This window comes from Panulirus ornatus, chromosome 7 (assembly GCF_036320965.1).
Source record: "Panulirus ornatus isolate Po-2019 chromosome 7, ASM3632096v1, whole genome shotgun sequence".
Taxonomy (NCBI): Eukaryota; Metazoa; Arthropoda; class Malacostraca; order Decapoda; family Palinuridae; genus Panulirus; species Panulirus ornatus.
The window spans coordinates 16,372,271-16,599,770 of record NC_092230.1 but is presented as its reverse complement, the minus strand read 5'-3'; the positions used below and the strand labels follow the sequence as shown (position 1 = coordinate 16,599,770).

The following is a 227,500-nucleotide window of genomic DNA, read 5'->3' as shown; positions in this document are numbered from 1 at the left end:
TCTCCATTCAAACTTACCTCCCAATTGACTTGACCCTCAACCCTACTGTACCTAATAACCTTGCTCTTATTCACATTTACTCTTAACTTTCTTCTTTCACACACTTTACCAAACTCAGTCACCAGCTTCTGCAGTTTCTCACATGAATCAGCCACCAGGAGAGACTGAATACAGAATGGAAAAAGTTGAGAACAAAGGATGTAAGGGGAGTGGGGGAGGAATGGGATGTATTTAGGTAAGCAGTGATGGCTTGCGCAAAAGATGCTTGTGACATGAGAAGCGTGGGAGGTGGGCAGATTAGAAAGGATAGTGAGTGGTGGGATGAAGAAGTAAGATTATTAGTGAAAGAGAAGAGAGAGGCATTTGGACAATTTTTGCAAGGAAATAATGCAAATGAGTGGGAGATGTATAAAAGAAAGAGGCAGGAGGTCAAGAGAAAGGTGCAAGAGGTAAAAAGGAGGGCAAATGAGAGTTGGGGTGAGAGAGTATCATTGAATTTTAGGGAGAATAAAAAGGTGTTTTGGAAGGAGGTAAATAAAGTGCATAAGACAAGGGAACAAATGGAAACTTCAGTGAAGGGGGCAAATGGGGAGTTGATAGCAAGTAGTGGTGATGTGAGAAGGAGAAGGAGTGAGTATTTTGAAGGTTTGTTGAATGTGTTTGATGATAGAGTGACAGATATAGGGTTTTTTGGTCGAGGTGGTGTGCAAAGCAAGAGGGTTAGGGAAAATGATTTGGTAAACAGAGAAGAGGTAGTAAAAGCTTTGCAGAAGATGAAAGCTGGCAAGGTAGCAGGTTTGGATGGTATTGCAGTGGAATTTATTAAAAAAGGGGGTGACTGTATTATTGACTGGTTGGTAAGGTTATTTAATGTATGTATGACTCATGGTGAGGTGCCTGAGGATTGGCAGAATGCATGCATAGTGCCATTGTACAAAGGCAAAGGGGATAAGAGTGAGTGCTCAAATTACAGAGGTATAAGTTTGTTGAGTATTCCTGGTAAATTATATGGGAGGGTATTGATTGAGAGGGTGAAGGCATGTACAGAACATCAGATTGAGGAAGAGCAGTGTGGTTTCAGAAGTGGTAGAGGATGTGTGGATCAGGTGTTTGCTTTGAAGAATGTATGTGAGAAATACTTAGAAAAGCAAATGGATTTGTATGTAGCATTTATGGATCTGGTGAAGGCATATGATACAGTTGATAGAGATGCTCTGTGAAAGGTATTAAGGATATATGGTGTGGGAGGCAAATTGTTTTAAGCAGTGAAAAGTTTTTATCGAGGATGTAAGGCATGTGTATGTGTAGGAAGAGAGGAAAGTGATTGGTTCTGTAGGTTTGCGGCAGGGGTGTGTGATGTCTCCATTGTTGTTTAATTTGTTTATGGATGGGGTTGTTAGGAAGGTGAATGCAAGAGTTTTGGAAAAAGGCGCAAGTATGCAGTCTGTTGTGGATGAGAGAGCTTGGGAAGTGAGTCAGTTGTTGTTTGCTGATGATACAGCATTGGTGGCTGATTCATGTCAGAAACTGCAGAAGCTGGTGACTGAGTTTGGTAAAGTGTGTGAAAGAAGAAAGGTAGGTTATTAGGTACAGTAGGGTTGAGGGTGAAGTAAATTGGGAGGTAAGTTTGAATGGAGAAAGACTGGAGTAAGTGAAGTGTTTTAGATATCTGGGAGTGGATTTGGCAGCGGATGGAACCATGGAAGCGGAAGTGAATCAAAGGATGAGGGGGGGGCGCAAATTCTAGGAGCCTTGAAGAATGTGTGGAAGTCGAAAACATTATCTCCGAAAGCAAAAATGGGTATGTTTGAAGGAATAGTGGTTCCAACAATGTTGTATGGTTGCGAGGTGTGGGCTATGGATAGAGTTGTGCGCAGGAGGGTGGATGTGCTGGAAATGAGATGTTTGAGGACAATATGTGTTGTGAGGTGGTTTGATGGAGTAAGTAATGTAAGGGTAAGAGAGATGTGTGGTAATAACAAGAGTGTGTTTGAGAGACCAGAAGAGGGTGTTTTGAAATGGTTTGCTCACATAGAGAGAATGAGTGAGGAAAGATTGACCAAGAGGATATATGTGTCAGAGGTGGATGGAATGAGGAGAAGTGGGAGACCAAATTGGAGGTGGAAAGATGGAGTGAAAAAGATTTTGAGTGATCGGGGCCTGAACATGCAGGAGGGTGAAAGGCGTGCAAGGAATAGAGTAAATTGGAATGATGTGGTATACCGGGGTCGACGTGCTGTCAATGGATTGAACCAGGGCATGTGAAGCGTCTGGGGTAAACCATGGAGAGTTCTGTGGGGCCTGGATGTGGAAAGGGAGCTGTGGTTTCGGTGCATTATTACATGACAGCTAGAGACTGAGTGTGAACGAATGGGGCCTTTGGTGTCTTTTCCTATCGCTACCCCTCACACATGAGGGGGGAGGATGCTGTTATTCTATTTGTGGCAGGGTGGCAATGGGAATGAATAAAGACAGACAGTATGAATTAGGTACATGGGTTTATATGTATATGTCTGTGTGGGTATATATATATGTATACATTGAGATATATAGGTATGTATATGTGCTGTGTGTGGACGTGTATGTATATGCATGTGTATGTGGGTGGGTTGGGCCATTCTTTTGTCTGTTTCCTTGCGCTACCACGCTAATGTGGGAGACAGCGACAAAGCAAAATAAAAAAAATGATATTGCAGTGGAATTAATTAAAAAAGGGGGTGACTGTATTGTTGACTGGTTGGTAAGGTTATTTAATGTATGTATGATATATGGTGAGGTGCCTGAGGATTGGCGTAATGCTTGCATAGTGCCATTGTACAAAGGCAAAGGGGATAAGAGTGAGTGCTCAAATTACAGAGGTATAAGTTTGTTGAGTATTCCTGGTAAATTATATGGGGGGGGTATTGATTGGGAGGGTGAAGGCATGTACAGAGCATCAGATTGGGGAAGAGCAGTGTGGTTTCAGAAGTGGTAGAGGATGTGTGGATCAGGTGTTTGCTTTGAAGAATGTATGTGAGAAATACTTAGAAAAGCAAATGGATTTGTATGTAGCATTCATGGATCTGGAGAAGGCATATGATAAAGTTGATAGAGATGCTCTGTGGAAGGTATTAAGAATACCTTGTTGAAGAATGTGTGGAAGTCGAGAACATTATCGTGGAAAGCAAAAATGGGTATGTTTGAAGGAATAGTGTTTCCAACAATGTTATATAGTTGCGAGGCGTGGGCTATGGATAGAGTTTTGCGGAGGAGGATGGATGTGCTGGAAATGAGATGTTTGAGGACAATATGTAGTGTGAGGTGGTTTGATCGAGTAAGTAATAATAGGGTAAGAGAGATGTGTGGTAATAATAAGAGTGTGGTTGAGAGAGCAGAAGAGGGTGTTTTGAAATGGTTTGGTCACATGGAGAGAGTGAGTGAGGAAAGATTGACCAAGATGATATATGTGTCAGAGGTTGAGGGAACGAGAAGTGGGCAACAAAATTGGAGGTGAAAAGATGGAGTGAAAAAGATTTTGATTGATCGGGGCCTGAACATGCAAGAGGGTGAAAGGCATGCAAGGAATAGAGTGAAGTGGAACGATGTGGTATACCGGGGTCAACGTGCTGTCAATGGATTGAACCAGGGCATGTGAAGCATCTGGGGTAAACCATGGAAAGTTCTGTGGGGCCTGGATGTGGAAAGGGAGCTGTGGTTTCGATGTATTATTACATGACAGGTGGAGACTGAGTGTGAACGAATGTGGCCTTTGTTGTCTTTTCTTAGCACTACCTCGTGCACATGAGGGGGGAGGGGGTTGTTATTTCATGTGTGGCGGGATTTCGATGGGATTGAATAAAGGCAGACAGTATGAATTATGTACATGTGTATATATGTATGTGTCTGTGTATATATATATGTATGCGTTGAGATGTATAGGTATGTATATTTGCGTGTGTGGACATGTATGTATATACATGTGTATGTGGGCCATTCTTTCGTCTGTTTCCTTGCGCTACCTCGCTAATGCGGGACACAACAACAAGGCAAAATGAATAAGAGAAATGAAAATACTATTGGGACTACTATACTATCATATGTACCCATCTCTGCCCTAATAGACACTGACCTCTCTTCCACATGATAACTTGTGTGGCAGGTGGTGGGAATCATCACAGGAGTACTAAGTTTCATTTGCTTATTATTTTTAACATCCATCAATATTGTAACATATGTATGACTGCTAAGTCTCTCTTGGTCACTGTAGGTGCTTATGCCAGGGACCATTACTGCCTGAAAGTAATTCTGATGTACAAATGTTTACATTTAGATAAAAGTAGTGGGTAGGAACATTAGACAGGAGCATTACGTAGAAGTATGAATGAGGAACATTAGACAGGAACATTGGGTAGACACATTAAGTAGAAATAGTCAGTAATAACATTAGGTAGGAGCCTCTGGAAACACTGTTTAAGGGTTGCCCTCTTCCAGTTGCCTGTTAAGGATAATGCACTAAAGGCTAAGAGGCAGCACTGGAGTTTACCAGTTATGGAGACACATTTGCCATGGCCACCCCTTTGAGGGAGTTCCCGAAGGAAATGAGCATTAGAGATATAGATAGAATGGATAGAAATGTTGACATAGATAAACTTAAGTATGTATTAGTATTTTTTTCATACATCGCAGTTTCCTGCCATAGCGAAGTAGCATTAAGAACAGATGAAGAATGGCCTCATTCGCTCACATACATTTTCTAGCTGTCATATATATTTCAGTAAAACCAGACTCCTCAATCTACAACCAGGCCTTACAGAAATGTGTTTTCCCCTGATTGCTTCGTATTCCCTGATGTGGCTCATTGACAGTGCATTGTCACCTTTATGAATCATTGATTGAATTCATCCTATTCCATACATGCCTAACATTCTCCAGCATGTTCAGGAAATTAATACTTAAAGCTTCTTTTGCTCCATATTTCCACCTCCTCCTCAGTTTCACCCTTTACCTTGTTTCCTCCTCCTCTGACATAAATACCCTTGTGGTCATCTTTTCCTCATTCATCTTTATATTTTCAGACTATTTTAGCATACCATCTTCAGTACTCTCATGCATATTCCTATTAATGCCACACCTCTTTTCTTAAGCTACCATTTTTTATTCAATCAGCTCTTCTCAAACCATATATTATCCTCAGGCATTTAATTTCCAACCCATTCACCCTGTTCTATACTTTTTATTCTGGGGCCCACACCTCATATGCTCATAACACCACTAGGACTACTGTACCATCAAACATACATATCTATGCCTGTACAGACTGTGACCCTTCTTTCCACACACACTCGTCAATGCACCCAAAACCTTGGCACCCTCGCCCACCCTATGCTTCATTTTAGCACACATGGTTCCACTCCCTCCTGTATCTATTCCCAGTTATCTAAAATACTTCATTTCCTCCAAGCACTCTCCATTCAGACTCACACTCCAACAAACTTGCCTCTCTCTACTGCTACACCCAGTACCCTGTCTTTTACTCACATTTAATCTTAACTTTCTCTTTTCATAAACTCTCCCAAACTCATATGCCAGCTTTTGCAGTTTTTTAGTCAAATCTCCCTCTAGTGCCATATCATCAGCAAATAGTAACTGACTCACCTCACAGATACTCTTACATCCGAGAGACGGCAGACCTGTCCCTTTATCCAAGACCTTCGCATTTACCTTCCTCACCATCCCACCCATAAACAGATTAAATAGCCATGGTGACATGACACATCCCTGCCATAGACCCTCCTTCACCTGGAACCACTCACACTTCTCTCTTCTTACACACATGCCTTATTATCTTGATGAAAACTCCTTAGTGCTTGTAGTAGCATTCCTCCCACATCATATATTTAAGATTCCTTCTATAAAGCTTCCCTGTTGACTGTATCATACACTTCCAATATATGTATAAAAGCCACATACAAATCCATGATTATCTAAGTATTTCCCACACTAATTCTTCAAAGCAAACACCTGATATATACATCTTGTATTCTTCCTCCCCAATCTGTTCCTTTCTGCATGCCACCTCCTTCTTAGTCACCATTCTACCATAGAGCTTACCAGGTATCCTTGGTAAATTTATACCTCTGTAATTCAAACATTCTCTTTTGTCCCACTTATCATATAGTGGATATAGGACAAGGTAATACCCCCACTGTACTTCCACCACTTTTGCTAGGGAATTACTTCTAACCTAAAGATATATTACTGCCCTATGTTATTTTAGAACATCTTGTTTCTATGTATCCTATACTTTTACATGTATTTCTCTCATAAAAGTGATGAGTCAATTCTGAATTTGTGTCGGATGCTCATTCCCATGCTTTGTTTTGATCCCTCTCCTGCTTCCTTTTGCCAAAGCCTTTACAGGTTGGCTTAAGCACCAAACCATGGCCATGTAAGTAATGTTATCTCACATTTTTGTAATATCCTGTACATTTACATGTATTTCTTTCACTTTAGAAGGGGAACAGAAAATTCAAAGTCTTCATTTTTAGTCCATATCATGATACACAAACAGAAAATTGCCTACTATTTAAGGGTTAATGCAATGATGACTTTAGCTGCCTCCATCCTTATGGCTCACTTTAGCCACATTGTTGCACCTCAGCCATGTCCTCTCCCAGCTGCCTAAAGCAAATCACTTCCTCTAGGTCTTCCTCAGACCACTCTGTCTCATCACCCAGTTTCACCACCTCTCCCTTATTTTGTTCACATTTACTCTCAGCTTTATACACTTGGAGTCTCTAGCCTCACTCCACATGCTACCTCATCCCAAACATACAGCATATGCCTTCTTATCCTCTTATTCATTCAGTTGTCCTTCTTTACACACCATCCATCCACTTCTTCACCTCTTCTTTGCTGATACTATCCTATCCATTCTCCTCAGTATTACCCCTATTTGACCTCTTGATTCCACACAACTCATATCCCCAAAAACATTTTTTGATTCTCTGATGTTCATTGTAGCTCTCACACCTCATCCCTGATTTGCATTATTTTCTGTTCTTTTACCTTTCTCTTGACCTTATACCAATTTTTTGCAGTTACTTGCACTCCTTCCCATCTAGATACCATCCACTTATGATTTAACTTCCTCATACCATCACTCATTACTCTTTCTGGTGCATCCATATCCCTTCCTCTGCATGCAACACACTTCAAGTGTATCTTTGAGCAGTACTTCCTTAATTACTTACTGCTCTTCTTTCACTCGCCTGATGCCACTCTTATTCACTTCCTCATGGTATCTCTGCACACAGCCACTTTTCCAACCTTGCTCATTTTATCTTTTTTTCTAAAACCTCTTGTAACTTTCACACTTCCTTTTAGCAATTTGTGATTAGACATCCCATGTTCACATCTGACAACTTTTGCACACTCACTGTTCCTTAGCACATAATCCAGTTCTATCAAGCCCTTTCACAATTTATGATTGAGTAATAAAACTCAAAACTGTTCAGTGGATCAGTTACCCCAAAGCTATTCTTCTTTGTGGTTTTGGCTTATTTAGCATTTAGTTGTTTAATTTTAAAGGACATTTTTTATTTAGATTTGGTAGGTCTCCAAAATTGGTGTATGTAGTTTCATATTGGCATTTTAGCTTCCTTCGAGACTGATCTAACCATTATTTTATGTATACATTTTTCTTCAAGAGAGATAGTGAGTTCTCTTGTTGGCAGAAGAGTTTGTATATGCATAGTGTTGTAAATATACTTCATTTGTGAAACATTTTTCATATTGAAGACCCAAGCTTTATAAGCTTGTCATGCATCACTGATTGACCAATCAGCACAACAGAGAAATAGACTGCCTCCTTTTTTCAAAGTAATATTAAGGTCCTTGTTTTGAAATACCATGCTTGTAATGGAAAACAGCATAAAATGTATACATTTTTCTTCAAGAGAGATAGTGAGTTCTGTTGTTGGCAGAAGAGTTTGTATATGCATAGTGTTGTAAATATACTTCATTTGTGAAACATTTTTCATATTGAAGACCCAAGCTTTATAAGCTTGTCATGCATCACTGATTGACCAATCAGCACAACAGAGAAATAGACTGCCTCCTTTTTTCAAAGTAATATTAAGGTCCTTGTTTTGAAATACCATGCTTGTAATGGAAAACAGCATAATTGAATTCTGTAGAAGTTTAAGATTAACTTCATGCCTTTTATGATTTAAGTTGTGATCAACACAGTATACGCAAGAAATTGAATGGAGATCAATAAAGTCACAGCAGTGTGCTTTTTCGTCATTTGAATATTTATAGTATTTTCACAGCCCTGATGCTTTTCTTGTTTCATCTAATGTATACAATTCTCTAAGGGTAATGTACAAATTTGCCATTTTCTTTTCAGACGACAGCTTTGTAATCTTCCCAGGCAAGACCTTCTTGGAGACAATCCACTTCTTGACAAAGATTTGTTTAGGCAGTCAGTTTCTCTCCTCAAGTCCTGCTAAGGATGGACACCTAGTACTTTGCATTTTAAGTTCACTCTTAATGATGACACTTGCTATATAGTGTACTCTTAATAAAGATGGTACTTGCCATACATTGTGAATTTTTAACTCATATATTTTGATAATAAAACTCAGTGAACCATATAGACTGAAGAAATTACTATAGATGCTCAAAAACATAACTTGATAGAATCAAAAAGAAAATTATGAGTAATAAAACTCAGAACTGTTCAGATTCTCTGAAAAGTGAATCAGTTACCCTAAAGTTATTCTTCTTTGTGGTTTTTGCTAACCTTTATACCCTTTGTACAAAGAGGATAAAGGGGAGTGTTCAAATTTCAGGGGCATAAGTTTGTTGACTATTACTGAGAAATTATATGGGAGGGTATTGATTGAGAGGGTAAAGGCATGTACAGAGCATCAGATTGGAGAAGAGCAATGTGGTTTCAGAAGTGGTAGAGGATGTGTGGATTAGGTGTTTGCTTTGAAGAATGTATGTGAAAAGTACATAGAAAAACAAATGGATTTGTATGTAGCATTTATGGATCTGGAGAAGGCATATGATAGGGTTGAAAGAAATGCTTTGTGGAAGGTTTTAAGAGTATATGGTGTGGGAGGTAAGTTCCTATAAGCAAAGTTTTTACTAAGGGCATGTGTACGAGTAGGATGCAAGGAAAGTGATTGGTTCCCAATGAATGTCGGTTTGCGGCAGGGGTGCATGATGTCTCCATGGTTGTTTAATTTGTTTATGGATGGGGCTGTTAGGGAGGTGAATGCAAGAGTTTTGGAGAGAGGGGCAAGTATGCATTCTGTTGTGGATGAGAGGGCGTGGGAAGGGAGTCAGTTGTTGCTCACTGATGATACACTGTTGGTGGCTGATTCTGGTGAGAAACTGCAGAAGTTGGTGACTGAGTTTGGTAAAGTGTGTGAAAGAAGGAAGTTCAGAGTAAATGTTAATATGAGCAAGGTTCAGTAGGGACAAGTTGATTGGGAGGTAAGTTTTAAAGGAGAAAAATTAGAGGAAGTGAAGTGTTTTAGATACCTGGGAGTGGACTTAGCATCCAATGGAACCATGGATGCAGAAGTGAGTCACAGGATGGGGGAGGGGGCGAAGGTCCTGGGAGCATTGAAGAATGTATGGAAGGTGAGAACATTATCTCGGAGAGCAAAAATGGGTATGTTTGAAGGAATAGTGCTTCCAAGAATGTTTTATGGTTGCAAGGCATGGGCTATAGATAGGGTTGTGCGGAGGAGGGTGGATGTGTTGGAAGTGAATGTTTGAGGACAATATGTGGTGTGAGGTGGTATGATCAAGTAAGTAATGAAAGGATAAGAGAGATGTATGGTATTAAAGAGAGTGTGGTTGAGAGAGCAGAAGGTGTGTTGAAATGGTTTGGTCACATGGAAAAAATGAGTGAGGAAAGATTGACCAAGAGGATATATGTGTCAGAAGTGGAGGGAAAAAGGAGACCAAATTGGAGGTGGAAGGATGGAGTGAAAAAGATTTTGAGCGATTGGGGCCTGAACCTATAGGATGGTGAAAGGCACGCAAGGAATAGAGTGAATTGGAACGTTTTGGTATACCATGGTCGACATGCTGTCAATGAATTGAACCAGGCCATATGAAGTGTCTGGTGTAAACCATGGAAAGGTCTGTGTGGCTTGTATGTGGAAAGGGAGCTGTGGTTTTTGTGTATTACACATGACAGCTAGAGACTGAGTGTGAACGAATGTGGCCTTTTTTTTTTTTTTTTTTTTTTTTTTTTTTTTTTTTTTTTTGTGCTACCTCGCTGGAGGGTTGGGATGGTGTTTTATGTGTGGCAGGGTGGTGACAGGAATTGATGAATGTAGCAAGTATGAATATGCACATGTGTATATATGTATATGTGTATATGTATTTATTATTAATTTCATGTGTGACGGGGTGGCAATGGGAATGAATAAAGGCAGCAAGTATGAATTATGTACATGTGTATATATGTATATGTCTGTGTATGTATATATATGTATACGTTGAAATGTATAGGTATGTGTATGTGCATGTGTGTACATGTATGATGTGTGTACATGTAAATATAAATGTATATTATTTTATTATTTTCACTTATTATACTTAGTTGCTGTCTCCCGCATTAGCGAGGTAGCACAAGCAAACAGACGAAAGAATGGCCCAACCCACCCACATACACATGTATATACATAAATGCCCACATACACACATATACATACCTGTACATTTCAATGTATACATACATATACATACACAGACATATACATGCATACACATGTACATATTCATACTTGCTGCCTTCATCCATTCCCATTGCCACCCCGCCACACATGAAATGACACCCCCCTCCCAATGCACATGCGAGGTAGCGCTGGGAAAAGACAACAAAGGCCACATTCAATCACACTCAGTCTTTAGCTGTCATGCATAATGCACCGAAATCACAGCTCCTTTTCCACATCCAGGCCCCACAAAACTTTCCATGGTTTACCCCAGACCACATCATTCCAATTTACTCTATTCCTTGCATGCCTTTCACTCTCCTGTATGTTCAGGCCCCAATTGCTCAAGATCTTTATCACTCCATTCTTCCACCTCAAATTTGGTCTCCCACTTCTCCTCGTTCCCTCCACCTCTGACACCTATATCCTCTTTGTCGATCTTTCCTCACTCATTCCCTCCATGTGACCAAACCATTGCAATACACTCTCTTCTGCTCTCTCAACCACACTCTATTTATTACCACACATCTCTCTTACCCTTTCATTTCTTACTCGATCAAACCACCTCACACCACATATTGTCCTCAAACATATTTCCAACACATCCACCTTCCTCCGCACAACCCTATCTATAGCCCATTCCTCGCAACCGTATAACATTGTTGGAACCACTATTTCTTCAAACGTACCCATTTTTGCTCTCCAAGATAGCGTTCTCACCTTCCACACATTCTTCAACGCTCCCAGAACCTTCGCCCCCTCCCCCACTCTGTGACTCACTTCCGTTTCCATGGTTCCATCTGCTGCCAAATCCACCCCCAGATATCTAAAACACTTCACTTCCTCCAGTTTTCCTCCATTCAAACTTACCTCCCAATTTACTTATCCCTCAACCCTACTGAACCTAATTACCTTGCTCTTATTCACATTTACTCTCAGCTTTCTTCTTTCATGCACTGTACCAAACTCAGTCACCAACTTCTGCAGTTTGTCACTCGAATCAGCCACCAGTGCTGTCTCATCAGCAAACCACAACTGACTCACTTCTGAAGCCCTTTCATCCACAACAGACTCCATACTTGCCCCTCTCTCCAAAACTCTTGCATTCACCTCCCTAACAACCCCATCCATAAACAAATTAAACAACCATGGAGACATCACGCACCCCTGCCACAAACCGACATTCACTGGGAACCAATCACTTTCCTCTCTTCCTACTCTTCCTACATCCTTGATAAAAAACTTTCCACTGCTTCTAGCAACTTATCTCCCACACCATATACTCTTAATACCTTCCACAGAGCATCTTTATCAACTCTTATCATATGCCTTCTCCAGATCCATAAATGCTACATACATATCCATCTGCTTTTCTAAGTATTTATCACACACATTCTTCAAAGCAGACACCTGATCCACACATGCTCTTCCACTTCTGAAACCACACTGCTCTTCCCCAATCTGATGTTCTGTACATGTCTCCCATATGATTTCCCAGGAATACTCAACAAACTTATACCTCTAGTATTCGAACACTCACCTTTATCCCCTCTGCCATTGTACAATGGCACTATGCATGCATTCCGCCAGTCCTCAGGCACTTCACCATGAACCATAGATATATTGAATATCGTTATCAACCAGTCAACAACACAGTCACCCTGTTTTTTAATTAATTCCACTGCAATACCATACAAACTTGCCACCTTGCCAGCTTTCTTCCTCCGCAAAGCTTTCACTACCTCTTCTCTGTTTACCAAACCATTCTCCCTGACACTCTCACTTCGCACACCACCTCGACCAAAACACCCTTTATCTGCCACTCTATCATCAAGCACCCTCAAGAAACCTTCAAAATACTCTCTCCTCCTTCTCACTTCACCTCTACTTGTTATTACCTCCCCATTAGCCCCCTTTCACCGATGTTTCCATTTGTTCTCTTGTCTTTCACACTTTATTTACCTCCTTCCAAACCATCTTTTTATTCTCCCTAAAGTTTAATGATACTCTCTCACCCTAACTCTCATTTGCCCTCTTTTTCACCTCTTGCACTTATCTTTTGACCTCCTGCCTCTTTCTTTTATACATCTCCCAATCATTCGCACTACTTCCCCACAAAAATTTTCCAAACACCTCTTTCTTTTCTTTCACTAACAACCTTACTTCTTCATTCCACCACTCACTCCCCTTTCTAATCTTCCCACCTCCAACCTTTCTCATGCCACAAGCATCTTTTGCACAAGCCATCACTGCTTCCCTAAATACATCCCATTCCTCCCCCACTCCCCTTACATCACTTACTCTCACCTTTTTCCATTCTGCACTCAATCTCTAGTGGTACTTCCTTACACAAGTCTCCTTCCTAAGCTCACTTACTCTCACCACTCTCTTCACCCCAACATTCTCTCTTCTTTTCTGAAAACCTCTACAAATCTTCATCTTTGCCTCCACAAGATAAAGATCAGACCTCTCAGAACATTAACATCCAAAAGTCTCTCTTTCATGCGCCTATCAATTAACATGTAGTTCAGTAATGCTCTCTGGCCATCTCTCTTACTTACATATGTATACTTATGTATATCTCTCTTTTTAAACCAGCCCTTTTTCAGCACACAAATCTACAGGCTCTTCACCATTTCCATTTACAACACTGAACACCCCGTGTACACCAATTATACCCTCCACTGCCACATTACTCACCTTTGCATTCAAATCACCCATCACTATAACCCAGTCTCGTGCATCAAAACTGCTAACACACTCACTCAGTTGCTCACAAAACTCTTTCCTCTCTTGATCTTTCTTTTATCTATACCTATCATACTTTGTCGCTGTCTCCCATGTTAGCGAGGTAGCACAAGGAAACAGATGAAAGAATGGCCCAACCCACCCATATACACATGTATGTACATACACGCCCAACACGCACATCTTTTAAACTATTCGCCATTTCCCGCGTTAGCGAGGTAGCGTTAAGAACAGAGGATGGGCCTTTTTTGGAATATCCTCACCTGACCACACACTGTTCCTTCTTTTGGAAAATTGAAAAAAAAAAAAAAAACGAGAGGGGAGGATTTCCAGCTCCCCGCTCCCTCCCCTTTTAGTCGCCCTCTACGACACACAGGGAATACGTGGGAAGTATTCTTAATCCCCTATCCCCAGGGATATCAACCCGCACATATACATACCTATACATTTCAACGTATATATATATACATACACAGACGTATACATATATACATATGTACATATTCATACTTGCTGCCTTTATCCATTCCCGTTGCCACCCCGCCACACATGAAATGGCCCCCCCCCCACCGTGTGTGCGGGGGAGGGGGTATATGTATATGTACACATATGTGGGGGTATATGTATAAATATGTTGAAATGTGTATGTATGTATATGTGCATGTGTGTATGTGGTGGGTTGGGCCATTCCTCATTTGTTTCCTTGTGCTACCTCACTAACATGGGAGACAGCAATTAAGTATGATAAATGAATAAAATAAATGGTGTTCTTTTTCTCATATGCTTTTGCCAAATGGAAAGGTTATTCTGGAAAAGTTGTTTGTGTGAGTAAAGGTCCACCAGGCCAAGCCCAGCACAGACTTTTGTCAATGACAACCCATTCTCAGGTGTCATTATTGGCACAGGTTACCCCATATGTGCCTGTGAATATATGGGTACTTTTAAATGGATGTCTTGGTAAAAGTATGGGAAAATAATGCAAGGGATTAATGACTCTGAATATCTGACAGTAGATGTCTAAGGGATTTGTTGAAATAATAAATGAATAAGTAAAGAATGATTTACTGAATTCAGGAAGCCATTTGGCTGAAAATATACAGCTGAGGAATTACATAATTAGGGGTCAGAGTAGTTACTAGTTAATGAATCACAAAAGGGCTTAAGATCAAGGATGGGCTGGATACTTGTATGCTTTGGATAAGCACTTGAGTGAAGTCTGTCGACATAGTACAGGAAGTTTTATAGGGCAAATTCTATGATTTATACATATCTTTAGTGGTGATAGTTGAACATTACGTCATGTAAAGTTATGTATTGGTTGAATTGCAGTGGTATTATGTTGACACATTATGTATTTAATTGTGAATGGTAAGTGATGAATATTTTCATTTTGGTTGCATTGCAGTAATACAGTAGTTAACATACACATAACTATGGAAAACTAAGCTGTTTGCTTGCTTAACTGTGCAATTGTCCATGGATTGTTTATGACATTCACAGCAGTAGGTATAGGACAATTTTTCTGTCTGTTCAAGCACCGGTAGGTACATGATTGTGGTGGCAGACATCGGTCAGTGGAGGTTAATCTTGGTCTTTAGGCAGTCACCTTTCTTACCCTTGAGGAACTTCAATATTCAGAGGGCCATTGAATATGTCCGTGTTGTTTTTTACATTGAGATAACCACAGCACCTACATAGACATCTCAATAGGCTGTCACTGAGTGAGTTACTAGTTCACATCTTTGTTGGTAAATGTATGTAATGTGTGTATCTTTTTCACAATCAAATTCACATAAAGTAGACACTTGTTTAAAAATGGTAAATCCAGTCAGGCATACTCCAAGAATCAAGCTGGGAGTGGGAGAGAGAGAGAGAGAGTTCAGGTTAGCATGTTGACCTATAGTTATCCCAATATCGCCAGAGACACATGTTCTACCTCATCAAGGGTTGGACAATATACATGCAAGTATGTATGTAAAAGCTGAGTGAAAAGAGATATTCCTTGACCAGGATATGTAAAGAGGACCACGTTGGATAATGAAAATCAAATACCTTATTTTGTAACAAGCATTTTCTCTAAAAAGAAAAGAAAAAAAAATCGCCCAAAAGTCACCCTGCATCTACTACACTGAAGATCAGGTCTTGAATGACATAATCATCAGTCTGAGCCTGTATTTTAAGCAACATCATGTGACGCGTAGGATATCACAACTTCTGTGTGTAATTTTGATTTTACTAGATTGGTGAAATTAATAAATGATTAATGGATTCATTTTTTCATACTTTGCTTTCTTATGTTGGAGGCTCCAGTCATGGACAACAGTCCATGTCAAGTCTGGGCCTTAATTGAAATATAGAGAGGTTAATGAAAGGGAAAAAAACAGACAAGAAAAAGCATTAATGAATTTTGGAGGAAATGAAAAATCCGTTTTAAAATGTGCCAGGTCATACTTGTTGGGAAAGACATGAGACAGTAGAGTTCCAGAGTTTCTAGGTTTAAGGAAAGTAACAGATATCAAAACAGCCTACCCTTGAGTTGCCAGTGGCCTCACATCAGTCATGTAATGCAGCTGCATATCAAGTATTGCATGGTCCGTCTAGTTGTTAGGGCACATAAGCAGCCATTTCTTGGGATCAAAAGCCAAAGTAACACCTAAAGAAAAGGGAAAGTGAACCAACATTGTGGCGTAGGGTAAGGGAGTCAAATTTTGCAGTTAACTTGGGAGAGTTTATAAGTCGGACTGCTTTCGACTCGCCTCAGTCCAGTAAGGATGCAGATCTAGTACCACCCCAGATGTGAGAGCAGTACTGGATTACTTATTTGTATGAATGGAGCAAGTGTTCAGAAGAAAAGGAATTTCAATATCTAAGCAGAACTCCTAGTTTCTGAGAGAAAGACTTACCTATTTCTGTAATGTGGGGTTTCCAAGTATGTTCATTGAATCAAGAGTTGGAATTACAGAACATTCAAAGGCAAGAGAAAAATTGTAAGGAATTTTTGATAGGGAGATGGGTAGAAAGTGGGTCTATGGGGCATTAAACTTAACCAGATATCGTTTAATCTACAGTGATATCCTGTCCACATCTAGAGTTTATTGAGGAAGTTGTGTTGAGACAAGATGTACGTAGATGCAGATAGAGTGAGATAAGGAGCAGCAGAATTGAATGATATGAGTGCATTTGGTTACTTATGAAAGAAAGATCATTAATGGAAATGAGAAAGATTGTAGGAGACATGACAGAACCTTGAGGGAAACTGCTGTTGATGAAGAAATGAGAGATTGATCCATCAACAACCAGGGAGATAGATCGGCTAGAGAGGAAGCAGAGTGAGGGAGGGGGGCTTAGAAATGAGAACACAATGCCACAACCTGTCAAAAGCTTTGGATATGTTAAGGGCAACTACATGGGATTCTCCAAAAGCTTTCAGGGATGATGACCTGATATTAGTAGAATAGGAAAGAATGTACCAGTAGATCTGACCTTATAAAAGCCATATTGGTGATCAGAGAGAAGACTGTGAGATTAAAGATGTCCAAGGATATGGGAGTTGAGGAGGGATTCAAAGACTTTAGAAATAGTAGATATCAAATCAACAGGACGATCGATAGTTGGATGAGTTAGAATGCTCACCCTTCTAAAAGAAGTTACACAGGTTATTCCAGTCAGCTTTGTTCAGGTGCCATTATTTACTCTAGAAGGGGCTGCTGGATGAGGAGGTGCCTTTAGAATTTATGAGTGTGGTCAGCTGAACCAATTGGGGCAAGATTGTGCATTTACAATGGGATGGACTAAAGGTGAAAAACAATTCCAGAATATTAGGAGTGGTCTCAGCAGTCAGGAATATAGGTAGGGTGGGAGGTAATCTCCTCTAAATCATTGAGAATGGAGAACGTGAGGGCTTCAATCCTTCCAATGTTTATATTGGAGAAATTCAACCATTCCCTATGGTGAACATTGAAATTCTCGAAGTAGAGGATCTCACCTTGTGGATGAGAGGATGTTGCAGTCTCATGACAGGAGTTTAGATACTCAAAGAGAGATATGAAATTTGTAGACTTGGGAGAGCAGTAGGCGAAACAGGGAAAAGTTTAGAAGTACCTTGGGCCACATAACATCAAAGTTTGGAGACTCAAGGTTTTTGAAGTGCAACAGGTGTATTGATGTTAGAATAAACATAGCCACCACCTTTGAACTGGAATCATGAGGGTAGGTTATAGTTAGATATGAGAAAGGAACTAGTGAGAACATCATTAGACAACTGTGTCTCAGACAGAAGTAAGGTACTGGGAGAGGAACTAAACAGATGGTGTTCAACTCAGAACTTACTAGAGAGACCACAAATATTGATACAGTGAATAGAAAAAAGGAAGATTTAACAGGGAGGAAAAGATTGTGGGAGGGGCTGGTACTACTGCTGCCTGAGCCCTCCCTCTCATCGGCAGTAGTCAGGTAGATACCCGGAGATTCCTAGCACCCCATGATGTCGGGGACTAGGGGCCATAGATTTGACACTGTTTTGGTGATACTTAAAAGCTTTTGACTGGACAGTATTTGGCAAAAGCACTTATGCAAAAAAAAGTGAAAATGATAAGCAAGGTTTGAATAGGTGTATGGAGCTTGTAAGATGAAATGGTAGGACTAGCCCAGTAGTTGAATTCTGATGAGACAGAGTGAAAGACCAGCAAATTTAACAAGGGGGAGGTGGGGTGTAAGATATTTCTGTGCACCACTTTAATGCTCCTCAGTCAGGACAGTAGTACCACCCTAGGCAGCTGTTGTCAATAGCCTACTACCTAATGGGTTGCTCCAAGGGTCGGGATGGGATAATCCTTGAGTTAGCTAGGGTTCTGAGAGGTGCCATTGCACTACCAACTGTCTGTTTGTGGACTGCAGATAAAGATGAAAATTTATTTCTTAATTTGAATTGTTTGTAGACTCAAGGTTCACTCTTGAAACTGAAACAGACCATACATTCACAGGGATGAAAATATAACTTAGCATACATTCACAAGGATCACAACCTTTTATCCCTGGGGATAGGGGAGAAAGAATACTTCCCACGTATTCCCTGCGTGTTGTAGAAGGCGACTAAAAGGGAAGGGAGCGGGGGGCTGGAAATTCTCCCCTCATTTTTTTTTTTTTTTTTTCCAAAAGAAAGAACGGAGAAGGGGGCCAGTTGAGGATATTCCCTCAAAGGCCCAGTTCTCTGTTCTTAACGCTACCTCGCAAATGCAGGAAATGGCGAATAGTATGAAAAAAAAAAGAAAAAACATTCACAAGGATGAAAATATAAAGTAGAATATATCATAAACCCACAAATGTCCTCATAAAATCCCAATAAAGTGATTATATAAACAGTGTGTTCTCATCAATGTCTGTGACAGCACTTCCATACTTAGTCCAAAATTTATTGATGATGAACTTTGCAATATCATTGACACCGGTTGTTAGTTACAGTATCCCAAGCATTTTTCTTGATTCAGCTTGTAATCTTCCTAGAAAGTCTTTTTCCAGTGTTCAAATTAAAGAACCATTGGTTAACAAAAACGTAACTGTTAGTATTACCCTATTGTGAGAATTATTTTTTATATTAGCTGAGATGGCACGGGCAGCTGAGGCCCTAATCAGAGCTATCCCATTAACAACAAAAAAGTATATATATATATATATATATATATATATATATATATATATATATATATATATATATATATATATATATATTTTCATACTATTTGCCATTTCCCGCGTTAGCGAAGTAGCGTTAAGAACAGAGAACTGGGCCTTAGAGTGAATATCCTCACCTGATCCCCTTCTCTGTTCCTTCTTTTGGAAAATTAAAAAAAAACAAGAAAGGGGAGGATTTCCAGCCACCCGCTCCCTCCCCCTTTTAGTCGCCTTCTACGACACGCAGGGAATACGTGGGAAGTATTCTTTCTCCCATATCCCCAGGGATAATATATATATATATATAGCGAGATATACATATATGTATATATATATATATATATATATATATATATATATATATATATATATATATATATATATATATAGCGAGATATACATAAGTATACGTATGTAAGTAGGAGAGATGGCCAGAGAGCGTTATTGGATTACATGTTAATTGACAGGTGCACGAAAGAGAGAGTTTTGGATGTTAATGTGCTGAGACGTGCAACTGGAGGGATGTCTGATCATTATTTTGTGGAGGGTAAGGTGAAGATTTGTATGGGTTTTCAGAAAAGAAGAGTGAGTGTTGTGGTGAAGAGGGTGGTGAGAGTAAGTGAGCTTGGGAAGGAGACTTGTGTGAGGAAGTACCAGGAGAGACTGAGTACAGAATGGAAAAAGGTGAGAACAATGAAAGTAAGGGGAGTGGGGGAGGAATGGAATGTATTTAGGGAATCAGTGATGGATTGTGCAAAAGATGCTTGTGGCATGAGAAGCGTGGGAGGTGGGTTGATTAGAAAGGGTAGTGAGTGGTGGGATGAAGAAGTATGATTATTAGTGAAAGAGAAGAGAGAGGCATTTGGACGATTTTTGCAGGGAAAAAATGCAGTTGAGTGGGAGATGTATAAAAGAAAGAGACAGGAGGTCAAGAGAAAGGTGCAAGAGGTGAAAAAGAGGGCAAATGAGAGTTGGGGTGAGAGAGTATCATTAAATTTTAGGGAGAATAAAAAGATGTTCTGGAAGGAGGTAAATAAAGTGCGTAAGACAAGGGAGCAAATGGGAACTTCAGTGAAGGGCGCAAATGGGGAGGTGATAACAAGTAGTGGTGATGTGAGAAGGAGATGGAGTGAGTATTTTGAAGGTTTGTTGAATGTGTTTGATGATAGAGTGGCAGATATAGGGTGTTTTGGTCGAGGTGGTGTGCAAAGTGAGAGGGTTAGGGAAAATGATTTGGTAAACAGAGAAGAGGTAGTAAAAGCTTTGCGGAAGATGAAAGCCGGCAAGGCAGCAGTTTGGATTGTATTGCAGTGGAATTTATTAAAAAAGGGGGTGACTGTATTGTTGACTGGTTGGTAAGGTTATTTAATGTATGTATGACTCATGGTGAGGTGCCTGAGGATTGGCGGAATGCGTGCATAGTGCCATTGTACAAAGGCAAAGGGGATAAGAGTGAGTGCTCAAATTACAGAGGTTGGTTGAGTATTCCTGGTAAATTATATGGGAGGGTATTGATTGAGAGGGTGAAGGCATGTACAGAGCATCATATTAGGGAAGAGCAGTGTGGTTTCAGAAGTGGTAGAGGATGTGTGGATCAGGTGTTTGCTTTGAAGAATGTATGTGAGAAATACTTAGAAAAGCAAATGGATTTGTGTGTAGCATTTATGGATCTGGAGAAGGCATACGATAGAGTTGATAGAGATGCTCTGTGGAAGGTATTAAGAATATATGGTGTGGGAGGCAAGTTGTTAGAAGCAGTGAAAAGTTTTTATCGAGGATGTAAGGCATGTGTACGTGTAGGAAGAAAGGAAAGTGATTGGTTCTCAGTGAATGTAGGTTTGCGGCAGGGGTGTGTTATGTCTCCATGGTTGTTTAATTTGTTTATGGATGGGGTTGTTTGGGAGGTAAATGCAATAGTTTTGGAAAGAGGGGCAAGTATGAAGTCTGTTGGGGATGAGAGAGCTTGGGAAGTGAGTCAGTTGTTGTTCGCTGATGATACAGCGCTGGTGGCTGATTCATGTGAGAAACTGCAGAAGCTGGTGACTGAGTTTGGTAAAGTGTGTGAAAGAAGAAAGTTAAGAGTAAATGTGAATAAGAGCAAGGTAATTAGGTACAGTAGGGTTGAGGGTCAAGTCAATTGGGAGGTAAGTTTGAATGGAGAAAAACTGGAGGAAGTAAAGTGTTTTAGATATCTGGGAGTGGATCTGGCAGCGGATGGAACCATGGAAGCGGAAGTGGATCATAGGATGGGGGAGGGGGCGAAAATCCTGGGAGCCTTGAAGAATGTGTGGAAGTCGAGAACAATATCTCGGAAAGCAAAAATGGGTATGTTTGAAGGAATAGTGGTTCCAACAATGTTGTATGGTTGTGAGGCGTGGGCTATGGATAGAGTTGTGCGCAGGAGGATGGATGTGCTGGAAATGAGATGTTTGAGGACAATGTGTGGTGTGAGGTGGTTTGATCGAGTAAGTAACGTAAGGGTAAGAGAGATGTGTGGAAATAAAAAGAGCATTGTTGAGAGAGCAGAAGAGGGTGTTTTGAAATGGTTTGGGCACATGGAGAGAATGAGTGAGGAAAGATTGTCCAAGAGGATATATGTGTCGGAGGTGGAGGGAACGAGGAGAAGTGGGAGACCAAATTGGAGGTGGAAAGATGGAGTGAAAAAGATTTTGTGTGATCGGGGCCTGAACATGCAGGAGTGTGAAAGGAGGGCAAGGAATAGAGTGAATTGGATCGATGTGGTATACCGGGGTTGACGTGCTGTCAGTGGATTGAATCAGGGCATGTGAAGCGTCTGGGGTAAACCATGGAAAGCTGTGTAGGTATGTATATTTGCGTGTGTGGACGTATGTATATACATGTGTATGGGGGTGGGTTGGGCCATTTCTTTCGTCTGTTTCAAGGGTGAAAGGCGGGCAAGGAATAGAGTGAATTGGATCGATGTGGCATACCGGGGTTGACGTGCTGTCAGTGTATTGAATCAGGGCATGTGAAGCGTCTGGGGTAAACCATGGAAAGTTGTGTGGGGCCTGGATGTGGAAAGGGAGCTGTGGTTCCGGGCATTATTGCATGACAGCTAGAGACTGAGTGTGAACGAATGGGGCCTTTGTTGTCTTTTCCTAGCGCTACCTCGCACACATGAGGGGGGAGGGGGATGGTATTTCCATGTGTGGCGAGGTGGCGATGGGAATGAATAAAGGCAGACAGTGTGAATTGTGTGCATGGGTATATATGTATGTCTGAGTGTGTATATATATATATATATATATATATATATATATATATATATATATATATATATATATATATATATGTGTGTACATTGAGATGTATAGGTATGTATATTTGCGTGTGTGGACGTGTATGTATATACATGTGTATGGGGGTGGGTTGGGCCATTTTCTTTCGTCTGTTTCCTTGCGCTACCTCGCAAACGCGGGAGACAAAGCAAAATTAAAGAAAAAAAAAAAAAAAAAAAAAAAAATATATATATATATATATATATATATATATATATATATATATATATATATATATATATATATATATACACACACACAGACATATACATATATACATATGTACATAATTCATACTGTCTGCCTTTATTCATTCCCATCGCCACCCCGCCACACATGAAATAACAACCCCCTCTCCCCTCATGTGCGCGAGGTAGCGCTAGGAAAAGACAACAAAAGCCACATTCGTTCACACTCAGTCTCTAGCTGTCATGTAATAATGCACGGAAACCATATATATATGAAAAAGTTTTTGAGCAATCAGGGCCTGAATTTGCAGGAGGGTGAAAGGTGTGCAAGGAACAGAGTGAATTGGAACAATGTGGTATACTGGAGTCGACGTGCTGCCAGTGGACTCAACCAGGGCCTGTGAAACGTCTGGGGCAAACTATGATTACAGAGGTGATTTCGGTGCATTACATATCCCAGCTATAGCATGCGTGTGAACGAGTGGCCTTTTTCTTTATTTTCCTGTCGCTACTTTGCTGAACGCAGGAGGTGGCGATCTGTTTCCTGTGGATTGGGGTGGCACCAGGAATGGATAAAGGCACGTAAGTATTAATATGTTTGTGTATGTGTATATATGTGTACATATATTCATCGAGGATATAAGGCATGTGTTGGAGTAGGAAGAAAGGAAAATGATTGGTTCCCAGGGGTACGTGATGTCTCCATGGTTGTTTAATTTGTTTATGGCTGGGGTTGTTAGGGAGGTGAATCCAAGTTTTGGAGAGAAGGGCAAGTATGCAGTCTGCTGTCGATGAGAGGACTTGGAAAGTGATTCAGTTGTTGTCGCTAATGATACAGCGCTGGTGGCTGATCCGGGTGAGAAACCACCGAAGTTGGTGATTGTGCAAGTGTGTGAAGTGTGTGAAAGAAGTTGAGCGTGAATGTAATAAGAGCAAGGTAATTAGGTTCAGTAGGGTTGAGGGACAAGTTAATTGGGAGATAAGTTTGAATGGAGAAAAACTGGAGGAAGTGAAATGTTTTCGATATCTGGGAGTGGATTTAGTAGCGGAAGGAACCGTGGAAGCGGTTGATCGGGGAAAGAATACTTCCCACGTATTCCCTGCGTGTTGTAGAAGGCGACTAAAAGGGAAGGGAGCGGGGGGCTGGAAATTCTCCCCTCATTTTTTTTTTTTTTTTTCCAAAAGAAAGAACGGAGAAGGGGGCCAGTTGAGGATATTCCCTCAAAGGCCCAGTTCTCTGTTCTTAACGCTACCTCGCAAATGCAGGAAATGGCGAATAGTATGAAAAAAAAAAGAAAAAACATTCACAAGGATGAAAATATAAAGTAGAATATATCATAAACCCACAAATGTCCTCATAAAATCCCAATAAAGTGATTATATAAACAGTGTGTTCTCATCAATGTCTGTGACAGCACTTCCATACTTAGTCCAAAATTTATTGATGATGAACTTTGCAATATCATTGACACCGGTTGTTAGTTACAGTATCCCAAGCATTTTTCTTGATTCAGCTTGTAATCTTCCTAGAAAGTCTTTTTCCAGTGTTCAAATTAAAGAACCATTGGTTAACAAAAACGTAACTGTTAGTATTACCCTATTGTGAGAATTATTTTTTATATTAGCTGAGATGGCACGGGCAGCTGAGGCCCTAATCAGAGCTATCCCATTAACAACAAAAAAGTATATATATATATATATATATATATATATATATATATATATATATATATATATATATATATATATATATATATTTTCATACTATTTGCCATTTCCCGCGTTAGCGAAGTAGCGTTAAGAACAGAGAACTGGGCCTTAGAGTGAATATCCTCACCTGATCCCCTTCTCTGTTCCTTCTTTTGGAAAATTAAAAAAAAACAAGAAAGGGGAGGATTTCCAGCCACCCGCTCCCTCCCCCTTTTAGTCGCCTTCTACGACACGCAGGGAATACGTGGGAAGTATTCTTTCTCCCATATCCCCAGGGATAATATATATATATATATATAGCGAGATATACATATATATATATATATATATATATATATATATATATATATATATATATATATATATATATATAGCGAGATATACATAAGTATACGTATGTAAGTAGGAGAGATGGCCAGAGAGCGTTATTGGATTACATGTTAATTGACAGGTGCACGAAAGAGAGAGTTTTGGATGTTAATGTGCTGAGACGTGCAACTGGAGGGATGTCTGATCATTATTTTGTGGAGGGTAAGGTGAAGATTTGTATGGGTTTTCAGAAAAGAAGAGTGAGTGTTGTGGTGAAGAGGGTGGTGAGAGTAAGTGAGCTTGGGAAGGAGACTTGTGTGAGGAAGTACCAGGAGAGACTGAGTACAGAATGGAAAAAGGTGAGAACAATGAAAGTAAGGGGAGTGGGGGAGGAATGGAATGTATTTAGGGAATCAGTGATGGATTGTGCAAAAGATGCTTGTGGCATGAGAAGCGTGGGAGGTGGGTTGATTAGAAAGGGTAGTGAGTGGTGGGATGAAGAAGTATGATTATTAGTGAAAGAGAAGAGAGAGGCATTTGGACGATTTTTGCAGGGAAAAAATGCAGTTGAGTGGGAGATGTATAAAAGAAAGAGACAGGAGGTCAAGAGAAAGGTGCAAGAGGTGAAAAAGAGGGCAAATGAGAGTTGGGGTGAGAGAGTATCATTAAATTTTAGGGAGAGTAAAAAGATGTTCTGGAAGGAGGTAAATAAAGTGCGGAAGACAAGGGAGCAAATGGGAACTTCAGTGAAGGGCGCAAATGGGGAGGTGATAACAAGTAGTGGTGATGTGAGAAGGAGATGGAGTGAGTATTTTGAAGGTTTGTTGAATGTGTTTGATGATAGAGTGGCAGATATAGGGTGTTTTGGTCGAGGTGGTGTGCAAAGTGAGAGGGTTAGGGAAAATGATTTGGTAAACAGAGAAGAGGTAGTAAAAGCTTTGCGGAAGATGAAAGCCGGCAAGGCAGCAGTTTGGATTGTATTGCAGTGGAATTTATTAAAAAAGGGGGTGACTGTATTGTTGACTGGTTGGTAAGGTTATTTAATGTATGTATGACTCATGGTGAGGTGCCTGAGGATTGGCGGAATGCGTGCATAGTGCCATTGTACAAAGGCAAAGGGGATAAGAGTGAGTGCTCAAATTACAGAGGTTGGTTGAGTATTCCTGGTAAATTATATGGGAGGGTATTGATTGAGAGGGTGAAGGCATGTACAGAGCATCATATTAGGGAAGAGCAGTGTGGTTTCAGAAGTGGTAGAGGATGTGTGGATCAGGTGTTTGCTTTGAAGAATGTATGTGAGAAATACTTAGAAAAGCAAATGGATTTGTGTGTAGCATTTATGGATCTGGAGAAGGCATACGATAGAGTTGATAGAGATGCTCTGTGGAAGGTATTAAGAATATATGGTGTGGGAGGCAAGTTGTTAGAAGCAGTGAAAAGTTTTTATCGAGGATGTAAGGCATGTGTACGTGTAGGAAGAAAGGAAAGTGATTGGTTCTCAGTGAATGTAGGTTTGCGGCAGGGGTGTGTTATGTCTCCATGGTTGTTTAATTTGTTTATGGATGGGGTTGTTTGGGAGGTAAATGCAATAGTTTTGGAAAGAGGGGCAAGTATGAAGTCTGTTGGGGATGAGAGAGCTTGGGAAGTGAGTCAGTTGTTGTTCGCTGATGATACAGCGCTGGTGGCTGATTCATGTGAGAAACTGCAGAAGCTGGTGACTGAGTTTGGTAAAGTGTGTGAAAGAAGAAAGTTAAGAGTAAATGTGAATAAGAGCAAGGTAATTAGGTACAGTAGGGTTGAGGGTCAAGTCAATTGGGAGGTAAGTTTGAATGGAGAAAAACTGGAGGAAGTAAAGTGTTTTAGATATCTGGGAGTGGATCTGGCAGCGGATGGAACCATGGAAGCGGAAGTGGATCATAGGATGGGGGAGGGGGCGAAAATCCTGGGAGCCTTGAAGAATGTGTGGAAGTCGAGAACAATATCTCGGAAAGCAAAAATGGGTATGTTTGAAGGAATAGTGGTTCCAACAATGTTGTATGGTTGTGAGGCGTGGGCTATGGATAGAGTTGTGCGCAGGAGGATGGATGTGCTGGAAATGAGATGTTTGAGGACAATGTGTGGTGTGAGGTGGTTTGATCGAGTAAGTAACGTAAGGGTAAGAGAGATGTGTGGAAATAAAAAGAGCGTTGTTGAGAGAGCAGAAGAGGGTGTTTTGAAATGGTTTGGGCACATGGAGAGAATGAGTGAGGAAAGATTGTCCAAGAGGATATATGTGTCGGAGGTGGAGGGAACGAGGAGAAGTGGGAGACCAAATTGGAGGTGGAAAGATGGAGTGAAAAAGATTTTGTGTGATCGGGGCCTGAACATGCAGGAGTGTGAAAGGAGGGCAAGGAATAGAGTGAATTGGATCGATGTGGTATACCGGGGTTGACGTGCTGTCAGTGGATTGAATCAGGGCATGTGAAGCGTCTGGGGTAAACCATGGAAAGCTGTGTAGGTATGTATATTTGCGTGTGTGGACGTATGTATATACATGTGTATGGGGGTGGGTTGGGCCATTTCTTTCGTCTGTTTCAAGGGTGAAAGGCGGGCAAGGAATAGAGTGAATTGGATTGATGTGGCATACCGGGGTTGACGTGCTGTCAGTGTATTGAATCAGGGCATGTGAAGCGTCTGGGGTAAACCATGGAAAGTTGTGTGGGGCCTGGATGTGGAAAGGGAGCTGTGGTTCCGGGCATTATTGCATGACAGCTAGAGACTGAGTGTGAACGAATGGGGCCTTTGTTGTCTTTTCCTAGCGCTACCTCGCACACATGAGGGGGGAGGGGGATGGTATTTCCATGTGTGGCGAGGTGGCGATGGGAATGAATAAAGGCAGACAGTGTGAATTGTGTGCATGGGTATATATGTATGTCTGAGTGTGTATATATATATATATATATATATATATATATATATATATATATATATATATATATATATATATATGTGTGTACATTGAGATGTATAGGTATGTATATTTGCGTGTGTGGACGTGTATGTATATACATGTGTATGGGGGTGGGTTGGGCCATTTTCTTTCGTCTGTTTCCTTGCGCTACCTCGCAAACGCGGGAGACAAAGCAAAATTAAAGAAAAAAAAAAAAAAAAAAAAAATATATATATATATATATATATATATATATATATATATACACACACACAGACATATACATATATACATATGTACATAATTCATACTGTCTGCCTTTATTCATTCCCATCGCCACCCCGCCACACATGAAATAACAACCCCCTCTCCCCTCATGTGCGCGAGGTAGCGCTAGGAAAAGACAACAAAAGCCACATTCGTTCACACTCAGTCTCTAGCTGTCATGTAATAATGCACGGAAACCATATATATATGAAAAAGTTTTTAAGCAATCAGGGCCTGAATTTGCAGGAGGGTGAAAGGTGTGCAAGGAACAGAGTGAATTGGAACAATGTGGTATACTGGAGTCGACGTGCTGCCAGTGGACTCAACCAGGGCCTGTGAAACGTCTGGGGCAAACTATGATTACAGAGGTGATTTCGGTGCATTACATATCCCAGCTATAGCATGCGTGTGAACGAGTGGCCTTTTTCTTTATTTTCCTGTCGCTACTTTGCTGAACGCAGGAGGTGGCGATCTGTTTCCTGTGGATTGGGGTGGCACCAGGAATGGATAAAGGCACGTAAGTATTAATATGTTTGTGTATGTGTATATATGTGTACATATATTCATCGAGGATATAAGGCATGTGTTGGAGTAGGAAGAAAGGAAAATGATTGGTTCCCAGGGGTACGTGATGTCTCCATGGTTGTTTAATTTGTTTATGGCTGGGGTTGTTAGGGAGGTGAATCCAAGTTTTGGAGAGAAGGGCAAGTATGCAGTCTGCTGTCGATGAGAGGACTTGGAAAGTGATTCAGTTGTTGTCGCTAATGATACAGCGCTGGTGGCTGATCCGGGTGAGAAACCACCGAAGTTGGTGATTGTGCAAGTGTGTGAAGTGTGTGAAAGAAGTTGAGCGTGAATGTAATAAGAGCAAGGTAATTAGGTTCAGTAGGGTTGAGGGACAAGTTAATTGGGAGATAAGTTTGAATGGAGAAAAACTGGAGGAAGTGAAATGTTTTCGATATCTGGGAGTGGATTTAGTAGCGGAAGGAACCGTGGAAGCTGTTGATCGCCGTTTCCCGCGTCAGCAAGGTAGCATCAGGAAAAAGACGAACCACGGCCCATCCACTCATATGCACATAATATATACACAACCGCCCACACACGCACTTATACATGCATATGCATATCAACTTATATACATATACATACATATACGTACATATACACAGACATATGCATATATACACATGCACATATTCATACTAGCTTGCCTTCAATCCATGCCTGGCACTACCCCGCTTCACAGTAAACAGCATCATAGCACCCTGCTTCAACGAGGAAGCACCAGGAAATTAGACAAAAAAGGCCGCATTCGTTCACACTTGGTCTCTAGCTGTCATTTGCAATGCACCGAAACCAGAGATAAAGGGGAAAGAATACTTCCCACGTATTCCCCGCGTATCGAACAAGGCGACTAAATGTTGCGGGAGTGGGGGCTGGAAATCCTTCCCTCCTTGTATTTCAATTTCTAAAATGGGAAACAGAAGGAGTCACGCTGGGAGTGCTCATCCTCCAAAAAGGCTCAGATTGGAGTGTCTGAATGTTTGTGGATATAACCAAGATGAGAAGAAAGGAGAGATAGGTAGTATGTTTGAGGAAAGAAGCCTGGACGTTCTGGCTCTGAGTGAAACGAAGCTCAAGGGTAAAGGAAAAGAGTGGTTTGAGGAGGTCTTGGAGGTAAAGTCAGGTGTTAGTGAGAGGACAAGAGCTAATGAAGGATTAGCACTACTCTTGAAGCAGTTGTGGGAATGTTTGACAGAGCAAGAAAGTAAATTCTAGATCGATGTGGGTGAACAAAGTGGATGAAAAGAGATTGGTGATTATTGGTGCTTATGCACCTGGTCATCCTGGTCATGAGAAGAAAGATTATGAGAGGCAAGTCTTTTGGGAGCAGTTGAGTAAGTGTGTCAGCAGCATTGATGCACGAGACCGGGTTTTAGTGATGTGTGATTTAAATGCGAAGGTGAGTAATGTGGCAGTTGAGGGTATAACTGTTGTATATGGAGTATTCAGTGTTGTGAATGGAAATGTTGAAAAGCTTGTGGATGTCTGTGCTGAAAAAAGACGGATGATTGGGAATACCTGCTTTAAAAAGAGAGACATACATGAGTGTATATATGTGAGGAGGAGAGATGGTCAAAGGGCATTATTGGATTACGTGTTAATTGGTGGGCATGCAAAAGAGAGACTTTTGTATGTTAATGAGCTGAGAGGGGCAGCTGGAGGGACGTCTGATCACTATCTTGTGGAGGCGAAGGTGAAGATTTGTAGTGGTTTTCAGAAAAGGAAAAGAGAATGTTGGGGAGAAGAGAGGGGTGAGAGTAAGTGAGCTTGGAAAGGAGACTTGTGTGAGTAAACACCAGGAGAGATTGAGTGTAGAATGGCAGAAGGTGAGAGCAAATGACGTTAGGGAAGTGGGCGAGGAATGGGATGTATGTAGGGAAGCAGTGATGGCTTGTGCAAAAGATGCATGTGGCATGAGAAAGGTGGGAAGTGGGCAAATTAGAAAGGGTAGTGAGTGGTGGGATGGAATAAAGTTATTAGTGAAAGAGAAAACAGAAGCATTTGGACGATACTTACAAGGAAGGAGTGCAAATGACTGGGAGATGTATAATAGAAAGCGGTAGGAGCTCTAGAGAAAGGTGAAAGGGTTGAAAAAGAGGGCAAATGAGAGTTGGGGTGAGAGAGTATTATTAAACTTCAGAGAGAATAAAAAGATGTTTTGGAAGGAGGTAAATAACGTGCGTAAGACAAGAGAAACAAATGGGAACATCGGTAAAGGGGGCAAATGGGGAGTTGATAAAGAGAAGTGTTTAAGTGAGAAGGAGATGGAGTGAGTATTTTGAAGGTTTGTTGAATGTGTTAGATATTAGAGCGGCAGATATAGAGCGATTTGGTCGGGGTAGAGTGCGAAGTGAGAGGATCAGGGTGAATGGTTTGGTTAAGAGAGAAGAGGTAGTGAAAACTTTGCGCAAGATGAAAGCAGGCAAGGTGGCGGGTATGGATGGTAATGCAGTAGAATTTATCAAAAAAGGGGGGTGACTGTGTTGGTAAGGATATTCAATGTATGTATGGATCATGGTGAAGTGCTTGAGCATTGTGCCATTGTACAAAGGCAAAGGGGATAAAGGTGAGTGTTCAAACTGCAGAGGCATAAGTTTGTTGAGTATTCCTGGGAAATTATATAGGAGGGATTTGATTGAGAGGATGAATGTATGTACAGAGCATCAGATTAGGGAAGAGCAGTGTGATTTCAGAAGTGGTAGAGGACGTGTGGATCAGTTTTTGCGTTGAAGAATGTATATGAGAAATACTTAGAAAAACTTAAGGATTTTCATGTAGCATTTATGGATCAGGAGAATGCATATGTTAGGGTTCATAGAGATGCTTCGTGGCAGGTACTAACAGTATATGGAGTGGGAGGTAAGTTGCTAGAAACGGTGAAAAGTTTTAACCAATGATGTAAGGCATCTGTACGAGTAGGAAGAATGGAGAGTGATTCGTTTCCAGTGAATGTCGGTATGCGGCAGGGGTGTGTGTGATGTCTCAATAGCTGTTTAACTTGTTTATGGATGGGGTGGTTAGAGAGGCAAATGGAAGAGTTTTGGAGAGAGGGGCGAGTATGCAGTCTGTTGAGGATGAGAGGGCTCGGGAAGTGAGTCAGTTGTTGTTCGCCGATGATACAGCTGTAGTGGCTGGTTCGAGTGACTAACTGCAGAAGTTGGTGATTGTGTTTGGAAAAGTGTGTGAAAGGAGAAAGTTAAGTGTAAATGTGAATAAGAGCAAGGTTATTAGGTTCAGTAGGGTTGAGGGACAAATTAAGTGGGAAGTAAGTTTGAGTGGAGAAAAATTGGAGGAAGTCACGTGGACCTAGCAGCGAATGAAACCATGAAAGCGGAAGTGAGTCACAGGATGGGGGAACGTGAGAAGGTTCTGGGAGCAGTGAAGTTTGTATAGGAGAAAACATTATCTCGGAGCGTAAAAATGAGTATGTTTGAAGAAAGAGTAGTTTCAACAACGTTATATGGTTGCGAGGCATGGGCTATAGATAGGATTATACGGAAGAATGTGTATGTACAGGAAACGAAGTGTTTAAGGACAATATGTGGTGTGAGGTAGTTTGATCGAGTAAGTAATGAAAGGGTGAGAGAAATGTGTGGAAATGAAAAGGGTGTGGTTGAGAGAACAGAAGAGGGTGTTTTGAAATGGTTTGATCACATGGAGAGCATGAGTAAGGAAAGATTGACAGAGAGGATATATGTGTCAGAGATGGAGGAAGCAAGGAGAAGCTTCTCACCCTCTTGTATGTTCAGGCCCCGATTTCTCAAAAGCTTTTTCACTCCATCCCTCCACCTCCAATATATATATATATATATATATATATATATATATATATATATATATATATATATATATATATATATATATACAGACAGAGACAAAGCAAAATGATAATAAAAAAAACGTAATCACCGTCTCCCTAGTTAGCGAGATAGCGCAAGGAAACAGACGAGGAATGGCCCAACCCACCCACATACACATGTATATTCATAAGCACCCACACTCGCACATATACAATCAAACGTATACATACAGACATATACATGTATACACATGTACATATCCATACTTGCTGCCTTCACCCATTTCCGTCGCCACCCCACCACACGTGATATAGCATCCCCCCCCCCCCCCCCCCACGCGAGGTAGCACCAGGAAAAAGCAGAAAAGTCCACATTCGTTCACACTCAGTCTCTAGCTGTCATGTGCAATGCACAGAAACCGCAGCTCCCTTTCCACATCCCGGCAACACAGACCTTTCCATGGTTTACCCCAGACACGTCACATGCCCTGGCTCAGTACACTAACAGCACGTCCACCCCGGTATACCACATTGTTCCAATGCACTCTATTCCTTGCACGCCTTTCGCCCTCCTGTATGTTGAGGCCCCGATAGCTCAAAATCTTTTTCACTCCATCCTTCCACCTCCAATTTGGTTTCCCGCTTCTTCTTCCCTCCACCTCTGACACATATATCCTCTTTGTCAATCTTTCCTCACTCATTCTCTCTTATTTGTCCAAACCATTTCAGCACATTCTCTTCTGCTCTCTCAACCACACTCTTTATATTACCACACATCTCTCTTACCCTTTCATTACTTACTCGATCAAACCACCTCACACCACATATTGTCCTCAATCATTTCATTTTCAACAAATCCACCCTACTACGCTCAACCCTGTCTAAAGCCGACGCCTCACAACCATATAACATTGTTGGAACCACTATTCCTTCAAACATACACATTCTTCAGCGCTCCCAGAACCTTCGCTCTCTCCCCCACCCTGTGACTCACTTCTGCTTCCATGGTTCCATCCGATGCTAAGTCCACTCCTAGACATCTAAAACACTTCACTTCTTTCAGTTTTCCTCGATTCAAACTCACCTCTCAATTAACTTGTCCCTCAACCCTACTGAACCTAATAACCTTGCTCTTATTCACATTTACTCTTAACTTTCTTCCCTCACACACTTTACCAAACTCAGTCACCAATTTCTGCAGTTTCTCACCCGAATTAGCCACCTGCGCTGTATCATCAGCGGACAACAATTGACTGGCTTCCCAAGACCTCTCATCCAGAACAGACTGCATACTTGCCCCTCTCTTCAAAACTCTTGCATTCACCTCCCTAACCATCCCATCCATAAACACGCACCCCTGGGAACCATTCACTTTCCTCTCTTCCTACTCGTACATACACACATGTCGTACATCCCTGGTAAAAACTTTTCACTGCTTCTAGCAACTTACGTCCCTCACCATATACGCTTAAAACCTTCCACAAAGCATCTCTATCAACCCTATCATATGCCTCCTCCAGATTCATAAATGCTACACACAAATCCATCTGTTTTTCTAAGTATTCCTCACATACATTCTTCAAAGCAAACGCCTCATGCACACATCTCTAACACTTCTGAAATCACACTGCTCTTCCCTAGTCTGATGCTTTGTACATGCCTTTATCATCTCAATCAAAACCCTTCCATATGATTTCCCAGGAATACTCAACATACTTATGTCTCTATAATTTGAACACGCCTTTAACCCCTTTGCCTTTGTACATTGGCGCTATGCGTGCATTTCGCCAATCCTCAGGCATTTCACCATGATCCATACATACATTGAACATCCTTACCAATCAATCAACAACACAGTCACCCCCTTTTCTTGATATATTCCTATGCAATACCATCCAAACCTGTCGCCTTACTTGCTTTCATCTTCCGCGAAGTTTTCAATATATACATATATATATATATATATATATATATATATATATATATATATATATATATGGGAAGAGCAGTGTGGTTTCAGAAGTGGTAGAGGATGTGTGGATCAGGTGTTTGCTTTGAAGAATGTATGTGAGAAATACTTAGAAAAGCAAATGGATTTGTATGTAGCATTTATGGATCTGGAGAAGGCATATGATAGAGTTGATAGAGATGCTCTGTGGAAGGTATTAAGAATATATGGTGTGGGAGGCAAGTCGTTAGAAGCAGTGAAAAGTTTTTATCGAGGATGTAAGGCATGTGTACGTGTAGGAAGAGAGGAAAGTGATTGGTTCTCAGTGAATGTAGGTTTGCGGCAGGGGTGTGTGATGTCTCCATGGTTGTTTAATTTGCTTATGGATGGGGTTTTTAGGGAGGTGAATGCGAGAGTTTTGGAAAGAGGGGCAAGTATGAAGTCTGTTGGGGATGAGAGAGCTTGGGAAGTGAGTCAGTTGTTGTTCGCTGATGATACAGCGCTGGTGGCTGATTCATGTGAGAAACTGCAGAAGCTGGTGACTGAGTTTGGTAAAGTGTGTGAAAGAAGAAAGTTAAGAGTAAATGTGAATAAGAGCAAGGTTATTAGGTACAGTAGGGTTGAGGGTCAAGTCAATTGGGAGGTAAGTTTGAATGGAGAAAAACTGGAGGAAGTGAAGTGTTTTAGATATCTGGGAGTGGATCTGGCAGCGGATGGAACCATGGAAGCGGAAGTGGATCATAGGGTGGGGGAGGGGGCGAAAATTCTGGGGGCCTTGAAGAATGTGTGGAAGTCGAGAACATTATCTCGGAAAGCAAAAATGGGTATGTTTGAAGGAATAGTGGTTCCAACAATGTTGTATGGTTGCGAGGCGTGGGCTATGGATAGAGTTGTGCGCAGGAGGATGGATGTGCTGGAAATGAGATGTTTGAGGACAATGTGTGGTGTGAGGTGGTTTGATCGAGTAAGTAACGTAAGGGTAAGAAAGATGTGTGGAAATAAAAAGAGCGTGGTTGAGAGAGCAGAAGAGGGTGTTTTGAAATGGTTTGGGCACATGGAGAGAATGAGTGAGGAAAGATTGACCAAGAGGATATATGTGTCGGAGGTGGAGGGAACGAGGAGAAGAGGGAGACCAAATTGGAGGTGGAAAGATGGAGTGAAAAAGATTTTGTGTGATCGGGGCCTGAACATGCAGGAGGGTGAAAGGAGGGCAAGGAATAGAGTGAATTGGATCGATGTGGTATACCGGGGTTGACGTGCTGTCAGTGGATTGAATCAAGGCATGTGAAGCGTCTGGGGTAAACCATGGAAAGCTGTGTAGGTATGTATATTTGCGTGTGTGGACGTATGTATATACATGTGTATGGGGGTGGGTTGGGCCATTTCTTTCGCCTGTTTCCTTGCGCTAGCTCGCAAACGCGGGAGACAGCGACAAAGCAAAAAAAAAAAAAAAAAAAAATATATATATATCCCCGTATTCCTCACGTGTCGTGGAAGGCGACTAAAGGGGACGGGAGCGGGGGGCCAGAAACCCTCCCCTCCTTGTATTCTAACTTTCTAAAAGGGGAAACAGAAGAAGGAGTCACGCGGGGAGTGCTCATCCTCCTCGAAGGCTCAGATTGGGGTGTTTAAATGTGTGTGGATGTAACCAAGATGAGAAAAAAGGAGAGATAGGTAGTATGTTTGAGGAAAGGAACCTGGATGCTTTGGCTCTGAGTCAAACGAAGCTCAAGGGTAAAGGGGAAGAGTGGTTTGGTAATGTCTTGGGAGTAAAGTCAGGGGTTAGTGAGAGGACAAGAGCAAAGGAAGGAGTAGCACTACTCCTGAAACAGGAGTGGTGGGAGTATGTGATAGAGTGTAAAAAAGTAAACTCTAGATTGATATGGGTAAAACTGAAAGTTGATGGAGAGAGATGGGTGATTATTGGTGCATATGCACCTGGGCATGAGAAGAAAGATTATGCGAGGCAAGTGTTTTGGGAGCAGCTGAATGAGTGTGTTAGTGGTTTTTATGCACGAGACCAGGTTATAGTGATAGGTGATTTGAATGCGAAGGTGAGTAATGTGGCAGTTGAGGAATAACTGGTATACATGGGGTGTTCAGTGTCGTAAATGGAAATGGTGAAGAGCTTGTAGATTTATGTGCTGAAAAAGAACTGGTGATTGGGAATACCTGGTTTAAAAAGCGAGATATACATAAGTATGCGTATGTAAGTAGGAGAGATGGCCAGAGAGCGTTATTGGGTTACGTGTTAATTGACAGGCGCGCAAAATAGAGACTTTTGGATGTTAATGTGCTGAGACGTGCAAATGGAGGGATGTCTGATCATTATCTTGTGGAGGCGAAGGTGAAGATTTGTAGAGGTTTTAAGAAAAGAAGAGAGAATGTTGGGGTGAAGAGAGTGGTGAGAGTTAGTGAGCTTGGGAAGGAGACTTGTGTGAGGAAGTACCAGGAGAGACTGAGTACAGAATGGAAAAAGGTGATAACAAAGGAGGTAAGGGGAGTAGGGGAGGAATGGGATGTATTTAGGGAAGCAGTGATGGCTTGCGCAAAAGATACTTGTGGCATGAGAAGCGTGGGAGGTGGGCGGATTAGAAAGGGTAGTGAGTGGTGGGATGAAGAAGTAAGATTATTAGTGAAAGAGAAGAGAGAGGCATTTCGAAGATTTTTGCAGGGAAATAATGCAAATGAGTGGGAGATGTATAAAAGAAAGAGGCAGGAGATCAAGAGAAAGGTGCAAGAGGTGAAAAAGAGGGCAAATGAGAGTTGGGGTGAGAGAGTATCATTAAACTTTAGGGAGAATAAAAAGATGTTCTGGAAGGAGGTAAATGAAGTGCGTAAGACAAGGGAACAAATGGGAACTTCGGTGAAGGGGGCTAATGGGAAGGTGATAACAAGTAGTGGTGATGTGAGAAGGAGGTGGAGTGAGTATTTTAAAGGTTTGTTGAATGTGTTTGATGATAGAGTGGCAGATAAAGGGTGTTTTGGTCGAGGTGGTGTGCAAAGTGAGAGGGTTAGGGAAAATGATTTGGTAAACAGAGAAGAGGTAGTAAAAGCTTTGCGGAAGATGAAAGCCAGCAAGGCAGCGGGTTTGGATGGTATTGCAGTGGAATTTGTTAAAAAAAGGAGGTGACTGTATTGTTGACTGGTTGGTAAGGTTATTTAATGTATGTATGATTCATGGTGAGGTGCCTGAGGATTGGCGGAATGCTTGTATAGTGCCATTGTACAAAGGCAAAGGGGACAAAGGTGAGTGCTCAAATTACAGAGGTCTAAGTTTGTTGAGTATTCCTGGTAAATTATATGGAAGGGTATTGGTTGAGAGTGTGAAAGCATGTACAGAGCATCAGATTGGGGAAGAGCAGTGTGGTTTCAGAAGTGGTAGAGGATGTGTGGATCAGGTGTTTGCTTTGAAGAATGTATGTGAGAAATGCTTAGAAAAGCAAATGGATTTGCATGTGGCATTTATGGACCTGGAGAAGGCATGTGATAGAGTTGATAGAGATGCTCTGTGGAAGGTATTAAGGATATATGGTGTAGGAAGCAAGTTGTTAGAAGCAGTGAAAAGTTTTTATCGAGGATGTAAGGCATGTGTACGTGCAGGAAGAGAGGAAAGTGATTGGTCCTCAGTGAATGTAGGTTTGCGGCAAGGGTGTGTGATGTCTCCATGGTTGTTTAATTTGTTTATGGATGGGGTTGTTAGGGAGGTGAATGCAAGAGTTTTGGAAAGAGGGGCAAGTATGCAGTCTGTTGTGGATGAGAGAGCTTGGGAAGTGAGTCAGTTGTTGTTCGCTGATGATACAGCGCTGGTGGCTGATTCATGTAAGAAACTGCAGAAGCTGGTGACTGAGTTTGGTAAAGTGTGTGAAAGAAGAAAGTTGAGAGTAAATGTGAATAAGAGCTAGGTTATTAGGTACAGTAGGGTTGAGGGTCAAGTCAACTGGGAGGTAAGTTTGAATGGAGAAAAACTGGAGGAAGTGAAGTGTTTTAGATATCTGGGAGTGGATTTGGCAGCGGTTGGAACCTTAGAAGCGGAAGTGAATAATAGAGTGGGGGAGGGGTCGAAAATTCTGGGAGCCTTGAAGAATGTGTGGAAGTCGAGAACATTATCTCGGAAAGCAAAAATGGGTATGTTTGAAGGAATAGTGGTTCCAACAATGTTGTATGGTTGCGAGGCGTGGGCTATGGATAGAGTTGTGCGGAGAAGGGTGGATTGCTGGAAATGAGATGTTTGAAAACAATATGTGGTGTGAGGTGGTTTGAGCGAGTAAGTAATGTAAGGGTAAGAGAGATGTGTGGTAATAGAAAGAGTGAGGTTGAGAGAGCAGAAGAGGGTTTTTTGAAATGGTTTGGTCACATGGAGAGAATGAGTGAGGAAAGATTGACCAAGAGGATATATGTGTCAGAGGTGGAGGGAACGAGGAGAAGTGGGAGACCAAGTTGGAGGTGGAAAGATGGAGTGAAAAAGATTTTGAGTGATCGGGGCCTGAACATGCAGGAGGGTGAAAGGCGTGCAAGGAATAGAGTGAATTGGAACGATGTGGTATACCGGGGTCGACGTGCTGTCAATGGATTGAACCAGGGCATGTGAAGCGTCTGGGGTAAACCATGGAAAGTTGTGTGGGGCCTGGATGTGGAAAGGGAGCTGTGGTTTCGGTGCATTATTGCATGACAGCTAGAGACTGAGTGTGAACGAATGGGGCCTTTGGTGTCTTTCCTAGCGCTACCTCGCACACATGAGGGGGGAGGGGGTTGTTATTTCATGTGTGGCGAGGTGGCGATGGAAATGAATAAAGGCAGACAGTATGAATTATGTATATATATATATATATATATATATATATATATATATATATATATATATATATATATATATATATATATATAATATATATATATATATATATATATATATATATATATAATATATATATATATATATATATATATATATATATATATATATATATATATATATATATATATATATATATATATATATATGTATACGTTGAGATGTATAGGTATGTATATTTGCGTGTGTGGACGTGTATGTATATACATGTGTATGTGGGTGGGTTGGGCCTTTCTTTCATCTGTTTCCTTGCGCTACCTCGCTAACGCGGGAGACAGCGACAAAGCAAAATAATGAATAGATAAATATATATATATATATATATATATATATATATATATATATATATATATATATATATATATATATATATATATGTATATATATATATATGGTGAATGTGGAATACAAAGCTCGAAACGTTTCAGGTAGATTTTACAGTGTCCTAGTTCCTAGGGTTAGTGTTATCAACAACAATGACAAATACCTTCAAGATTGTTTGTAAGATAAGTGAATGTTTGCTGCAGGTTACAGTAGTCTTACCTTAAAGAGGTACTTTCTTTGAAACACTTCTAATAGCAGAAACTGAACAATCCAAGAACTATGGGTAACTATAATGAATTTTATGTTACATGTCTGGATTTGAAAGATGAGATTAATTTGGTTTTATAGAAGTTTCTACTTCACTCTGTATGGTTCATTGAGTTTTATTATTATTATATATGATGTAAAAATTCACAATGTATAGTAAGTATCATCTTGCTATATAGGAAGCGTTATCTTCATTAAGAGTGAACTTAAAATGCAGAGTATTTGGTGCCCATCCTTAGCAGGACTTGAGGAGAGAAACTGACTGCTTAAACAAATCTTTGTCAAGAAGTGGATTGTCTCCAAGAAGGTCTTGCCTGGGAAGATTACAAAGCTGTCGTCTGAAAAATAATTATATATTATATGAAACAAGAAAAATATCAGTGCTGTGAAAATACTATAAATATTCAAATGACGGAAAAGCACACTGCTGTGACTTTTTATTGATCTCCATTCAATTTCTTGCGTATATTGTATCGTTCACAATTTTCATCTTAAAGGCATAAAGTTAATCTCAAACCTACAGAATTCAGTTATGCTGTTTTCCATTACAAGCATAGTATTTCAACTAAGAATGCAGCTACCCAAAACAAAGACCTTGATATCACTTTGAAAAAAAGAAGGCAGCCTATTTCTCTGTTGTGCTGATTGGTCAACTAGTGATACATGACAGCTTATAAAGCTTGGGTCTTCAATTTGAAAAAAGTTTCACAAATGAAGTATACCTACAGCACTATGCATATACAAACTTCTGCCAACAACAGAACCCACTATCTATCTTGGAGGAAAATGTATATAAAAGAATGGATAGATCAGTCCCTGATGGATGCTGAAATAGAACTTAATGTCAGTATGGACCTACATACACCACTTTTGGAGACCCACCAAATCCAAAGGAAAAATGATGGCTCCTGAAATTAAACAATATGGGTACAGCAAGAACAATTAATGCTAAGCCAAAACCACGAAGAGGAATAACTTTAGGGTAACAGATACGCTTTTCAGAGGATCTGAAATGTTCCGAATCTTTTACTCAATCATAAAGTTTAATATTATCATGTTTTGTGACAGGACATTATAGTGATGGATTATGTGCTAAGGAACAAGTGTGTGCAAAAGTTGTCGGATGTGAACGTGGTATGTCTGATCACAAATTGCTAAAAGGAAGTGTGAAAGTTAAAAGTGGTTTTAGAGAAAAAGATGAAAAGAGCAAGGTTGGAAAAGTGGCTGTGTGCAGAGATACCATGAGAAAGTAAATGAATATGAATGGCATCGGATGAGTGGAAGAAGAAGAAGATCAGTAAGTAATAAGAGAAGTACTGCTCAAAGACGCATCTGACTGTGGTATGCAGAGGGTGGGATATGGATGTACCAGAAAGAGTAATAAGTGATGGTATGAGGAAGTTAAATCATTAGTGGAAGGGAAGAGGAAGGCATATGGATGGTATCTGCATGAAAAGGAGTGTAAGGAATTGCAAAAACTGGTATAAGGTCAGGAGAAAGGTAAAAGAACAGAAAAGAATGCAAATCAGAGATGAAATGCGGGATGAGGTGGCATGTGGAGTGGGGTTATAGAGACTCCGAGTGTGTGTAAAAGGGAGAAGCTGAGGGTAGATGTGAACAAAATATGGGAGACGTGGTGAAGCTGGATGATGAGACAGAGTGGTCTGAGGTAGGGCTAGAGGAAGTGATTTGCTTTAGGTACCAGGGAGTAGACATGGCTGAGGTGTAACAATCTGAAGCGGGATAGCGATGCTGTTTTCCTGTGGAGCGGGGGAGCGACAGGAAAGGATGAAGGCAAGCAAGTATGAATATGTGCATGTGTATGTATGTATATGTATCTATATGTGCTTATGTGGGCGTTTATGTACATATATGTGTATATGAGTGGATGGGCCATTCTTCGTCTGCTTCTTGGTGCTACCTCGCTGACGCGGGAAACATGATTTCCCCTGACTATTTCGTATGCCCTGATTCTGCCCACTGAGCCCACATCGCCCCTGTATATTACATTGCTCAATCCCACCCATGCCTCTCACCATCCTGCATGGTCAAACCCCAACAATTCAAAGCCCCTTTCATTCCAGGTTCAGTACTTCTCAGAAAAGAATACATTTTAGTCTATACACAGAGGATAATGAGTGGCCACCAAGGCTAATCGTGGGGGCCACCACAACAACGGGACAGGCCACCACTGAGTTAGGACCTTCGGAGGGCCGTGCTGTGGGGGTAGGAGGCTTGGTGGAGGGGAATACCGTGTTAGTATTGGGAGTCGTGGGACGGAAGGGCCTTTTAGAAGATGGGAGTGGTGGTTGGGGGGAACGGGATGACTGCTCAGGGGGTGGGAGTCATATAACGGAGAAAGTATCTGTGTGGACCATGGGTCATCTATGTAGAACCCTAGATCATATTACCCTTCTCTTTTCCTTATATTTTCTGAGCTTTCTCTTCCATACCGCATCTCAAGAGCCCTTCAACACACCTCTCCCAGAATTCATTCATTCCCAAGACCTTTCCATTCAATCGTCAGTCGAAAGATATTCTCGTGGTTTTATATCCAACCGACTTGGACTCCGGTCACTTAAGTGCCCAGAATGATCGAAGCTTCGAAGTTAGGTTCAAAGACGACTGAAAAAATTTAGTAACTGATCACGATCAATCTACGTTTCTGAAAAATCCCCGTGGACACATGCATAGTGCATGTGGTCTTGACACCTGAAGAAGGTGTTCAAGATTGTTCGGTTGTTGGATGTAATATCATGACGCTGACGGCCTGACTGACCCCGACAGGTAATAGGTCTATGGCTCAAACATTCAACCAGCCTCGAAAAATCCGAGATAATCCTCTCATGAGTTATATGATCATGAATGAGTCACAAGACGGAAAGAAATCTGTCAATATTCCAAACCGAAATATCACTAAACATTGTACGATATTTTCGGTCTCATTCTGTACATTGCACCATTGTTAGATGCTTGATTTCGTGGCTACTCCCTGACGTACCAGTGCTGCTGGTATTCAGCTGCTACAGCACACTACGTAGCAAGTTATTTGCATCCAAAATGTAAATGTAAACATGTAAAAGTTGATATATATATATATATATATATATATATATATATATATATATATATATATATATATATATATATATATATATATATATATATCCTTGGGGATAGGGCTGGTTTCCTAACCATAGGAACACAAAGCGACAAAATCTCAGACCAACAAATAGTTCATGAAATCCCGCGTCACATCACGTGACCTGAAGATTACAAAGAACCCTCGCCCGCTCGGGTCAGAGCTGCCATCAAACCAATCCTCCAAACACCATCGGAAAGTTTGTACACGTATCTTTTACATGTATTAGACACATGGAATGGATGATAATGCTTTACCTACGAGAGGCTATAAAGCAACCCTGGAATGCAGCTGCGAGACGGGATGACAAGATGTTGATGGTAGGAACGGATGTAACTTGGTCATCGGGTCTGGTCGAATGGGGGAGGTTCATAATCAGGATCACCACATCTCTCATCTGACCGATCTCTCCGTCATTACAGGGTTTACCAGGGTTTATCTAATCTCTTATGAATCGTGATAGACAGAGAGGAGTACAGAAACACGGGTACATGACAATGGTCTAAAGGGGGCGGGGTGTTATCGTTAATGCAGGCGTGGGAAAAGATGCGACATTGAGGAGAGAGTCCCCTGGTGTTTGTGCAGGAGAATTGACGTTCAAATTTCGTGACTGATGCCAGAGTAGGAAGTCGTTTGGTGAGGCAACAGCAAAGTGAGGGATGGAAGCCAAAATAAGAGGTTCGAAATAAGAACCCGATGCCACACCCTTTCAAAAGCTTTGGATATATCATGGGAAACTGCTTAGGATTTTCCAAAATCTCTCAGGGATGTAGACCAGACATTGGTAAGATAATCAAGAATATCACCAGTGGATCTCGCCTAATGGAAACCATACTGGTGACCAGGGAGATGACTGTGAAATTCAATATGTTTAAGGATATGGATGTTGAGACCGGAAACTATACATATCAAAGCAACAGGACGATAGTTAGGGGGGTCAGAACGATCACCCTTCTTGGGGATGGGATGTACCAACGCATACTTCCAAAAAAAAAAAAAAAAATAGAATGAAACATTGTAAGTTCTAAACAGAAGCGGAACAGATGAGCAGGTGCAAGTTCGGAAGCACACTCTTTCAGTACACGGGGATGGATGCCATCAGGTAAGTAAGCCATAAAAAGAAGCACTTTTCAGATAGTCCGAAAGAGGTTCCAGGGAGGGCTGTAGGATTAGTAAGAGGAGCATCAGCGGTTGAAGGAATGTTAGAGTCATCCAAGGTGGAGTAAGAGGAGAAACGAGAATGAGAGTTGCTTTGTCTACGGGAGAGACAGCTATGGTAGTACCGTCAGAGCGGAAAAGAAAAGGAATGGTAGAGCGACAGAAATTGTTAGTTATTCCCTTACCTAAAGACCAGATTACCTATCGGTGGATAAAGAGGAAAGGTTATCGCACTTCCTTAGAATAAGAAAACACACTTGCAATGATTATGGACAGTGATAAAAGCTGAATGGGAGCCAGAGGAAGGAGAGTTTTTCCAAGCCCGATATGCCTGATCTCTTGCCTGAATGGCTTCAGAATAGGAACGGTTGTACCATGAGCTGAATGGAGAGGTCGTTTTGGAGGAAGAGGAAATAAATGCTTCTAATTCCGCAACAAAAGACTCTGCATGACTGTAGGTGGTATGGCGTTGTGGGGAGATTAAAGTTTGTGTTAGGTTGTGGTGAGAGAGAGAGAGAGACCTCCCTGTGATGGATTTTGATCGATCGTCAGGTGCCTAGCGTGAGGATGTGGCTCACAGGTCACTTGGAATTACGGAGAGAAATGGATGGTCATCGGGGCAACTTCCTGCTGTGAAGGATTATGACAGCTGGCTGACCGGTGGAATAGCCCGGGACAGAGGTCATTCCAGCCAGAGCCACATCGCCAAGGGCCTTGTTAGGTGCTAATGGACTTTTTTTTTTTTTTTTTTTTTTTTACGTTGAAGGCTCCAGTCACGGACAAAAGTCTACATGTGAAGGATATGAGACGGTAGAGAGTTCCAAAGCTTCGAGGTCCACCCTTGAAATGCCAGCGTTGCCGTAATCATTTGACGCAGCAGCTTGCTGAGTATTACATCGTCTAGCTAGTGGTAGGGGTACACAAGCAGCCAGCTCTCGGAAGCAAAAAACAAAGTAATACCGATAGCAGAGGGAAAGTGAACCAACTTTGCGGCGTAAGGCAAGCGGGTCAAATTTTGAAGTTAGCTTAGGAAAGTTGATTAAGTTGGACCGCTTTCGACTCAACACTTTCAAGTAAGGATGTAGAGACAGAACCACCCCAGATATGAAAGCAGTAATCCATACAAGGATGAATCTATCCTTTGTATAGCTGGAGCAACTGTTCAAAAGAAAAGGAATTCTGACATAGACAGGACACGCAATTTCTTAGAGGGAGAATCAGCTATTTCCGTAATGTGGGGTTTCCAGAAAAAGTGGATGTTACAATAATGCCAAGTATGTTCATTAAGTTAAGAACTACAGAACCTTCTAAGGAGAGAGAAATGTTACATGGTATTTTTGATACAGAGATAGGCAGAAACTGGGTCTTGGAGGCATTAAACTTGACCAGATTTCGTCTACCCCACTGAGATACCCTGTCCAAATCAAAGATTATTGAGGGAGCTGTGTCGAGACGAAATACTAATCGAGTGAGAGAAGTAACAGAATTAAAGGATGTGGAGGAATGCAGGCAGTGTAGAGTCGTGAGCGTGTAGGTGCTACAGATACACCGAAGTCCAGATTTTGTTTTTAAGAAAATAGAAATATGAGATTGGCCACATGGTGATTAACTGTTATCCTTCACTCTCTGAATATCTTTTGATTTGTCACTTCTTTTTATCATATTCTATTTTCTTTTCCTACAAGATGGCTATGTTATATATATATATATATATATATATATATATATATATATATATATATATATATATATATATATATATATATATATATATATATATATATATATATATTTATATATATATATATATATATATATATATATATATATATATATCTTTTTTTTTTTTTTTTTTTGCTTTGTCGCTGTCTCCCGCGTTTGCGAGGTAGCGCAAGGAAACAGACGAAAGAAATGGCCCAACCCACCCCCATACACATGTATATACATACACGTCCACACACGCAAATATACATACCTATACATCTCAATGTACACATATATATACACACACAGACACATACATATATACCCATGCACACAATTCACACTGTCTGCCTTTATTCATTCTCATCGCCACCTCGCCACACATGGAAAACCATCCCCCTCCCCCCTCATGTGTGCGGGGTAGCGCTAGGAAAAGACAACCAAGGCCTCATTCGTTCACACTCGGTCTCTAGCTATCATGCAATAATGCCCGAAACCACAACTCCCTTTCCACATCCAGGCCCCACACAGTTTTCCATGGTTTACCCCAGACGCTTCACATAACCTGATTCAATCCACTGACAGCACGTCAACCCCGGTATACCAAATCGATCCAATTCACACTATTCCTTGCCCGCCTTTCACCCTCCTGCATGTTCAGGCCCCGATCACTCAAAATCTTTTTCACTCCATCTTTCCACCTCCAATTTGGTCTCCCACTTCTCCTCGTTCCCTCCACCTCCGACACATATATCCTCTTGGTCAATCTTTCCTCACTCATTCTCTCCATGTGCCCAAACCATTTCAAAACACCCCCTTCTGCTCTCTCAACCACGCTCTTTTTATTTCCACACATCTCTCTTACCCTTACATTACTTACTCGATCAAACCACCTCACACCACACATTGTCCTCAAACATCTCATTTCCAGCACATCCACCGTCCTGCGCACAACTCTATCCATAGCCCACGCTTCGCAACCATACAACATTGTTGGAACCACTATTCCTTCAAACATACCCATTTTTGCTTTCCGAGATAATGTTCTCGACTTCCACACATTCTTCAAGGCTCCCAGGATTTTCGCCCCCTCCCCCACCCTATGATTCACTTCCGCTTCCATGGTTCCATCCGCTGCCAGATCCACTCCCAGATATCTAAAACACTTTACTTCCCCCAGATTTTCTCCATTCAAACTTACCTCCCAATTGACTTGACCCTCAACCCTACTGTACCTAATAACCTTGCTCTCATTCACATTTACTCTCAACTTTCTTCTTTCACACACTTCACCAAACTCAGTCACCAGCTTCTGCAGTTTCTCACATGAATCAGCCACCAGCGCTGTATCATCAGCGAACAACAACTGACTCACTTCCCAAGTTCTCTCATCCACAACAGAATTCATTCTTGCCCCTCTTTCCAAAACTCTTGCATTCACCTCCCTAACAACCCCATCCATAAACAAATTAAACAACCATGGAGACATCACACACCCATGCCGCAAACCTACATTCACTGAGAACCAATCACTTTCCTCTCTTCCTACACGTACACATGCCTTACATCCTCAATAAAAACTTTTCACTGCTTCTAACAACTTACCACCCACACCATATATTCTTAATACCTTCCACAGAGCATCTCTATCAACTCTATCATATGCCTTCTCCAGATCCATAAATGCTACATACAAATCCATTTGCTTTTCTAAGTATTTCTCATATACATTCTTCAAAGCAAACACCTGATCCAAACATCCTCTACCACTTCTGAAACCACACTGCTCTTCCTCAATCTGATGCTCTGTACATGCCTTCACCCTCTCAATCAATACCCTCCCATATGATTTACCAAGAATACTCAACAAACTTATACCTCTGTAATTTGAGCACTCACTCTTATCCCCTTTGCCTTTGTACAGTGGCACTATGCACGCATTCCGCCAATCCTCAGGCACCTCACCATGAGTCATACATACATTAAATAACCTTACCAACCAGTCAACAATACAGTCACCCCCTTTTTTAATAAATTCCACTGCAATACCACCCAAACCTGCTGCCTTGCCGGCTTTCATCTTCCGCAAAGCTTTTACTACCTCTTCTCTGTTTACCAAATAATTTTCCCTAACCCTCTCACTTTGCACACCACCTCGACCAAGACACCCTATATCTGCCACTCTATCATCAAACACATTCAACAAACCTTCAAAATACTCACTCCATCTCCTATATATATATATATATATATATATATATATATATATATATATATATATATATATATATATAATTAAAAAAAAAAGAAAAAGTGAGAGGGGAGGATTTCCAGCCCCCCGCTCCCTCCCCTTTTAGTCGCCTTCTACGACACGCAGGGAATTTTCCAAAAGAGGGAACAGAGAAGGGGCCCAGGTGAGGATATTCCCTCAAGGGCCCAGTCCTCTGTTCTCAACGCTACCTCGCTAATGCGGGAAATCGCGAATAGTATGAAAGAAAGAAAAGAAATATATATATATATATATATATATATATATATATATATATATATATATATATATATATATATATATATATATATATATATGTGTGTGTGTGTGTGTGTGTGTGTGTGTGTGTGTGTGTGTGAATAACTCATGATGGGCTTTAAAGTAAAGGAAATTTATGTTGAAAATAGTCGAATCAAAATAGACTCCTGGGACCGGAAATTAGCAAAAATAGAGTCAATCCGGATTTCCTCCTCAATATAATGTCTTGTCATACCACTATGTAAGGAGATTCCTAGGTTACACAGGATATTGGTACCCTTGGTATCGTGTTACGTTCCTCAGTCATGTATGGACTACGCTATAAGACTGTATATTTATCTGTTTGTAGATACTTATGTTTATGTTTTGAGAGTGAGTTGTACACCCTTAAATCTAATAATGAGGGCTATTTACCAGTATCCACTTATTCGTCACTGTTTCTTGTGTCTACAACACTCTTAGCGTTTACTTACGTTTCCTGTCTCCAAAGCCTGGTCTGTCTCGGCGTCACTATGACCCTTGGAGAATGCACAACTTAATGACCTCATCCCTTGTGTCACCAGTTCTAACTAAGACCTAGCTGTCACCGTGATCCCTGGAGAATGTAAAGGAGGTGATAAATGTCGTACATAGACACCTTAGTCAGACAGAAAAATGTGAGAGTTTATAAGTAATAAAACAGAGATTCGATTATTCTAGGCCTGGGATTTTGATTTCCAAAAATCAAGTGGCGATTTATTTCAGGTGTATGAAATAGATCTGCTAGACTTATCGACTTTACTGAAGATAATTTTCGCTACTAAATCGTCATAGAGCCGATCTAGTTTTTACATCTTAGGAATTCTGTCACTAGTACTAGTTTTGACAAACATCTTTTTGCATGCAATCATAGCATAGGTGTGATGTAAATCTCAAAACCCACCCCCATAAAAGCAGTAATGTTATCCCTAATTGCAGAAAGGTGGATTTTATTAAGTTGCACTACGCAGTATAGTTTCATTGTTGATGATTCATGCCCAGAGGAATCATGGACATATTTTAAGGGGCAGTTTATGCATCGAGACAAATATGTTTCTGTGTATGACAGAAATAGTAAAATCAACAATAAGCCTGAATGGAATCCCTAAAGTATTGTTAGAGCTATAAGTTATAAAGCTATACAGCTGAAAAGCTGAGGCAACGACCCAAATCTTACAAAATATAACACATGTAGAAGAGAGGTAGAGAGACTTCGAGCAAGGTGAGAGAGAGAGAGAGAGAGAGAGAGAGAGAGAGAGAGAGAGAGAGAGAGAGAGAGAGAGAGAGAGAGAGAGAGAGAGAGTATTGCAAAAGATAGCATTAAGAAACATATAAGGAGTGTGACAGGAGAAATATAATAGAGACCTCATTATGAATGATAAAAACATAGCAACAACCTTTAACATTGTGAATTTTTGTGCTGAAAAAGGACTGGTGATTGGGAATATTTGGTTTAAGAAGAGAGATGTACACAAGTATACGTATGTGAGTGGGAGAGATGGTCAATGGACATCATTAGATTGCGTGTTAATTGTTAGGCGTATTAGAGAGAGACTTTTTGGATGTAATTCTGCTAAGAGGAGCAGCCGGTGGAATGTCTGATCGCTAGCTTGTGGAAGCGAGGGTAAAGATTACATTGTAGAGGTTTTCGAAAAAGAGGAGTGTCGGGGAGAAGATAGTGGGGAGTAAGTGAGCTTGTAAAGGAGACTTGTGTGAAGAAATACCAGGAGAGATTGAGTGTAGAATGGCAAGAGGTGAGAGTAAATGAAGTGAAGGGAGTGGGTGAGGAATGGGAGATATTTAGGGAAGCAATGATGGCATGTGCAAGAGATGCATGTGGCATGAGGAAGGTGAGAAGTGGCATATTAGAAAGGATAGTGAGTAGTAGAATGAAGAAGTAAAGTTGCTAGTGAAAGAGAAATAAAATGTGTTTGGGTGGTACTTACAGGGAAGGAGTACAAATAATTGGGAAATGTATAAGAGAAACCAGCGGGAGGTTAAGTGAAAGGTGCAGGGATTGAAAAGAGGATAAATGAGAGTTGGCGTGAGAGAGTATCATTAAACTTAGGGAGAATAAAAAGACGTTTTGAAAATAGGTAAATGATGTACGAAAGACAAGAGAACAAGTGGGAACATCGAAGGGGGAAAAGAAGGAAGTGATAACTGGTAGTAATGAAGTGAGGAGATGAAGTGAGTATTTTGAAGGATTGCTAGAAATGTTTTATGATAGAGTGGCAGATGTAGGGTGTTTTAGTCAAGATGATATGCGAAGTGAGAGAGTCATGGAGAGTAATTTGGTGAAGAGAGGAGGTCGTCAAAGCCTTCCGGATGATGTTATCCGGCAAGGCGGCGGGATTGGATGGTATTGCAGTCGAATTCATTAACAAAGGGTGTGACTGTATTATTGATTGGTTGGAAAGGATATTCAAAGTATGTATGGATCATGGTGAAGTGCCTGAGGACTGAACCAGGGCATGTGAAACGTCTGGGGTGAACCATGGAAAGTTCTATGGGGCCTGGATGTGGAAAGGGTGCTGTGGTTATGGTGCATTACATATGACAGCTAGAGACTGAGTGTGAACGAGTGTGGTTTTTTGTGTTTTCCTGGCGCTATCTCCCTGAATGGGGGAGGGGAGGGGGGGGGGGGGGAGCGAGCGATGCTGTTTCCTGTGGGACAGGATGGCGACAGAAAAGAATGAAGGCAAGCAAGTATGAATATATACATGTGTATATATGTATATGTCTCTATATGTGTATGTGTGTATTTGTTATGTATATGTCCTTATATAAGCGTTCATGTATATATACGTGTATGTGAGTGGATGGGCAATTCTTAGTCTGTTTCTTGGCGCTACCTCGCTGACGAAAGAAACAGCGATTATGTATAATGAATGAATAGATAGATAAATAAATAAATGAATATATATATATATATATATATATATATATATATATATATATATATATATATATATATATATATATATTTTCTTTCAAACTATTCGCCATTTCCCGCATTAGCAAGGTAGCGTTAAGAACAGAGGACTGGGCCTCTAAGGGAATATCCTCACCTGGCCCCCTTCTCTGTTCCTTCTTTTGGAAAATTGAAAAAAAAAAAAGAGGAGAGGATTTCCAGCCCCCAGCTCCCTCCCCTTTTAGTCGCCTTCTACGACACGCAGGGAATAGGCGGGAAGTCTTTCTCCCCTATCCCCAGGGATAATATATTTTTATTTTCTATTTTATTTTTTTTTTTTATTTTGCTTTGACGCTGTCTCCCGCGTTAGCGAGGTAGCGCAAGGAAACAGACGAAAGAATGGCCCAACCCACCCACATACACATGTATATACATACACGTCCACACACGCAAATGCACATACCTATACATCTCAATGTACACATATATATATACACACACAGACATATACATATATACACATGTACATAATTCATACTGTCTGCAATAGGAGGCATAAAGTTGTAATGAATTGTGAATCAATACCTTAGTTACCCGTGACTAGTAGGGTTCTTCAAGGGTCCGTTCTAGGACCCACTATTTTCATCTACGTGTATATTATATATAGATATTGATGTAGAGCTTAGTGTCTAAGTGTCTAAGTTTGCAGATAACGAAGGAGATGATTAGATTTAGATAAGATAAGTGGTTGGTCTAGAAAATGGCCAGTGCAGTTTAACGTTGAAAATATCAGCTGTTACAAGCATAAAACTTCAACAAAATATTTCATTATGAATTGATGGGCCACATAATGAAAGACACCCCTTGTGTTAAGGATCTCTGGGACACAGTCTCTAATAACTTTAGATTCTTCCAAGAACGTAACGAAGCAGCCAAAAGAGCATACAGGATTTTGGGATTTATTAACAGAAACTTTCACACATAAGTCTAGTTAGGCCCCACCTGAACATGCAGTGCAGATTTGGGCCCCCCTCACCTGATTAGAGTAGAAGCATTTCAGCGAACACTAACTAAATTGACTCCTTCCTTACGTAATTAACATATGAAGACGGACTGCGAGATTTGAATTTGTCCCTTAACAAGAGGCGGCTTTGTGGCAAGTTAAAAGAATGTCTTAAATTCCTTAAAAGATTAAAAAGTGTCGATACAGAAAACTTTTCCTCGCACCAGTGCGGTCGTTGAGATGGAATGGACTTAAGCGTACGAGTCACCGAGCTAATCAAGATTACATGAAATATTTCTTGACTAATGACATTATCGAAGCAAGGGATAAGCTCGCTGAACACGTTTTTCAGAGTAACACAATTAATATATCCAAAATTAGGCTCGATCGTCACCTGTCACACTCCTATGTTGAATAAATCTTTTAACACATCATCATAGCGTTATCATGCTACCTTCTCAATTGCTAATCTCACCTTGGCCATGCTTCGGTTACGTACCTATATTGATTAACCCGTGAAGCCTGTTTTAAGGGAACAAGAAGGAATTATTATATAATCCTTCCATATCAGGAGTATAGTCGCGGTAAGTTGCGAGGCTGGAGCTCAAAATTTATCGTTATTGCCTTCACATCAAAAAGTGACGGAATGTATGACATCCGCGTTCATTCTACCCTCTAACTTTCCTCTAGAAATTTCATTCAGACATATTAGCTCTGCATGGTATTTCTTTTTTTTTTACTTAATTCTCGTAGAGTTTATTGCCGGAAAGAGTTGAGGATGGGGAGAGTTTGCTTTGCTATTCTTTACTTCCAGTGCTTTTAAGGGGACTGCATCTTAGCAGCGTAAGGACAGACCAGCTCGTTTTTACCTTGCAGTCTCTCAGTGGTTTGTGTACCTGTGTAACTCATAACGTACACTATGATAATCTCTCCCCTACTGTGACCGATTCTAGCCATGACCAGGTCATGGCCGTGTCCCCTGGAGAAAACGGGTGAGATGAATATCTTCCCTAGCCCCCCCCCCCCCCCCCCCCCAGTCGTGACCTCTTCCTTAATGAGGCCAATTCCATGCCTTCCCTCCTCTCCTCGTTGTTCACCCCTCGTATTTTGGCACATTTCTAATCACATATCACTTGACCTTTTCTAAAAGTTCATCGTGCTTCCTCATATGAGGAGGGGACCAAGTTGTTGATCCACACTGTGTATTTGGCTCAAACGTGCGCCATAGTATCATCCTAGGCTTCTCACTGTCTTATGTACTTCAAGCCAGTGTATGTGCATGTGTTTGTGCTTACATCACATATATATGCGTGCGCTGCTATCATTATTTTTTTCCGGTCTTGTACGTTCTCTCTTCCCTACTTACAGTGATCATTCACGTAATAATGTGATTTTGTACGTAAAATCCCCGACCTTCATGTGTGTGCAACGTTTAGGAAGCAATAACTTTCCCTCAAGCGGTAACTGAGGCAATGAAACTACGGTGAACTTAATTATATTCAGTGATTCGTGTCAGTGAACTGAAAACTCAGTGTTATGCGGATTTCACGTGATCAGTGAAATCAGGTGATTGGTGAAACAATGAACAAAAGCCACTGATAAAGATGATGCTACGGGTATTCACTCATCATTTCTGGAGGTGACCTGCACACACGGTTGACAAAATAGTTCCGTGCGAGGCTTGCGACATGGAGAAGACCGAGAAAATTGGTCTGGTGGCGTTTGATATCAAAGCTGATGAAATTACGTTCGAAGGATGTGAGGCGGCTGGTGCCCGCTACTCAGAATCGACCTTTGAAGAATCCAATTGTATCAAGACAAGTGTGGACCAACAACCCGTGGAAGGTGTAGCAGCTGAGCCAAATAAGGATAAACCAGTTGAAGAAGGCGACAAAGATATCCCCGAGGAAGTCATTCAAAATCCCACTGTAGATGTTACTGACGGGATATCTCAACAGAAAGAGGCTGTTGATACTCCTCAGAGTCCCAGGATCAGCAAATCTGACTCGAGCGACCACCCTTTGCGTGGAGTATCCTCCGTCAAGGTTAGTGGCTTTGTCCGCGTCTCTCCGTTAGGCACATTTGTGGAACTACGCGTCCGTTCGGGTTCCCTGGACAGAAAATGGTGTTCTAAGTATATCATATCCCGTCAGTGTATATCATGAGTAACTTTATGTTATATGAAACAAGAAATTTGGCACATATATTTGATGCATCTAGTAAACAAGAAGTAGGCATCGTGGGAGTAAAACGAATTTGCTTTCCCGTAGGAATGAGTGAACCGGTGCAGTGTTCAGCTTAGAAAAAGGAAACAAATAATAATGCTTTCACATAGCGACGCTGTGACAACTGTGGTGCTGTCATGGTTTCCGGCGCAAGTAATTGCTGCATTTTACGAGTTATTCCCATGATTGCTCGTCTCACGGTTACCCTGGGGAACCCACGAGTTAGAAGACTCCTTCTTGTGTGTTGTTCTTATTATCATAATCATTCTTATCGGTGTTTTTGTTACACCTCCGCCCACACATGTTCTTCGAGCAACCTTGTTCATGTGACGTGTTTTTTTTTTTTTTTGTATATGTATAATATATTCCTCATCTGGATATACCTCATTCCCAAACCCACACGAACGTACTGGTAAGTGGCCGACCGTCCCACAGATACTGGTGTCTTGTAAGGATCGCTGACTTGTGGTATGCTCAGAACTGGATAGCTGACTTATGGTATGTGCTCATAATGGGACAGCTGACTTATGGTGTATGCTCATAATGGGACAGCTGACTTATGGTATGTGCTCATAATGGGACAGCTGACTTATGGTGAGTGTGCTCATAACGGGACAGCTGACTTATGGTGTTGCTCATAATGGGACAGCTGACTTATGGTGTGTGCTCATAATGGGACAGCTGACTTATGGTGTTGCTCATAATGGGACAGCTGACTTAAGATGTGTGCTCATAATAGGACAGCTGACTTATGGTGTGTGCTCATAATGGGACAGCTGACTTATGGTGAGTGTGCTCATAACGGGACAGCTGACTTATGGTGTGTGCTCATAACGGGACAGCTGACTTATGGTGTTGTTCATAATGGGACAGCTGACTTAAGATGTGTGCTCATAATAGGACAGCTGACTTATGGTGTGTGCTCATAATAGGACAGCTGACTTATGGTGAGTGTGCTCATAACGGGACAGCTGACTTATGGTGTGTGCTCATAACGGGACAGCTGACTTATGGTGTGTGCTTATAATGGGACAGCTGACTTATGGTGTGTGTTCATAATGGGACAGCTGACTTATGGTGTGTTTATGATGGGACAGCTGACGTGTGCTCCTGGTGAGAAATATTACTTACAACGTGTTTATGATGGGACAGACAACTCGGCCTTCTGGTGATGGGACAGACGGGAGAGACAGCGTAAAGCCTGCTTATGATGAACAGACAACTTACGACATGTTCATAGTGGGTTAGACAGCTTACGTCAGTTATAATGCGGTTGGTGAACTGCTTAATGGCCAATGTTCCCCTCCATTTAATGGTAGAAATATTTCAGACTATTTAGAGGTAGAAATATTCCAATACGTTTAATGGTAAATGTTTTCTCAACTGCTTGGTGACAGAAGCATTCGAAACTGTTTAGTGGTAGTATTTCAAACTGTTCGGAGGTAGAAGTATTCTAGCCTGTTTAGTGGAATTAGATTAAGCGACTTGAATTACTTTAGCTTAAAAGAGATAAGGTTAAGAGATGATCTAAGTATATTATCATTATCAAAGGCTTTGATAATCTTGATCCACCAAGTCACTTACGACTCGTAGGCAAACATTTTACGTCGAATGGGACGAAGCGCAGTGTCTTCAACTGGACTGTTATTATATGGAACGATTTGCCTGTTAGAGTGGTTGAAAGCAGTGCTACTTATACATTTAAGAATAGACTAGATAGCTACTTCGCATCAAGTCCACGACTTACTTTATTTGTACCTCCATAGCCACAGTGACAGTTTGCAGGTTATTCTTTTTGAATGATCTGAATACCTTCTAACTTTTTACCACACTAATCTGTGAGTTTCTAATATCTTCCATTGTTACAAACAGCCTCGAAAGAACCCAATGTTGTTCGAATTTCTTTGTATTCCTTTGTATTCTCAACTGTTTAGTGGCAGAAGTGTTCCAGACTGTTTAGTGGCAGAAGTAGTCCCTACAGTTTAGTGGTACAAGTATTTCAAATTGCTTAATGGTAGAAGTATTCCAAACTGCTGAGTGGTAGAACTATTCTAAGCTTTACTGGTAGTATTCCAAACTGTTTAGTGTAGAAGTATTCCAAGCTGTTTAGTAGTAGAAGTATTCCAAACTGTTTATTGGTAGAAGCATTCCTATTTGTTGTGTGGTAGAATTATTCCATATTGCTTCGCTGTAAAAGTGCTCCAAAGAGTTTAATGGTAGAAGTATTCCAGAATGGTTTACGGTAGAAGCGCTTCAAGCTGTTTCATGGTAGAAATGTTTCGAACAGTTTAGTGGTAGAAGCATTTTGAATGTGAGTGTCAAGGAAATTGTATTTGATCGTGCGCCGTGTGTTGTGTATGCAGGATGAGGAGAATATATCTGTCACTGCTGACGAAGAATCTTGGTCTGCTAAACAAAATATGGGCTCGCTCAACATAGTAACAACTACACTGGTGAGAAATTAACGTAGTGTTTCAGAGTTATCGCACTGTCCCAGTAGAGTATTCTCTCATTAATGCGACGTCTGTTAGTCTGTGTCTGGTGCATAGGATACACCTGCTTCCCTGTGAATGGTGCATAGACTATACCTGTTTGTCCGCGTCTGGTCCGCGCTGTATCTGCTGCTAAGGATATACTTCCTTCTCTGTGTCAAATGCTTAGATAGTATCTGCTTCTCTGTGTCCGCTGCATAGAATATACCTGCTTCGCTGTGTCTGCTGCGTAGGCTAATTCTTCTCTGCATCTAGTGCACAGAATATACCTGCTTCTTTATGTCTACGGCATAGAATATATCTGCTTTGTGTATGTTGCATAGAATATACCTTCCGCATCTTTGTGTCTGATGCATGATTATATCTACTGTGTATGGCGCATAAGAATTAAGTCTCTGTGTCTGCTGCATATAATAAACCTGCCTCTCTGTGTCTGCTGTATAGAATGTAACTACTTATATGTGTCTCCTCTATAGAATATACCTTCTGCGTATCTGGTTCATAGAATATACATGCTTTTCTGTCTGGTAAACGAATATACCCTCTTCTATGTATCTAGTGCATAGAATATACCTGCTTTTCTGTGTCTGGTAAACAGTAAGCCTTCTATATATCTGGTGTAAAGAACATACCTGATGGTCTTTGTCTGGTACATGAAACATAACTGTTTCTTTGTGTCTGGAGCAAAGAATGTGCCCGCTTCTCTCTGTCTAGAACAAAGAATGTGCCAGCTTCTCTGTCTGTTTCTTAAAACATAACTGCTTCTCTGTGTCTAGTGAACAGAATTTACCTGGTTGTCTGTGTCTGCTGCATAAACTGTACCTGTTGTCTGTGTTTGGGGCAAAGAATACACCTGTTTCTCTGTGTCTGTTGCATAAGATATGCCCACTTCTTTGTGTCTGATTTACAGAATACACCTTCTGTGTATCTAGTGCGTAGAATATACCAGCTTCTCCGTGTCTGCTGTATAGAATATATCTGTTTTTCCAATGTTTGGTGCATAGCATACACCTGTTTCTATGTCTAGTACAGAGAGTACGCCCTTTTTGTGTTTTGTGCTTAGAATTTTCCTGCCTCTTTGAGTCTGCTGCATAGATAATACCTTCTCTCTCTGTGTCTGGTGCATAAAGTATCCCTGCTTTTCTGTAATTTGCGCTGAGTACACTTACTTCTCTATGTCTGGTGTACACCTGCTTCTCTGTGTCTGGTGCACAGAAAACACCTGTCTGTGTCTAATGCATAGAATACACTTTTTCTGTAACTGGGTTATAGAATTCGCCTGTTCTGTGTCTTGTGCACAGAATATACCTGCATCTTTGATTTTGGTGCATAGAATACACCAGCTTGTCTGCTTCTAATAGACAGAATAAGCATGTTTCTTAGTGTCAGGTGCATAGAATGTATCTGTGTGTCTGATGCATAGAATACACCTCTTTTGTGTGTCTGGTGCACAGAATACACCTTATCTGTGACTGGTGCATAAAGTAAACCCGCATATGTGGTCTGGTGCATAGAATACACCTCTTTTGTGTGTCTGATGTACAGAATGCACCTTATCTGTAACTGCATAGAATACACCAATCTGTGTCAGTTTCATGTAATACACCTGCACTGTGTCTGGTGCACAGATTACACCTTGTTTGTGTCTGGTGCACAGAATGCACTTTATCTGTGATAGGTGCATGAAATACACCTGCATCTGTATGTCTGGTGCACAGAATACACCTTATCTGTGACAGGTGCATGGAATACACCTGCATTTGTGTGTCTGGTGCACAGATTGCAACTTCTTGTTTGTGTCTGGCGTACAAAACACATCTTATCTGTGATTGCTGCGCCTACAATACATCGAGGAGCCTTGATCCGTGCATATCTCGCCTTATCAGGTGACTGCTGCGGGTATCAGGTCGTGGGCGTCCCCGGAGGGCGGGAAGGTCTGCCGCTGGTGTCAACAGTCTCTCGTTTCTACAGCTGATTGCCTTTCAACCTCTCTCTCTCTCTCTCTCTCTCTCTCTCTCTCTCTCTCTCTCTCTCTCTCTCTCTCTCTCTCTCTCTCTCTCTCTCTCTCTCTCTCTCTCTCTCTCTCTCCCGCGTTGCTCTTGCTCAAACTTTATACGTTGGACGTTTTTACTTTTGTAACGGATCATAGCTTAATGACCTCTACCTGGGTTATATATATATATATATATATATATATATATATATATATATATATATATATATATATATATAAGTATAATAACACAGGTAGAATCTGCTTTCATTAGCTCTACCCCTAATTTCAACGTGTCATGTGGGCAGTGGTCATCTGACCTGGTCATGGCTTTTGTCATTCAGAGGATTATTTCCATCCTCTCCTCAGGTCAGTGGGTAGGTCATATGTCTGGTATCTTAGGTCAAGGGTTGGGTTTCGTGACTTGTCCTTCAAGCCTCGTGGCTGGTCATGTGACCTGATTTTAGTCCTTGTCTGTCTGTTCATTTCAGTCGGCCGAACAGGGTCATAGACTCAACCGAATTATATTGGCTCTTCTATTTCTTGTTTCCTTTTCCAATGTTGGATGTACCTGTTACACACACATACATATATATATATATATATATATATATATATATATATATATATATATATATATATATATATATATATATATATATATATCCCTGGGGATAGGGGAGAAAGAATACTTCTCACGTATTCCCTGCGTGTCGTAGAAGGCGACTAAAAGGGGAGGGAGCGGGGGGCTGGAAATCCTCCCCTCTCGTTTTTTTTTTAATTTTCCAAAAGAAGGAACAGAGAATTGGGCCAGGTGAGGGTATTCCCTCAAGGCCCAGTCCTCTGTTCTTAACGCTACCTCGCTAATGCGGGAAATGGCGAATAGTTTGAAAGAAAGAAAAGAAAATGTTGGAAAGGATCACAATTTTGCGCGTGATCAAGTATATTCCTATGAGTCCACAGGGAAAATGAAACAAGATAAGTTCCTAAGTACACATTCGTGTAATAAAGTCAGTTGATATACAACGAAGAGATGTAGCTAGGACGCCATTTGGCAAACATGCGATTGTCCAAGACAATACGTATGTAAGTAGGAGAGATGGCTAGAGGGCGTTATTGATAGGCGCGTGAAAGAGACTCTTGGATGTTATTGTGCTGAGGGGCAACTGGAGGAATGTCTGATCATTGTCTTCTGGAGGCGAAAGTGAAGATGTGTAGGGGTTTACAGAAAAGAAGAGAGAGCGTTGGGGTGAAGAGAGTGGTGAGAGTAAGTGAGCTTGGAAAGGAGACTTGTGTGAGGAAGTATCAGGAAAGATTGAGTGCAGAATGGTAAAAGGTGAGAGCAAATGACGTAAGGGGAGTGGGGGAGGAATGGGATGTATTTAGGAAAGCAGTGATGGCTTGGGCAAAAGATGCCTGTGGCATAAGAAAGGTGGGAGGTGGGCTGATTGGAAAGGGCAGTGGGTGGTGGGATGAAGAAGTAAGATCATTAGTGAAACAAAAGAAAGAGGCATTTGGACTTTTTTTGCGGGGAAATGGTGTAAATGAATGGGAGATGTATGAAAGAATGGGGCAAGAGGTCAAGAGAAAATGCATTTGGACGATTTCTGCATAGAAATAGTGCAAATGATTGGGAGATGTATAAAAGAAAGAGGCAGGAGTTCAAGAGAAAGGTGCAAGAGGTGAAAAAGAGGGCAAATGAGAGTTCTGATGGGAGAGCATCATTAGAATTTTAGGAAGGATAAAAAGATGTTATGGAAAGAGGCAAGTAAATTGCGTAAGACAAGAGAACAAATGGGAACATCGTTGAAGGGGGCTAATGGGGAGGTAATAACAAGTAGTGGAGATGTGAAAAGGAGATGGAGTGAGTATTTTGAAGGTTTGTTGAATGTTTTAGATGGTAGAGTGGCAGATATAGGGTGTTTTGAGGTGGTGTGCGAAGTGAAATGGTCAGGGAGAATGATTTGGTAAACAGAAGAGGTTGTGAAAGCTTTATGCAAGATGAAAGCCGGCAAGGCGGTGGGTTTGGATGGTATTTCAGTGGAATTTATTAAAAAAAGGGGTGACTGTTGTTGACTGGTTGATAAGGATATTTGATGTATGTATGGCTAATAGTGAGGTGCCTGAGGATTGGTGGAATGCTTGATAGTGCCATTGTATAAAGGCAAAGGGGATAAAGATGAGTTCTCAAATTACAGAGGTATAAGTTTGTTGAGTATTCCTGGGAAATTATATGGGAGGGTATTGATTGAGAGGGTGAAGGCATGTACAGAGCATCAGATTGGGGAAGAGCAGTGTGGTTTCAGAGGTGGTAAAGGATGTGTGGATCAGGTGTTTGCTTTGAAGAATATATGTGAGAAATACTTAGAAAAGCAAATGGATTTGTATGTAGCATTTATGGATCTGGAGAAGGCATATGATAGAGTTGATAGAGATGCTCTGTGGAAGGTATTAAGAATATATGGTGTGGGTGGCAAGTTGCTAGAAGCAGTGAAAAGTTTTTATCGAGGATGTAAGGCATGTGTACGAGTATGAAGAGAGGAAAGTGATTGGTTCTCAGTGAATGTCGGTTTGCGGCAGGGATGCGTGATGTCTCCATGGTTGTTTGAATTTGTTTATGGCTGGGGTTGTTAGGGAGGTGAATGCAAGAGTTTTGGAGAGCGGGGCAAGTATGTAGTCTGTTGTGGATGAGAGGGCTTGAGAAGTGAGTCTGTTGTCCGCTGATGATACGGCGCTGGTGGCTGATTCGGATGAGAAACTGCAGAAGCTGGTGACTGAGTTTGGTAAAGTGTGTGAAAGAAGAAAGCTGAGAGTAAATGAGAATAAGAGCAACGGTTATTAGGCACAGTAGGGTTGAGGGACAAGTCAATTGGGAGGTAAGTTTGAATGGAGAAAAACTGGAGGAAGTGAAGTGTTTTAGATATCTGGGAGTGGATTTGGCAGCGGATGAACCATGGAAGCGGAAGTGAGTCACAGGGTTGAGGAGGATGCGAAAGTTCTGGGAGCGTTTAAAAATGTGTGGAAGGCGAGAACATTATCTCGGAAAGCAAAAATGGGTATGTTTGAAGGAATAGTAGTTCCAACAATGTAATATGGTTGCAATGCGTGGGCTATAGATAGAGTTGTCCGGAGGAGGGTGGATGTGCTGGAAATGAGATGTTTGAGGACAATATGGGGTGTGAGGTGGTTTGATCGAGCAAGTAATGAAAGGGTAAGAGAGATGTGTGGTAATAAGAAGAGTGTGGTTGAGAGCGCATAAGAGGGCGTTTTGAAATGGTTTGGTCACTTGGAGAGAATGAGAGGAAAGATTGACTAAGAGGATATATGTGTTAGAGGTGGAGGGAACGAGAAGTGGGAGACCAAACTGGAGGTGGAAGGATGGAGTGAAAAAGATTTTGAGCGATCGGGGCCTGAACATGCAGGAGGGTGAAAGGCGTGCAAGGAATAGAGTGAATTAGAACGATGTGGTATACCGTGGTCGACGTGCTGTCAATGGATTGAACCAGGGCGTGTGAAGCGTGTGGGGTAAACCATGGAAAGTTGTGTGGGGCCTGGATGTGGAAAGGGAGCTGTGGTTTCAGTGCATTATACATGGCAGCTAAAGACTGAGTGTGAAGGAATGTGGCCTTTGTTGTCTTTTATTAGCGCTACCTCGCACGCATGCCGGGGGGAGGGGGTTGTCATTTCATGTGTGGCGGGGTGGTGACGTATAAAGGCTGCAAGTATGAATGATGTACATGTGTATATACGTATATGTCTGTGTATGTATATGTATGTATACATTGAAAGGTATAGGTATGTATATGTGCGCGTGTGGACGTGTATGTGGGTGGGTTGGACCATTCTTTCGTCTGTATCCTTGCGCTACCTCGCTAACGCGGGAGACAGGGACAAAGTATGATGATAATGAAAAAATTGTTTTTTTTCTTTTTTTTTCTTTTTTTCTTTTTTTCTTTTTTAATTTTCCAAAAGAAAGAACAGAGAAGGGGGCCAGGTGAGGATATTCCCTCAGAGGCCCAGTCCTTTGTTCTTAACGCTACTTTGCTAACTCGGGAAATGGCGAATATTTTGAAAGAAAGAAAAAAAATATATATATGTATATATATATATATATATATATATATATATATATATATATATATATATATATATATATGTGTGTGTGTGTGTGTGTGTGTGTGTGTGTGTGTTTTCGTGTGTGTGTGTGAATTTGTTTTTCTGATTCACTGTCCTTGTCCTTGTCTATATCAGATAGCACTTGAGGTGAGAGTGTGTCTGTCCTTCATAAGGAAGGACGCTCGGGGTACATGAGACTCTCCCGTAGTTTTCGATTCACTTGAGGACTTTTGGTTTACTCAAAGGCAGGTGGTTCGTCTCGGGTTCAGTGGTTCATTCTCGGAACGTATGGCACAGAAGGCTTCCCTTACCCCCTACACTCTGGTGGTTCATTAGTGAAGTGGTTTTGTCCATTCAGTGGTTCTCTCCTGTACTGATAGTTACGTCTCTGGGCTGTTTGTCGGTTCAGTTTCGGGGTAGCACTTTCATTTCACCCTCGTCTTCAGTTCGAAGTTCACTGATGGGAAAAAGTTTACACTGAACCGTCCCCTGGGGATAGTGGTTCATTCCTGGGTTAGTGGTTTAGATTTAGGATAATGATCCACCTCTGAACTTGAGGTTCATCTGGGAGATGGAAATTCACCTTTACGTTAGTGGTTCACCCATAGGCTAGTGGTTCACCTCTGGGCTAATGGTTTATCCCTTATCTAGTGGTACGCTCTTAAGGCTAGTGGTTCACTCATGATCTAGAAGCACGCTCCTAGGCTAGTTGTTCACTCTTAGGCTGGTGCTTTACTCTTGATCTGCTCTTGACCGGTGTAGGGTAATGGTTCCAACTCATGTTAGTGGTTCACTCGTGGACAGTGGTGAAGTGTAGTGGGGGAAGAACCCCACCCCCCCCCCTCCTCACCCGGGAAGAACCCCACCTCCACCCCACACCCCCGTGCAGGAAGGCCATTCAGCAGTGTCCGGATTGGTAGATATGAAGGGGAGGCGTTGATAAGTTATCTCGCTGCTCACGGGTACAAGCCAAACAAATGAACGTCAGACCTCTCTCTTCTGACGCAGTTACAGTGCCGTGATAGATCAATGGGTTTTCTTTCAGCAGGAATTGCATTTGGTGTAGTGGTTATCGGTACTTACAAATCACGCAGGACATTGTTCGAGTCCCATGTGAGGCGCTTGGTTCACAGGGTTAATCAAGGCTTGGTAATACGAAGAGTATGGTTGGGAGAGCTGAAGAGGGTTTGCTGAAATGGTTTGGACATATTGAGAGGTTGAGTGACGAGAGGTTGACAAAAAGGATATATATCATAAGTGAAGCGAACAAAGAGAAAGGGGAGACCAAACGAGATGGAAGGATGATGATTATGAGTAATTAGGACCTCAATATGCAGGAGGGTGAAAGGAGGGTACGAGATAACAACATAAGAACGTATGAAGCGAGGACACTGCAAGAGGCCTATTGGCCCTTGCTAGGCAAGTCCTGAGTCATTCCACCCTACAACCAACAGCCTGAACTCATCCACAAACACACCCAACCTTCGTTCAAAGCTACCTATAGACCGAACTTACTATGAATATATATATATATATATATATATATATATATATATATATATATATATATATATATATATATATATATATATATTCAAGAAGTGTGGAAGGTATTAAGAGTATATGGTGTGGGGGCAAGATGCTAGAAGCAGTGAAAGGTTTCTATCTAGAATGTAAGGCATGTATACGAGAAGGAAGAGAGGAAAGTGATTGGTTCTCAGTGAATGTCGGTTTGCGGCAGGGGTGCGTGATATCTCCATGGTTGTTTAATTTGTTTATGGATGGGGTTGTCAGGGAGGTGAATGCAAGAGTTTTGGAGAGAGGGGCAGGTTTGCAGTGTTGTGGATGAGAGGGCTTGGGAAGTGAGTCAGTTGTTGTTCGCTAATCATACAACGCTGGTGGCTGATTCGGGTGAGAAACTGCAGAAGCTGGTGACTGAGTTTGGTAAAGTGTGTGAAAGAAGAAAGCTGAGAGTAAATGTGAATAAGAGCAAGGCTATCAGGTACACTAGGGTTGAGGGACAAGTCAATTGGGAAAGTTGGAATGGGAGTGGATTTGGCAGCGGATGGAACCAGGGAAGCGAAGTGAGTCACAGGGTGGGGGAGGGGGCGAAAGTTCTGGGAGCGTTGAAGAATGTATGGAAGGCGAAAACATTGTCTTGGAAAGCTAAAATGGGTATGTTTGTAGAATCAGTGGTTCCAACAATGTTACATGGTTGCGAGGCGTGGGCTATAGAGAGGGTTATGCGGATTAGAAGGGTGGATGTGTTGGAACTGAGATGTCTTAGGACAATATGTGGTGTGAGGTGGTTTGATTGAGTAAGTAATGAAAGTAAGTAAGAGATATGTATGGTAATGAAAAAGGTGTCGTTGAGAGAGCAGAAGAGGGTGTTTTGAAATGGTTTGGTCACATGGACAGAATGAGTGAGGAAAGATCGACGAAGAGGATATATGTGTCAGAGGTGGAGGGAACGAGGAGAAGTGGGAGACCAAATTGGAGATGGAAGGAAGGAGTGAAAAAGATTTTGAGCGATCGGGACCCGGACATGCAGGAGGGTGAAAGGCGTGCAAGGATTAGATTGAATTGGAACGATGTGCTTTACTGGGGTCGACGTGCTGTCAATGGGTTGAACCAGGGCATGTGAAGCGTCTGGGGTAAATCATGGAAAATTTGTGGGGCCTGGATGTGGAAAGGGAGCCGTGGTTTCGGTGCATTATACATGACAGCTAGAGACTGAGTGTGAACGAATGTGGCCTTTGTTGTCTTTTTCCAGCGCTACCTCGCGTACGTTCGGGGGGTAATGGGGAGGGGTGGGTTATTTCATGTGTGGCGAGGTGGCGACGGGAATAAATAAAGGCAGCAAGTTTGAATTATGTACATGTGTATATATGTATATGTCTATGTATGTATATATATGTATACGTTGAAATGTATAGATATGTATATGTGCGTGTGTGGACATGTGGGTGCATATATGTGTATGAGGGTGGGTTGGGCCATCTTTTCGTTTGTTTCCTTGCGCTACCTCGCTAACGCGGAGACAGCGACAAAGTACAATAAAGAAATGAATAAATAATACATATATATATATATATATATATATATATATATATATATATATATATATATATATATATATATATATATATATATATATATATATATTTATATTTATATATATATATATATATATATATATATATATATATATATATATATATATATATATATATATGAAAGGAATACATGTTAGTCACATTGACTTAACGTGACCCTGGAATGATAGTTTACAACTCTCAAATGAGAGGATCACATGACATGGCCCTAGCTTGGTAGTTTCATGGTTGTAATTGAGGGAGCTACTGAGATCTTAAAATTACCTCATTCATATAATGAACCGGCAGGTAGACTCCATAGTCGAGACTATGAAACAGCCAATCCAGGGTCAGGTCATATGGGACTGGCAGGTAGTCCCCTTAGTTCAAACTATAAACTTCCAAATCAGGGTCAACTCCCAAGAGATCAGTTTTTGATACCTTCAGGAAATAAACCACCATACCGGGGTCAGATTGAACGGGGACAGTAGCTAGCCTCATGGCTGCCATTTCTATAGTAGCACAAGCAGAATCTACTCCCACTTGTACTTTAGCATACCCACTGACTCAACATCAAGTAGCTCATGCTAGGCAAGTACTCACAAGCAGCTTGCCAATTATGAGCAAAGTGGTGTTAGTGTGATTAAAGCTTTTTTTGTGGTCATGGGCATGTCATAGGACTGAAGAGTCAAAATCCATAACATGCACCATGTTGCAGTTTGTGGTCACTTCACTTCAACTGGACAGTAACACACAGTTTAGATTGATAGCTTTTGATGGCAATGTATATTTCATAGGTGCTCTTAAGAATGGTGCCAATTGTAGATGGTCAGGAGCATGAATATGCAAGGTTCATTGGCCTGTTAGTACTGCCATAATATTTCATGGGAACTTGAAGCATCCCAAGTTAGTGTGAGCTTTTGCACTTTTATTCAGTTCCTTTCATGTACTGCCAAAGAGACTTGTCTTACACCAAAGTTATGTGAAATAGTTTTGTTTTATATTCTCATCCTTATTATAATTACCACATATTTTTGTTAATGTTGTACTTGCTACAGTTGTTGTGTAAGCATATTTGATTGCTGTAAGAAATGAAGGCTAGGGGCTGTGGTAGGACATACTGTAGAGGGCCAGGAGGGGTGTATAGGGGATAGGGGAGAAAGAATACTTCCCACGTATTCCCTGCGTGTCGCAGAAGGTGACTAAAAGGGGAGGGAGCGGGGGGCTGGAAATCCTCCCCTCTTTTTTTTTTTTTTTTTTCCAAAAGAAGGAACAGAGAAGGGGGCCAGGTGAGGATATTCCCTCAGAGGCCCAGTCCTCTGTTCTTAACGCTACCTTGCTAATGCGGGAAATGGCGAATAGTTTGAAAGAAAGAAAAATATATATATATATATATATATATATATATATATATATATATATATATATATATATATATATATATATATATATATATATATTATCCCTGGGAATAGGGGAGAAAGAATATTTCCCACGTATTCCCTGCGTGTCGTAGAAGGCGACTGAAAGGGAAGGGAGCGGGGGGCTGGAAATCCTCCCCTCTCGTTTTTTTTTTTTTTATTTCTCCAAAAGAAGGAACAGAGAAGGGGGCTAGGTGAGGATATTCCCTCAAAGGCCCAGTCCCCTGTTCTTAGCGCTACCTCGCTAATGCGGGAAATGGCGAATAGTATGAAAGAAAAAAGAAATATATATATATATATATATATATATATATATATATATATATATATATATATATATATATATATATATATATATATATATATACAGAGAGAGAGAGAGAGAGAGAGAGAGAGAGAGAGAGAGAGAGAGAGAGAGAGAGAGAGAGAGAGAGACATTTGGACGATTTTTGCAGGGAAATAATGCAAATTACCTGGAGATGTATAAAAGAAAGAGGCAGTAGGTCAAGAGAAAGGTGCGACAGGCGAAAACGAGGGCAAATGAGAGTTGGGGTGAGAGATTATAATCAAATTTTAGGGAGAATAAAAAGATGTTTTGGAAGGAGGTAAATAAAGTGCGTAAGACAAGGGAACAAATGGGAACATCAGTGAAGGGGGCTAATAGGGAGGTGAAAACAAGTAGTGGTGATGTGAGAAGGAGATGGAGTGAGTATTTTAAAGGTTTGTTGAATGTGTTTGATGATAGAGTGGCAGATATAGGGTGTTTTGGTCGAGATGGTGTGCAAAGTGAGAAGGTTAGGGAAAATGATTTGGTAAACAGAGAAGAGGTAGTAAAAGCTTAGCGGAAGATGAAAGCCGGCAAGGCAGCGCGTTTGGATGGTATTGCAATGGAATTTATTAAAAAAAGGGGGTGACTGTATTGTTGACTGGTTTGTAAGGTTATTCAATGTATGTATGACTCATGATGAGGTGCCCGAGGACTGGCGGAATGCTTGCATAGTGCCATTGTACAAAGGCAAAGGGGATAAGAGTGAGTGCTCAAATTACGGAGGAATAAGTTTGTTGAGTATTCCTGGTAAATTATATGGGAGGGTATTGATTGAGAGGGTGAAGGCATGTACAGAGCATCAGATTGTGGAAGAGCAGTGTGGTTTCAGAAGTGGTAGAGGATGTGTGGATCAAGTGTTTGCTTTGAAGAATGTATGTGAGAAATACTTAGAAAAGCAAATGGGTATGTATGTAGCGCTTATGGATATGGAGAAGGCAAATGATAGAGTTGGTAGAGATGCTCTGTGGAAGGTATTAAGAATATATGGTGTGGAAGGTAAGTGTTAGAAGCAGTGAAAAGTTTTTATCGAGGATGTAAGGCATGTGTACATGTAGGAAGAGAGGAAAGTGATTGGTTCTCAGTGAATGTTGGTTTACGGCAGGGGTGCGTGATGTCTCCATGGTTGTTTAATTTGTTTATGGGTAGGGTTGTTAGGGAGGTGAATGCAAGAGTTTTGGAAAGAGGGGCAAGTATGCAGTCTGTTGTGAATGAGAAATCTTGGGAAATGAGTCAGTTGTTGTTTGCTGATGATACAAACGCTGGTGGCTGATTCGGGTGAGAAACTACAGAAGCTGGTGACTGAGTTTGGTAAAGTGTGTGAAAGAAGATAGCTGAGAGTAAATGTGAATAAGGGCAAGGTTATTAGGTACAGTAGGGCTGAGGGTCAAGTGAACTGGGAGGTAAGTTTGAGTGGAGAAAAACTGGAGGAAGTGAAGTGTTTTAGATATCTAGGAGTGGATTTGGCAGCGGATGGAACCATGGAAGCAGAAGTAATCATAGGGTGGGGGAGGGGGGGAAAGTTCTGGAAGCGTTGAAAAATGTGTGGAAGTCGAGGACGTTATCTTGGAAAGCAAAAATGGGTATGTTTGAAGGAATAGTGGTTCCAACAATGTTGTATGGCTGCGAGGCGTGGGCTATAGAGTTTTGCGGAGGAGGGTGAATGTGCTGGAAATGAGATGTTTGAGGACAATATGTGGTGTGAGGCGGTTTGAGCGAGTAAGTAATGAAAGGGTAAGAGAGGTGTGTGGTGGTAAAAAGAGTGTGGTAGAGAGAGCAGAAGAGGGAGTATTGAAATGGTTTGGTCAGATGGAGAGAATGAGTGAGGAAAGATTGACCAAGAGGATATATGTGTCAGAGGTGGAGGGAACGAGGAGAAGTGGGAGACCAAATTGGAGGTGGAAAGATGGAATGAAAAAGATTTTGAATGATCAAGGCCTAAACATGCAGGAAGGTGAAAGGCGTGCAAGGAATAGAGTGAATTGGAAAGATGTGGTATACCGGGGTCGACATGCTGTCATTGGATTGAACCAGGGCATGTGAAGCGTCTGGGGTAAACCATGGAAAGTTTTGTGGGGCCTGGATGTGGAAAGGGAGCTGTGGTTTTAGTGCATTATACATGACAGCTAGCGACTGGGTGTGAACGAATGTGGCCTTTGTTGTCTTTTGCTAGCGCTACCTCGCGCACATGCGGGGGGAGGGGGATTTCATGTGTGGCGGGGTGGTGACAGGAATGAATAAGGGCAGACAGTATAAATACTGGCGCTACCTCCTTAACGCGGGATATTACGAGGACGTGTGTGTGTGTGTATATATATATATATATATATATATATATATATATATATATATATATATATATATATATATATATATGGTTGGTTCGAGTGAGAAACTGCAGAAGTTGGTGAATGTGTTTGAAAAGTTTGTGAAAGGAGAAAGTTGAGATTACATGTAAATAAGAGGTTCAGCAGAGCTGAGGGACAAGTTAGTTGGGCTATAAGTTTGAATGGAGAAAAATTGGATTAAGTTTTAGATATCTGGGAGTGGATTTGGCAGCGAATGGAACCATGGCAGCTGGAGTGAGTTATAGGGTGTGGGAGGGGGAGAAGGTTCTGGGAGCGATGAAGAATGTGTGGAGAGAACGTTATCTCAAAGTTCAAAAATAGGAATGTTTGAAGTCACATTGATAGTTTGCAGGTTATTATCTTTGAATTATCTGAATACTTTCTAAATTCAACCACTTTAGTCTGTGATTTTCTAATACTTTCCACAATCACAAACAATGATGAAAGGACCTAGTAGTCTGTTGCTGTTTGAATGCCTGTGTATTCCTTTGTTTAATTGACAATGGGTTTTGGACGCGTGTGCCCGTAGCTGGTCAGTTGGCGTGGTCTTTTTATGGTGTAACGAGTCCCTCTTTCCTTTCTCCCTCTTTAGGATGTTTGTGTAGTACTGGAAATGTGAAGAGTGAGAGAGTAGAAGTGCACAAACACGAGTAACATAGTGGCATTGTAGCACATCCTAGCTTAGTAACATGATGTTGCAACTCATGGACGAGCTGCTATGCTGGTGTAGGAACAGGAGAGGAGGTGAGTAGGAATCCCATGATACTACTGCATGAGTGTCGTTGCCTCGTTCTCAAGCTTGCTGCTCCAGGAAGGTTGAAGGTGTTGCCGATGTTTCTTGGTTGTGCCGCACGATTTCTTGATTTGAGACCTTTTTTCATAAATAATCAAAACAATTCTATGGAAATATAGATGGGGGTGAGGAGTAGGTGGAGGCAAGTACAACGCATGCAGTACAGTAGATGTAATACATCAACGTAGGAGAATTTATTTAGAAACATGATTGATAAAATTCAGGTGATGTTAATGCTGACGGCAATACAAGTGGGTTGAAATCCATCATGTATAGGACGTACAATATACAGAAAGAATTCGCATTACTTATGTTGTATACGAGGCTTTGATTACGTCAAATATAAGGTACAGAATCCATAGGTTAGAAATATATATATTTTACAGGTCATAGGATGGTAATGACGGTTACATAAAGCAAGTTACAAAAGTATGATATAGGTATAGTAAAAGATAACCTCAAGGGCATCAGGGCCAATGAAATAGTCAAAGACATCTCGATGCCTCAAGCCCTGAGGCCGGAAATCATTTATTTTCGGGCACTTTACAATGTAGTGTTCAAGTGTGTGTGTGTGATTTATTCAGCTTGCAAGGCGCACCTGTAGATTTGAATATAAAAAGCCGAAAAAAGAATCACTCTTGTTGGATCTGAACGTTACAAGGTGTCATCGATGCTTGTCAGTGCTCATCCACGACCTGTACCTGTCACACGCAGCCTAGCTCACACTCTCTATCATTGGCTTTGTACTGAGAAGTGAAGTTGCTTAACAAAAGATGGTTTATTTTAGGCATTTTAAGGAATGTCAGCTACAAACCAGTTAATTCTAAATCCTTATATACCTAACTGTACTGAAGAATTGGAATTAGCCATTTAGATCATATAAGATACATACTGTTGCATTAAGGTAAACATATTGTTGCCTAAAGGTAGTTAGAAGTCACATGAGTGAGTCAGTCGTTCGATTATCTCCTAGCGCTTTTTCCTTTCAATATTCTAGCTATAAGTTTGGGAAAAAGATATCAGACATGTCATATTACATCAGAATTTTATTTGTTTTCATGACCTGGTTATGTTTGTATCACTTTTAACATAAGAAAAAAAGATCAAATAAGAAACAGCATTCTGGACGTAAGTTATGGTATACGGGATATACATAGGCTATGTAAAAGATAGGTTCATATCTATGATAAGTTTGATTCTTCATGCATCATAGTCAGTCGATTTTGGCAGATACCAACACTACAAGTACATGCGCAACCGAACCCCAAGGGATGTGTAGGAGGAAGTGCACCTTGCACCTCCGCAGGTTTGACATTTACAATCCTCACTTTCTGTAACATACTTGTGGTAAGGGTCATCAACCAACAGCTAGGGACACTACTTCCCAGTGGTGGGATCCTAGTACCAGTCATTGGCCTATGGTTGACCCACAGTCGAGAGAAGGGTTATACACGAAATTTCAAAACTTGCTGTGATAGTGAGTTTGGTAGATTCCCCCCCGATCTTTGGCGTCATTCTAAAATAGCAGGTGATTCTAATCCTTGATGGCTATATCAGTGGTACCTATGGGACAGATCTTGAATGAAGTCCCCCATTACGTCCCTCGATGGTTCCTGAAAGATCCCCACGTCCAAGACCATCCGGTCTAGAGAGGTGAGAGAGCGTTGTATCCTCTCTGCGTTTGACGTGTTGGTATGTTCTGTCGGAGACATGGAGTAAACCTTATCGTATGGTCTGCAGTCAAGCGTGGCTGGTCTGCAGTGTGCGTGTGATACGCAACTGAAGACTGTATGGGTGGCTGGCTGCTACCATGAGAGGAACTGCTAATCTGATATGAACCGTGCAAACGAGCAAGCAGATGGTGAGATTAAAAGAGATATAAATAAAACTGATACCGCGGATTAATTTCTGTTCTAACTCAACTGTGCAGCAGAGTAAACCATCAGCACGAGCATATCTGCGTCTCGACACACGATGATGATAGTTCGAATCAAGCTTGAGGAGTGTAATTGTAACTAACATATGCTACACGTATTAGCCTCTTCATAGTGGTCGTGCATGAGGCGATTTCTACAGCCGTTTCATCGGCTGTGACCGATTCATAATTTTCAGTGTTTGAATTGATCAGAATATAGTGACTCAGGAATCCAGTCAGATTAGATTTGCTTTATAACTGATTTACAGAATGCTTCCAGGTTGACAGAAATGTTTCTGCCGTCGTTACTGCTACAGCTTGCCGTTTCTCTCTTGTTTCAGATAATACTGATCCTTTCCAGTAGCTACCAAACGCACCATCCACCCTTGAGCACCTATTGTTGACTATTGTTCTGAAAGTGGGAATGATATCCAAACGACCTCCGGAATGATTCTCTTGGTTTACCATTAGGTTGGACCAACGCTTGTCGCATCAATGATGGTACAGTTTATAAGGTCTGTGGCCGAAGGGTCTTTAGGATGACACCATCCTCCACAGTCTTCCCAAGTGCTGCCTTGTTTGTGGATCGCAGATATCCACAAGAAGCCGCTGAAAGAGCATTGTATCACATTTAGCTGTTTCTTCATTTTATGTCTTTTTTCAGCAGTTTATAGTGTTTTATCTTCAAGTGGAACTCATGTTACCTTTTACACGGTTGAGATACCACAAACATCCTGATCTTGTCTTCTCCATATGTATGAAATGCGTATTTATGCTTTCAGGAGCAATGTCCCGAGCAGCAAGGCTTGTCACATGCCAAGATTTGTTTTGAATACTAACAATCGCTTGCATCGTTTCAGCAGCTTTTGAACACCTCCAGTTTCCTTTTCCATTCTTCAAGTACCGATGTCCATGTCGGAAGTGGATTCATTCTCGTAATCTTCCATGGCTGAACTAATTATGACGAATATCTTATCAGCAAGGTGATTGGATACATTATGTGACAAGTACCATTTGTCCCTGGCAATATCTGATCATGTGAACCTATCACTCACTCTGGAAATTTTCCAACTTTATCAGCGTATTCTAACGTTAGGTCAGTATTGCTCCAATTGGATGATTTGTGTGTAGTTCTGACAAGTCTCCATTCATGAAGTGTTAGGACATCTTGATGGGAGATATCCAGGCGACTTACACCCGCTGCATACACCACTCCCCGTGTTATATATGTTGGTGTGGTCATGGTGGGCGAACCATGGTATCATAGGATGGAAGGCAGGGATATGCATCTGCAAAACACCTGTATGTTCTGCACGTATAAACGTATAGAGTAGCATCATTGTCATTTGCTTTTTCCAGCAGAGACTTGCTGGTGGCAATGTTTCATCAGTTTATGTCGAAGGAGACTCATTTTTTTCTTTTTTTTTTACTTCATCTTCCAGGTGTAGCAGTACTTCAGATACAGTGTCCTGCTTGCTCTTTATCCTTCAGTGATTGTGCCTTTGTACAGATAATCTTTGGGGACCTGAATTGTTCAAACCTTGCCCACTAACCCGTTCTGTGAACTGAGGCCGTACGATTAACCAAAGAGCCTCACCTACAAGGTTGTGTGCGCGTTTTGTTCGGTTGTACGACTTGGCGTTAGCCAAGTCGTACAACATGTTATTAGCTGTGTTCTACCTATACATTGAACTTTTTGTCTATATTTCTTGAAGCCCAGGGTCTTCAGCGCTTTCTTACGACCTTCATGAAGTTTCTAGTAATACAGAAACTTCCCAGACGAAGAAAGATATTACCACAAACCTCCTGAGTCACCCACTGAATTTCCCTAACAACATGTTATTAGCTGTGTTCTACCTATACATTGAACTTTTTGTCTATATTTCTTGAAGCCCAGGGTCTTCAGCGCTTTCTTACGACCTTCATGAAGTTTCTAGTAATACAGAAACTTCCCAGACGAAGAAAGATATTACCACAAACCTCCTGAGTCACCCACTGAATTTCCCTAACCATTTGAATAGAGTTGCTCGTTTAGAGATATTGCAGTTGACTGCCCAGGATTCGGGCTCTTGCGAGATCTGCAGGCAAGGATGGACAGATGTCCAGAGTGTGTGTTCTTTTTCCCTAAGGATAAATTCAAGTTTTGGTTGCGAGATACGTGGGTGAATTCGACTGCGTTGCCATCCTCTCGACCACATCTAGATAGGGTACCAGGTAGCAATATATGTTTTACCATATACTGTTTATAGAGCTAGTTATTATTAGGTGTATTCTCATGTCTTAATTAGGTATATAAACCTACAATTAGCAAGTTTTTAGCCGACTATTTCAATTCTTAAATTCGCTAAGTAGCAAATAGCTCACTACTGGGTATAAGACGATGATAGAGGGAGTCATCCAGGCTGGCTGTGACAAAGGTCATGGAAGAATCCTGGCATGGATGCCATCGTTTAACATTCATGTCCAACAGACGTGATTTCTAGAGCTCATTTTAGCATTATCCCTTGTAACCCTAAATGATTTCTGGCAGCCGCAATATTACACTGTCTGGTACCATTTCGATGTTTTCCATACTGGTGTTTCTGAATATTAGAATCGTCTTCACATTTGATATGAATACCATCAGATCTTCCAACATCTCTCCGCGGGTCTAATTCCTCGCAGACTGTTGCAGGGAAGACGTTGCAGGCTATGGCTCATGCTTAACCCAAGGTTTGTAGGATAAGGTAGGCATATTCAACAAGGATATCAACGTGGCCATGATGCTTATGCCCAACATGGGAGGGTATTCATCAAAGGAGTGATTGGAGGAAGGAACAGCTTCCTACTGGACACTCTCTCCTGACAGCGTTGCAAGAGGATTCCAGCACGAACTCGGAGTTGAAACAGAGGCATAAGTTGGCTGAAGCTGGACCAAGAGCTACGTTCATCTTGGTGGGAGCAGGAGGGAGGTTCCGTGGAGTTGCAACAGGAGAGCTGGTTAATTAGTTCATTATTTGGTCCTCAGGCCTGTCGATAATCAGGATCATTAAGGCCATCAACGTCAGGTTATGACCACCTTCCGAAAAATCTTCATCTTCAGGAGTGCCAAATATCTTAAGATCATCTTCATCAATCCAAGATCATTTTAAGACCATATGCACTTTATCTGCATAAATAGCCCATAAAGGAAGCGTTGCCGTAGTCCCGTGGATGTGTGGAAGAAGGGAGAGCCATGTCTGAGGTCCTGTGGGTAAGCTAGGAGGGAGGAGGCGCTTTAAGTTCCTAGGGTGCTGCTGCGGGAGGGGAAAATAAGCTTGAGAGAGGCTCCATGGTGGCGGGAGACAGTTGCTGAACTGCTCACTACATGACGGTGGCGGCAGTTTACAATGTCCACGATGGTTGCAACACATGTGGGTCATTCAAGCTGGGTTGTGAATTATGACTTGAGTGTGAAAAAAAAAAAGGTTGTAATGCGACCTCTCGCTGGGGTGTGAGTTGTGGGTGCGGGCGACAAAGACTGTACCACGAGCAACCCATCATTGAGATGTGAATAATGGATGTGGGTAAGATGGGCTCTTGCAGCAACGTGGGAGAGAGAGTGGTTGTGCAACATACACACATCCTTCATAACAAGTTGCCGTTATAACCGAACTGCCACTGGTTGTACCTAGGGTTACCACATCCCAGGCCAGGGATGGGTTGTACCAAGGGTCACCACATCCCAGGCCAGGGATGGGTTGTACCAAGGGTCACCACATCCCAGGCCAGGGATGGGTTGTATCTAGGGTCACCACACCCCAGGCCAGGGATGGGTTGTATGTAGGGTCACCACACCCTAGGCCGGGGATGGGTTGTATCTAGGGTCACCACACCCAAGGCCAGGGATGGGTTGTACCTAGGGTCACCAATACTCAAGCCAAGGATGGGTTGTATGTAGGGTCACCACATCCCAGGCCAGGGATAGGTTGTACTTACGGTCACCACGCCCCAGGACAGGGATGGGTTGTACCTAGGGCCACCAATACCCAAGCCAGGGATGGGTTTTACCGAGGGTCATCACGCCCCAGGCCAGGGATTGGTTGTATCTAGGGTCACCACACACCAGGCCAGGGATGGGTTGTACCTAGGGTCACCAATTCCCAGGCCAGGGATGAATTGTATCTAGGGTCACCACACCCTAGGCCAGGGATGGGTTGTTCCAAGGGTCACCACACCCCAGGCCAGGGATGGGTTGTTCCAAGGATCACCACACCTCAGGCCAGGGATGGGTTGTACCTAGGGTCACCAATTCCCAGGCCAGGGATGAATTGTATCTAGGGTCACCACACCCCAGGCCAGGGATGGGTTATACCCATGGACCAACACCCGGGGGAAGGGGGCTGTATCGAGACCACTATACCCCAGGCTCAGGGCCAGGTCGTACCCTGGAACCCTATCCCCCAGGCCGGGGCCGGGGAGTTAGTCAGGGACACCCGTGACACAGTGTTGCAACCTGCCGACCTCTCCAGGCTTACCTAACCACCTTCCCTACGTTTTCCTCGCACTTTATCTTTTCCACGTCTTACTGTCACCTCACATTCTCTCTCCGCCTTGCTCATACCTCACACCCTGTCCCACACACTCTCACGCACCCGTTCTCACGCCTGACTGCTGACCTTGGACGACATAATGATCACAAAAGTGCTGAGTGTTTTGACCTGGTGCTGTCCTCAGGGCAGGGTGGCCTCTGGCTGTTAAACATCTGCAACACCTAGTGTCCACTCACTATACGTAATCAGATAGTAAGGTTTTATACCTGCTCAATATTTTTTTTCTTAAAAAAAAAGATATTTAAATGTGAAAATAATCAGCCCCATGTCTATTGACTGCTGAGGAAAATTGTTCTTGCGTCCCATACGTTAAATCGCTTTGTTTGGTGTTTGAAACAAGTGAATGAAGAACAAAAAGCTTATTAAGCTACTAGAGAAAAAGATGCCGTTTTGTCTCTACTCCCATTGTCACTTCTAAGTATAGCAGTAAACAACAGAAATCTAACCAGACAGAAAGAATATTGAAAATTTATCTGATATAAGGTCAATGACAAATAGATGAGGAGGTCAAGAACAGCCTGTATTTCTGTGTACACGAAATATGCAGCAGTTAAACAACAGAACAGTAAGCTTCTTCTGAACGTGTTCAGATGACGTGATGGAGAGAAGAAAGAGTATTCGGACAGAACAAAGTGTGTCAGGGGTCAGGGAGGCAGCGCGCGGGGCAGCCTAGCAAGGCAGGCGGGTGTTTCACCAGGGCTGAGATAATAACAAAAGTGGTCTGTAAATTAAGTCAATAGAGCGTAGGCAGACAATAACATCTTTGATATTAAGGTTCATAGATGAGCTTTGTATTACTAAATTGATCTATTCGATTTATTCAAATTTGTTTGATTAATACGCGATTAATTAGTGGACCCTAACATTAACAAGCAATAAAGCATAAACATACAAGCGCGAATGGCAAGTAGGGAAGGAAGGCAGCTGGCTCCAAGCGGGCCAGAACCAGAGCATAGTGTCTGGTCTCCCACACACACACACACACACATACTAAGCTGCACCCGCTGCTTTGGCTGACGAGGAATTTCACTTACTGTCCATGATTTGGAGTCAGTGGCTTGACTGCTTCCCTGCTTGCGTTTGCTTGTGTGTGCATGGTTGTGCTTTTACGTACAAATATTTGATTTCCTGTCCTTGAAGTTCATTAAAGGATCATATTACACAAAAAAATTTGAGGGATCCTGAGATAAGTGAATGTTTAAGCGATAAACCGCAGGGACTTAACACAAACAACAACAGAATCCAAAGAAACAAGACACCCGCACTTTTACTTCGACAGCGTCACCTCCTCCCACCATCGTCACGTCAACTCCAAAGCATGTCAGGACCCATAAACTCATCTACAGTGCGTATAAGCACTTCCAGTCACGTCAGAACTAACAAAATCATATCAACTGATAACAGTCACATCATTACCGTCATATACATAATAAAACCAATGGTCATGTCAACGCCAACACATTCAAAGTACCACTGACCACTTTTCTATGGCCACGTCAACACCAAAGTTATGTCAGCATTAACACCGCTATTACCGCGAACACAGTAATCTCGTTAACAAAACAGTCAAGTGAGCACCAGCACGTTCATGTAAACATGAATGTTATAATTTCTTTTTTTTTTTTTTTTTTGCTTTGTCGCTGTCTCCCGCGTTTGCGAGGTAGCGCAAGGAAACAGACGAAAGAAATGGCCCAACCCACCCCCATACACATGTATATACATACGTCCACACACGCAAATATACATACCTACACAGCTCTCCATGGTTTACCCCAGAATATACATACCTACACAGCTCTCCATGGTTTACCCCAGAATATACATACCTACACAGCTCTCCATGGTTTACCCCATATAATTTCTATTCCTTTTAATAACTAACACATGCGTATCATCACCACAGTCACGTCAGGACTATCACAGTCATGTGATGTCAACAGCAGTGCGATCGGGGTCACTAGAGGAGTGCAGTAAGGCTCTGTCATAGAGCCATCGCTCTTCTTGATCTATCCTGAATTACTTGCCAGAGGGATTGGACTCAACTGAATACGTTCGCGGATGATGCCAAAGTCATGAGAAAAGTAGTGAATGAAGGTGATTGCATCAACTAGCAGGAGGACACAGAGAAAAGTTCAAAATTGGTATTGATACATGTTTGATGAAATTTGACTTGCGTAATGATGATGGGACACAAGAAAAGAAGGGTTCGATACTAAAAGAAAAGAAAGGTTCGATACTGATACTAGCAAGCAGGAAGTAGTCTGCATAATCGCGTGTGCACGAGGGACTTGGTAATCGACAGTGTTCCAAACATGTCTTCAGAGCTACACCTTAGAAGAAATGTATGGGGGACAAACTCTCTGATGGCGAATATTAGAAATGCTTTATAATTCATGGATAAGGAAATGTTCCGCAAACTATTCATAGCGTTCATTTGGCCAACACTAGAATATGCTCCTGATGTTTGCTCACTGGACTTACAGAGGCACAAAGAACCATAAGAGAGTGTCTAGTGGCGGGCAACAAAGATGGTACCAGAATTTGAGAGTTGAGGTAGGATGGGAAGTTAAAGGCCATAAACTTCCCTGCCATGGATACGAGAAGAGTAAGGGGATGACTAGACCACAGACTTTAAGTTTCTGAACCAGTTTGATGTCGACTGTGAGCAGTCCCTCGAAGGATATACAAATACAGAGCACCAGAGGCCATAACAAAAAACTTGTTTGGAAAGGACGTAAAGTAGTGCTTGAGTAGTGTGTGAGTGGTGGTTGAATGAAATAATATGACTGATAAAACTGTGATGGTTGATTGTATACAAAAAGTTTTTCTTTTTAAGTTGCATGATAGTCGAGAAACGTTAACGTGTGGGACTTATCGTAAATGCAGAATCGATATCCCCTCACTGTCATATAGCTGGAGCCATTCCACTCCTCTGAACGCAGAATCCATTCCCCGCCTTGTCTTAATGCAGAATCCATTCCCTGCCTTGTCTTAATGCAGAATCCATTCCCCGCCTTGTCTTAATGCAGAATCCATTCCCATGAGTTTAGAACTCCCTTCCCGTACCATTAAAGGAGATACATATAGTCACGTCAATACCAACAATCATATCAGCATCAACACAGTCAACACCAACATATTCACATCACCACCAACACAGTCACGTCAACACCAGGACATTATCAACACCAACACTATATGGTGGTTAGCTTCGCTGACCATGAGTTAGCCCGTGCCCAACGCATGGGTCCAAAACCTGGGCACGGCAGTCTGTACACACCCAACCCAACTGTTTATACTGTGTGTACACATTTGGAGGAGAGACATGATACGGGGCAACACGAGCTCAAAACTCTCTCCCCGTAACACAAAAAGTAATCACAATCTTGTCAACACCTACACAGTCACGTCAGTTCCAACGCAATCACGTCAACACCAAAACATTTACTTCAACTCCAGTACAGGCGGGGCAACACGAGTGTAAAACTCTCTCTCCATAACGCAAATAGTAATTACAATTCAAGTAACCTCAGTACTCTAGAACAATGAATGAGTGTAGCAGGATAAGAGTGGAGGAACAAAGAACCTCTGAAAAGAATATTATGGACAAGGCAGGAGAAAATCCAAAACTTCCATGAATTTATCTGGAATAAGTTACCAATAGAACACTTAATCAGGCTAAGGAATTCAGAGATAAGAGTTGTAGAGGATGATAAAAGGATATGCGAAGAAGTGAATGAAGTTCAAAAGTGTTTCCACAGTGGAAAACATTATTGCTGCAAAACCACTGAGATGGATTTGGGTCGTATATAGCACTGAGATATCTAGAAGAGATGCATTAACAGAATACATGAAGGTCTTGACCTACACAGGGCTTATCGTCCTGATGAAAGTTCACCATAACCGTTGAAGATGTAAACATATGCACTTGCTAAACCACTTGAAATCCTGGTCAAGATGTTGCTGAAGAAAACAAAAGTGCTAAGGGAATGAAAATGGGTAAACGTCACACCTATCAATAACAAAGAAAACCGGATATAGTCACTGAACTACAGCCATGTTTCCTTGACGAGTGTGGTCTGTAAGGTACAGGAACAGGTAGTCAGGAAGCAAAAAGATAACTGGCAGAGAAGAAATTGCTTAATTGAGAGACGGTACGGTTTTAGGGAAAGGAGGCCATGCGTAATGAACCTCTAAGACTTTCTAGACAAAGGGAAGGCTGGGTGAACTGTTTTATATCTTGATCTTCAGAAAGCTTTTAACTCTTTATCGAACGGAGGGCTGATCAAAAAGACAGATCACCGGGCAAATTAAGGGGAAGTTCCTTCAGTGTATAAGATGATTATCTTAATGGACGGGAAGAGAAGACGCATATCAAGGAAGCTTTCTCGAGACAGAATGAGGTCACCAGCGAAGTGACACAGGGTCCTGTTCTGGGACGATGACTCCACTTGATCTATGTAAATGACCTGTCAGAAGGTTACAAACTCCTACCTCACTGTGCCCCCAGATGACACAAAGGTCATGAGGGAAGTGGAAAGCAAGGAAGACTGTGTCAACTTATAAGGACACTTAGACTCCACAGCTGATCGGACACGTGGTGGGTGAAGTTCAACTCAAGTAAATGTCAAGAAATGAGCATCTCAGCAAAGAAGGTCTCGGTATGAATATCATTCAGCTAGAACTAAGCTGCAGGATTCTGTGTACGAGACTTGAGAGTCGACATCGTCCCTAACGTGTCGCCAGAGTCTTACCTTAGGAGAACTGATCAAGTGTCAGCTGGCAAGTAGTAAAACTGCATTTAGGTTCATGGTAAAGAAATAGTCAGCAATCTTTTCACACCTTACGTCAAGCCAGGAGTAAAATGTACTTCTAAAATTTGGTCACTAAACCTAAAGTGGGACAAATAGCGAGCAAAGAAGGTCCAGATTAAAGAGAGGTGAGTTACAGGGAAAGATTAGAAGCCTTAGGTTTGTCTAGCATTAAAGAGAGGGGAGTGAAGAATGGCCCGATCACAACCAGATTAATGACGTAGATGTTATGCAAAGGATTGATCCGTCCTTGTATGGAGCACTGCTCTCACAATTGGGGTCGATCTAGCTCTTTATCCTAATTTGACAGAAGTAAGTCGAAAATGGTCCGACTTATCAAGTTTCCCACGCAAACCTCCAAAATTTAACCCAGTTGCCCAACGCCGCAACGTTGGTTCACTCTTCCTCTTCTATAGGTTTACCTTTAGTTTTTGCTCCAGAGAGCGGGCTGCCTTTATGCCCCCACAACTAATTAGAGCACGCAATACTCAACAGACTGCTGCGTAATACGATTACCATGTGGCCTTCTCTTGTCTTTCCCAGTTACTATGACCTGACACATTCTGAAAGACAGGTTTTTCTTTTTCTCCAAATTTCGTAGACCTTTTCCCATGTTCCTTCTTTTTCTCTTTCATTAACCTCTCTAAGGTCCGGCATTAATGAGGACTTTTGTCCGTGACTGAAGCCTCCAACGAAAAAGAAAAATAGTCATGTCATCACACAGTCATGACAGCACCACACAGTCATATCAGCACCACACAGTCATGTCAACATATAATCAGTTTAACGCCACATAGTCATGACAGCACCACATGTTATATCAGCACCACACAGTCATGTCAACATACAGTCAGTTTAACAGCACATAGTATGACAACACCACAGTCATGCCAGTACCACACAGTCATGTCAACGCCACACAGTCATGTCAATACCACACAGTCATGTCAACACCACACAGTCATGTCAATACCACACAGTCATGTCAACACCACACAGTCATGCCAGTACCACACAGTCATGTCAACACCACACAGTCATGTCAGTACCACACAGTCATGTCAACACCGCACAGTCATGTCAATACCACACAGTCATGTCAGTACCACACAGTCATGTCAACACCACACAGTCAGTCAGTACCACACAATCATATCAACACCACAGTCATGTCAGTACCACACAGTCATGTCAACACCACACAGTCATGCCAATACCACACAGTCATGTCAGTACCACACAGTCATGTCAACACCACACAGTCATGTTAGTACCACACAGTCATGTCAACACCACACAGTCAGTCAGTACCGCACAGTCATGTTAACACCACAGTCATGTCAGTACCACACAGTCATATCAACACCACACAGTCATGTCAGTACCATACAGTCAAGTCATCACCTCACAGTCATGTCACTACCGCACAGTCATGTTAGTACCACACAGTCATGTCACTACCGCACAGTCATGTCAATACCACACAGTCATGTCAACACCACACAGTCAGTCAGTACCGCACAGTCATGTCAATACCACACAGTCATGTTAGTACCACACAGTCATGTTAGTACCACACAGTCATGTTAGTACCACACAGTCATGTCAACACCACACAGTCAGTCAGTACCGCACAGTCATGTCAATACCACACAGTCATGTCAATACCACACAGTCATGTTAGTACCACACAGTCATATCAACACCACACAGTCATGTCAGTACCATACAGTCAAGTCATCACCTCACAGTCATGTCACTACCGCACAGTCATGTCAACACCACACAGTCATGTCACTACCGCACAGTCATGTCGACACCACACAGTCATGTCACTACCGCACAGTCATGTCAACACCACACAGTCAGTCAGTACCGCACAGTCATGTCGACACCACACAGTCATGTTAGTACCACACAGTCATGTCAGTACCATACAGTCAAGTCATCACCTCACAGTCATGTCACTACCGCACAGTCATGTCAATACCACACAGTCATGTCAGTACCATACAGTCAAGTCATCACCTCACAGTCATGTCACTACCGCACAGTCATGTTAACACCACAGTCATGTCACTACCGCACAGTCATGTTAACACCACAGTCATGTCAACACCACACAGTCATGTTAGTACCACACAGTCATGTCAACACCACACAGTCATGTCAATACCACACAGTCATGTCAATACCACACAGTCATGTCAATACCACACAGTCATGTCAACACCACACAGTCATGCCAATACCACACAGTCATGTCAACACCACACAGTCATGCCAATACCACACAGTCATGTTAGTACCACACAGTCATGTCAGTACCACACAGTCATATCAACACCACACAGTCATGCCAATACCACACAGTCATGTCACTACCGCACAGTCATGTCAACACCACACAGTCATGTTAGTACCACACAGTCATGTCAACACCACACAGTCATGTCAACACCACACAGTCATGTTAGTACCACACAGTCATGTTAGTACCACACAGTCATGTTAGTACCACACAGTCATGTCACTACCGCACAGTCATGTCGACACCACACAGTCATGTCACTACCGCACAGTCATGTCGACACCACACAGTCATGTCAGTACCATACAGTCAAGTCATCACCTCACAGTCACGTCAACAACACAGTCACCCCCTTTTTTTAATAAATTCCAATGCAATACCATCCAAACCCTCCATCTTGCCGGCTTTCATCTTCCGCAAAGCTTTCACTACCTCTTCTTTGTTTACCAAACCACTCTCCCTGACCGTCTCACTTCGCACACCACCTCGACCAAAACATCGTGTATCTGCCACTTTATCATCAAACATTCGAAAGACCTTCAAAATATTCACTCCCCACACACACACACACACACACACACACACACACACACACACACATATATATATATATATATATATATATATATATATATATATATATATATATATATATATATATATATATATATATACATATATATATATATATATATATATATATATATATATATATATATATATATATATATATATATACACGAACAAAAAAGAAAGATAGTAAAAAGAGAGATATACATAAGCATACGTATGTAAGTAGGAGAGATGGCCAGAGAGCGTTACTGGATTACGTGTTAATTGATAGGCGCGCGAAATAGTGACTTTTGGATGTTAATGTGCTGAGAGGTGCAACTGGAGGGATGTCTGATCATTATCTTGTGGAGGCGAAGGTGAAGATTTGCAGAAGTTTTCAGAAAAGAAGACAGACTGTTGGGGTGAAGAGAGTGGTGAGAGTAAGTGAGCTTGGGAAGGAGACTTGTTTGAGGAAGTACCAGGAGACTAAGTACAGAATGGAAAAAGGTGAGAACAAACGACGTAATGGGAGTGGGGAGGAATGGGATGTATTTAGGGAAGCAGTGATAGCTTGCGCAAAAGATGCTTGTGGCATGAGAAGCGTGGGAGGTGGGTTGATTAGAAAGGGTAGTGAGTGGTGGGATGAAGAAGTAAGATTATTAGTGAAAGAGAAGAGAGAGGCACTTGGACGATTTTTGCATGGAAATGATGCAAATGACTGGGAGATGTATAAAAGAAAGAGGCAGGAGGTCAAGAGAAAGGTGCAAGAGGTGAAATAGACGGCAAATGAGAATTGGGGTGAGAGAGTATCATTAGATTTTAGGGAGAATAAAAAGATATTTTGAAAGGAGGTAAATAAAGTGCGTAAGACAAGGGAACAAATGGGAACATCAGTGAAGGGGGGTAATTGGGAGGTGAGAACAAGAAGTGGTAATGTGAGAAGGAGATGGAGTAAGTATTTTAAAGGTTTGTTGAATGTGTTTGATGATTGAGTGGCAGATATAGGGTGTTTTGGTCGAGGTGGTGTGCAAAATGAGAGGGCTAGGGAAAATGATTTGGTAAACAGAGAAGAGGTAGTAAAAGCTTTGCGGAAGATGAAAGCCATCTAGGCAGCGAGTTTGGATGGTATTGCAGTGGAATTTATTAAAAAAGGGGGGTGGCTGTGTTGTTGACTGGTTGGTAATGTTATTCAGTGTATGTATGACTCATGGTGAGGTGCCTGAGGACTGGCGGAATACTTGCATAGTGCCATTGTACATAGGCAAAGGGGATAAGAGTGAGTTTTCATATTACAGAGGTATAGATTTGTTGAGTATTCCTGGGAAATTATATGGGAGGGTATTGATTGAGAAGGTGAATGCATGTACAGAGCATCAGATTGGGGAAGAGCAGTGTAGTTTCAGAAGTGGTAGAGGATGAGTGGATCAGGTGTTTGCTTTGAAAAATGTTTGTGAAAAATACTTAGAAAAGCAAATGGATTTGTATGTAGCATTTATGGATCTGGAGAAGGCATATGATAGAGTTGATAAAGATGCTCTGTGGAAGATATTAAGGATATATGGTGTGGAAGGTAAGTTGTTAGAAGCTGTGAAAAGTTTTTATCGAGGATGTAAGGCATGTGTACGTGTAGGAAGAGAGGAAAGTGATTGGTTCTCAGTGAATGTTGGTTTGTGGCAGGGGTGCGTGATATCTCCATGGCTGTTTAATTTGTTTATGGATGGGGTTGTTAGGGAGGTGAATGCAAGGGTTTTGGAAAGAGGGGCAAGTATGCAGTCTGTTGTGGATGAAAGGGCTTGGGAAGTGAGTCAGTTGTTGTTCGCTGATGATACAACGCTGGTGGCTGATTCGGGTAGGAAACTGCATCCACCCTCCACTCCCAGATATCTAAAACACTTCCTCTAGTTTTTCTCCATTCAAACTTACATGCCAATTAACTTATCCCTCAACCCTACTAAAACTAATAACCTTGCTCTTATTCACATTTACTCTCAACTTTCTCCTTTCACGCTCTTTACCATACTCAGTCACCAACTTTTGCAGTTTCTCACCCGAATCAGCCACCAGCGCTGCATCATCAGCGAACAACAACTGACTCACTTACCAAGTCCTGTCATCCACAACCGACTGCATACTTGCCCCTCTCTCCAAAACTATAGCATTCAACCCTGTAAACAAATTAAACAACCACCCTGCCGCAAACCGACATTCACTGGGAACCATCACTCTTCTTCTTTCCTACTTGTACACATGCCTTACATCCTTGGTGAAAACTTTTCACTGCTTCCAGCAACTTACCTCCCACACCATATACTCTTAAAACCTTCCACAAAGCATCTGTATCAACCCTATCATATTCCTTCTCCAGATCCATAAATGCTACCATCTGTTTTTCCAAGTATTTCTCACATACATTTTTCAAAGCAAGCGCCTGATCCACACATCCTCCACCACTTCTGAAACCACACTGCTCTTCCCCAGTCTGATGCTCTGTACATGCCTTCATCTTGTCAATCAATACTCTCCCATATAATTTCCCAGGAATACTCAAGAAACTTTTGCCTCTGTAATTTGAACATTCACCTTCATCACCTTTGTCTTTGTACATTGGCACTATGCATGCATTCCGCTAATCCTGAGGCACTTCACCATGATCCATAATCCATACATACACTGATTATTCCTATGAGTCCACGGGGAAAATGAAACACGATAAGTTCCCAAGTGCACTTTCGTGTAATAATAAGACACAAGAAAGAAATAAGTCAGTTGATATACCTCGAAGAGACGAAGCTAGGACGCCATTTGGTAAACATGCGATTGTTTTGGACAATCGCATGTTTACCAAATGGTTTACCATATATATATATATATATATATATATATATATATATATATATATATATATATATATATATATTATTAGTGAAAGAGAAGAGAGAGGCATTTGGACGATTTTTGCAGGGAAAAATGCAAATGAGTGGGAGATGTATAAAAGAAAGAGGCAGGAGGTCAAGAGAAAGGTGCAAGAGGTGAAAAAGAGGGCAAATGAAAGTTGGGGTGAGAGAGTATCATTAAATTTTAGGGAGAATAAAAAGATGTTTTGGAAGGTAGTAAATAAAGTGCGTAAGACAAGGGAATCATTGGGAACTTCAGTGAAGGGGGCTAATGGGGAGGTGAAAACAAGTAGTGGTGATGTGAGAAGATGGAGTGAGTATTGTGAAGTTTTCTTGAATGTGTTTGATGATAGAGTGGCAGATATAGGGTGTTTTGATCGAGGTGGTATGCAAAGTGAGAGGGTTAGGGAAAATGATTTGGTAAACAGAGAAGAGGTAGTAAAAGCTTTGCGGAAGATGAAAGCCGGCAAGGCAGCAGGGTTGGATGGTATTGCAGTGGAATTTATTAAAAAAGGGGGTGACTGAATTGTTGACTGGTTGATAAGGTTATTTAACGTATGTATGACTCATGGTGAGGTGCCTGAGGATTGGCGGAATGCTTGCATAGTGCCATTGTACAAAGGCAAAGGGGATAAGAGTGAGTGCTCAAATTACAGAGGAATAAGTTGGTTGAATATTCCTGGTAAATTATGTGGGAGGGTATTGATTGAGAGGGTGAAGGCATGTAAAGAGCATCAAATTGGGGGAGAGCAGTGTGGTTTCAGAAGTGGTAGAGGATGTGTGGATCAGGTGTTTGCTGTGAAGAATGTATGTGCGAAATACTTAGAAAAGAAACTGGATTTGTATGTAGCATTTATGGATCTGGAGAAGGCAAATGATAGAGTTGATAGAGATGCTCTGTGGAAGGTATTAAGAATATATGGTGTGGGAGGCAAGTTGTTAGAAGCTGTGAGAAGGCATATGATAGAGTTGATAGAGATGCTCTGTGGAAGGTATTAAGAATATATGGTGTGGGAGGCAAGTTGTTAGAAGCAGTGAAAAGTTTTATCGAGGATGTAAGACATGTGTACGTGTAGGAAGAGAGGAAAGTGATTGGTTCTCAGTGAATGTAGGTTTGCGGCAGGGGTGTGTGATGTCTCCATTGTTGTTTAATTTGTTTATGGATGGGGTTGTTAGGGAGGTGAATGCAAGAGTTTTGGAAAGAGGGGCAAGTATGCAGTCTGTTGTGGATGAGGGAGCTTGGGAAGTGAGTCAGTTGTTGTTTGCTGATGATACATCGCTGGTGGCTGATTCATGTGAGAAACTGCAGAAGCTGGTGACTGAGTTTGGTAAAGTGTGTGAAAGAAGAAAGTTGAGAGTAAATGTGAATAAGAGCAAGGTTATTAGTTACAGTAGGGTTGAGGGTCAAGTCAATTGGGAGGTAAGTTTGAATGGAGAAAAACTGGAGGAAGTAAAGTGTTTTAGATATCTGGGAGTGGATCTGGCAGCGGATGGAACCATGGAAGCGGAAGTGAATCATTGGGTGGGGGAGGAGGCGAAAATTCTGGGAGCCTTGAAGAATGTTTAGAAGTCGAGAACATTATCTCGGAAAGCAAAAATTGGTATGTTTGAAGGAATAGTGGTTCCAACAATGTTGTATGGTAGCGAGGCGTGGGCTATGGATAGAGTTGTGCGCAGGGGGGTGGATGTGCTGGAAATGAGATGTTTGAGGACAATATGTGGTGTGAGGTGGTTTGATCGAATAAGTAATGTAAGGGTAAGAGAGATGTGTGGAAATATAAAGAGTGTGGTTGAGAGAGCAGAAGAGGGTGTTTTGAAATCGTCTGGTCACATGGCGAGAATGAGTGAGGAAAGATTGACCAAGAGGATATATGTGTCAGAGGTGGAGGGAACGAGGAGAAGTGAGAGACCAAATTGGAGGTGGAAAGATGGAGTGAAAAAGATTTTGATTGATCGGGGCCTGAACATGCAGGGGGGTGAAAGGCGTGCAAGGAATAGAGTGAATTGGAACGATGTGGTATACCGGGGTCGACGTGCTGTCAGTGGATTGAACCAGGGCATGTGAAGCGTCTGGGATAAACCATGGAAAGTTGTGTGGGGCCTGGATGTGGAAAGGGAGCTGTGGTTTCGGTGCATTATTGCATGACAGCTAGAGACTGAGTGTGAACGAATGGGGCATTTGTTGTCTTTTCCTAGCGCTACATCGCACACATGAGAGGGGAGGGGGTTGTTATTCCATATGTGGCGAGGTGGCGATGGGAATAAATACAGGCAGACAGTATGAATTATGTACATGTGTATATATGTATATGTCTGTGTGTGTATGTATATGCATACATTGAGATGTATAGGTATGTATATTTGCGTGTGTGGACGTGTATGTATATACATGTGTATGTGGGTGGGTTGGGCCATTCTTTCGTCTGTTTCCTTGCGCTACCTCGCTAACGCGGGAGACAGCGACAAAGCAATATATATATATATATATATATATATATATATATATATATATATATATATATATATATATATATATATATATATATACATATATATATATATATATATATATATATATATATATATATATATATAATTTATTTATATCTAATACTTAATCGCCGTCTCCCGCGTTAGCTAGGTAGCGCAAGGAAACAGACGAGGAATGACCCAACCCACCGAAATACACTTGTGCATACATAAACGCCCACACACGCATATACATGCATGTACATTTCAACGTATACATACATATACATACACAGACATATACGGATATATTCATAAATCATTGCAGGCACGCTTTTTCTGATTGTCAGCCTTCTTCTTGGTATCTTATCTCCCTATTCATACGACACGAAGAGCATGTTGCACACTCTTAGGGTCCAGTACCTACAACTTTCTTTACTGTAATACTGGTTCAAGGATAGGCTACCGTGTTTATTCAGAGCATCATCCCTCCCACTCACCACCCACGCATCTAATATTGCAAACGTTCTTTATATTAATCATACCAAGTTTTTTCCTTAGTTTCCCTTCGCATTTGATTACTAATTGTGTGGTAAAGGGATAGTTTTACACTTGTGTTGTCCCCTCCTCTTAACCTTGTATTTACGCGTCATGTCTGTACACACACACACACACACACACACACACACACACACACACACAACCTAAACCAGGTATCTATTTATTAACTAGTCCGAGGAGATGAACACCTAGGTTGGGTGTAGGCCGACTGCCACGCCTAGGACCCGAACACGGACGGGCCCGTAATGACTCATGTTTAGTAATGCTAATCACTACACCACAGAGACCCGTGTGTGTGTGTGTGTGTGTATGTGTGTGATAACCTATTTACAATTACCTAATTTTAGTGTACGAAGAGGGGGAGGGCTTTACACTCGTTGGACCCTATTATTTGAACACCTCCTCCGTGTGTGTGTGTGTGTGTGTGTGTGAGCTATATTCATTTCAGCACCTAGAGATCAATGCATATAAAATATTTATGTAATGAACCTCCAAGTAAGGCAAGAGAACCCATGGTATATTTAGAACAATGTTTGTTAGTCGATCATTTTCTACATTAAGTAAACTGTGGCGTCAAGGTATTATTCATCGACTCAAGGAAGGATTCCGTTGTAAAGATGACATGACTCATATTTTCGTGCAATCGATCAAGGCTGTCATGTCGTCTCTTTTCAGTAGAAGTGTCAATTATAAAAAGTCCTATTCCATACAAGTTAATATATAATATATTTGCATGGATCTCTTCAAAACAGATATACATATCCGATCTATTAGTTTGTTACAAGAAAATGAAAGTATTTGTGCTGGCAGGGAGTATTTATTCCCGCGACCGCTGGTCGGACCTGCGGACATGACGTCACTCTATGACAAAACAGTAAACATGGCGGTCACTCAGGTGGGTTGTCCCTCTGTCTCTCCTTTTCCGTATTTATATTCTTAGGGGCCATTGTATGTAGCTTTTAAGAACGGAATTCTGTATATGTTTAGCTGGAAAGGCTTAGAGTCCAGTTACAAACCGCAGAGGGAGGTATGAGACATGAAAATGAAACATTCCTGAACTGTCAGGCCAGTTAAACTAATGACAGCGAACTAAAGGTAAGTGAAGTTATATTGTATTGGCCAACTGATTTGAATTTTAGCGCTTCTTTGACGTGGAAAAATGCTATCGGAACAGGATTGTACTGTTGTAATTAAATGAATTGGTTGTCATGAACTCTAAATCGAAGTGTCTATGAATTTTGAGATGATTTTAGACTGAGATATTGCTTTGTCTTGTAGGTGGGCCGTACATAATACTGTGTTAGAGGAGAAAAGTTCTTATTGGTATGTGTATTTTATCTCCACTTAAAACTAGCTTTTGGAAATTGCTATTTATGTTGTAGATTCATTAGATAGTGTGTTGTGATTACAGAAATTTCTGTGGAGCATGATTTGGGGCAATTTATTGTTTTGAACTATATCAAATAAGTTTACAATATGTTTGGGAAAATTTATGGTTACTAAAATTAAAGTAGGCTATACATTAGTTCAACATTAACCAGAACTATGAAAACCTCACCTGACCTTCTTAGTGTTATATATTCATATTAAATTTCAATAATCTAGTCAATTTATAGCAATCACATTCATGAAAATGTAATACTGTAATCACAATGAATTGTATAAAGCACCTGAAACATAAACATATGGTGTATGTTACTGTAGAGGTACAGTTTATTATTATGTAACATCAGTTATGTTCCTTGAAAACTGCATGTTATGTAAAAATGTGTAATATGAATTAAATGTTACATGGGGAAAAATAGAATTATATTCTCTGATGTGAAAAGAAGCTTAAGAAACTAAAAAGTAGATGCCCAGGACGTCCCATTAACTCTGGTGTGTTGTGAAATCTTATTTTTTTAGTGTTTACAAAGAACTGAATTTATGTCAGGTTGTTGAGTTAGAATTGTCATGTATCACAAATGCTTTTGATTGATAGATTGTGAGCATTAAACAGTAATTTATGAATGATACATTGAATTGAAGTTATTATACATAGTATTTTTCTACACAGTTCTCTTCAGTGGATTCTTACCCCATGCACGAATTAAGAGTTATCCACATATTCAGGAAGATAATGGGGAGAATAGTTGAGACAGATGGAGGTCATATCTCTTCTTCAGTATTATCAGTTACACTACATTAGTTTTTTATTGAGCTTGCTTTAACCAGATTGGCCTCCAAAACACCAGTGTATATTTTAGATACCAGAATGTTAAAGTGAAAAAGCAACATTGTGTAATAGTAATAGAACAACCAAGATACAAGAAAAATGGTTTTGAACTTGTTTCTTGGTTGTTTTATTATTCTTCTATGAACTTTTATTTCATAAAAGAGAAAGGGTCTTTCACTTTAATATGTAAGTATGTAAGATGTATTTTGGTGGTCGGGTGGTCAGTAGTGAGAGAGCAGTTCAGTGAAATAATAATTTTCTTTGATTGGCTTTGAATATTTTCTTATTTTATGTTAAAATTCTGTACTGCTAGCCCATTTAAACAGATATTAGGCAAATTGGATGGCATACACTGTTGTATTTTAGCTGTTTATGGGACTTCATCATACTAAGGTTATCAAATCCTTATATGTATCTCTCGTTTCAAAACATGCAAATTTTGATAAGAAAATGGGAGTCTGAATGAACATTAATGATGATAATTGGTTTAGAATATTCAACATATAATTTATAAAATAATGCAGTAAATTGTAGTTTTGATATAGATTATCTTCACAGCTCTCTTTACTAGGTTCTTGTGTAATGTCTGAAATGGAAGGCGTATTGAGCACTAGTGATAATAGTCAGTTCAAATCATTCAACATAGGTGAAATGATACAATAAATTGAATTTTTCATTTTTTTGTCTTAGTACCCTACGATAGGTTCTTTACTAAGGCATTAATTAATTGATAAACACATATTCAGGTAGATATAGGAAAGAAATATGTTACAAGGCTGTGCACCCAGCTGGTGAGAGAGCTAGACAAAACATACTGTACAGGTCACATCAAGTCATGTATGGCTGACAAATGGATGTGACTGCTTCAATTGAGCCCAATGCTTGTGCTTAAAATCAAAATGGTGAGCTTTATATAAACAGAGGTTTACTAAATGAAAACTGTATTAAGACAGAAGTGTTTAGTATAAACACGTTATATAGGAATCGACTGTACAAAAAATATTATGCTCATAAATTGATGCAAATCTGGAAAACTTTATGTGTGCAGGGAGAACATTGTATTTTATTGAAATAAAATGTACATTGAAGTGATATACATCAGGCTGTCATAGTCTGACACCCAGCAATCATGGACAGAGGTCAGAAATTTAATAGACTTTTCATTTGCATCCTAAACTCAGTTTGAGGATTCCTTTTCTTGTTAGATTAAGTACATGATGTAATGGACTTTTGGGATTTTCCGTTACATCCTGACCTTAGTTTGCTATGTTCCAAAGGGTGCATTAGAAGCTGAATTCTGATACACTTAAGTCCTTTAGAATTTAGTTTCACTGTATATACTTTGCATTAACCTTTTATTATGGCTCAGGTGCTCAGATTCATGCTCTACAAATGTTATTGTTGTCTTTTTATACATAATTTTGTAGTTGCTCATTGCAATATTTAGAATCAGTAAGGTATATTATGCTACAAATTATGTTCTGCAGTTTCTGTTGTACTGTATTCACTAAATACTTGATTAGCTTTGCAGTTACATTTCACTCAATATTTGAAGATAGTAACAATATATAGGTAAGATAGACTTTTATCATATTTTTTCAGTGGTGAATTTCCAGATAAGCCCAGCACTGAAACTGGTTTTAGGAAGTGACTACTTGTCATGTTTTGGATTCATAAGGTAGTGATTTGTGAAGCAAGAAATACTTGTGGATGATTGTTCTTTACCATGTTACTTGAGTTTTTATTACTTAAATTATCTCAGTTTAGCTCTGCATCACTATTAATCTTGAATATTCAGGGATTTTCAACACTACCCAAAATCAAGATAAAGATTTTGACTGTTAGGGGGTAAGGTTTTCAAAGGTACTTTTAATTAGAGATGTATCAAATATTCTTGCTTTAACTAACCCTATGTTTTCCATTGTATACTATTCTTGTACATCACTGCTTTATTTAATAACTGTTAATGTACACTCCACTATTATTGCAGAACAAAGTTAATCAGTATCCCAAACATATAGAAATATGGAGCTAAACTGGCAGATTGGCTTATTATTTTGTTAGCTATATGATAGTGAGGATTGTTATCTTAAGAAAGATGTGCACTGGTGTATGTATGGATACCTTCCTGCTTACCTCTAGGATGGATAGACAGTTTAAGAGAAATGATAGGTATAAACTATGCAACAAATTATTCATGTAAAGAATAAATCTTTTTTTCTGTTTTAATGCTTTTACAGTTTTAATGCTTCTTTTGTTTTATATATCATTTTTGCTTGTATAGCCATGTAAGACATTTTAGGTTCATGTAAGTGTTTTGAAAAAGATTGAAAATACATTTTTTAATAATTCTTTCACTATATTTTGTTTTAGTGGGGAACACATCATACTGATCATACTGATAACTGTTGGACTTTGGTTTTCTTGTTTGATCTGAGCATGCCTTTTGTGTGCTGGTTATGGGTGGAACCTCCTTGAATTTAGTGAGTGGTTTCAAAAAGAATCTGTACCACTTCCTTTGAGATAGCAGTATGGTATTGCATACCACTTCCTTTAGGATAACAGTATGATACTGCCTACCTCTTCCTTTTGGATAGCAGTATGATACTGCCAACCACCATTAGTCCATAGTGTCAGTGTAAAGTAATCCTCTTTTTAAACCAGATATTCCCAGTCACCAACCCATATCAGCACAGCTCCACAAGGTGTTCAACATTCTCATTCACATAAATGTTTGCCCCATGCTCCCCATTTATACCTTCTAGTGCCACATTTCTCACCTTTGCATTCATATTACCCTCTGCTAATATTCAATCCTGTGCATCATATTTGCTGATGCAAAAACAAACCATAGTTTCAGTAATATCATTTGCGGATGATACAAGAATAGGTATGAAAGTCACATCTATAGAGGATGCTGAATGGTTACAAAGATACGTAAATGAAGCCTTTAACTGGGCAACCGAGAAGAGCATACTTTTCAGTGGAGATAAGTTCTAACTCCTACAGTATGGAAAAAGACACAGATACCCTTTTAAAACAGTTGAGTAATGTAAAAGATCTCAGAGTAATATTGTCTAACAACCTAAACTTCCGCAAAAAGCACAAAGCTACGGTTGGCTCATGCAGAAGATGGTAGGCTGGATCATGCAGACCTTCAAGGCAAGGGAAGAAAAACCAATGATGGTGATATTCAAGGTGCCAATTCCCTCATGAATTGAATATTGCTGCACTCCAACATCTCCCTACAAAGCAGATAAAGTTACTGGGAACAGCAAAGATTTCTAAGGATATACTCCCTGGAGTGCAGACAGGAGAGGTATCTCATCATCTATACATGCAAATAAAGTTACTGGGAACAGCAAAATTTTCTGAGGATATGAGGATATACTCCCTGGAGTGCAGATAGGAGAGGTATCTCATCATTTATACATAGAAAATCCTGTAAGATATGGTTCCCAACTTACATTCCAGAATAACATCCTTCTGGTCTGACAGGTGTCATGGAATATTCTGTAAAACACTATTTCTGAAATCCAGAGGTGCAGTATGCATAGGAAGAGAGAACACATTAAACATTCAGGGCCCAAGACTTCAACAGCTTGCCCTGCTATCGTCAGAAACAGCAAGGGTTGCACGTTAGAGAAGTTTGAGTGTGCACTGGACAAGTACCAACAAAGTGTACAAGACCAGCCAGGCTGTGTGGGACTGCAGGCAGTGGCTTCCAGCAGCACGGTTTACCAATGACCCAATCTAAAACCTGGGCCTAGTCTGGGCTGTGGGGATAAAGACTTTACCAAGTATTCACTCACTTAGCTCCTTTCAAAACACTCCTTGGTCTTCCTCATTCATCCCATGTTAATCACTATAAAAAGATGATACTTTTCAAGCAAAGTAGGAAGAGAAATACATTTATTTTTTTTTTATTTTCCAAAAGAAGGAACAGAGAAGGGGGCCAAGTGAGGATATTCCCTCAAAGGCCCAGTCCTCTGTTCTTAACGCTACCTCGCTAACATGGGAAATGGCGAATAGTTTGAAAGAAAAAGAAAGAGCTAATACTGGAACAAAATAGAATATTTTAAGTTTTTTTTTTTTAATTATATGATTATTGATAAGACATGTATGATGTAGATTATATCTTTGTGTACAGGGATTCCATTTTAGTAGTATGATCTGATTTTGAACTGATCTAGGCAGTAATCATTCCATGAAAAATGGAATGTGTGATGTCTTATAAAAAAAGGCTCATTTTTTCTTACTAAATAAAACACCAAATAATGAAACTTTAGTTAGTTTTGGAATAAAGAAAGCCTCTACTATTGTATAAGTGGATATTATTTTGGAGACAAGAACATTATTCATTCATTTGTTCATGTAGATTAAGTTCTGCCTGTTTTGATAGGGTAAATATATGCAAGTTATGTGTATGTTTGTGGTGTGCATAGTGTATATTGTGTAAAAGTATTCATGGAAGAAACAATGTAGTGTGTATTGTGATTAGGTGATTGTACATATGAGTTCAAAACGAAAACACCCAGAGCAAATGTACGCTGGCTGCTTGCCTACCTCATTGCAGTCCATTTGAAATCATACCTCACTAGTATAGAGGAAAGTGTGCAGCTTTTTTTATGTATGCATAATTTATTATATTTTGTAAGGAAAAAATAAATTTTTTTACACTAGAGGAGGGTCATCTCTGATGAATTGCTCAGCGCTTAATTTTTATTTTGTTTTTCACAGGTTCATTAAACTGTCAGACTATATGCGTAAATTTTAGAGTGATGCCTTACTTTCTTTAGTAAAGATTTTCCTAATTTTTGTGTGTTATCAGTAAGGTTTGCCTACTAGTGGTAAGTATTTGGAATGGTATGAAGAAAATGAAATAAGCTGTATGGTGGAGACTTTGTTATTTAGACAAACATAACCATATTACCATACTCAAAATTTTTCTTTGTGATCTCAGGTGCGGGCATTGTATAACTTTGATGCCCAGCCTGGAACAGGTGAACTTAGTATCAAAGAGGGGGAAATACTAAGTGTATCCCGGCAAGATGTAGGAGAAGGATGGTGGGAAGGTTCCAATGCTCAGGGGCAGGCTGGACTTTTTCCTGCTGCATATGTGGAGGTTAGTACTGTTTAATAAGTTTATTTTGTATGTTTGACGTGAAATTAGACATCATTGTACTTTCTTCCTCTCTCTCACTCTTTACAAATGGAATAGCACTCTTCATACATTGAAGTAAATAAAACAAGTATACCAGATCATAAACATTGAATTAATCTCACCTTACTCAATAGACATGAAATAAAGAAAACAGGATATAGCAAGGGAGGGTATTTGGTAACTAAATGCCTTGAACTTTGATTTTTTCAAGATAAATGACAGAGTCTGGAATGATATTTTTAAAGACTTAGATACCATTACAAGAGAATATTATGGGAATATAAGAAATATCATATTCCTTAATGTTACTACTTTTTACTTCTATATATTGTTCCAATCATATTGCCAAAAGGTGGGGCTTGCGCATAGTGCTGACTTTTGGAGAATCTTGAGTCATGAAGAATGAGATGTGTGAGTTAAGTGTTGTCGAGTGTTATGTATAACAAGGAGAGATTTTATATTTATGGACAGAATACCAGTAGTCCACATGTGGGTAAGGCAGAAAGAAATGACAGCTACCTTGGTCAGAGGAATGCAACTTGACAGCCGTGTAGGAGTTACTTACCCTCCTGATACCTAGGTGGGTAGTACTGATGATATACCTCCCTGGTCATTGGATGCTTACCAACTACTTCATAAAAACATTAGGTAGTAGGTAGGAACATTAGGCAGGAGCATTGGGAAGAAATAAGTCAGTTGTAACATTAGATAGAACCCTCTGAAAACACTTCTGCCTGTGGCCTGTAAGAGGTGAGGCACTAAAGGCTAAGAAGCAGCACTAATTATGGAGACTATATATTCATGGCCACCCTGTTCAGGGAGTTCCAGCTGGGAACAGGTATCGGATGTACGTAGATAGATAAGAAATAGCTTAAGGTATTTTATTTATTCATTTATTATACTTGATCGCCATCTCCCACGTCAGTGAGGTAGCGCCAGGAAACTGATGAAAACTGGCCCCGTCCACTCATGTACACACACACACACACACACACACACATATAATATATATATATATATATATATATATATATATATATATATATATATATATATATAGTGGTTTGGGAATGTCTTGGGAATAAAGTCAGGGGTTAGTGAGAGGACAAGAGCAAGGGAAGGAGTAGCAGTACTCCTGAAACAGGAGTTGTGGGAGTATGTGATAGAATGTAAGAAAGTAAATTCTCGATTAATATGGGTAAAACTGAAAGTTGATGGAGAGAGATGGGTGATTATTGGTGCATATGCACCTGGGCATGAGAAGAAAGACATGAGAGGCAAGTGTTTTGGGAGCAGCTGAATGAGTGTGTTAGTGGTTTTGATGCACGAGACCGGGTTATAGTGATGGGTGATTTGAATGCAAAGGTAAGTAATGTGGCAGTTGAGGGAATAATTGGTATACATGGGGTGTTCAGTGTTGTAAATGGAAATGGTGAAGAGCTTGTAGATTTATGTGCTGAAAAAGGACTGGTGATTGGGAATACCTGGTTTAAAAAGTGAGATATACATAAGTATACGTATGTAAGTAGGAGAGATGGCCAGAGAGCGTTATTGGATTACGTGTTAATTGACTTGACAGGCGCGCAAAAGAGAGACTTTTGGATGTTAATGTGCTGAGAGGTGCAACTGGAGGGATGTCTGATCATTATCTTGTGGAGGCTAAGGTGAAGATTTGTATAGGTTTTCAGAAAGGAAGAGTGAATGTTGGGGTGAAGAGGGTGGTGAGAGTAAGTGAGCTTGGGAAGGAGACTTGTGTGAGGAAGTACCAGGAGAGACTGAGTACAGAATGGAAAAAGGTGAGAACAATGGAAGTAAGGGGAGTGGGGGAGGAATGGGATGTATTTAGGGAATCAGTGATGGATTGCGCAAAAGATGCTTGTGGCATGAGAAGAGTGGGAGGTGGGTTGATTAGAAAGGGTAGTGAGTGGTGGGATGAAGAAGTAAGATTATTAGTGAAAGAGAAGAGAGAGGCATTTGGACGATTTTTGCAGGGAAAAAATGCAATTGAGTGGGAGATGTATAAAAGAAAGAGACAGGAGGTCAAGAGAAAGGTGCAAGAGGTGAAAAAGAGGGCAAATGAGAGTTGGGGTGAGAGAGTATCATTAAATTTTAGGGAGAATAAAAAGATGTTCTGGAAGGAGGTAAATAAAGTGCGTAAGACAAGGGAGCAAATGGGAACTTCAGTGAAGGGCGCAAATGGGGAGGTGATAACAAGTAGTGGTGATGTGAGAAGGAGATGGAGTGAGTATTTTGAAGGTTTGTTGAATGTGTTTGATGATAGAGTGGCAGATATAGGGTGTTTTGGTCAAGGTGGTGTGCAAAGTGAGAGGGTTAGGGTAAATGATTTGGTAAACAGAGAAGAGGTAGTAAAAGCTTTGCGGAAGATGAAAGCCGGCAAGGCAGCAGGTTTGGATGGTATTGCAGTGGAATTTATTAAAAAGGGGGTGACTGTATTATTGACTGGTTGGTAAGGTTATTTAATGTATGTATGACTCATGGTGAGGTGCCTGAGGATTGGAGGAATGCGTGCATAGTGCCATTGTACAAAGGCAAAGGGGATAAGAGTGAGTGCTCAAATTACAGAGGTATAAGTTTGTTGAGTATTCCTGGTAAATTATATGGGAGGGTATTGATTGAGAGGGTGAAGGCATGTACAGAGCATGAGATTGGGGAAGAGCAGTGTGGTTTCAGAAGTGGAAGAGGATGTGTGGATCAGGTGTTTGCTTTGAAGAATGTATGTGAGAAATACTTAGAAAAGCAAATGGATTTGTATGTAGCATTTATGGATCTGGAGAAGGCATATGATAGAGTTGATAGAGATGCTCTGTGGAAGGTATTAAGAATATATGGTGTGGGAGGCAAGTTGTTAGAGGCAGTGAAAAGTTTTTATCGAGGATGTAAGGCATGTGTACGTGTAGGAAGAGAGGAAAGTGATTGGTTCTCAGTGAAAGTAGGTTTGCTGCAGGGGTGTGTGATGTCTCCATGGTTGTTTAATTTGTTTATGGATGGGTTGTTAGGGAGGTGAATGCAAGAGTTTTGGAAAGAGGGGCAAGTATGAAGTCTGTTGGGGATGAGAGAGCTTGGGAAGTGAGTCAGTTGTTGTTTGCTGATGATACAGAGCTGGTGGCTGATTCATGTGAGAAACTGCAGAAGCTGGTGACTGAGTTTGGTAAAGTGTGTGAAAGAAGAAAGTTAAGAGTAAATGTGAATAAGAGCAAGGTAATTCGGTACAGTAGGTTTGAGGGTCAAGTCAATTGGGAGGTAAGTTTGAATGGAGAAAAAGTGGAGGAAGTAAAGTGTTTTAGATATCTGGGAGTGGATCTGGCAGCGGATGGAACCATGGAAGCGGAAGTGGATCATAGGGTGGGGGAGGGGGCGAAAATTCTGGGAGCCTTGAAGAATGTGTGGAAGTCGAGAACATTATCTCGGAAAGCAAAAATGGGTATGTTTGAAGGAATAGTGGTTCCAACAATGTTGTATGGTTGCGAGGCGTGGGCTATGGATAGAGATGTGCGCAGGAGGATGGATGTGCTGGAAATGAGATGTTTGAGGACAATGTGTGGTGTGAGGTGGTTTGATCGAGTAAGTAACGTAAGGGTAAGAGAGATGTGTGGAAATAAAAAGAGCGTGGTTGAGAGAGCAGAAGAGGGTGTTTTGAAATGGTTTGGGCACATGGAGAGAATGAGTGAGGAAAGATTGACCAAGAGGATATATGTGTCAGAGGTGGAGGGAACGAGGGGAAGTGGGAGACCAAATTGGAGGTGGAAAGATGGAGTGAAAAAGATTTTGTGTGATCGGGGCCTGAACATGCAGGAGGGTGAAAGGAGGGCAAGGAATAGAGTAAATTGGATCGATGTGGTATACCGGGGTTGACGTGCTGTCAGTGGATTGAATCAGGGCATGTGAAGCGTCTGGGGTAAACCATGGAAAGCTGTGTAGGTATGTATATTTGCGTGTGTGAACGTATGTATATACATGTGTATGGGGGTGGGTTGGGCCATTTCTTTTGTCTGTTTCCTTGCGCTACCTTGCAAACGCTGGAGACAGCGACAAAGCAAGAAAAAAAATACATAAATCTCCATACATATACATATCAGTTTATACATACATATACATACACATACACAGACTTATACATATAAACAAATCTACATATTTATATTAAACACATGTACATATTTATATTTGTTTGCCTTCATCCGTTCCAAACACTACCCTGTTTTACAGAAAACAGCATCGCTACCCCCTGCTTCAGGGAGGTAGTGCCCGGAAAGTAGACAAAAAGGCCACTTTCTGTCACACATAGTCTCTAGCTGTCATATGAAATGCACCAAAACCACAGCTCCCTATCCACATCCAAGCCCCCCAGACCTTTCCATAGTTTACCCTGGATGTTTTACATGCCCTGGTTCAGTCCATTGACAGCACGTCGACTCCGGTATACCACACTGTTCTATTTCACTCTATTCCTTGCACACCTCTCACCCTCCTGTATGTTCAGGCCCTGATCGCTCAAAATCTTTTTCACTCCAGCCTTCTACCTCCAATTTGGTCTCCCGCTTCTCCTTGTTCCCTCCACCTCTGACACATATATCCTCTCTGTCATTCTTTCATCACTCATTCTCTCCATATGTCCATACCACTTCAACACACCCTTTTCTGCTCTCTCAATCACTTTTTTTTTTTTCCACACATCTCTCCTACTCTTTCATTACTTACTCGATCTAACCACCTCACACCCCATATTGTCCTCACACATCTTATTTCCAACACATCCACCCTCCTCCGTGCATCCCTATCTATAGCCCATGCCTCACAACCATATAGAATTGTTGGAACTACTATTCCCTCAAACATACCCATTTTTGCTCTCCAAGTTAAAGTTCTCTCCTTTCACACATTTTTCATTGCTCCCAGAACCTTCTCCCCCTCCCCCAGTCTGACTCATTTCTGTTTCCATGGTTCCATGCACTGCTAAGTCCAATCCCAGATATCTAAAACACTTCACTTCCCCCAATTTTTCTCTATTCACACTTACATCCCAGTTGACTTGTCTCTCAACCTTACTAAACCTAATACCTTACTCTTATTCACATTTACTCTCAACTTTCTCCTTTCACACACTTTTCCAAGCTCAGTCACCAACTTCAGCAGTTTTTCTCTTGAATCAGCCAGAGCTGCATCATCGGCGAACAACAACTGACTCACTTCCCAGCCCCTCTCATCCCCAACAGAACTGCATACTCACCCGTCTCTCCAAAACTAGCACATACCTCTCTAACCACCCCATCCATAAACATATTAAACAACAATGGAGACATCACACACCCCTGCCGCAGACCAACCTTCACTGGGAAGCAATCACTCTCCTCTCTTCCTACTCCAACACATGCCTTACACCCTTGATAAAACTTTTCACTGCTTCTAGCAACTTACCTACCACACCATCCATATACTCTTAAGACCTTCCATAAAGCATCTCTATCAACCCTATCATATGCTTTCTCCAGATCCGTAAATGCTACATCCAAATCCATCTGTTTTTCAAAGTATTTCTCACACATTCTTCAAAGCAAACACCTGATCCACACATTCTCTACCACTTCTGAAACCACAGTGCTCCTCCCCAATCTGGCACTCTGTACATACCTTCATCCTCTCGGTCAATACCCTCCCATACAATTCCCCAGGAATACTCAACTATCATATGCCTTTGTAGTTTGAAACCTCACCTTTATCCCCTTTGCCTTTGTACAATGGCACTATGTATGCATTCTGCCAGTCCTCAAGCATTTCACCCTGATCCATACTTCCCTTGAATATCCTTACCCACCAATCAGCAACAGTCACTCCCTTTTTTAATATATTTGACTGCAATACCATCCAAACTCACTGCCTTGCTGGATTTCATCTTCTGCAGAGCTTTCACTACTTTTGTCTATTAACCAAACCATTGTCCCTGACCCTCTCACTTCACACACCACCCTGACCAAAACGCCCTATGTCTTCCACTCTATCATCAAACACATTCAACAAACCTTCAAAATTCTGACTCACTACTACCTGTTATGACTTCTCCCCCTTGCTCCCTTCACTGATGTTCCCATCTGTTCTCTTGTCTTATGCACGTCATTTACCTCCTTCCAAAACATTTTTTTATTCTTTTTAGAATTTAATGGTTCTCTCACCCCAACTCTCATTGGCCCTCTTTTTCAGCCCCTGCACCTTCCTCTTGAACTCCTGCTGATTTCTCTTATACATCTCCGAGTCATTTGCACTCCTTCTTTGTATCTTCCAAACCCCCTCTCTTTTTTTCTTTCACTAACAACTTTATTTCTTCATTCCACCACTCACTACCCTTTCTAACTTGCTCACCTCCCACCTTTCTCATGCCACATGCATCTTTTGTACATGCCATCACTGCCTCCCTAAACAAATCCCGTTCCTCACCCACTCCCATCATGTCATTTGCTGTCCCCATGTGCCATTCTACGCTCAATATCTCTTGGTACTTCCTCACACAAGTGTCCTTTCCAAGCTTACTTACTCTCACCACTCTCTTCTCCCCAACATTCTCTCTCCGTTTCTGAAAACCTTTACAAATCTTCACCTTTACCTCCACAAGATAGTGGTCAGACACCTCTCCAGCTTCCCTTCTGAGAACATTAGCATCCAAAAGTCTCTCCTTTACATGCCTATCAATTAACACATAATCTAATAATGCCCTTTGACAGTCTTTCCTACTCACATACGTATACTTATGTCTATCTTTCTTTTCAAAACCAGGTATCCCCAGTCACCAGTCTTTTTTTCAGCACACAAATCCGTAAGCTCTTCACCATTTCCATTCACAACACTGATTACCCAATGTACACCAGTTATACCCTCAACTGCCACAGTACTCACCTTTGCATTTAATTCACCCATTGCTAATACCTGGTCTTGTGCACCAGTCACTCAGTTGCTCCCAAAACACTTGCCTCTCTTGATCTTTCTTCTCATGACCAGGTGCATAAGCACCAATAGTCACCCATCTCTCTCCATCCACTTTCAGTGTGAGGAGCCTGTGTTGGAAATGAAATGTTTTAGAACAATATATGGGGTGAGGTGGTTTGATCAAGTAAATAATGAAAGGGCAAGAGAGATGTCTGCTAATAAAAAGAATGTAGTTGAGAGATCAGAAGAGGGTATGCTGAAGTGGTTTGGCCATATGGAGGGAATGATTGTGGAAAGGTTGACAGAGAGGCTATATGTGTCAGAAGTGGAGGGAAAAAGGAGAGTGAGAAGACCAAATTGGAGATAGGAGGATGGAGTGAAGAAGATTATAGGTGGGGCCTTAACATGCAGTAGGAAGAAAGTTATGCACAGGATTGATGGTATTGGAATGATGTGATATACAGGGGTCAACGTGCTATCAGTGGTTAATGGACTGAACCAGGGCGTATGAAGCATCTGGGGTAAACTATGGAAAAGGCTATGGAGTTTTTGTGGATAGGGGGATGTAGTTTTTTTTGCATTTCATGTGACAGAGAATGAATGTAAGTGAATGTGCCTACTCTGTCTTTTCATGGCATTATCTAGCTAATGCAGGAAATAACAGTGAAGTATGAAAAAAAATATGTACACAGGCAGCTAGTGGGACATCTGATAACTATCCTTTGGAGGTGAGGTTGAAGATCTGTAGAGGTCTTCAAAAAAGTGGAAACAATGTTGGGAGCAGAGAGTGGTGAACTTGGAAAGGAGACTTGTGTTAAAGAAATACCAGGAGAGATCTGAGTCTAGAATGGGAAAAGGTGAGGAATGGGAGGTAATACCACCCAATCCTCACCCAGCATGTGGCATGGCAAAGGTGGGAGGTTGGCAGATTAAGAAGGGTTGTGAGTGGTTAGATGAAGAAGTAAAGTTGTTAGTGGAAGAGAGAAGAGAGGTGTTTGGGCAATACTTACAAGGAATGAGTACAAATGAATGGGAAATATATAAGAGAAAGTGGCAGGAGGTCAAGAGGAAGGTGCAGGGGTTGAAAAAGAAGGCAAATGAGAATTGGGGTGAGATATTGTCATTAAACTTCAGGGAGATTAAACAGATGACTTGGAAGGAGATGAGTAATGTGCAAAAGACAAAAGAACAACTGGGAACATCAGTGAAAGGAGCAAAAGGGGAAGTGATGATAGATAGTGATGGAGTGAGGAGGAGATGGAATATTTTGAAGGATTGTTGAATGTGTTTGATGATAGAGTGGCAGATGTAGGATGCTTAGGTCAGGGTGGTATGCAAAGTGAGAGAGTTATGGAGAGTGGTTTGGTTAAAAGAGAAGAGGTTGTGAAAGTCTTGCAGAGGATGAAATCTGGCAAGGCAGTGGGATTGGATGGTATTGCAGTTGAATTTATTGAGAAAGGGGGTGACTGTGTTGTTGATTGGTTGGTTAGGATATTCAGTGTATGTATGGATCATGGTGACATGCTTGAAGATTGGAGGAATGCATATACAGTGACATTTTATAAAGGCAAAGAGGATAAAGGTGAGTCCTCCAACTACAGAGGCATATGTTGAGTATACCTGGAAATAAATATGGGAGGATATTGATGGAGAGGGTGAAAGCATGTACAGAGCATCAGATTGGGGAGGAGCAGTGTGGTTTTACTAAGTGGTAGAGGATGTGTGGATCAGGTGTTTGCTTTGAAGAATATGTGTGAAATACTTAGAAAAACAGATGATATGTATATGGCATTTATGGATCTGGAGAAGGCATATGATAGGGATTAGAAAAGGTTTGTCCATGTCTTAAGAATATATGATGTGGAATATAAGCTGCTAGAAGCAGTGAGAAGTGTTCATGAAGGGTGTAAGGTGTGTGTATGAGGAGGAAGAGAGGAGAGTGATTGGTTGCCAGTAAAGGTCAATCTGTGGCAGGGGTGTGTGATGTCACCATAGTTTAATTTGTTTATTGATTAAGTGGTGAGGGAAGTGAATGCTAGAGTTTTGAAGAGAGGGGCAAGTATGTAGATTTTGGGGGATGAGAGGGGCTGGGAAGTGAGTCAGCTGTTGTTTGCTGATGATACAACTTTGTTGGCTGATTCAAGTGAGAAACTGCAGAGTTGGTGACTAAGTTTGGAAGAGTGTGAAGGGAGAAAGTTGAGAGTAAATGTGAGTAAAAGCAAGATTATTAGCTTTATTAGGATTAAGGGACAAGATAATTGGGATGTATGTTTGAATGGAGAAAAATTGGAAGAAGTAAAGTGTTTTAGATATCTGGGAGCGGACTTGGCAGCAAATGGAACCATAGAGGCAGAAGTGAGCCAAACGGTGGTGGAGGGAATGGAAGTTCTGTTAGTGGTGAAGAATTGTGTGGAAAGAGGTATGTTTGAAGGATTAGTTCCAACAATATTATATGGTTGCAAGACATGGGCTATGGATAGCATTGTATGAAGGAGGGTGAATATGTAGAAATTAAATGTTTGAGGACACTATGTGGTGTGAGGTTGTTTAATTGAGTAAATAATGAAAGGATATGAGAGATGTGTGGTAATAAAAAGAGTGTGGTTGAGAGAGCAGAAGGTGTGTTGAATGGTTCACAAAGAGGTACAGGAAGAAGCAGGAGACAAAATTGGAGGTGGAAGGATGGAGTGAAAAATATTTTGATAGATCGGGACCTTAACATGCAGGAGAGTGAAAGGTATTCACAGAACAAAGTGAATTGGAATGATGTGGTATACTGGGGTTAACATGCTGTCAGTGGACCAAACCATGGTCTGGCTGTGGTTTCGGTGCATTAGACATGACAGCTAGAGACTATGTGTGAACGAATGTGGCCCTTTTTTGTCTATTTTCTTGGCACTATCTTGCTGAAGCAGGGGTAACGATGCTTTTTCCTGTGGGATAGGGTAGCGACAGAATGGATGAAGGCAAGCAAGTATGTGTCTGTGTATGTATATGTATTACATATGTTATGTATATGTAAATGTGCATATACGGAGAAAAACTGGAGGGAGTGAAGTGTTTTAGATATTTGGGAGTGGATTTGGCAGCGGATGGAACCATGGAAGCGGAAGTGAATCATAGGGTGGGGGAGGGGGCGAAAATTCTGGGAGCCTTGAAGAATGTGTGGAAGTCGAGAACATTATCTCGGAAAGCAAAAATGGATATGTTTGAAGGAATAGTGGTTCCAACAATGTTGTATGGTTGCGAAGCGTGGGCTATGGATAGAGTTGTGCGCAGGAGGGTGGATGTGCTGGAAATGAGATGTTTGAGGACAATATGTGGTGTGAGACGGTTTGATCGAGTAAGTAATAATAGGGTAAGAGAGTTGTGTGGTAATAAAAAGAGTGTGGTTGAGAGAGCAGAAGAGGGTGTTTTGAAATGGTTTGGTCACATGGAGAGAATGAGTGTGGGAAGATTAACCAAGAGGATATATGTGTCAGAGGTGGAGGGAACGAGGAGAAGTAGTAGACCAAATTGGAGGTGGAAAGATGGAGTGAAAAAGATTTTGGTTGATTGGGGCCTGAACATGCAGGAGGGTGAAAGGCGTGCAAGGAATAGAGTGAATTGGAACTATGTGGTATATCAGGGTTGACATGCTGTCATTGGATTGAACCAGGGCATGTGAAGCATCTGGGGTAAACCATGGAAAGTTCTGTGGGGCCTGGATGTGGAAAGGGAGCTGTGGTTTCGGTGCATTATTACATGACAGCTAGAGACTGAGTGTGAATGAATGGGGCCTTTGTTGTCTTTTCGTAGCACTACCTCGCACACATGAGGGGGGAGGGGGTTGTTATTCCATGTGCAGCGAGGTGGCGATGGGAGTGAATAAAGGCAGACAGTATGAATTATGTACATGTTTATATATGTATATGTCTGTGTGTGTGTATATATATATATATGTATACATTGAGATGTATAGGTATGTATATTTGCATGTGTGGACGTGTATGTATATACATGTGTATGTGGGTGGGTTGGGCCATTCTTTCGTCTGTTTCCTTGCGCTACCTCGCTAATGCGGGAGACAGCGACAGAGCAAAGTAAATAAATAAATGAATGAATAATATATATATATATGTATATATGTATCATCAGCGAACAACAACTGACTCACTTCCCAAGCTGGTGGCTGATTCATGTGAGAAACTGCAGAAGCTGGTGACTGAGTTTGGTAAAGTGTGTGAAAGAAGAAAGTTAAGAATAAATGTGGATAAGAGCAAGGTTATTTGGTACAGTAGGGTTGAGGGTCAAGTCAATTGTGAGGTAAGTTTGAATGGAGAAAAACTGGAGGAAGTAAAGTGTTTTAGATATCTGGGAGTGGATCTGGCAGCGGATGGAACCATGGAAGCGGAAGTGGATCATAGGGTGGGGGAGGGGGCGAAAATCCTGGAAGCCTTGAAGAATGTGTGGAAGTCGAGAACATTATCTCGGAAAGCAAAAATGGGTATGTTTGAAGGAATAGTGGTTCCAACAATGTTGTATGGTTGCGAGGCGTGGGCTATGGATAGAGTTGTGCGCAGGAGGGTGGATGTGCTGGAAATGAGATGTTTGAGGACAATGTGTGGTGTGAGGTGGTTTGATTGAGTAAGTAATGTAAGGGTAAGAGAGATGTGTGGAAATAAAAAGAGCTTGGTTGAGAGAGCAGAAGAGGGTGTTTTGAAATGGTTTGGGCAAAATGGAGAGAATGAGTGAGGAAAGATTGACCAAGAGGATATATGTGTCGGAAGTGGAGGGAACGAGGAGAAGTGGGAGACCAAATTGGAGGTGGAAAGATGGAGTGAAAAAGATTTTGAGTGATCGGGGCCTGAACATGCAGGAGGGTGAAAGGCGGGCAAGGAATAGAGTAAATTGGATCGATGTGGTATACTGGGGTTGACGTGCTGTCAGTGGATTGAATCAGGGCATGTGAAGTGTCTGGGGTAAACCTTGGAAAGCTGTGTGGGGCCTAGATGTGGAAAGGGAGTTGTGGTTTCAGGCATTATTGCATGACAGCTAGAGACTGAGTGTGAACAAATGAGGCCTTTGTTGTCTTTTCCTAGCACTACCTCGCACACATGAGGGGGAGGGGGATGATATTCCATGTGTGGCAAGGTGGCGATGGGAATGAATAAAGGCAGACAGTGTGAATTGTGTGCATGGGTATATATTTATGTGTCTGTGTGTGTGTATATATATGTGTACATTGAGATGTATAGGTATGTATATTTGCGTGTGTGGACGTGTGTGTATATACATGTGTATGGTGGTGGGTTGGGCCATTTCTTTCGTCTGTTTCGTTGCGCTACCTCGCAAACGCGGGAGACAGCAACAAAGCAAAATAATAAATAATGTATATATATATATATATATATATATATATATATATATATATATATATATATATATATATATATATATATATATGGTTGCGAGGCGTGGGCTATAGATAGGGTTGTGCGGAGGAGGGTGGATGTGCTGGAAATGAGATGTTTGAGGACAGTATGTGGTGTGAGGTGGTTTGATCGAGTAAGTAATGAAAGGGTAAGAGAGATGTGTGGTAATAAAAAGAGTGTGGTAGAGAGAGCAGAAGAGGGTGTATTGAAATGGTTTGGTCACATAGAGAGAATGAGTGAGGAAAGATTGACCAAGAGGATATATGTGTCAGAGGAGGAGAGAACGAGGAGAAGTGGGAGACCAAATTGGAGGTGGAAGGATGGAGTGAAAAAAATTTTGAGTGATTGGGGCCTGAACATGCAGGAGGGTGAAAGGCGTGCAAGGAATAGAGTTAATTGGAATGATGTGGTATACAGGGGTCGATGTGCTATCAATGGATTGAACCAGGGCATGTGAAGCGTCTGGGGTAAACCATGGAAAGTTTTGTGGGGCCTGGATGTGGAAAGGAGCTTTGATTTCGGTGCATTATACATGACAGCTAGAGACTGAGTGTGAATGAATGTGGCCTTTGTTGTCTTTTCTTAGCGCTACCTCGTGCACATTTGGGGGAGGGGCTGGTTATTTCGTGTGGCGGGGTGGCGATGGGAATGAATAAGGGCAGACAGTATGAATTATGTACATGTGTATATATGCATATGTCTGTGTGTGTATATATATGTATACATTGAGATGTATAGGTATGTATATTTGCGTGTGTGGACGTGTATGTATATACATGTGTATGTGGGTGGGTTGGGCCATTTCTTTCGTCTGTTTCCTTGCGCTACCTCGCTGACGCGGGAGACAGTGACAAAGCAAAATAAAAATAAAAATGATAGGCTCGTGAAAGAGAGACTTTTGGATATTAGTGTGCTGAGAGGTGCAACTGGAGGGATGTCTGATCTGTATCTTGTTGAGGTGAAGGTGAAGATTTGTAGAGGTTTTCAGAAGAGAGAATGTTGGGGTAAATAGAGTGGTGAGAGTAAGTAAGCTTGGGAAGGAGACTTGTGTGAGGTAGTACCAGGAGAGACTGAGTACAGAATGGAAATAGGTGAGAACAAAGGGTGTAAGGGGAGTGGGGGAGGAATGGGATGTATTTAGGGAAGTAGTGATGGCTTGCGCAAAAGATGCTTGTGGCATGAGAAGCATGAGAGGTGGGCAGATTTGAAAGAATAGTGAGCGGTGGGATGAAGAAGTAAGATTATTAGTGAAAGAGAAGAGAGAGGCATTTGGACAATTTTTGCAGGGAAATAATGGAAATGACTGGGAGATGTATAAAAGAAAGAGGTAGGAGGTCAAGAGAAAGGTGCAAGAGGTGAAAAAGAGGGCAAATGAGAGTTGGGGTGAGAGAGTATCATAAAGTTTTAGGGAGAATAAAAAAGATGTTTTGCAAAGAGGTAAATAAAGTGCATAAGACAAGGGAGCAAATGGGAACATGAGTGAAGGGGCTAATGGGGAGGTGATAACAAGCAGTGGTAATGTGAGAAGGAGATGGAGTGAGTATTTTGAAGGTTTGTTGAATGTGTTTGATGTTAGAGTGGCAGATATAGGGTGTTTTGGTCGAGGTGGTGTGCAAAGTGAGAGGGTTAGGAAAATGATTTGGTAAACAGAGAAGAGGTACTAAAAGCTTAGCGGAAGATGAAAGCCGGCAAGGCAGTGGGTTTGGATGGTATTGCAGTGGAATTTATTGAAAAAGGGAGTGACTGTGTTGTTGAGTGGTTGGTAAGGTTATTTAATGTATGTATGACTCATGGTGAGGTGCCTGAGGATTGGCGGAATGCTTGCATAGTGTCATTGTACAAAGGCTGTGTTGTTGAGTGGTTGGTAAGGTCATTTAATGTATGTATGACTCATGGTGAGGTGCCTGAGGATTGGCGGAATTCTTGCATAGTGTCATTGTACAAAGGCAAAGGGGATAAAAGTGAGTGCTCAAATTAGAGAGGTATAAGTTTGTTGGGTATTCCTGGGAAATTATATGGGAGGGTATTGATTGAGAGGGTGAAGGCATGTACAGATCATCAGATTGGGGAAGAGCAGTGTGTTTCAGAAGTGGTAGAGGATGTGTGGATCAGGTGTTTGCTTTGAAGAATGTATATGAGAAATACTTAGAAAAGCAAATGGATTTGTATGTAGCATTTAAGGATCTGGAGAAGGCATATGATAGAGTTGATAGAGATGCTCTGTGGAAGGTATTAAGAATATGTGGTGTGGGAGGCAAGTTGTTAGAAGCAGTGAAAAGTTTTTATTGAGGATGTAGGGCATGTGTATGAGTAGGAAGAGAGGAAAGTGAGTGGTTCTCAGTGAATGTTGGTTTGCGGCAGGGGTGCATGATGTCTCCATGGCTGTTTAATCTGTTTATGGATGGAGTTGTTAGGGAGGTGAATGCAAGAGTTTTGGAGAGAGGGTCAAGTAAGTAGCCTGTTGTGGATGAGAGAGGTTGGGAAGTAAGTCAGTTGTTGTTCGCTGATGATACAGCACTGGTGGCTGATTTGGGTGAGAAACTGCAGAAGCTGGTGACTTAGTTTGGTAAAGTATGTGAAAGAAGAAAGCTGAGAGTAAATGTGAATAAGAGCAAGTTTATTAGGTACAGTAGGGTTGAGGGACAAGTCAATTGGGAGGTACATTTGAATATAGAAAACTGGAGGAAGTGAAGTGTTTTAGATATCTGGGAGTGGATTTGGCAGCGGATGGAACCATGGAAGCGGAAATGAGTTATAGGGTGGGGGAGAAGGCAAAAATTCTGGGAGCACTGAAAAATATGTGGAAGGCGAAAACGTTATCTCGTAAAGCAAAAATGGGTATGTTTGAAGGAATAGTGGTTCCAACAATGTTGTATAGGTGCAAGGAATGGGATGTAGATAGAGTTGTGTGGAGAGGGTGGATGTGTCGGAAATGAGATGTTTGAGGACAATATGTGGTGTGAGGTGGTTTGATCAAGTAAGTAATGAAAAGGTAAGAGAGATGTGTGGTAATAAAAAGAGTGTGGTTGAGTGAACAGAAGAGGGTGTTTTGAAATGGTTTGGTCACATGGAGAGAATGTGTGAGGAAAGATTGACTAAAGAGGATATATGTGTCAAAGATCGAGGGAACGAGGAGAAGTGGGAGACCAAATTGGAGGTGGAAAGATGGAGTGAAAAAGATTTTGAGTGATTGGGGCCTGAACATGCAGGAGAGTGAAAGGCGTGCAAGGAATAGAGTGAATTGGAACGATGTGGTATACCGGGGTCGACGTGCTGTCAATGGATTGAACCAGGGCTTGTGAAGCATCTGGGGTAAACCATGGAAAGTTCTGTGGGGCCTGGATGTGGAAAGGGAGCTGTGGTTTCGGTGCATTATACATGACAGCTAGAGACTGAATGTGAACGAATGTGGCCTTTGTTGCCTTATCCTAATGCTACCTTGCGCACATGCAGGAGAAGGGGTTTTTCATTACATTTGTGGCAGGGTGGCGACGGGAAAGAATAAAGGCAGACAGCATGAATTACGCACATGTGTATATATGTGTATGTTTGGTGTGTATATGTATGTATACGTTGAGATGTATAGTTATGTATATGTGCGTGTGTAGACGTGTATGTATATACATGTGTATGTGGGTGGGTTGGGCCATTCTTTTGTCTGTTTCCTTGCGCTACCTCGCATACGTGGGAGACAGTGACAAAGTATGGAAAATACATGAGAAAAATAAGTTCGTTGAATATTCCTGGGAAATCATATGGAAGGATATAGATTGATAGGGTGAAGGCATGTACAGATCATCAGATTGGGGAAGATCAGTGTGGTTTTTAGAAGTGGTAGAGGATGTGTGGATCAGGTGTTTGCTCTGAAGAATGTATGTGAGAAAAACTTAGAAATACAGATGGATTTGTATGTAGCGCATATGGATCTGGAAAAGTTCATATGATAGAGTTGATAAAGATGCTCTGTGGAAGGTATTAAGAGTATATGGTGTGGGAGGTAAGTTACTAGAAGCACTGAAAAGTTTTTATTGAGGATGTAAGGAATTTGTAAGAGTAGGAAGAGAGGAAAGTGATTGATTCCCAGTGAATGTCGATTTGCGGCAGGGATGCGTGATGTCTTCATGGTTGTTAGGGAGGTGAATGCAAGAGTTTTGGATAGAGGGGCAAGTATGCAGTCAGTTGTGGATGAGAGGGCTTGGGAAGTCAGTCAGTTGTTGTTTGCTAATGATACAGTGCTGGTGGCTGATTCGGGTGAGAAACTGCAGAAGCTGGTGAATGAGTTTGGTAAAGTGTGTGAAAGATGAAAGCTTAGAGTAGATGTGAATAAGAGCAAGGTTATTAGGTTCAGTAGGGTTGAGGGACAAGTCAATCGGAAGGTAAGTTTGAATGGAGAAAAACTTGAAGGAAATGAAGTACTCTCGATATCTGGGAGTGGATTTAGCAGCTGATGGAACCATGTAAGCGGAAGTGACTCACAGGGTGGGGGAGGTGGAGAAGGTTCTGGGAGCATTGAAGAATGTGTGGAAGGCAAGAACGTTATCTTGGAAAGCAAAAATGGGTATGTTTGAAGGAATAGTGGTCTCAACAATGTTATATAGTTGCGAGGCGTGGGATGTAGATGGAGTTGTGCGGAGGAGGGTGGATGTGTTGGAATTGAGATGTTTGAGGACTATATTATTTGTGAGGTGGTTTGATCAAGAAAGTGATGGAATGATAAGAGATATGTGTGGTAATAAAAAGAGTGTGGTTGAGAGAGCAGGAGAGGGCGTATTGAAATGGTTTGGTCACATGGAGAGAATGAGTGAGGAAAGATTTACAAAGAGGATATATGTGGCAGAGGTGGAGGAAACGAGGAGAAGTGGGAGACCAAATTGGAAGTGGAAAGACGTTGTGAAAAAGATTTTGAGCGATCGGGGCCCAAAGATAGAGGAGGGTGAAAGGCATGCAAGGAATAGAGTGAATTGGAAGAATGTGGTATACTGGGGTCAATGTGCTGTCAGTGGATTGAACCAGGGCATTTGACATGTCTGGGTAAACCATGGAAAGCTTTTTGAGGCCTGGATGTGGAAAAGGAGCTGTGGTTTCAGTGTATTACACATGACAGCTAGAGACTGGGTGTAAACGAATGTGGCCTTTGTTGTCTTTTCCTAGGGCTACCCCGCCACACATGAAATGCCCCTCCCCCGTGCATGCAAGCAAGGTAGCACTAGGAAAAGACAACAAAGGCCACATTCATTCACACTGAGTCTCTTGTTGTCATGTGTAATGCAATGAAACCACAGCTCCCTTTCCACATCCAGGCCCCACAAAACTTTCCATAGTTTACCCCAGGCACTTCACATGTCATGGTTCAATCCATTGACAGCAGGTCAACCCCGGTATTTCACATCGTTCCAATTCACTCTATTCCTTGCACGCCTTTCACCCTCCTGTATATTCAGGCCCCTATCGCTTAAAATCTTTTCACTCCATCCTTCCACCTTCACTTTGGTCTCCCACTTCTCCTCGTTCCCTCCTCCTCTGACACATATATCCTCTTTGTCAATCTTTCCTCACTCAGTCTCTCCATGTGACTAAACCATTTCAATACACCCTAAAAAAAGATATTGGGAAGCTTCAATGAATTACAGCTCAATCTTACTAACCAGTGTGGTATGTAAAATGATGGAAAAGGTCATCAGAAGGCATATGAAAAACAACTTTAAAAGGAGAACCTTTCTGATTGGAAGAAAACATGATTTAGGGAAAGGAGGTCTTGCATAACCGGTTTCTAGATTTCTGTGACAGGATAAGCTATATTTAAGATCAAAGAAAGGGATGGGTTGACTGTGCATTTTTGGACTGCCAAAAAGCCTTTGACTTGGTTTCTCATCATATTTTGATGAAAAGGGTAGATCTTCTGGTGGGCACAGAGGATTGGCTCCGCTGAATAAAAGGCTACCTTATTGGAAGGGAACAAAGAACACAAGTAGGCCGGGGTTACAAGTGGCATGTCACAGGGCTTGTTCTTGGGCCCAGTGCTATTTCTTGACAGACTTGCCTGATGGACTAGAATCATATCTAAACATGTTTGCAGATGATGCCAAGATCGTAAGGGAAATAAGAATGAAGATGATTATTGCTTCAGTCTACAGGCATACCTAGACAAACTCCAAAGTTGTTCAGATGAGTGGATAATGAGATTTAATCCAAGTAAGTGCAAGGTGATGAGGAGGGGACAGAGTTAAAGAAGGCCTCTGTGTGATTATTTTCTGGCTGGGGTCAACATTGTGCATATCTTATAGTCTAGTAGATATAAGAATCGCATTCAAATGTATGGACAAGTACATGCTCTTAAAATTATTCATGACACAACAGACCAAGGCTTGATTATTCATCACAAGTCTGGTCATTACACATAAAGAAGCACATAAGCACAGAGAAGAGCAACAAAGATGGTACCTGAATAATGAGAATTGAGCTACAGTGAGAGGCTGAAAGCTACAAAGCTGTCCACCATATATGAGAGAAGAGAGAGGGGCTACCTGGTAACAGATTTCAGGTTTCTAAGTCAACTGGATAACACTGACTAGGAATAATTCTTTAAGAGAAATGGCCCTATAGTAATAATGACCATAACAAAAAGCTTGGTTAAAAGTTTGCTAGAAAGGATGGTAAGAAGCAGTGGTATTGTGTTGGGGTTGTGGATGTTGGAATAAACTAACCAATGAGGCAGTGAATGCTGGCAGTTCACAAAGATTTTAAAGGGTAATTGATCATATAGAAAATTCAGCAGACGGGGTCCCACAAGCATAAGATTACATACTGTACAAACATTTAAGTACACACATGCACACACACACACACACACACACACACACACACACACACACACACACACACACACATCAGGTTAAGAGAATGTAAAAGTCTCTACCCATAACTCAAAAATAATATTCATAGTAGATAAGTACAAATATGCACTATACATAATATCACAGAATTTTTGAATTAGCATGATAATTATTTTATTTTCTGACAGGAGATTACATCTGCTCCCCCTGCAATGCCGCCACCACCTTTACCAACTGAATATGCTAATGTAGAATGGGGAGACAGCAAATCTAATATTGAGGCAGATAACTGGCATTCAGTGCAGAATAACACAACCTCCAGCATAGACTTCACTGGTAATAACCAAAAACGACCCGCATCACAACAGGTTCGTTCTTTTATTGCTTATGTTTTTTGAATGTGTCAGATATAATATTTACAGGTTAGTAAAAAGCCACACACTCAGTGCTTACACAGTAAGTCATCTAAGACGTTTGAACATGAATGAGCATGTATAGAGACACTTGAGTATACACAAATATTTTTGCTTCTACCCATTATTAGAGGATGAAGAATGTAACGGAGTTCATGAAAAGTGAAGAATGTTAGTTTGGGTTAAGGAATGGCTGGGGATGCATGCATCAGATTTTCTCTGTGAAGATGATGTTCTATTTACTTAAATTCCTGTTTCATAATCTGACAACTCCCAAAATCTGGCATTTGCAAGGGTATTGGTGTTGACTGAAATTCCCAGCTCTTCAGATTCTGTTTAATCACTTATCATTCCCTTAGGCTACATTGTAATTTTTGGATGGGAAATGAGGAAGGATTTTGTATAAGCTTGTGAGAAACCTAAAGTTATAATGTTGAAATTGCAGAGGACAAGGAAAGGACAGTCACTGTTCTCACACGTGCTAAACACTGCTGGTACACACAGCTGTACATTTGCTGGTAATTGACATAGTGCTCACTCTCTTTCCCTGAAAGAAATGAAGGTTATGCCAGTAAATTTTCATAGCAGTAAATTGCTTGCATCATATAAAAACTTATTTGCTTAACCATTGTTGTGAATTTTTTTTTTTAAGGTAGCCAAATCAACATTGGCAAATTAATGCCCTAATCAAGACCATCTCGTTATTGCTATATTTTCACTTTTTTCTTTCATACTTGTCTGCTGTTTCCTGAATTAGCAAGGGAGTGCCAGGAACAAAAGAATAAAGGATGCATTCGCTCACATCCATTCTCTAGCTTTCATGCAGTGCACCAAAACCACAGTCCCCTATCTATAACTAGTCCCCATAGACCATTCTGTGGTTTCTCCTGGCTGCTTCACATGCTCTGGTTCTCTCCACTGACAGCACATTGACCCTTGTATACCATGCAAAATCTTTTTCACTCCAAACTTCCGTGTCCAATTTGATCTCCCCCCCCCTTTTCCTTGTCTCCTCTACTTCTAACCTCCATATCTTCTTTCTCAACCCCTCTTTATTCATTCTCTCCAAATTTCTAAACCATTTCAACACACCTTCTTCAGCTTCCTCAACCACTTTCTTTGTACTTTTTTTTTTTTTACCCTTTTTACCTCTGTCTCACCTTTTTATTACTTGATCAAATGACCTCACTCTGCTTACTGTCCTCATATATTTCATTTCCAACTCAGCTATGCTCCTTCGCTTTTCCTTCTTTGTAACCCATTCCTCACATCCATACAAGTCATTTGGGACTACTTTTCCTTCAAACATACCCATTTTTGCCCTTGCAGATAATAACCTCTCCTTTTACACATTCTTCAGTTCTCCCAGGTGCCCCTTCATCCATTCTGTGATGTACTTCCAATTCCATGGTTCCATTTGCTGCCATGTCCATTCCCAGTTACATAGAACACTTCACTTCTTTCAAATAATCTCCGTTCAGACTCACACCCCTAACCAACTTGTTCCTCTTCCCTGCTAAAGCTAATAACTCTGTTTTATTCACATTAATCTCATATAATCAGTCACCAATTTCTGCACCTTCTCTCTTGAGTCTGGTGCCAGGGCTTTATCATCAAAGCAGCTGACTCATTTCTTGGGTCCCTTCACCCCTACTTATTGAACACACACCCCTGTATACAAGACCCTTGCATTTACCTCCCTCACCACCCCATCCATAAACAAATTAAACTGCCATGGTGATATCACTTATCCTTGTTGCAGACCAGTCTTCACGTGGTATCTCTCTCTCTCTCTCTCTCTCTCTCTCTCTCTCTCTCTCTCTCTCTCTCTCTCTCTCTCTCTCCCTCTCCCTCTCTCTCTCCCTCTCTCTCTCTCCCTCTCTCTCTCTCTCTCTCTCTCTCTCTCTCTCTCTCTCTCTCTCTCTCTCTCTCTCTCTCTCTCTCTCTCTCTCTCTCTCTCTCTCTCTCTCTCTCTCTCTCTCTCTCTCTCTCTCTCTCTCTCTCTCTCTCTCTCTCTCTCTCTCTCTCTCTCTCTCTCTCTCTCTCTCTCTCTCTCTCTCTCTCTCTCTCTCTCTCTCTCTCTCTCTCTCTCTCTCTCTCTCTCTCTCTCTCTCTCTCTCTCTCTCTCTCTCTCTCTCTCTCTCTCTCTCTCTCTCTCTCTCTCTCTCTCTCTCTCTCTCTCTCTCTCTCTCTCTCTCTCTCTCTCTCTCTCTCTCTCTCTCTCTCTCTCTCTCTCTCTCTCTCTCTCTCTCTCTCTCTCTCTCTCTCTCTCTCTCTCTCTCTCTCTCTCTCTCTCTCTCTCTCTCTCTCTCTCTCTCTCTCTCTCTCTCTCTCTCTCTCTCTCTCTCTCTCTCTCTCTCTCTCTCTCTGTTTTTTACTTGTACACACACTTTACAATTCTGATAAGACCTTCTCACTGCATCTGGTTGCTTTCCTCCCATGCCATATATTGGTAAGACCTTCCACAAGTCATCCCTATCAGCCCCATCATATCCGTTCTACAGATCCATAAATGCCACATATAAATTCTTCCAAGCATCCTCTACCACTCCTGACAGCACATTGTTCTTCCCCTAACTGATGCTGCATACATGCCTTTGGCCTCTCAATCACCACTCTCCCATACAAATTAGCAGGTACACTCAACTTTGTCCCTTTTGCCACAGGATGATACATCCATTTGCAATATATATATTTTTATTTTATTATACTTTGTCGCTGTCTCCTGCGTTAGCGAGGAAGCGCAAGGAAACAGATGAAAGAATGGCCCAACCCACCCACATATACATGTATATACAAACACATCCACACACAGCACATATACATACCTATACATCTCAACTTATACATATATATACACACACAGACATATACATATATACACATGTACATAATTCATACTGTCTGCCCTGAGGTAGCGCTAGGAAAAGACAACAAAGGCCAAATTTGTTCACACTCTGTCTCTAGCTGTCATGTATAAGGCACCGAAACCACAGCTCCCTTTCCACATCCAGGCCCCACAAAACTTTCCATGGTTTTCCCCAGACGCTTCACATGCCCTGCTTCAATCCATTGACAGCACGTTGACCCCGGTATACCACATCGTTCCAGTTCACTGTATTCCTTGCACGCCTTTCACCCTCCTGCATATTCAGGCCCCGATCACTCAAAATCTTTTTCACTCCATCTTTCCACCTCTAATTTGGTCTACCACTTCTTGTTCCCTCCACCTCTGACACATATATCCTCTTTGTCAATCTTTCCTCACTCATTCTCTCCATGTGACCAAGCCATTTCAAAACACCCTCTTCCGCTCTCTCAACCACACTCTTTTTATTACCACACATCTCTCTTACCCTTTCATTACTTAATCGATCTTACTTACTCGATCAAACCACCTCACACCACATATTGTCCTCAAACGTCTCATTTCCAGCACATCCACCCTCCTCCGCACATTTCTATCTATAGCCCTCGCCTTGCAACCATATAAAATTGTTGGAACCACTATTCCTGCAAACATACCCATTTTTGCTGTAAAAGATAATGTTCTCGACTTCCACAAATTTTTCAATGCTCCCAGAACTTTCGCCCCCTCCCCCACCCTGTGATTCACTTCTGCTTCCATAGTTCGATCCACAGCCAAATCTACCCCCAGATATCTAAAACACTTCACTTCCTCCAGTTTTTCTCCATTCAAACGTACCTCCCAATTGACTTGTCCCTCAACCCTACTCTACCTAATAACCTTGCTCTTATTCACATTTACTCTCAGCTTTCTTCTTTCACACACTTCACCAAACTCAGTCACCAGCTTCTGCAGTTTCTCACCCGAATCACCCACCAGCGCAGTATCATCAGCGAACAACAACTGACTCACTTGCCCCTCTTTCCAAAACTCTTGCATTCACCTCCCTAAAAACCCCATCCATAAACAAATTACACAACCATGGAGACATCATGCACCCCTGCCGCAAACCAACACTCACTGAGAACTAATTACTTTCCTCTCTTCCTACACGTACACATGCCTTACATCCTCGATAAAAACTTTTCACTGCTTCTAACAATTTACCTCCCACACTATATATTCTTGATACCTTCCACAGAGCATCTCTATCAGCTCTATCATATGCCTTCTACAGATCCATAAATGCTACATACGAATCCATTTGCTTTTCTAAGTATTTCTCACATACATTTTTCAAAGGAAACACCTGATCCACACATCCTCTACCACTTCTGAAACCACACTGCTCTTCCCCAGTCTGATGCTCTGTACATGCCTTCACCCTCTCAATCAATACCCTCCCATATAATTTCCCAGGAATACTCAGCAAACTTTTTTTTTTTTTTTTTTATACTTTGTCGCTGTCTCCCGCGTTTGCGAGGTAGCGCAAGGAAACAGAAGAAAGAAATGGCCCAACCCCCCCCCATACACATGTATATACATACATCCACACACGCAAATATACATACCTACACAGCTTTCCATGGTTTACCCCAGACGCTTCACATGCCTTGATTTAATCCACTGACAGCACGTCAACCCCGGTATACCACATCGCTCCAATTCACTCTATTCCTTGCCCTCCTTTCACCCTCCTGCATGTTCAGGCCCCGATCACACAAAATTTTTTTCACTCCATCTTTCCACCTCCAATTTGGTCTCCCTCTTCTCCTCGTTCCCTCCACCTCCGACACATATATCCTTTTGGTCAATCTTTCCTCACTCATTCTCTCCATGTGCCCAAACCACTTCAAAACACCCTCTTCTGCTCTCTCAACCACGCTCTTTTTATTTCCACACATCTCTCTTACCCTTACGTTACTCACTCGATCAAACCACCTCACACCACACATTGTCCTCAAACATCTCATTTCCAGCACATCCATCCTCCTGCGCACAACTCTATCCATAGCCCACGCCTCGCAACCATACAACATTGTTGGAACCACTATTCCTTCAAACATACCCATTTTTGCTTTCCGAGATAATGTTCTCGACTTCCACACATTCTTCAAGGCCCCCAGAATTTTCGCCCCCTCCCCCACCCTATGATCCACTTCCGCTTCCATGGTTCCTTCCGCTGCCAGATCCACTCCCAGATATCTAAAACACTTCACTTGCTCCAGTTTTTCTCCATTCAAACTCACCTCCCAATTGACTTGACCCTCAACCCTACTGTACCTAATAACCTTGCTCTTATTCACATTTACTCTTAACTTTCTTCTTCCACACACTTTACCAAACTCAGTCACCAGCTTCTGCAGTTTCTCACATGAATCAGCCACCAGCGCTGTATCATCAGCGAACAACAACTGACTCACTTCCCAAGCTCTCTCATCCCCAACAGACTTCATACTTGCCCCTCTTTCCAAAACTCTTGCATTTACCTCCCTAACAACCCCATCCATAAACAAATTAAACAACCATGGAGACATCACACACCCCTGCCGCAAACCTACATTCACTGAGAACCAATCACTTTCCTCTCTTCCTACACGTACACATGCCTTACATCCTCGATAAAAACTTTTCACTGCTTCTAACAACTTTCCTCCCACACCATATATTCTTAATACCTTCCACAGAGCATCTCTATCAACTCTATCATATGCCTTCTCCAGATCCATAAATGCTACATACAAATCCATTTGCTTTTCTAAGTATTTCTCACATACATTCTTCAAAGCAAACACCTGATCCACACATCCTCTACCACTTCTGAAACCACACTGCTCTTCCCCAATCTGATGCTCTGTACATGCCTTCACCCTCTCAATCAATACCCTCCCATATAATTTACCAGGAATACTCAACAAACTTATACCTCTGTAATTTGAGCACTCACTCTTATCCCCTTTGCCTTTGTACAATGGCACTATGCAAGCATTCTGCCAGTACTCAGGCACCTCACCATGAGTCATACATAGATTAAATAACTTTACCAACCAATCAGCAATACAGTCACCCCCTTTTTTAATAAATTCCACTGCAGTACCATCCAAACCTGCTGCCTTGATGGCTTTAATCTTCTGCAAAGCTTTTACTACCTCTTCTCTGTTTACCAAATCATTGCACACCACCTCAACCAAAACACCCTATATCTGCCACTCTGTCATCAAACTCATTCAACAAACATTCAAAATACTCACTCCATCTCCTTCTCACATCACCGCTACTTGTTATCACCTCTCCATTAGCCCCCTTCACTGATGTTCCCATTCATTCCCTTGTCTTACGCACTTTATTTACCTCCTACCAAAACCTTTTTTTATTCTTCCTAAAATTCAATGATACTCTCTCACTCCAACTCTCATTTGCCCTCTTTTTCACCTCTTGCACCTTTCTCTTGACCTCCTGCCTCTTTCTTTTATACATCTCCCTGTCATTTGCATCATTTCCCTGCAAAAGTCGTCCAAATTCCTCTCTCTTCTCTTTCACTAATAATGTTACTTCTTCATCCCACCACTCACTACCCTTTCTAATCTGCCCACCTCACATGCTTCTCATACCACAAGCATCTTTTGCACAAACCATCACTGCTTCCCTAAATACATCCCATTCCTCCCCCACTCCCCTTACGTCCTTGTTCTCACCTTTTTCCAGTCTGTACTCAGTCTCTCCTGGTACTTCCTCACACAAGTCTCCCTCCCAAGCTCACTTACTCTCATCACTCTCTTCACCCCAACATTCTCTCTTCTTTTCTGAAAACCTCTACAAATCTTCAACTTCACCTCCACAAGGTAATAATCAGGCATCCCTCCAGTTGCACCTCTCAGCACATTAACATCCATAAGTCTCTCTTTCGTGTGCCTATCAGTTAACTCGTAGTCAAATAATGCTCTCTGGCCATCTCTCCAATTTACATACGTATACTTATGTGTATCTCTCCCATATGTCTATTTATATTAATTTAATTTACTTTGCCGCTGTCTCCCATGTTATTGAGGTAACGTAAGGAAACAGACGGAAGAATGGCCCAACCCACCCACATACACATGTATATACATACACGTCCACACACGCAAATATACATACCTATACATCTCATCGTATACATATGAATAAACACACAGACATATACATATGTACACATGTACATAATTCATACTGTCTGCCTTTATTCATTCCCTTCGTCACCCCGACACACATGAAACAACAACCCCCTCCCCCCGCATGGGCACGAGGTAGCACTAGGAAAAGACAATAAAGGCCACATTTGTTCACACTCAGTCTCTAACTGTCATGTATGATGCACCTAAACCACAGCTCCCTTTCCACATCCAGGCCCCACAGAACTTTCCATGGTTTACCCCAAACACTTCACATGCCCTGGTTCAATCCATTGACAGCATCTTGACCCCGGTATACCACATCGTTCCAATTTACTCTATTCCTTGCACGCCTTTCACCCTCCTGCATGTTCAGGCCCCGATCACTCAAAATCTTTTTCATTCCATCTTTCCACCTCCAATTTGGTCTCCCACTTCTCGTCGTTCCCTCCACCTCTGACACATATATCATCTTGGTCAATCTTTCCTCACTCATTCTCTCCATGTGACCAAACCATTTCAAAATACCCTCTTCTGCTGTCTCAACCACACTCTTTTGATTACCACACGTCCCTCTTACCCTTTCATTACTTAACCGATCAAAGTACCTCACACCACAAATTGTCATCAAACATCTCATTTCCAGCACATCCACACTCCTCCGCTTAACTCTATCTATAACCAATGCCTCGCAACCATATAACATTGTTGGAACCACTATTCCTTCAAACATACCCATTTTTGCTTTCCGAGAAAATGTTCTTGCCTTCCACACATTTTTCATCGCTCCCAGAACCTTTGCCCCCTCGCCCACCCTGTCACTCATTTCTGCTGCATGGTTCCATCCACTCCCAATTCCACTCCCAGATATCTAAAACACTTCACTTCCTCCAGTTTTTATCCATTCAAACCCACCTCCCAATTGACTTGTCCCTCAACCCTACTGTACTTAATAACCTTGCTCTTATTCACATTTACTCTCAGCTTTCTTCTTTCACTCACTTTACCAATTTATTCACCAACTTCTGCAGTTTCTCACCCGAATCACCCACCAGCACTGTATCATCAGGGAACAACAACTGACTCACTTCCCAAGCTCTCAACCACAACAGACTGCATACTTGCCCCTCTCTCAAAAACTTTTGAATTCACCTCCCAAAGAACCCCATCCATAAGCAAATTAAACAACCATGGAGACATCACACACCCCTTCCGCAAACCTACATTCACTGAGAACCAATCACTTTCCTCTCTTCCTACACGTACACATGCCTTACATCCTCGATAAAAGCTTTTCACTGCTTCTAACAACTTACTTCCCACACCAAATATACTTAATACCTTTTACAGATCATCTCTATCAACTCTATCATATTCCTTCTCCCAATCCATAAATGCTTCATACAAATCCGTTTGCTTTTCCAAGTATTTCTCACATTTTTCAAAGGAAACACCTGATCCACACATCCTCTACCACTTCTGAAACCAAACTGCTCTTCCCCAATCTGGTGCTCTGTACATTCCTTCACCCTCTCAATCAATACCCTTCCATATAATTTCCCAAGAATACTCAACAAACTCTGTAATATGAGCACTCACTCTTATCCCCTTTGCCTTTGTACAATGGCATTATGCATGCATTCCCCCAGTCCTCAGGCACCTCACCATGAGTCATACACACATTAGATATACATACCAACCAGTCAACAACACAGTCACCCCCCTTTTTTGATAAAGTCTACTGCAATACCATCCAAAACCGCTGCCTTGCCAGCTTTCATCTTCCGCTGAGCTTTTACTACCTGTTCTCTGTTTACCAAATCATTTTCCCTAACCCTCTCACTTTGCATACCACCTCAACCAAAACACCCTATATCTGCCACTCTATCATCTAACACATTCAACAAACCTTCAAAATACTTACTCCATCTCCTCACATCACCACTACTTGTTATCACCTTCCCATTAGCCCCCTTCACTGATGTTCCCATTTGTTCTCTTGTCTTATGCACTTTATTTACCTCCTTCCAAAACCTCTTTTTATTCTCCCTAAAACTTAATGATACTCTCTCACCCCAACTTTTATTTGCCCTCTTTTTCACCTCTTGCACCTTTCTCTTGACCTCCTGCCTCTTTCTGTTATGCATCTCCTGGTCATTTGCACTATTCTCTACCAAAACACATCCAACTGCCTCTCTCTTCTCTTTCACTACTAATCTTACTTCTTCATCCCACCACTCACTACCCTTTTTTATCTGCCCACTTCCCATGCTTCTCATGCCACAAGCGTCTTTAGCACAAGCCATCACTACTTCCCTAAATACATCCCATTCCTCCCCCACTCCCCTTACGTCCTTTGTTCTCACCTTTTTCCATTCTGCACTCAGTCTCTCCTGGTACATCCTCACGCAAGTCTCCTTCCCAAGCTCACTTACTCTTACCACTCTCTTCACCCCAACATTTTTTCTTTTCTGAAAACCTCTACAAATCTTCACCTTGGCCTCCACAAAATAATGATCAGACATCCCTCCAGTTGCACTTCTTAGCACATTAACATCCAAAAGTCTCTCTTTCGAATGCCTATCAATGAATATGTAATCCAATAACACTCTGTGGCCATTTCTCCTACTTACATATGTATACTTATGTATATCCCTGGGGATAGGGGAGAAAGAATACTTCCCACGTATTCCCTGCGTGTCGTAGAAGGCGACTAAAAGGGGAGGGAGCGGGGGGCTGGAAATCCTCCCCTCTCACTTTTTTTTTAATTTTCCAAAAGAGGGAACAGAGAAGGGGCCCAGGTGAGGATATTCCCTCAATGGCCCAGTCCTCTGTTCTCAACGCTACCTCGCTAATGCGGGAAATGGCGAATAGTATGAAAAAAAAAAAGAAAGATCTCTCTTTTTAAACCAGGTATTCCTAATCCCCTGTCCTTTTTCAGCGCACAAATCTACAAGCTTTTCACCATTTCCATTTGCAACACTGAGCACCCCATGAACACCAATTATTCCCTCAACTGCCATATTACTCACCTTTGCATTCAAATCACCCATCACTATAACCCGGTCTCATGCATCAAAACTACTAACACACTCTCTCAGCCACTCCCAGAACACTTGCCTCTCATGATCTTTCTTCACATGCCCAGGTGCATTTGCACTAATAATCACCCATCTCTCTCCATACACCTGGATGTTTTGGCTCTGAGTGAAATGAAGCTGAAGGGTAAAGGGGAAGAGTGGTTTGGGAATGTTTTGGGAGTAAATTCAGGGGTAGGTGAGAGGACAAGAGCAAGGGAAGGAGTAGCACTACTCCTGAAACAGGAGTGGTGAGTGTATATGATAGAGTGTAAGAAAGTAAACTCTTGATTGATATGGGTAAAACTGAAAGTGGATGAATAGAGATAGGTGATTATTGGTGCCTATGCACCTGGGCATAAGAAAGATCATGAGAGGCAAGTGTTTTGGGAGCAGCTGAGTGAGTGTGTTAGTAGCTTTGATGCATGAGACCAGGTTATAGTGATAGGTGATTTGAATGCAAAGGTGAGTAATATGGCAGTTGAGGGAATAATTGGTGTTCATGGGGTGCTCAGTGTTGCAAATGGAAATGGTGAAAAGCTTGTAGATTTGTGCGCTGAAAAAGGACAGGTGATTAGGAATACCTGGTTTAAAAAGAGAGATATACATAAGTATACATATGTAAGTAGGAGAGATGGCCACAGAGTGTTATTGGATTACATATTCATTGATAGGCATTCGAAAGAGAGACTTTTGGATGTTAATGTGCTGAGAAGTGCAACTGGAGGGATGTCTGATCATTATTTTGTGGAGGCCAAGGTGAAGATTTGTAGAGGTTTTCAGAAAAGAAAAAATGTTGGGGTGAAGAGAGTGGTAAGAGTAAGTGAGCTTGGGAAGGAGACTTGCATGAGGATGTACCAGGAGAGACTGAGTGCAGAATGGAAAAAGGTGAGAACAAAGGACGTAAGGGGATTGTGGGAGGAATGAGATTTATTTAGGGAAGCAGTGATGGCTTGTGCAAAAGATGCTTGTGGCATGAGAAGCTGGGAGGTGGGTTGATTAGAAAGGGTAGTGAGTGGTGGGATGAAGAAGTAAGATTATTAGTGAAAGAGAAGAGAGAGGCATTTGGACAATTTTTGCAGGGAAATAATGCGAATGAGTGGGAGATGTATTAAAGAAAGAGGCAGGAGGTCAAGAGAAAGGTGCAAGAGGTGAAAATGAGGGCAAATGTGAGTTGGGGTGAGAGAGTATCATTAAATTTTACGGAGAATGAAAAGATGTTTTGGAAGGAGGTAAATAAAGTGCGTAAGACAAGGGAACAAATGGGAACTTCAGTGAAGGGGATTAATGGAGAGGTGATAACAAGTAGTGGTGATGTGAGAAGGAGATGGAGTGAGTGTTGAATTTTTGTTGAATGTGGTTGATGATAGAGTGGCAGATATAGGGTGTTTTGGTCAAGGTGGTGTGCAAAGTGAGAGGGTTAGGGAAAATGATTTGGTAAACAGAGAAGAGGTAGTAAAAGCTTTGCGGAAGATGAAAGCCGGGAAGGCAGCGGGTTTGGATGGTATTGCAGTGGAATTTATTAAAAAAAGGGGGTGACTGTATTGTTGACTGGTTGGTAAGGTTTTTTAATGTATGTATGACTCATGGTGAGGTGCCTGAGGATTGGTGGAATGCTTGCATAGTGCAATTTTACAAAGGCAAAGAGGATAATAGTGAGTGCCAAATTACAGAGGTATAAGTTTGTTGAGTATTCTTGGTAAATTATATGGGAGGGTATTGATTGAGAGGGTGAAAGCATGTACAGAGCATCAAATTGGTGAAGAGCAGTGTGGTTTCAGAAGTGGTAGAGGATGTGTGGGTCAGGTGTTTGCTTTGAAGAATGTATGTGAGAAATACTTAGAAAAGCAAATGGATTTGTATGTAGCATTTATGGATCTGGAGAAGGCATATGATAGAGTTGATAGAGATGCTCTGTGGAAGGTATTAAGAATATATGGTGTGGGAGGCAAGTTGTTAGAAGCAGTGAAAAGTTTTTATCGAGGATGTAAGGCATGTGTACATGTAGGAAGAGAGGAAAGTGATTGGTTCTCAGTGAATGTAGGTTTGTGGCAGGGGTGTGTGATGTCTCCATGGTTGTTTAAGTTGTTTATGGATGGGGTTTTTAGGGAGGTGAATGCAAGAGTTTTGGAAAGAGGGGCAAGTATGCAGTCTGTTGTGGATGACAGAGCTTGGGAAGTGAGTCAGGTGTTGTTCGCTCATGATACAGCGCTGGTGGCTGATTCATTTGTGAAACTGCAGAAGCTAGTGACTGAGTTTGGTAAAGTGTGTGAAAGAAGAAAGTTGAGAGTAAATGTAAATAAGAGTAAGGTTATTAGGTACGGTAGGGTTGAGGGTCAAGTAAATTGGGAGGTGAGTTTGAATGGAGAAAAACTGGAGGAAGTGAAGTTTTAGATATCTGGGAGTGGATTTGGCAGCGGATGGAACCATGGAAGCGGAAGTGAATCATAGGGTGGGGGAGGGGGTGAAAATTCTAGGGGCCTTGAAGAATGTGTGGAAATAGAGAACATTATCTTTTAAAGCAAAATAGGTATTTTTGAAGGAATAGTGGTTCCAACAATGTTGTATGGTTGCGAGGCTTGGGCTATGGATAGAGTTGTGCGCAGGAGGGTGGATGTGCTGGAAGTGAGATGTTTGAGGACAATATGTGGTGTGAGGTGGTTTGATCGAGTAAGTAATAATAGGGTAGGAGAGATGTGTGGTAATAAAAAGAGTATGGTTAAGAGAGCAGAAGAGGATGTTTTGAAATGGTCTGGTCACATGGAGAGAATGAGTGAGGAAAGATTGACCAAGAGGATATATGTGTCAGAGGTGGAGGGAATGAGGAGAAGTGGGAGACCAAATTGGAGGTGGAAAGATGGAGTGAAAAAGATTTTGAGTGATCGGGGCCTGAACATGCAGGAGGGTGAAAGGCGGGCAAGGAATAGAGTGAATTGGAACAATGTGGTATACTGGGGTGGACGTGCTGTCAATGGATTGAACCAGGGTATGTGAAGTGTCTGGGGTAAACCATGGAAAGTTGTGTGGGGCCTGGATGTGGAAAGGGAGCTGTGGTTTTGGTGCATTATTACATGACAGCTAGAGACATGAGTGTGAACGAATGGGGCCTTTGTTGTCTTTTCTTAGCGCTACCTCGCACGCATGAGGGGGGAGGGTGTTGTTATTCCATGTGTGGCGAGGTGGCGATGGGAATGAATAAAGGCAGACAGTATGAATTATGTACATGGGTATATATGTATATGTCTGTGTGTGTATATATATGTATACATTGAGATGTGTAGGTATGTATATGTGCTGTGTGTGGACGTGTATGTATATATATGTGTATGTGGGTGGGTTGGGCTATTCTTTCGTCTGTTTCCTTGTGCTACCTCGCTAACGTGGGAGACAGCGACAAAGCAAATAAATAAATACGTATATTGATTATGTTTCTGTACTGTATTTTTTCTTGACATTCTGTTCTCATTTTTTGCGTGAAATTTTTTATTTCTAAATTATTTATTATAGTTTGATGCTGTCTCCTGTGTTAGTGAGGTAGCGCAAGGAAACAAATGAAAGAATGGCCCAATCCACCCACATACACATGTATACACATAAACGCCCACACACTCATACATACATACCTATATATTTCAACGTATACATACATAGACATACATAGACATATACATGTATACACATGAACATATTCATACATGGTGCTTGAAACCACAGCCCCCTTTCCACATCCTGGCCCCATAAAACTTTCCATGGTTTACCCCAGACGCTTCACATGCCCTGGTTCAATCCATTGACAGCACGTTGAAAAATTATGTTGAGAAATTTCTCCCAGGAGTTAATTCCCATTTATGTCATTGAATCCTATGTTATATTAGGCTCTTTATTATGGTGATTTTGCCAAGTTGTCTATTCCAGGAATGCATATCATCATAAAGCTGTAATGAGGCATGAACTTGATAGCTGCTCCTTAAAAGGCAAATATGTGTTAGGATCTTATTTGCAAGAAACTGTGATACTAACTACCAGTATTAGACACTCAATTGACTCTCTGTTTGACATAAATTAGGCCTCTTCTTGACAATGTGGCACAGTCCTGGCCTCCAGATTATCAAAAGGGTCAAGGTAAGCTCAAAAGAGTGAAAATAGTTTATTGCTGTTTTAAGAAAATACTTATTTATGAATAGGTTTATTGCACACTGGAGAAAGTTACATGACATTTTCATAAATATCACAAGAGAAGATACATTGAGGAAGGGACTTGATCACTACATCCACTTTGTAAGATGCCATGAACTGGATGGAGTACATAAATTCTGTCAATATTAGTAATGAATTTCATTATAAGCCATAGGCCATTTGTTTCTTTGTTTGGCATCTTATTCTCTATACTGCCACTTTTACTCATTTTGTTAATGTATCCAAGCGCTGTATTTGAAAAACTACCCTTAAGTGTTTTTATTGATCTTGGACTGAAATTCATTTATGTGCTGCTGATGAAACCCCAGATATATGTTTTAGCTTAGTAAGATTATCTCTGGAAGTTTAAGTAATACATGCAGAGCTGAATGTTTTTATTATGTATCCTAATCCTTCATACCTGGTAACTGGAAATGGCATGAGAATCTACCATAGATATTAATCCAAAAAATTTCTGGGATGAATGTTTATGATTACTAATTTTCACTCATAGTTTCTTAAGGGAATAAAGGTGAGTGTTCAGATTATAGAGGTATGAGTTTGTTGAGTATTCCTGGGAAATGATATGGGAGGGTGTTGATTGAGAGGGTAAAGGCTTGTACTGAGCATCAGATTGGGGAAGAGCAGTGTGGTTTCAGAAGTGGTAGAGGATGTTTGGATCAGGTGTTTGCTATGAAGAATGTATGTGAGAAATACTTAGAAAAGCAGATGGATTTGTATGCAGCATTTATGGATCTGGAGAAGGCATATGATAGAGTTGATAGAGATGCTCTGTGGAAGGTATTAAGAGTATATGGTGTGTGAGGTAAATTGCTAGAAGCAGTTGAAAGTTTTTATCGAGGATGTGAGGCATGTGTGTGAGTAGGAAGAAAGGAAAGTGACTGGTTCCTGGTGAATGTCGGTTTGTAACCGGAGTGTGTGATGTCTCCATGGTTAATTTGTTAATGGATGGGGTTGTTAGGGAGGTGAATGCAAGAGTTTTAGAGAGAGGGGCAAGTATGCAGTCTGTTGTGGATGAGTGGGCTTGGGAAGTGTGTCGGCTGTCGTTAGCTGATGATACAGTGCTGGTGGCTGATTCGAGTGAGAAACTGCAGAAGTTGGTAACTGAGTTTGGTGAAGTGTGTGAAAGAAGAAAGCTGAGAGTAAATGTTATTAGGTTATTAGGTTCAGTAGGGTTGAGGGACAAGTCAGTTGGGAGGTAAGTTTGAATGGAGAAAAACTGGAGGAAGTGAAGTGTTATAGATATCTGGAAGTGGGTTTAGCAGTGAATGGGACCATGTAAGTGGAAGTGAGTCACAGGGTGGGGAGGGAGCGAAGGTTCTGGGAGTGTTGAAGAATGTGTGGAAGGCGAGAATGTTATCACGGAGAGCAAAAATGGTATGTTTGAAGGAATAGTGTTTCCAACAATGTTATATGGTTGCAAGGAATGGGCTATAGATAGGGTTGTGCAGAGGAGGGTGGACAGGAGGGTGAAAGGCTTGCAAGGAATGGAGTGAATTGGAACGATGTGGTATAACGGGGTTGACATGCTGTCAATGGATTGAACCATGGCATGTGAAGTGTCTTGGGTAAACAATGGAAAGTTTTGTGGGGCCTGGATGACAGCTAGAGAATTGAGTGTGAACAGATGTGGCCTATGTTGTCTTTTCATAGCGCTACCTTGTGCACGCGGGGGGAGGGGGGTGCAATTTCATGTGTGGTAGGGTGGGAACAGGAATGGATGAAGCAGCAAGTATGAATATATACATGTGTATATATGTATATGTCTTTGTATGTATGTATATGTATACATCAAAATGTATAGGTATGTACATGTGCGTGTGTGGGTGTTTATGTATGTGTATGTGGGTGGGTTGGGCCATTTTTTTGTCTGTTTCCTTGCACTACCTTGCCAACGCGGGAGACAGCGACTAAGTATGAGAAATAGAATAAATAGTTTCTTAACATTTTATTGGTCTAGTGTAGGTCTTATTGGCATGTTCAATGTCTTCTCACAGATTAGCTATGATAATGATGATTGGGATGATGACTGGGATGATGATGATTCAGAGCCAGGAAACAACTACCTCAATGGAGCTGGTAACTTTGGTTTATCTGCTCCAAATCGTGCTTCCAAATCAGCAAGCAGCGTTGGAGATGTTAGCACGGCAGGTTTGTTTAGATTTGGAATGGATTGCAGTGATATGTGATTGTCTTGCTTTTATCTCTATTATTTTGAAATTTTAGATTATGTGCCTGATTATTTTTTGAAATGGTTGATATATGATTAAGCTGTGTAATTTCTTTTAGCTGTGTTTGTCAAGCTGTAGTGTTTTTCTTTATTTTTTGAATGCTCTTTTAGTCATTAGAATCTAAGGATAATGTTTTGGCTGGACCTCAAAGGTGGATTACTTAGACATGCATTAAGATTAAAGTATTTGCATTTACTTGCAATTTGATATGAAATAATGAAGTAAAGCTAAGTGATAAGAATTGGATTTCTTTGTACTGATATATTCAGCAACTTTCGCCATGTGTTCAGAGACTATCTTTTGATGTAATTTAGTGATGCTACATGCATTTAAATACCATACCATTACAGAAGTGTGTATGGGACATAGTATCACTACCCCTGTTTGTCTGTCTTGACACAATCTTGTCAACATGATTACTCAAGAATGTTAAACTTCTTTCTTACAACACACATACTCCTGTGGAGGTGACAAACTGATTAGATTTGGGGGAATATACTTGAATATTTATATTGACAATAGAGAACATTTTTTTTTTTCAAATGCTGAATCTCGGGAATGCTGAACGATGGGAATATCAAATGCATATATTATGAAAACAATTTTTTTTTTTTTTTTGTCGCTGTCTCCCGCGTTTGCAAGGTAGCGCAAGGAAACAGACGAAAGAAATGGCCCAACCCACCCCCATACACATGTATATACATACGTCCACACACGCGAATATACATACCTACACAGCTTTCCATGGTTTACCCCAGACGCTTCACATGCCCTGATTCAATCCACTGACAGCACGTCAACCCCGGTATACCACATCGATCCAATTCACTCTATTCCTTGCCCTCCTTTCACCCTCCTGCATGTTCAGGCCCCGATCACACAAAATCTTTTTCACTCCATCTTTCCACCTCCAATTTGGTCTCCCACTTCTCCTCGTTCCCTCCACCTCCGACACATATATCCTCTTGGTCAATCTTTCCTCACTCATTCTCTCCATGTGCCCACACCATTTCAAAACACCCTCTTCTGCTCTCTCAACCATGCTCTTTTTATTTCCACACATCTCTCTTACCCTTACGTTACTTACTCGATCAAACCACCTCACACCACACATTGTCCTCAAACATCTCATTTCCAGCACATCCATCCTCCTGCGCACAACTCTATCCATAGCCCACGCCTCGCAACCATACAACATTGTTGGAACCACTATTCCTTCAAACATACCCATTTTTGCTTTCCGAGATAATGTTCTCGACTTCCACACATTCTTCAAGGCTCCCAGGATTTTCGCCCCCTCCCCCACCCTATGATCCACTTTCGCTTCCATGGTTCCATCCGCTGCCAGATCCACTCCCAGATATCTCCATTCAAACTTACCTCCCAATTGACTTGACCCTCAACCCTACTGTACCTAATAACCTTGCTCTTATTCACATTTACTCTCAACTTTCTTCTTTCACACACTTTACCAAACTCAGTCACCAGCTTCTGCAGTTTCTCACATGAATCAGCCACCAGCGCTGTATCATCAGCGAACAACAACTGACTCACTTCCCAAGCTCTCTCATCCCCAACAGACTTCATACTTGCCCCTCTTTCCAAAACTCTTGCATTTACCTCCCTAACAACCCCATCCATAAACAAATTAAACAACCATGGAGACATCACACACCCCTGCCGCAAACCTACATTCACTGAGAACCAATCACTTTCCTCTCTTCCTACACGTACACATGCCATACATCCTCGATAAAAACTTTTCACTGCTTCTAACAACTTGCCTCCCACACCATATATTCTTAATACCTTCCACAGAGCATCTCTATCAACTCTATCATATGCCTTCTCCAGATCCATAAATGCTACATACAAATCCATTTGCTTTTCTATATCATGGCATACAAATTTTCCAAGTAATTTTTATACTAATGGCAGGACAGTAGGCAGTGCAAGTGCCTTTTCCAATTTAGTTACACTTTGCAGGTGGCCTCTAAGGCATCTAAAGCTGTAGATGAATTTCATTATTGATACCATACTCTACTCAATGAGAATGATGTGCATGAGATCATCAGATGGTTTGGTCATCATGCATTACTTAACTCTCGATTGCCAAACCATTCTCCTCTTAACTTTTTCATTTTATTTCCTTCTTTTTTAGTTATTATACTCACCTTTAATCTTTAGAAATATTCATATGTTCACAGGAGATTTATCCTTCCTCATTTTCTCAACCTCCCCCTCTTTTTCTTCCATTTCACCCTCTCTTATTTTTAGGATGTTCAGCAGCAGATACAAACTTCTTTTCTAGAAAGTTCATTTCTGCTATGTGAACATTGCAGATGAATTACTTGCATAAGGCTGTCCATTGTAGTCAGTGACAATGTTACTCTTGGCGAAAACGAGTTGACAGTGGCAGACTTTGTACTATTTATGTGGCTGTGGAGGCTGATGCAGGAGCCACAGATTCTGCCTCAAATGGGTTAGTTGTGTTGCCTGCTGGGGAGGAGGTAGTTCTTGCAGCGATTGGAGTGTTGTCATTCATGTTGTATTTCACTTGATTATATTATCTTTGGGACGTTGATGCTTCTGGTTCATGTTAACTGTCAGATAAGTTGTTCATATCCAGCCTTTCCATGGCTGCAGATCACATTTCTTCAGCAGGTCTTTTGAGTGATCCCTGAATCTTATTCATTGACCACTCTTTCATTGGTGTTGAAATTTCTGAACTGTTATTTGTAGGTAATTACCTGCAGGTAAGTACCTATTATACTGTGCAGATAGGGAGTCTTACACTCATTGGGCTCCATCTGTTGAATTTTCTTTACTATCATAAAACTTATGAATTCCTGTGTATCATGTGCATTTACCATCTCTTCATTCATTTAATTCTATTCATTCACCTTCTTCAACTATAAAAGCACTTCTTTACATCTCTCTTAACAAGATTCTTTTTTTTTTTTTTTTTTTTTTTTTTTTTTTTTTTATACCTCGTCGCTGTCTCCCGCGTTTGCGAGGTAGCGCAAGGAAACAGACGAAAGAAATGGCCCAACCCCCCCCCATACACATGTACATACATACGTCCACACACGCAAATATACATACCTACACAGCTTTCCATGGTTTACCCCGGACGCTTCACATGCCTTGATTCAATCCACTGACAGCACGTCAACCCCTGTATACCACATCGCTCCAATTCACTCTATTCCTTGCCCTCCTTTCACCCTCCTGCATGTTCAGGCCCCGATCACACAAAATCCTTTTCACTCCATCTTTCCACCTCCAATTTGGTCTCCCTCTTCTCCTCGTTCCCTCCACCTCCGACACATATATCCTCTTGGTCAATCTTTCCTCACTCATTCTCTCCATGTGCCCAAACCACTTCAAAACACCCTCTTCTGCTCTCTCAACCACGCTCTTTTTATTTCCACACATCTCTCTTACCCTTACGTTACTTACTCGATCAAACCACCTCACACCACACATTGTCCTCAAACATCTCATTTCCAGCACATCCATCCTCCTGCGCACAACTCTATCCATAGCCCACGCCTCGCAACCATACAACATTGTTGGAACCACTATTCCTTCAAACATACCCATTTTTGCTTTCCGGGATAATGTTCTCGACTTCCACACATTTTTCAAGGCTCCCAAAATTTTTGCCCCCTCCCCCACCCTATGATCCACTTCCGCTTCTATGGTTCCATCCGCTGACAGATCCACTCCCAGATATCTAAAACACTTCACTTCCTCCAGTTTTTCTCCATTCAAACTCACCTCCCAATTGACTTGACCCTCAACCCTACTGTACCTAATAACCTTGCTCTTATTCACATTTACTCTTAACTTTCTTCTTCCACACACTTTACCAAACTCCGTCACCAGCTTCTGCAGTTTCTCACATGAATCCGCCACCAGCGCTGTATCATCAGCGAACAACAACTGACTCACTTCCCAAGCTCTCTCATCCCCAACAGACTTCATACTTGCCCCTCTTTCCAAGACTCTTGCATTTACCTCCCTAACAACCCCATCCATAAACAAATTAAACAACCATGGAGACATCACACACCCCTGCCGCAAACCTACATTCACTGAGAACCAATCACTTTCCTCTCTTCCTACACGTACACATGCCTTACATCCTCGATAAAAACTTTTCACTGCTTCTAACAACTTGCCTCCCACACCATATATTCTTAATACCTTCCACAGAGCATCTCTATCAACTCTATCATATGCCTTCTCCAGATCCATAAATGCTACATACAAATCCATTTGCTTTTCTAAGTATTTCTCACATACATTCTTCAAAGCAAACACCTGATCCACACATCCTCTACCACTTCTGAAACCACACTGCTCTTCCCCAATCTGATGCTCTGTACATGCCTTCACCCTCTCAATCAATACTCAAAATTATGTTGTATCTCCCTTTTGTTTTATCTGTGCATCTATTGAAGAACTATACATTTACTTCATCATTTTATGTTTTGAAAACCAAAAGGTTTTGTTTATGTCACCCCTCACCCTTCTGTGTGTGTGTGTGTGTGTGTGTGTGTGTGTGTGTGATTATCTATCAGGATTTACATGCATGTAGTGTATAGAGAGAGACTTTTTTTTACTTGGGCCCCATCTTGAACATTTTCTGTCAAACAGAGACAATTCAGATTACATTTCTTCTGCAGTTCATTTGGGTAATCTTTAAATCTTTTCCACTGACCACTCTTTCACTGGTGTTGAAATTACTATGAAGTTATTTATGGGTAATTACCTGCTTGCTTGTAAGTTACATATTGTATGTATGGGGAGGGAATCTTACATTTCCTGGGCCCCATCTCTCAAACATTCTCTATCATAAACCTTTTAAATTCCTTTATATTAACTGCATTTACCATGACTTTGTCGATTTTATTCCAGTATTCCACAACTGATTTACTTTAAGGGTACTTTTTTACATCTTATCTCACAAGTTTCTTTATTGAATATCATGTCGTATCATATGGTTGTTTTATTCTTTCATTGCTTTATCCCTACAATTGCTGCATCATTTATAAGTTATGAAAACTTAAAGTTTGTGTTCATGTCACCCCTTGTGTGCGCGTGTGTGTGTGTGTGTGTTTATATGATTACATGTCAGTATTTACATACTTGTTGTACAGAGAGGGATTTTTATACTTGTTGGGCCCCATCTCTTGAACATTCTCTGTCATAGTTTCTTTGATCTCTGTATTCTGTTTGCATTAATAATGCTTTCTGTCATTTTGTTTTACTCATGCACCATGCTTATTCTGTAAACGTACTTTCTCATGTTTCTTGCTTAATTTCATATTTTTCTCAGGTTGTTTTGTCCCTTAATTTTTTGAAGAGCTGTTCACTGTCCTCATCATTGATCTGTTTTTGAAAAGTGAATATTGTGCTTGGGCCCCCTTTTCTCTTCTTTCTAAGGTGGGAAAATTTTTAAAGCCTCTAGCCATCCCCTGTAATCAGCTCTTAATTATGGTACAACCCTTTGTTGCTATTCTCTTGGCCTTCTTTATTAGCTCTTTGTGCTTCTACAGGTGAAGTGACCAAACTTGAGAATCATACTCTGAATTTAGGCTCATAAAATGTACGATGTGAATAACTTTGCTGATTATTTCTATATCCATGAACGTGGTTTCTGTTTTGATATTTATGTGTAGTTCTTATCTGTTTTGAATTACCTGTTTGTGCTGTAGGGAGGGTGTTTTGCACTTTTGGGGCCCTCATTTCCTAAACATTTTCTATCTTCTTTTTTCTTTCAAACTATTCGCCATTTCCCGCGTTAGTGAGGTAGTGTTAAGAACAGAGAACTGGGCCTTTGAGGGAATATCCTCACCTGGCCCCCTTCACTGTTCCTTCTTTTGGAAAAATAAAAAAAAAATAATGAGAGGGGAGGATTTCCAGCCCCCCCGCTCCCTCCCCTTTTAGTCGCCTTCTACAACACGCAGGGAATACGTGGGAAGTATTCTTTCTCCCCTATCCCCAGGGATTTTTCTATCTTATAACTTTGTAAATTTCTGTATGCTGTCTGCATTAATCAATGTCCTTCCATTCATTGACCATACTTATGCTATAAAAGTACTTCCACACATCTTTTTTAAACAAGTTTCTTACTTCATGTTATTACCACTGGTTGTTCCATCCCTACATTCTCTCTCTCTCTCTCTCTCTCTCTCTCTCTCTCTCTCTCTCTCTCTCTCTCTCTCTCTCTCTCTCTCTCTCTCTCTCTCTCTTTCTCTCTCTCTTTCTCTTTCTCTCTCTCCCCCCCCAGAATTTGAATCTTACGTTGTGTACAGATTTGTCTTTCCACTGATACATTTGTCACATCATTGGGTCTGTGATATATTAAGATTCATGTGACCTTCACCTAGTTGAGGTAAGGACATGTGAAAAACATTTTACCCCCACCATGTTGAGGTTGGGACACAGGTAAAAACTGCGAAATCAGTGACTGTATCTTTTAATCTCCGTGTAGCAGAGGTGGCCGGATATCCATCTCGGGGTGTGAATATGACCCATGGTGTATATATGTCTCTCTCTCTGCTTTGAAAGTTAAAGGTTGTGATTAGTTCACCCCTCACTGTTCTGTCTTCCAAGGTGGGCGATTTCAAGTTTCTAGCCTTTCCCAGTAACTTATCTGTTAAGTTTGGTATCATCTTTGTTGCCATCCTCTGGCCCATCTCTCTTAACTTTGTCTGCTTCTTTAGCTGCAATGACTAAACTTCAGAAGGATTTTCTAGTTTTGGCCTTATGTTGGGTCTGAATGTAGGTATTTCCATTTCCCTGTCCAAAAAGACTTCTTGTAATGGATAAGATGCATTCTTGAATATTTGTTAAGCAAGAAATCCATTACAAGGGGTCGTTATAGCATGGTGGCTAAGGAGATGCTCTCCTGTCAGTTTCAGTTCTTGTACTGGTAAAAGTATTGGATAGGCTTCCTGTGGTAACAGTAATGGTTCTGCAGATGTTATTTTGATATTGTTAGTATAAATAACACATGAAACTAGACTTAATCAACATTTACAAGCATGTTAGAACTTTTAGTGTTGTTGATCACTGCTGCCATGCTCTGGCACTTTCCTACACTTTCCTGACCTGTTGCCAGTCATGTCCAGCAGCTTATTTCTTGTGTAGAAAGAAATTGTTGCAACTTGGGATGTGCAGGAAAGGCTGGTTCTTTTTATCTTCTCATTGTTATTAAGTATCGTTTTAATGGTAGAGGAAGCTAATCCAAGTGATTCACTCACATGTGCATGATGCTTGCCTACCTCAACCCTGCATATTACTTGCATCTATAAGTCACCATTATCCCTTTCATGGACACCTTGGATATTTTACCTCTGCTTGCACATGCAAGTCATTTGACAGATGTGATGTGTTTAAATACTTTACTTATGCTTGCACATGCAGGTCATTTTCCAGATGTGATGAGTTTAAAGTATTCTATAGATAATGTAAACAAAGTTAGAGGCTGGTATATTTGTTGGTTCTTTTTCTTCTTCATTTGATGGATTTTTTTATTGTTTTATTATTTTATTTACCAGGAGGGTGGATGTGTTGGAAATGAAATGTTTGAGGACAGTATGTGGTGTGAGGTGGTTTGATTGAGTAAGTAATGAAAGGGTAAGAGATAAGTGTGGTAATAAAAAGAGTGTGGTTGAGAGAGCAGAAGAGGGTGTATTGAAATGGTTTGGTCACATGGAGAAAATGAGTGAGGAAAGATAGAAAAGAAGATATGTGTGTCAGAGGTGGAGGGAATGAGAAGTGGGAGACCAATTTAGAGGTGGAAGGATGGAGTGAAAAAGATTTTGAGCAATTGGGACCTGAACATACAGGAGGGTGAAAGAGGTCTCAATGTATAGTACTGAAATGCTATGCTATTATTATCTAGCAGAGTTTTCTTCATAAGTAATCTTATGTATGACCCTGGCAGCAGGTTGTGGATGAATTTAATTCCCAACTTCTTGTCACACACAGAATCAAGAAGCTTGTATCCTGCTAGATGATAATCATAATGAGGCCCTCTTTCACTTCATCCCATTCTCAGTACTTTATATTTGCTCTTGTTGAATTTCGTCAACCATGTGCCAAACCAGCTTCAGTGTCTGTGTAGGTTTCCTTGTTAGTGGATGCAATTCTTCTCTTTTTTTTTTAATTTTCCTCATGACCTTTGCATCATTAGCAAACATCTTCAGATAAGAGTCCATACCTTTAGGCAAATTATTTACTTAGATCAAGAAGGATAATGGCCCCAGAAGGTGGCATTCTGCTAGATCAAGAAGGATAATGGCCCCAGAAGGTGGCATTCTGCTGGTTATCTTGACCCATGTGAAGAAGGGTATTCTGACATGAATCTTCTGTTTCCTTCCACTGAGGTAATCTCTCCATCAGTGGAGTGTCACCCCCCCCCCCCCCCCCCCCCTATTCCTGCATGGTGATCCAGCTTCTTAATCATCTTCCCATATGATACACTGTCAGATGCTATCTGGCAGTTCAGATACAAACAATCCACCCAGATTCCTATCTATCTATCATTATCTCTGACACCCATTCCCTTTGGAAACTCTCTCAAGGGGGTGGCCAGGGCAAAATAGTCACCATAACTGATAAACTTCACCCAACCTTCCCTTTAGTCCAAGACGGAGTTCATGCACTCAGAAATTCAAAAGGGTTCTTACACATGACCTTTCCCTAAACTTGTGCTGTCTCTCACCCAAGTAATTTCTTTTCTGTAGAAATTCACTCATTTGCTTTCAAATAACCTTTTCTAGAATCTCATAGACTGTACTTTTGAGTAATACTGGTCTGTAGTTCAGCACCTGTTCCTGGTCTCCTTTCTCATAGATTGGAATGAAATTTGCCATTTTTCAGTCCTTTGGCACTGCCATTCTCCAGTGACATCATGAAGTGCCTCAAGAGGTTTATCCAGTATATCTGGATATATCTCCAGCATTAGAAAGGGTAGTGAGTGGTGGGATGAAGAAGTAAGATTATTAGTGAAAGAGAAGAGAGAGGCATTTGGATGATTTTTGCAGGGAAATAATGCAAATGAGTGGGAGATGTATAAAAGAAAGAGGCAAGAGGTCAAGAGAAAGGTGCAAGAGGTGAAAAAGAGGGCAAATGAGAGTTGGGGTGAGAGTGTATCATTAAATTCTAGGGAGAATAAAAAGAGGTTTTGGAAGGAGGTAAATAAAGTGCGTAAGACAAGGGAACAAATGGGAGCTTCAGTGAAGGGGGCAAATGGGGAGGTGATAACAAGTAGTGGTGATGTGAGAAGGAGATGGAGTGAGTATTTTGAAGGTTTGTTGAACGTGTTTGATGATAGAGTGGCAGATATGGGTGTTTTGGTCGAGGTGGTGTGCAAAGTGAGAGGGTTAGGGAAAATGATTTGGTAAACAGAGAAGAGGTAGTAAAAGCTTTGCGGAAGATGAAAGCCGGCAAGGCAGTGGGTTTGGTGGGTATTGCAGTGGAATTTATAAAAAAGGGGGTGACTGTATTGTTGACTGGTTGGTAAGGTTATTTAATGTATGTATGATTCATGGTGAGGTACCTGAGGATTGGCGGAATGCTTGCATGGTGCCATTGTACAAAGGCAAAGGGGATAAGAGTGAGTGCTCAAATTACAGAGGTATAAGTTTGTTGAGTATTCCTGGTAAACTATATGGGAGGGTACTGATTGAGAGGGTGAAGGCATGTACAGAGCATCAGATTGGTGAAGAGCAATGTGGTTTCAGAAGTGGTAGAGGATGTGTGGATCAGGTGTTTGCTTTGAAGAATGTATGTGAGAAATACTTAGAAAAACAAAGATTTGCTTGTAGCATGTATGGATCTGGAGAAGGCATATGATAGAGTTGATAGAGATGCTCTGTGAAAGGTACTAAGTATATATGGTGTGGGAGGCAAGTTGTTAGAAGCAGTGAAAAGTTTTTATCGAGGATGTAAGGCATGTGTACGTGTAGGAAGAGAGGAAAGTGATTGGTTCTCAGTGAATGTAGGTTTGCGGCAGGGGTGTGTGATGTCTCCATGGTTGTTTAATTTGTTTATGGATGGGGTTGTTAGGGAGGTGAATGCAAGAGTTTTGGAAAGAGGGGCAAGTATGCAGTCTGTTGTGGATGAGAGGGCTTGGGAAGTGAGTTAGTTGTTGTTTGCTGATGATACAGCTTTGGTGGCTGATTCATGTGAGAAACTGCAGAAGCTGGTGACTGAGTTTGGTAAAGTGTGTGAAAGAAGAAAGTTGAGAGTAAATGTGAATAAGAGGAAGGTTAATAGGTACAGTAGGGTTGAGGGTCAAGTCAGTTGGGAGGTAAGTTTAAATGGAGAAAAACTGGAGAAAGTGAAGTGTTTTAGATATCTGGGAGTGGATTTGGCAGCGGATGGAACCATGGAAGCGGAAGTGAATCATAGGGTGGGGGGGGGGGGCGAAATTCTGGGAGCCTTGAAGAATGTGTGGAAGTCGAGAACATTATCTCGGAAAGCAAAAGTGGGTATGTTTGAGGGAATAGTGGTTCCAACAATGTTGTATGGTTGCGAGGCGTGGGCTATGGATAGAGTTGTGCACAGGAGGGTGGATGTGCTGGAAATGAGATGTTTGAGGGCGATATGTGGTGTGAGGTGGTTTGATCGAGTAAGTAATGTAAGAGTAAGAGAGATGTGTGGTAATAAAAAGAGTGTGGTTGAGACAGCAGAAGAGGGTGTTTTGAAATGGTTTGGTCAGATGGAGAGAATGAGTGAGGAAAGATTGACCAAGAGGATATATGTGTCAGAGGTGGAGGAAATGAGGAGAAGAGGGAGACCAAATTGGAGGTGGAAAGATTGAGTGAAAAAGATTTTGAGTGATCGGGGCCTGAACATGCAGGAGGGTGAAAGGCATGCAAGGAGTAGAGTGAATTGGAAGGATGTAGTATACTGCATGGTCGATGTGCTGTCAGTGGATTGAACCAGGGCATGTGAAGCGTCTGGGGTAAACCATGGAAAGTTGTGTGGGGCCTGGATGTGGAAAGGGAGCTGTGGTTTCGGTGCATTATTATATGACAGCTAGAGACTGAGTGTGAACGAATGGGGCCTTTGTTGTCTTTTCCTAGCGCTACCTCGCTCACATGAGGGGGGAGGGGGGTGTTATTCCATGTGGCGAGGTGGCGATGGGAATGAATAAAGGCAGACAGTATGAATTATGTACATGTGTATATATGTATATGTCTGTGTGTGTATATATATGTATACATTGAGTTGTATAGGTATGTATATTTGCGTGTGTGGACGTGTATGTATATACATGTGTATGTGGGTGGGTTGGGCCATTCTTTTGTCTGTTTCCTTGCACTACCTTGCTAATGCGGGAAACAGCGACAAAGCAAAATAAATGAAATATCTCCAGCATATAAGTTGAAATTTCATCAGGATCATGAGCCTTACAGTGATCAAGATTTTTTAGCATTCTTTTAATGTCTTTTATAAGTTTCTCTTTTTTATACATGATCACTGCTTCCAGATGAAAGGCTGCATACATTCTCTAGATTTCATTTTCTAGATATATCAGTTTTTTCTGAAACCCCTCCCAATTCGATCTCATTGGTTTTAGGGTTATAGTGTCTTCCACTGTGAAAATACTTTTGTTTTAGTTTCTCATGTATCTTTACATCATCCTCGATTATAATCAATTTTTTAGCATTCTTTTAATGTCTTTTATAAGTTTCTCTTTTTTATACATGATCACTGCTTCCAGATGAAAGGCTGCATACATTCTCTAGATTTCATTTTCTAGATATATCACTGTTTTCTGAAACCCCTCCCAATTCGATCTCATTGGTTTTAGGGTTATAGTGTCTTCCACTGTGAAAATACTTTTGTTTTAGTTTCTCACGTATCTTTACATCATCCTCGATTATAATCTTTCCCTCTGCTCTCCAAATGATGTGAATTCTAATGAATTTATGAAAAATTGGTGAATTTTCTCTTTCTCCTTCCTTGTACACAGTATTGTTTAAAACTAAATCTTGTTCCTCCATCCTTATCCTCTTATACTCTCTCCTTGCTCTCTTATGCCTTGCAAATGCTGGCTGGCTGGAGTGTTGTCTGTATCTTTGTCTGCAGTTCTCGAAGCTTTTTTGCATTTTGACATGTTTTATAAATCATTCACTCCTCTTTCTTACCATTTCCTTTGTATATGAGGCTAAAGGTATCCATGTGTCTAATATTTCACTGTAAATTTCACAAAATCTCTTTCCTTAAAGCCCTTGTTCTTGGTTACAAAACTCCACTTCACAGTCTATGTTACCATAAAAATTGTTGAGGTTTGTATTTTTTCCATGATTACAGCCCTTTTTTGATGTCTTGTCTCATCTCTGTTCCTTTATTTGGAAACTCTTTACAGCCCATTAAGCTTGGCAGTTGGTAACTATTGTATGCACAAGCAATTATATTTATGGAGGTCCTCTTGTCTCTTGTTTAACTATTGACTAATAATAGCATTACTACATTACATCAGTAATTTTGGAAAATGATACATACTCATGATTTGAAAAATATTTGAAACTAGTTGTAATCTTATATCACTTAGGAAACACTTGTGGAATCTTTCATGATCCCTCCTGGAAGATGGTGTGTTATGTTTTACATTTTTGTCCAAGTAATCCATTTGGTTCAGGATAGTGTGAGTTTGAAATTGACACTCACTTCTCAAACAGACTTCTCCTTAAGGTTTCAGTTTGTATAGATATAAAGGAATGACTGTTTGAGGCTTGAGGATGATTATTGTAAATTTTATTATGTTTGATGGTTGATGGATAACAGGTCGAGATGGTCGAGGAACTGTCAGGAAAAGCTTCAACCGCTTCTCATCCCTAGCAAAAAGTGGTGTTGAGGACTTCTTAGTAGGTGAGTAAGGAGGTTGGCAGAGGCAAGGAATTTCTTCAGGAGAGATTGTGAGATTTGCAAACTCTTTGTTTAATTTAATTTTTCTTATTATTATGTAATGCAATATTTCACTTGCATGATGACCATTCAGTCTTCTTGAGCTTTACTTCGAAAGTTTTTCATTTATGCATGGATACTAGATTTTTTCTGTATGCTACACACTTTATTTTTTGTAAATTTGTCAGATACAGAAATATATAGCAACACACTTCATACATGTTATCTGTTCTTTTTTCGTATTTGTTCAAGAAAAACAATAACATTTTCAAAGTCTTTGCTGATGTGCATACAAGTGAAAGCCTATATTCATCTAATAGTCTTAAGAATTTAATGGTCCATGCTTACTACTGTCAGTTAACTACATGTTTATACACTGAACTTGATACATTAGGAACACTTACTCAAACAAGACAGTTAATATCAGAAAGTAGTAACTGGATTAAGTGCATCCCAGAGAGTAGAGTAATCCAAAGCTACGGGATGAGAGGTTCGCGGAGATTTCATGATTTAAAAAATTAAGTGTATGGTATGCAAGAAGTGTGCATTATATAATGGTTATTGCAACTTTAAAAGTTTGGATATTAAGCATCAGTTACCCTTCATTTACGTTGATGAAAAATAATGGCACTAAAGATTGATGATTTAGCACTAAAGATTGATGATTTATGTTATATAAGACGAGAAGAAATGGGAACATTGGCGAAGGGGGCTAGTAGTTGAAGTAATAACAGGTAGTTGATGAAGTGAGAAGATGGAGTGAGTATTTTGAAGGTTTGTTAAAAGTGTTTGATGATAGAGTGGCAGATATAGGGTATTTTAGTCAGGGTGATGTGCGAAGTGAGAAGGTCAGGGAAAATGCTTTGGTTAAGAGAGAAGAGGTAGAGGAAGCTTTACAGAAGATAAAATCCAACAAGGTAGTGGGTTTGGATAGCATTGCAGTAGAATTTATTAAGAAAGGGGGTGACTGTGTTGTTGATTGGTTGGTAAGGATATTCAGTGTATGTATGAATCAGGGTGAAGTGCCTGAGCATTGGCAGAATGGATGCATACTGCCATTGCACAGAGGCAAAGGGGATAAAGGTGAATGTTCAAACTACAGAGTCATAGATTTGTTGAGTATTCCTGGGAAATTGTATGTGAGGGTATTGATTGAGAGAGTGAAGGTATGTACAGAGTATCAGATTACGGAGGAGCAGTATGGTTTCAGAAGTTGTAGAGGATGTGTGGATCAGATGTTTGCTTTGAAGAATGTGTGAGAAATATGTAGAAAATCAGGTGGATTTGTATGTAGCATTTCTGGATCTGGAGAAGGCATATGGCAGGGTTGATAGAGATGCTTTGTGTAAGGTTTTAAGAGTATATGGTGAGGGAGGTAAGCTGCTAGAAGCAGTGAAAAGTTTTTATCAAGGATGTAAGGCATGTGTAAGAGTGGGAAGGGAGGATTGTCATTGGTTCCCAGTGAAGGATGGTCTGTGATGTTCCCATGGTTCTTTGATTTGTATATTTATGGATGGGGTGGTTAGGGAGGCAAGTGCTAGAGTTTTGGAGAGAGGGATGACTATGCAACCTGTTGGGGATGAAGGGGCCTGGGAAGTGAGTCAGCTGTTGTTCGCCGATGATACAGCTCTAGTGGCTGATTCGAGTGCGAAATTGCAGAAGTTGGTGACTGAATTTGGAAAAGGGTGTGAAAGGAGAAAGTTAAGAGTAAATGTGAATAAGAGCAAGGTTATTAGGTTCAGTAGGGGTGAGGGACAAGTTAATTGGGATGTCAGTTTAAATGGAGAAAAATTGGAGAAGTGAAGTGTTTTAGATATCGGGGAATGGCCTTAGCAGTGAATGGAACCATGGAAGTGGAAGTGAGTCACAGGGTGAGGGAGGGAGTGAATGCTTTGGGAGCGAGGAAGAATGTGTGGAAGGAGAAAATGTTATCTCGGAGAGCGAAAATGGGTATGTTTGAAGGAATAGTAGTTCCAACAATTTTATATGGTTGTGAGGCATGAGCTATAGATAGGGTTTTATGAAGGAGGGTGGATGTATTGGAAATGAAATGTTTTAGGACAATATGTGGTGTGAGGTGGTTTGATTAAGTAATGAAAGGGTAAGAGAGAGGTGTGGAAATTAAGAGAATGTGGTTGAGAGCAGAGAAGGGTGTGTTGAAATGGTTTGGACATATGGAGAGAATGAGTGAGGAAAGATTGACAAAGAGGATATATGTGTTAGAGGTGGAGGTAAGAAGGAGAAGCGAGAGACCAAATTGGAGGTGGAAGGATGGAGTGAAAAAGATTTTTAGTTATTGGGGCCTGAACATACAGGAGGAGAAGAAGCGTGCAAGGAACAGAGTGAATTGGAACGATGTGGTGTACCAGGGTCAACATGCTGTCAGTGGACTGAACTAGGGCATGTGAAATGTCTGGGGTAAACCATGGAAAGGTCTGTGGGGCCTGGTTGTGGATAGAGAGCTGTAGTTTTAGTGCATTACACCCTATCCATGAATGAAATAAACAACCATGGGGATATCACACATCCCTGCCGCAGACTGACCTTCACTGGGAACCAATCACTCTCCTCTCTTCCTACTCATACACATGCTTTACACCCTTGATCAAAACTTCTTGCTGCATCTAGCAGCTTACCTCCTGCGCTATATACTCTTAAAACCTTCCACAAAGCATCTCTATCAACCCTATCAAATGCCTTCCCCACATCCATAAATGCTACATACAAATCTGTCTGTATTTCTAAGTATTTCTCACATATATTCTTCAAAGGAACCACCCGATCCACACATACTCTACCACTTCTGAAACCACACTGTTCCTCCCCAATTTGATGTACTGTACATGTCTTCACCTTCTTAATCAATACCCTCCCATACATTTTTCTAGGAATACTCAACAGATTTATGTCTCTGTAGTTTGAACACTCACCTTTATCCCCTTTGCCTTTGTACAATGGTACTCTACATACATTCTGCTAATCCTCAGGCACTTCACCATGATCCATAAATACATAAAATATCCTTACCTACCAATCAACAATACAGTCACCCCTTTCTTAATAAATTCATCTGCAATGCCATCCAAACCCGCTGCCTTGCTAGATTTCATCTTCTGCAAGTCTTTCTTGACCTCTATTTTCTTCAACAAACCAATCTCCCTGACTCTCTCACTTCACACACCACCCAGACCAAAACTCCCTACATCTGCCATTCTCATCGTCAAACACATTCAACAAACCTTCAAAATGCTCACTCCATCTCCTCCTCACTTCATTACTACCTGTTATCACTCCCTTCCCCTGCCTCCTTCACTAATGTTCCCATTTGTTCTCTTGTCTTACCCATGTTATTTCCCTCCTTCCAAAACATCTTTTTATTCTCCTTAAAGTTTAATGATACTCTCTCACCCCTCTTTTTGCCCTCTTTTTTCATCCCTTGCACTTTCCTCTTGACCTCCTGCCACTTTCTCATATATATCTCCCAGTCATTGGCACTCCTTCCTTGCCATTATCATCCAAATGCCTCTCTCTTCTCTTTCACTAACAACTTCACTTCTTCATCCCACCCCTCACAACCCTTTCTAATCTGCCCACCTCCCACACCTTTCTCATGCCACATACATCTCTTGCACATGCCATCATTGCTTTCCTAAATACATCTCATTCCTCACACACTCCCCTCACGTCATTTGTTCTCTTTCCATTCTATGCTCAATCTCGTGGTACTTCCTCACACAAGAATTCTCCTTTCCAAGCTTATTTAATCTCACCTCTGTCTTCTCTCCAACATTTTCACTTTCGCATCCACAAGATAGTGATCAGACATCGTACCAGCTGCCCCTCTCAGCACATTAACATCCAAATGTCTCTTTTTTATGTATTTCATTTATTCATTATACAAATACACCTCCGATTTTCCAGCAACTGATGATTCAGCACCTCCTTTAGTCTAGACAGAATTTTTTTTTTTTTTTTTGTCGCTGTCTCCCGCGTTTGCGAGGTAGCGCAAGGAAACAGACGAAAGAAATGGCCCAACCCACCCCCATACACATGTATATACATACGTCCACACACGCAAATATACATACCTACACAGCTTTCCATGGTTTACCCCAGACGCTTCACATGCCCTGATTCAATCCACTGACAGCACGTCAACCCCAGTATACCACATCGCTCCAATTCACTCTATTCCTTGCCCTCCTTTCACCCTCCTGCATGTTCAGGCCCCGATCACACAAAATCTTTTTCACTCCATCTTTCCACCTCCAATTTGGTCTCCCTCTTCTCCTCGTTCCCTCCACCTCCGACACATATATCCTCTTGGTCAATCTTTCCTCACTCATTCTCTCCATGTGCCCAAACCATTTCAAAACACCCTCTTCTGCTCTCTCAACCACGCTCTTTTTATTTCCACACATCTCTCTTACCCTTACGTTACTTTCTCGATCAAACCACCTCACACCACACATTGTCCTCAAACATCTCATTTCCAGCACATCCATCCTCTTGCGCACAACTCTATCCATAGCCCACGCCTTGCAACCATACAACATTGTTGGAACCACTATTCCTTCAAACATACCCATTTTTGCTTTCCGAGATAATGTTCTCGACTTCCACACATTCTTCAAGGCTCCCAGAATTTTCGCCCCCTCCCCCACCCTATGATCCACTTCCGCTTCCATGGTTCCATCCGCTGCCAGATCCACTCCCAGATATCTAAAACACTTCACTTCCTCCAGTTTTTCTCCATTCAAACTCACCTCCCAATTGACTTGACCCTCAACCCTACTGTACCTAATAACCTTGCTCTTATTCACATTTACTCTTAACTTTCTTCTTTCACACACTTTACCAAACTCAGTCACCAGCTTCTGCAGTTTCTCACATGAATCAGCCACCAGCGCTGTATCATCAGCGAACAACAACTGACTCACTTCCCAAGCTCTCTCATCCCCAACAGACTTCATACTTGCCCCTCTTTCCAAAACTCTTGCGTTCACCTCCGTAACAACCCCATCCATAAACAAATTAAACAACCATGGAGACATCACACACCCCTGCCGCAAACCTACATTCACTGAGAACCAGACAGAATTACGTGAGGGAACTTGAAATTACCGTGGCCAAAGACAGTGTTGTGTGGAGGGCGTGCTCATTTACATTATTTACACTGCACTCGTGGTGGTGATACCGCAATTCTGTGAGATTCTTAGCTTATTTTGCATAAATTTAACCCTAGCTATGGTTTGTAAGACATATGAGAGTGTCAGTCGTGGTGTCAAATGTAAACACCAGTCCATATCGATCCAAGATAAAGTAGAACTGTTGAAAAAATGTACCGTGGTGTTTCGATTCATAAACTGTGTGACATCTACAGTATTGGCTCATCAACTGTTTATGATATAGAGAAGCAAAGGGAGAAAATATTGAAATTCTGTGCAGACAGCGATTCCAAGAAGCAAATGACAATTAGAAAAACTATGAAAGATGGTAAGAGTACTGAACACGATCAAGTGACGGTGGAATGGTTTCAATAGCATTAGACTGATGGAGTGAACATGTCAGGTAGCATGATAATGGACCAGGCTAAGTTGTTCCTTAAAGAACTTAATTACAACATGAGCATGACTATAGTTAAGGATAGCTTCAAAGATTCAAGAACATCATGGGATTTCTATAAATAAAGTGTGCAGAGAAAAGTGGTCTGCAAACCACGAAGGAGCTGCTAAGTATGTGGGCAAAAACTTGTGAAACTTGTAGCTGACGAGCACCTCAGTCCTGAGCAGGTGTATAATGTATATGAACTGCAATATTCTGGCGATGCACACCTAGGAAAACACTAACAACAGAAGACGAAGAAGACCCCACAGGATTCAAACAGGGGTGTATCTAGGGGAAATTGCGCCTATGGCAAGCACTGAAATTGCACCCCTGTCCACACGACACCAATATTTTTTATTTTTGTAACTTCTGCCGAAGAGATTATGTTTTTACCAGCATTTGTTTGTTTGTCTGTGAGCAACTTTCAACAAAAAATATGCACAAATTTTGATGAAATTTTCAGGGGAAGTCAGAAATGACACAAGGACCAATTGATTAGATTTTGGGAGTGACCCGAATCATTGTCTGGATCCAGGACGCCATTACGGAAATATCAATTTTTGTGAATAACTATTGAACTAATAATTATATCAATGTGATTCCAATTGCCAAAGATATGTTTTCCTTGGCAAGAAATTTAAATCTTTAAGATCCGAATCATTGTCTGGATCCAGGGCACCATTACACCACTGGCACCCCCCTTCAAGTGGCGCCCAGGGCACCTGCCCTACCTGTCATGCCCTAGATATGCCACTGGATTCAAACAATGTAAGGAAAGACTTATCATCTTAGGGTGTTCAAACATTTAATATTTGTTTGGATCCAAACAATCTAAGAACAGACTTACTATCTTAGGGTGCTCAAACACTCAATATTTGTTTGATTTAAATTTCTAGTAGTCCATGGTATACTTTAGACACATGGGAGATGTATAATTAGTGGGTTAGAGGTGTGTTGATGAATTATTATTTTGTGACCACAGTTGATCCGGCAAAGTAGTTAATCCGACAAGGCTCTGGAACCAAGAGTGCTGGAAAATTGGTGATGTACTTGTACTTGAATGCCTCTTCCCATGTGAGTGAGGTAGTGCCTGGAAGCAGACGAAGAATGGCCCATCCACTCATATACACATATATACACATAAATGCCCATACATGCACACATACATACATTTTATAATTTCTTATTACACCTACATGCTTGCCTTCATCCATTCTTGGTGCTGACCTGCCCCACAGGGAACAGCATTGTTACCCCGTGCTTCAGCGAGGTGGCACCAGGGAAACATACAAAAATGCCACATTCGTTCACACTCAGTCTTTAGCTGTCATGTGTAATGCACTGAAACCACAGCTCCCTATCCACATCCAGGCCCCAGAGACCTTTCCCTGGTTTACCCCAGACACTCCACATGCCTTGGTTCAGTCCATTGACAGCAGGTCGACCCTGGTATACCACGCACCAATTCACTCATTTCCTTGCACGCCTCTCACCCTCCTATATGTTCAGGCCCTAAACGCTCAAAATCTTTTTCACTCCATCCTTCCACCTCCAATTTAGTCTCCTGCTTCTCCTTGTTCCCTCCACCTTTGGCACATATATCCTCAGTCAATCTTTCCTTACTCATTCTCTCCATATGTCCAAACCATTTCGACACACTTTTTCTGCTCTCTCAACCATACTCTTTTTATTTCCACACACCTCTCTCACCCTTTCATTCAGTCAAACCACCTCACACCACATATTTTCCTCAAACATTTCATGTCCAATACATCCACCCTCCTTCATGCAACCCTATGTATAGCACATGCCTCACAACCATATAACATTCTTGGAACTACTATTCCTTCAAACATACCCAATTTTACTGTCTGAGAGAATGTTCTTTACCTCTACACATTCTTCATCGCTCCCTGAACCCCACCCTGTGACTCACTGCCGCTTCCATGGTTCCATTTACTTTTACATCTACTCCCAGTTATCTGAAACACTTCTCTTCCTCCAATTTTACCCCATTTAAACTTACATCCCAGTTTTCTTGTCCCTTAACCCTTCTGAACCTAATAACCTTGCTCTTATTCGCATTTACTTTCAACTTTCTCCTTTCATACACTTTTCCAAACTCAGTGACCAACTTTTGCATTTTCTCACTCGAGTCATCCACCAGATCTATATCATCGGCGGACAAGTGACTCACCAGGCCCTCTCATCCAACAGACTGCATACTCGCCCCTCTCTCCAGAACTCTTGCATTTACTTCCCTAACCACCCCATCCATAAACGAATTAAACAACCATCGAGACATCACACACCCCTGCCACAGACGGACATTTACTGGGAACCAATCACTCTCCTCTTTTCCCACTCGTACACATGCCTTACATCCTTGATAAAAACTTTTCCCTGCTTCTAGGTGCTTTCCTCCCACACCATATACTCTTCAAACTTTCCACAAAGCATTTCTTTCATCCCTATTATGGGCCTTCTCCAGATCCATAAATGCTACAAACAAATCCATTTTTTTTTCTAAGTATTTCTTGCTCACATTTTTCAAAGCAAACACATGATCCTTGCATCTTCTACCACTTCTGAAACCACACTGTTCATCCCAATATGATGCTCTGTACATATACATATATTAACATATACACATATACATACACCTACACAGACATATATATATTTTTTTTTATTTATTTATTTATTATACTATGTCGCTGTCTCCTGCGTTTGCGAGGTAGCGCAAGGAAACAGACGAAAGAAATGGCCCAACCCCCCCCCCATACACATGTATATACATACGTCCACACACGCAAATATACATACCTACACAGCTTTCCATGGTTTACCCCAGTCGCTTCACATGCCTTGATTCAATCCACTGACAGCACGTCAACCCCGGTATACCACATCGCTCCAATTCACTCTATTCCTTGCCCTCCTTTCACCCTCCTGCATGTTCAGGCCCCGATCACACAAAATCTTTTTCACTCCATCTTTCCACCTCCAATTTGGTCTCCCTCTTCTCCTTGTTCCCTCCACCTCCGACACATATATCCTCTTGGTCAATCTTTCCTCACTCATTCTCTCCATGTGCCCAAACCACTTCAAAACACCCTCTTCTGCTCTCTCAACCACGCTCTTTTTATTTCCACACATCTCTCTTACCCTTACGTTACTCACTCGATCAAACCACCTCACACCACACATTGTCCTCAAACATCTCATTTCCAGCACATCCATCCTCCTGCGCACAACTCTATCCATAGCCCACGCCTCGCAACCATACAACATTGTTGGAACCACTATTCCCTCAAACATACCCATTTTTGCTTTCCGAGATAATGTTCTCGACTTCCACACATTCTTCAAGGCCCCCAGAATTTTCGCCCCCTCCCCCACCCTATGATCCACTTCCGCTTCCATGGTTCCATCCGCTGACAGATCCACTCCCAGATATCTAAAACACTTCACTTCCTCCAGTTTTTCTCCATTACAACTCACCTCCCAATTGACTTGACCCTCAACCCTACTGTACCTAATAACCTTGCTCTTATTCACATTTACTCTTAACTTTCTTCTTCCACACACTTTACCAAACTCAGTCACCAGCTTCTGCAGTTTCTCACATGAATCAGCCACCAGCGCTATATCATCAGCGAACAACAACTGACTCACTTCCCAAGCTCTCTCATCCCCAACAGACTTCATACTTGCCCCTCTTTCCAAAACTCTTGCATTTACCTCCCTAACAACCCCATCCATAAACAAATTAAACAACCATGGAGACATCACACACCCCTGCCGCAAACCTACATTCACTGAGAACCAATCACTTTCCTCTTTTCCTACACGTACACATGCCTTACATCCTCAATAAAAACTTTTCACTGCTTCTAACAACTTTCCTCCCACACCATATATTCTTAATACCTTCCGCAGAGCATCTCTATCAACTCTATCATATGCCTTCTCCAGATCCATAAATGCTACATACAAATCCATTTGCTTTTCTAAGTATTTCTCACATACATTCTTCAAAGCAAACACCTGATCCACACATCCTCTACCACTTCTGAAACCACACTGCTCTTCCCCGATCTGATGCTCTGTACATGCCTTCACCCTCTCAATCAATACCCTCCCATACAATTTATCAGGAATACTCAACAAACTTATACCTCTGTAATTTGAGCACTCACTCTTATCCCCTTTGCCTTTGTACAATGGCACTATGCACGCATTCTGCCAATCCTCAGGCACCTCACCATGAGTCATACATACATTAAATAACCTTACCAACCAGTCCACAATACAGTCACCCCCTTTTTTAATAAATTCCACTGCAATACCATCCAAACCTGCTGCCTTCCCGCCTTTCATCTTCCGCAAAGCTTTCACTACCTCTTCTCTGTTTACCAAATCATTTTCCCTAACCCTCTCACTTTGCACACCACCTCGACCAAAACACCCTATATCTGCCACTCTATCATCAAACACATTCAACAAACCTTCAAAATACTCACTCCATCTCCTTCTCACATCACCACTACTTGTTATCACCTCCCCATTTGCGCCCTTCACTGAAGTTCCCATTTGCTCCCTTGTCTTACGCACTTTATTTACCTCCTTCCAGAACATCTTTTTATTCTCTCTAAAATTTAATGATACTCTCTCAACCCAACTCTCATTTGCCCTTTTTTTCACCTCTTGCACCTTTCTCTTGACCTCCTGTCTCTTTCTTTTATACATCTCCCACTCAATTGCATTTTTTCCCTGCAAAAATCGTCCAAATGCCTCTCTCTTCTCTTTCACTAATACTCTTACTTCTTCATCCCACCACTCACAACCCTTTCTAATCAACCCACCTCCCACTCTTCTCATGCCACAAGCATCTTTTGCGCAATCCATCACTGATTCCCTAAATACATCCCATTCCTCCCCGACTCCCCTTACTTCCATTGTTCTCACCTTTTTCCATTCTGTACTCAGTCTCTCCTGATACTTCCTCACACAGGTCTCCTTCCCAAGCTCACTTACTCTCACCACCCTCTTCACCCCAACATTCACTCTTCTTTTCTGAAAACCCATACAAATCTTCACCTTAGCCTCCACAAGATAATGATCAGACATCCCTCCAGTTGCACCTCTCAGCACATTAACATCCAAAAGTCTCTCTTTCGCACGCCTGTCAATTAACACATAATCCAATAATGCTCTCTGGCCATCTCTCCTACTTACATAAGTATACTTATGTATATCTCGCTTTTTAAACCAGGTATTCCCAATCATCAGTCCTTTTTCAGCACACAAATCTACAAGCTCTTCACCATTTCCATTTACAACACTGAACACCCCATGTATACCAATTATTCCCTCAACTGCCACATTACTCACCTTTGCATTTAAATCACCCATCACTATAACCCGGTCTCGTGCATCAAAACCACCAACACACTCATTCAGCTGCTCCCAAAACACTTGCCTCTCATGATCTTTCTTCTCATGCCCAGGCGCATATGCACCAATAATCACCCACCTCTCTCCATCAACTTTCAGTTTTACCCATATTAATCGAGAATTTACTTTTTTACATTCTATCACATACTCCCACAACTCCTGTTTCAGGAGTATTGCTACTCCTTCCCTTGCTCTTGTCCTCTCACTAACCCCTGACTTTACTCCCCAGACATTCCCAAACCACTCTTCCCCTTTACCCTTGAGCTTCGTTATATATATATATATATATATATATATATATATATATATATATATATATATATATACATATATATATATTTTTTAATTTTTAATTTGCTTTGTCGCTGTCTCCCGTGTTTGCGAGGTAACGCAAGGAAACAGACGGAAGTAATGTCCCAGCCCACCCCCATACACATGTATATATATACACGTCCACACACGCAAATATACATACCTATACATCTCAGTGTACACATAGATACAACACAGACATATACATATATACACATGTACATAATTCATACTGTCTGTCTTTATTTATTCCCATCGCCACCTCGCCACACATGGAATAACATCCCCCTCCCCCCTCATGTGTGCGAGGTAGCGCTAGGAAAAGACAAGAAAGGCCCCATTCGTTCACACTCAGTCTCAAGCTGTCATGTAATAATGCCTGAAACCAAAGCTCCGTTTCCACATCCAGGCCCCACAGAACTTTCCATGGTTTACCCCAGACGCTTCTCATGCCCTGATTCAATCCATTGACAGCACGTCGACCCTGGTACCACATCGATCCAATTCACTCTATTCCTTGCCCGCCTTTCACCCTCCTGCATGCTCAGGCCCCGATCACTCAAAATCTTTTTCACTCCATCTTCCCACCTCCAATTTGGTCTCCCACTTCTCCTCGTTCCCTCCGCCTCCAACACACATATCCTCTTGGTCAATCTTTCCTCACTCATTCTCTCTATGTGCCCAAACCATTTCAAAACACCCTCTTCTGCTCTCTCAACCACGCTCTTTTTATTTCCACACATCTCTCTTACCCTTACATTACTTACTCGATCAAACCACCTCACACCACATATTGTCCTCAAACATCTCATTTCCAGCACATCCACCCTCCTGCACACAACTCTATCCATAGCCCATGCCTCGCAACCATACAACAGTGTTGGAACCACTATTCCTTCAAACATACCCATTTTTGCTTTCCGAGATAATGTTCTCGACTTCCACACATTCTTCAACGCTCCCAGGATTTTCGTCCCCTCCCCCACCCTATGATTCACTTCCGCTTCCATGGTTCCATCCACTGCCAAATCCACTCCCAGATATCTAAAACACTTTACTTCCTCCAGTTTTTCTCCATTCAAACTTACCTCCCAATTGCCTTGACCCTCAACCCTACTGTACCTAATAACCTTGCTCTTATTCACATTTACTCTTAACTTTCTTCTTTCATACACTTTACCAAACTCAGTCACCAGCTTCTGCAGTTTCTCACATGAATCAGCCACCAGCGCTGTATCATCAGCAAACAACAACTGACTCACTTCCCAAGCTCTCTCATCCCCAACAGACTGCATACTTGCCCCTCTTTCCAAAACTCTTGCATTCACCTCCCTAACAACCCCTTCCATAAACAAATTAAACAACCATGTAGACGTCACACACCCCTGCCACAAACCTACATTCACTGAGAACCAGTCACTTTCCTCTCTTCCTACACGTACACATGCCTTACATCCTTGATAAAAACTTTTCACTGCTTCTAACAATTGCCTCCCACACCATATATTCTTAGTACCTTCCACAGAGCATCTCTATCAACTCTATCATATGCCTTCTCCAGATCCATAAATGCTACATACAAATCCATTTGCTTTTCTAAGTATTTCTCACATACATTCTTCAAAGCAAACACATCCTCTACCACTTCTGAAACCACACTGCTCTTCCCCAATCTGATGCTCTGTACATGCCTTCACCCTTTCAATCAATACCTTCCCATATAGTTTACCAGGAATACTCAACAAACTTACACCTCTGTAATTTGAGCACTCACTCTTATCCCCTTTGCCTTTGTACAATGGCACTATGCAAGCATTCCGCCAATCCTTAGGCACCTCACCATGAATCATACATACATTGAATAACCTTACCAACCAGTCAACAATACAGTCACCCCCTATTTTAATAAATTCCACTGCAATACCATCCAAACCTGCTGCCTTGCTGGCTTTCATCATCCGCAAAGCTTTTACTACCTCTTCTCTGTTTACCAAATCATTTTTCCTAACCCTCTCACTTTGCACACCACCTCGACCAAAGCACTCTTTATCTGCCACTCTATCATCAAACACATTCAACAAACCTTCAAAATACTCACTCCATCTCCTCACATCACCACTACTTGTTATCACCTCCCCATTAGCCCCCTTCACTGAAGTTCCCATTTGCTCCCTTGTCTTACGCACTTTATTTACCTCCTTCCAGAGCATCTTTTTATTCTCCCTAAAATTTAATGATACTCTCTCACCCCAACTCTCATTTGCCCTCTTTTTCACCTCTTGCACCTTTCTCTTGACCTCCTGCCTCTTTCTTTTATACATCTCCCACTCATTTGCATTATTTCCCAGCAAAAATCATGTAAATCCCTCTCTCTTCTCTTTCACTAATAATCTTACTTCTTCATCCCACCACTCACTACCCTTTCTAATCTGCCCACCTCCCACGCTTCTCATGCCACAAGCATATATAAATGGTTGGTAAGGTTATTTAATGTATGTGTGATTGATGGTGAGGTGCCTGAGGATTGGCGGAATGCTTGCATAGTGCCATTGTACAAAGGCAAAGGGGATAAGAGTGAGTGCTCAAATTACAGAGTTATAAGTTTGTTGAGTATTCCTGGTAAATTATATGGGAGGGTATTGATTGAGAGGGTGAAGGCATGTACAGAGCATCAGATTAGGGAAGAGCAGTGTGGTTTCAGAAGTGGTAGAGGATGTGTGGATTAGGTGTTTGCTTTGAAGAATGTATGTGAGAAATACTTAGAAAAGCAAATGGATTTGTATGTAGCATTTATGGATCTGGAGAAGGCATAAGATAGAGTTGATAGAGATGCTCTGTGGAAGGTATTAAGAATATATGGTGTGGGAGGCAAGTTGTTAGAAGCAGTGAAAAGTTTTTATCGAGGATGTTTGATGGAATAGTGGTTCCAAAAATGTTGTATGGCTGTGAGGCGTGGGCTATGGATAGAGTTGTGCGCAGGAGGGTGGATGTGCTGGAAATGAGATGTTTGAGGACAATATGTGGTGTGAGGTGGTTTGATCGAGTAAGTAATGAAAGGGTAAGAGGGATGTGTGGAAATAAAAAGAGTGTGGTTGAGAGAGCAGAAGAGGATGTTTTGAAATGGTTTGGTCACATGGAGAGAATGAGTGAGGAAAGATTGACCAAGAGGATATGTGTGTCAGAGGTGGAGGGAACGAGGAGAAGTGGGAGACCAAATTGGAGGTGGAAAGATTGAGTGAAAAAGATTTTGAGTGATCGAGGCCTGAACATGCAGGAGGGTGAAAGGCGTGCAAGCAATAGAGTGAATTGGAACAATGTAGTATACCGGGGTCGACGTACTGTCAATGGATTGGACCAGGGCATGTGAAGCATCTGGGGTAAACCATTGGAAAGTTCTGTGGGGCCTGGATGTGGAAAGGGAGCTGTGGTTTCGGTGCATTATTACATGACAGCTAGAGACTGAGTGTGAACGAATGTGGCCTTTGTTGTCTTTTCCTAGGGCTACCTTGCACATATGAGGGGGGAGGGGGATGTTATTCCATGTGTGGCGAGGTGGCAATGGGAATAAATACAGACAGTATGAAAAGTCTGTGTGTGTATATATATGTGTACATTGAGATGTATAGGTATGTGTATTTGCATGTGTGGACGTGTATGTATATACATGTGTATGTGGGTGGGTTGGGCCATTCTTTCGTCTGTTTCTTTGCGCTACCTCGCTAACTCGGGTGACAGCGACAAAGCAAAATATAAAAAGATAATATATATATATATATATATATATATATATATATATATATATATATATATATATATATATATATTATCCCTGGGATAGGGGAGAAAGAATACTTCCCACGTATTCCCTGCGTGTCGTAGAAGGCGACTAAAAGGGAAGGGAGCGGGTGGCTGGAAATCCTCCCCTCTCGTTTTTTTTTAATTTTCCAAAAGAAGGAACAGAGAAGGGGGCCAGGTGAGGATATTCCCTCTAAGGCCCAGTCCTCTGTTGATAACGCTACCTCGCTAATGCGGGAAATGGCGAATAGTACGAAAGAAAAAGATATATATATATATATATATATATATATATATATATATATATATATATATATATATATATATATATATCTTTTCTTTCTTTCAAACTATTTGCCATTTCCCGCGTTAGCGAAGTAGCGTTAAGAACAGAGAACTGGGCCTTTGAGGGAATATCCTTACCTGGCCCCCTTCTCTGTTCCTTCTCTTGGAAAATTAAAAAAAAATAATGAGAGGGGAGGATTTCCAGCCCCCCGCTCCCTCCCCTTTTAGTCGCCTTCTACGACACGCAGGGAATACGTGGGAAGTATTCTTTCTCCCCTATCCCCAGGGATATATATATATATATATTTCTTTTTTTTTTTTTTTTTTTCTTTGTCGCTGTCTCCCGCGTTTGCATGGTAGCGCAAGGAAACAGACGAAAGAAATGGCCCAACCCACCCCCATACACATGTATATACATACGTCCACACACGCAAATATACATACCTACACAGCTTTCCATGGTTTACCCCAGACGCTTCACATGCCCTGATTCAATCCACTGACAGCACGTCAACCCCGGTATACCACATCGATCCAATTCACTCTATTCCTTGCCCTCCTTTCACCCTCCTGCATTTTCAGGCCCCGATCACACAAAATCTTTTTCACTCCATCTTTCCACCTCCAGTTTGGTCTCCCACTTCTCCTCGTTTCCTCCACCTCCGACACATATATCCTCTTGGTCAATCTTTCCTCACTCATTCTCTCCATTTGCCCAAACCATTTCAAAACACCCTCTTCTGCTCTCTCAACCACGCTCTTTTTATTTCCACACATCTCTCTTACCCTTACGTTACTTACTCGATCAAACCACATCACACCACACATTGTCCTCAAACATCTCATTTCCAGCACATCCATCCTCCTGCGCACAACTCTATCCATAGCCCACGCCTCGCAACCATACAACATTGTTGGAACCACTATTCCTTCAAACATACCCATTTTTACTTTCCGAGATAATGTTCTCGACTTCCACACATTCTTCAAGGCTCCCAGGATTTTCGCCCCCTCCCCCACCCTATGATCCACTTCCGCTTCCATGGTTCCATCCACTGCCAGATCCACTCCCAGATATCTAAAACACTTTACTTCCTCCAGTTTTTCTCCATTCAAACTTACCTCCCAATTGACTTGACCCTCAACCTTACTGTACCTAATAACCTTGCTCTTATTCACATTTACTCTTAACTTTCTTCTTTCACACACTTTACCAAACTCAGTCACCAGCTTCTGCAGTTTCTCACATGAATCAGCCACCAGCGCTGTATCATCAGCGAACAACAACTGACTCACTTCCCAAGCTCTCTCATCCCCAACAGACTTCATACTTGCCCCTCTTTCCAGGACTCTTGCATTTACCTCCCTAACAACCCCATCCATAAACAAATTAAACAACCATGGAGACATCACACACCCCTGCCGCAAACCTACATTCACTGAGAACCAATCACTTTCCTCTCTTCCTACACGTACACATGCCTTACATCCTCGATAAAAACTTTTCACTGCTTCTAACAACTTGCCTCCCACACCATATATTCTTAATACCTTCCACAGAGCATCTCTATCAACTCTATCATATGCCTTCTCCAGATCCATAAATGCTACATACAAATCCATTTGCTTTTCTAAGTATTTCTCACATACATTCTTCAAAGCAAACACCTGATCCACACATCCTCTACCACTTCTGAAACCGCACTGCTCTTCCCCAATCTGATGCTCTGTACATGCCTTCACCCTCTCAATCAATACCCTCCCATATAATTTACCAGGAATACTCAACAAACTTATACCTCTGTAATTTGAGCACTCACTCTTATCCCCTTTGCCTTTGTACAATGGCACTATGCACGCATTCCGCCAATCCTCAGGCACCTCACCATGAGTCATACATACATTAAATAACCTTACCAACCAGTCAACAATACAGTCACCCCCTTTTTTAATAAATTCCACTGCAATACCATCCAAACCTGCTGCCTTGCCGGCTTTCATCTTCCGCAAAGCTTTTACTACCTCTTCTCTGTTTACCAAATCATTTTCCCTAACCCTCTCACTTTGCACACCACCTCGACCAAAACACCCTATATCTGCCACTCTGTCATCAGACACATTCAACAAACCTTCAAAATACTCATTCCATCTCCTTCTCACATCACCGCTACTTGTTATCACCTCCCCATTTACGCCCTTCACTGAAGTTCCCATTTGCTCCCTTGTCTTACGCACCCTATTTACCTCCTTCCAGAACATCTTTTTATTCTCCCTAAAATTTACTGATAGTCTCTCACCCCAACTCTCATTTGCCCTTTCTTTCACCTCTTGCACCTTTCTCTTGACCTCCTGTCTCTTTCTTTTATACTTCTCCCACTCAATTGCATTTTTTCCCTGCAAAAATCGTCCAAATGCCTCTCTCTTCTCTTTCACTAATACTCTTACTTCTTCATCCCACCACTCACTACCCTTTCTAAACAGCCCACCTCCCACTCTTCTCATGCCACAAGCATCTTTTGCGCAATCCATCACTGATTCCCTAAATACATCCCATTCCTCCCCCACTCCCCTTACTTCCATTGTTCTCACCTTTTTCCATTCTGTACACAGTCTCTCCTGGTACTTCCCCACACAGGTCTCCTTCCCAAGCTCACTTACTCTCACCACCTTCTTCACCCCAACATTCACTCCTCTTTTCTGAAAACCCATACTAATCTTCACCTTAGCCTCCACAAGATAATGATCAGACATCCCTCCAGTTGCACCTCTCAGCACATTAACATCCAAAAATCTCTCTTTCGCACGCCTGTCAATTAACACGTAATCCAATAACGCTCTCTGGCCATCTCTCCTACTTACATAAGTATACTTATGTATATCTCGCTTTTTAAACCAGGTATTCCCAATCATCAGTCCTTTTTCAGCACATAAATCTACAAGCTCTTCACCATTTCCATTTACAACACTGAACACCCCATGCATACCAATTATTCCCTCAACTGCCACATTACTCACCTTTGCATTCAAATCACCCATCACTATAACCCGGTCTCGTGCATCAAAACCGCTAACACACTCATTCAGCTGCTCCCAAAACACTTGCCTCTCATGATCTTTCTTCTCATGCCCAGGTGCATATGCACCAATAATCACCCACCTCTCTCCATCAACTTTCAATTTTACCCATATTAATCGAGAATTTACTTTCTTACATTCTATCACATGCTCCCACAACTCCTGTTTCAGGAGTATTGCTACTCCTTCCCTTGCTCTTGTCCTCTCACTAACCCCTGACTTCACTCCCCAGACATTTCCAAACCACTCTTCCCCTTTACCCTTGAGCTTCGTTTCGCTCAGAGCCAAAACATCCAGGTTCCTTTCCTCAAACATACTACCTATCTCTCCTTTTTTCACATCTTGGTTACATCCACACACATTTAGGCACCCCACTCTGAGCCTTCGAGGAGGATGATCACTCCCCGCGTGACTATATGTATATATATATATATATATATATATATATATATACATATATATATTTTTTTTTTATTATACTTTGTCGCTGTCTCCCGCGTTACTCACTCGATCAAACCACCTCACACCACACATTGTCCTCAAACATCTCATTTCCAGCACATCCATCCTCCTGCGCACAACTCTATCCATAGCCCACGCCTCGCAACCATACAACATTGTTGGAACCACTATTCCTTCAAACATACCCATTTTTGCTTTCTGAGATAATGTTCTCGACTTCCACACATTCTTCAAGGCCCCCAGGATTTTCGCCCCCTCCCCCACCCTATGATCCACTTCCACTTCCATGGTTCCATCCGCTGCCAGATCCACTCCCAGATATCTAAAACACTTCACTTCCTCCAGTTTTTCTCCATTCAAACTCACCTCCCAATTGACTTGACCCTCAACCCTACTGTACCTAATAACCTTGCTCTTATTCACATTTACTCTTAACTTTCTTCTTCCACACACTTTTCCAAACTCAGTCACCAGCTTCTGCAGTTTCTCACATGAATCAGCCACCAGCGCTGTATCATCAGCCAACAACAACTGACTCACTTCCCAAGCTCTCTCATCCCCAACAGACTTCATACTTGCCCCTCTTTCCAAAAGTCTTGCATTTACCTCCCTAACAACCCCATCCATAAACAAATTAAACAACCATGGAGACATCACACACCCCTGCCGCAAACCTACATTCACTGAGAACCAATCACTTTCCTCTCTTCCTACACGTACACATGCCTTACATCCTCGATAAAAACTTTTCACTGCTTCTAACAACTTTCCTCCCACACCATATATTCTTAATACCTTCCACAGAGCATCTCTATCAACTCTATCATATGCCTTCTCCAGATCCATAAATGCTACATACAAATCCATTTGCTTTTCTAAGTATTTCTCACATACATTCTTCAAAGCAAACACCTGATCCACACATCCTCTACCACTTCTGAAACCACACTGCTCTTCCCCAATCTGATGCTCTGTACATGCCTTCACCCTCTCAATCAATACCCTCCCATATAATTTACCAGGAATACTCAACAAACTTATACCTCTGTAATTTGAGCACTCACTCTTATCCCCTTTGCCTTTGTACAACGGCACTATGCACGCATTCCGCCAATCCTCAGGCACCTCACCATGAGTCATACATACATTAAATAACCTTACCAACCAGTCAACAATACAGTCACCCCCTTTTTTAATAAATTCCACTGCAATACCATCCAAACCTGCTGCCTTGCCGGCTTTCATCTTCCGCAAAGCTTTCACTACCTCTTCTCTGTTTACCAAATCATTTTCCCTAACCCTCTCACTTCGCACACCACCTCGACCAAAACACCCTATATCTGCCACTCTATCATCAAACACATTCAACAAACCTTCAAAATACTCACTCCATCTCCTTCTCACATCACCACTACTTGTTATCACCTCCCCATTTGCGCCCTTCACTGAAGTTCCCATTTGCTCCCTTGTCTTACGCACTTTATTTACCTCCTTCCAGAACATCTTTTTATTCTCCCTAAAATTTAATGATACTCTCTCACCCCAACTCTCATTTGCCCTTTTTTTCACCTCTTGCACCTTTCTCTTGACCTCCTGTCTCTTTCTTTTATACATCTCCCACTCAATTGCATTTTTTCCCTGCAAAAATCCCCCTGGGGATAGGGGTGAAAGAATACTTCCCACGTATTCCTCGCGTGTCGTAGAAAGCGACTAGAGGGGACGGGAGCGGGGGGCCAGAAATCCTCCCCTCCTTGTATTAACTTTCTAAAATGGGATATATATATATATATATATATATATATATATATATATATATATATATATATATATATATATATTATCCCTGGGGATAGGGGATTAAGAATACTTCCCACGTATTCCCTGCGTGTCGTAGAAGGCGACTAAAATGGGAGGGAGCGGGGGCTGGAAATCCTCCCCTCTCGTTTTTTTTTTTTTTTTAATTTTCCAAAAGAAGGAACTGAGGGGGCCAGGTGAGGATATTCCAAAAAAGGCCCAGTCCTCTGTTCTTAACGCTACCTCGCTAACACGGGAAATGGCAAATAGTTTAAAAGAAAAAGAAAAAATATATATATATATATATATATATATATATATATATATATATATATATATATTCATTTATTTATTATGCTTTGTTACTGTCTCCCGTGTTAGCGAGGTAGCGCAAGGAAACAGACGAAAGAATGGCCCAACCCACCCACATACATATGTATGTATATACACGTCCACACACAGATATATACATGTACATCATTCATAATGTCTGCCCTTATTCATTCCCGTCACCACCCCGCAACACATCAAATAACAACCCCCTCCCACCCGCATGTGTGCGAGGTAGCGCTAGGAAAAGACTACAAAGGCCACATTCGTTCACACTCAGTCTCTAGCTGTCATGTAATAATGCACCGAAACCACAGCTCCCTTTCCACATCCAGGCCCCACAGAACTTTCCATGGTTTACCCCAGATGCTTCACATGCCCTGGTTCAATCCATTGACAGCACATCGACTCCGTTATACCACATTGTTCCAATTCACTCTATTCCTTGCACGCCTTTCATCCTCCTGCATGTTCAGGATCCGATTACTCAAAATCTTTTTCACTCCATCTTTCCACCTTCAATTTAGTCTCCCACTTCTCGTTTCCTCCACCTCTGACACATATATTCTATTCCCTTTACTACCACACATCTCTCTTACCCTTCCATTACTTACTCGATCAAACCGCCTCACACCACATATTGCCCTCAAACGTCTCATTTCCAACACATCCACCCTCATCCGCACAACCCTATCTAAAGCCCATGCCTCACTACCATATATCATTGTTGGAACCACTATTCCTTGAAACATACCCATTTTTGCTTTCCACGATAACGTTCCCGACTTCCACACACTCTTCAACGTTCCCAGAACCTTCACCTTTTCCCCCACCCTGTGACTCACTTCCACTTCCATGGTTCCAACTGCTGCTAAATCCACTCCCAGATATCTAAAACACTTTACTTCCTCCAGTTTTTCTCCATTCAAACTTACCTCTAAATGAATTTGTCTCTCGACCCTACTGAACCTAATTACCTTGCTCTTATTCACATTTACTCTCAGCTTTCTTCTTTTACACACTTTACCAAAGTCAATCTCCAACTTCTGCAGTTTCTCACCTGAATCAGCCACTAGCGCTGTATCATCAGCGAACAACAGCTGATTCACTTCCCAAGCCCTCTCATCCACAACAGACTGCACAATTGCCCCTATCTCCAAAACTCTTGCATTCACCTCCCTAGCCACCCCATATATATGTATATGTATATATGTACATAAGTGTATTTTTTCATACTTTATCACTGTTTCCCACTTTAGTGTGTTAGTGCCAGGAAACAGATGAAGAAAGACACATTTGCTCACGTAGATATATATATGTATGTATGTATATTTTTTTTTTCTTCATACTATTCGCCATTTCCCGCATTAGCGAGGTAGCATTAAGAACAGAGGACTGGGCCTTTGAGGGAATACCCTCACCTGGCCCCCTTCTCTGTTCCTTCTTTTGGAAAAAAAAAAAAAAGGGGGAGGATTTCCAGCCCCCCGCTCCCTTCCCATTTAGTCGCCTTCTACGACACGCAGGGAATACGTGGGAAGTATTCTTTCTCCCCTATCCCCAGGGATATTATATATAGGGGATAGGGGAGAAAGAATACTTCCCACGTATTCCCTGCGTGTCGTAGAAGGCGACTAAAAGGGAAGGGAGCGGGGGGCTGGAAATCCTCCCCTCTCATTTTTTTTTAATTTTCCAAAAGAAGGAACAGAGAAGGGGGCCAGGTGAGGATATTTCCTCAAAGGCCCAGTCCTCTGTTCTTAACGCTACCTCGCTAATGCGGGAAATGGCGAATAGTACGAAAAGAAAAAAATATATATATATGTATATATGTATATATATATATATATATATATATATATATATATATATATATATATATATAGATAGATAGATAGATATATACACATATACATGTTTACACTTGCACGTATTCATACTTGTTCACTGTCAGCCATTCCCGATGCCACCCCACCCCACATATAACAGTACAAATGCATGAAAGAGAAGAAATAGAATTATATCATATACGTTCTCCTCTTCTTTCCCCACATCCAATCACTGCCCCCTGCATCAGGAATGTAGCACCAGGAAACAGATGTAGAAGGCCTCATCTGCTCACATCCATACATGAGCTGTCTTGTGCATTGCACTGAAACTACACCGCCTTATATACATCTAGGCCCCAAAGACCTTTTCATGATTTACCCCGAACATTTCTCATGCTCTGGTTTAGTCCAGTGATTGCATGTTGACTAAAGTTTACCACATTGTTCCAGTTCACTCTATTCTGTGCATGACTTTCTCTTTCCCGCATGTTCAAGCCCTTATCACTCAAAATCTTTTTCATTCCATCCTGCCATCATTCTGGTCTCCCTGTTCCCTTCACTTCTGACACATATATCTTCTTTGTCTACCTTTCCTCACTCATTCTCTCCATATGTCCAAACCATTTCAACACAGCCTCTTCTTTCTCTACCACACTTTTTATTACCACACATCTCTCTTACCCTTTCATTAAGTACTCAACCAAACCACTTCACATCACATAATGTCCTCACGTATTTCATTTCCAACACATCCCCCCCTCCCCCACACAACCCTATCTATCACTCATGTCTCACAACCATATGATATTGTTGGGACTACTATTCCTTCAAACACCCATTTTTACCCTCCCAGATAAGTCTTTCTTTCCACACATTCTTCAGCAATCCCAAAATCTTTTCCCCCTACTCCATCCTGTGACTTGCTTCTACTTCCATGGTTCCATTCCCTGTTATGTCCACTCCCAGATATCTAAAACACTTCACTTTCTCCAGTTCTTCTCCATTCAAACTTAATCCTAAGTAACTTTCCCCTGAACCCTGCTGAACCTAAATACCCTTGCTTTTATTCACATTGACTCTCAACTTCTCTCACCCACTCTTCCTAACTCAGTCACCAACTTCTTTAGTTTCTCACTCGAAACACTCATCAGTGCTCCATCTTCAGAAAACAACAGCTGACTCATGTCCCAGGCCCTCTCATCTCCCTCAGAATGCATACTTGCCCCACTCTCCATGACTCTTTGATTTACGTCCCTCACAAACACATCCATAACCATATTAAAAACCATGGTGGCATAACACACCCCTGTTGCAGACTGACCTTCTGTTGCAACCATTCTCTCTTTTCTCCTCCTTCTCATGCACTTGCCTTACACCCTTGATAAAGACTTTTCTGCTTCTAGCAGGTTACCTCCCAACCACATTCTAAATACTTCCACAAAGCATCTTTATCACCCCTATCATATGCTTTTTCCAGATCCATGAATGCCAAATACAAATCCATCTGTTTATCTAAATATTTCTCTCACATTCTTTAAAGCAAACACTTGATCTGCACCTGTACCACTTCTGAAAACACCCTTCTCCCCAATATGATGCACTTTACATGACTCTCTCTTAATCAGTACCCACTCATACAACTTACTAGTTATCCTCAACAGACTTATATCTCAGTAGTTTTAACACTATTTATTTATTTATTTATTTTGCTTTGTCGCTGTCTCCCGCGTTAGCGAGGTAGCACAAGGAAACAGTTGAAAGAATGGCCTGACCCGCCCACATACACATGTATATACATACATGTCCACACACGCACAATATACATACCTATACATCTCAATGTACACATATATATACACACACAGACATATACATATATACACATGTACATAATTCATACTGTCTGCCTTTATTTGTTCCCATCGCCACCCCTGCCACACATGGAATAACAACCCCCTCCCCCTCATGTGTGCGAGGTAGCGCTAGGAAAAACACCAAAGGCCCCATTCGTTCACACTCAGTCTCTAGCTGTCATGTAATAATGCACCGAAACCACAGCTCCCTTTCCACATCCAGGCCCCACACACTTTGCATGGTTTACCCCAGACGCTTCACATGCCCTGGTTCAATCCATTGACAGCACGTCGACCCCGGTATACCACATCGTTCCAATTCACTCTATTCCTTGCATGCCTTTTGCCCTCCTGCATGTTCAGGCCCCAATCACTCAAAGTCTTTTTCACTCCATCTTTCCACCTCCAATTTGGTCTCCCACTTCTCCTCGTTCCCTCCACCTCTGACACATATATCCTCTTGGTCAATCTTTCCTCACTCATTCTCTCCATATGGCCAAACCATTTCAAAACACCCTCTTCTGCTCTCTCAACCACACTCTTTTCATTTCCACACATCTCTCTCACCCTTACATTACTTACTCGATCAAACCACCTCACACCACATATTGTCCTGAAACATCTCATTTCCAGCACATCCACCCTCCTGCACACAACTCTATCTATAGCCCACGCCTCGCAACCATACAACATTGTTGGAACCACTATTCCTTCAAACATACCCATTTTTATACAATACATTTTTATACAATACTCTTTATACAATGGCATTATATATGCAGTCCACCAGTCCTCAGGCACGTCACCATTATCAATACAGGTACACCACCGATTTTCCGGCACTCTTGGTTCCAAAGCCTTGCCGGATTAACCATTTTGCCCGACCAACTGTGGTCACGTAATAATAATTCATCAGCACACCTTTGACCCACTAATTATACATCTCCTGTGTGTCTAAAGTATACCATAGACTGCTAGAAATTTGAATTAAACAAATATTAAATTTACATTGAATAAATAAATGAAATACATTATACACCTGCTCAGGACTGAGGTGCTCGTCAGTTACGAGTTTCGCAAATTTGTCCACATACTCAGCAGCTCCATCATGGTTTGCAGACCACTTTTCTCTGCACCCTTTATTCATGGAAATTCCATGACACTTCTTGAATTTTTGAGTCCATCCTTCACTATAGTCATGCTCATGTTGTAATTTAAGTTCTTTATGGAACAACTTAGCCTGGCCCATTATCATGCTACTTGAGAAGTCCACTCCATCACTCTGATGCTGTCGAAACCATTCCATCATCACTTGATCATGCTTAGTACTCTTATCATCTTTCATAGTTTTTCTAATCATCATTTGCTTCTTGGAATCGCTGTCTGCATAGAATTTCAGTATTATCTCCCTTTGCTTCTGTATATCATAAACAGTTGATGAACCAATACTGTAGATGTCACACAGCTTATGCACCGAAACACCACGGTCCATTTTTTCTACGGTTCTACTTTATCTTGGATCAATATGGACTGGTGTTTATGTTTGACACCACAACCGACACTCTCATATGTCTTAGAAGCCATAGCTAGAGTTGAATTTAAGCAAAATAAGCTAAGAATCTCACAGAATTGCAGTGTCACCACCAACAAGTGCAGTGTAAAGAATGTAAATAAGCACCCAACACACAACACCATCTGTGGCCACCCAGTAAATTAGTCTGGTGGCCATGATAATTTCAAGTTCCCTCTCGTAATTTTGTCCAGACTAAAGGAGGTGCTGAACCATCAGTTGCCAGAAATTTGGTGGTGTACCTGTACATACACTGAATATCCTTATCAATCAGTCAACAGCACAGTCACCCCCTTTTTTGATTAATTCAACTGCAGTACCATCCACTCCTGCCACTTTGCGGCATTTCATCTTATGCAAGACTTTCACCACCTCTTCTCACTTTTATCAAATCACTCTCCTTGACTCTCTCACTTTGCATACCACCACAATCCAAACACCCTACATCTGCCACTCTATCATCAAACATATTAAGCAGTTCTTCAAAATAATCACACCATCTCCTCATTCCATCACTACCTGTTATCACTTCCCCTTTTGCTCCCTTCATTGGTGTCCTTATTTGTTCCAAAACATCTTTTTTTTCTCTGTAAAGTTTGATGGTACTCTCTCACCCCAACTCTTTTTCACCCCCTGCCCCTTCCTCTTGACCTACTGCTGCTTTTTCTTATACTTCTCCCAATCATTTGCACTCCTACCTAGTAAATACTGCCCAAACACCCTTCTTTTCTCTCTCACTAGCAACTTTATTTCATCATTCCACCACTCACTACCCATTCTAATTGCCTACCTCCCACCTTTTGTATATCACATGCATCTCTTGCACATGCCATCACTGCTTCCCCAAATACCTCCCATTCCTCACCCACTCCCCTCACTTAATTTTCTCTAACCTTTTGCCATTCTACAGTCAATCTCTTGTGTTATTTCGTCATACATGTCTCCTTTCCAAGCTCACTTACTTTCACTGCTCTCTTCTCCCTGACACTTGTTTTCTCTTTTTCAAAAACCTCTACCAATCTTCATCCTTGCCTCCACAAGATAGCAATCATACATCCAACCAGTCACCCCTCTTAGTACAGTTATATCTAAAAGTCTCTCTTTTACACACCTATCGATTTATACGTAATCGAATAATGGCCATTGGCCATCTCTCCTACTCATATACATATCCTTGTGTGTATATCTCTTTTTGAACCAGGTATTCCCAGTCACCGGTCTTTATTCACCACATAACTTCACAAGCTTTTCACCATTTCTATTCATAACACTGAATACCCAATGTCACATTACTTACCTTCACATGTAAATCACCCATCACTAATACCGATCTTGTTCACCAAATTTGCAGACATATTCACTCAACTGCTCTCAAAACACTTGCCTTCTCATGATCTTTCTTCTCATGACCAGGTTCATAAGCATTAAGCACCAATAACACTGGGCAACAAAATATTTGCTTTTCTTCTCCCACAAAGTAGAATAGGTGGAACTTAAAATACTTTTTACACTGAATTTGAATATGGTTAAAGAATTTTTCTCTCAAGCATGGTTTTTAAGTGACAGAGCAATAAAATTTTGCAATAAGTGTATATTATTCATCCATGAATAAGTATATTATTCATCCATGAATAAGGCTATCCCTGGGGATAGGGGAGAAAGAATACTTCCCATGCATTCCTCACGTGTCATAGAAGGTGACTAAAGGGGACGGGAGCTGGGTGCTAGAAACCCTCCCCTCCTTGTATTTGAACTTTCTAAAAGGGGAAACAGAAGAAGGAGTCATGTGGGGAGTGCTCATCCTCCTCGAAGGCTCAGATTGGGGTGTCTAAATGCATATGGATGTAACCAAGATGAGAAAAAAAGGAGAGATAGGTAGTATGTTTGAGGAAAGAAACCTGGATGTTTTGGCTCTGAGTGAAATGAATCTCAAGGGAAAAGGGGAAGAGTGGTTTGGGAATGTTTTGTGAGTAAAGTCAGGGGTTGGTGTGAGGACAAGAGCAAAGGAAGGAGTGGCACTACTCCTGAAGCAGGAGTGGTGGGAGTATGTGATAGAGTGTAAGAAAGTAAACTCTAGATTGATATGGGTAAAACTGAAAGTGGATGGAGAGAGATGGGTGATTATTGGTGCATATGCACCTGGGCATGAGAAGAAAGATCATGAGAGGCAAGTGTTTTGGGAGCAGCTAAGTGAGTATGTTAGTTTTGACGCATGAGACCGGGTTATAGTGATGGGTGATTTGAATGCGAAGGTGAGTAATCTGGCAGTTGAGGGAATAATTGGTGTACATGGGATGTTCAGTGTAGATTTTTTTATTTATTTATTATACTTTGTCACCGTCTCCCACGTTAGGGAGGTAGCACAAGGAAGCAGACGAAAGAATGGCCCAACCCACCCACATACACATGTATATACATACACATCCACACACGCACATATACGTACCTATACATCTCAACATATACATATATATACACACAGACATATACATATATACACATGTACGTAATTCATACTGTCTGCCCTTATTCATTCCTGTCGCCACCCTGCCACACATGAAATAACAACCCCTCCCCCGAATGTGCGTGAGGTAGTGCTAGGAAAAGACAACAAAGGCCACATTTGTTCACACAGTCTCTAGCTATCATGTATAATGCACCAAAACCACAGCTCCCTTTCCACAGCCAGGCCCCACAGAGCTTTCCATGGTGTACCCAAGACGCTTCACATGCCCTGGTTCAATCCATTGACAGCACATCGACCCTGGTATACCACATTGTTCCAATTCACACTATTCCTTGCATACCTTTCACCCTCCTGCATGTTCAGGCCCCAATCACTCAAAATCTTTTTCACTCCATCTTTCCACCTCCAATTTGGTCTCCCACTTCTCCTCGTTCCCTCCACCTCTGACACATATATCCTCTTTGTCAATCTTTCCTCACTCATTCTCTCCATGTGACCAAACCATTTCAAAACACCCTCTTCTGCTCTCTCTACCACACTCTTTTTATTTCCACACCTCTCTCTTACCCTTTCATTACTTACTCGATTCGAACCACCTCACACCACATATTGTCCTCAAACATCTCATTTCCAGCACATCCACCCTCCTCAGCACAATTCTATCTATAGCCCACGCCTCGCAACCATATATCATTGTTGGAACCACTATTCCTTCAAACGTACCCATTTTTGCTTTCCGAGATAATGTTCTCGACTTCCACACATTCTTCAACGCTCCCAGAACTTTTGCCTCCTCCCCCACCCTATGATTCACTTTCACTTTCATGGTTCCATCCACTGCCAAATTCACTCCCAGATATCTAAAACACTTCGCTTCCTCCAGTTTTTCTCCATTCAAACTTACCTCCCAATTGACTTGACCCTCAACCCTACTGTACCTAATAACCTTGCTCTTATTCACATTTACTCTCAACTTTCTTCTTTCACACACTTTACCAAATTCAGTCACCAGCTTCTGCAGTTTCTCACCTGAATCAGCCACCAGCACTGTATCATCAGCAAACTACAACTGACTTACTTCCCAAGCTCTCTCAACCACAACAGACTGCATACTTGCCCCTCTTTCCAAAGCTTGTAGATATATGTGCTGAAAAAGGACTGGTGATTGGGAATACCTGGTTTAAAAAGAGAGATGTATATAAGTATACATATGTAAGTAGGAGAGATGGCCAGAGAGCGTTATTGGATTATGTGTTAATTGATAGGTACATGAAAGAGAGACTATTAGATGCTAATGTGCTGAGAGGTGCAACTGGAGGGATGTTTGATCATTGTCTTGTGGAGGCGAAGGTGAAGATTTGTAGAGGTTTTCAGAAAGAAGAGAGAATGTTGGGGTGAAGGGAGTGGTGAAAGTAAGTGAACTTGGGAAGGCGACTTGTGTTAGGAAGTACCAGGAGAGACTGAGTGCAGAATGGAAAAAGGTGAGAGCAAAGGACGTAAGGAGAGTAGGGGAAGAATGGGATGAATTTAGGGAAGCAGTGATGGCTTGCGCAAAAGATGCTTGTTGCATGAGAAGCGTGGGAGGTGGTGGGCAGATTAGAAAGGGTAGTGAGTGGTGGGATGAAGTAAGATTATTAGTGAAAGAGAAGAGAGACACTTTTGGATGAGTTTTGCAGGGAAGTAGTGCAAATGACTGGGAGATGTATTAAAGAAAGAGGTAGGAGGTCAAGAGAAAGGTGCAAGAGGTGAAAAAGAGGGCAAATGAGAGTTGGGGTGAGAGAGTATCATTAAATTTTTTAGGGAGAATAAAAAGATGTTTTGGAAGGAGGTAAATAAAGTGCGTAAGACAAAAGAACGAATGGGAAGATAGGTGAAGGGGGCTAATTGGGAGGTGATAGGGGACTAATGGGGAGGTGATAACAAGCAGTGGTTATGTGAGAAGGAGATGGAGTGAGTATTTTGACAGTTTGTTGAATGTGTTAAATGATAGAGTGGCAGATTTAGGGTGTTTTGGACTAGGTGGTGTGCGAAGTGAGAGGGTTAGGGAGAATGATTTGGTAAACAGAGAAAAGGTAGTAAAAGTTTTGCAGAAGATGAAAGCCGTTAAGGCAGCGGGTCTGGATGGTACTGTGTTGGAGTTTATTGAAAAAGGGGGTGACTGTGTTGTTGACTGGTTGGTAAGGATATTTAATGTATGTATGACTCATGGTGAAGTGCCTGAGGATTGGCGGAATGCATGCATAGTGCCATTGTTCAAAGGCAAAGGGATAAAGGTGAGTGCTCAAATAACAGAAGTATAAGTTTGCTGAGTATTCCTGGGAGATTATATGGGAGGGTATTGATTGAGAGGGTGAAGGCATATACAGAGCATCAGATTGGGGAAGAGCAGTGTGGTTTCAGAAGCTGTAAAGGATGTGTGGATGAGGTGTTTGCTTAGAAGAATGGATGTGAGAAATACTTAGAAAAGCAAATGGATTTGTATGTCGTATTTATGGATATGGAGAAGGCATGTGATAGAGTTGATAGAGATGCTCTGTGGAAGGTATTAAGAATATGTGGTGTGGTAGGTAAGTTGTTAGAAGCAGTGAAAAGTTTTTATCGAAGATGCAAGGCATGTGTGCGAGTGGAAAGAGAGGAAAGTGATTGGTTCTCAGTGAATGTCGGTTTGTGGCAGGGGTGCATGATGTCTCCATGGTTGTTTAATTTGTTTATGGATGGGGTTCTTAGGGAGGTGAATGCAAGAGTTTTGGAGAGAGGTGCAAGTATGCAGTCCGTTGTGGAAGAGAGAGCTTGGGAAGTGAGTCAGTTGTTGTTCGCTGATGATACATTGCTGGTGGCTGATCCAGGTTAGAAACTGCAGAAGCTGGTGACTGAGTTTGGTAAAGTGTGTGAAATAAGAAACCTGAGAGTAAATGTGAAAATGAGCAAGGTTAATAAGGTTCAGTAGGGTTGAGGGACAAGTCAATTGGGAGGTAAGATTTGAATGGAGAAAAACTGGAGGAAGTGAAGTGTTTTAGATATCTGGAAGTGGATTTGGCAGCTGATGGAAGCGGAGGTGAGTCACAGGGTGGGGGAGGGGACGAAAGTTCTGGGAGCGTTGAAAAATGTGTGGAAGACGAGAACATTATCTCGTAAAGCAAAAATGGGTATGTTTGAAGAAATAGTGGTTCCAACAATGTTATATGGTTGTGAGGCTAGGGCTATAGATAGAGTTGTGCGGAAGAAGGTGGATATGTTGGAAATGAGATGTTTGAGGACAATATGTGGTGTGATTTGGTTTGATTGAGTAAGTAATGAAAGGATAAGAGAGATGTGTGGTCATAAAAAGAGTGTGGTTGAGAGAGCAGAAGAGGTTGTTTTGAAATGGTTTGGTCACATAGAGAGAGTGAGTGAGGAAAGATTGACAAAGAGGATTTATGTGTCAGAGGTGGAGGGAATGAGAAGTGGGAGACCAAATTGGAGGTGGAAAGATGGAGTGAAAAAGATTTTGAGCGATCAGGGCCTGAACATGTAGGAGGGTGAAAGGCGTGCAAGGAATAGAATGAATTGGAACGATGTGGTATACCGGGGTCAACGTGCTGTCAATGGATTGAACCAGGGCATGTGAAGTGTGTGGGGTAAACCATTGAAAGTTTTGTGTGGGGCCTGGATGTGGAAAGGGAGCTGTGATTTCAGTGCATTATACATGACAGCTAGAGACTTTGTATGAACGAATTTGGCCTTTGTTGTCTTTTCCTAGCGCTACCTTGCACGCATGCAAGGAGAGGGGGTTGTTATTTCATGTATGGTGGGATGGCGACGTTAATGAATAAAGGCAGCAAGTATGAATTTTGTACATGTGTAGATATATATATGTCTTTGTATGTATATATATGTGTACGTTGAAATGTATAGGTATGTATATGTGCATGTGTGGATGTGTATGTATATGCATGTGTATGTGGGTGGGTTGGGCCATTCTTTCGTCTGTTTCCTTGTGCTACCTTGCTGACATGGTAGACGGCAACAAAGTGTAATAAAGAAAATTAGTTTAAAAAAATAAGGCTGGTATTACACTTTAAAATCTTATCACTAACATGTAGAAGTGTACAATTTTTGGCTCTACTTGGGCCTCAGGAACATCCCTCCTTAGTGTCCAGTAGTAGTCTGCCAACATAGAGGGGCTCCACTTTCCTTGGTGCTGTTCTTCCATGTCCAAAATGTCCTGGTGAAATCTTTTGTCATGCTCATCACTGACTGTCCCAAGATTTTCTGGGAAAAAGTCTAAGTTCAAGTCCAAACTGTGAATTTTTAGACTCATATTGCACCCCAGAGCTATATATGAAGTCAATAGATTTTTTTTTACATCACAATAGTTTTCTGATCCGTGACTCCCCCCAAAATCTTTGCAAACTCTCGTAAATGACAGCCATGTAGTTTTTCAACTTCTTTTAGCTCTTCATCAAACTTTTCATCTCAAAGTAGTTTCGTGATCTGTGGTCTTATAAGAATACCCTCTTTGATTTTTGCATCACTAATTCTGGGGAATTTATTCCTCAAGTATGTGAATCCATGTCAGTTTTACCCTACCTCTGACGAAGTTCTTTATCAACCCGAGCTTAATGTGCAAAGGAGGCACAAAAATTTTCTAAGGATCAGCAAGAAGAGAAGTCAGTTATGTTTGCATTGGCCACACTTTCTTTAAATGATGATTTTCCTTGTCCCAAGTGTCTCACTCACTGAGGAAACAACAGATCTTTGTGTAACCAAGTTGCATTTTGAGTAAAGGTGTCACAACCTGTAGGTCACCATATATATTCCACTCATGTTTTCATATGATTCCTTCATGTTAGCTGTGTGAGCTAGAGGAGTGGAGGGGAACTTATTTCTGTTGTCGAGTAGAACCGCTTTCAAGTTTATTTTTAGTGAGTCAATAAACAAGCACGATTCATGTGTTATATTTGTGGCCAAGTGCCTTCATAACAGAACAGACATCTTTGCAAAACACCAAACAATCTTCAAGAGAGAAAAATTCTTTGAAAAGATATGGAAGTCATGATGAAAGCAAACTTTAGTTTCGTTCTAGAAAAGATTCCAGCCCTTTAACCTGGTACCCAAAAGTTTGGCTTCTTAGACAAATTTAAATCACAGACGAGATCATTAAGATCCTTGACTTGGCAAATGTGGTTCACTTGAAGAACAGTTAATTTCAAATGTTGGATCTATATTGTCCTCTACTTGGTCTACTTTCTTTTCACCAGACTTATTGTCACTCAGTGTCATGTTTCTTGGAGGCTGTGGCTCTAGTAATTCCTGACTGTGAGGTACTGGCCTCATAGCAGATGGTAAACTAGGATAGTTAACTATGCTTGGATTTCGATGTTATACTATTCATATTTGTTAGGCAGAAGTAGCAATCCAGAGCATGAATTTTGGGTTCTCTCCAAACAATAGGGCTGGCAAAAGGCGTATGGCATGAACCTTTTGCCCATGTTTTGAGAAGCCTGACATGTGATATGACAAATATGGGGTGCCCAACTTTTATCCTGGTCACCCACTTTACAACCAAAGTAATGCTCATTATATTTCTTAATGAGGGGTGTGAAGGAACGTTTTTGCGATATGAATGTCAATTTATGTAGATGTAGCAGAAAGAATTCCGACTATTTACACAGTTTCTTGGCATTATAATGGTGGATGGTATATCAGCACAACACTCGAATACAGAAAAGCACAATCTCTCAACTGATTGGAACAAACATTGTTTACTTATTGATTTCTAGCCTGCAAATGACAGAGAACTGCTACTCAGGAGCAGGCACTGTTTGAATGTCCCAACATTTCCAGTCAAGTTTCTTCAGGCCCCTATTTACTCATCTATATAGGCTTGTGCTTTCAAAAAGAAGCTATTGGACTTCACAAACAATGAAAATAGCTGTTTGTTAAACTTTGTTTCAAATGCTCCTTAGAGCAGTGGTATACATATACTGTACATAATGATATGTGAGTATGGTAGAACAAAAAACTATGGGTGATAGAGAAATTCTAAAAGCACATTTGGATTTAACATGCAAAAATACAGAAACAGATATTTTTTTTTCCTGTGGGACAAAATTTTTGTTGACCATTGATAATCACCCATCTCTCTCCATCCACTTTCAGTTTTACCCACAGCAATCTAGAATTTACTTTATTACACTATCACACTAGAATTTACTTTCTTACGCTATCTTACGTTCCCACATCTTCAGGAATAGTGCTACTCCTTCCTTAGCTCTTGTCCTCCCACCAACCCTTGATGAGGCATGGCCCAACTCACATACACATGTATATACATAAACGCCCATACACACACATATACATATATACATTTCAACGTATACATACATATACATACACAGACATATACACATGTACATATTCATACTTGCTGCCTTCATGCATTCCTATTGCCACCCCACTACACATGAAGTAGCATCCCCCCCCTGCCCTTTCCAGCAAGGAAGTGCCAGGAAAAGACAAAAAAGGCCACATTTGGTCACACTCAGTCTCTAGCTGTCATGTGTAATGCACCAAAACCACAGCTCCCTTTTCCACGTCCAAGCCCCACACACCTTTCCATGGTTTACCCCAGACGCTTCACATGCCCTGGTTCAATCCATTGACAACATGTCGACTCTGGTATACCACATCGTTCCATTTCACTCTATTCCTTGCACGCCTTTCATCCTCCTGTATGTTCAGGCCCCTATCACTCAAAATCTTTTTCACTCCATCCTTCCACCTCCACTTTGGTCTCCCGCTTCTTCATGTTCCCTCCACCCCTGACACATATATCCTCTTTGTCAATCTTTTCTCACTCATTCTCTCCATGTGTCCAAACCATTTCAGCACACCCTTTTCTGCTCTCTCTCTCTTTTTTTATGTTTGTCCGGTATTTCCTGTGTTAGTGAGGTATCACCAAGAACAGACGAAGAATGGCCACAGTCATTCAATTCCACTCTCTATCTGTCATGTGCAATTTACCGAAACCACACCCCCCTATCCACAACCAGGCCCCACAGACCTTTCTGTTATTTCCAACCAAGCTGTTTCTGATGCCCAAGTTTAGTCCATTGCCAGCATGTCACACCCTGGCATTTGTTGGGTAACTGAGCCTTGAGGATTTTCCCGCAGGATATTTAGAGTATCCTGTGCCATCTCATCTGTGTGTGCCTCCTTAGAGAAAGAGAACTGGTGATTCCTGAGAATATGGGCAGAAGAATTAAGACTTTATGGCATACATGGTTAATAACTGGTGAGTGTCTGTGCACCCATTAGGAATAGTGCTATTACAGTTAAGATCAGTCAACCATTGATTTACTGCAGGCTCTAATTTTTGGGAAAGTACTTCTGGTGTGTGGCGAAAATTTTAACATAATTTCTCTTCATAAAAAGGTGATGCTCAGTGAAAGCTTTTGCTACACTAACACTTGGACAAGGGGTTCTCTTGGATGGTTGTCTTTGAAGAGACTTTAAGTGAAAAGTGAGATTTTTTTTCAGTTGATTTTGCATTTTAGGTTTCTCTTGATAAGTGGAGCCTCCTGACCTTTAGTTTACCATGTTATGGCTGTTTAGGTGAAGGAGAAATGAGGGATTTGCTCAAAAAGTCAGCTTGAGCTGATGAAATATATGTTTTTTGGCTATTATCCTCACTTGTCCTTCATCCCTAAAGTAGAAAGCTCACCTTACCTGAAGATCTTGGTGCCCTTTATTACAAACTTTGAGGGTTCAAGACTGATGCTGTATATGGATGTGTTGGAGGAATGTGGTGATATGACAGTATAGATAGGGCATAGGGGTACAACTTTAGCAGTAGATTACAGAGTTTCTTTTTTTATGTATTTATACTGTGCCTTAAGACGTATCATTGTTATGTTTATTCATGCATTAAGTATGACTGGAATTTGTTTGTGTTTGTCAGTCTCAAAGATGTTGGCCACATGGCTCTTATACCCAGATAAGAGAACTACTTGTGCGAGGGATGAGGTAGGATTCTAGACTAGAAGCATGCTTTTCACAAGGTGATAGCTAACATCTTTTGTCTGAAATTCTTTCATCATGTTTTTCAGGAGCAGGCAAAGCATCTGTTGATGAAAAAGAAAAGGTTTATGTAGATGATTTTGGTAATGGACCTTGTTGGAGGGCAAATCCACACGAGTTCACATGTGTTGTGTCATCTCCGAAAAAGGAATCAAAGTTCCATGGCATGAAGAGTTTTATTGCTTACAGCCTATTACCCTCAGTAAGTTTTAACATTTATATATTGTTTGGTATCTTACCACTGTGTACTTTGACATATTCAGACATAGACTAATTTAAAACTTTCGGTGTTATTTTGGTTGTGGAATATAAGGAAATTCAGACTTGTGCTTGTTAATGTATTGATGCAATGAAATGGGGAACAAATTACTAAAAAAGAATTCAGGTGTAATAATGTAGTGTCATTATCGTACTGCAGACATAGAATTTATTTGTAAAGGCCTCAGTCTTTTTGATACTCCTTATTTGCTGTCTAAACTGTTGTCTTTTACTGTTTGTTTTTTGAAGGGTTTAGATTTATTCTTGAACATTTTGAAACTGGTGGATGCGAAGGTGAATGATGTGGCAGTTGAGAGTATAATTGGTTTACATGGGGTATTCAGTGTTCTGGATGGAAATGATGAAGAGCTTGTGGGTTTCTGTGCTGAAAAAATGATTGGTGACTGGGAAGACTGGTTTAAAAAGAGAGATATACATAAGTATACGTATGTGTGTAGGAGAAATGGTCAAAGGGCATTATTAGATTATATGATAATTGATAGGTGTGTAAAAGAGACTTTTGGATATTGATTTGCTGAGAGGAGCAGCTGGTGGGATGTTTCATCACTATCTTGTGGAGGTGAAGGTGATGATTTGTAGAGGTTTTCAAAAAAGAAGAGAGAATGTTGGGGAGAAGAGAGTGGTAAGAGTAAGTGAGCTTGGAAAGGAGACTTGTGTGAGGAAATACCGGGAGAGATTGAGTGTGGAGTAGCAAAAGGTGAGAGCAAATGATGTTAGGGGGAGTGGGTGAGGAATGGGATGTATTTAGGGAAGAAGTGATGGCATGTGCAAGAGATGCATGTGAAATTAGAAGGGTGGGGGGTGGGCAGATTAGAAAGGGTAGTGAGTGGTGGGATGAAGAAGTAAAATTGTTTTTGAAAGAGAAAAGAGAGGCATTTGGATGATACTTATAAGGAAGGAGTGCAAATGACTGGGAGAGGTATAAAAGAAAGTGGCAGGTCAGGAGCAAGGTGTAAGGGTAAAAAAAGAGGGCAAATGAGAGTTGGGATGAGAGAGTATCATTAAACTTTAGGGAGAATAAAAAGGTGTTTTCACACACTTTTCCAAACTCATTCACCAACTTTTGCAGTTTCTCACTCGAATCAGCCACCAGAGCTGTATCACTAGTGAACAACAATTGGATTACTTTCCAGGCCCTCATCCCCAACAGACTACATACTCACCCCTCTCTCCAAAACTCTTGCATTTACCTCCCTAACCACCCCATCCATAAACAAATTAAACAACCAGAGGGACATCACACACCCTTGCCACAGACCAACCTTCACTAGGAACCAACCACTCTCTTCTCTTCCTGCTCGTACACATGCTTTACTCCCTTGATAAAAACTCACTGCTTCTGGCAGATTACCTCTCACACCATATACTCTTAAGACCTTCCACAAAGCATCTCTATCAACCCCATCATATGCCTTCTCCAGATCCATACATGCTACATACAAATCCATCTGTTTTTCTAAGTATTTCTCACAAACATTCTTCAGTGCAGACACCTGATCCACACACCCTCTACCTCTTCTGAAATCACATTGTTCCTCCCCAGTCTGATGCTCTGTACCTGCCTTCACCCTTTCAACCAATATCCTTCCATACAGTTATCCAGGGATATTCAACAAGCTTATGCCTCTGTAGTTTGAACACTCACCTTTAACCCCTTTTCCTTCATAAAGTGGCACTATACATGCATTCTGCCAATCCTCAGGCACTTCACCATAATCCATACATACACTGAATATCCTTACCAACAAATCAACAACACAGTCACCCCCTTTTTCAATATAGTCCTGTGTAATACCATCCATACTCACTGCCTTGTCAGATTTCATCTTCTGCAAGACTTTCAGTACCTCTTCTCTCTTTACCAAACCAATCTCCCTGACTCTTTCACTTTACACACTACCCCAACCAAAACACCCCACATCTGCCACTCTGTCTTCAAACTGTCTTCAAACACTTTCTACAAACCATCAAAATACTCACTCCATCTCTTTCTCACTTCATCACTACCTCTTATTACCTTCCCGCTTACCTCCTTCACCAGTGTTCCCATTTTTTCTCTTTTCTTACCCACGTTATTTAACTCTTGCCATAACATCTTTTTATTCTCCTCAAAATTTTGATACTCTCTCACCCCAACTCTCATTTGCCTTCTTTTTCAACCCTTGCACCTTTCTCTTGACCTCCTGCTGCTTTCTTTTTACATATCCCAGTCATTTGCTCTACTTCCCTGTGATGGTGAAAAGAGTGTGGTTGAGAGAGCATAAGAGGGGTTGTTGAAATGGTTTGGGCATATGGAGAGAATGAGTGAGGAAAGGTTGACAAAGACAATATATGTGTCAGAAATGGAGGGAACAAGGAGAAGCTAGAGACCAATTTAGAGGTGGAAGGATGGAGTGAAAAAGATTTTGAGTGATTGGGGCCTGAACATGCAGGAGGGTGAGACATGGAAGGAATAGAATGAATTGGAACAATGTGGGATACCGGGGTTGATGAAGCATTTTGGATAAACCATGGAGAGGTCTGTTAGGCTGGATGTGGATAGGGAGTTGTGGTTTGGGTGCATTACACATGACTGCTAGAGACTGTGTGAATGAATGAGGCCTTTTTTGTCTGTTTTCCTGGCGCTACCTCGCTAAAGCGGGGGGTAGTGATGCTATTTCCTGTGGGTCAGGGTGTTGCCAGAAATGGAAGAGGGCAAGCAAGTATGAATATGTACAAGTGTATATGTTTTTGTATGTATGAATGTTGATATGTATGTATATGTACGTGTATGGGTGTTTATGAGCGGATGGGCCATTCTTTGTCTGTTTCCTGGCGCTACCTTGCTGATATGGGAAACAGCAATCAAGTGTAATGATAAAATGATGTGTATATGAGTGGTTGGGTCATTCTTCATCTGTTTCCTGGCACTACCTCACTGATGCAGGAAACGGTGATCTAGCATGATAAATGAATAAACAAACATTTTGAAGTTAATTGCTTCTTTTTATTGTTTTTAGGTATAATTTGTTTAATTTGTTTATGAATGGGATGGATAGGGAGGTGAATGCAAGAGTTTTGGAGAGAGGGGCAAGTATGCAGTCAGTTGTGGATGAGAGGGCTTGGGAAGTGAGTCAGTTGTTGTTCACTGATGATACAGCACTGGTTGCTGATTTGGGTGAGAAACTGCAGAAGCTGGTGACTGAGTTTGGTAAAGTGTGTGAAAGAAGAAAGCTGAGAGTAAATGTGAATAAGAGCAAGGTTATTAGGTTCAGTAAGGTTGAGGGACAAGTTAATTGGGAGGTGAGTTTAAATGGAGAAAAACTGGAGGAAGTGAAGTGTTTTAGATATCTAGGAGTGGATTTAGCAGTGGATGGAACCATGGAAATGGATGTGAGTCACAGGGTGGGGGAGGGGGTGAAGGTTCTAGGAACGTTGAAGAATGTGTGGAATGCGAGAACGTTATCTCAGAGAGCAAAAATGGGTATGATTGAAGGAATAGTGATTCCAGCAATGTTGTTTGTTTGCAAGGCATGGGCTATAGATAGGGTTGTGCGGAGGAGGGTGGATATGTTGGAAATGAAATGTTTGTGAACAACATGTGATGTGAGGTGGTTTGATTGAGTAAGTAATGAAAGGGTAAGAGAGATGTGTGGTTATAAAGGATGTGGTTGAGAGAGCAGAAGAGAATGTATTGAAATGGTTTGGTCACTTGGAGAGAATGAGTGAGGAAAGATTGACAAAGAGGATATATGTGTAAGAGGTGGAGGGAATGAGGAGAAGTGGGAGACCAGATTGGAGGTGGAAAGATGGAATGAAAAAGATTTTGAGCGATCGAGGCCTAAACATAGAGGAGGGTGAAAGGCATGCAAGGAATAGAGGGAATTGGAACGGTGTGGTATACGAGGGTGGACGTGCTGTCAATGGATTGAACCAGGGCATGTGAAGTGTCTTGGGTAGACCATGGAAAGTTTTGTGGGGCCTGGATGTGGAAAAGGAGCTGTGGTTTTGGTGCATTACACATGACAGCTAGAGACTGAGTGTGAACAAATGTGACCTTTTTTGTCTTTTCCTAGTGCTACTTTGCGGGGGAAGGGGGGGATGCTATTTCATTTGTGGCGGGATGGCGACAGGAATGGATGAAGGCAGCAAATATGAATACGTACATGTGTCTATATGTATATGTCTGTGTATGTATATGTATGTATATGTCTGTGTATGTATATGTATATGTGTGGGAGACAGTGATTAAGTATAATTGAATGAATATGAGGTAGGTATAATCTAATTCTTCTAATTATTTCACAATTTTTGAATTTCTTTTCCCCTCCTTTTAGTCTGTCTTTTAAGAATTTTCAACTAAATCCTCTATAAAAGGTATGTTTCTTTTTTGCCATTATGTTCTCTTAATGTATTTTCTTCCATTGTTGCTGTTGCTTCCAATGAAAATAATTTCCATCCAGTCCAGATATCTTCACTGATTTGTATGTCTACCTCCTAATTCACAGATTCAGCAGCAATGTTTGTTGGCTAATTTCAGGGGCTTATACTTCATATGAATAATTTTAGTCTTATCTGACTGTTCTTTTTATAGTCTTGCATTCATTATTAATGTTTTGAGAATTTCATATTTTATCAATATTTTATTGCCTCTTCTTAAGCATTTTTTCATACTTGTTCACATTTTCCCATGTTACCAAGAACGGATGAATAAAGGCCTCATTCAATTACACCCATTCCCTAGCTGTCTTTTGTGGAGTACTGAAACCACATCCCCTTCTCCATAACCAGGCCCCATAATGCCGTGGTTCAGTATACCACATCATTCATGGTCACTCTATCCCATCTATGCCTTTCACCCTCTTGCATGTTCAGGCCCCATTCACTCATAATTTTCTTCATTCCATCCCACCATTTCCAGTTTGGTCTCCTTCTTCCCCTTGTTTCCTTCTCCTCTGACATGTATATATCCTGTGTCAACCTCTCCTCACTCATTCTCTCCATATGTCCAAACCATCCACACCCTTTTCAGCTCTCTCAGCCATGCTCTTCTTATTACCACAGCTCTCTCATACCCCTTTATTACTTAGTCACTCAAACTACCTTGCAGGACCACATATTGTTTTTAAGCATTGCATCCAAGACATCCTTTCTTCTCCACACATCTTTATCTACAGTCCATGCCTTGCATTCATGCAGCATCATTGAAACTACTGTATCTTCTGTCATACCCATTTTTTGCCCTCCTAGATAACGACCTCTCTTTCCAAACCTTTCTCTGTGCCTTCAGAACCCTTACCCCCTCACCCATCCTATGACGCACTTCCTCCTCTATGATTCCATTTGCTTCCATGTCCACTTCCACGCATCAAAAACACTTTTCTTATTCACACTCATACCCCAACCAACTTCTTCCTTTGCATTACTGAATCTGATAATTTTGCTTTTATTCACATTTACTCTCATCTTCCTCCTTTCACACACACTCCCAAACTTGGTTACCAGCTTCTGCAGTTTCTCACTTGAATGTGCCAGCAGTGCTGTGTAATCAGCAAGCAGCAACTGATTCACTTCCGAGGCCCTCTCATCCCCTACAGACCGAATACTCTTCCTTTTCTCCAAGCCCTTTGCATCTGCTTCCCTTGCCACACCATCCATAAGCAAATCAAAGAGGCAAGGAGGTCACACATCCCTATCGCAGACCCACTTTCACCTGGAACTACTCACCTTCCTCGGTACCTACTCACACACATGCCTTACACTCTTGATAAAAACGTCTCGCTGCATATAGTAGCTTTCCTCCTGCTCAGTATATTGATAAGACCTTCCACAAAGCATCTCTACTGACCCAGTCATGCTTTCTCCAGATCCATGATTACCACATACAAATCCTACTTCTTCTCTGAGTATTTCTCATACACATTCTTTAAAGCAAACACCTGATCCCACACATCTTCTACCACCCCTGAAACCACATTATTCCTCCCCAGTATGATAATTTGTACATGCCTTCACCTTCCCAGTCACCACTTTACCATACATTTTGCCAGGTATACTCTATAGACTTACACCTCTGTAGTTTGAACACTTACTTTTGTGTCTCTTGCCTTTATACTTGAAGCTATACATGCATTCTTCCAATCTTCAGGCACCTTGCCATGATCTATACATACATTGAAAATCCTACTTAACCAGTCAGCAACACAGTTGCCCGTTCTTGAGAAAGTGAACTGCAATGTCATCCATTTCAGCCACCTTCCCATATTTCATCTTCTCCAAAGCCTTCACTTCCCTAAACCACTTTCCATGACACACACACACACACACACACACACACACACACACACACACACACACACACACACACACACACACACACACTTCTCTTCTCTTCTCTTCTCTTCTCTTCTCTTCTCTTCTCTTCTCTCCTCTCCTCTCCTCTCCTCTCCTCTCCTCTCCTCTCCTCTCCTCTCCTCTCCTCTTCTCTTCTCTTCTCTTCTCTTCTCTTCTCTTCTCTCTCTCTCTCTCTCTCTCTCTCTCTCTCTCTCTCTCTCTCTCTCTCTCTCTCTCTCTCTCTCTCCGACAAACTCACTGCATCTCCACATTGTCATCACACACAATCTACAATCTTTCAAGATTCTCACTCCATTTCCTCTCACCTCATCACTACCTATTACCACTTTTCAATTTACCCTCTTCACTAATTATCCCATTAGTTCTCTTGTTTTTCCTCATGCTATTAACTTTTTTCCAAAACGTTTTCTTCTTCCTCAAGTTTGATGATATTCATCTCATTCTGACAGACTGATTGGGAGGAAGGCTGATTTATTAGAAGCCAAAGCCCATTTCATCCCAGAGATTTCCTGTGAACATTTGTAAATGAAATGTTAGCAATTATAATGGAAACCAGCCTTATTCCTTTGATGCTGGAGGTGTTCAGGGAGTAGCAAAGGTTACTCTGAATGAGAAGGAAGTAGCTCTAGAGTCACCTTGAGTCTCCTGAATCACCTCTTGAGGCTTGCATGAAGCACATACTACTTTTCCCATTCTCCTGATGCTCAGAAATTTTCAGCTTTTCAGCAATGCTAGGATGTTTCCTGGATCTCATAGCATATGCATTGATAACACTTATCCTTTTATCTGCAGTGATTTAATATGAAAAGACTGGTCATTTTACAGTAGAAAATGCTGCAATTTCATGGAAACACATGAATGAATTTGTTTATGTATCGACCAAGTGGATACTTATTGCAGGCTGGCAGGCAGTGACCATGCTATGTCATGTTCATTTTGAAATTTTTACTTGATTTATCTTTGGAGGTGTAAATGCTCTAAAGATAATATTGCACATTTGAACAATCATATATATGTTTAAAACCTTATTAGTATAATGAGAAAGCATTGCATATTTGTAGAATAAAGAAAATATGCACTAAGGTGATGCACAACAGGCTGTCACATGTTCTTTTGACACCCAGCATTCTGGACTGAGGCTGGAAACTAATGGGCCATTCTGTTTTATCCCAAACTCATTCTACTGGGTTCTTAACATACTGGACTAAATTTGCAATGTATCAGACTTTTACAGAAGTGTCTGTTAGATCCCAAACTTGGTCCGCTGAGGTCCAAATGGTCTGTTAGAGGCTGAATTTGAAACATTAGTTTATTTTAGAATGGGAGTACCTCCTTTCCTTGAACAGCTAAGCTATGGAATTTCCTTCCTGTTTTTGTCTTTCCCTCTTCCTATAACCCTTCTTTCTGTAAGGGTCAGGTCTGAAAACACTTGCAGAGCCCTTGATTGATTTCTACATTTCTTTTTCTCTTTTTTTCTCCCCTTCACCCAAAATGGCCTTTAATTGGGCCATGTTTTGCCCATGTCATGTCAAAAATAAAAAAAAGTCGAAGCCATGCTTTTCAGTTTAATTGTTGCTCCCAGAATTTCTACAATTCTGTGACTTAAAAAAAAAAGACCCATCAACTGGGACTGTACTCTTTTAACCATTGCGGTGATACACACGTCATACAAATTGTTCAAAACTCCTACTCCTTGCATCATATGATGTTTTATTGGTCACTGCAACCATTTAGAATCCCAGCTGATGTTTGCTTCAACTGGTTATAGAGGATCATTAGAAACCTACCTCTGTATCAGGAAATAATATGACGCATTTGTTACCCATAGATCATAAAAGAGAGTGCACATATATCATTTGAGTGTGAAGCCACATTCACTGTTACAGTTAATCTTTTAATGATAGAAGCATTGTCTGTTGTTACAGTGAGAAATACTTGGAAAAACAGATGGATTTGTATGTAGCATTTATGGATCTGGAGAAGGCATATGACAGGGTTGATAGATGCTTTATGGAAGGCATTAGGGGTATATGATGTGGGAGGGAAGTTGCTGGAAGCAGTGAAAAGTGTTTACCAAGGATGTAAGGCATGTGTACGAGTAGGAAGAGAGGAAAGTGATTGGTTCCCAGTGAATGTCAGTTTGCAGCAGGGGTGCGTGATGTCTCCATGGTTGTTTAATTTGTTTATGGATGGGGTGGTTAGGTAGATGAATGCAAGAGTTTTGGAGAGAGGGGCAAGTATGCAGTCTGTTACGGATGAAAGGGTTTGAGAAGTGAGTCAGTTGTTGTTCACTGATGTTACAGCGCTGGTGGCTGATTCGGGTGAGAAACTGCAGAAGTTGGTATCTGAGTTTGGTAAAGTGTGTGAAATAAGAAAGCTGAGAGTAAATGTGAATAAGAGCAAGGTTATTAGGTTCAGTAGGGTTGAGGGACAAGTAAATTGGGAGGTAAGTTTGAATGGAGAAAAACTGAAGGAAGTGAAGTGTTTTAGATATCTGGGAGTGGTGTTAGCAGCGGATGGAACCATGGAAGCAGAAGTGAGTCACAGGGTGGGGGAGGAGGCTAAGGTCCTGGGAGTGTTGGAGAATGTGTGGAAAGCGAGAACGTTATCTCGGAGAGCAAAAATAGGTATGTTTGAAAGAATAGTGGTTCCAACAATGTTATATGTTTGCAAGGCATGAGCTATAGATAGGGTTGTGCCGAGCAGGGTGGATTTATTGGAAATGAAATGTTTGAGGACAATGTGTGGTTTGAGGTGGTTTGATCGAGTAAGTAATGAAAGGGTTAGAGAGATGTGTGGGAATAGAAAGAGTGTGGTTGAGAGAGCAGAAGAGGGTGTGTTGAAATGGTTTGGTCACATGGAGAGAATGAGTGAGGAAAGATTGACAAAGAGGATATGTGTGTCAGAGGTGCAGGGAACGAAGAGAAGTGGGAGAGCAAATTGGAGGTGGAAGGATGGAGTGAAAAAGGTTTTGAGCAATCAGGGCCTGAACATGCAGGAGGGTGAAAGGTGTGCAAGGAATAGAGTGAATTGGAACGATGTGGTATACTGGGGTCGACGTGCTGTCATGGATTGAACCAGGGCATGTGAAGCATCTGGGGTGAACCATGGAAAGTTCTGTGGGGCCTGGATGTGGAAAGGGAGCTGTGGTTTCGGTGCATTATTACATGACAGCTAGAGACTGAGTGTGAACGAATGGGGCCTTTGTTGTCTTTTCCTAGCGCTACCTTGCTCACATGAGGGGGGAGGGGGTTGTTATTCCATGTGTGGCGGGGTGGTGATGGGAATGAATAAAGGCAGACAGTATGCATTATGTACATGTGTGTATATGTCTGTGTGTGTATATATATATGTATATGTTGAGATGTCTTTTCTTTTTCTTTCAAACTATTCGCCATTTCCCGCATTAGCGAGGTAGCGTTAAGAACAGAGGACTGGGCCTTGAGGGAATACCCTCACCTGGCCCAATTCTCTGTTCCTTCTTTTGGAAAATTAAAAAAAAACGAGAGGGGGAGGATTTCCAGCCCCCCGCTCCCTCCCCTTTTAGTCGCCTTCTATGACACGCAGGGAATACGTGGGAAGTATTCTTTCTCCCCTATCCCCAGGGATATATATATATATATATATATATATATATATATATATATATATATATATATATATATATATATATATATATATATATATGATTTGATAAACAGAGAAGAGGTAGTAAAAGCTTTGCGGAAGATGAAAGCCGGCAAGGCAGCAGGTTTGGATGGTATTGCAGTGGAATTTATTAAGAAAGGGGGTGACTGTATTGTTGACTGGTTGGTAAGGTTATTTAATGTATGTATGACTCATGGTGAGGTGCCTGAGGATTGGCGGAATGCGTGCATAGTGCCATTGTACAAAGGCAAAGGGGATAAGAGTGAGTGCTCAAATTACAGAGGTATAAGTTTGTTGAGTATTCCTGGTAAATTATATGGGAGGGTATTGATTGAGAGGGTGAAGGCATGTACAGAGCATCAGATTGGGGAAGAGCAGTGCGGTTTCAGAAGTGGTAGAGGATGTGTGGATCAGGTGTTTGCTTTGAAGAATGTATGTGAGAAATACTTAGAAAAGCAAATGGATTTGTATGTAGCATTTATGGATCTGGAGAAGGCATATGATAGAGTTGATAGAGATGCTCTGTGGAAGGTATTAAGAATATATGGTGTGGGAGGCAAGTTGTTAGAAGCAGTGAAAAGTTTTTATCGAGGATGTAAGGCATGTGTACGTGTAGGAAGAGAGGAAAGTGATTGGTTCTCAGTGAATGTAGGTTTGCGGCAGGGGTGTGTGATGTCTCCATGGTTGTTTAATTTGTTTATGGATGGGGTTGTAAGGGAGGTGAATGCAAGAGTCCTGGAAAGAGGGGCAAGTATGAAGTCTGTTGGGGATGAGAGAGCTTGGGAAGTGAGTCAGTTGTTGTTCGCTGATGATACAGCGCTGGTGGCTGATTCATGTGAGAAACTGCAGAAGCTGGTGACTGAGTTTGGTAAAGTGTGTGGAAGAAGAAAGTTAAGAGTAAATGTGAATAAGAGCAAGGTTATTAGGTACAGTAGGGTTGAGGGTCAAGTCAATTGGGAGGTGAGTTTGAATGGAGAAAAACTGGAGGAAGTGAAGTGTTTTAGATATCTGGGAGTGGATCTGTCAGCGGATGGAACCATGGAAGCGGAAGTGGATCATAGGGTGGGGGAGGGGGCGAAAATTTTGGGAGCCTTGAAAAATGTGTGGAAGTCGAGAACATTATCTCGGAAAGCAAAAATGGGTATGTTTGAGGGAATAGTGGTTCCAACAATGTTGTATAGTTGCGAGGCGTGGGCTATGGATAGAGTTGTGCGCAGGAGGATGGATGTGCTGGAAATGAGATGTTTGAGGACAATGTGTGGTGTGAGGTGGTTTGATCGAGTAAGTAACGTAAGGGTAAGAGAGATGTGTGGAAATAAAAAGAGCGTGGTTGAGAGAGCAGAAGAGGGTGTTTTGAAATGGTTTGGGCACATGGAGAGAATGAGTGAGGAGAGATTGACCAAGAGGATATGTGTGTCGGAGGTGGAGGGAACGAGGAGAAGAGGGAGACCAAATTGGAGGTGGAAAGATGGAGTGAAAAAGATTTTGTGTGATCGGGGCCTGAACATGCAGGAGGGTGAAAGGAGGGCAAGGAATAGAGTGAATTGGAGCGATGTGGTATACAGGGGTTGACGTGCTGTCAGTGGATTGAATCAAGGCATGTGAAGTGTCTGGGGTAAACCATGGAAAGCTGTGTAGGTATGTATATTTGCGTGTGTGGACGTGTGTATGTGCATGTGTATGGGGGGGGGTTGGGCCATTTCTTTCGTCTGTTTCCTTGCGCTACCTCGCAAACGCGGGAGACAGCGACAAAGTATAAAAAAAAAAAAAAAAATATATATATCAAAAGTACTACCAGACTCTGCCTCCCGAGAGCTAGACCACACAACCTCTGAAAAGCTGTTGCGTCACATGATTAATGTGTGGCCGTTGGCAACGCAAGGGTGGGCCGTTTTGATAACTATTTCTTTCCTGACATCTCGAAGCTTTGAAGTCTACCCCTCTCATGTCTTTCCTAACATCTCTGACTTGGCACTCTTTGAAAAGACGGGTTTCTCACTTACTCCAAAATTCGTAAATACTTTTACTTGTTTCTTCATTTTCCCTTTCATTGACCACTTTATATTTAACTTAGGTTCGCCCTTGATATGGCTGTAGCCTACAGCGTACACATATCTAAGTTTCCATTCCGAGTTAGAAGTCACCTGGGGCAAGGAATGATTTTTCTCTCTCCAAAGGAGTCCATCTTTTCCCTGCTACTGCGGGGAGTGCAACCTAGAAACTGCAGCAGCCCCATAAAAGGGAACTTAAGGCCACATAATATTAACTTAATATATTCCTTCCTTCTAAAACTTTGCATATTTTAAACCTTTGAATTACGGTAGGTAAAGCCTAGCTTCAAAGCATGTCTCGAATTCCTGACCAGCATTTCAGTCATATATTTAAGTTTTTACGTTTAAGATAATTTGTGGTAGCAAGAAACTATAAAAAAAAAAGTCTAAAATTATGAGATTCTTTCCTTAAACTCTAGAAAAAAAAAAAATTTATCAATACTATTCAGTTTATAACTCCTGCTTACGACACCACAGGACTGGAGGTTAACATTTTGTACACAGTACAAATCACACCAGCAGCAGGAATTACTGTCTGGGGAAGAAGGCACTTGTAATATCCTGTTCTCTCGGAAATCTTTTTTTTTTTTTTTACAGATATACGGAAAAAAAAATCACTTCAGCTTATCCGTTGAGATGTATAGGTATATATTTTTGTGTGTGTGGACGTGTATGTATATACATGTGTATGTGGGTGGGTTGGGCCATTCTTTCATCTGTTTCCTTGCGCTACCTTGCTAACACGGGAGACAGCGACAAAACAAAATAAATAGATAAATATGTATATGTATGTACACGTTGAAATGTATAGGTATTTATATGGGTGTGTGTGGGCATTTATGTATATACGTGTGTATGTGGGTGGGTTGGGTCATTTTTTTGTCTTTTTCCTTGCGCTACCTCGCTGATGAGGGAGACAGCGATTAAGTATGATGAGAAATAAAAGAAAAAAAAAACACATTCACTGTTGTTTTTGATTTTTAAATTATCAAAGCATTTGCTGTGTTATTTCATGTGTGGTGGGGTGGTGACAGAATGGATGAGGGCAGCAAGTATGAATATGTACATATTTATTTATGTATATGTCTGTGTATGTATACGTTGAAATGTATAGGTATATATATGTGCATGTGTGGGTGTTTATGTATATACATGTGTATGTTGTTGGGTTAGGGCCATTCTTTCGTCTTTTTCCTTGCGCTACCTCTGATGTGGGAGACCGCGATTAAGTATAATAAAAGATAGAAAATAATACACAGTCACTGTTTTTGATTTTTGACTTATGAAAGCATTTATGTGTTATTAGTATTGATATTTAGGGGGAAAAGAAAGCTCTATTTTTCATTATTCATGTGAGTAAAGTTCTCTGCAAATAGGACTTTTGTCTTGCCGCAAATGGTTCTTTGATTCCACCCAAGACTCAATGAACATACTTTGTATTACAGTAACATCCACTCTATCTCGGAGACTCCAGTCTCTCTTCTACTTATCTGTATCTCTGATGCCTCTTCCCAACTAGAACTCCCTCATGAGTGTGGCCTTGGCAATAAAGTCTCCATAACTAGTGAACTCCAATGCTGCTTCTAAGCCCTTAGTGCCTCACCTTTAACAGGCCACTGACAGAGGGCAACTTTAGGGCAGTGTTTGAAAAGGCTCCTACCTAATGTTCCTACTAACTACTACTACCTAATGCTCCTACATAATGTTCCTACCTACTACTTATACCTAATGTTTTTAGCTAATGCCCCTGCCTAAGTGTTTCTCCCTACTACTTCTATCTTCTACTCCTACCTTTTTGCCAAAAGGCTGGACTAGCACATGATGCTCATTGCAGGAAACTAAAGAGTTACAAGAAATGAGCGATGTGAGTTACATGTTGTCAAGTCTTTATGTATGACAAGGAGAGATTGTATGTTTGTGGACAGAATGCCAGTAGTCCACGTGTGGATGAGGCAAAAAGAAAAGACAGCTACCTAGGTCAGAAGAGTCCTGTGTAGATTTCGAAATTTCTTCAAACCAGTTTCTCTGTGTATATATGAAGAAATAATCCATCCTTGTGTGGAATTCTGCTCTTACATCTGGGGTGGTTCTAGCTCTGCATCTGTATTTGACAGAGTTGTGTCAAAAGTGATCTGGTTTATAAACTCTCCCAGGCTGACTTCAAAATTTGATTTGCTTGCCTGTCATTCCAATGTTGGCTCATTTTTCCTTTTCCAAAGGTATAAGTAGCTAGAGACCATGCAATATTCAGCAAGCTGCTGTAACGTGATTACTCTGTGGCAGTTGGTAAATCAGGGGTGCACAGTTTTGATAACCATATCTTTCCCTACACCTCAAAGCTTTGGAACTGTCCCCCCTCTCCTGTCTTTACCAACAACTATGACCTGGCATGTTTTAAAAGACAGGTTTTTCACTTCTTCAAGATTTATAGATATGTTCCCTTTTCTCATCTATTTTTCTTTCATCTATCTCTGTATTTCAATTAAGGCCCAGCCTTGATGTGTACTTTTGTCCATGACTGAACCCTCCAACGTGAAAAAGACTTGAAATTTAAGAATTGTGTATAGCATGTAAAAGATGGTTATGTGCACTGTGAAATTATACATCAATAAACCACTCAGCAAGAACATAGAGGAACATATACTACTAATTTTGGGGAGTATCTTCTGTAAAGTATGATCAAGACATATACTGAAAGGAAAAACAGAATTTTTAAAATCTTTTTGTGTGCTGAAGAAGGGAAGTATGTGAGGATTAGTAGTCACTGGGTTGATTACATATTCATTTGATTTACTCAAGTACCCCAGTTATAGGGTTTCTACAGTTCTCAGGAATCAGGCATGTCCATTGTCTTGTTAGGAAGAGTGTAGGGCAGTTGGGATGTTTAGTATCCTCAGTATGAAAGTTTCATCATGGTGCATGAGGGGGTCATGTGTTGAAATGATATTTGTAATGACAAAGATATTGATGGCATCCAAAGTCGTGTTTAAGAACGGCTGGATTTTGAGATTGATTAGTGTTTGTTGAGTCTTTATGGTGTGAATATATTTTGTCACTGTGATGTTTGTTAGAGGGATGGGGATCTGTAAGTCTACATGGCTGAAGTATGGGGCTGGTTTGAGCTTTTTCTTTCTGCATGGGTGTTGGTAGTTTGATAGCAAGTGCTTTAGCGTAAGATATGGTGTCAAGTATATTTAGGTGAGATTGTGATGGAATCTTTTTTGTGCTCATGCTGTATTTTGTGTTTACTAACCAGCCGCTGATTGTTCTTAGAGTGCTGTATTGTGTTGTTTGTAGTTTTGTTTTGTTTGCTTTTTGAGAGAGTGGGTTGACTAGGCAGATGAGGAATAGTTTGGAGTGAAGTGGATGAATTGTTTGTAGAGGATATTGAGTGATTCCTCCACTTCTGTGAAACTGGTGTTGTTGAGTTTTCTTATTGCATTTTCTTTATAGACTTTCTTGATTTTTGTATGTAGGGTGTGAATGTCATGTATGTGTCTTATGTGATACTTACAGTTGTTGGTGTTTTGTTTAGTGGGAATGGTTGATCATTTAGAGTAGTGTGAGAATGCAGGTTGGATTAATGACTGGGGCCTGAACATGCCAGAGGGTGAAAGGCATGCAAGGGATCGAGTGAAGTGGAACAATGTGGTATACTGGAGTCGATGTGTTGTCAGTGGAGTGAACCAGGGCATGTGAAACATCTGGGGTAAACCCTGGAAAGGTCTTTGTGGCCTGGTTGTGGACAGGAAACTGTGGTTTTGGTGCATTACACATAACAGCTAAAGAATGGATGTGAGTGGATGCGGCCTTTCTTCATCTGTTCTTGGCACTACCTCACTAATGCAGGAAGTGGCAATTAAGTGTGAAGAATGAAAAATTTTATTTATAGATCTGTTTTTTAATCGTTGTGAGTCATAAATTAATAATTATTTCATAATAGGAAATCTATAAAAGATTTGTAAAATTACCAGCCGCACCAGTCAGATGTAGTGTTATCGAGATCAGGTGGACATAGGCTATCTGGCATCCACTTTTGCTAGGAAACCTTCTCCTGCCTCATCTTGGTTGACTTTCAATTCAGGAAGAGTCATTGTTCATAGAATCACTCCACACAGTCCAAAAACAAGTCATCATTGTTCAATGATTCAGAGTCATCTGCCCAGTCCTTTCAATCTTGACTAAAAGTTGCTCATTTTCTATCCTAGAACACTTCAGAACAGCTTGCTCTCTATGGCATGGCTGGAGGATGACTGACTTTAGTGAGAAATTAATTTGTATAACCACCAGGCTTGGTGCATGGCCATAGAAATGAGGAACAAAATTCAGTGCATATATATCTGTCTTGAGGTGTCATTTAGCATATGTATATATGTATATATATATATGTATATATCTATATGTATATATATATATATGTATATATATGTATATATCTATAAGAGTGTATAAGAGTGAGTGCTCAAATTACAGAGGTATAAGTTTGTTGAGTATTCCTGGTAAATTATATGGGAGGGTATTGATTGAGAGGGTGAAGGCATGTACAGAGCATCAGATTGGGGAAGAGCAGTGCGGTTTCAGAAGTGGTAGAGGATGTGTGGATCAGGTGTTTGCTTTGAAGAATGTATGTGAGAAATACTTAGAAAAGCAAATGGATTTGTATGTAGCATTTATGGATCTGGAGAAGGCATATGATAGAGTTGATAGAGATGCTCTGTGGAAGGTATTAAGAATATATGGTGTGGGAGGAAAGTTGTTAGAAGCAGTGAAAAGTTTTTATCGAGGATGTAAGGCATGTGTACGTGTAGGAAGAGAGGAAAGTGATTGGTTCTCAGTGAATGTAGGTTTGCGGCAGGGGTGTGTGATGTCTCCATGGTTGTTTAATTTGTTTATGGATGGGGTTGTTAGGGAGGTAAATGCAAGAGTCCTGGAAAGAGGGGCAAGTATGAAGTCTGTTGGGGATGAGAGAGCTTGGGAAGTGAGTCAGTTGTTGTTCGCTGATGATACAGCACTGGTGGCTGATTCATGTGAGAAACTGCAGAAGCTGGTGACTGAGTTTGGTAAAGTGTGTGGAAGAAGAAAGTTAAGAGTAAATGTGAATAAGAGCAAGGTTATTAGGTACAGTAGGGTTGAGGGTCAAGTCAATTGGGAGGTGAGTTTGAATGGAGAAAAACTGGAGGAAGTGAAGTGTTTTAGATATCTGGGAGTGGATCTGTCAGCGGATGGAACCATGGAAGCGGAAGTGGATCATAGGGTGGGGGAGGGGGCGAAAATTTTGGGAGCCTTGAAAAATGTGTGGAAGTCGAGAACATTATCTCGGAAAGCAAAAATGGGTATGTTTGAAGGAATAGTGGTTCCAACAATGTTGTATGGTTGCGAGGCGTGGGCTATGGATAGAGATGTGCGCAGGAGGATGGATGTGCTGGAAATGAGATGTTTGAGGAAAATGTGTGGTGTGAGGTGGTTTGATCGAGTAAGTAACGTAAGGGTAAGAGAGATGTGTGGAAATAAAAAGAGCGTGGTTGAGAGAGCAGAAGAGGGTGTTTTGAAATGGTTTGGGCACATGGAGAGAATGAGTGAGGAAAGATTGACCAAGAGGATATATGTGTCGGAGGTGGAGGGAACGAGGAGAAGAGGGAGACCAAATTGGAGGTGGAAAGATGGAGTGAAAAAGATTTTGTGTGATCGGGGCCTGAACATGCAGGAGGGTGAAAGGAGGGCAAGGAATAGAGTGAATTGGAGCGATGTGGTATACAGGGGTTGACGTGCTGTCAGTGGATTGAATCAAGGCATGTGAAGCGTCTAGGGTAAACCATGGAAAGCTGTGTAGGTATGTATATTTGCGTGTGTGGACGTGTGTATGTACATGTGTATTGGGGGGGGGGGTTGGGCCATTTCTTTCGTCTGTTTCCTTGCGCTACCTCGCAAACGCGGGAGACAGCGACAAAGTATAAAAAAAAAAAAAAAAAAAAAAAAAAAAAAAAAAAGTTGAGTATTCCTGGTAAATTATATGGGAGGGTATTGATTGAGAGGGTGAAGGCATGTACAGAGCATCAGATTGGGGAAGAGCAGTGTGGTTTCAGAAGTGGTAGAGGATGTGTGGATCAGGTGTTTGCTTTGAAGAATGTATGTGAGAAATACTTAGAAAAGCAAATGGATTTGTATGTAGCATTTATGGATCTGGAGAAGGCATATGATAGAGTTGATAGAGATGCTCTGTGGAAGGTATTAAGAATATATGGTGTGGGAGGAAAGTTGTTAGAAGCAGTGAAAAGTTTTTATCGAGGATGTAAGGCATGTGTACGTGTAGGAAGAGAGGAAAGTGATTGGTTCTCAGTGAATGTAGGTTTGCGGCAGGGGTGTGTGATGTCTCCATGGTTGTTTAATTTGTTTATGGATGGGGTTGTTAGGGAGGTAAATGCAAGAGTCCTGGAAAGAGGGGCAAGTATGAAGTCTGTTGGGGATGAGAGAGCTTGGGAAGTGAGTCAGTTGTTGTTCGCTGATGATACAGCGCTGGTGGCTGATTCATGTGAGAAACTGCAGAAGCTGGTGACTGAGTTTGGCAAAGTGTGTGGAAGAAGAAAGTTAAGAGTAAATGTAAATAAGAGCAAGGTTATTAGGTACAGTAGGGTTGAGGGTCAAGTCAATTGGGAGCTGAGTTTGAATGGAGAAAAACTGGAGGAAGTGAAGTGTTTTAGATATCTGGGAGTGGATCTGGCAGCGGATGGAACCATGGAAGCGGAAGTGGATCATAGGGTGGGGGAGGGGGCGAAAATTCTGGGGGCCTTGAAGAATGTGTGGAAGTCGAGAACATTATCTCGGAAAGCAAAAATGGGTATGTTTGAAGGAATAGTGGTTCCAACAATGTTGTATGGTTGCGAGGCGTGGGCTATGGATAGAGTTGTGCGCAGGAGGATGGATGTGCTGGAAATGAGATGTTTGAGGACAATGTGTGGTGTGAGGTGGTTTGATCGAGTGAGTAACGTAAGGGTAAGAGAGATGTGTGGAAATAAAAAGAGCGTGGTTGAGAGAGCAGAAGAGGGTGTTTTGAAGTGGTTTGGGCACATAGAGAGAATGAGTGAGGAAAGATTGACCAAGAGGATATATGTGTCGGAGGTGGAGGGAACGAGGAGAAGAGGGAGACCAAATTGGAGGTGGAAAGATGGAGTGAAAAAGATTTTGTGTGATCGGGGCCTGAACATGCAGGAGGGTGAAAGGAGGGCAAGGAATAGAGTGAATTGGAGCGATGTGGTATACCGGGGTTGACGTGCTGTCAGTGGATTGAATCAAGGCATGTGAAGTGTCTGGGGTAAACCATGGAAAGCTGTGTAGGTATGTATATTTGCGTGTGTGGACGTATGTATATACATGTGTATGGGGGGGGGTTGGGCCATTTCTTTCGTCTGTTTCCTTGCGCTACCTCGCAAATGCGGGAGACAGCGACAAAGTATAATAAAAATAAAAATAAAATAATATATCTTTCTGGAGATATTAAGGGGGTTAATGCATTATGTATACAGGTGTTGCCAAATGTTGCTGGACTTTAAGACTAATAAAATGAAAGACCTATCCCTAGGGATAGGGGAGAAAGAATACTTCCCACACATTCCTCATGTGTCGTAGAAGGTGACTAAAGGGAACAGGAGCAGGGGGGGCTGGAAACCCTCTCCTCCTTGCATTTTAACTTTCTAAAAGGGGAAATGGAAGAAATAGTCACACAGAGAGTGCTCATTCTCCTCGAAGGCTCAGATTGGGGTGTCTAATTGTGTGTGGATGTAACCAAGATGAGAAAAAAGGAGAGATAGGTAGTATGTTTGAGGAAAGGAAACTGGATGTTTTGACTCTGAGTGAAATGAAGCTCAAGGGTAAAGGGGAAGAATGGTTTGGAAATGTCTTGGAAGTAAAGTCAGGGGTTAGTGAGAGAGCAAGAGCAAGGGAAGGAGTAGCACTACTCCTGAAACAGGAGTGGTGGGAGTATGTGATAGAGTGTAAGAAAGTAAACTCTAGGTTGATATGGGTAAAACTGGAAGTGGATGGAGAGAGATGGGTGATTATTGGCGCATATGCACCTGGGCATGAGAAGAAAAATCATGAGAGGCAAGTGTTTTGAGAGCAGCTGAGTGAGTGTGTTGGTAGTTTTGATGTACAAGACTGGGTTATAGTGATGGGTGATATGAATGCAAAGGTGAGTAATGTGGCAGTTGAGGGAATTATTGGTGTACATAGGGTGTTCAGTGTTGTAAATGGAAGTGGTGAAGAGCTTGTAGATTTATGTCCTGAAAAAGGACTGGTGATTGGGAATACCTGGTTTAAAAAGAGAGATATACATAAGTATGCGTATGTAAGTAGGAGGGACGGCCAGAGAGCATCATTGGATTATGTGTTAATTGATGGGCACGCGAAAGAGAGACTTTTGGATGTTAATGTGCTGAGAGGTGCAACTGGAGGGATGTCTGATCATTATCTTGTGGAGGCAAAGGTGAAGATTTGTAGAGGTTTTCAGAAAAGAAGAGAGAATGTTGGGGTGAAGAGAGTGGTGAGAGTAAGTGTGCTTAGGAAGGAGACCTGTGTGAGGAAGTACCAGAAGAGACTGAGTACAGAGTGGAAAAAGATGAGAACAAAGGACGTAAGGGGAGTGGGGGAGGAATGGGATGTATTTACGGAGGCAGTGATAGCTTGCGCAAAAGATGCTTGCGGCATGAGAAGCGTGGGAGGTGGGCAGATTAGAATGGGTAGTAAGTGGTGGGATGAAGAAGTAAGATTATTAGTGAAAGAGAAGAGAGAGGCATTTAGAAGATTTTTGCAGGGAAATAATGCAAATGAGTGGGAGATGTATAAAAGAAAGAGGCAGGAGGTCAAGAGAAAGGTGCAAGAGATGAAAAAGAAGGCAAATGAGAGTTGGGGTGAGAGAGTATCATTAAATTTTAGGGAGAATAAAAAGAGGTTTTGGAAGGAGGTAAATAAAGTGCGTAAGACAAGGGAACAAATGGGAACTTCAGTGAAGGGGGCTAATAGGGAGGTGATAACAAGTAGTTGTGATGTGAGAAGGAGATGGAGTGAGTATTTTGAAGGTTTGTTGAATGTGTTTGATGATGGAGTGGCAGATATAGGGTGTTTTGGTCGAGGTGGTGTACAAAGTGAGAGGGTTAGGGAGAATGATTTGGTAAACAGAGAAGAGGTAGTAAAACCTTTGCAGAAGATGAAAGCCAGCAAGGCGGGTTTGGATGGTATTGCAGTGGAATTTGTCAAAAAAGGGGGTGACTGTATTGTTGACTGGTTGGTAAGATTACTTAATGAATGTATGACTCATGGTGAGGTGCCTGAGGACTGGCAGAGTGCTTGCATAGTGCTATTGTATAAAGGCAAAAGGGATAAAAGTGAGTGCTCAAATTACAGAGGTATAAGTTTGTTGAGTATTCCTGGTAAATTATATGGGAGGGTATTGATTGAGAAGGTGAAGGCATATACAGAGCATCAGATTGGGGAAGAGCAGTGTGGTTTCAGAAGTGGTAGAGGATGTGTGGATCAGGTGTTTGCTTTGAAGAATGTATGTGAGAAATACTTAGAAAAGCAAATGGATTTGTATGTAGCATTTATGGATCTGGAGAAGGCATATGATAGAGTTGATAGAGATGCTCTATGGAAGGTATTAAGAATATGTGGTGTGGGAGGCAAGTTGTTAGAAGCAATGAAAAGTTTTTATCGAGGATGTAAGGCATGTGTACGTGTAGGAAGAGAGGAAAGTGATTGGTTCTCAGTGAATGTTGGTTTGTGGCAGGGGTGTGTGATGTCTCCATGGTTGTTTAATTTGTTTATGGATGGGGTTGTTAAGGAGGTGAATGCAAGAATTTTGGAAAGAGGGGCAAGTATGCAGTCTGTTGGGGATAAGAGAGCTTGGGAAGTGAGTCAGTTGTTGTTCGCTGATGATACAGCGCTGGTGGCTGATTCATGTGAGAAACTGCAGAAGCTGGTGACTGAGTTTGGTAAAGTGTGTGAAAGAAGAAAGCTGAGAGTAAATGTGAATAAGAGCAAGGTTATTAGGTACAGTAGGGTTGAGGGTCAAGTCAATTGGGAGGTAAGTTTGAGTCGAGAAAAACTGGAGGAAGTGAAGTGTTTTAGATATCTGGTAGTGGATTTGGCAGCGGATGGAACTATGGAAGCGGAAGTGAATCATAGGGTGGGGGAGGGGGAGAAAGTTCTGGGAGCGTTGAAGAATGTGTGGAAGTCGAAAACATTATCTCGGAAAGCAAAAATGGGTATGTTTGAAGGAATAATGGTTCCAACAATGTTATATGGTTGTGAGGCATGGGCTATGGATAGAGTTGTGCAGAGGAGGGTGGATGTGCTGGAAATGAGATGTTTGAGGACAATATGTGGTGTGAGGTGGTTTGATCGAGTAAGTAATAATAGGGTAAGAGAGATGTGTGGTAATAAAAAGAGTGTGGTTGAGATAGAGAGATGTATGTTAATAAAAAGAGTGTGGTTGAGAGAGCAGAAGATAGTGTTTTGAAATGGTTTGGTCACATGGAAAGAATGAGTGAGGAAAAATTGACCAAGAGGATATATGTGTGTCAGAGGTGTAGGGAACAAGGAGAAGTGGAAGACCAAATTGGAGGTGGAAAGATGGAGTGAAAAAGATTTTGAGTGATTGGGGTGTGAACATGCAGGAGGGTGAAAGGCGTTTAAGGAATAGAGTGAATTGGAACGATGTGGTATACTGGGGTCGACGTGCTGTCAATGGATTGAACAGGGCATGTGAAGCATCTGGGGTAAACCATGGAAAGCTCTGTGGGGCCTGGATGTGGAAAGGGAGCTAATGTTTCGGTGCATTATTACGTGACAGCTAGAGACTGAGTGTGAACGAATGTGGCCTTTGTTGTCTTTACCTAGCGCTACCTCGCGCACATGGGGGAGGGGGTTGTTATTTCATGTGTGGCGGGGTGGCGATGGGAATGAATAAAGACAGACAGTATGAATTATGTACATGTGTATATATGTATATGTCTGTGTGTGTATATATATGTATACGTTGAGATGTATAGGTATGTATATTTGCGTGTGTGGACATGTATGTATATACATGTATATATGGGGGGTTGGGCCATTCTTTCATCTGTTTCCTTGTGCTACCTCGCTAACGCAGGAGACAGTGACAAAGCCAAATAAATAGATATATTTAATTTTTTTTTTTTTTTTTTTTTTTTTTGCCGCTGTCTCCCGCGTTTGCGAAGTAGCGCAAGGAAACAGATGAAAGAAATGGCCCAACCCACCCCCATACACATGTATATACATACGTCCACACACGCAAATATACATACCTACACAGCTTTCCATGGTTTACCCCAGACGCTTCACATGCCTTGATTCAATCCACTGACAGCACGTCAACCCCGGTATACCACATCGCTCCAATTCACTCTATTCCTTGCCCTCCTTTCACCCTCCTGCATGTTCAGGCCCCGATCACACAAAATCTTTTTCACCCCATCTTTCCACCTCCAATTTGGTCTCCCTCTTCTCCTCGTTCCCTCCACCTCCGACACATATATCCTCTTGGTCAATCTTTCCTCACTCATTCTCTCCATGTGACCAGACCATTTCAAAACACCCTCTTCTGCTCTCTCAACCACGCTCTTTTTATTTCCACACATCTCTCTTACCCTTACGTTACTTACTCGATCAAACCACCTCACACCACACATTGTCCTCAAACTTCTCATTTCCAGCACATGTATCCTCCTGCGCACAACTCTATCCATAGTCCACGCCTCGCAACCATACAACATTGTTGGAACCACTATTCCTTCAAACATACCCATTTTTGCTTTCCGAGATAATGTTCTCGACTTCCACACATTCTTCAAGGCTCCCAGAATTTTCGCCCCCTCCCCCACCCTATGATCCACTTCCGCTTCCATGTTTCCATCCGCTGCCAGATCCACTCCCAGATATCTAAAAACACTTCACTTCCTCCAGTTTTTCTCCATTCAAACTCACCTCCCAATTGACTTGACCCTCAACCCTACTGTACCTAATAACCTTGCTCTTATTCACATTTACTCTTAACTTTCTTTCACACACTTTACCAAACTCAGTCACCAGCTTCTGCAGTTTCTCACATGAATCAGCCACCAGCGCTGTATCATCAGCGAACAACAACTGACTCACTTCCCAAGCTCTCTCATCCCCAACAGACTTCATACTTGCCCCTCTTTCCAAAACTCTTGCATTCACCTCCCTAACAACCCCATCCATAAACAAATTAAACAACCATGGAGACATCACACACCCCTGCCGCAAACCTACATTCACTGAGAACCAATCACTTTCCTCTCTTCCTACACAAAATGTAGTACATAGCAGATGTTCAGACTGATGACACTACAATTCTCCAACCTCTCAAAGATAGATTCCCCAAATTTCTTTCTTCGAGGCATTTGCTGAGCTGTGTGGTGAAATTCATTAGTGACTGCAAGTTTCAGTTCCTCAATTGTTGTAGGTTTAGAATTTTTAATCCTATCAACAAGTATGCCATAGAAGAAGAAATCCACAGGTGTTAGGTATGGAGAATGTGCTGCCATTCAGTTTTCGTAGGTTGACTAATCCATCCACCTGGCAAAATATCCAAAAGATCTATAATTGTTCCACAATGGGGAGATGCTCCATCTTGCATGATAATGTCTTTGTAATCATTTATGTTTGGTGCCACATGAGTTTTAAGTGTTTTGTGACATATTATCATTTGCAGTGCCACAGATTTCTGAGCTGTCCAGTAACTTTTGGCCAGCCATGCATATGAAGTAATTGTTAAAGATGATTTAGATATTTATAGTAGAGGTGTATTTTGCTAAGAATAGTCTAATTCTTGCTGAGATATTTATACCTACAGTATAATGAAATATCAAGATGTACCCTTATGCTAATATGCTGCTTATCACATCTACCTTTATACAGAGAGATTTGGACAATATTTTTCAGTGGAGCAGAGGTTATGTAGGTTATTGTTATCTCTGAAACCCAATTTCTTCCCTTTTCTCTCTATAAAGTTTTCATGACTTTTCCACTTTTACATCTACCTTCACAGTTGTTTATTTCTACCAGTTTCTACAGTAAAGATACTTGGTGTCACTGTAACATCTAATCTGTCCTGCATACCCCATAATACACAACCATTCCTATTCTAAGGCCATTCAGGCAAGGGATCAGGCATATTGGGCTTAGAAAAACCCTCCTTCCTTTGACTCCCATCCAGCTTTTATCACTGCTTGTAATCTCTGGAAGCACGTTACTCATGAGGCAAAACGTTCCTTTATTCAAAGGAATTGCGATAACCTCTCCTTGTCTTCCACTGATAGGTCTTTTTGGTCTTTAGCTAAGGGCATCTCTAACAACTTCTGTCATTCTACCTTCCCTTCACTTTTCCATTTTGACAGTACTATAGCTATCTCCCCTGCAGACAAAGCAACTCTCTTTGGTTACCATTTCTCCTGTAACTCCACCTTATATGACTCTAACATTTTTTCACCCCATGATGCTCCTTATTAATCCTATGCCCCTTCCCTTGATCTCTTTTTGCACTGTCCGAAACGTGCTTCTTTCTCTGGATATAAGCAAGGCTTATGGTCCTAATGACCTCCATCCCTATGTGCTGAAATAGTGTGAACTTGCACCTGTACTTGCTTGACTGTTTCATTTCTGTTTAAAAACCAAAATTTTTCCTTCTTGGAAGCATGCATTAATACATCCCATCCCTAAGAAGGGTGACCTTTCTGATCTCTCTAAATATCATTATATTGCTTTGACATCTACCATTTCCATAGTCTTTGAAACCCTCCTCAACTCCCATATCCTTGAACACTTCAAAAATTGCAGTCTTCTCTTTGATCAGCAGCATGGCTTCCATAAGGCAAGATCCACTGGTGATATTGTCTCCTATTTTACTAATATCTGGTCATCATCCCTGAAAGGTTTTGGAGAGTCATGAGTTGTTGCCCTTGACATATTGAAGGCTTTTGAGAGGGTCTAGCATCGGGGTCTCATCTCTAAGCTCCCCTCTTTTGGCTTCCCTCCCTCACTTTGCTCCTTTATGTTTAACTTTCTCTCCAGCCGATCTATCACTGTGGTTGTTGTTGGATCAGCCTCCCCTCTTTTCTCCATCAACAGCAGTGTCCCTCAAGGTTCTGTCCTGTCCCCAACACTTTTTCTTCTTTCATTCAATGATTTCCCCTCCATAGGTAATCCAATGCACTCACATGCTGATGACTCAGCTCTATTCATCCACATCCCTCAATTCTGCTCCCTCTTCTTTCACTCGATCTGCATCTCGTCTTGACACAGCTTCCTCAATAAACTCAGACTTGGACGAGATATCTCCGTTGGGTACACAAAATCTTATTAAGTTTAATATCTCGAAGACCTAGTTTCTACCCATCTCTGTCGAAAACTCCTTGCACTTCTCGTCTCTCCTTTAATAGTTTTGTAATTCCACCTCTTGACACAATGAACATACTTGGTATTACTTTAACACCTACTCTTACTTTAACACCCACTCTCTGTAGGGAACCCCACATTACAGGAATAGCTAAGTCTGCCTCTAAGTAACTGGATGTCCTGTTAGATGTCAAACTACTCCTCTTCTGAACAGTTGATTTTTTTACTTGTATGGAGTACTGCTCTCACTTTTGGGGTAGTTCTGTCTTGGTGGAGTTGAGTCGAAAGCAATCCACCTTATAAACTGTCCAAGGCTACCTTCCAAACTTGACCCCCTTGCTCTGCACCGCAGTGTTGGTTCACTTTCCCTCTTCCATTGGTATTACTTTGGTTTTTGCTCCCAAGAGCTGGCTACTTGTGTTCTCCCACAACTAGCTGGACCATGCAATACTTGGCAAGCTGCTGCATCTCATGATCATTCTGTGGCCATCAGCAACTCAAGAGAGGGCCGTTTGTTATCTGCTTCTTCCCCTACATGCTGAAGCTTTGGAACTCTCTAACTTCTAATTTCTTTTCCAATAACTATGACCTGGCACATCTCAAAAGACAGGTTTTTATTTTTCTCAAAGATTTATAAATGCTTTCCCTTGTCTTTTCATTTTCTGTTTCATAATTCTCTATGTTTCAATTAAGGTCTGGCCTTGATGTGGACTTTTGTCTATGATTGGAGCCTTAAATAAGAAAGTTAAGATTCTTTTCATGTGAACATTAGTGCTGGTTGTACAATGGATTGATTGGTCCATGTCTAGAATACTACTCTCCCCTCTGGGGAGGTTTTAGCTAAAAAGAGATGTCAAAAGAAATTCACCTCATAGACTCTTTCAGCCAAACCTCAAACTTAACGTTCTCTCTCTCTTCTATAGGTATTACTTTCATTTCTACACCTGAGAACTGGCTGCTTTGTACCTTCACCATTAGCCAGACCTTGTATTATTTAGCAAACCATTGCGTTGCACGATTATTGTGTGGCATTGGCAAGTGAGGGTGCATTGTTGAGTGACTATTTCTACCCCTACATTACTAAGTTTTGGAGTTCTTTATCCATATATACGTATGCCTTGCTAACAGCTGTGACCTGTGTCTTTTAAGAAGTCAAGTTTTTTGTTTCTTCAAAAAGATTTACATTATTTATTATCATTTTTCCATACTTTTCTGTCTCTTTAATCTTTTTTTATGTTTATAAAAGCTTATCCCTGTTGAAGCCTTTTGTTTGTGACTGGAGTCTTCAGTGTAAAAAATGTAAATGGAAAAGATTTTCAGTGAATTACTAAGTGTAGAGATGGAGGAAAAATAATGGGATGAAAGACCCTTCATTATAGATTATCAGAACTTTCCTTTTCATGTTTCAGTTTGCAACAACACCTGTTTCAAGAAGATACAAACATTTTGACTGGATACAAGGACGTTTAAGTGAAAAGTTTCCCCTTATTCCAATACCACCACTGCCAGAAAAGCAGCTTTCAGGTTAGTAATAATACACATTTCTTGTATAATGTCTATCTGTTTATCCATCTTCTGTCTATCCATTAATCTATTTATCTAGCTTTCTGTGGTTTTGGTGCATAACACATGACAGCTCGAGATTGAGTGTGAATGAACATGGCCTTTGTTGTCTTTTCCTAGCACTGTCTCACATTCGCATGGGGGAAGGGGTGGTGCCATTTCATGTGTGATGGGGTGGCGATGGGAATGGATGAAGGCAGCAAGTATATATTGGAAAGCATCACAATTTTGCGCGTGATATTCCTGTGAGTCCATGGGGGAATTGAAACACGATAAGTTCCCAAGTGCACTTTCTTGTAATGATCACATCATCAGGGGAGACACAAGAGAGAAATATAAGTCAGTTGATATACATCAAAGAGACAAAGCTAGGACACCATTTGGTAAACATGTGATTGTCCAAATTGTCCAAATGGCGTCCTAGCTTCGTCTCTTTGATGTATATCAACTGACTTATATTTCTCTCTTGTGTCTCCCCTGATGATGTGATTATTACATGAAAGTGCACTTGGGAACTTATTGTGTTTCATTTTCCCTGTGGACTCATAGGAATGTGTATATATGTATATATATTTTTATTTATTATACTTTTTCGCTGTCTCCCGCGTTAACAGCGAGGTAGCACAAGAAAACAGACGAAAGAATGGCCCACCCCACCCACGTACATATGTATATACATGCACGTCCACACACGCACATATACATACCTATACATTTCAACATATACATATATATACACAGACATATACATATATACACATGTACATAATTCATACTTGCTGCATTTATTCATTCCCGTCGCCACCCCGCCACACAAGAAATGGCAACCCCCTCCCCCCGCACGCATGCGAGGTAGCACTAGGAAAAGACAACAAAGGCCACATTCGTTCACACTCAGTCTCTAGCTGTCATGTATAATGCACTGAAACCGCAGTTCCCTTTCCACATCCAGGCTCCACAGAACTTTCTATGGCTTACCCCAGACACTTCACATGCCCTGGTTCAATTCATTGACAGCAGTTGACTCTTGTATACCACATCGTTCCAATTCACTTTATTCCATGCACGCCTTTCACCCTCCTGCATGTTCAGGCCTCGATTGCTCAAATCTTTTTCACTCCATCCTTCCACCTCCAATTTGGTCTCCCTCTTCTCCTCACTCCCTCCACCTCTGACACGTATATCCTCTTTGTCAATCTTTCCTTACTCATTCTCTCCATGTGACCAAATCATTTCAGTACATCCTCTTCTGCTCTCTCAACCACACTCTTTTTATTACCACACATCTCTCTTACCCTTTCACTACTTACTCGATCCTCAATGTCTGTGTATGTATATGTATGTATATGTTTCAAAGGAATGGAGTGAATTGGAACGATGTGGTATACCGGGGTTGACGTGCTGTCAATGGATTGAACCAGGGCATGTGAAGCGTCTGGGGTAAACCATGGAAAGTTCTGTAGGGTCTAGATGTGGGAAGGGAGCTGTGGTTTCAGTATATCATACATGACAGCTAGAGACTGCGTGTGAACGAATGTGGCCTTTGTTGTCTTTTCCTAGCGTTATCTCGTGCACATGCGGGGGGAGGGGGTTGTTATTTCATGTGTGGCGGGGTGGCGATGGGAATGAATAAAGGCAGACTATGAATTATGTATTATTTATTTATTTATTTTGCTTTGTCGCTGTCTCCCGCGTTAGCGAGGTAGCGCAACGAAACAGACGAAAGAATGGCCCAACCCGCCCACATACACATGTATATACATACACGTCCACACACGCAAATATACATACCTATACATCTCAATGTACACATATATATACACACACAGACATATACATATATACACATTTACATAATTCATACTGTCTGCCTTTATTTGTTCCCATCGCCACCTCGCCACACATGGAATAATAACCCCCTCCCCCCTCATGAGTGCGAGGTAGCGCTAGGAAAGACACCAAAGGCCCCATTCGTTCACACTCAGTCTCTAGCTGTCATGTAATAATGCACCGAAACCACAGCTCCCTTTCCACATCCAGGCCCCACACACTTTCCATGGTTTACACCAGATACTCCACATGCCCTGGTTCAATCCATTGACAGCACGTCGACCCCGGTATACCACATTGTTCAAATTCACTCTATTCCTTGCACGCCTTTCACCCTCCTGCATGTTCAGGCCCCGATCACTCAAAATCTTTTTCACTCCATCTTTTCACCTCCAATTTGGTCTCCCACTTCTCCTCGTTCCCTCCACCTCTGAGACATATATCCTCTTGGTCAATCTTTCCCCACTCATTCTCTCCATGTGACCAAACCATTTCAAAACACCCTCTTCTGCTCTCACAACCACACTCTTTTTATTTCCACACATCTCTCTCACCCTTACATTACTTACTCGATCAAACCACCTCACACCACATATTGTCCTCAAACATCTCATTTCCAGCACATCCACCCTCCTGCGCACAACTCTATCCATAGCCCACGCCTCGCAACCATACAACATTGTTGGAACCACTATTCCTTCAAACATACCCATTTTTGCTTTCCGAGATAATGTTCTCGACTTCCAAACATTCTTCAAGGCTCCCAGAATTTTTGCCCCCTCCCCCACCCTATGATTCACTTCCACTTCCATGGTTCCATCCGCTGCCAGATCCACTCCCAGATATCTAAAACACTTTACTTCCTCAGTTTTCCCCATTCAAACTTACCTCCCAATTGACTTGACCCTCAACCCTACTGTACCTAATAACCTTGCTCTTATTCACATTTACTCTTAACTTTCTTCTTTCACACACTTTACCAAACTCAGTCACCAGCTTCTGCAGTTTCTCATATGAATCAGCCACCAGTGCTGTATCATCAGTGAAGAACAACTGACTCACTTCCCAAGCTCTCTCATCCACAGCAGACTGCATACTTGCCTCTCTTTCCAAAACTCTTGCATTCACCTCCCTAACAACCCCATCCATAAACAAATTAAACAACCATGGAGACATCACACACCCCTGCCGCAAACCTACATTCACTGAGAACCAATCACTTTCCTCTCTTCCTACACGTACACATGCCTTACATCCTCGATAAAAACTTTTCACTCCTTCTAACAACTTGCCTCCCACACCATATATTCTTAAAACCTTCCACAGAGCATCTCTATCAACTCTTTCATATGCCTTCTCCAGATCCATAAATGCTACATACAAATCCATTTGTTTTTCTAAGTATTTCTCACATACATTCCTCAAAGCAAATACCTGATCCACACATCCTCTACCACTTCTGAAACCACACTGCTCTTCCCCAATCTGATGCTCTGTATATGCCTTCACCCTCTCAATCTATACCCTCCCATATAATTTACCAGGAATACTCAACAAACTTATACCTCTGTAATTTGAGCACTCACTCTTATCCCCTTTGCCTTTGTACAATGGCACTATGCACGCATTCCGCCAATCCTCAGGCACCTCACCATGAATCATACATACATTAAAACCAACCATTCAACAATACAGTCACCCCCCTTTTTTAATAAATTCCACTGCAATACCATCCAAACCTGCTGCTTTGCCGGCTTTCATCTTCCGTAAAGCTTTTACTACCTCTTCTCTATTTACCAAATCATTTTCCCTAACCCTTTCACTTTGCACACCACCTCGACCAAAATACTCACTCCATCTCCTCACATCACCACTACTTGTTATCACCTCCCCATTAGCCCCCTTCAATGAAGTTCCCATTTGCTCCCTTGTCTTACTCACTTTATTTACCTCCTTCCAAAACATCTTTTTATTCTCCCTGAAATTTAATGATACTCTCTCAACCCAACTCTCATTTGCTCTCTTTTTCACCTCTTGCACCTTTCTCTTGACCTCCTGCCTCTTTCTTTTATACCTCTCTCACTCATTTGCATTTTTTCCCTGCAAAAATCATGTAAATCCCTCTCTTCTCTTTCACTAATAATCTTACTTCTTCATCCCACCACTCACTACCTATTCTAATCAACCCACCTCTCATGCTTCTCATGCCACAAGCATCTTTTGCGCAAGCCATCACTGCTTCCCTAAATACATCCTATTCCTCCCCCACTCCCCTTACCTCCTTTGTTCTCACCTTTTTCCATTCTGTACTCAGTCTCTCCTGGTACTTCCTCACACAAGTCTCCTTCCCAAGCTCACTTACTCTCACCACTCTCTTCACCCCAACATTCTCTCTTCTTTTCTGAAAACCCCCACAAATCTTCACCTTCGCCTCCACAAGATAATGATCAGACATCCCTCCAGTTGCCCCTCTCAGCACATTAACATCCAAAAGTCTCTCTTTCGTGCGTCTATCAATTAACACGTAATCCAGTAACGCTCTCTGGCCATCTCTCCTACTTATATACGTATACTTATGTATATCTCGCTTTTTAAAACAGGTATTCCCAATCATTATGTACATGTGTATATATGTATGTGTGTGTATATGTATGTATACGTTGAGATGTATAGGTATGTATATTTGCGTGTGTGGACGTGTATGTATATACATGTGTATATTGGTTGGCTGGGCCATTCTTTCGTCTGTTTCCTTGCGCTACCTTGCTAATGTGGGAGACAGCGACAAAGCAAAATAGATAAAAAATAAAACGTTTGAAATGTATATGTGCTTGTGTGGGGATTTATGTATATACATGTGTATGTGGGTGGGTTAGGCCACTCTTTCGTCTGTTTCCTTGCACTACCTTGCTATTGCAAGAGACAGCAACTAAGTATAATAAAGAATGAATAATGAAAAAATATATCTAGCTTTCTATCTCTCATGCAGGGAGTGCTCATCCTCTTCGAAGGCACAGAGTGAGGTGTCTAAATGTGTATGGATGTAACCAAGATGAGAAAAAAAGAGAGACAGGTAGTATGTTTGAGGAAAGGAACATGGACGCTTTGGCTTTGAGTGAAACGAAGCTCAAGAGTAAAGGGGAAGAGTGGTTTGGGAATGTCTTGATGGTAAATTCAGGGGTTGGTGAGAGGACAAGAGCAAAGGAAGAAGTAGCACTACTCCTGAAGCAGGAGTTGTGGGATTGTGTGATAGTGTAAGAAAGTAAACTCTAGAAAGATCATTAGAGGCAAGTGTTTGGGGAGAAGCTGAGCAAGTGTGTTAACGGCTTTGATGCACGAGACCAGGTTATAGTGATGGGTGATTTGAATGCAAAGGTGAGTAATGTGTTCAGTGTTGTAAATGGAAATGATGAAGAGCCTGTAGATTTATGTGCTGAAAAAGGACTGGTGATTGGAAATACCTGGTTTATAAAGAGATATACATAAGTATACATATGTAAGTTTGTTGTAAGTGGAAATGTTGAAGAGCCTGTAGGTTTATGTGCTGAAAGAGGACTGGTGATTGGAAATACCTGATTTAAAAAGAGAGGTATACATAAGTATGTGTATGTAAGTTTGTTGTAAATGGAAATGGCAAAGAGCCTGTAGATTTATGTGCTGAAAAATGACTGGTGATTGGAAATACCTGGTTTATAAAGAGAGATATACGTAAGTATATGTATGTAAGTTATCCCTGGGGATAGAGGAGAAAGAATACTTCCCACGTATTCCCTGCATGTCATAGAAAGTGACTAAAAGGAGAGAGAGCGGGATGCTGGAAATCCTCCCCTCTCATTTTTTAATTTTCCAAAAGAGGAACAGAGAAAGGGGCCTAGTTAGGATATTCCCTCAAAGGCTCAGTCCTCTGTTCTTAATGCTACCTCACTAATGCAGGAAATGGCGAATGATATGAAAAAAAAGTATGTAAGTAGGAGAGATGACCAGAGAGTGTTATTGGATTACGTGTTTATTGATAGGCGAGTGAGAGAGAGACTTAGATGTTAATGTGCTGAGAGGGACAGCTGGAGGGATGTCTGATCATTATCTTGTGGAGGCGAAGGTGAAGATATGTAGAGGTATTTCAGAAAAGAAGAGAGAATGTTGGGGTGAAGGGAGTGGTGAGAGTAAATGAGCTTGAAAAGGGGACTTGTGTGAGGAAGTACCAGGAGAGATTGAGTGCAGAATGGAAATAGGTGAGAGCAAATGATGTAAGGGAAGAAGGGGAGGAATGGGATGGCTTGTACAAAAGATGCCTGTGGCATGACAAAGGTGGGAGGTGGGCAGATTAGAAAGGGTAGTGAGTGGTGAGATGAAGTAAGATTATTAGTGAAAGAGAAGAGAGAGGCATTTGGACAAGTTTTGCAGGGAAATAGTGCAACTGACTAGATATATAAAAGAAATAGGCAGGAGGTCAAGAGAAAGGTGCAAGAGGTGAATAAGAGGGCAAATGAAAGTTGCGGTGAGAGAATATCATTAAATTTTAGGGATAATAAAACGATGTTTTGGAAGAAGGTAAATAAAGTGCATAAGACAAGAGAACAAATGGGAACGTTGGTGAAGGGGGTGAATGGGGAGGTGATAACAAGTATTGGTGATGTGAGAAAGAGATGGAGTGAGTATTTTGAAGGTTTGTTGAATGTGTTTGATGATAGAGTGGCAGATATAGGGTGTTTTGGTCAAGGTGGTGTGTGAAGTGAGAGAGTTAGGGAGAATGATTTGGTAAACAGAGAAGAGGTAGTAAAAGCCTTGCAAAAGATGAAAGCTGGCAAGGCAGTGGGTTTGGATGGCATTGCTGTGGAATTTATTAAATAAAGGGTTGACTGTGTTGTTGACTAGTTGGTAAGGATATTTGATGTATGTATGTCTCATGGTGAGGTGCCTAAGGATTGGTGGAATGCATGCATAGTGCTACTGTACAAAGGCAAAGGGGATAAAGGTGAGTGCTCAAATTACACAGGTATAAGTTTGTTGAGTATTCCTGGTAAATTATATGGGAGGGTATTGATTGAGAGGGAAGAGGCATGTACAGAGCATCAGATTGGGGAGGAGCAGTGTGATTTCAGAAGTGGTAGAGGATGTATGGATCAGGTGTTTGCTTTGAAGAATGTATGTGAGAAATACTTAGAAAAGCAAATGGATTTGTATGTAGCATTTATGGATCTGGAGAAGGCATATGATAGAGTTGATAGAGATGCTCTGTGGAAGGTATTAAGAATATATAGTGTGGGAGGCAAGTTGTTAGAAGCTATGAAAAGTTTTTATCGAGGATGTAAGGCATGTGTATGAGTAGGAAGAGAGGAAAGTGATTGGTTCTCAGTGAATGTCTGTTTGCGGCAGGGGTGCATGATATCTCCATGGTTGTTTAATTTGTTTATGGATGGGGTTGTTAGGGAGGTGAATGCAAGAGTTTTGTGGATGAGAGAGCTTGGGAAGTGAGTCAGTTGTTGTTTGCTGATGATACAGCACTGGTGGCTGATTCGTGTGAGAAACTGCAGAAGCTGGTGACTGAGTTTGGTAAAGTGTGTGAAAGAAGAAAGCTGAGAGTAAATGTGAATAAGAGCAAGGTTGTTTAGATACAGTAGGGTTGAGGGACAAGTCATTTGGGAGGTAAGTTTGAATGGAGAAAAACTGGGAGAAGTAAAGTGTTTTAGATAACTGGGAGTGGATTTGGCAGTGGATGGAACCATGGAAGCGGAAATGAGTTACAGGGTGGGGGAGGGGTCGAAAGTTCTGGGAGCCTTTAAAAATGTGTGGAAGTCGAGAACATTATCTCGGAAAGCAAAAATGGGTATGTTTGAAGGAATAGTGGTTCCATCAATGTTATATGATTGTGAGGCGTGGGCTATAGATAGAGTTGTGTGGAGGAGGGTGGATGTGCTGGAAATGAGATGTTTGAGGACAGTATGTGGTGTGAGGTGTTTGAGTAAGTAATGAAAGGGTAAGAGAGATGTGTGGTATTAAAAAGAGTGTGGATGAGAGAGCAGAAGAGGGTGTTTTGAAATGGTTTGGTCAAATGGAGAGAATGTGTGAGGAAAGATTGACAAAGAGGTTATATTTGTCAGAGGTAGTGGGAACAAGGAGAAGTGGGAGACCAAATTGTAGGTAGAAAAATGGAGTGAAAAGGATTTTGAGTGATCGGGGCCTGAACATGCAGGAGGGTGAAAGGCAATCAAGGAATAGAGTGAATTGGAACAATGTGGTATACCGGGGTCGACGTGCTGTCAATGAATTGAACCAGGGCATGTGAAGCGTCTGGGGTAAACCATGGAAAGTTTTGTCAGGCCTGGATGTAGAAAGGGAGCTATGGTTTTGGTGCATTATACATGATAGCTAGAGAGTGAGTGTGAGTGAATGTGGCCTTTGTTTTCCTTTCCTAGCACTACCTCGCACACATGCGGGGGGAGGGGGTTGTCATTTTATGTGTGGCAGGGTGGCGACGGGAATGAATAAGGGCAGACAGTTTGAATTATGTACATGTGTATATATGTATATGTCTGTGTGTGTATACTTTGTATACTATATGTATACTTTGAGATGTATAGGTACGTATATGTGCGTGTGTGGATGTGTATGTATATACATTTGTATGTGGGTTGGTTGGGCTATTCTTTCATCTGTTTCCTTGCTCTACTGCGCTAACGCTGGAGACAGCGACAAAGTATGATAATAGTAAAAAAGATATATACGACACATGGGGTGTTCAGTGTTGTAAATGGAAATGGTGAAGAGCTTTAGATGTGTTCTGAAAAAGGACTGGTGATTGGAAATACCTGGTTTAAAAAGAGAGATATGCATAAGTATACGTCCAGAAGTAGGAGAGATGGCTAGAGAGCGTTATTGGATTACATGTTAATTGATAGGCATGTGAAAGAGATACTTTTGGATGTTAATGTGCTGAGAGGGGCAACTGGAGGGATGTCTGATCATTATCTTGTAGAGGCAAAGGTGAAGATTGGTAGAGGTTTTCAGAAATGAAGAGAGAATGTTGGGGTGAAAAGAGTGGTGTGAGTAAGTGAGCTTGGAAAGAAGACTTGTGTGAGGAAGCATCAGGAGAGATTGAGTGAAGAATGGCAAAAGGTGAGAGCAAATGATGTAAGGGGAGTGGGGAAGAATTGGGATGTATCTAGGGAAGCAGTGATGGCTTGCTCAAAAGATGCTTGTGGCATGAGAAAGTTGGGAGGTAGGCAGATTAGAAAGGGTAGTGAGTGGTGGGATGGAGAAGTAAGATTGTTAGTGAAAGAGAGGTGAGAGGCATTTGGATGATTTTTTGCAGGGAAGTAATGCATATAACCAGATATTACAATGAGTCCACACGGAAAATGAAACATGAAAAGTTCCCAAGTGCACTTTCGTGTAATAATCACATCATCAGGGGAGACACTAGAGAGAAATATAACAGTCAGTTGATTTTTTTTTTTTTTTTTTATACTTTGTCGCTGTCTCCCGCGTCTGCGAGGTAGCGCAAGGAAACAGACGAAAGAAATGGCCCAACCCCCCCCCCCCATACACATGTACATACACATGTCCACACACGTGTATACATACCTACACAGCTTTCCATGGTCCACCCCAGACGCCTCACATGCCTTGATTCACTCCACTGACAGCACGTCAACCCCTGTATACCACATCGCTCCAATTCACTCTATTCCTTGCCCTCCTTACACCCTCCTGCATGTTCAGGCCCCGATCACACAAAATCTTTTTCACTCCATCTTTCCACCTCCAATTTGGTCTCCCTCTTCTCCTCGTTCCCTCCACCTCCGACACATATATCCTCTTGGTCAATCTTTCCTCACTCATTCTCTCCATGTGCCCAAACCATTTCAAAACACCCTCTTCTGCTCTCTCAACCACGCTCTTTTTATTTCCACACATCTCTCTTACCCTTACGTTACTTACTCGATCAAACCACCTCACACCACACATTGTCCTCAAACATCTCATTTCCAGCACATCCATCCTCCTGCGCACAACTCTATCCATAGCCCACGCCTCGCAACCATACAACATTGTTGGAACCACTATTCCTTCAAACATACCCATTTTTGCTTTCCGAGATAATGTTCTCGACTTCCACACATTTTTCAAGGCTCCCAAAATTTTCGCCCCCTCCCCCACCCTATGATCCACTTCCGCTTCCATGGTTCCATCCGCTGCCAGATCCACTCCCAGATATCTAAAACACTTCACTTCCTCCAGTTTTTCTCCATTCAAACTTACCTCCCAATTGACTTGACCCTCAACCCTACTGTACCTAATAACCTTGCTCTTATTCACATTTACTCTTAACTTTCTTCTTCCACACACTTTACCAAACTCAGTCACCAGCTTCTGCAGTTTCTCACATGAATCAGCCACCAGCGCTGTATCATCAGCGAACAACAACTGACTCACTTCCCAGGCTCTCTCATCCCCAACAGACTTCATACTTGCCCCTCTTTCCAGGACTCTTGCATTCACCTCCCTAACAACCCCATCCATAAACAAATTAAACAACCATGGAGACATCACACACCCCTGCCGCAAACCTACATTCACTGAGAACCAATCACTTTCCTCTCTTCCTACACGTACACATGCCTTACATCCTCGATAAAAACTTTTCACTGCTTCTAACAACTTGCCTCCCACACCATATATTCTTAATACCTTCCACAGAGCATCTCTATCAACTCTATCATATGCCTTCTCCAGATCCATAAATGCTACATACAAATCCATTGTCAGTTGATATACATCATTTTATAGAGTTGAGCCCAAACCTCCCATTGACACCAAGAATCTTTTAGTTCTCCCTTTCAAGAATAAAATCACTTTGCTTCCCATGTTGCGTAAATCCTTTAATGTAAATGTTGCCTTTAGCAACAATAATACTACAAAGAATATCTTAATCAGGAATTCACCAGAAAATTCTCTTGGATGCATCTATAAAGTGCCTTTTGGAAACTGTGATAAATTTTATGTTGGTCAGTCTGGTAAGGATCTTTCTGTTAGACTTAAGCAACATAAATATAGTATAAGAATGGGACAAGAATCAAATGCCTTGTTTAATCACATTAAAAACTATGATCATTGTATTGACTGGAGTAACGCCATCTCAGTTATTAACTCTAACTCTATTACCAAGAGAAATATCATTGAATCTTCTATTATTGAATACACAAAGAATTATAATCTTAATATTAGTGATGGTCTATACAAATTAGATAACTTTATTGTTGATAAGATTTGTAAAATGATAAGTTTATGAACGCTCATTGTATGTTTTGGACAATCACATGTTTACCAGATGGCGTCCTAGCTTCATCTCTTCGATGTATATCAACTGACTGTTATATTTCTCCCTTGTGTCTCCCCTGATGTTGTGATTATTACACGAAAGTGCACTTGGGAACTTTTCGTGTTTCATTTTCCCCGTGGACTCATAGGAATATCTTGATCTCGTGCAAAACCGTGATCCTTTCCAATATAACCAGATGTATAAAAGGAAGTGGCAGGAGGTCAGGAGAAAGGTGCCAGAGGTGTAGAAGAGGGCAAATGAGAGTTGAGGTGAGAGAGTATCATTAAATTTTAGGGTGAATAAAAAGATGTTTTGGAAGGAGGTAAATAAAGACCGCAGGACAAGAGGACACATGGGAGCATCAGTGAAGGGGGCAAATGGGGAGGTAATAACAAGTAGTGGTGAAGTGAGAAGGAGATGGAGAGAATATTTTGAAGATCTGTTGAATGTGTTTGCTGATAGAGTGGCAGATACAGGGTGTTTTGGTCGAGGTGGTGTGTGAAGTGAGAGGGTTAGGGAGAATGGTTTGGTAAGCAGAGAAGAGGTAGTAAAAGCCTTGCAGGAGATGAAAGCTGACAAGGTGGCAGGTTTGGATGGTATTGAAGTGGAATTTATGAAAAAAGAGGGTGACTGTGTTGTTGATTGGTTGGTAAGGATATTCATTGTATATATGGTTGTTGGTGCATTGCCCGAGGATTGGCGGAATGCATGCCTAGTGCCATTGTACAAAGGCAAAAGGAATGAAGGTGGTTGTTCAAATTACAGAGGTATAAGTTTGTTGAGTGTTCCTGGGAAATTATATGGGAGGGTATTGATTGAGAGGGTAAAGGCATGTACGGAGCATCAGACTGAGGAAGAGCAGTGGGGTTTCAAAAGTGGTAGAGGATGTGTGGATCAGGTGTTTGCTTTGAAGAATGTATGTAAGAAACACTTTGTCAAACAGATGGATTTGTATGTAGCATTAATGGATCTGGAGAAGGCATATCATAGGGTTGATAGAGATGCTTTGTGGAAGGTATTAAGAGTATATGGTGTGGGAGGTAAGTTGCTAGAAGCAGTGAAAAGCTTTTACCAAAAACATAAGGCATGTGTACGAGTAGGAAGAGAGGAAAGTGATTGGTTCCCAATGACTGTCGGTTTGCGGCAGGGGTGCATGATGTCTCCATGGTTGTTTAATTTGTTTATGGATGGGGTGGTTAGGGAGGTGAATGCAAGAGTTTTGAATAGAGGGGCAAATATTCCGTCTGTTGTGGATGAGAGGGCTTGGGAAGTGAGTCAGTTGTTGTTTGCTGATGATACAGTGCTGGTGGCTGATTCAGGTGAGAAACTGCAAAAGTTGGTGGCTGAGATTGGTAAAGTGTGTGAAAAAATAAAGCTGAGAGTAAATGTGAATAAGAGCAAGATTATTAGGTTCAGTAAGGTTGAGGGACAAGTTCACTGGGAGGTAAGTTTGACTGGAGAAAAACTAGAGGAAGTGAAGTGTTTTAGATATCCGCAAGTGGATTTAGCAGCAGATGGAACTATGAAAGCGGAAGTGAGTCACAGTGTGTGGGAGGGGGTGAAGGTTCAGGGATTTTTGAAGAATGTTTGTAAGGCGAGAGCGTTATCTTGGAGAGAGCAATAATGGGTATGTTTGAAGGAATAGTGGTTCCAACGTTACATGGTTGTGCGGCATGGGCTATAGATAGGGTTGTGCAGAGGAGGGTGGATGTGTTGGAAATGAGATGTTTGAGGACAGTATGTGGTGTGAGGTGGTATGATCGAGTAAGTAATGAAAGGGTAAGAGAGATGTGTCGTAATAAAAAGAGTGTGGTTGAGAGAGTGGGAGAGGGTGTTTTGAAATGGTTTTGTCACATGGAGAGAATGAGTGAGGAAAGGTTGACAAAGAGGATACATGTGTCAAAGGTGGAGGGAACGAGGAGATGTGGGAGACCAAATTGGAGGTGAAAGGATGGAGTTAAAAAGACTGAATGATCAGGGCATGAACATAGAGGAGGGTGAAAGGCATGCAAGGAATAGAGTGAATTGGAATGATGTGATATACCTGGGTCGACGTGCTGTCAATGAATTGAACCGGGGCATGTGAAGCATCTAGGGTCAACCATGGACAGGTCTGTGGGGCCTGGATGTGGAAAGGGAGCTGTGGTTTCAGTGTATCACACATGACAGCTAGAGACTGAGTATGAACGAAAGTGGCCTTCTTGTCTTTTCCTAGCACTACCTCGCGGGGATGGGGGGAATGCTATTTCATTTGTGGTGGGTTGGTGACAGGAATGGATAAAGGCAGCAAGTATGAATATGTACATGTGTATATATGTAGATGTCTGTGTATGTATGTGTGTGTATATGTGGAAATGTATATGTATGTATATGTGCGTATTTGGGCATTTATGTATATACTTGAATATGTGGGTGGGTTGGGCCATTCTTCGTCTGTTTTCTTTTGCTACCTCACTAACGCAGGAGACAGCGATTGAGTATAATAGAAAATAAATAAATATATATATAAATATATTTGTTTGTATCCATCTCTTTTTCTATATCTTTGTCTACTGTATCTTTCTGTCTATCTACCTGTCTGTCTCTGTCTATCTATATATCTATCTATCTATTATCTTACCTCCATTCCCAGTTTAATGGCATACATCATGTGTACACAGCCCTCTGAATATCACTTTACATACATCCTTAACCCAATCCCTGTGTTTTAAAATCAAAGCATGGACTTTACACTCTTGAAAGTGCGTCATATTTAGTTACAGTGCACCTAAGATGTTTTTTCAAGTGAGACCAACATCTTTAATCATACCTTATCAGTACACAGGACTCTCTGTCACATCAGATCCCCAGTCATTCCTTTCCCATCTCTCTCTCCATTTTCTCACCAGATACCAGGCAGACTAGTTGAAATCTTATCAGTTGCCTGCCTCCCATTCAGTTTTCTCCACTCATTCCCATCCTCATAAACACTCTGGTTTTAACATCACCCTCCATTGTCTTCCCCCTTCTTTCAAGCAAGTTCTTGATGCCCTAGATCTATTACATTCTAGGATGTCATGTACTTTATTTAATACAGTCCCTTAATCTCTTACATAGACTCCATCTTCCCTCCTTGTACTTCTTGACCATCTTATCATTTACCATATTTTCTACATAACCATACTATCCTAGAAGACATTCAGCCATATGTCTTTCTAATGATTTCTTTACCCACACATCCTTCTGACATTTTCATTTTTCTTTGTCAACCCAACTAATTCCAGCTCTGTTATGCAGGTGATCCATCTCCACTGCTCTGATTTTTTTTTTTTTTTTTTTTTTTTTTTTACTTATCCTGAATTATATTTATACTTAGGTTTCATGTCCATGCATCATCTCTAGAGCAAGTATATTTGTTCATGCAAACTTCTTACTCTGTGCTTAGTTTTTTCCATCAACCAGAGATCTCAGTGCACCTGCAGTTTTTATTCCCTTGTGTTACTGCATTCAGCTACAGCTTTCCCAGCGCCATTTTTACTAAATTGTGCTTGCATATAGTCAGCTCATTTGGATTTTCCAGTTCTTCACCGTATAGACTGCTATTACCCTCTGATTACCCATCAATGTCAAATATTAACATTTTACTTTTAATTGCATTCATTTACATTGTGTTTCTCCATGGGTAACTATTCATATTTATTTTTATTTTGCTTTGTCGCTGTCTCCCGCGTTTG

General features: G+C 41.4%; 2 protein-coding genes across 8 annotated transcripts in view; both read left to right on the top strand.

Moving 5' to 3' along the window:
* The window catches only part of LOC139749432 (uncharacterized), a 457,243-nt gene extending 448,659 nt beyond the window's left edge, over positions 1-8,584 (top strand). For all 6 annotated transcript variants that reach the window (XM_071663280.1, XM_071663279.1, XM_071663278.1 and 3 more), the window contains one exon: positions 8,390-8,584. In XM_071663280.1, coding sequence (XP_071519381.1) covers positions 8,390-8,492 — 103 coding nt within the window. In that variant the 3' untranslated portion in view covers positions 8,493-8,584. The remainder of the gene's footprint in view (positions 1-8,389) is intronic.
* A 45,130-nt stretch (positions 8,585-53,714) lies between these two features.
* LOC139749430 (sorting nexin-18-like) lies at positions 53,715-212,763 on the top strand. 2 transcript variants are annotated; one of them, XM_071663276.1, is made up of 7 exons: positions 53,715-54,112; positions 98,138-98,299; positions 117,710-117,889; positions 134,265-134,418; positions 147,318-147,401; positions 184,361-184,533; positions 212,482-212,755. In XM_071663276.1, the coding sequence occupies exons 1-7, from the start codon at positions 53,756-53,758 to the stop codon at positions 212,599-212,601; spliced, it is 1,230 nt and encodes a 409-aa protein (XP_071519377.1). In that variant the 5' UTR covers positions 53,715-53,755; the 3' UTR covers positions 212,602-212,755. The 2 variants fall into 2 exon arrangements, with proteins under 2 accessions (XP_071519377.1, XP_071519378.1); XM_071663277.1 differs by lacking the exon at positions 147,318-147,401 and having other exon boundaries at positions 212,482-212,763.
* Positions 212,764-227,500: the final 14,737 nt, after the last annotated feature.

Excerpts from the sequence above, each read along its gene's own strand:
- LOC139749430 (XM_071663276.1), top strand. The coding sequence starts at position 53,756 with ATGGAGAAGACCGAGAAAATTGGTCTGGTGGCGTTTGATATCAAAGCT. Across the intron at positions 98,300-117,709 it reads TTCCTGCTGCATATGTGGAG|GAGATTACATCTGCTCCCCC; the intron begins GTTAGTACTGTT and ends ATTTTCTGACAG. Across the intron at positions 117,890-134,264 it reads AACGACCCGCATCACAACAG|ATTAGCTATGATAATGATGA; the intron begins GTTCGTTCTTTT and ends GTCTTCTCACAG.